The 288,358-nt window shown below is 40.7% G+C and overlaps 3 protein-coding genes, 1 long non-coding RNA gene, 1 other non-coding gene and 1 pseudogene across 20 annotated transcripts in view; 3 read left to right on the top strand and 3 right to left on the bottom strand.

The window, feature by feature from the left end:
• Positions 1 to 35,694, top strand: part of SCRN3 (secernin 3) — a 36,925-nt gene extending 1,231 nt beyond the window's left edge. Inside the window, exons 2-8 of one of the 4 annotated variants that reach the window (XM_067741503.1) lie at positions 735 to 904; positions 3,158 to 3,339; positions 3,917 to 4,116; positions 6,930 to 6,992; positions 27,961 to 28,123; positions 29,594 to 29,768; positions 33,159 to 35,694. In XM_067741503.1, the coding sequence (XP_067597604.1) occupies positions 746 to 904; positions 3,158 to 3,339; positions 3,917 to 4,116; positions 6,930 to 6,992; positions 27,961 to 28,123; positions 29,594 to 29,768; positions 33,159 to 33,329 (1,113 nt within the window). In that variant the 5' untranslated portion in view covers positions 735 to 745 and the 3' untranslated portion in view covers positions 33,330 to 35,694. Of the gene's footprint in view, positions 1 to 734; positions 905 to 3,157; positions 3,340 to 3,916; positions 4,117 to 6,779; positions 6,993 to 27,960; positions 28,124 to 29,593; positions 29,769 to 33,158 lie in introns of all 4 variants that reach the window. The other 3 variants (XM_067741502.1, XM_067741505.1, XM_067741504.1) reach the window with 3 other exon arrangements.
• Positions 35,695 to 45,871: 10,177 nt separating this feature from the next.
• Positions 45,872 to 88,595, bottom strand: GPR155 (G protein-coupled receptor 155). 9 transcript variants are annotated; one of them, XM_067741492.1, is made up of 17 exons: positions 88,372 to 88,595; positions 85,159 to 85,216; positions 83,250 to 83,746; positions 75,141 to 75,540; positions 72,956 to 73,121; positions 71,900 to 72,055; positions 70,458 to 70,541; positions 69,409 to 69,526; positions 66,022 to 66,106; positions 65,817 to 65,907; positions 64,320 to 64,530; positions 60,016 to 60,120; positions 57,269 to 57,405; positions 55,664 to 55,759; positions 53,088 to 53,152; positions 51,861 to 51,998; positions 45,872 to 47,793 (listed from the first exon to the last, which is right to left on the bottom strand). In XM_067741492.1, exons 3-17 carry the CDS (start codon positions 83,713 to 83,715, stop codon positions 47,502 to 47,504), a joined length of 2,610 nt encoding a protein of 869 aa, XP_067597593.1. In that variant the 5' UTR covers positions 83,716 to 83,746; positions 85,159 to 85,216; positions 88,372 to 88,595; the 3' UTR covers positions 45,872 to 47,501. The 9 variants fall into 9 exon arrangements, with proteins under 9 accessions (XP_067597593.1, XP_067597592.1, XP_067597599.1 ...); XM_067741491.1 differs by lacking the exon at positions 85,159 to 85,216; XM_067741498.1 differs by lacking the exons at positions 85,159 to 85,216; positions 88,372 to 88,595 and adding an exon at positions 83,003 to 83,060 and having other exon boundaries at positions 83,641 to 83,725.
• Positions 88,596 to 88,796: 201 nt separating this feature from the next.
• LOC137225839 (uncharacterized) lies at positions 88,797 to 94,545 on the top strand. The gene is made up of 3 exons (XR_010944054.1): positions 88,797 to 89,792; positions 90,041 to 91,233; positions 92,724 to 94,545. It is a non-coding gene; the product is annotated as an uncharacterized lncRNA (long non-coding RNA).
• A 37,158-nt stretch (positions 94,546 to 131,703) lies between these two features.
• Positions 131,704 to 131,807, top strand: LOC137226916 (U6 spliceosomal RNA). The gene has a single exon (XR_010944606.1). It is a non-coding gene; the product is annotated as a U6 spliceosomal RNA (small nuclear RNA).
• An 18,994-nt stretch (positions 131,808 to 150,801) lies between these two features.
• LOC137225951 (MARCKS-related protein-like) lies at positions 150,802 to 151,406 on the bottom strand (annotated as a pseudogene).
• An 8,400-nt stretch (positions 151,407 to 159,806) lies between these two features.
• WIPF1 (WAS/WASL interacting protein family member 1) lies at positions 159,807 to 274,217 on the bottom strand. Of its 5 annotated transcripts, none has more exons than XM_067741489.1 (9): positions 274,044 to 274,217; positions 260,513 to 260,684; positions 184,355 to 184,443; positions 180,254 to 180,383; positions 174,804 to 174,932; positions 171,013 to 171,804; positions 167,078 to 167,290; positions 166,229 to 166,342; positions 159,807 to 162,845 (listed from the first exon to the last, which is right to left on the bottom strand). In XM_067741489.1, the coding sequence occupies exons 3-9, from the start codon at positions 184,403 to 184,405 to the stop codon at positions 162,790 to 162,792; spliced, it is 1,485 nt and encodes a 494-aa protein (XP_067597590.1). In that variant the 5' UTR covers positions 184,406 to 184,443; positions 260,513 to 260,684; positions 274,044 to 274,217; the 3' UTR covers positions 159,807 to 162,789. The 5 variants fall into 5 exon arrangements, with proteins under 5 accessions (XP_067597590.1, XP_067597589.1, XP_067597587.1 ...); XM_067741488.1 differs by lacking the exon at positions 260,513 to 260,684 and adding an exon at positions 230,647 to 230,714; XM_067741486.1 differs by lacking the exon at positions 260,513 to 260,684 and having other exon boundaries at positions 274,044 to 274,216.
• Positions 274,218 to 288,358: the final 14,141 nt, after the last annotated feature.

Here is a 288,358-nt window from a genome sequence, read left to right as displayed (position 1 = left end):
CTAAAACAATGTGCCATTCTGGAAGCAAACAAATTCGACTAAATTGAGGATTTAAGATTTTCCAAATTACAAATGAAGACATGATCTTGATATTAAATTATACAATCAGGATTCACAAGTTGAATGTGAACGTCTTCCTGGAAATAACAACAATTTGGAATTTTATTGACATGTTTTTGTATTTGTCTGATTCAGTGAGTCTGTTTCAAAATTTCAGTCTTATTAGTATTGTAACCAGTTCAAAAGAGACCCTGTCTTCCCATCTTTGAGGAAACACTGGGTATATAATACTGTGACTTTTCTATAAGTGCCAGTGATGAGAATACAAAGATTAATAAGACATACTCTCAGCTCTCAAGGATCTCACTGTCCACTAAGAAGACATATATACACAAATATAGTCTTTATAACAGTAGAGCTAGGTACAGGTGTTCCCAAATATGGAAATAGTGAAAGGAGATTCAAGGAAGACTTCAGGAGAGAAAGAGCTTAGAGACTAAATTTGACCTATAGACTAGAAGAAGGTACTTGTCATTCCTATTTTCTTACTAAATCTTGTAGTACTAGATTCATTCCCAAGTCATTTTCTCACTGATACGAAATTTGAAACTTTAATGAATATCCTATGTTAGATATGGCAGTAATATTCCCTGGTCATCAAGTAAAACTCTTTGTTTTGTATATACTAAAAATGCTTTTCTCTTTTTATTTTGAATCTTCCATATGATTTTTAGTTTAAAAAAAAATGGAACCTTGTTCCTGTGACACTTTTGTGGCACTACCTCCAGCAACAGTTAATAACAGGATTATTTTTGGAAAAAATTCAGATAGACCCTGTGATGAAGTACAGGAGGTAGTTTATTTTCCTGCTGCAGTTCATGACAATCTGAAGGAACATCTTAAGGTAGGTGAAATGCATGTTTTGTTAGCAATATTTTTCTTTAAAAATATCATAAACAGGTTTTTAAAAATCATTAGCCATTTGGCAGAGGCTATAGAAGTTAAAATTTTAATTTGAAAAATAATTTGAATCAGAACTAGACTTCTGGTCTTTAATTTCAATGATTTGGAGGAAACTGAAATAACAATAATAAGAATTGTTAATTCTTTGATCAGATATTTGAATGCTTACCATATGCAAGCACGTCGAATAGGGCAAAGCCTGCTGTCAAGACTAGTTCTGTCTTCCAGGAGCTTAGAGTCTAGTAGAGGAATAGGATGTGTATGTAACTAACCGCATTGTAAAAAAGGATGGTTTAAATGCTAAATTTAAGTAAGGGCAACAAGTTGTGACATCAGTGGAGAAGCAAGTAATTCAGACTAGGAATTAAGGAAGGCTTCACCAGGAGTTGGGCTTTCAGCTGGAGTTTGATGGGCAAAAAGGATTTTGATTGGTGTAGAATAGGAAAAATCATTCCAGACTCTGGAAGTAACAGTTTTATCATCGAAAAAGGTTTTTGGATCCAGTGGTAACACTATCAACACTATACACTTTATGCAGTCACTTGATAGTATACAGGTCAATTAAAGGACCCTTTAAATTTTTTATTTAAAAAATCCATTTAGCATGGAACTTAAAGTAAAAATTTCATACTATGCTTTTATTCCTAAGTTATATAGTTTTTAGATTCCATTTTATTGATATTCTAATACAAAAATATATTAAATATTAGACATTTTATGTATACAGTTGTTTCTCCACATCTGTGGGGGATTGGTTCCAGGAGCCCCTAGGATATCAAAATCCTTTGATGCTTAAGTCCCTTATATAAAATAGCATATAAATGCATATAACCTATGCACATCCTCCCGTAAACTTTAAATTATCTCTAGATTATTTATAGTACAATGTGAATGGTATGTAAATAGTTGTAAATACAATGTAAATGCTGTCTAAATAGTTGCCAGCAAATGTCAAATTCAAGTTTTGCTTTCTGGAATGTTTTTTCTTTTCCTGAATAGTTTCAATCTGTGTTTGGTTGAATCTGTGGACGTGGAACCTGTGTGTGTGGAGGGCTGACTTTACTAGGCCAGTTTTTTTCTTTTGCTGAGATTATTTATTCATCTTGGGTCCATTTCTTTTTTTTATTATTTTTTATTTATTTGGTTGCACCAGGTCTTAGTTGCGGTAGGCAGGATCCTTAGTTGCAGCTCAACAGCTCCTTAGTGAGGCACGTGGGCGCCTTAGTTGTGGCGTGTGAACTCTTAGTTGTGGCATGCATGTGGGATCTAGTTCCCTGACCAGGGATCAAACCCAGGCCCCCTGCACTGGGAACATGGAGTCGTATACACTGCGCCACCAGGAAAGTCCCTTGGATCCATTTGTATTTTATCTCTTCATATTTAAGTCTCACCTATCCTCTAAGCCAGTGGTTCTTATTCTTTTCACTGCTGTGGATATACTCGATGATTCCCACATGTGACATGGGCATCTATATATTTAAGGGCTACCATATGGAACTTATATCACCAATCAAGAAACACTGGACATTGAGTTTGAGATCTGTTTCCTTACACTTCAACTCAGATACATCTTTCTCTACAAAATGTTTCAAGATTCCAGCTTCCCTGGTGGTGCAGTGGTTGAGAGTCCGCCTGCCGATGCAGGGGACACAGGTTCGTGCCCCGGTCCGGGAAGATCCCACATTCCGCGGAGCAGCTAGGCCCGTGAGCCATGGCCGCTGAGCCTGCGCTCCGCAACGGAGAGGCCACAACAGTGAGAGGCCCGCGTACCGCAACAAAACAAAACAAAACAAAACAAAATGTTTCAAGATTCCACAGCTAGAAACTATCCCTTTCCTGAGCTTCCATTAGCACCCCATCTTCACTTTTCTTCATAGTCTTTATACTTTATATTTCATTGTATCTTAGGTAATGTAGAAGTCTTAGTTTCTTGACAGCAAGATCTGCATCTGATTCATCTTTGAAACCAATATATCTCTTAGCAGTGTTTTATCGTAGGAGATGCTTAGCAAATATCTGAATGAATAAATGCTCTAGGGACAATGTTTTAAGTGTAATGCCTCTATTATTGAAATTTTCAATTTAGTTATAATCTTTTTCATAATCGTCATGTTTTCTGATGGATTTTAAGATTCTAGACTTTGATAACTTTTCTTTTTTGGTTTTATTGTTATTGTTATGACTTTCTCTACAGTGTACTTACATAGAAATTGATCAAGTTCCTGAAACATATGCTGTTGTCCTTAGTCGCCCAGCTTGGTTATGGGGGGCAGAAATGGGAGCCAATGAGCATGGAGTTTGCATTGGGAATGAAGCTGTATGGGGAAGAGAAGAAGTTTGTGATGAAGAGGCACTACTGGGCATGGACCTTGTCAGGTTATTTTTTTGTTATATTTTTGCACTGTAGAACTTGTCTAAATTTAAAATTTGTTGTTAACTCTTAACATGTTTTTATCTTCCCTTTTTTTTCATTTTTTGGACTTTGATACTTTAGTTTGTGTTAAAAATGCTTCAGAATACAGGCATTAAATTTCAAGACTCTCAAATATCATTAATTAGGAGAAGGGAAGGAGTTGAAAATTATGATTCATTGGAAGTACCTAACTTACTTTATCAGACTGTAACTAATTCTCACAGTCACCTTGTGGGGTATTATTATTATCCTAATTTTACAGATGAGATACCTAAGGTTCTGAGATAAAGTGATTTGCCATTAAACTACCAAGTTGGAATTTAAACGATGATCTTTTTGACTCCAGATCTTTGTTTTCATGATTCCAAACTGACTTCACTACTTCACAAGGAATAGTTTAGAAGTTGGATTTCAGTGTATCTGTTAACTTGAAAGGATTTTTACTTGGAATATAAACACAAAATCTCATGTGCATGAAATTATTTAAGAAACATAATGGAAATTTATTTTAATCTGAGAACTTTAATATTTTTATTTTAGACTTGGTCTTGAAAGAGCTGATACAGCTGAAAAAGCCCTCAATGTCATTGTTGATTTATTAGAAAAGTATGGCCAGGGTGGAAATTGTTCAGAGGGCAAGATGGTATTTAGCTATCACAACAGTTTCCTGATAGCTGATAGGAATGAGGCCTGGGTTCTGGAGACTGCAGGGAAGTACTGGGCAGCAGAAAAAGTACAAGGTATGGACAACTTTTCATGATTTAATTTGTTTTACAATTAATAAAAAACCTCTTAGTTGCATTTAATTGTTTTTCAAGATTTATACTCCAGTGCAATGAAGTCGAAAACTGAAGGGGAAATGAAAAAATTTGAAAGAACATACATTGAAAGAGCACTATAAAGGGCTTTCTTGAAAAAGAGGAAAAGGTGGTGTTATCTCTTTTTAATATATATGATATTAATTTCATATAACCTGTATACATTTTCTGTGCAGTAGCTCTTGGCTGTTTTATCGTACTTTTTCACTTTTTTTAAACCCCTCCCCTTTTTCACTTTTTTATGAAGTGAAACCATTTCTTTACCATTTTTTCCTGTTTTAACTTTGGGCTGAACTCCAAAATTTTATCATGTGTGGATATGGAGGTGAGGACAGGGTAGTGTTATTGGGGATTGGTGACTGTGGGTTTAGTCGTTAGAAAGAATATATTGATACAATAGTAAAGTATAAAAATTTGATGTCATTGAGTAAATAACACAGTTGATTGTTTTAGAATGCTTTGCTTTTTTTCCCCTTGATTTCTTTGTAACCATACATTCCTCTCATTTTTCAAGTGAGGAGATCCAGAGATATGAAGTGATTTACTCAAAGCAGTGAATGAGAGACTTAGAATTTAAATCTTTCTATCCTGACTCTCAGTTCAGTATTCTTTCACTAGAGTACAACCTTGTGCTTAAGCATGATCATGTACTTCTTGTGTAATTACCTCCTGCATCTCATAGTTTTACAGGGGGGATAAGATACACATGTGAAAATATTAAATGGCAAGTGAATAACACACACACATATATGCAATGAACCTTTAGAGAAAGGAAAAGTCATCGTGAGCTGGAGAAATTTGGGAAGTCTTCATGAAGATAGCCTTGAGCTTTGGAGGATTTGGATGTTATTTTTCAAAACAGGTCATTGACAGTTGTTTTGATGGACATTTTATTTTATATTTTGCATGTATGTTTATTAATACACAAAACTGAATTTAGACTCTTTTTATTATTGTGATAATTGGCCTGATTATACCATTAATTACTTTTTATTTTGTCAAGTGTGCTACATCCAAGAGAAAAACAAATTCTGTTGAAAAAGATAGCCCCACCGAGCCATCCAAAACAAACACCTTCACTGAGTCTGATTATCCAATTGTAGATTAACTTTGCCAACTTGTTTCTCTTCCTATTACTAAATTAGCCCAAGAACTAAGTAGTTTAACTATAGGGAATTATCTACTCATGGAAAATTCCTCTTCTCTTTGATTCTATCATGACTTAAGTCTATTTTTGTAGTGAGAATATCCCAAGTATGATTTCATTAGAGTAATTAAATTGATTTCTACTTGGCAGACTATCATTCTAAATCTGTTTTAAAATGTTATTAATTTTCATTTATCATGATCTACTTCATTTATTCTGATCTGTTTAGAACAGACTTTTATTGTTTCTTCTGTTTTGTATTTTAGTTGAAAATTTTGTTATAACTTAGTGCCATGATATTTTTAGAAGCCTTATATTTCTGTTCTAAACTTACTTATGACTATTTTTTAAACAGTAATTCATATAAAAGACTAATATCTAGAATATATAAAGAACTGTCAAAACTCAACAGTAAAAAGACAAATGACACGAAGAGACATTTCCCCTAAAAGGATATACGATGTCACAAAAGCACATGAAATGATGTTCACCGTCATTAGCCATTAGGGAAATGCAAACTAAAACCACAATGAGATACCACTCTACCTCTATCAGAATGGCTAAAAATTTTTAAATGACATTCCCAAATGCTAGTGAGAATCTGTAGGATGGTACATTGCTAATAAGAATGTACAGTCACTCTGGAAAACAGTTTGGCAGTTAAAAAAAACCTTAATATGCAACTATTATACAGTGTAGCAATAGCAATCTTATGCATTTATCCCAGAGAAATAAAACTTAAATGCACACAAAAACCTGTACATGAATTTTTAGAGCAGCTTTTCCCATGATACCAAAAACTGGAAACAACCTAGCTGTCCTTTAACTTGTGAATGTTTAAACAAACCATAGAATGTCTATAACATGGAATACTAGTCAGCAATAAAAAGGAATGAATTGTTGATACATACAATAACCTGGAATAATCTTTAGGGAATTAAACTGAGTAAAAAAAGCCTAAAGATTGTATATTGTATGATTCCATTTATATGATTTTCTTGAAATGACAGTTATAGAAATGGATAACAGATGGTTGCCTGGGGTTAATGAAGGGGTGGGCGTGGGAGATAAGTGGGTGTGGCTATAAAAGGGCAACACGAGTGATCCTTGTGATATTCTGTACCTTGACAGTATAAATACCAGTATTTTGGTTGTGATATTATGCAAAATGTTACCATTTGGGGAGACAGTGTAAAGGTGCATAGCTCTCTCTTTAATTCTTACCACTACATGTGAATCCATAATTACCTCAAAATAAAAAGTTTAATTTTAAAAAGTAATTTATTTATTTGAGTATGTAATAAATAGATGCACATGGTACAACATTTAGAAGCCTATATTTACATTGAAATAATGATTAAGGATCATAATGTACAGAGATAGATATATTACATTAAATATGACTTTTCTTCTCCCTTCCTCTCTTCTTTGAAAATAGAGGGAGTTCGTAATATTTCTAATCAGCTTTCTATAACAACCAAGATTGATCGGGAACACCCAGACATGAGAAGCTATGCTAAGCAGAAAGGTTGGTGGGATGGTAAAAAGGAGTTTGATTTTGCTGCAACATACTCTTATCTTGACACAACCAAGATGATGACTTCTCCAGGCAGATACTGTGAAGGCTACAAGCTTCTGAATAAACATAAAGGTAATTTTAAATAATATTAGAATGAAAATGGTATTTCGTGTAAATATAATGTGGGCATAATAAAGTTTGTTTTTTGAAAAAATATTCTAAGTAAGATATAGTTTTATTAAAACTGAAAACGGGGAATTCCCTGGTGGTCCAGTGGTTGGGACTCCGTGCTTCCACTACAGGGGGCACGGGTTCGATTCTTGGTCGGCGAACTAGGATCCCACAGGCCGTGTGGCACAGCCAAAGGGGAAAAAAAAAAAAAGAAAACTGAAAACATTGTGATACTGTAAGCTGTTTTTTTTTGCGGTACGCGGGCCTCTCACTGTTGCGGCCTCTCCCGTTGCGGAGCACAGGCTCCGGACGCGCAGGCTCAGCGGCCATGGCTCACAGGCCTAGCCGCTCCATGGCATGTGGGATCTTCCCAGACCGGGGCATGAACCCACGTCCCCTGCATCGGCAGGCAGACTCTCAACCACTGCGCCACCAGGGAAGCCCCTGTAAGCTGTTTCTTGAGATGAGTGAAGTGCTATATAATTGTGAGATGGTAATAATTCTTTCTGAAAGACAAGTTCAGATTTGCAATCCTCAAACCCTTTTTTCAGTTCTTAGTAATATTCTTAAAGCCAAATTTGGATTACTTTTCTTCTCAGAGTTCATTGGAACATGGAGATGGTTTTCTTTGACTATTGCTGCTGCTTCTTTCATTTATCTTTTGATAGTACCCTTATTGGTTATTTTCTAATTTCAAAAGTTATATCTATAACTTGTCAAGAAGACAAACTGAGCAGATATAAGAATTCTCCCTTTCCACTCTTAAACTCTAGAAATGTTGAATAACATATTTAAACATTAAGGACATATATAGATAGGTTTAAAGACAAGAAGAGGAAATCACTAGGTACCAAAAATGAAGAGAGAACCCATAGTGTCAGCAAGATTTGAGGTGTCTCTTCTCCATACAGTCCTCCTTCTCTCTGTGTCAAAGGGGAGATTGTGGACCACATATCATTCTTAGAGGCTAGTTTTAACATCCATGAGAATGTAGGTGCCTAGCTGAAAGACCTATTTGGGGAGCAGGAAATGGACTAGTTACTAAAATTAGTACTCTGTTCCATGCCCAGAGTCCCAGCCTGGAATTGAGCTGTCTGCTGTCCCAGGCTCTGGGTCAGTACATTCTCTTGTGAGTGACTGAACTCTGAGCTACCTGTATTTTGTAAACTCAGCTAAGGCTACCTGTGCTGTGTTGAGAAACAAAGTGGTTTGGAACCTGCGAAATACAGGTATGCAGAATTCCAGCATACCTGTATCTCTATGAATATATGACAAATATTCAGATTTTACTCAAATTTCCCATCCAGATGAGAAATCTGCTATAATGAATCTTCATGTAACTGCCATTAAAAACATGGACATTCAGATAAAAGGATGTAGTTTCTACATTTATTATGGATAGTTTCTATTATTATGTCCTCAAGTTCATTGATCTTTTCTTCTGCATTATCTAATATGCTGTTAATCTCAGTAATATTTTCATTTCAGTTATTATATTTTTCATCTCTACATGTTCTAGTTGGTTCTTTTTGTATATCTCTCATTTCTGTATTCATTACCTTCATGTTTTTCTTTAAATCCTTGAGCATATTTAGCAGACAGCTGTTTTATAATAGTTGTTTTAACATCCTTGTCTTCTAACTCCATTATCTCTGTAATTTCTGAGTCTGTTTCTGTTGATTTGATTTTCTTCTGGTTTTGGGTCACATTTTCCTGCTTATTTGTATGTTTAATAATTTTTGATTAGATGATGGACATTGCAGATTTTAATCGTTGAGTTCTGGATTTTGTTTTATTCCTTTAATGAGTGTTGGACTTTGTTTTTTTTTTTTTTTGGACTTTGTTTTATCAGTTAATTTCATTATTTAGGGAACAGTTTCATCTCTTTTAGGCCTGTTTGCTTTTCTAGGGTAGCTCTAGAGTAGCTATTATACCAGGGCTAGTTTAGTCCCACTAAAGGCATGTGATCCTTCTGGGACCTCTGCTGAATGCCTTGTGTATTAAATGAGATCTTCTTACTCCAGCTAGTGGGAACTCAAAAGATTCCCAGCCCTGTGTTAGCTTTATGGATTTTTTAAAAACTCATAGTTTCCAATAATTGCTCTTTCCTTATAATTTGTTCTTTGTTTGGTCTTGTGGAGTTTCACCCTATGTGTGTGTGCAAATTGGTATTCAGCCAGAGGCTCAATGGGCCCTCTGTACAGGTTGCTAGAAAGTTTTTGAGAGGTAGCTTATTCCTCTTTGGTGCTCTGCTTTGCAAATTCTACCACCCTGACCTCCCTGAACTTCCACCTCTGTTTCTTCAACTTAGAGTGATCTTTGGGCTATGTCTGGGTCCCCCTCCCTGCACTGTTGTCTGAAAATTGCCTCCAACAACACTGAGCTCCTGCAGTCAACACAATGGTAGGACTTACCTTATTTGTTTCCTTTCTCTCAGGGATCATAATCCTACATTACCTGTTGTCCAATATCCAAAAACAGTTTTATATATTTTGTCCAGTTTTCTGTTTGTCTACAGTAGGAGGGTAATTCTAGACCCTACTGTTCCTTCATGGTTGGAAGCAGAAGTTCTATTTACATTATACTGAGTGTTTTTTGCAGTATAGAAGAGAAATGCAATTCATATCCAGTAAGATATGTTATTATTTTGAACTGCACACAAGCACAATTATTGGGCATTCATTGAGAGTTAAATAAATAGATGATTAGTGTTTACACACTTCCCATTATGCAGAAGTTCTTGGTTGATTGTTACATAGGTTTTACAAGTATTTAGTAATATTTGGGGAAATTGATTGAGTTTTTAAATATGGGCTAGGAATACATTATTATTTCTTCCATTTAAAATAAGGGGTTGTAGTCTCTTGCTATTCAGTGTTTATAACAGTTTAGATTCAGGTAAGGAGGCTGTATGTATTTTATTAATCACCCATATGGAAGCCTTCATTATCCATGGTCTGCCAGGACTCTCCCAGAAATTCCCTTTGAAGATGATTTCACAGGAAAAAAATTATAAACACATGAGCAAATACAGTACTAAAAGCGAAACAATTCATAGACCCAACAAATATGGGAAATTCACACCCAAGAACAAATTAGCTGATTTAAAGTTAGCTAATGATTAAAACTATCAAAGGTATTTGTTAATATTAAGGAATTATTATTTTAAAATTCAGATGTGGTCATTGTATTTTAGCTATATTTATAAAAAAATTCCTTTTGTATAGATAAGTACTGAAATATCATGGATGAGATGATGTGACTGGTATTTTCTTCAAAATAATTTGATGGGAGGGATTTGATAACTGTTGAAACAGTAATGAATATTTGAGGATTCATTATATAATTTTTCTGAACTTTTATATATTTGAAATTTTTTGTAATAAAAAGTTAAAAAAATAAAATTAAAATGTTCAAAGATATAAAGGAAGGAATGAAATCCATAAAGCAAGAGTAGGAGATTATGAAAAAGAAACAGATAAATCTGCAAATTCTAAAATGTGCAGAAATTCTAAAAATGAAAATTACAGTCACTGAAACAAAACCAAAATTGAATGTTGTAACAAATGTTCAAAGTTAAGCATTTGGAAAATGCAGGTAAACAAAGAGGAACAAAAATTACTCATAATAAGTACTCAGCACTCACTTAACATTTAAATATTTTTAATTGCAAAAGTAAAATGTATCATTGCTAGCAGATATTCTTTGTAGCCATATTTCCCTGTATACATATACAGCTTATTTTTTAAAATAAAAATAGGTCAATACTGAATATATTCTACTTTAATCCACTTTTTAGTTGATGTTATATTTGGAATATCATTCCACATCTTTAGTTATCATTCATTTGAAATGTTTTAAAATTTCCCTCGTGATTTCTGACTTGTGGATTATTTAGAAGTGTGTTAACGAAGTTCCAAATATTTGGGCATTTCCTAGATATCTTATTGTTGTTGATTTCTAATTTAATTCCACTGAACTCAGAGAACATACTCTATATGACTTCAGTCCTTTAAAATTTACTGAGACTTATTTTATGGCCTGGCATATGATCTATTTTGGTGTACAAAATATGCGCCTTGCACTTGTTAGGTATAGAGTTTTATAAATATCAATTAGGTCAATTAGGTCAAGATGGTTACTGTGATCATGTACATCTTTAATGATTTTTTTTTCTTGTTGTATATATTACTAAGAGGGGAGTGTGAAAATCTCCAATTATGTTTATGGAATTGTCTGTTTCTCCCTTTAATTCTGTCAGTTTTTGCTTAATATATATTAAACGTCTGTTATTAGGTACATACACATTTATAATTGTTTTGTCTTTCTGGTGAATTGGCCCTTTTCTTTTTTTTTTTTTTTTTTTTTTGCGGTACGCGGGCCTCTCACTGTCGTGGCCTCTCCCGTTGCGGAGCACAGGCTCCGGACGCGCAGGCTCAGCGGCCGTGGCTCACGGGCCTAGCCGCTCCGCGGCATGTGGGATCTTCCCGGACCGGGGCACGAACCCGCGTCCCCTGCATCGGCAGGCGGACTCTCAACCACTGCGCCGCCAGGGAAGCCCAGGCCCTTTTCTTCATGAAATATTATTTCTCACTGTTAATACTGTTTGTCTTGAAGTCAACTTTAGCCCAGTTTTCTGGGTTTTTTTGTTTTGTTTTGTTTTGTTTTGTTTGGCAGTACGTGGGCCTCTCACTGTTGTGGCCTCACCCGTTGCGGAGCACAGGCTCCAGACGCGCAGGCTCAGCAGCCGTGGCTCACAGGCCCAGCCGCTCTGTGGCATGTGGGACCTTCCCGGACCAGGGCACAAACCCGTGTCCCGTGCATCGGCAGGTGGACTCTCAACCACCGCGCCAACAGGGAAGCCCCTGTTTACTGTTTATAGGACATATACTCACCTATCCATTTGCTTTCAAACTATCTGTATCTTTATATTTAAAGCACATTTCTTGTAAAAAAAAATACGGTTTAATCTTTTTTTTTTAAACCATTCTGATAAGTTTTGCCTTTTAATTAGAAACTATAGTTCATTAACATTTAATGTAGGCTGGTTCAGGTTCCAGATAAGATGCTGTAAGTAAACTCTATTCTATCTCTTTTTCTGAATATAACCAAAAGCCTGGAAATATTGTATGGAACAGTTATCTGAGGACCTTTAAATGTAAAAAGGAACAGGCAATAGGAGAAAGAAACCAGAACGCAAAGTATGAATTCATCCAGCAGTGAGTTTCATGGTTTTTTTCCTTCCATATCACCTGGCCTGGTTTCAAACAGTATGATTGCTGGAACTATGCACTGGGTGTGGACAGAAAGTGGGCCCAAAATCTCATAACATAATGTTATGAGATAACATAATCTAAATGATACAATCCAAAATTACCCAATATATGAAAACCAGGAAAATCTCAACAACTTGGAAGGGAAAAGACAATAGATACCAACCACAAGATGATCTAGATGTTGGGATTATCAAATGAAGACTTTATTCAGTTATTTTTTTGATTGAAGTATAGTTGATTTACAATGTTGTGTTAATTTCTGCTGTACAGCAAAGTGATTCAGTTAAACGTATATATATATCTATATATATATATTCTTTTTAATATTCTTTTCCATTATGGGTTATCATAGGATATTGAATATAGTTCTCTGTGCTATATAGTAGGACCTAGTTGTTTATCCATTCTATGTTTAATAGCTTACATCTGCTAACCCCAACCTGCTATTCCATCTCTCCCCCAACCTTCTCCCCCTTGACAACCACAAGTCTGTTCTCTATGTCCATGAGTCTGTTTCTGTTTTGTAGATAGGTTCATTTGTGCCATTCAAATGAAGACTTTAAAGCAGCTATTTTAAGTGTGAACACTCCCAATATGAATGGGAAAGTAGAGCATCTCAGCAGAGAAGTAGAAGCTATAAAAATGAACTGAATGGAAATTTTATAATTGAAAAACACAGTAACCAAAGTAAAAAATTCCTCTGATGGGCTCAATAGCAGAATGGATATGACAGAGGAAAGTGTCAGTGAATTTGAAGATAGATCAGTAGAAATTATCTAATATGAACACAGAGAGAAAAAAAATTGAAACAAAGAAACAGAACAGAGCCCTAGGGACTGTGGGATAATATCTAAACATCTAGAGTCATTAGAGTCTCAGAAGGAGAGAAGAGTGTGATGCAGAAAAGTTTTTAAATAAATAATGGTTGAAAACTTCTCAAAATGGCAAAAGACTTAAATTTACAGATTCAGGAAAGTTAGCAAACCTCAAACAAGATAAATGAAAAGAAATCCATGCCTAAATGCACAAACTGCTGAAAACCAAAGACAAAAAGCCTTAAAAGCAGCTAAAGAAAAGTAACACATTATATATAGGTAAAAAATGATTCCTGTGTGTTTTTCATTATAAGCCATAGATGCCTAAAGGCAGTGAAACAACATTTTTAAAGCTCTGAAAGAAAAGAATTCTGTATCTAGACAAAATATTCTTCAGGAATGAAGGTGAAATAAAAACATCCTGACATGTGGGAGAACTAAGAGACTTTGTTGCCAGTATTCCTGCTATAAAAGAAATGCTAAAGGAATTTTTTTAGATAGAAGGGAAGTGATAGCACAGCGAAACATGGAACTTCAGAGATGAAGGAAGAGCCACAGAAATGGTAAATATTGGGGTAAATATAATACCATGTTTCTCCTCTTAAGACCTTAATAATATGTCTAACAGTTATAAGCCAAAATTACATTTCCTATAATACACATGATAATCACAGTATAAAGAGGGGAGTACATATGGTGTTAAGGTTTGTACATTGTACTTAAAGCTGTAAAATATTGATTCTAGTAAACAGATAATTGAATTTTGTATATTATAGCCTTAGAGCAACTATTTAAAAAGCTATGTAATAAGATACAGTAAAAAAAACCCCAACACATGAATTAAAATGGAATACTAAGAAAATATTCAAAAAGAAGGCAGGAAAGGGGAAATGGAAGAATAAAAATAGAAGCATCGAACATAAAACTATATAATGTAGATCTAAAGTTCATCATATCTATAATTACATTGTTAAGTGGTCTAAACATACCAATTAAAAGATGAAGTGTGTCAGACTGAAGTAAAAAAAACAAACCATGACTCAGCTATATGCTGTGTATGAGTGACTCACTTTAAGTAGGCGAAGAGTAGAAGAATGGGAGAAGTTATAGCATGTAAACACTGATCAAAAGACAGCTGGGTTGGCTATATAAATATTAGATGAAGTAGACTTTCGAGCAAGGTACATTACCAGGGAGAGACATATCACATAATCAAAAAAGGGTCATTTCAGGGTTATTATTTTCTCCATGGTAAATGTATATGAACCTAACAACAAATCTTCAAAATATATGAAGTAAGAACTAACAGAACTGAAAGGAGAAGTAGACAGTTCCACAATTATAGGTGGAGACTGCAATGCTTCTCTCTCAGTAATGGGAAGAACCAGTGGACAGAAAATCAGCAAGGATATGAAAGAATTGAACAGTATATCAACCACTGGATCTAACTGATGTTTATAGAATTCTCCACCCAACAACAGTGGAATGCACATTCTTTTCAAGTGCACATGGAACATACACTAAGTTGACCATATCCTGGATCATAAAACAAATCTTAAAAAGAGACATAACAAAGTCCAGTCTTTGACAATAATAAAATTATGTTTGAAATCAGTTACATAAGGATATCTGGAAAATCCCTAATACTTGGAAATCACACAACACACTTTATTATTTTTTTATTTTTATTTTTTGCGGTACGCGGGCCTCTCACTGCCGTGGCCTCTCCCACCGCCGAGCACAGGCTCTGGACGCGCAGGCCCAGCGGCCATGGCCCACGGGCCCAGCCGCTCCGCGGCACGTGGGATCCTCCCGGACCGGGGCACGAACCCGCGTCCACTGCATCGGCAGGCGGACCCTCAACCACTGCGCCACCAGGGAAGCCCACACTTTATTTTTTTTTAATTAATTAATTTTTTTTGGATGCATTGGGTCTTCGTTGCTGCGCACGGGCTTTCTCTAGTTGCGGCGAGCGGGGTCTACTCTTGGTTGCGGTGCGCAGGCTTCTCATTGAGGTGGCTTCTCTTGTTGTGGAGCACAGGCTGTAGGCGCGTGGGCTTCAGTATTTGTGGCTCGCAGGCTCTAGAGCACAGGCTTAGTAGTTGTGGCGCACAGGCTTAGTTGCTCCGCGGCATGTGGGATCTTCCCAGACCAGGGCTCGAACCCGTGTCCCCTGAATTGGCAGGCAGATTCTTAACCACTGCACCACCAGGGAAGTCCACACAACACACTTTAAATGTATGGGTCAAAAAAGAAGTCTCCAGGGAAATTAGAAAATATTTTGAGTGGAATGAAATGAAAATCAGTATACCAAAATTTATAGCATGCAGCAAAAGTAGTGTTTACAGGAAAATTTAAAGCATTAAGTGCTTATATTAGAGAATAAGAAAGGTCTCAAATCAACAATGTAAACTTTCACCTTAATAAACTAAAGAAAAAAAAATCCCAAGGAAAGAAAAGAAAGAAATAATAAAGTGCAGAAATCAATAAAATTGAAAACAACAAAACAGTGGAGAAAATGGATCAAACTAAAAGCTTGTTCTTTGAAAAGATTAATAAATTGAAACACTCAGCTCCACAAAGAAAAAAAAAAAAAGGAAGAAAACACAAGTTACATGTCAGGAAAACAGATATTATTATAGACCCCGTAGACATTAGGAGGATAATAGGGAAACGCTATAAACAGCTCTAAGTGTGTTCAGTAACTTAGAGGAAATGAATCAATTCCTTGAAAGCCACCAATCACCAAAACTCACCTAGGAAGAAATATCAATAACTTTTGATTTAGCAATTGAATTGGTTGTGTTCTGTCTGCAAAGTCTGTCTCCTGGTCAGCAGCTCAAATTCCAGTTTCGTTCTTTTATCTTTAGCTGAGCTGCTATCATTCTCCCCCACATATGCTGATTCATGAAACAGATGGAGATTTGGGCACAGTTTTTTTTTTTTTTTTTACAAAGAATTTGGGGGTTCCTCTCTATAACTCTCTCCTTTCTGCGATTCTCCCTTCACCTTCTAGTACCGGTAGTTGGCCTCTGGTTCTTCAGGCCAGAAAGACCAAGGTTTTCTATAACTACCTGCGCCACATTGCACAGCATTGACCGTGGCCTTCCCTTAGGCTAAAGCCGTAACAAAAATGGGAAATTTATTCTGTGCTTCATCCCGTCTTCCAAGTGTCACCTCTCCTCCAGAATTTTCCTGCTTTTGCTCACAGTAAAGAGCCTTAGTGTATTTTGTCCCAAGTTTATAGTTATCTGAGGGAGGGTTAGTATGATGGAAGCTTACTCAGCCTAAATGAAAGCAGAACTCCTTCCCATGTCATTTAATATTCTATGACATTCTTTTACTTATAAAAATAAATATATTCACATGATTCAAAATTCAGAGGTATACAAGAGTATATAGAGTGAAGCCTCTCCCTTCTAACATGCCCCTGTTCAGTCCTTTTTCCTACAGGCATTTCCTTGTATATGCCTTCAGAGATGATGTATGCTTAATGAAACAAATATGTATAGATATTCTTCTCCTTTTTACAGAAATGGTAGCATGCCATACACACTCTTCTGCACATAAGTTTTCTCTAGTTACCAATATATAATGTAGAACATTCTATTTTAATATATATAGAACTTTCTCATTTTTAACAGATGCATGGTATTCTATTATTTTGGTATATTATTTATTTCCATGTGGTTGTATTTTATCATTATATAGTAAAGATTGATTGTATGAATCATACTTTAATTAACAAATTCTCTGTTATTTAGTTTGTTTTTAGTTTTGTACCACTTAAAATTATACAATATGCTTATAGCTTCTTTATTTTCACATCCATGTTTATTTTCCCAGAATAATTTCCTACAAGTAGAATGTGGGGTCAAAGCATGTGCATGTTTTAAGGCTTTTGAAACTCATTGCCAAAATGACCACCAGAAAAGTTGCATCAATTTAAATTTCCACCAGTAATATTTGAGTGCCCATTTTCTAATATATTTACCAATATAGGATATTGTTTTTATGCCATCTTGTTAAATTTTTAGGCAAAATTGGCATGTTATTACTTTAAAATTACTTTAAAATTACTTTAAAATATATTTCTATTAGTGAGGTTAACCATATTCTTATGTTAATTTATAATTTTTAAATAACTTTCCTGTTCTTAATATATCTTTTCTCCATTTTTTTATTTGGTTACTACTAACTCTTAAAAAATTACTAGTAATGTACCTTTGTCTATTCGCCTCCAAATAATTCCAGAAAAATAACTTTTATTTAGAAGATTATTGGGTGGCAGATAAATGCTAAAAGGGTCTTTCCACTAATAAAAATCTGTGACTGATTTATCTTCCTTCACTTGAAGGATAAAATGGTTCTATAAATCAATCAGAAAGCAACTACTCAGAGATAGATAAGTCAGTGATTGATACTTGCTTCTCAGGTATTCATTAAACAAATTAATTATATGTATAGCAGAAAAAAGTTTGTGACAGAATGTTTTTAGAATGCCTTAACATCATTGTTTTCAAAGTATTTAATATATTTTAATTTCCAGAAGAATGTCATCATTTGAAAAGTTTCCTATAAAGTTTCTTAATATTAGTTTGCCATTTTATAAGTAGGTTATTTAAACTATCTTTTTTCATATAGATATATATGTAGAAAATGCTAAAATATGTTATTCTAAGGATTTTGATTTTAGGCTTACTGTTGTTGTAAAAGTAGAGACAGAGTACTGGTTGCAGCAACACCTACTCCTATTTATTAAAAAAGTGTATCAAAGGCTAGACACTGTGCAAAGTGATTACATTATTTTCTTTAAGCAACCATGTGAAGTAGGTATTATCTTCATTTTACAAAAGAGGAAGTTGTGTTTGTGCTCTTCATTTGTCTCCTGTATGAAATTGAAAAAAAAGGGACTCTCATTTGTCCTTATATTCCTCTCAGCACCTAGTTCAGTGTCTTGCACTAGTGTGTGTGTGCTTAATAAGTTTCTTTTTTTTGTTAAATTAACAAAGGATTATTAGTTGAATTGAATTAAATTGTAATTTGCAGGTAGTTTAACAAAGATCATTGTTGTATCCTTTTTTTCTGGCAATAAACCTAAAGGCTTAAGACATAAAATTAGCAGGTATTCTTAAAAAATGAAGAATAACAACACATAATTAAGGCGGAGAGGAAAATGTCAAGAATCATAAGGTTTAGGGTGATCGAACGAAAGGAAGAAAAAATAGGTAGAAATAATTATAAATTAATTAGCCACTGTATCATGATAATTAATTCTGTTATATTTAACTACAAAATAACTGAATTATAGATTTGAAATGCATAAAATATTATAGTAATAGATGCATCTGACATGAAACTTATTTTTCCCTTAAGTATGAAGTATAGTTCATCCCACTTTCTGTGCTTTGCCAAAAGAATAAATGTCTTTCCAGTACTTTTATAGAAAATTGTCTACTAGTACATTATGGCTAATTCTTCCTATGAGTCTTCTAGATGGAAGAGCGTACCTCTGTTCTTTACAACTATTCCTACCTGATAGCTATTAACTGTGCTGCATGTATATCCAAATTGTATCTATATTCACTCTTGTATTTTAAATAACTAGTTTAAATTGCAGTGAAATTGTACCCTGTGTTTTGCATTCATTGTAGTGAACCCTGCCATTGCAGTCTCAGTACTTATTCAGTGCTTACAAGTGGATTACATATAGTTATCCTACTCAAGTGATCATGTAAATCCTTCTTTCATTTTGAGAATTGTAGGTTTTGACTACAGAAAACATTTTCATAATACCTGTGTTACTGCAGTGTTATGGTTCTGACACTGTTTTTGTTAAAACTTGCCATTTACAGGAATTTATATTTGAATCATTCTAAAATCTCACTAGGTGCAGAAGCTATATGTGTGATAGATGTGGATGGCTTTTGCTTTATTGTTTAGTTTTAATATTAAGGGTTGTTTTCAGGTGTATCCTTTTTTTTTTCTTCCTGCATTTTTTCAAAACTAACAGAAAGATATTGCTCCTGTAACAAGTTATCTATACATTATTTTTCTTGAATTTGAAGTCATAGCTATATTATGTAGAAAGTGAAAATTTGCTATTAACATAAAACGGAAGTTTGCGTGATTAACTGAGGGTGGAACATTAGACTGTTTTATATGGAAATCAATTTTAATTTGAAATGTCACAAAAATCACAATTTGGGTGCAGACTTGATGTAAGCTTTTGTTCTTTTAATTATTCCCATATATCATGGGGATGGGGGGAAATTCTTGCTCTTCATGCTTTCTTTGTCTTTGTGAGTAATTTCATTTTTTATTCCTTTGCTGTCATTGTAGTAGGGTTTGGGGAGAGAGGAAAAACATACCTGTGGTCAACCAACTATGTTAAATGAGAGTTATTTGTTTCTTTAGAACTAATTTTAATGAAGTAATTAAACATTTCCATACAAAGTATCTGAAAATATCTTATCCGCTGACAGGAACTATATGTTTTGTGTTATTTTTTTAAACTGTACTTGTTACAGTATGGGTCTACCACATTCATTACTGTTATTCAGAAATTGATACTACTTGAGGGTAAAAAGAGACTGATGTATTTAATAAATGGGAGGCATAAAATTGGAGTGGTTAAAAGCACAAAGCTGGACATTCGCTTCTGGTTAACAGGGAGTAGCTAGTACGAGACTAACCTCTCCCCAAGAATAACTAAAAGCTGGGAAAATAAAACCCACTGTTTGAAGGCATGGTGAACACCCAAAACAGTTAGGATATGAGAGGCCTAGATCCAGGAGATTGGGAAAAGACTATGTGCACTCTGAGAAGAGTCTGACCTTCCATATGTCACAGTTTCTCCTTAAAGCAGTTGCTGACTTCTAAGCCGTGCATATGTAGGATGAGACTCTGTAGGATGAGTAGTTACCAAGAGCTTAAAACGTTAAGTAGAGATTTTGGCAGTCTCACAAGGCCTTAGGGACAAAAATTGGATTTGATGAACAACCAAGAAGAAGGGGCCTGGGAAATACCCCAGGCTTTCAGTTAAAACCCCAGAAAGGCTACACTTTAGGAATAAGAACAAACAGAATAGACCAGTCTCAGCTGGATCAATAGGTAATCTACCTATATTCCATCTGTTTGCCAGAAGAAAATTAAATACTCTGTGGAGGAAAATATCATGCAGTGCCTCTACAGATTTTAATCTATAGTGTCCAACATTCAATAAAAAATTATCAGACATGTCAAGAAATAGGACCAAGTGATTGAAAATCAAGAGAAAGCAGACAGTAGAAACTGACCCACTGGTTATCCCCAAATTAGTTTTATCAGATATAGACTTTAAAAGTAATATGTTTTATATGTTCAAGAAAATTAGACAAAAAGATGGAGAATTTCATCAGAGAACTGAAATCTATAAAAGAGAACAAAATGGAAATAATAGAACTGTAAATTTCTAATAACTGAAATTAAGAATTCAATAGATTAGGGGCTTCCCTGGTGGCGCAGTGGTTGAGAGTCTGCCTGCCAATGCAGGGGACGTGGGTTCGTGCCCTGGTCCAGGAAGATCCCACATGCCGCAGAGCGGCTAGGCCTGTGAGCCATGGCTGCTGAGCCTGCGCATCCGGAGCCTGTGCTCCGCAACGGGAGAGGCCACAACAGTGAGAGGCCCGCGTACTGCAAAAAAAAAAAAAGAATTCAATAGATTAGTTTAACAACAGATTAGACATAGCAGAAGAAAAAAATTAGTGAACTGGAAGATCAGTAGAAAGTTCCCTGATTGAAACAGAGGTAAGATTTTGGAAAATATCAACAAGAGTGTGAGAGCCATATAGGACTCACTGAAAGGTCTCATATATATGTAGTTGGAGTCCCAGCAGGAAAGGAGAGAGAGAATATGGAGGGGCAAAAGCAAGATTCGAAGAGATACTGGCCAAGAATTTTTCCAAACTAATAAAAGTCATCAAGCCACAGCTTCAAGAAGCTCTGCAAATCCCAAGAATAAATAAAAGGAAACCACACCTGGGCACATCATAGTGAGATTGCTAAAAGGGGAAAATAAACAGAAAATCTTAAATGCAGTCAGAGAGAAAATATGTATTATCTTCAAAGGAACAACTATAAGACTGACATAACTTTTCAAAAGAGAAAGAATCTGGAAGACTATAAAATGACATCTGTAAAGTGATGGAGAAAGATAATAACTACCAATTTAGAATTCTATACCCACTGAAAATATCCTCCAAAAGTAAAGTTGAAATAAAATTGAGAAAATTTGTCACTAGCCAACTGGCATTAAAAGGAATACTAAGGGCCATTCTTCAGGCAGGAAAAATGATCTTTGATAGAGGCAAGGTAAGCAGGAGTGAATGAAGAGCAACAGAAACAGTAAATACGTGCGTGAAACTAAATGAATATTGTGTGTTTAAAATAATAATAATTTTATGACCAATGGCCATAGCTGCAGTGCTCAAATTCTGTTGTGCATTGAATTCATGTAGTACCAAGGCTGCGCTTCCCACAGGCTGCTCCTGGCCAATGACTGAAAGCAGCAGGGAGACTAAGGTAGGCCCATTCCTGGGGTCATTGGACTCCTCTGATGGCCGACTCTGGGTCAAAGACTCCCTAAGGGCCTTGCAAAGCTTTCCTTAGGTGGCGTTGCAGTCTAGGTCACTTTCACCCAACCTTTCTTCCCTCTCTAGTAAAGCCAGGCTCGGACTTCTGTCACAGTCCAACTTCCTCCCCATTTTCTCTCATAGGCATTTTCCCTCATAAAATCCTTGTACATTTAATCTCATGTTGTGGCATCTGCTTCTCAGAGGATCCAGATGAACACAGCAGAATTAATGTATGAGAATAGCACTAAAAACAGGAGGAATAATTGGAGTTAAAGTGTTACAAGGTCCTTGCGTTAACTAAGTGGTGAAGAACTAATTTAAGGCAGACTGTAATAAGTCAAGAGAAACTAATAAAATAATAAAAGAATAGGGCTTCCCTGGTGGCGCAGTGGTTGAGAGTCCGCCTGCCGATGCAGGGGACACGGGTTCGTGCCCCGGTCTGGGAAGATCCCACATGCCGCGGAGCGGCTGGGCCCGTGAGCTATGGCCGCTGAGCCTGCGCGTCCGGAGCCTGTGCCCCGCAACGGAAGAGGCCACAACAGTGAGAGGCCCGCGTACCGAAAAAGAAAAAAAAAAAAAAAAAAAAAAAAGCAAAGAAAATAATAAAAGAATATATAAGTAATAAGCTAACAGGGGAGAAATAGAATAATAAATACTTGTTAAATTCAAAAGAGGGCAAGAAAGGATAAAAAGGGAAAAACAATAGCTGGCATAAATAGAAAAGTAATAATAAAATGGTTGATTCTGTCCCCTGTGGAATTGCTCTTATATGGTTTCTAGCATTGATGTCATGCTTTTAGAATGGCCATTTCACTGTACCAGAAATGGTTATCTACATCTTATATTTATAGTTTTATTTTTAAAATTTATAATTCTTCTGAAATTATACTAAAATAAAATATGAATTAGGCTTATTGTTTTTTTCCTCACTTCTCAAATGATTACCCAGTGATCTCAACACCACATTTTAAATGAATTATCTTTTCTGTTGATTTGAAACGCCAACCAGCCTTATCAAATATTAAATTCCTAAGTAAACCCAAGTGTAAATTAGATTACTGTATTTGTCCAGTTTCATTGAGAACCGTGTAAGTATACATAATAAGTGCTCAATACTTGCTTTATGAGCCAAAGGACGATATGAATGAATTTACAGGGTTTTTTTTTTAATGTGGTAAGACAAATACTTCCTCATTATTCTGCTTTTTCAGAATTTTCCTGACAATCCTTGACTGTTCATTTTTCAAGGTTAATTTTACAATCATTTTTCCAGCTTCTCCCCAAAGAATCTTTTTGAGATTTGATTGGATTTGAATTAAAACTATAGATTATTTTAGGGGAGAATTCACATCTAATAATATTGCCTTCCTAGTCAAGAACAAGATATGGTTGTCCATTTATTGAATTTTTCTTTTCTGTTCTAAGTAGACTTTTGTAATTTTATTTGTCTAGGTCTTCCATATTGACATTTTTTGTTGTTGTTAAAGAAATCTTTTATAAACACTTGCTCTGTGCTAGGCATGGGGCCACATAGTGGCAGACATGATACAGTCTGTGACCTTCTGGAACATAGTAACTGGTGGAGGGGAGGACACAAATGGTATTGTTCACTATTTGGTTGTTTCCCTTTTACCACTGTAAATCATGTGAACATCTTATTTATTAAGTTTGTCTGCATTTCAAAATTACTTCTTTAGAATAGATTCTATAAGTGAAGTTGGACCTACAAAATTTGCAGTTTCAACCTAAATGAGAAAACAGTGTCTCTAGTTCTCTTCTATAGAGCCTAAACAAATTGTTTCTTAATAAGAACTTCTTTTCAAAATTTCAGATTGTTTTAATTACTTTTTTGTATGTTGATCTTGTATTCTGTGACTTTGCTAAATGAATTTACTGGTTCTAGGAGGTTTGTTTTTTGGGGTTTTTTTTTTTTGGTTAGACTCCTTGGGATTTTTATGTATAGACTATCATGCCACCTGCAAATAGGGACAGTTTAGTTCTTCCTTTCCAATCTGTATGCTTTTTATTTCCTTTCCTTGCCTTATTGTGCTGGCTAGGACTTCAAGTATTATACTGAATAAGAATGGTGAGAGCAGACATCCTTGCCTTGTTCCCAGTCTTAGGGGGAAAGCATTTAGTCATTTACCATTAAGTATAGTATTAGCTGTAGCTTTTTGTAGATGTACTTTGTCAACTTAATCAAGTTAAGGTAGTTTTCCACTATTCCTTGTTTGCTGAGAGTTTTTATCATGGATAGATACTGAGGTTTGTCATATGCGTTTTCTGTGTCAGTTGATATGATTCTCTTTTTTCTTTAGCCTGTTGATATGATAGATTACATTGATTTTCTAATATTGAACAAGCCTTGTATCCTGGGAATAAACCCAGCTTGGTCATGGTATATAATTCTTTTTATATATTGTTGGGTTCTCTTTGCTAATATTTTATTGAGGGATTTTGCATCTGTATTCATGAGAGATATTGGTCTGTGTTGGTTTGTTTGTACTGTCTTTGTTTGGTTTTGGTATAAGGGTAATATTTGCCCCATTAAATGAGTCAGGACGTGTTCCCTCCTTTTTTATTTTCTGGAAGAGGTTGTGTAGATTTGGAGTTAATTCTTCCTCAAATGTTTGGTAGAATTCTCCAGTGAAACATCTGGGCCTGGAGATTTCTGGAAGTTTTAAAGTCAATTTCTTTAAGAGATATAGGGCTAGTCAAATTATTTCATATTGAGTGAGTTTTGGTAATATGTGCTTTTCAAATAATTGGTCCATTTCTTCTAAGTTGCTAATTTATGGGTATAGAGTTGTTCATAGTATTCCTTTATCATGCTTTTAATGTCTGCAGGGTCTGTCATGATACCCCTGTTTCATTTCTGATATTGGTAATTTTGTAATTTGTGTTTTCTCTTTTTCTGTCAGTCTAGCTAGAGGTTTGTCAATTTTATTGATCTTTTCAAAGAACCACTTTTTGTTTCATTGACTTTTCTGTTTTCTGCTTTCAATTTCATTGATTTCTGCTTTTATCTGTATTATTTATTCCTTCTGCTTGCCTTGAGCTTATTTTGCTCTTCTTTTTCTAGTTTGTTAAGGTGGAAGCTTAGATTACTGATTTCCACTTGACTTTTAAGTTTTTTTCTGGATATTTAATATTTTTTTACTGGTAATGTGAATGGAATATTTTTCTATTATGTTTGTTAATTGGTTGGTTTTGATCTATAAGAAAGCTGTTGAGTGTTTTTACTTATTTAATGGGACACCTCATTGATAGTCTATTTTTTTTCATAGTTTTAAAATCTATTCTCTTTGGTTTTTCAGGTAAGTAATTATATGTTAGTGATCCTATTTTAATTTTCTTGTCGAATTATACTTTGGGGAATATAAACTTTGTACAAGCATGAAAAATTAGGAGGTCATATAAGAAAATTGGGGAGATGTAGATACTTTAAAAAAATGACCTCATTTTAGTCATATATCAGCTGGTTAATGAAGCAAAGATTGCAGCAAGTTGTGATGGATGGTAGGAGGGATGTCCATTTTATCTGAATTTTCAGTCTGATGCCCCAAAGTTACAGGGGTTGCATAAGGAAGCAAAGGTAGTCTTAAACATAAAGATAATCACTGATGAACCATCTATTTATAAAATTTGTCCTCATTCAAATATCTTTCCCAATTTAACACTATCCTTCCTCTTCTTTGCGTCAATATTTTTGTTGATGTCTCTTAATGATTATTAACACAATACAAATAAAATACAAACTGAAAGTCTTACAAAAGATGCAAGATTTCCAGAAGCCCATGAAATTAACATTAGATACTGATTAGGTCACATACAAAGCCATTGGCAAATAAAAAATGAACAGAGAGTTAGACCTATTGACAACTGAAGAAAAACTGAGAGCAGTAACACAACAAAGTGCTTCAAAAGAAAATGATTTGAATGTTAAATAATTAAGAATAGATAACTAATAACAACCTGCTGTATAGCACAGGGATCTCGACTCAATACTCTGTAATGGCTTACATGGGAAAAGAATCTAAAAAAAAAAAAAAAAAAGTAGGTATATGTATAACTGATTCACTTTGCTGTACACCTGAAACTAACACAACATTGTAAATCAACTATACTCCAAAAAATTTTTAAAAAGGAAAAAAATAAAATTATTATACAGTAAAAAAAAAAAAAAGAATTAAGAGAGGGACTTGAGAAACTTGATGAAGTCCTCATATATTTTTGCAATCATTATCTGTATGATCATTCTGCAATAGTCAAAGTCAAATTCTCTTACCATTTTGTTGTAAAAATTACACTTGTTTCATTCTTTGTTCTAAGAATTAGCATATTAAAATTTTAACCTAAATTTTGTTAACTATAAGCTTATGTAAACTTATTTTTGTATTTTAATTTCATTTTAAAGATCCAGTCAATCCTTTTCCTCCACTACATACCATGAAGTTTTGATTCTTATTTTAAATATGTTGCTTTAAGTGGCTATTTTCTGGTACCAATTTTCTTCTGATAATGAGAATTTCTTGCATTTATTCAAAGAAAAAATTTCAGACCTGTTCTGAAACTCTTCAGGAGAAATCTTTTTTTAAAAAAAAATTATTTATTTATTATTTATTTATTTATTTAGGCTGCAGCGGGTCCTAGTTGTGGCATGCGGGATCTTTTGTTTTTAGTTGCAGCATGTGGACTCTTAGTTGTGGCATGCATGTGGGATCTAGTTGCCCAACCAGGGATCGAACCTGGGCCCCCTGCATTGGGAGCGTGGAGTCTTAGCAGGGAAGTCCCAGGAGAAATCCTTTTTGAATTGTTAACTGTGGTTACCTTAATTGAAATTGGATCAGGGGACTTTCATTTCTTTATATTCACAGAGCTGTATATCCATGTCTAAATCTATCAATATCTGTCTTTCTGTCTGTCTGTGTCTATCTATCTATCCATTGCCTAGGACAGTGCCTGGCATTTAATAGGTGTTCAATAAATATTTGTTGAGTGAATGAGAACTAAACAGAGAAAATCCCATTCTTGTCTTGAGAGAATTTGTAATCTAATGGCAGAGATATGACCAATACAGACAAAAGATCAGGAATTTATAATCTGATGGCAGAGATAGGATCAAGATAAACAAAAGATAGGACCAATACAGACAAAAGACAGATGGAGAGGAAAAGTTTATTTAAGTTAAGCTTAGTAGTAAGTTTTAATTTGAAGGAGTCCTAATGTGATTCAGGGAGAATTGAGTCATAAATTTTGGAGAAGAGAATTATTATCATGTGAGTAGAAGATATTTTGGCTACTTTTGGAGGACTGCATTGTGGAAGGGTAAGATTATTCATCTTGTCATGAGATAGATCCTAAATCACATCTTTGACTATGGATATATATAGAAAGAAACAGAGCTGTCTGAGGGCATGATTGGCTTTTAAAATTTTTTGGTGGAAATGCCTTCCAAATATGGGATTCTGAGGTTCTCATGGACATGTTGTGTTTGCTAAAGAGATAGATTTTCTTCTATTTTTCTCAAAAAAATCTCCTTAAAATATCAAACTTTACCTATGAAAGCAGAAAACAGAATATAATGCCATTTATTTTCATTACACATGATGGACATTTAAATTTTTAAAGTAGTCCAGTGGAACTATGTACATACAAATTCCATTAGCCAATAATGTCTTTTGCCTCCTTCATTCCCACTCAGGTTACAGTTCACACTTTCATACAAGAGTATTAATGTCAGGCATAGCAATTATATTACAGGAAAAATAATTTGTTATTTTGTAAAGAACATCTGGTATAATATTGGAAACTAAGCACAATATTCTCTTAATATTTGGTTCCCAGAATGGATAGACTCAGATAATAGTTATTATTGTCATTAGTTAATTGTTAACTACATACCTCTTAAAAATTTTTGGAAGGGCAGTGAGATTGAGTATATTTTGCATTATTGATTTCATCTTCTTAGGAAATAACAGATTTAACCTGTTATAATGTTTTGAGATTTTGTATATTTTATATTAGAAAAAAATCTTCCTTGGGACAGTGCAGTGAGTCTAACAGTTATGGTACAAGATTTGCTTATAGTCAGTCTTACTTAATTTATACCTAGACCAGTGTCTCATATTATGTATTATCAATAGAGAAAGCAGTTCATAATTGCAGGATGCCAACCTGCAAATGCATATGTATTTGATCGTCTTAAAATTCATTTCCCTAGGAAACATAACCTTTGAAACAATGATGGAAATTCTCCGAGATAAACCAAGTGGCATTAATATGGAGGGAGAATTCCTGACCACTGCAAGCATGGTTTCTATTTTACCTCAAGACTCCAACGTTCCTTGCATCCACTTCCTTACAGGGACTCCTGATCCTGAGAGGTAAAGTCACAAAATACTATAAACCAGGCAGGGGGTCAGGGGTAGGGTAGAGTCATTAGTTTGGTGATGATTTTGTCAGGCTAAATTTTTGTTGCACAAATACCACAATAATTTTTGAATGCATTTTCTTTTTTTTTTTAATTAATTAATTATTGGCTGCGTTGGGTCTTCATTGCTGCACGTAGGCTTTCTCTGGTTGCGGTGCGCGGGCTTCTCGTTGCGGTGGCTTCTCTTGTTGCGGAGCTTGGGCTCTAGGCTTCAGTAGTTGCAGCACATGGGCTCAGTAGTGCTGGCTCTAGAACGCGGGATTAGTTGCTCCGTGGCATGTGAGATCTTTCCAGACGAGGGCTCGAACCCCTGTATCCTGCATTGGCAGGCGGATTCTTAACCACTGCGCCACCAGAGAAGTCTTTTGAATGCATTTTCTATTCAGGTTTTAGTCTGCCATTTTCCTATGTGTATCATTGCCATAACTATTCTCATTCATATGGGACGAAAATGTTTATAGTTTCTGGTACGCAGTTATCCCTACTCCCTCTTTCCCTAACTAGATTTAAAATTGTCAAGAAAAACAAGTAGATTGGGGCTTCCCTGATGGCGCAGTGGTTGAGACTCCGCCTGCCGATGCAGGGGACGGGGGTTCGTGCCCCGGTCTGGGAAGATCCCACATGCCGCGGAGCGGCTGGGCCCGTGAGCCACGGCTGCTGAGCCTGCGCGTCCGGAGCCTGTGCTCCGCAACGGGGAGAGGCCACAACAGTGAGAGGCCCGCGTACCAAAAAGAAAAAAAAAAAAAAAAAGTAGATTGGTTTTCTAATGCAGATTTCAGTATTAAATATTAGATGATGAGTAAGAGTAAAAAGGTTAAATGATCTAGAAAATACATACGTGTAAAACAAAATATCAATAGTTCAAGTTATATCTTAAGTAGGATATATACAGACTACCTTGATTTAAATCATTGGTGTCTCATAAAACTTAATGCACATTACATTTAGAAGTGATCTTATATTCACTACCTCTTAGCATTATAATCTTTCATATTATTAAAGATATCTTCCAGAAAAAGGAATAAAACTTGTGAATCCCTTATTAATACTGCTGCTTATTTTCATCCCAAATCCTAATGCTCAATCTGTTACATTGAGGATTGTTCTTACCCTCCAACTGTGGAATTTGCAGTAGAAAATGATGAACTATAATTTTACTTGACACTGTTTATATGCCAGGCCCTTTGTTAGGTTCATGGGAATATAAGGCTCAATAAAGTATGATCCCTTGCCCCAAAAGGAGATCCCAGTGTACCAGGGAAGACAGGCATGGGTATAAGTAGTATGACAGGAACAATTAGTATGTTATAAATTAGTAGAAATTAAAGGGAATCTTAGAAGATTTAGAATAATGCTGAATATTTTTTTTTCGGCTGAATATTTTTATATCCCCAGATACCAAACTTAATACTTTTTCTTCTAGATCTGTTTTTAAGCCTTTCATATTTATACCAAATATTTCACAACTATTGGACACCAGTTCACCCACATTTGAAGATTCAGTTAAAAAGAAGCCACAGTTTAACATTAAGCCTGACAGAAGACACCTACTCTACCAAAAACATCAACAGGCCTTGGAAATACTAGATAATAAGGAGGTATGATTAGATTATATTCTCTGTTTTATCATTAAGAATAACTTAAAATATGATTCAATCCATATTTTGAACTTTGAAATTTCAGCTTTCTTTCCTTTATATAAAAATAGGTTTAAAAATAGTTTAGATGCTTAGACTATAATAGAGCTATATTATTTTTGAACTTTGGTTAAAAAAATGGTTAAGAATATATTGCGAATTTAGAGAAATTTAGTATATTAAACATAATAACAATAGCTAACATTTATTGAACACTTATTATACACCAAGAACCATGGTACTGTTACATGGGATATTTCATTTAATCTTCACAACCACTTTATCAGGTAGGTACTATTTTTTTTAAATAAATTTATTTATTTTATTTATTTATTTTTGGCTGCGCTGGTTCTTCATTGCTGCGTGCGGGCTTTCTCTAGTTGTGGTGAGCAGGGGCTACTCTTCGTTGCAGTGCGCAGGCTTCTCATTGCAGTGGCTTCTCTTGTTGTGGAGCACGGGCTCTAGGCATGTGGGCTTCAGTAGTCGTGGCACGTGGGCTCAGTAGTTGCAGCTCCCGGGCTCTAGAGGGCAGGCTCAGTAGTTGTGGCACACGGGCTTAGTTGCTCCGTGGCATGTGGGATCTTTCTGGACCAGGGCTCGAACTCGTGTCCCCTGCATTGGCAGGCAGATTCTTAAACACTGTGCCACCAGGGAAGTCCCAGGTAGGTACTATTATCGTTTCCATTTTACTGATAAGAAATCTGAGACTTGGAGAGTTTAAGTAGCTTTCTTAGTGTATCTCACACCAAAAACTACAAAACTTCTAGAGGGGAGTTAACCTGATCTCTAAAATAATGTTCTTAATCATATACCCTCAGATTAATTTTAATTGAAAGTGACTTGACACCCCATAGACTTAAAATAATAATTATTATAATGAGTTGAAGTTTTAATAAAAGATAAATGCTTATTATTTTTAAATGTAAGCATAATAAAAGATTAAACACATCACCTACAATCTCATCTCCAGAAACAAGTAGATATATAATTTGGGGGGACAGATAGATTGATGGGTAGACAAATAATTTTATAATGTTCATACCTCTTCAGCCTTCCTGCCCTCTTCTGTCTCTGCCCCAGAGATTAAAAAAATAGATTAGAAGGAAATGGAAGGGCTACCTAAAGGCCTTTCTCAGAACTCTCAACTCATTCCTTGCAATGAAGGAAAAGATTGGTCATCTTATACCTTTTCTCACCTGCTTCTACCAGCTTCGCTTCTGATTTTTATTGCCTATAATAACTTTTACTTTGTGAAGGTATATACATTTACATTCTTTCTACATTAAATGAATTAGATGAATTTTCCTCCCCGGCAATTATTTACTTATTTCCTTTTTCTGTAGTATGTTTACATAGTTGCCATGCTTTTCTCTCTCCCACACCCCCCGGCCCACCCCCGTGCTTATGCTTAAAGCAGAGAGCTCTGTACAGATCCTCTATTTGCTATAGATTCTTGACACTACTGCTTTTTTCTGAGACCAGTTTGTTTTACTTCTGACCTACAGTGTAAACACCTTTTTGTAGCCTAGTGGCATGGAGTGAGAGGCAAGTGTTTTGTTCTAGGAGCCTATTAAGTGCACTGACTAGGACCCAGTGCACCGGCCCAGAAGTGTCATTCCCTCCATGGGCTTGGCCCATCCTCCAGACTCAGCACAGTGCTGTGAAAAATGATGAGCCCCTGGTTCTTCTTGCCTTTGCTCAAGTTCTTCAGTGATATGTTTCATGAATGTCTGCTCTGGAGGGATTTCCCCTCCTTTCTGAGCAGCCTCTGCACTGCTCTCATTGCTCATGATAGTTCTCAAGAGTTGTTAGCTCCCTTTTCCCCTTAAATACTGCTTCTGGGAGGTGGGTTTTGTAGACTTATTACTAAATGCCCATTAAACTAAATTAAATTGCTGATTGACATTTTTCTAAGTAATAATGAAATAAAATTTAAAAGCAGTTACTATTTTAGGCTGTATTTAATAGGTATTAAATGTTGATTGACAACATGAAGTAGTGGAAAGACAATGGGATTTGAGGGAAGAAGTGTCAGAGACCTGGGTTCTAGTCCTGGCTCTGTAAATAACTACTTTTATGTTTTAGGGAGAGTCAGTCCTACTGGTAGTTTAGTTAACATTTCTTGATTACTAATGAGGTTGAAAATTTCATGTTTATTGGCCTTTGTGTTTCCTCTTAAATGACTTGCCTATTATTTTCCTTAGTCTGTTTTTCAGTTTATTCTTGGTTGTTTTTGTCTTTTGCCTCAAAGAGGCAAAAATATGTGAACAACTTTGTTGTGTAGCAAATTTTTAATCTCAGTTTGTTTATTTAACTTCTTTTGTCAGACAAGTTTAAAATTTAATCGGTTGCATTTGTTAGTCTTTTCCTTTAAGGCATCTTGATTTCATGCTTCAAAAGGGCTGCCTCACCTCAAAATAAATATAACTTCTGTATTTTCTTTCAAATACATATATGCATATTTGAAAAAAAATTAGTTCTTTATCTGGAATTTATTTTTATGGGTGTTATGAAGTAGGGTTCTAACTTCGTTTTCCAAAGAGATGACCAATTATTCTAATACCATTTATTGATAAAATACATTTTTTGCACTGATATGAAGTGCAGTGTTTCTTCAGAAAAAATTGCATACAATTTTATACTGAAGTATAGGTCAAAGTTAAGAATCCTTGTTTTGTGGAGTTCTGCCCCATTATGGTTCAAATTTTAAAAATTATGCTCACTTTCTAGTAACTCTCTTCTTATACACTTTTTCTGTCAGTACCTACCCTCTAACTGATGATGGTAATTCATTAATAACTTAAAAATTGCTCCTTTCTATAAGAATCATGACCTTTTCCCCCCCTTGTTGATACAAGGAGGAATCATAGAGAAAATGACTTTTCTTTTAGTTGCTCTTTCCCTTGAACGTCACTGTTCTATTTCCTTTGTTTAATCTGATAATGCTGGTTTTAAATGTAGAAGATCCAAATTCATGAAAATATTTCAGCTTCAGTTTTCAGCAACCTTCCCCATCCACAATTAATATCAAATTTTCAGTTGACCTGTTATTTGTCTTTTAAGTTTCTTGCTTATAGACTAATACTACATAATTGTTATTGTATTTTCTACTAAAAATAACTATAGTTTGTGGTTAATAGATTAACTGAATCTAGAACAATGATTTTTCCCAAAGAATTTCATTCTTTCTTTATCTAAAGAATAGGAGAAGGGGAACCGAACCAGAAGTTGAAACCAGAATGAACAAACCTTGTGTGTAGAGGTGGTTTGGAATTTTGTTAGACTCGTGTGTGTACTCATGCACACATGTGTATCTGTGTATTTATTTATTTTTATTTTTTAATTGTTCAGGAAAAAGCCAAAACAATGTTGGACAACATGAGCAAACTGGAGAAGGAACTATTCAAAGAGATGGAATCAATCCTTCAAAACAAGCATCTTGATGTGGATAAAATTGTTAATCTTTTTCCTCAGTGTACAAAAGATGAAATTAGAATTTATGAGCCAAATATTAGTTCTTAGTGATCGCATAAATGGTCAGCAGTTTTCCTCAAAATTAGAATCTGTTACCTTGGTAAATAATATAAATTAAGTTTGAGCAGATATGATTATTCTTTAATAGCATTCAGGTGATAGCTTGGCTATTAAAACTACATGTAGCCTTGATGAAATATTGAGAAAGAAAATAACATTGGAATTGGACACATATATCATGGATAGCCAGGTATCACTTTAGGTACCGACTTGTATTTTTTTTTCTAGCCACAATACCTTTTTAAAAATCACAGTAACTAAATATCCAATTCTGCATAAAGCACGAAACATTAAAATAATGTATACATTTATTATAATTATATATTGTCCTCAATTTTCTCAGTTACAACAGAAAGCAGATTTTTCTTTAGTAATGGAAAATATTGTCTCAACTAGTAAGTTTTTTGTGCTTTAGGCAAGTATTATCCAGCTCTAGCAAAATTTTCTAGATTTACACATTGTTTTATTCCAGTCTTTTAATTATGCAAATGTTTTATTAAACTCAGACTTGCTCTTTGTCAAGACTTAGCTGACCAGTGAGCTTTTAGCTCTAATTGTCTAGCATTTTGTCGCCCATACCCCTTAACAGACTTTTATGTTAATATTTTTAGAAGAGCTTTCCTGGGAGATTAGGAAATGGAATAAGCCAAGACCTTAGGAGATATTATTTTGGTGTCTCAAATCTCTCTCATCTTTTACTTCTGTTCATTCAGTGAAAACAGGAACAGGAATGAGACAGTGGTGATGAAACAGAAATATTAGCATATTATGAACATTAAGAACGTTATAATATATATTATGAACATTATATATGAATAATAATACCTGTCCAAAGATTATAAAACTCTGTTAAAGGGCTTCCCTGGTGGCGCAGTAGTTGAGAGTCCCCCTGCCGATGCAAGGGACACGGGTTCATGTCCCGGTCCGGGAAGATCCCACATGCCGCGGAGCGGCTAGGCCCGTGAGCCATGGCCGCTGAGCCTGCGCGTCCGGAGCCTGGGCTCCGCAACGGGAGAGGCCACAGCAGTGAGGGGCCCGCGTACCGCAAAAAACAAACAAAAAAAACTCTGTTAAAGTTACATAGGGATTACCAAGTAAGACTCAAAGTTGGAAATATAAACAAAAGAAAAATCCAACTCAAAATAACACTATGTTTTTATTGGTTTCTAGAAATTTCCATTTTAGGTGTTTGATTGCATTATGATATTTATTGGTCACTATCACTGCAATTAGGATTATTACTAAAATAATGGATCATTATATTTAAAGAGTCCTCAGAAATTATTTTTTAAATTCTCTCATAAAAATCATAATCTGCCTGATGGCTCTTGTCTAATGCAGGGCTGCCATTACAAAAGAAAACTGTATCAAATGCTCAGTTAATTCTGGTTTGCCTTACATATAATTCAGTGATAGGTTCTTCCTAAATCATGAAGCCCCTTGGGCAACCCCCAAATGCCCCCCCCTCTCTTTTTTAATATGTGAGGAAACTAAGGGTAAGCAGTTCATTGATTTATTTAGGCACAGAAACGTGCCTCTCTCTAGGGCCCGCATGTTTTCACTTTCTCCTTTGACACCATGCTAGACCAAACTAGTACCAGGCTCTCACCTGGACCACTGCAGTTAAGTTCTTCTGCACCGATTTTTGCTCTTTATCTTCATCCACATGGGTCACTGCAGCTAGAGTGATCTATTAAAATTTTAAATATGTTCATGAATTTCCCTCCTAAAACTTTTTTAAAAAAATAGACTTTATTTTTAGAGCAGTTTTACGCTTAAAGCAAAATTGAGAAGAAAGTACAGAGTTCCCGCGTACCCCCGTTCCTCTATCCTCCCCTCCACCATCAACATCCCCCACCAGAGTGGCACATTTGTTATAACTGATGAACCTACACTGACACATCATTATCACCCAAAATCCAGAGTTTACATTAGGTTTCACTCATTGTACATTCTATGGGTTTGGATAAATGTATAATGACGTGTATCTACAATTACAGTATCATACAGAACAGTTTTACTGCTCTAAATATCCTTTGTGCTCCACCTATTCATCTCTCCCTTCCCCTAACCCCTGGCAATCATCTTTTTACTGTCTCTACAGTTTTGGCTTTTCCAGAATATTGTATAGGTGGAATCATACAGTATGTAGCCTCCTTTTCAGATTGGCTCCTTAACTTAGTAATATGCATTTAAGTTTCCTCTATGTCTTTTCATGGCTTGATAACTCATTTCTTTTTAGTGATGAATAATATTCCACTGTCCGGATACCCTGGCTGCTGATATCCACTACTGAAGGACGTCTGGTTGCTTCTGTGTCTTGGCAATTATGAATAAAGCTGCTATAAATATCCATGTGCAGGTTTTTGTGTAGACATGGTTTGAACTCAGTTGGGTAAATACCCAGGAACATGAGTGTTGGATGGTGTGGGAAGAGTATGTTTAGTTTTATAAGAAACTGCCAAACTGTCTTCTAAAGTGACTACCGTACCATTTTGCTTTCCTACCAGCAGTCAATTAGAGTTCCTATTGTTCCACATCCTCGCCAACATTTGTTGTCAGTGTTCTGGATTTGGGCCATTCTAATAGGTATGTAGTAGTATCTCATTGTTTTAATTTGCATTTCCCTAATGACATATGGTGCAAAGCACCTCTTAATATGCTTATTTGCCATCTATATTATCTTCTTTGATGAGGAATCTGTTCAGATCTTCTGCTCATTTTAAAAAATCAAGTTGTTAATTTTCCTATTGTGTCTAAAACTGTAAAGAGTCAATGAGATAAGTCCCAATCCTTAACAACTATCAACAAGATCCTGCCAATCTGCCCCATCTATATCTTATTATGCTTTTTTTTTTTTTTTTTTTGCGCGGTACGCGGGCCTCTCACTGTTGTGGCCTCTCCCGTTGCGGAGCACAGGCTCCGGACGCGCAGGCTCAGCGGCCATGGCTCACGGACCCAGCCACTCCACGGCATGTGGGATCTTCCTGGACCGGGCACGAACCCGCGTTTCCTGCATCGGCAGGCGGACTCTCAACCACTGCTCCACCAGGGGAGCCCTATGCTTTGTTTTTTTAAAGTTTCTATTCTGCTCTTTCAGTTCCTTGAATGTGCTCAGTTCCTTCATCATGACTGTACCCTCTGCTTGCACCATTCATTTCATGTGCTTTTAATATAAGTAGTTCTTTCCATCCTTTAGAGTTTTGCTGAAACATGACTTCCTCAGGGAAATTTTCCCCACTCAAGATCAAGCCTCTTGATACATACTCTGAGAGCCACATGTGATCCTGATCACAAGTGTAATTAAATGTTTAACATCTGTCTCTCACAGCAGAAGAAGCTTTATGAGGATAAGAACCATATTTTTTCTCACTGTTGTGTGCTTAATGTTCAACATTGTGTCTGGCACAAGCTAGATGCTCAATAAACATTTAAATTAACATTCAAGGACTGATGGAGAGAATTTACACAGTCCTCTTCTCAGCTTGTAAAGTTGAGAAAATTAGCTAGACAATCTATCCGTACAACTTGATAGCCTTTTATAAGGCTGAGGTCAACCTATTCCCTTTTTCCATATTCAAAATAGGAATAATAACTCCCCAGATAAAGATAAGGATTATTATATTTATAAACAGCCAATTAATTTATAAAACATTTTGGGAGACTTTCACTCTATAAATCCAATATGGTATTGGGCTTTGGTACTTCAGTGAGTAATTAATACCTTGTGGTATATTTTAGAAAATTTAAGGTTTTCTTAAATTTCATGTGTTTCTTAAGAGTAAAAAACATAGTAGCTGGGGGGACCTTCAAGATGCTAGAGGAGTAAGATGTGGAGATCACCTTCCTCCCCACAAATACAGCAGAAATACATCTACATGTGGAACAACTGCTACAGAACACCTACTGAACGCTGGCAGAAGACCTCAGACTTCCCAAAAGGCAAGAAACTACCCACGTACCTGGGTAGGGCAAAACAGAAAAGAATAAACAGAGACAAAAGGATAGGGGCGGGACCTGCACCTCTGGGAGGGAGCTGTGAAGGAGGAAAAGTTTCCATACACTAGGAAGCCCCTTCACTGGTGGAGACTGGGGGTGGGGGTGGGGGTGGAAGCTTTGGAGCCATGGAGGAGAGTGCAGCAACAGGGGTGCAGAGGGCAAAGCGGAGAGATTCCCGCACAGAGGATCGGTGCTGACCAGCACTCATGAGCCTGAGAGGCTTGTCTGCTCACCCGCCGGGGCGGGTGGGGGCTGGGAGCTGATGTTCCAGCTTCAGAGGTCGGATCCCAGAGAGAGGACTGGAGTTGGCTGCGTGAACACAGCCTTAAGAAGGCTAGTGCGCCACAGCTAGCTGGGAGGGAGTCGGGGAAAAAGTCTGGAACTGCCTAAGAGGCAAGAGACCATTGTTTCGTGGTGCGCGAGGAAAGGGGATTCAGAGCACCACCTAAACGAGCTCCAGAGACTGGCGCGAGCTGCGGCTATCAGCGTGGACATCAGAGACGGACATGAAATGCTAAGGCTGCTGCTGCAGCTACCAAGAAGCCTGTGTGCAAGCACAGGTCACTATCCACACCTCCCCTCCCGGGAGCCTGTGAAGCCCGCCACTGCCAGGGTCCCGTGATCCAGGGACAACTTCCCCAGGAGAACAGTGTGCCTCAGGCTGTTGCAACGTCATGCCGGCCTCTGCCGCTGCAGGCTCGCCCCGCATTCCATACCCCTCCCTCCCCCTGGCCTTAGTGAGCCAGAGCCCCCTAATCAGCTGCTACTTTAACCCTGTCCTGTCTGGGTGGGAACAGATGCCCTCAGGCGACCTACATGCAGCGGCAGGGCCAAATCCAAAGCTGAACCCCGGGAGCTGTGCAAACAAAGAAGAGAAAGGGAAATCTCTCCCCACAGCCTCAGGAGCAGTGGATTAAATCTCCCCAATCAACTTGATGTACCCTGCATCTGTGGAATACCTGAATAGACAACGAATCATCCCAAAATTGAGGAGGTGGACTTTGGGAGCAACTGAAGACTTGGGGTTTGGTTTCTGCATCTAATTTATTTCTGGTTTTATGTTTATCTTAGTTTAGTATTTACCTTATTATCATTGGTAGATTTGTTTATTGATTTGGATACTCTCTTCCTTTTTTTTAAAAAAATATATTTTTCCTTTTTCTCTTTTTGTGAGTGTGTATGTGTATGCTTTTTTGTGTGATTTTGTTTGTATACCTTTGCTTTTGCCATTTGTGCTAGAGTTCTGTCCTTTTTTTTTTTTGGTATAGTTTTTAGCACTTTTATCATTAGTGGATTTGTTTTTAGGTTTGCTTGCTCTCTTTCTTTATTACTTTTTAATTTTAATACTTTTTTATTTTAATAACTTGACTTTTATTTTACTTTTTTCCTTCTTTCTCTCTCTCTTTCTTTTTTCTCCCTTTTCTTCTGAGCTGTGTGGCTGACAGGATTTTGGTGCTCCAGCCAGGTGTCAGGCCTGAGCCTCTGAGTTGGGAGAGAGACCTCCTGGCTCCAAGTAATATCAAACGACGAAAGTTCTCCCAGAGATCTCCATCTCAACACTAAGACCCAGCTCCACTCAACGACCAGCCAAACAACTAGCAAGACAGGAACACAACCCCACTCATTAGCAGACAGTCTGCCTAAAACCATAATAAGGTCACAGATACCCCCAAACACACCACCGGATGTGGTCCTGCCCACGAGAAAGACAAGTCCAGCCTCATCCACCACAACACAGGCACCGGTCCCCTCCACCAGAGAGCCTACAAAACCCACTGAACCAACCTTACCCACTGGGGGCAGACACCAAAAACAATGGGAACTATGAACCTGCAGCCTGCGAAAAAGAGACCCCAAACACAGTAAGTTAAGCAAAATGAGAAGACAGAAGTACACAGCAGATGAAGGAGCAAGGTAAAAACCCACCAGACCAAACAAATGAAGAGGAAATAGGCAGTCTACCTGAAAAAGAATTCAGAGTAATGACAGTAAAGATGATCCAAAATCTTGGAAATAGAATGGAGAAAATATAAGAAACGTTTAACAAGGACCTAGAAGAATTAAGAGCAAACAAACAATGATGAACAACACAATAAATGAAATTAAAAATTCTTAGAACGGGCTTCCCTGGTGGCACAGTGGTTGGCGGTCCACCTGCCGATGCAGGGTACGCGGATTCGTGCCCTGGTCCGGGAGGATCCCGCGTGCAGTGGAGCGGCTGGGCCTGTGAGCCGTGGCCGCTGAGGCTGCGTGTCCAGAGCCTGTGCTCTGCAACGGGAAAGGCCACAGCGGTGAGAGGCCCGTGTACCGCAAAAAAAAAAAAAAAAAATTGTCTAGAAGGAATCAGTAGCAGAATCACTGAGGCAGAATAACGGATAAGTGACCTAGAAGATAAAATAGTGGAAACAGCTCCCACAGAGCACAATAAAGAAAAAAGAATGAAAAGAATTGAGGACAGTCTCAGAGACCTCTGGGACAACATTAAATGCAACAACATTCAAATTGTAGGGGTCCCAGAAGAAGAAGCGAAAAAGAAAGGGACTGAGAAAATATTTGAGGAGATTATAATTGAAAACTTCCCTAATATAGGGAAGGAAATAGTCAATCAACTCCAGGAAGTGCAGAGAGTCCCACATAGGATAAATCCAAGGAGAAACACACTAAGACACATATTAAACTATCAAAAATTAAATACAAGAAAAAATATTAAAAGCAATAAGGGAAAAGCAACAAATAACATACAAGGGAATCCCCATAAGGTTAACAGCTGATGGTTCAGCAGAAACTCTGCAAGCCAGAAGAGAGTGGCAGGACATATTGAAAGTGATGAAAGGGAAAAACCTACAACCAAGATTACTCTGCCTAGCAAGAATGTCATTCAGATTTGATGGAGAAATTAAAATCTTTACAGACAAACAAAAGCTAAGGGAATTCAGCACCACCAACCAGCTTTACAACAAATGCTAAAGGAACTTCTTTAGGCAGGAAACACAAGAGAAGGAAAAGACCTACAATAACAAAACCAAAACAATTAAGAAAATGGTAATAGGAACATATATATCAATAATTACCTTAAATGTAAATGGATTAAATGCTCCAACCAAAAGCATAGACTGGCTGAATGGATACAAAAACAAGACGTGTATATATGCTGTCTACAAGTGACCCACTTCAGACTTAGGGACACATACAGACTGAAAGTGAGGGGATGGAAAAAGATATTCCATGCAAATGGAAATCAAAAGAAAGCTGGAGTAGCAATTCTTGTATCAGACAAACTAGACTTTAAAATAAAGACTATTACAAGAGACAAAGAAGGACACTACATAATAATCAAAGGATGAATCCAAGAAGAAGATATAACAATTGTAAATATTTATGCACCCAACATAGGAGCACCTCAGTACCTAAGGCAAATGCTAACAGCCAGAAAAGGGAAAATTGACAGTAACACAATCATAGTAGGGGACTTTAACAACCCACTTTCACCAATGGACAGATCATCCAAAATGAAAATAAATAAGGAAACAGAAGCTTTAAACGATACATTAAACAAAATGGACTTAACATATTTATAGGACATTCCATCCAAAAACAACAGAATACACTTTCTTTTCAAGTGCTCATGGAACATTCTCCAGGACAGATAATATCTTGGGTCACAAATCAAGCCTTGGTAAATTTAAGAAAATTGAAATTGTATCAAGCATCTTTTCCAACCACAGTGCTATGAGACTGGATGTCAATTACAGGAAAAAAATCTGTAAAAAATACAAACACATGCAGGCTAAACAATACAGTACGAAATAACCAAGAGATCAATGAAGAAATCAAAGAGGAAATCAAAAAATACCTAGAAACAAATCACAATGAAAACATGAAAACCCAAAACCTGTGGGGTGCAGCAAAAGCAGTTCTAAGAAGGAAGTTTATAGCAATACAGTCCTACCTCAAGAAACAAGAAACACCTCAAGTAAACAACCTAACCTTACACCTAGAGCAATTAGAGAAAGAAGAACAAAAAAACCCCAAAGTTAGCAGAAGGAAAGAAATCATAAAGATTAGATCAGAAATAAAAAGAAATGAAGGAAACGATAGCAAAGATCAATAAAACTAAAAGCTGGTTCTTTCAGAAGATAAACAAAATTGATAAACCATTAGCCAGACTCATCAAGAAAAAAAGGGAGAAGACTCAAGAGAATCAGAAATCAAAAAGGAGTAACAACTGACAGTGCAGAAATACAAAGGATCATGAGAGATTACTACAAGCAACCATATGACAATAAAATGGACAACCTGGAAGAAATGGACAAATTCTTAGAAAAGCACAACCTTCCAAGACTGAACCAGGAAGATACAGAAAATATAAACAGATCACAAGCACTATTGAAACTGTGATTAAACATCTTCCAACAAACAAAAGCCCAGGACCAGATGGCTTCACAGGTGAATTCTATCAAACATTTAGAGAAGAGCTAACACCTATCCTCCTCAAACTCTTCCAAAATATAGCAGAGGGAGGAACACTCCCAAACTCATTCTATGAGGCCACAATCACCCTGATACCAACACCAGACAAAGATGTCACAAAAAAAGAAAACTACAGGCCAATATCACTGATGAACATAGATGCAAAAATACTCAACAACTAGCAAAGAGAATCCAACAGCACGTTAAAAGGATCATACACCATGATCAAGTGGGGTTTATCCCAGGAATGCAAGGATTCTTCAATATACACAAATCAATCAATGTGATATACCATATTAGCAAATTGAAGGAGAAAAACCATATGATAATCAACAGATGCAGAAAAATCTTTTGACAAAATTCAACACTGATTTATGATAAAAACCCTCCAGACAGTAGGCATAGAGGGAACTTAACTCAACATAATAAAGGCCATATATGACAAACCCACAGCCAACATTGTTCTCAATGGTGAAAAACTGAAACCATTTCCTCTAAGATCAGGAACAAGACAAGGTTGCCCACTCTCACCACTATTATTCAACATAGTTTTGGAAGTTTTAGCCACAGCAACCAGAGAATAAAAAGAAATAAAAGGAATCCAAATCGGAAAAGAAGAAGTAAAACTGTCACTGTTTGCAGATGACATGATACTATACATAGAGAATCCTAAAGATGCTACCAGAAAACTACTAGAGCTAATCAATGAATTTGGTAAAGTAGCAAGATACAAAATTAATGTACAGAAATCTCTTGCATTTCTATACATTAATGATGAAAAATCTTAAAGAGAAATTAAGGAAACACTCCCATTTACCATTGCAACAAAAAGAATAAAATACCTAGGAATAAACCTACCTAAGGAGACAAAAGACCTGTATGCAGAAGACCATAAGACACTGATGAAAGAAATTAAAGATGATACAAACAAATGGAGAGATATACCATGTTCTTGGATTGTTAGAATCAACACTGTGAAAATGACTATACTACCCAATGTAATCTACAGATTCAGTGCAATCCCTATCAAATTACCAATGGCATTTTTCACAGAACTAGAACAAAAAATTGCACAATTTGTATGGAAACACAAAAGACCCCGAATAGCCAAAGCAATCTTGAGAAAGAAAAATGGAACTGGAGGAATCAGGCTCCCACACTTCAGACTATACTACAAAGCTACAGTAATCAAGACAGTATGGTACTGGCACAAAAACAGAAATATAGATCAATGGAGCAGGATAGAAAGCCCAGAGATAAACCCATGCGCATATGGTCACCTTATCTTTGATAAAGTTGGCAAGAATATACAATGAAGAAAAGACAGCCTCTTCAATAGGTTGTGCTGGGAAAACTGGACAGCTACATGTAAAAGAATGAAATTAGAACACTTCCTAACACCATACACAAAAATAAACTCAAAATGGATTCAAGACCTAAACGTAAGGCCAGACAATACAGAGAACTCTTAGAGGAAAACATAGGCAGGACACTCTATGACATAAATCACAGCAAGATCCTTTTTAACCCACCTCCTAGAGAAATGGAAATAGAAACAAAAATAAACAAATGGGACCTGATGAAACTTAAAAGCTTTTGCACAGCAAAGGAAACCATAAACAAGACGAAAAGACAACCCTCAGAATGGGAGAAAATATTTGCAAATGAAGCAACTGACAATGGATTAATCTCCAAAATTTACAAGCAGCGAATGCAGCTCAATATCAAAAAAACAAACAACCCAATCCAAAAATGGGCAGTACACCTAAATAGACATTTCTCTAAAGAAGATATACAGATTGCCAACCAACACATGAAAGGATGCTCAACAACACTAATCATTAGAGAAATGCAAATCAAAACTACAATGAGTTATCACCTCACACCAGTCAGAATGGCCATCATCGAAAAATCTACAAACAATAAATGCTGGAGAGGGTGTGGAGAAAAGGGAACCCTCTTGCACTGTTGGTGGGAATGTAAATTGATACAGCCACTATGGAGAAGAGTATGGAGGTTCCTTAAAAAACTAAAAATAGAACTACCATACGATCCAGCAACCCCACTACTGGGCATATACCCTGAGAAAACCATAATTCTAAAAGAGTCATGTACCACAATGTTCATTGCAGCTCTATTTACAATAGCCAGGACATGGAAGCAACCTAAGTGCCCATTGACAGATGAATGGATAAAGAAGATGTGGCACATATATACAATGGAATATTACTCAGCCATAAAAAGAAACAAAATTGAGTTATTTGTAGTGAAGTGGATGGACCTAGAGACTGTCATACAGAGTGAAATAAGTAAGAAAGAGAAAAAATATATATATATAAATACTGTATGCTAACACATATATATGGAATCTAAAAAAAAAAAAAGTTCTGAAGAACCTAGGAGGAGGAGAGGAATAAAGACGCAGATGTAGAGAATGGACTTGACACGGGGAGAGGGAAGGGTAAGCTGGGATGAAGTGAGAGAGTGGCATGGACATATATACATTACCAAATGTAAAATACATAGCTAGTGGGAAGGAGCTGCATAGCACAGAGAGATCAGCTCCGTGCTTTGTGTCCACTTAGAAGGGTGGGATAGGGAGGGTGGGAGGGAGATGCAAGAGGGAGGAGATATGGGGATATATGTATATGTACAGCTGATTCACTTTGTTGTAAAGCAGAAACTAACACACCATTGTAGAGCAATTATACTCCAATAAAGATGTTAAAAGAAATAATAACAGTTGATAAAAGAGTAACAGGAAAAGAGTGGTTTAGTCATAAAATGAGGTTAGCTAATATTTAATAAGCTCATGATTCCCTAAGGTGTGCCAGGCTCTTTATGAAAGTTATTAGATTTAGGGCTTCCCTGGTGGCGCAGTGGTTACCTGCCGATGCAGGGGACATGGGTTCGTGCCCCGGTCCGGGAAGATCCCCATGCCGCGGAGTGGCTGGGCCCGTGAGCCATGGCCGCTGAGCCTGTGCGTCCGGAGCCTGTGCTCCACAATGGGAGAGGCCACAACAGTGAGAGGCCCACGTACCGCAAAAAAAAAGAAAGTTATTAGATTTAATAAAGGTGTTAAAACTATGGAAAAAAAAATAGTAGCTGAAATTTAAGGTTTTTTTTAGTCAATCCTTAGATGATGTGGTTTATTATTTACCATTACATAATAAACCAAGGGAATAATCTAATAAACTGAGTATTTTAAAGAAAGCTAATTTGATCTTTGATGAAAACATCCATTTACATATTAATTTTCAATAAAAAAATTTGCCCTAGAAATAATTTTGCAGTCTAGAATTTTGGAAATCTAGTTCCTATTTGTAAAATTTGCTCCCAAATAGGTTCAACAGGGTTATTAGTGTTTTCTCTTTTTAATTGATTTTAGGCTTTTATCATAACAACTGTAGAAATTTATCATCCCATCTTTTCCTGAAAAATGGTGGTAACATTTCTCATCTGAACTGTTTCCAACCATAACTCATTACTTCATTACCTAGTTTAGTGATCTAAAGTAATTTAATATTTTACATGATATGAGGTATGATGGAGCAAAAACCAAGCTGTATTCTACTGCATAGCAAGTGTAACAATAGTTTTACATTATTTTTTGCTTTTAAAAGCTGACTGATCATTAATCGTTATTCCTAAAATGCCAAGCACAGTTTACCTTATTCTAAAAATACTGAAATTTAAATACAAGTTAGGCATGGAATTACTCATTGAGAACAAAGAAAAAGAACAATTGACCATGCTGAAGATTGGTATAAAAGGGGTAGATTTTAATCAAAACAGTATTGGATAATTTTCTCATCTGTGACCCTGCATATTAAAAATTATGAAATATGTGAGGACTCTAATGTCATATTGACTCATGAATAAAATGTGTTTACTGAGTGCATAATTGCGCAAGGCCTTGTGCACAGATCCCATAGGGTCATGAAGAATAGAACAATCTCAGGAGACCCATTTAAGGAAACATTGAAAACCTATAGAAAAGATCTCTCTGATGGCTTCTGCATTATTCAAATTACTCAAAGAAAAGACGTTGGCACTGCAAGTTAAAATAGATATTTTATTGAGAAACTTGCTTTGTCAGTGAGTGAGTAAAAGTTACAAATATTTTTATTTAATAAAATTAGCATATCCTTAATTCTAAAAACATCTCTTAAAAGCTTTCATTATCTGAAACTGCAGATCATTCTGAGTCAGGGTTTTCTTTTAGTGTCTTCCATGGAAAAAGATGCTGCCAATTCCTGTCATGCAAATAACAGAACATGTGTAGTATGACTTGTTCACAAGCAAAACAAATTCCCCACTTGCGTTTGAGTTTCTTGCATGCATATGAATTAATATCTTTATTGCTGTAACTATAAAATTCTCTTGGTACAGCAATGAGGCTTTATGCTTACTCCTGAGGATTCTAAGAGTTATAATAATGTGGTCATATATATTTTTTTAAGTTATGTAGCAGACAGTTCTGCTGAAAAACCCCATTCCCCAGTTATAACTTAAAATTGGTAATAGGTTAATACTACACACTAATGTGTAATTTACTTGTTAAGTACACTAGGCTTCCATGCAGGTTTTTTTTTTAATTACATTTTTGTTGCATTAAAAGGGCAATGATTTAACCCTATAAATTATTTTCTAAATGGTTTTTACATATAAGACACTAAAAGTATGAGACAAATAAATATTTGAAACGGTTTTAAATAAGTTAAACCAGTACTAACAGCTAATAATTAAGTAGAGGGCAACATTTAGTTATTTTCAAATTTATAAATTTTTATACATGGACACTTAAGAAAACTAAATTATAAATGTAAAAATAGGATGTTAAGCATAGAATTTTAAAATCTTGGCTTGAATTACATAGTTTTTTCTTCTCTTTAATTGCAGGGAATAAGGTAATAGGTAATAAGGTAATCTCTGTCCTGCCCAGAGATGCTTTGTGCAAACACCAGAAATGATATATCACACAGCAATAATTTTGCTGATAAATTTAAATGGATCCGCTCAAATTATTACTTTTAGTACAAAAGCTAAAGGTTAGACTATACTTCTGTTGATGAATTTTAGAGATAATATTTATGGAGGTTCTTATTTCCCTCCTAATGGCACAGATTAGTACGTTGGATAGAAAAGCAAAAGGAGATGAAGCACTTGTTTTTTAAAAAAGTGCTTCTAGTTTTTAATGAGTACTATTTTTCAAGGGAATGGAAAAATAGAATAAGAAGGCCTCTCATAAGAATCAATGAAATCTTTTTTAGGAAGTGCTATCAATACGTGCAAACTGGTCATAATTTAAGGTCCATATCCTCCCAACAGATGCCAAATTTGGCAATTTGAAAGAACAGTAAATTGGATATTGATTTTGAAATTACAGCACGCAACTGCAGGGAACAATGTTTTAAAATATTGGCATAGTTTATAGTAATTATTATATTCATTATCAGAACTTTAAATTTTGATTTGTTTCTCTTTTTTCTAAGTCAATTTCCTGTGTGTTTTACATACACATGAAATCACAGAATATTAGCACGGGGTGGGAACATGTCTTGTCAAATTTTACAGAAGAGGCAACTGAGGCTCAGAGAGGTTGTGATTTGCCCAAGGTCCCCTAACTAATAAGTAACAGATCTGGGGCTAGAATATGACTCCATGTGGGCGACTTGTCTCCTTTATAACTTAGGTCTTAAGGGATGGGGATGAATGCTCAATTTCTTTGTATCTTTCCTGTTGGGGAATGTTTGCATTAATAGCAGGAGGACTCTGTTCAGGACTCTTTTGAAGAAATCTGTAAAACAAGTACTCATCCCGAAATTCATAATTGTTGGTGATATGTTGGATGACTCCCCCTTGCACCAGTTTATCTCCGTATATCACAGCTTCACCACGGTCGGAGGCAAGGCCAACTTCAATTAGCCAGCTCACCAGGTCACAGCCACAGAAGGTCCCGACAGAAGTCTTTGTACCACACCTGTATGTCAAAGGAATGATTCACCCATATGTTCTGTAAATCTGGTATCAGCACTGCATGATGGAGGACAAGCAAGGAAAAATAGAAGGAGACAGGGAAAGACAGCATGACAGTTAAAAGGTGGCAGGGATGAAACTATTCTGAATGTAAAGGGTTTATTAAATTACCTGAACCTAGAAAGACCCACCAGAGAAAAACAAAATAGGCCAATAATGCTTGTGAAAACAGAAACACTTAAAACAAATGACTTAGATAATGTAAGTGCATCAACAAATAAATATTCTTTATAGAGTAGATGGTCTTTTATGGTCAGGTGCATTCTTTTTTTTTTTTTTTTTTGCGTTACGCGGGCCTCTCACTGTTGTGGCCTCTCCCGTTGCGGAGCACAGGCTCCGGACGCGCAGGCCCAGCCGCTCCGCGGCATGTGGGATCTTCCCGGACCGGGGCACGAACCCGCGTCCCCTGCATCGGCAGGCAGACGCTCAACCACTGCACCACCAGGGAAGCCCCAGATGCATTCTATAGATAGCAATTATATATTTTATAAGTTATACTCAGTTAAAATAAATAATTTGTCTCAGGAGCATTAAATAATATTTTTGCAAGCTCTTAAGAAGTGACAATTTTTACTAAATTACTGAAATCAAACTTTTTATTTTCTGCTTATCACAATACCTTTCTTCATGCCCTGAGCAAGATAATCTTACTGATATGTTAGGAATTTGCTCCATTAAGAAGCAGGCAGGGCTTCCCTGGTGGCATAGTGGTTAAGAATCTGCCTGACAATGCAGGGGACATGGGTTCCAGCCCTGGTCCAGGAAGATCCCACATGCCGCGGAGCAACTAAACCCATGAGCCACAACTACTGAGCCTGTGCTCTAGAGCCCACGAGCCACAACTACTGAAGCTGCATGCCACAGCTACTGAAGCCCGTGCACCTAGAGCCCGTACTCCGCAACAAGAGGAGCCACCGCAGTGAGAAGCCTGAACACTGCAACGAAGAGTAGCCCCTGCTCGCCATAACTAGAGAAAACCCACGCTCAACAACGAAGACCCAACGCAGCCAAAAATAAAAAAAATAAAAAAAGAATGACTATTAAAAAAAAAGAAGCAGGCAAAGGGTAAGTGAGATCTGTCTTGCTATAAATCTAAGATTTGTTTTTCATAGTTGTTGACTATATTCCCCACACTGTACATTTCACCCCTGTGATTCATCTATTTTACAACTGGAAGTCTGTACCTCTTAATCTCCATCACCTATTTCTTTCTTCCCCCCAACCTCCTCCCCTCTGGCAACCACTTGTTTGTTCTCTGTACCTATGACTCTGTTTCTGTTTTGTTATGTCTGTTCATTTGTTTTGTTTTTTTAGATTCCACATATAAGCGAAATCATACAGTGTTTGTCTTTCTCTGTCTGACTTATTTCACTTAGTATATTGCCCTCTAGGTCCATCCACCTTGTCGCAGATGGCAGGATTTCATTCTTTTTTGTGGCTGGGTGATATTCCATTCTATATATATACCCCATCTTCTTTATCCATTCATCTACTGAGGGACACTTAGGTTTCTTCTATATGTTGCCTATTGTAAATAATACTGCAATGAACAAAGGGGAGCACATATCTTTTCTAATCAGTGTTTTTTATTTTCTTTGGGTCAATACTCAGGAGTGGAATTGCTGGATCATATGGTACTATTTTTAATATTTTGAGGAATTTCCATAAGATTCCTCAGATTTTTTTTTTTTTTTTTTTTTTTTTGGGCATGCTGCATGGCTTGTGGGATCTTAGTTCCCAGACCAGGGATTAAACCCACACCCCCTGCATTGGAAGTGCGGAGACTTTTTTTTAAAAATAAATTTATTTATTTTACTTATTTATTTTTGACTGCGTTGGGTCTTCGTTGCTGCAGGCGGGCTTTCTCTAGTTGCGGCGAGTGGGGGCTACTCTTCGTTGTGGTGCGCGGGCCTCTCATTGCAGGGGCTTCTCTTGTTGCGGAGCACAGGCTCTGGGCATGTGGGCTTCAGTAGTTGTGGTGCGTGGGCTCAGTAGTTGTGGCTCGTGGGCTCTAGAGCGCAGGCTCAGTAGTTGTGGCGCATGGGCTTAGTTGCTCTGTGGCATGTGGGATCTTCCTGGACCAGGGCTCAAATACGTGTCCCGTGCATTGGCAGGTGGATTCTTAACCATTGCGCCACCAGGGAAGCCCCAGTGCGGAGTCTTAATCACTGGACTGCCAGGGAAATCCCAGATTCCTTAGATTTAAAAAATTTTTGATAATAAATCTGCTTCTTAATTATTTAAAATTTGTCTTCCTAATGCAAATGTGAGGGTGCCTCAGGTATGAATTAAAAAACAAGGGAAAAAGAAATGTAAAAAAACAAATTAAGTAGATTCTGTTCATTTTTATACAAGTATGCAATAGACAACATGAATCTGTCCACAAGCATTAGTTAAGCTGCAAAACCTAAAGTGCTTGACAATAGGAAACAGTGGATGAATATCAAGATGAAATGAGAAATAGGTGACAAAAATTTTAAAGCATTTAACCACAAATGAATGTACATTAGCGTTTCATATAAAAATTAGAAAAGAGGTTAATATACATGAAAAAATTTCTCAAGTACACAAAATCACAATATTGTAATATCAGTATTTTACTTAGTAACAGGATATCTTAATTTATGCTTTGCAACTACAAACATCACTTTAAACAAAAGCCTGAATGTTACACCCGGAGCCTGAGCCTTTTTCCTCCTCGTTGATTTTAAATTTACAGCCCTACACCTTCTAATCCAGACACCAAGTGATTAATATTTGCTTCCTGATGACTGATCAGGCAGCTACAACCACAGCCCACGGAGTTGTGCAGAGTGGCAGAGGATTAGCCACTATGCAGGATGCAGAGCAGTCCCATCACCAGCCTGTGCCCATTTGCCATCTGGGATGGAGGCAGCCTGACAGCCCTGCAAATGGCAAAGGGCTATGCCAGTCGGCAATCACAGTGGGCCTGGTGGAGGTAACACAGAGTTCCTTTTTTTAAATTTTAAAAAGCAATTTTAAATAGTTGAAACTATCCATAGATGGTACTTTGAAATAATTGTGTTTGGGCCTTTAAGGGTGGGAAACTAATATTTTTTCATAGCTTACCATTTCCAGAAACTGGGCTAGGCGCATCATATAGATTTTGTTATCTAATGCAAACAACCCCAAGAGCCAGGTATTTTAAAGAAGAGGAAAACTAAGGTTTAGAGACTTAAACTTGCCCAATGTCACAGAGCTAATAAGTGGCAGATCCAGTAATTGAGTTCTAGTATTAGTCCCCAGCCAGTGAGTCCCCTTTCCATGAGCTATACCAGGATACCTCAGTTATAATGAAATATAGTGGCATAATATTTGTACATATTCTGAATGGTAATTTTCATAAATTTTCAATTTTTCAGTTATAGACATAAAAGTATTCTTAATATCATGTTTTGTTTTTTTCTCTTTTTTTGACAACCAAAAATATTGGCACTAAAACATTTGTTTATTCTTTTCCTGCTGTATACTCCATACAGGATTAGAAGAATAAATATGCTGTCACAGACTGAAGATTAGGACTTGAGGTGAAAAATAAGCAGCAGAATTAATTAAGAGATAGAAATTTCATTTCATTTTCTTAACAATATCATTAGTAATATGAAATAGCATATGACTAGCATACTCCTAGGAGATGGGGAATATAAAATCACTTCTAAATACAATGTATCTCAAAGGTTTTTGAGAGGCACTAATGGCCAACATGAAGTGAATGTTCATATTCTGCTACATTTTGGTTCATTCTAAAGTTTTCATGTTTTACATGGAAATCAGAAGTTATATGGCATTTAAAAATGTAAAGATCAAAGTGTTATGGCTCCTATATATGCTGTTTCTTAAACTATAAACTGACCCATAGCTATTTTAACTTTTATGTGTATATGTGTTATTGAAAATAACAATAATAAAGTTAGTCACAAGCACATTACTTAGCTGATTACAAGCCAAAATTAATCATCTAAAATATAATTATCTAGAACCTGTACTTACCTTCTTTCCTTCACAATGTTTTGGATACAGAGGTCACGGTGATAATGGATAAACTGTTGACAGGTCATTTTTATTTCCTCAGGAACAGAAGAATCCCTATTTTCTGCTGTTTCTTTATTGTTCCATAGGAATTCAAGTCTAAAAACCAAAATTTAAGGATGCAGTTTTTAAGGAAAGAAAAGCCCTGAGAGAGAGCCCCTTCTTGCTTATCACCCCATCAACATGGCTGTTCCAAAACTGTCACTCACCACAGCTGTCATCTACAACACCCAGACATCCTTAGTCTCTGAAGCAGAAGCATATTTAACCTGCATTTGGTGGCTGGGGTGGGGGACTTGAACATTTTATAAACCCTCCAGACATGCTGGACACATTTCAGTAACTACCAAAAAATGAAGTTTCTCTTTCTACATTCTACTATTTTAAAACGCAAAAGATAACATATAGAGATCAAGTATATTATTTAATCATTTTCCAGTTTTGGTACCAGAGAGACAAATAGCGGGACCTGGAGTACAAAACAATTCTGTTTTGCCAGCCCAGACAATAGATCTGTTGACTCTTTTAACCAATCAACATTATGAAGCTAATAACTAAGTGCAGTGACTTTCCTATTGTGCTTTTCTTCTTTTATGAAAGGACTGTGACCCTAGCAACTATATTTTAGTTGCTAAATGCCCAGGGACCGTTTACTGGGCACTTTTTATATAGGCAATAGGATAAATTCCACTAGCACTTCTAGTTTCTACTAATTTTGACTTTGAAAACAAATGAGGAAGTACGGATTCACCCCTCTACCTCCACCACTTCCTCCCACCCCCAAGGTGAAGTGTTCTCATTTCATTATTTTTCATAAAGAAAATTCCTGATCTGAATTCAAAGAAACTCTTCACCAAGTTAATTTTAAAAAATTGAAATATTGAAAGAAGAAAACTTGAGTTTTCTATAAATTGTCGGTTTGACAGAAAGAGAAATCCTGTTGTCAAACAAGACAGACAATCAAATATAGACCTTTGGGGGCACATCACCTACTATTTCCATTTCTAAATACATTTTCAAGTTTCATTTTACTTTATGTAGTTAATGGCATAGATAGAAGTCAGTGTCCATCAATTCTTGTTAAAATACAAATTAAAATGTTGGATTAATGACAGCTCTTCTGTCATTTTCTCTGATGGCTTTGTCATCACCTTTACAGTTACAGCTTTATTTCAAAACTAAAAGTACCTTCTTTTGAAGGGTAGGATGATTAAATGTTTGTCCAATCCAAAGATGCCAAAGGAAATAAATCCCTATGGAAGAAAAAAAAGTTATATTTTATGAGTTCTAAAATAAATTTTAAGACAGAGAAATGATGGAAGCCAAAATATTTAGTGCTTGGGGAAGTAAACCTCTAGTGATTAGAGCAACATTTTAAATAGAACACACAGGCAGTACCTCTAAAGTTCAGTGCCTGATGGCAGGTACAGTCAATCTCTGTATCCACAGATTCCATATCCATGGATTTAACCTACCGTGGATTGAAAATATTTGGGAAAAAAATTCCAGAAAGTTCCAAAAAGCAAAACTTGAATTTGCCGCATACTGGCAAGTGTTTACATAGCAATTAAGGTGATGTAACTAACCTAGAGATGATTTAAAATATACAGGAGGACATGCATAGGTCATATGCAAATACTGTGCCATTTTATATGAAGGACTTGAGCATCCATGGATTTTAGTACCTGAGGGGTGTCCTGGAACCAGTCCCCCTCAGATACTGAGGGATGATTGTATGGTCCTTGGCTACCTCTTCCCAATCATCTTTCCTACTAATTATGATGGGTGAAAAAAGTGAGTGCTGAACAACCACATTGGCAAGCTAGCTTACTGGAGAAAAATGAAAACATTTAAGGGCTATATGACTTTTTTTCCCTTTCTAAAAAGAAAATAAAATATGTCCCATTATGCTTAAGTACTTCTTTATTATTTTTCTGTTAAAACTTCAGAAATTATAGAATTAACAAGTGCTATAGGTTCTGATTATAATGAAGTAACTGAAAAAAATTTATGTGAAATGAAATTGGCTAGTGTTTAGGGAAATGGTTTGAAGAATTTGGGAGTGATGAGGCAAACTAGCACCAGATATTAGCCACGTATCAGGACAATCAGGACTGCCTTGGGGAGATGGGAGGCTGGGAACTGCCATCTGTCAGGCACAGTGGGGTAAGGATTTTAGAGCAGGTTGGTGTGGGTGGGATGGAAAATGCAATGACATGAAGGACCTACCTGTCTTCACCTCAAATTATAAACCACCTAAAGGGAATGATCTTACTACCACAACTCCCCAAGAGAAAAATGGAATGGGAGCAGGTTTTGTATCTGTCTCCCTCCTTTGAAGCACTTCAGCCATAAGCTGTGGGGACAATATTTCAAATGCAACATTCCTGGCATTAGCTTCTGTTTGCGGAGCTTTGTCAGTCCCAGTCCTGGGATGGCTCAGCTTGGAGTGGGCTTTCTGAATGCAAAATGCTGAGTAAGACTAAGATTTTCAACCTAGTATTTTATAGATCTTGGGTACAAAATCAAATCTTGGACAGTATCACAGAGTGAGGTGGGCATCAAGTAGCCCTGGGATGCTCGTGTCTGTCTATAATAAACTGATAGGTCACTTGTCTGTCTAAATATAGCCATTTTTGCTCCCATAATAAAGGCAAAGCAAACTGGAAATATTTCAAGAAATTAACGTTAGGGAAAAACTTGCAAGAGCGTCTACTTATAAATGTTAACTAACTCATATGGCCAATTATTTCAGGTTTAATAGGCAAGCTGATAATTAATCTTGGGACTAATATTCTTTAATTAAAAAGTAAGGGATGTGGTTAAGACTTCGCCTTCCAATGTAGGGAGTGCAGGCTTGATCCCTGGTCGGGGAGCTAGGATCCCACATGCCTTGTGGCCAAGGGACCAAGACATGGAACAGAAGCAATATTGTAACAAATTCAATAGACTTAAAAAAAAATGGTGCACATCCAAAAAAAAAAAATCTTTAAAAAAAAAAAGTAAGGGACTGAAGACAATTAAATTTTTACATCAAAATATTTTCCCAATATCTAAAATATTATTTACCCTTAAATATCCATTTTAATAGTGACATAAACAAAGACAACAGCACCTATCATATTAGTTCTTCATGGAATTTTAATTTCTAATTTTTAAACTGGGGGTGACAAGTCTACTTTGCGGATATTCTTGTGATGTTTAAATGAAATAATTAACGTAAAGTGCTTAAAAATGTTTGGCATATAGTAAACTCTCAAGGAATGGCATCTACTATCCCTGGTCAAATTTTATTTATATACCACATGATTTTTTTTAAAGGATTTAAGTACCTGTAGTTCAAGAAACATCAAAATGTAAATGAAATGATGTGCATTAAAATAAGTTGCTAAACTAAAGGCTCAGAGAAGTTAAGTCATTTTGCCAAAGTAACTTCTTAAGGCCACAGCAAAGTTTAAAAAGAACTTGGAACATCTTGTCCCTGCTAAATTATCATTCTTTATCTCAAAACCAAAGCAAAAAACTATTTGGTATTTCTGATTGAAACACTCAGTGTGCATTCTGATGACTTTAACCAATATAATAATTCATCTCTACTAGGAGATAGGCAGCAGCTGTCAGCTGTCACGCATACCAGCAGCTGGCAAACAAACTAAACCCTTTTGATTTAAAAGAAAACAACAACATCCGTACCATCCCCCCACCCCCACCATCAAACCATCCAGGACAACAAAAACCCCTCAAAGTTCTCAGTAAATAAATACCTGGCCAAAGTTAAACACAGCACAGAAAAACTGTAACTCAACATATAGTCTCCCAGGCTCTTGGTTGAATAGCCACCATAAACAACTGGAAAGATTCTGTAAAGGAAGGAGAAAATAGTACTTTAAAATGAAGCAAGCTAATCATTTCTCTCTATCCAGAGCATAGTACAATAACTTATGTACTTAACAATTAGGAAGAAAAGAACTAAAGGGAAAAACACCAAGAGGATATAGAGGCTTTGTCTTTCAAACAAGAGGTTTCAACCTCTCTTCTTGACAGATGTCATTCAAGCAGCATCTATTCTGATCAGATTTGAAGCAAGAAGACATGAGCCATAATACAGAAGCTTACATAATACATCAGGACTTCGACTAGCCGAAGACAGGTCTGATTTTAAAATTAGTTTTACACAGTGAAAACAATCACATCACCGAGCAGCAGTTCTTGGCTGCATTTCTTACTTCTTGATTTTTGTTCTTAAACAGCAGTTAAAATGGTGCTGGCTGATAGGATTCTATGTAATGAGCATCCCAGTTTGGAAAGGGTAAGGGGGTTTCTTCATGGGTTATATGGTCCATCTCCCATCGCTAGGCAAGTTATACTTGAACTATCACAAAGAAGTATACAATAACTGGTAATTCACTAAAGAGGACATAGAACTAATTTTAAAAAACCCTTTAGTAATCAAAGAAATGCATTTAAAAAATGAAGTGCTATATTTCACTTATAAAATTATCAAATAAAAAATTTATAATATTCAATGTTGGTGAGAGTACTTTACAAACCTATACTACTTCTTTGGAAAACAACTTAGTAGAATGCATCCAAAGGCACAAAAATATTTATATTCTTTGATCCAGGTTTCCCAACTTTGAGAATCTATCATAAGGAAATATATTTCACGGAGATGTTTATTAGAGCATTCTGAAAAACTAGGAACGATCCATAGATCCATAAGGAAGTGGTTGAGTGAATTATAATGCTTCTCTATGGTTTATTGAGGAGCCATTTAAAGTAACGGTTATGAACACTTTGCAGCAATATGAAAATGCTTGACATAAGTCACAAAGCAAGACATAAATCTGAATGTATTATTAGAACCATGAAAAATGTATTGAAAAAGAGAAGGCAGTAGTATGATGGATATTTTTCCTCTTTTCTCTATTTTGTAAGTATCCATTGTATGAAGTGGTTATGTTATTTTCATAATATAAAATTATTTCTAAAAGTTTATTTATCTGAAGACTATCTTCTGAGAGACCATGTAGTCATTTATCCACAGAAGTCAGTCAAGGAATATGTTAGGAGTAAGTGGTCCTGTACACATCATGGAGATGCCTGGTTTTACCCCAAATTCTAGGTTCGAGGCATAGGATGAGTAAGTATTCTAAGCAAAATAAGCCATTGAAGCACTTAGGCAACAGAGTAATGTGAATTATTCATTCTTCCCCCACCCCAAAACATTTAGCTCAAGATTAGGATTCAGATGGTTGAACTGCCACCCCCCTGTGAAGGAGCAACTAAGTTTCTCCAGATGCCTGAAAAAAACCTTTGCCAAACATTTAAAGAAATGGCCCCAAAACAAAATCAGAAGAAACATTTACAGCAAACAGGCCAATGATGAGAAGTAAACACAAAAACACATGTCGAGTCAGTTGCTGGTCTCCACTCTGTAGATACTGCTCCTCTTCCTGGGCTAATATGCAGCTCTGGGAGTTACAGCGACTCACACAATGTTCATCTATAAAACAGTAAGTACAATAATTTGTAATCAGAGCTTTTTATCTGAATGCATTTTAAATTCATAATGACTTCCTAAACAAACCACCACATATGCACATTCAGCTCAGAATCAGTATTTTATTTTAGTTGAAATCCAAGGAAGTCTCCTTCATGTTGTTTTAGGAGAGTTCTACTTGTAGAATGTTTTTATCCCCCAAAAATACAAGTAGTACGCAATAGTTCTCTTCTACATTATTTAACAATGTAACACACACACACACACACACACACACACACACACACACACTTTTTTAAGGCTAAATTAATAACTCAAGTTTCACCTGTGATAAATCTACACCTTGGGGTCATTTTGTAAAAATGTAAAAATCTACACCTTGGTGTAAATAGGTCACGAATACCCTATTTTGGCTAAGAGCAAAACAAATTTACTACTACCACTTGCCTTTCATTAAAGAGTTTAAAATTTGCCTTAGAAAAGATCTTTAAGGAACCAAATAAAAAATATTATACACTTTGTTCTGTTCGCATATGGAACTAAGTCCAAATCACAACATGACTCTTCTCTGGCCTAAAAGAGAAGTGAGGGGTCTTTCGCAAGAAACCTTTATTCTCCCACCTCAGCTCCACTATATCTAAGGCATCAAATGCAGGGGAAAACATTTTTACAAAATAGATGCTAGTCTAACATACAGTCTTATTACAAAAAGTCAGAGATTAAAAAACACAACTTTACAGCTCTTACCTTTAAGCGAACAAAAATTTATACTTCCTAAAGGCTCTTCTTAGAAAAGAACATACACAACCATTAAACATGGTCTGGCACAATAGCTAATGGCATAGGTGAATGTTCACAATAAAAGTAGGTTAAAAGTAAAAAGAAACCAGGCTGCCAAACAGTTTCTGTAGTATGATCCTATTTTATAACAATTATTTGGGTACATACTGGTGTAGAAAAATTCTAGCAGTATATATAATAAACCTGGTCTTAAAACATTATGTAGAAGTATTATAAAAATGGATAAAAATAAATTTTACTATCTTTTATTTGCCTTTTTTACACATTGCGATATTTATTTTGCCTTTGTGGTGTGTCACTGTTTTGGCGACAAGGAATTAATCACATTGTTAAACTCTAAAAATTCTCATTTGTCCATGGTTTGATTTCCTTTAGACTTTCTTTATTTCAGGCTTAGGAATGGTACTAAATTATGTGGGCAGATGAAGTCCTTATATGATGGCTCTCATTTTTTGTAAAATATGATCAGAAAATCTAAGAAGCCCCTATAATTAAAAAAATTTTTCAGGAATCAGCATTATTAATGGAGAAATGATAGATAAGCAAATTGTAAGGGGATTTTGGGGGGGTAAAAAAAGTTGTTGAATCAAATCACATGTTGAGTTTGCTAATGGACTTTACTATTAGGTATACTGTATAGGGAAGAAAAAGCAAGGCAAACCCTTGGGAATTCTGATGTAAAGAGATATTAGCTTTAGAAAAGAGGCACACAAAACTTGAAACACATGTATCTGAGTGCCAGGAGGGGTTTCCTATTGAAAGTCAGTGAAGGCTCAACATCTGATGTATTTTTACTTCTTTCTATGGAAATAGGGATTCTACTATTTAAGATTCATTCCTAGCCAGCAGAAAGCAGTCAAGTACAAATCCCGCCTGAATAATAACAACTACTGCTGCTGCGACTATGTTTAATAAGCATTTAGTTTGTATACCACTCACTGTGCTAAGTGATTTGCACACATCATTTCTTATAATCCTCACAACATTTCTTATATAAAAACATAATGACAGCAAAACAGTTGACGTATGCTCCATCATAAAGAGGACTTTTTAGGGTTTCCCTTTCTACTTTGATTAAAAATAAGGATGATCAACTGAAGGTACACTGCAATTTCACATAAATGTATTCGGTTGTCTTAAATAATTTGGAATTCGGACCATAAATGTGGTTTAGTCTCTTAGTCTATATGCCAAAAGGTTATTACCTGTAAAGATTTTTCTTATTTTATAAGAAAGGGCATATTTTAAAGCACATGGATTCCAAATGTAATTAAGCACTACCTAATTAGTCCTGGCCCTGGGGGAATGGAGTAGGGGAAAAGTCTCAGCTTCTAAAACAAGAGCCCCCAAAAAATAATGGTCCTTAGGGCAAACTTCTTGGAATTATCACTTGGGTTAAATTTATTGGAAGATTTCCACGCAAATTAAAAATCAGTACCCTATGTATGCACAATTATTATACTATTTGTACTTTCTTTGAGAATATTCTCAAACAGTAGCTTCTATAGAAATTCTATATAGAGTTCTTTTAAGGCATAAGAATAAGGAATCTTTTGTTCCTTAGGCCCATCCTCATAGCCCAGATGCACTTACTTTTCTTTCTTTCTTTTTTTAAATATATATTTATATTATTTTTTTTACTGGAGTATAATTGCTTTACAATGATGTGTTAGTCTCTGCTGTACAATGAAGTGAATCAGCTATATGTATATATACGTCCCCTCCCTCTTGGACCTCCCTCCTACCCACCCCATCCCACCCTTCTAGGTCGTCACAGAGCACGGAGCTGAGCTCCCTGCCAGAGGCACTTACTTTCCTCAAACGAGGGAGTCACAGAGCCACTGGTGCTTATGTTTGCTACTGGTTCTGTGGATGGGCAGCATAATTCACCATTTCCCATGGAGCAGGAGCAGCAACCTATATAGACAAAATACCATGTGAGGGAAGAGTCCAAGCACAACAGGAATGGACAGCATGAAGAGATGCCAAGTAAAACAAACCAAACCCCCCAAAACAAAAAAAAAACCCTAACTCATTCATACACACACACATTTTCCATACAGCCACATTGTATGGGTATCTATCAAAAAGTATTCAGGGGCTTCCCTGGTGGCGCAGTGCTTGAGTCCGCCTGCCGATGCAGGGGACACAGGTTCGTGCCCGGTCCGGGAAGATCCCACATGCCGCGGAGCGGCTGGGCCCGTGAGCCATGGCCGCTGAGCCTGCGCGTCCGGAGCCTGTGCTCCGCAAAGGGAGAGGCCACAGCAGTGGGAGGCCCGCTTACCGCAAAAAAAAAAAAAAAAGTATTCAAATTCAAATGTCCTTATACAGAAGCTAACATTTAAAGAGTGGCAGACAAAGGATCAGTCTTTTACATATTCCTTTGTGTGAGACAAGGAAAATGTTTTTGTTTGTTTGTTCTCCAGCTGATATCTTTTTTGGACCCTCAGGGAATTCCCATAATTAATTAATTTTTTTTTAAGGAAAATGTTTTTATCCATGCTGTTTTATTAGTTTCCACTGTGCTTTGGGAAATAAGAATTTGACCACTTTCCTAAAATACAGCTTTGATTTCATCTCTCCTTGAAAACATGCACTAATGCTCTATTGCTAACTGCAGCTAATTCAAACTCCTTAGCCTGAATTTGAAAGCTCTCTAGGACTCGGCCCCTCTCCCCCTATCCAACCACTCCCATTATTCAACAAAGGCCCTTCCCTTCTTTCAGGACAATTCTCTACTAGTCCTCCACAAACTTCATGTTTGAGTCTCCTGGCCTAATTTGACATAGATTTCATCCAAACCCTCTCCTCCTCTAAGTTTAGCTCAAAACTCACTTCTTTCAAGAACATGTTTCCTACTAGTTTAGAAGATGCAGTAAAAGCAGTTGTATTCTTTTTTTATTTTTAGATATATACTGCTGAAAGCCTCTTGCTGGTTTACAGGTAAACTGGTTTACACAAGTCATACTGAGACATCTGCTATAGAGCTGTAATTTTACCTCTATATAGTCAGAGAACTGCATGCAGTGTCCTTTAAAACATCTCATATATATGGACACGGTGCTCCTTGACATGGATTATAATAGAATAACTTCAGTGATAAACTGTATTAAAACTTAATGTACTAAAAAGGAACAATTCATAGGCTGAAACCTTCATTGATAATGTGCTTTAATTTTTCAGTAGTGTTCTTAAAAACAAAACAAAAAAAGATTTCTAAGTATAAAGACTATAATCTGTAATAAGCTATTACAAATGTCTCTCTAAATTTAAGATAACGATGCCACAGAATAATCGAAAAGAAAATACACAAATCAGCTGGCCCTGCCCTCTTACCTTCATAAATTTGAAGGCTTAAATTCACTAAGATAAAATTGTTAAGAAAACAGACATAAAGCCAGCCCATTCCAAAGACATATGTATAGGGAACACACACACATGGCAGTTTTTCCCTTCAAATGTAAGAAGGATGTGTAAGTGTCCCATTAGCCTTCTCATTTATGTATGTATGTTTGCATGTTGCTCAGTAATACACCATACTTATTTATTACTTTTTTATTTTACCCTTTGACCCCCTTCACCCATTTTTCCTACCCTACTCCCTGCCTCTGGCAACCACGAATCTTGTTTTCAGAATCTATGAGCTTGTTTTTTTTTTTGTTTAAGATTCCATATATAAGAGAGATGATATGGCCTTCTCTTTTATTAACTGAACCTTTGCTCTCATATTAAAATAGGTTAATTTTCCTTTCGATTATAATTCCACACTTAAGAGTGTAAGCAAATCACGTGTCTCTGACAAATGTGTTGCGAGGGGCAGAAGGGAGTGAACTATTTGGATTACTGAGATTTGGGGAGGCCAGGCTGGACAGCTAATGTGTTATGTGTTAATACTACTAGCAAAGCAGAAGAGAGCAGGCTTTAGGGAAGGAAAATAACCAGACAGGTTTAAAAACCTTTTTCCTAGGAACGTGGGTGAATAGGCAAATAAACAAGTGCTTTGCCACAGGAGTTTTCAGGGTAGCTTCAGAAAATCATGGCACATCTTATCGACCCATGCATCTATCCATTCATTTAACAAATATTACTAAACATGTATAGGAAGCCTGATACCATGCTAGGTGCTGAGGCTATAATGATGGGCAAGTCAGTCACAGCACTTACACTCTAGTGGGTTATACTGAAAATTTATAAAGCAATTATAAAGCAGTGAGATAAGAGGAGAGGGAAGTATAAACACTGCAGAAGGTTTTCTACTGAGATAAGCCATAGCTGTCTTCTGGCTCTCCATTTACTTACACAAAATGTGCAAGCCAGTTTTCCTGCTAGAGATGACGATGACAGGATTTAAAGAACATCTATGGTCCTGTTTATTTGCTATTTTTAAAGGACAGTAGAGACGTAGCAGAAGTCTCCGGGCTTAAGACACTTAGTTTAGGACTCCCCACACATGTTCACAGGCCTTTGGTGGCCAGTTCTAAAACCCTCGCAGGAGAAGAAGATGTAGAGAGTGGTGGTCTTTACGCCCTGTCTGAAAACGTAAAGTAGATGGATTTATAGGATAAATGTGAGAGTACACAAAGAAAGCGAGGAAGGAAAGGATGCTGGGCATGATCAGAAAAGTACTCGAGACTTCAGAAAATTGGCTTTTAAAATCTTAGTGAAAGCATACACATAATCCTTGAAATTCTGTTTTAAAAGGGAAAATAGTCAAGAGGACTCAAAAGAATGAAATTATGATGATATAATCACAAAGGATCTGACAAAGAAATTAGTGAGCACCACCAATAAAATGAACTAAAGGAGGCCTGATTGAAGCAAGGTTAATGTAAATCACTAGTTGGCAAACTACAGTCCTATGTAGTGGGAACCTGCAGTCCTATGTAGTTGGTATTAGCAGCATTAAATATGGAAACCAAGGCACAGAGAACTTGCCTAAGACCAAATAATAGTAAATTGTAGAGTCAGATTTGAACCCAGGCAGACTGGCTCCAGATCCGTGTTTCTAACCCCCATGCCATCTACTTCCAGTTTGGGAGGAAGGACAGAAGAGAGGAAGGAAGGCAATGTAAGACAGCAAGATTTGTGGGATCTTCTTCCTTTTAAGTTAGTTAAAATGCTTTTTAAAATCTCTTTTTAAAAAGAGATTTATTTTTGCTCTTTCTTTACTTATTGCTATTTACAACTAATAGTTTTAAGATTAGTCATCTCTCTACTCCACACACTCTCTAAACAAAATAGGTACCATCATTTACACTTCCTAGCACAGTGGTCTATGTCTATGAAATCTCCACATGCACCAATGAGTCTAAAATGCATACTCTATTGCTGAGTTCCCGTCACGAATTGAAGCAAACCCGATAACCGTTAACACATTAACAAAGTCACTGGTTAGGGTCATGTTTTCACTTATACCAAGGATTGCCGAATATTTTCTATAAAGGGCCAGATAATAAATATTTTAGGCTTTGCAGTCCATTGAATCTCTGTTGAACGACTCAACTCTACCAATATAGCGTGAAAGCATCCATAGGCAATATATAAATAAATAAGCGTGGCTATGTTCCAATAACATGTGATGGACACTGAAATTTAAATTTCATATAACTTTCAAGTGTCATAAAATATTTGTCTTTTAAAATTTTTCTTCAACTCTTTAAAAATGTACAAGCTATTCTTAGCTCTTGAAACATGCAGAAACAGATGGCCCACTGCAGTTTGCCAACTCCCAACTTTCACCATTATCAATCCTGCTTCAATCAATCCTCTTTAGTTCATTTTATTGATGGTGCTTACCCGATACAATGTTGTTAAATTAACAGACACAGGTGCTTAGTTTCCTAGAAAGGGCCTTCCTTCAGTTGTTACTCTTCTCTGAACTCTCAGGACCAAGGAAGTCTTAGGATTTAAAAAAAGATTATCCTCACAAAAGATTTATAAACAAGAATCTAATAAATGAACTTGCAAGCTCTTTCTATTATTGACTATGATTCAAATTCCTCATTTCATAAATACCTGTGATTTTCAAGATAGTTCAAGGAAGTTTCCTTAAACAAAACATTTAGGATACAGGCTATACAGGCATGTAAGAGTTTCTTTATAATTAAGGATCATACTTGTTTCTGGGATAGAACTTGTAAAAGGTTCATGTTCATTTATCGGCACTGGACTGTCCTCGAAAGCAGTGCTTCCAGGCTCTGCTGCTTTGTGGTCTTGAGACTGGTCGAAAACTTCATAGCGTCCTGCTTGGGAGGTGCGGTACATACACATGAGTGATACGCTGGCTATCACAATGCTGCAGAACAGGGTGACTGCCGTGATGATCATCTGTCAACGTTGCAAAGAGACGTTAGGCCACTTTTCACAATTCCAGCTTGAAATCTTAATATACGAGGTTAAGGGCACTTTTTTGGTTGAAAATGCGTTATCTCCATAGCTATAAATGCTCTACAATAGTAGTTCTTAAAAAAGAGGAAGAGTATGGAAGGAATGTAAGTTACTTGAAGAGAAATTAGGGTTTGCTTGTAATCAAATGAGATTTCTAGATGCTTCTTTCACTATGCATCATGTCCTTGGTTTCCTCTACAAGTAATCTAAATGATTACTTAGAGACTTTTTCTTTACTTCAAAGATTTTGCTTGCTTTAGTACACAGTTCAAGTGTATTTCAACTAGAAACTTTGTTATGGTGATAATACTAAAAATAAGTGACTATAGCTAATACTTATTGTGTACTAACTATATGCCAGCACTAGTCTAAGTCATTTATATGGATAATCTTATTTATTCTCACAACAATCCAATAAAATTCAAAATTACAAAACAGAAAAAAAGGGTAAGAAATCAAAATCATTTTAGGAAGTTCTTAAAAAACACATCTTTGGGAGGGGCAAGGTAGGGATGTGGAATGAAGAGATACAAACTACTGCGTATAAATAGATAAGCAACAAGAGTGTATTGTACAGCACAGGGAAATAGAGCCATTATTTTGCAATAACTTTAAATGGAGTATAATCTATAAAAATATTGAATCACTATGTTATACACTTGAAACTAAGGTAATATTGTAGACCAAACTATACTTCAATTAAAAAAAAAAACAAAAACCACACAAATCCTTGGGAATTTCTGATTCAGCAGGTCTCAGAAGCCTCCTACTCAATAGCTTTTCAAGCACACTTTTTCCCCAAATACTTTTTGTTCTGAAATTTATATGTATGATACAATTGAAAGTCAAGAACTTGGCTTTTATTATTACTGCTAACTTATTAAATGGCTTTAAATTAATCACCCTTTCCTCCAATAAAGGGAACATAATTCATAAGTATGCTTAAGAAGACCCAGTTAAGTTTCAAATATTTGGAAATCCTCAGCTACAAACAGACTTAAACATGTGAAATCTTTTTTTCAATTTCATTTTCCTTTTTATAGACATGTAAAATCTTTACTGCATTTTGAGGTGTGAGTTAACAAAGTGACATAGGATCACCAGTGTGATAGGCAATAAACTGGAATAGACTTTCAAAATTAATTTAAATTTAAGTATAGCAAAACACATTAAGAAGCTAAAGAGAGACATTCTCAAGAACAGAACTGTCAATAAACTCTTCTCACCTGCTCTTTTCCATAAAAGAAGGCTGAGTCAATGCTGTCTCCATTATGTTTTCCAGCTATCAAAAGAATACCAACAAGGAGAGCAGGAATCCTATAATAACAAGAGTTTAGAGGGAGGGAAAAAAAGAGCGAGAGAAAAAAAGAGAGGATGAATAGTAACTGTGTATGCGGGAACATGTAAGCAAACAGAAAACTACCAACTTACCCCCAGCCAGATATTATGAGGATTCCAACAGGAATTTGTACCCTTTCTCTCTTTTTCAAAAGAAGCAAAGAAATCGCTAGAAGGCCTAAGAATAAAAAATAGAGATTGAAAGATAGGTGATTACTCTTGATGTTGATCAGACTTCATGGAACTTTAACCAAACTTATTTCAATAGTAGTCTGTAGTTCTTGCCCTAGAATTCGCTCCTTTTAAATAAATGCTTTTCCCAATATTTTGAAGCAAGTTTTCTTAATTCAGAATCATTCATGTTTTCCCTCCTACATTGCTTCTTTACTGAAATCTTCTTGTTTAATACATGAAGATTTTTTTCAAAAAGCCCAAATCATTTTGTTCTTTTGACTGATGTGTTTGGAATCGAAGTATATTTGGAAAAAAATTGTTTTAACTGGATACAGAACGATTCTAAAAATAAAAACACCCCCACTTTGCTGGTGCTAAGAAAGTACAGGCAATTCTTATACAGGTTTTGTTTTGGGAAAATTCACCAAGTCTAAATGATGGACCTTAATACGAATATAATATAAAGTTAATACAAAAACAAATGTTTTAAACATTTAAACAAATGTTTTAAAACAAATATTTCAAGAGCTTTCCTTATATCTTATACCCAATTATTTATAGAAGTAACATCTTATTTAATAAATTCTACATAGCTATAGAAGCTTAGAACTTTAGGGTTGGAAGGGACCACTGTTCTAAATTAATGCCTTCATTTTTTTTTTTTTAATGCCTTCATTTTATAGATATGTAAACAAGGGTTTGCCCAAGCTACACAGCCAGCAGAGGGCACAGCAAGACTAGAAACCCAGCCTTCTGCCAGAAGGTTAAGTCCTTCAACTCTGTCAGTGTTTCTAAAACTCAGATCTGTGGACCCATAGGGATCTGGAAATTTCTGTGAGAAATGTTAAGTCTTTTTGGTTTATTTGCAATGATAATCATCTGGATGACCATCTTACAACCAAAGTACAGCCTCGTATTTCAGGGCTTACATCTGGTTTTATCTGAAGTGTGAGCCAAGTGAAGGCCAAATAATATCACAACACATAGTCCAGATGAACATTCTGTGGTAGTTTGAAGAAGAGAAAAGCAGCAAGATAACCAGGTCATAAACCCACACATCAAAGTAGAGCCAGGCCAAACCAAAAAAAACCCTACCCAGAAAAAATGAGTTGCATTTTACATTTCAGGCTGTGATTCAGAGCAAAATAAGATCCTTTGTCATGTCAATTAATTTTGCTAATTAGAGTAACTGAGCTTGTAGTTTTGTTTAAATCTAATCTGTGAATTTGCTTTGGTTTTAAAATTGTATACTAGCTGTATATAAGGAATTCATACCTAGATTTAAGATTATACAGATTAAGTAACACTGTGCTAGAAATAATACAAATCAACACTGAGATCCTTGAGAATTGTTTTTCTTTATAGAGGACCCACACAGTACTCAAGTTCAAGAGACACTGTAATACCAGTGCTCCTCCCAATGCATTTGCACACTCTGTTTCAGGTTTTTAAAGTGCCAGGGAAGCAAGTAACCAATCACAAAAGAGTGCCAACTGTGTTATAGTAGTGAGGGCACTCTTTAAAATTCCAATGTTTATCATTTCATTCCTGCCTTGTGAAAATATTGACATATGAAGAACAGGCTTAGTCTAGGCCTGGATGTCTCACTGAGGAAGCTGTGAGAGTTCTTGCCTGAATCAGTTAAACTCTTTGGGCCTTATTTTCCTCCATTGGCAAAATGAAAGATTTAAACTAGACCCGTGTTTCCGAAAGTGTGGTGACTGTAGGTGGCATGGGGGGAACATTTTTTGACGAATTATGTGTTTATTTTAACATGTGCTTGAAAAATTTTTAACTAACACATGAAACCTGGGATTTTACTGAGATAAGGCTAAATTTATTAAAGTAAAAAAAGTGAGTTAATTTTAAGGTGGAAAGGACAGGTGGTACGCAGATATGGCAAAATTCATGAGTATGGTTTACAAATGAGTAAAACTGAAAATGGCTGAACAGGATGATTTAAAATGACCTTTTAGGTCTAAAGTTCTGTTATATCACAATAATCTCAAGGTTATTCTTCATCGAGGTCAAGGAATTCAGAACAGCTTCTTTGGAGAGATTTTGGTATGCCTGCTTGAAGAGGATATCAGAGAAACTTGGGGCTTTTTGACAGATTGATCTATATACTGCTCTCTTATTCTCATTATAAATTTAACCTTAATAAACCTAAGTATTAGAGATCAAGTTGGTTCATCTGTATTTGGAAATAAAGTATTCAGGCTCTTTTCACTTGATAGCTCGTGAAAACTCTTATGCCTTGCAAGGTGTACTTGCCTTTAAAAAGCACAAACTTTCTCCTGTTTGCACTGAATTCATTTTGTAATTCCTTGCCACATTGTTGCTTCACTTCAAAAGGCTGTTGACTGAGATGGGTCCTGCTTTGATCCTGAAGGCATGAAATCAAAGGCCTGTCTGCCCCCCCACCCCGCCCCCAGCCACTTCCCGACATCTGCCTCCTAACAGGGTCTATAACCAGTGCTACCATTCTACAGTTTCCTTTTATGTGCCATTTTATAGGTTTGCATTTGTGGTATGAATACAAATCAGCCAGACTGAATGTTTCACAAACATACCAGAATGTACACACCCAAATAAATGTTATACTTCAAAAGAGCAATGTGCTAAAACATTTTGAATATCCTTTATGGGGCCAGTTGAAATGAAAAATAGCTTTTCTTCCTGGGTATTCTTCTCTTTCCATACCCTTTTGTTCACTTGTTTTTCTCGTTCTCATATTACTGCTCTTCCCTCTATTTAATAATATAGTTACATTTGTTGAGTGCCTACCATGTACCAGGCATAAACATCCATATTTCACTTGATTCTCAAAATAACTCTGTAAGGTGTGATAATCCAGGCTTACAGATAAGAAACTGAGACCGCAAAAGTTAAGTCATTTGCTTAAGGCAGAGCCAGAATTTTTCATTCAGTTCAGTTGGATTCTAATAGTGAGCTCTGCGACACACCTCACATGCCCCATCCCTCTCTGCCCATTCTTTCCTTTCCCTACCTGCTTCTAGTGCCTTTCCCCCTTGATGGCTCCAAAGGGGAGCTGTGCTGACGGTGGCCTAGAACCCAAGACCCGGAAGAAAAAGGACATGTGACTGGAAACCACCTGAGCCCAGGCAGAAACAGAGTGATTGGGGAAGAGAACTCAGCTTTGCAGACTGTCTGTGTTAGTGGGTGTAACTGCCCAAGTGAATGCCCTAATCCTGTACTACTAGACTTCAACTAGATAACTAGAAACTGAGGCCTCAAGTGATGGAGGAGAGGGGGACCTAAATATCTCTTCATGATCCAACTTACCTGTCCACAGGTAGGTGCTGTAGAGGGAGCTGTACAATAAAACAAACACCAGAATTTGTCCAACAAAATTTTTTTCTTTAACAAAATGCCATATCATCATTCCAGCACAGACAACAGACTGAAGAAAAAATTATTAAAAAACAGTCAGTCATACTCATATGACTCATACTCATGAGTTTTATTCACAGCAACTATAATTATTCACTTAAAATTATTACTGAGTAATTAACTATTTTATTCTAGTTATACTAAAACTTCGAGTTTTATGATTAAAAAACTTTTTATACCGAGCCTTTAACAAGCCTTCTATTTAATTGAAGTAGATAATGACAACATTCTAAATACTAACCTTATATTTAGAAAAGGTTTACATAGAAAATGTAAACTTCTTTCCTTTATGATTTGAGACATGCAAAGATTTAACTAGAAAAGTAAGATTATGAGAGAGTTTAAGTTGTAATCATTCAATTATTTCTATTAAAAAATGCAAAATTATCACTAAATGTCATTACAGTTGTCTTTCTGTATCCATGGAGGATTGGTTCTAGGACACCTCCTCGCCCCCCCAACAGATACCAAAATCCAAGGATGCTCAAGTTCCTTATATAAAATTCTGTAGTATTTGCTTATAACCTATGCATATATTCCTGTATACTTTAAATCATCTCCAGATTACTTATAATACCAAATACACTGTTAATGCTATGTAAATAGCTGTCGGCATATGGCAAATTCAAGTTTTGCTTTTTGGAACTTTCCGGAATTTTTTTTCTGAATATTTTCGATCCATTTTTGTTGAATCTGAGGATATGGAACCCATGGATATGGAGGGCCAACTGTATTAGCCTCAACTTTGTATAGTTTAAGACACACTGCAGTATTTAATAAATTTGGCATAAATTAGTTGTAACCAAATTGTAATTGATTGTATTTGGTAAAAAAATACTTTTGACTTTATACCTGGAAAAACCCAACAAAGTGATTTTTTCCTCTATAGTAATATAACCAATGAGAAAAACACAGCTTTAATTATCTGTAGGTTTACTAACCTGAGCGATGAGTAAATTAGTTGTAAGCATATGAGGAAGCTGTTTATACTTCTTGCTCAAAAGGAGAATAGCCAAAGACCAGATCTTAAACACAGAGGTTCAAAAGTTACTCAGGTTTCTTAATCTTTATAATCACTTATTAATTACTAACTTTTATTTTATAATTACTTTACTAATTACTTATTAGCCTCTTTAAAGAATTCTCTTATCCTGGTTCAAAAAGGAATTGCAATATTTTATTTACTTTAACTTGTGTAGCTCCCAAAAGGGCATTAAGGTAAACTAATAGTAAAAGTAAAGTAAAATAGAAAGCATGGAGAGATCCTATGGTAAATTAACTCCAAAAATGACAGCGTCTTTAAGAACTAGTCCTTGAACAGGGAGGGCCACGTTCCAACTATCCCTACCTTTGGTGGCTGGGGTGGGCCACAGGCTCACAGACAACTCTTCAGGAAAGGCGCTTTAGTGGGAGACACAGTTACTATCTTGAATTTTCCCTTTTTGATTCCACCACATTGGCTCGTGAGGTATCTACATTCCAGGCTGTCTTACTTCAAACAACACACGTCATCCACCTTAAGATTAATTTTCCTGCATTCTTTATATTTAAAAGGATACCCAGTAGTCAGCTACGTATGCTGGTTTGATTTCCTTCTTTCTTCTCACCTCATTGTCAATCAAAATTTATATTGTCTCTCCCCCTACGAAACTGCCCTCTTATCAATGGGCATCATTTTTAAGAAAATGTAACAGAAGCAAAATTTCTTAAAAATTACATTAATCACACATTTATTTGTTGCCAGTATACATATTCATCCTTATCTCCTTTCCTTTAACAGCAAAAGTTGTCTTTTTATTTTCAGCCAGAATACTGTTTGAATTCAACAGGCAACTCAATCTACAAGATACTCTAGTTGCCAAGTGTATAAGTATTTAATTTGAGCTAGATATATCCAAAAGTTTCATTAACATTAAATGGATGTTTGGTCTTAATCCCAAAGATCCCTTCCTACAACATGATTCTACAATAGCTAGTATTTATATAGCAATTCACCGTTTTCAGAATGCCTTTTACATATATTGTCTCATGTAATCCTTAAAACAAACCATGGAAATACGTTAAATTATTATCTGTATTTTATAGTTGAGAAAATTGAAGCTTAGAGAGGCTTAGGTAACTCCACAGAGAAATAACAGCTAGTTTGTCACAGGGCCAGGAGTCAAATCCAAGTATGACTAAATCTCATGGCTTGTCTGTTATATAACTCTAACTCCCAACTGGAAAGACAAAACTCAGAAGGCTGATACTATATTTTATGGGTAGGCTTTAGCTTTCTGTATTGCATAAGAAATTACATTTTTACTCCCTAACTTTCTGTTACCAAGCTATTCTCAAATTCATTCTGTGATTCTCATTCATTTTTACACTGAAACATACTTACCAAGGAGACCAGACTGATAATACTTATATCAAAACTAACATTCTGGATGGCATATGCCAATGGCTTCGGGTCCATGGTGGGAAAAGTCAGTAACCAGGCAGAGACGTACATGATTGGCGCAGACACAAATGTGCTTATTACCATCCCTGAGGTTATCTGCAAAAAATGAAGTCAAATTGAGGAAGAGTCACAGACTCACTTAAACAATTCTTGTAAACTTTAGCCACAGCACATTAAGGCATTCTAAAATAAAAGCAGGAGTCAGTAAAGAGACATCACAGAATCCAGTGTGTTATCTAATATCATATTCCCCTTTTCTTAGAGTTCTTAAAAGAAAACACAGTTAAGTTCCCTTGGCTTCTCTTCCAGTCTATGCTCAATTTATATTTGCATATAACAATGCTAGAAATCCCACATCTGATGTTTATCTCCTAGATTCTAGAAAGTAAACCATATCAATGATCTACTTAAACGGATGACCAGTTTCCTTCCATACTATTTCATAAAATATAGGGCAATAAAAGCAATTTCAAAAAGAGAAAAATTACCATGCAAACTATCTACCAATTAAATAATGGAACTAAGCTTTGGTCAACAATTTAGTTCCTTCATGTTATATTTCAAAAACATCTGCTCTAATGCTGTAGATAACATGTATAGTATGCTTAGACACTAATCGATGTTAACTGATTTAGCTATTTATTGCAGTTGATTATGTGGTATTTTGCATCTGGTGGTTGGATTATCAATGAATAAATCAGATTTTTTCCCCTCAAATTTTGAAAGTTACCCTTCTGTAAATAACCTTTAGGCTTAACTAAAATTACAGCATTAAAATACTTGAAACTAAAAAAGACTACTGAAAAAAGTCATGGCTGAATAAAGACCCCAGATTAAATAACTCACTTGTTACACGATGTTACACAATGTCTCTTTATTTATAATGAGGCAATTTACAGATATCAAATTCTCATAAAAGAATGTAGATTTCTGTGTTTTAAAAATTCATTTTTCTACTAACCAAACAATCAAACTTAGAAAGTAATATATACATACAATCTCTACTTCCATGTTGAACTGTGTTGCAAAGATAGCCACTCCTGGAGCTACAGGAAAGACACCATACAAAAATGCATAATTCGATACACTTGCATGGTTCACTACACTGTTGCCCTTGTCCAAGAGTTCCACCATTTCTCGGCACAGAAGTGGCAGCACCAGGCTAAAGAAACAAGAAAGGCATCATTTGCTTGGTATCAAAGTATGATGGTCCCCAAATAGTAAATTGCTCTAGTGAACTTGGCATTAGGTTATTCTTCTCCTGCCCGGAAGGTATCATTTTATTGAAAGAATAAAAAATTCAACTTGGAGCTACTTAAAGTAAAACAATATTCTAGAAATACTTCAAACATCAGGAATTAGGAGGAAAAAAACTAATTTTTTTTGTTCTATGAATAATTTTCTTGCAAAAAATCTGTAAAAGTTGTAATTATAACTGCTGTTTCTTGCTTTCCCTATTAGTTCATTGAAATGTTAAAAGAAAAAAAGAAGACTGACAATCTGAGTAAACTTTTTCAAGAAAATTACTAAACTCATTCTTGGAAAAATAAAAAGTGGACCTTTATTATGATTAGAGGTTTAAATGGTTCAGGTAACGATAACAATGCTACTCAGTCAGATTTCAAAAACCAGTAGAGAAACAGGTATCTTACAATTAGCTCTTTATCTTAATAAAGAAAAAACGTTTAGCAAACGGAACTGAAATAACTGAGGTAGAGCAGAAAACTAATGAAATCCAGATCTGGTGAAGAGTTAATTATTAAACAAATCCTCCAGGATTCCATAGAAAGACCATATCAACAGTAGCAAGTTAATGGAGATTTCCTTTAGAAAGAACAAAACCAAGGTTAATATTGTCACAGCAACACCTACAGACATGCTCTCAGATGGAGTAAAGAACTACTCTTATGTGTTTTTTTTTTAATTAAAAGAAGAAGAAATTATGTAATAGGGATCAAAGAACCAGAAAAAAGATTTTTAAAATGAGAATATTTAAATACTTATAAGTAATGGTTGGTATTACTATTATTGTTAGAACCATATTTATTGCTGTGAAAAACTAAATAAGGGACTTCCCTGGTGGTCCAGTGGTTAAGACTCCACACTTCCACTGCAGGGGGCGTGGGTTCAATCCCTGGTCGGGGAACTAAGATTCTACATGCCATGCAGTGCAGCCAAAAATTAAACAAAAAAACTAAATAATACTTTATTTCCAAGAGCATAACACCACTATTAATAATCTTCAGAATTTATATTCATTTTTATTATTTTGAAAATATAGATACTATTTCATATTGCACTGGTCTCATGAATTTAATTGTCTATACAAGAGCTAAATTCAATAGTTAAATATGCCCCAAGTGCCTTGGGATAATCTTGTAGTAAAATTATGTCACCTTTACCAGGAAGTATAACTCCACGTCTAAAGAGCTAAGGAGGCTGAAGGAACTATCAACTAAGGAGCTAAGAACTTTTCATTTACAGGCTAGGATCAGATGGTTAATAATAATCATTCCTACTGACTTACCTATATTCAGCCACCCTCAGAATTTTAGAATATTTCCCTCAAATTCATGAAATAGAAGTTTATATTCAAAATTATTGTTTTCATCATGGCCAATAGGATTTTAATAAATTTAGAAAACTCAGAAATCCTGCAAAATTCCTTTAAAAATATGATCAAACTAGGACACTGGAAGATATTAAGTAAAATTATATAAAAGCTGAAAGGAGGGCTTCCCTGGTGGCGCAGTGGTTGAGAGTCTGCCTGCCGATGGATGCAGGGGACACGGGTTCGTGCCCCGGTCTGGGAGGATCCCACATGACGTGGAGCGGCTGGGCCCGTAAGCCATGGCCGCTGAGCCTGCGCGTCCGGAGCTCCGCAATGGGAGAGGCCACAACAGTGAGAGGCCCGCGTACCGCAAAATAAAAAAAAAAAAAAAAAGCTGAAGGTAAACCAATAGTCTTTATCCTCTGACAGTAAAATGTAAAGAGTAACCTACATGGAAATGACTTTCCACAATACACCAACATCACATTTCCTTTAAATTGTAACTACTCAATTAGGAGGGATTACTACTATCAAACTATTTAATGGAGAAAATAGAGACATATCCCAACGAACGGGCTAAATAAGGCTTTCACAAAGTACAAATCCCCAGGTTAAATAAGTGAAACTTACAGTTTAGCTGTGATGAGAAGAATTAGTACAACAAATGCTGACTTCTTCAGTTTCTTTATTTTTCCTACCATTGTAAGACCAAGATAAAATAGAGCTGATCCAGAAAAAGAATTCGCAAGTCCATCAAGAAAATTTTCCATATATACGGGCACTTTTTGATCAAGAATAAAATTGAAAGCAATGCCAATGAAAACCATAAATACTATTGGGTTCTGTAACACATGCAGAAGTCCAAGTCCCACAATTTTCACTTTGTTTTGAGAAGCATTTGGAGTGTCTTTCCATCTCTGCATTTCACAGAAGATAAACCCTATAGGGTTTAACATCATAAGAGATATTGGCGCCACTAAGTAAATGTACTGGAGATACTCTGGGTATGTCGTTTGATATAAAGCTTCAACTGCAAAATACAAATTAAAATTGATTTTTAAATGGTTACCACAGAAATATATTAATAAATTATGAGTATAATGTTTTCCATGCTTAATTATAACATATTGTAAATTAACCTAAATAGTGTAGAATGACCTCATTACTCTAGTTTTGGAAAAGTATGTTTTAGTAATAAAGGTGAAAAGGAAAAAAACCCCACTATATTAAATGACATTTAGCTTATAAAATGATCATCAACTTTTAAAAAGTATTTTTAGTAAAACCCACTAATTGTTACTACTTAGAGGCTAACACTAGTCTCAATAAAGGGGCAGAATTGTAGAATTCTTAAAACAATTCAAAGTAAAAATCTACTAACAAAATGCTTAAGTAGTCATAGCAATAAGGTGGTTGTTGGTTCTCTTGAGAGAGAAGTTTCATTGGAGTGGTGAGGCAGAAATCAGAGCACAGAGAACGCAGGAGAGAGGAGGAGATAACAGACTAAAAAATGAGCACTGAGGGACTTCACTGCTGGCACAGTGGTTGAGAATCCGCCTGCCAATGCAGGGGACACAGGTTCGAGCCCTGGTCCAGGAAGAGCCCACATGCTGTGCAGCAACTAAGCCCATGTGCCACAACTACTGAGCCTGCGCTCTAGAGCCCGTGAGCCACAACTACCGAGCCCACGTGCCACAACTACTGAAGCCCGCGCACCTAGAGCCCGTGCTCCACAAGATAGGCCACCGCAATAAGAAGCCTGTGCATTGCAACAAAGAGGAGCCCCCGCTCGCAGCAACTGGAGAAAGCCCGTGTGCAGCAACGAAGACCCAACGCAGCCAAAAATAAATAAAATTAAATAAATTTATTTTAAAAATGTTTTTAAAAAAAAGAGCACTGAGGTGATGGAGTCCAAGCTATATAGGAAAAGAAGTGAAGATGGGAGATGGCTAACAGATAGCAGAGCGGTTAGAGACTGGAGGTCCCTGTGAAGTTCAAGAAGTAGGTGTAGCTGGAAGTTTAGGAGTTCACAGTAAGTCAGATATTGAGCTATTGGATTTAATATTTCCCAGATGACTGGGTCCAGGATGTGGCCATGGGAGTTGGTGGCTGAAGTGGAGTACAGGAAAACATCATTGGAGGTGAGGAGGTCAAGGAACTGAGAGAGCAGAGAATTTGGTGGGTACTTCACATGGATGCTAAAGTTAAACAAGATAACAAGCAAAACTTGGGAGTAGAGAAGATGACAGTGGGCCAGATACTGGTCTTCAATGAATGAGGAGGAATGACGCGTGAGGTCAGCAGATGACAGCAACAAGGATGAGCAGTTTAGCCAGGCAGCAGGAACCTCAAAGAAGCAGTTTTTACAGAAGAGAGAGAATAATGGCCTAGCAGTGGTACACAGTGGCTATGAGGATGCCAATCCTGCCTACCCACTGCTCACATGGTATGCAGGCGATGAGAAAATGAGCAGCCTCCATTGGAGAGGAATGAATGCCTTCAGGAAGGAAGACCAGTGAAGACGCTGAAGAATTAGAGATGGAAAGGTGGATCTAAGAAATGTTTGGGAGTAGAACACAGTAAATTCACGTTAATGCACATTTAATGCAAATTCAACTACACTTTCTTAGGAAAACATAGGCTTCATTTTTCTTTTTCATAAAACATGTTCCCAAGTGCAAACTAATTACTTGTTCATTGAAGAAGAGCAATGCCTGCAGAAGAATCTGGCTATTAGACTTATGAGAAATGGTACAATATACACAAAGTACGTGTGCTGCATCTTGTGGGTGATTTGAGGGATTTTTCAAAGGTTCAACTGTATATGATGACTTTAGAACCTAACCATTGCATGAGATGAGTCTCCTTGGAAGGGGATGGGTTGGATCAGACTTCTAGCAGTTTCTTGGTTCATGTGAGGGTTGGTGGCCTGGTCTTGGCTTGATCAGGGCAACTTAGAGCCTTGCAGCATCAAATTGGTCTCAAGGCACATTTTTGGCAATGAATTCTGAAATTATTCAACCTAATATATGCAAAGCCTGATTCATAAATGATTTCAAGTTGAGAAAGACAGATAAAATAAGAACAGCCACAATCACTCACAATCACTTGCTTCACAAGAGAGGCAATCATGTGAAAAAATGAAAAAGATTAGGTTTCTCAATTTACATTAAGATAAAGTGACACAGGTAGGAAAATATATTTGTTTGCTTACTCAGGATACATAAGTTCAATTAATGTCAAGCACATGTCCCGTTAGTTATGAAACTAGATTATATAACCTTTAGAATGCCTTGTTCTCATTAGCTAAAAGCCACTTTTTGTAAGATTCAATTCCCTTTTTTTCAACTAAGCACATACAGAGGTCTCTAATATCTTTGAAATGTTAAACAAAATATATTTGATTACATAAAATTTCACCAATTCTTTCCACTGATTTCCAAATTAGATATATAGCTCTATAACTCTGTGGTTCTCTTTCATGTTTCATAAGGTTTCATACTTTAAGTAAAAAAAAAAAAAAAAGCAGCACTTTTGGTAACTATTTCTAGTTAGCTACACTTCTTCTGACTAGATATTTTAGCTCAAAGAGAAAGGTGTCTATACCCACCCCTCAATTTTTAAAATAGAGAGTATATTTTAGAAAAGCCTTGTGTTTTCAGTCTGAGCCTAAGAATTTTCCCGAGTAGCCAAAGTAAAATGCATAAGGTATTTCCTTTGACAACTTACAGCACACAAAGCTTCTTAAGTTAATGCTTTTTACCAGAAATGTACTTTCCTGGTACAGTAGCACTTAATCACCATTACATAATGGACTTCGGGTTGTTTTAAATGCTCAATGCAAATTTGAACAAAAGTCTATATTTAGGCCTAGCCAATCACCAAGTCCTTTCTTCTTTTGCATGATCTTTTGTATTTGATTCCTACTTGGAATCTTGATTCCTGCTACTCCCACTAGTCAAAAATCTCAAAAGTGGGTTATCTACTCTGTTTACCAACGTATACTCTTCTGGTTTTTCTTGACCATCCCCTTTATCCATTTTACTTGCTACCAACAATATCACCTAAATCTTAACTTTGAAAAATTAAGATTTTCCCACAGCTCTCCCTGCCCACAAGACCACATATAAAATCTTTCTTTTGACATTCACAATCTAGTCGCCACAATTTGTTCCTTATTTATCCAGCTCACCTCTCACTATACCTTAGTGCAAAGCCTCTATCAGCCAGTTTATATCACTGTAATGCTGGATAAACACCAGGTTCATAATTTCTAGTTCTACATGCTGATCATCATTCCCCAACTTCATCATTCCCCAACTTCTTGAAATCTCTCATTTCTTATCCAAATCTTGCCTACTATTTAAGGCCTGTCTCAGGTACCACTTCTTCCACCGAGTCTTCAGGCTACATCATGGATCTCTCCTTCCCTGGATGGCTCTGGTACTTTGTGAACTTTTTGTATCAGTGCCATCTTAACAAATTCTAAGTTCCTTGAAGGTATCATTTTATAACCCCCAGTCCCAGCTGAGTGCTAAGCAAAATCTGAAAATACTTGCTGAATGGAATTAACACATCAATGAATGTCAAAGGTTTCAGACAGACTAAAAATGTGTTTTGTAACATAGACTAAAAATGTGTTTTGTAACATAGCAATTTATAACTAATTGTTATCCATGAACCCATTTCTTTTTATATCCAATTTTTTTTCTTTTTTCATCTTCTGAATATTTATAAAGCAGGCTACTATTGGGGTACTTTAAGTCAGTTGAACAGGTATACAAAGTCAATAGAAGTATAGTCTAGTGGGAAAGCAAAAAGTTGGGAATAAATACTTGTTTAATTACTAGAATAGGGTTCATATGGGAATTTCAGTTCATTCTGCCATTCATTTGCATAATTACTTAACATTCCATCTTTATAAATAGGCAGCACTATTTTTAAAATTTAATTTATGTATTTTTTATACAGCAGGTTCTTATTAGTTATCTATTTTATACATATTAGTGTATATATGTCAATCCCAATCTCCCAGTTCATCCCACCACCCTCCCTCCCCCGCAGCACTATTCTTTTGTTATCAATATGAGTATAGTTTTTCAAATCTGAAAAATAATTGAAAGCAGTGACCCATATTAACAAATTAGATTTATAATCATTGTATCAACTATTAAGTTCTAATTAATACTTATAAATAAGGCTCTTGGGGGGAGGGGAGAATCCCACTCTGAGGAATTATTATATAGCTTTGAAGAACTAAGAGACAAAATTAGCCACCCACTGTGGCTCCTATTTTGATTACTGCAGGGTTTCAATCCCTAGCAAATAACACAAAGACCCAGACAAGACCATTCTATTATTTAATGGCATATAGTTAAATGCTTCATTTCCTTTCTGTTTACAGCTCAAGCACTAGAGCATAATTATGATTAGTCAGGGTGCTTATGCTATCAGCATTGTTTAAGAATGAATTATAGCACTTAACTATGCCCTATTGTATCTTTTAATGACAGAGGCAGGGAACCATTCTAATTTGCTAAAATCCACATTTCACCTCAGTGGAGTCTTGGTTTCTTCTCATACTCGGATTTCTTAAAGTACCTCTGAAAAGAATTGTTTTTAAAAATAGCAAGCATGGGTTTCCCTGGTGGCGCAGTGGTTGAGAGTCTGCCTGCCGATGCAGGGGACGTGGGTTCGTGCCCCGGTCCGGGAGGATCCCACATGCTGCGGAGTGGCTGGGCCCATGAGCCATGGCCACTGAGCCTGCGCGGGAGAGGCCACAACAGTGAGAAGCCCGTGTACTGCTATTTTTTTAGTCTGCAATAATGCAATGTAGTATTATGTCACTTGAGTATAGATAAATCATTTTAATGCAATTTCATAGACCATTATGATTATAGTATAGAGGAAAAGTAAACAAAGACTGTCCTTTTTCTTTAATCACTAACTTATCTCTTCTGAGTCACCTGTAAATTGGACCAAAGTTGTAGAACAAATGCAGTCGTAAAAAGAACATTTCCTTTAAGCTACCATGCTTATCTGTGAACTAGAGAGTAGGAATTCTTGGGAGAGGCCACATAACAAACAGAAAGAATGGTCTTCTCTCTAGAGACATAGTCTTCTCTGTTCACCCTGAGCATAGCCAGAAGGCAGATGGCTATGAACAGCAGTAATAAATAAACTCATTGGAGCAGATACATGGCCCTAGTTCTGTACCACCGCTTCCAATCTGCAGATATATGAAAAAGCACTTCTGTGTATACTGTTGGTTTCTGGTAAAGTTATTGTCTACAACCTAATCTCACAAGAGCGCTTACATTATCTGTGATTTAAAAACAAACAAACAATTACAACTCAAAATCTGCAAGCATAATCATCAGGGGAACTGGGCTAGCACACTGCTGGGAACATGATTATTACCAGATTTAATGTGGGACATGAGAAAAGCAGCAATGAAAATGGCTGACTATATTTTTTATTTGGAGATTCTGCCTTAATATGAAAATGGATAAACTCATCTAACAGGTCTTTTTCCACTGCTACTCATTTTATGAATATTTTTGAATAATGTAAAGATTATGAAAAACTTTGATTCTCTGTGAAAATAATGTATTATAAGGGCTAGCTGGGTCTTCTGATGATCAAATGGGCATGTTATATAACTGTGTGGCATAAGAGAATGCCCAGGATTTAAATCTAGGTTTGGGTCTCAGTCACCTGTTAGCTGTGTGACCTGGGGTAAGACAATTAAATCTCTGTAAGTCTGCCTTCTTATTTGAAAACGAGGATAATAATATCTGCCCTACCTCAAATGAGATAAGTATATAAGAAAACACACTTATAAAGTTACAAATGTTAGTTCTATTTAGTTATGGGCTTACTACTCTATGACAGCATGAAACTTACAGTTCATGTCCAAATTAAGATATAGCACTATTTATTAAATATTTAACACTATGATACTTAGCCACTTCTAAGGTCCTTATACCATCAATACCTTGACAAATGTACAGTATTAATGCTCCTGAAGAGAGGGACAACACATTAACTCCTTGCTCTTTTATTTCCAAAGTCTTTATTTAAATGCTTGGCTCATCCTTTAATTTTAAAATTGATTAACCTTAAAGGAACACCTATCTACTTTCTGACTATTCACAGCTCAGTTATCTAAGAGCCTGGTTTTTCCTCTCTCATAAACCTCCTATTCATAGTTATATAATTTCTTAGGTATATTTCTATTTCTGGTAAGCAATATGGAGGAAGAGAATGATGAAAAGTATAGTCCACTAGAATCCTTTTCGTGCCAGAGGTGTAATAATTTTTTGGGGGGAGTGGGTAGTTAAAAGATAAGAAATTTGAAAGTTAATGGCAGATTTCAACTGTCCATTTCATTAAGTTTCATTCAGTCTCTGCTCAGAAGTTATATCACCAGAGAGGCCTTCACTGACCCTGCTCCCCACCTCAAATGCCATCTCCTTGTAAAATAACACTACTTTGTTTTTATGGCCCTTGTCATTACCTGATATTATTTTTGTTTTTATTTTATTTTCCCATTAAAATGTAAATTCAGTATGTACAAGAACTTTGTTCACAATTGTATTCCCAGCAGCTGGCACAGTCACTGGTACTAACAGGTTCCTATGAATGAATGAAGGAATAAATGAATGACTATATCCATAATATTCAGATCCCTACATTATGATACATGATCAAAGCAAAACATAAACTTTAAAAATATTAAAAATTCATAGAAAGTACGCTGGTAGATGCCAGGGGCTGGGGGCTTGCGGGGGAGTAGGGAGGGGGAATGGGGAGTTAGTGTTTAAAGGGGACAGAGTTTCAGTTTAGGAAAGTGAAAAATTTGGGAGATGGATGATGGTGAGAGTTGCACAATGTGAATGTACTTAGTGCCACTGAACTGTACACTTAAGTATGGTTAAAATAGTATGTTTTATATTATGTGACTTTTACCACAATAAAAAAACATTAAAAAACAAGTAGTTACTAAGTATACATTTTCTTGGTGGCAGAGAGTTCTGGAAAATAGAATATATTTCTAAGATATCTCAACATCCCCAACTAGTATGTTTACTATTTCATCAGGAAAACATATACACATAGAAACATAAAATTAGGCTGCTTAAAGGGTTGGAAAGTTAAAGAAGGAAAAGTTGGAAAGGTAGAAAAAGTCCTCATTTTGTCCTTAAACAAGAAATTAACCTCGACCAAAGTACACTGATATTTTGAATAAAAAACTCAATAACAAGCATTAATGTAAAATAATATACATTCTAGATGGAAAGAAAAATAAGGAAGGGAAAAAGTCACTCATAAATTTCCACTGCTAACGTTTAATAATGACAGTTTTTAAACAGGTGTATGCCTATGCTTTTTACATAATTTAAATCAGAATCTGATCTCTTCTGGAAATTATATTTCTTTCATATGTGATTACTGAGAAGAAAAAAAATACTATTAGAAAGATGACTCACAAAATTTATTTGGATATGCCCATTTATTTCAGGTAGATGTTTGAAGGTGCCTCAAACTCTGAAAAAATATAATTCATCTAACTTAAGACATATTTAAGAAAAAAATACGAAAGATTTCTTAGATATAAGAATAAGTATAAATCACTAACAAATGCTTAGTTAAAAGATTCAAATTAAAGCCTTACATTTTGTTACCTTCTAAAAGACTTGAAAGTTTTTAAAACTTAAAAAATAAAAAGTAACTTACCTATAGGATATCCCAATGCAAAGTCGTTACTTTGTGTAGCAAAAATAGGGAATAGTCCAGCTTTGCCAAATCGACTATCGGGACTGGCAACCAATAAGGTTAATACACATACAATGAAAAATACAGCAGCTTTGGCAATTAAGATACTATATAGAAAAGACCAATCCACATTGGAAAAATTAAGTACAACCATGTTTTTGAATAATAAAGCTGGAAGTGCAAACCTGGAGACAAAATTTCCCAGTCCTTTTGCCTGTGTTGATGTTATAACATTGGCCCTCCCTGCTATGTAGCCACAAAGGACTATGCCAAAGCATTCTAGTAAGGCTGGAAAAAGCCTTGTTATTGACATTGAAGGTGGGTCATTAGTGGAATTAAATCCATGTGTTACCGGTGAGGACAAAGTCTTGGTCATATTGACAGCAATGGTCAAGTTCTTGGCAGGTATATCAGAAAAAGAATTCATTTTCTTTCACCCTCCAACTGCAACCTGATCTCTGGAAAGAAAGAAGAAAGATTCAGTGTGAAATCAATGAGAAGAATTCTAGTTGAAAGGATATACTGGCAAACATAGATTTATTAAATGGCCAAATAAATATACAAACTTTTTTCAACAACCATCAGAGAAAAATACAATGAAGAATAAAATGGGTGGAAGTGTCTGCTAACAACAGCCTCTTGACTCTCAAAGGTGGGTCAGCTCAAAATATTTATGTTGCTTTCCGATATCCAGTATCAGATATGAGTAAAATAAGATCCACAGATTTTACAGCTGTAATGTGATGCCCTGTGGTCCTCTCCAGTGCTCCACAGTCAAGCTCTGCCTAGTGGATAAGAGCATGGCACCCACAGAGTCTACTGAATGTCCACCTGCAGCCAAATTTTCCAGAAATTTCAGAAGTTCTCAGGGCTACATCTAAGAGTCACAATGGACAGGAAGGTCCTTTCCAGCCCGCGGAAGGACTTGACTATAGGATAGGAAGAAGAGTAAAATAGAATATCACTGATCAACTTTGAACCAGTAACTTACTTTTCTGTACCTCATTTCCTCATCTGTGAAATCGTACCTCATAGGAACTTGATATTATTCAATATCAAGTCCTTACAAACACATCTGGCACAAATAAATCATTTAACAAAAGTTAAATATAACTTCTGGTGGCATATAAGAGAGAGAATGAAAGAAAAAATGATGGCATCCCACCAGCCTACTCTTAGTTCCTTTTACACCAGCCAGACGTATTGGCTGTCTTGAATTCCCCATAGTCTTTGTGCCACAGGGGCTTTGCCCATGCAGTTCACACTAAAATATTCTCTTCCCTGCCCACCCACATAACAACTACCCATCCTCCGAATCATATCCAAATCAATTCAGGAGTCGTTGTATCAGGTAAGGCTCCTCTAACACCATAGCCAGGCCAGGAGTCTTTCTCAAATAGAATCATGTTCCTTAACTTTAGGCCACTCTTCTCAGTTTATAATTATACTATGTATTAGAGTGACTGTGTGATTTATGTTTGTCTCCTTGACTAGACTTTAAGTGCCATAGAAGCAGGGACTATGCATGTTTTTGCTCACTTTTGTGTCCCTAATGCCTAGCACCATGCCTGGAGCACACAGGAGATTTAGGAGACTAAAATAATTACCTGCTCTTAAATAAACCTTTCACCCTTTAGTGGATCAATGTTCTTTCTTAGGAACTATCTACTTCATGGACAGAATTTTGTTCTTTTTGTTTTTTCCTGAATGTTAAGTATTCTAAGTTTTTCACCAAGACCACAAAATGTGTTCCTAAATGTTCCAAAGCTGTTCATAAAATGTTAAAGAACACAAAATGTCTTGTAAAATGTTCTAAAGACGTTCAGAAAATGAAGCAAGGAAAACTTTACGTTAATATGACAATACTTACCAGACCTTCCTCTTGCTGCCAGGGACACAATGAACATTAGGCTTGAACAACTCTGCAACTAACCAGCTTTTATTAGTAACTTGAAATTGACATAGTGACAATTGCCAATTCCTAATGATTATTCTGGGTTAACCATCTAAAGTAGCCTTATATAAGGTAGAAAGTAAAAAAGCTTATGCTTCCTGAAATGTATAATGCCCAGGTTAAGTTCTCAAACACCCACATCACATTAAGGACTCAGATGGCAGGCCAAAGACCAACAACTGATACAACTGGGGGTGTGGATGAGATAATTTTCTCTGTGCTACCCTGGTATAAACTGAACCATTTAAAAACATTACATTTAATCTGGATCAGGACAAATATTTTCCTCCTAGGATTAGACAGGAGTGGTCAATATACACAAAACCTGTAATACTCACATACTTGAAGTTTACCAAATAAGCATCAAATTATATCCTGAAAAGGCTACTGATTGGTATAGGTACCCATAATTGAAGTAAGGAGCTGGTAAACAAGTGAACAAAGGTGTTAAACATTTGGAGCCCCTGAGAGATGTGGACTTGAAAAGGCAGTGCTAAAGATTAAGGTGATAAACTACTCCAGTCTTCTGTTATTTTTTAAAAGTTCCCTATATTTCTTTGCCTGGAGCATTATAACTTACACTGCTCCCTACCCCTTATTTGTACCACACTTGCATATCAATGTATTCCAATAATTTTTAAACCAACAGTTTTAACTAAACTTGCAGTTGTTCAGTGGAAAGAGTCAAATGGCCTGAACCCAATTTGGGGCCTATCACTTATCAACTCTTCGGGTAACTCAGCCTCTCTGCACCATAGCTTCTTCAACTGTAAAATGAGAGTAAAAACCTCCTTAGAGGGCTACTGTGAGGATTGGAGCTTTTTTTTTTTTTTTTTTTTTTGCGGTACGCAGGCCTCTCACTGCCGTGGCCTCTCCCGTTGTGGAGCACAGGCTCCGGACACACAGGCTCAGCAGCCGTGGCTCACGGGCCCAGCCGCTCCGCGGCATGTGGGATCTTCCTGGACCGGGGCACAAACCCACGTCCCCTGCATCGGCAGGTGGACTCTCAACCACTGCGCCACCAGGGAAGCCCCAGGATTGGAGCTTTTATACACAGCTTATCACAAAGTAGGCCTTCAAGAAGTGGTAGCAGTTGCTATTAGGAGTTGTGTGTCCTAATAGTAAGAAGAATGGTAGTAAATTAAATATAATTCATTGTTCTATGCAGTTCTTCAAACATACTTGGTATTAAAGAGCCTCCAACTAAAACAGAGGGATGGGATGGGTTGTAAGGTTATCAGTTTTCATTTTATACCAAACAATTAAGGAGTTCAGTTTAATTTAGTTTGATCTTAGTTGTTAGCAGGGAAGGGAGAGCTCTTTATTTCCCTCAAGGTGATGGTCAAATAGCTGTAGCAAGGCCCAGGTTTAACTTTCAGTTAGTCAAAAATTAAGAGAAAAACTTTGGAAAGTAATCTTCCCCTTCCCATGAAGCTTCTTTTAATGTTCCTTGATATTTTAAAAGCAATATCTGCTAATTGAGGGGCAGTCAAAATAACCAAAAAGGACTTACAAATACAAAGTTTTATCTCATCTTAAATTTTTTTCCAACAGGAAGAGAATATACTTCTTTTTTTAAAATAAATTTATTTTATTGGCTACGTTGCTGCACGCGGGCTTTCTCTGGTTTCGGCGAGCGGGGGCTACTCTTCGTTGCGGTGCACGGGCTTCTCCTTGTGGTGGCTTCTCTTGTTGAGGAGCAGGGGCTCTAGGCGCGAGGACTTCAGTAGTTGTGGCTCGTGGGCTCTCGAGCGCAGGCTCAGTAGTTGTGGCACACGGGCTTAGTTGCTCCGCGGCATGTAGATCTTCTCGGACCAAGGCTCGAACCTGTGTCCCCTGCATTGGCAGGTGGATTCATAACCACCGCGCCACCAGGGAGGCCCCGAGAATATACTTCTTAAAGCATTCTTTTAAAATAAATAGGAGCGGGCTTCCCTCGTGGTGCAGTGGTTGAGAGTCCGCCTGCCGATGCAGGGGACACGGGTTCGTGGCCGGTCTGGGAAGATCCCACAATGCCGCGGAGCGTCTGGGCCCGTGAGTCATGGCCGCTGAGCCTGCGCGTCTGGAGCCTGTGCTCCGCAACGGGAGAGGCCACAGCTGTGAGAGGCCCGCGTACCGCAAAAAAAAAAAAAAAAAAAAAAAAGTTGCCTTGTCACAGTAAAAGACCACTCACTGGGGCGGGAGCAGAGAAATGCTATACACCAGCCACTTCTGGCCACTCATATTTGGTTTAGATAACATGGAGGAACCACTAACATTGTAAACAACTGCTATTAAGTGAAAATGGGGAGGAGGGTTCTGACGGGTTTCAAAGAGAAAGCTTTAAACTCTTAAGCTATTTCTCAAACACCCAATAACATTTAGCCGGTGGGAAAAGCATAATACAGTGTGGGCCTATTCAAGCACCCTTCAACACCAGGAGTCACACCATCCACCCACTCCCACCTACTTGCAGGAGACCAAACGTCTTCCCTAAAGACCCAGAGTGGGGAAGGAGTGCTGAGCACTGCCTCTTCTCTTGTCGGCAGGGACAGACTTTGGCCCTCTAAGATAAGGATGTAGAGAATCCGTAACCAAATAGGCCGCCTAAAGAACAGCTGCCACCCAATGCCTGGGCAGGCAGCAGTGGAAGTGTAAAGGCAGCCTAGGTTCTGTGCTTGGGATACAAAGTTGGTCGCTCAGCTTCCCCAGGGCATGGCAGTCACAAAGCATGGTAAGTGAAATGCTCCAAAAAGGGCTAAGGGAGAAAATTTGGCGGAACGCTCCAGGTACCTGGGCAGAAGCTCCCACGATGGCATTCACTGAGGCCACCCCCCCGGAATAAAGGGAAGAGTCTGAGAATGGTAGGGTGGACGCACGTACAATGATGTGCTCCTCAAACTGAGGGATGGCAGCTCTGTCACCAAAGGGGACAAGCCGCCCCTTCCCCTACGTAAGTCTTCCCGGGTGGCCCCGCACGTCCTAAAGGCGGGCGCTACGGGGCAGAGGCGGGCAGGCGCAGGCAGCGGATTGCGGGCCTGGGCGCTGCCCACCTACCTGCTCAGACTCGAGGGGCGAGAGCGGGGTCACCAAGGGCCCGCAAAGCCGAGCCGGGACCGCGCAGGTCGGCGCCCCGGGGGCCCATCTCACCTGCTACGGCTGCATCCCGGGGCCGCGGGAGAAGGGAGTCGATGTTCGAGGTGGGCCAAGCAGGGAGGAAATCACCGTCACCTCCCACCCCAGCCCTCCTAGCCGAGAGCTGCCGGCTGCCAGCTGCCCACTATAGCAGCTCATTCACAATCCGAAAAAGTGAGGCGCTCATAAACTGGGACCGGGTCAGCTCCTCCCTGAGCCACCGCCCCGCCTCCTGGCCCCGCCCCCGGCCGGGGGAACCACAGAGCCGCGCCGTCCGAGGCCCCGCCTTCAGGCTCCGCCTCCCGCCGCGAGACTCAACGCCGCGCGGCCCCGGTCCCGCCCCTGGCTCCGCCCCCGACCGCTGAGACGCGGAGGCCCAAAGTCCTCCGCTACGCCAGCCTCCAGCCGCAGGCTGCGAGCTTCCCAGCCGCTAGACGCCGGCGGCGGGACTTCCGGCCGTTCGGCTCCCGCAAAATGGCGGCTGCCGTGAGGGCTCTGCTGTTTCGTTTTCCTCTCCGTAAATTCAGGTGTAGAAGCCTCTTGCCTTTCCGCCTAACCCCAGCCTCGTGTGGTCTGTCAAGTCCTCTCTTGATTAGCCTAGTCGTTTTTATAGCACAGTTTAAAGCAAGGTCTTTAATCGTGGGTCAGACTCCTGCCTTTCACCTTTCTCAAGGCAGTGTGACCTTGACCTTCCTAAATCAGAGACTAAAATGTCTGTAAAGCTTTAGCCCTGTGCTTGGTTTAGAATAAGCATCCAGACCCTGACTGCTTGTGTTTTCTATTGTCGGGGGAACGACATCCATATCCCCTCAGTGTACTGAACGGAATCTGCATTGGTGGAAAACTTACAGAGCAGGAACTGAATATATAGAACATGAATTCTGCTCCTGTTCTCCTCACTTCACCCTTGTTCTCTATCTTCTTAACTTTTAACAGCTTCCCTGTTTCCCTTGAACCTGGATGCTATTTTTTTTTAATCTCCTGATTATATCTCAAAGCTAAAAGGATTTGTGTTTAGAAAGTATGGAGATTAATTCAATTAAATAAATATTTATTCAGCTTTGACTTTTAGCGGAATACTGGAAGATAGACCTGGAAAGGTAAGTTAGGGTGAACCTCTAGGAAGTTCCTTAGGTTAGCCTTACAGTTTGGACCTATCCTCTGACCACAGTAAAACCATCAAATTCTTTTTTCATGAAAACATGTCTTAGTGATCACACTATTTTTGCATATGCAATCTGGAAGCTTTCCCAGGATTAGCTGAAAGACTGAAAGCAGGAAAAACATGACTGGGAAAAACCAAGCCACGAGGAAATAAAGATGTACTCTGGGGTGGTGGTAATGAAAAGAATGAAAGAGGCTTGAGAGACATTACAAAAGGAGAACTGATGGGACTGGATTACTGATAGGGCAAGAAAAGGAAGGAGGTAAGGTATGTATTTGTTCATCCATCATACTAAAGAAAAGGAATTGAGCTAGGGAGACTCTAACATCCTTATTAGTTCTAAAGTTCTACTGTTTCCTATCGTTCTGTTATCTGAAGATGAAAGGAAGAAATATTTCAAGTGAGGGAAGTGGTTACAAGAAGATAATGAATTTGGTTTTAGGCCTAAAATCTAAAACCTCAAGAAACTTAGTTTAGTCTCCTCTCTTGAAAAAGTTATCGTCATCTTCTTTATTTGAGGTCCTAGAGATTAAGTCATTGATCTAAGAACAGCCAGCAAGTGAATGAGAGTCTAAGTGCTCACTGTCCTGTGAACTAACTGCTCATGAAGGTATCAGCACATGTAAGTAGAGATTTCTAGTAGACACCTAAAGAGAAAACAGAAGCTCAAGAGAGAGAAAAAACAGAGCCAAAGGTGTGGTTTGGAGACATCTGTATGGAGTGGACAAGTAAGAGCAGCTGGCAGGGGGGACAGTGACTCTAGGAACAAAGTGTTTACGGAATTGAAGGACTTCATTAAAAAGTCATTCTTAGATAAGCAATTACTGATGAATGCCATAAGGTACTAATTTAATTCCACTATCATGTCTGCCAGTCATTCTGTTAGATGCTGACCTATATATACTGTTAACTGAAAATAGGAAGTGAAAAGCACAACACCTAAGATAACTTCTGTTAACGTTTTACTACATATGTATCACTTTTTCCTGTGCGTATATTAAATCAGTGAAGAAAAATAGGGTCATACAATACACATTATTTTTCATATAGATGATTTTTAGTAACCTTTTTCATTTAAAATATAACCTTTTTATTCAGAAATATAGGTCTGTGTCATAATTTTCAATACCTATTTAATATTCTGTATCAAAATTTTGAGGATGATCTCCCTTGAAAAATTTGGACTCTGGGCCATCCATAGAGTCTAATCAAAGATGAGTAAAGAAGAGGAAGATAAAATAGTACAAGTGTTTAGAGTGACTTAAAATGTGTTGTTTGAATATGTCTAAAATGATTTCTAGTTTCTTTAAAACTGCCTGTCCCCTTCCTGTCAGTACCAATTTCTCCTTAGAGATTCATATGATTCCAGAGAAGCTAATCTCACTCCGCCTTCAAGGGTGATGTAACTAACCTATGCTAACCAATCAGTATGTTCTGTTCGTTGGACATCATTGAGTCAGGATGGGCATTGGCACCAAGGTGTTTTGATAGAATGGCTCTTAGAACATTTGCTGAGAATGCTGACGTTCTTTTCTACTGCCAGGAAGATACTGGCAGCCATCTAGGGACCATGAGAGGAACCAGTCTTAGAATGATGCAGACACCAAGGAAAGCACAGCAGAGGGAAGGAAATAAACGGGTCCTTGATGACATATTGAGTTGTAGGATCAAGTTTCACCTGAAGCCAGTCAACCTGTGGACTTCTCACTCATGTGAGCCAATCAATTTTCTTTATTGTTTAAACAAGTTTGAGTTGGGTTTTCTGTTACTTAAAATCAAATGTATAAAAAAAAATTCTAGAAGAAAATGCCAATAGTAATTATCATTGAGTGATAAAAATACACTTTTTTTTTCTGTGTAGAAAAGTTCCCAAAATTTCTACCAAAAAATGTGTATGTATTTTATCAGGAAAAAGTCTGAAATAAGTCATAAAGTGTATATTTTGGCTATATGGAAATGTTGAACCATAATAGTAAATATGTTTCTAAAATTCACTGCTAAGTATTAAACCAGATAGGTGTACAAAATCCACCTATAAAATAGAACAATTTAAGAGCACTGATACAGTGCAATATATGAACTTACACAAGGCTAAGGCCTTGTTTTTGTTAATCTGTGTATCCCTAGCGTTTATAATAGTGCTTTCCATGACATACAGCAGCTGTTCCGTAAATGGTTTTTGAATGACTGAATAAAACATAACTGCCTGCCAGCTATCCAAGATACCTTCTTTGTATTCAATGGGAATGATGGGGCTTGGGGCAGGCCGTTCCCAAATAATGCCAAGGTGGCATATTGATTATTTTGATTTAAAGTTACTCGAGAAACAGCTTGTATAAGAACACTCTGACCCTCCTTTTTTCCCCTGAAAGCAGGAAACAAAGCTCCCGTAGGAAGGTATCCTCCGTATGCCATGAGGATGAAAGGCATTGAGATAGGGAATTTGAGTCCGGGAGAGGTGTATAAACAAACTTTGTTACTCCTTCATTAATTTGCTACCCCAAGCAAAAACCCCTTTGTTTTGTCAAATCTTCACAAATGTTTGATTCTTTTTCTAAAAAGGTATGTAAATAGCCTGCTTTGTTCTCTTCTTAGGTATGTATGAAGTTAAATTTGTTTTTCTCTTGTTAATCTTCCTTATGTTAATTTGATTGTTAGACCAGTGGAAGGAACCTAGAAGGGAAAGGAAAATTTTTCTTCCCCCACAAGAAGCTGTTTGATACAAGCAACTGTGGTATAGCTCTTTTATAGTGGCTGGATTTCTTATTTTTTCCAGCTTTTCACTTGGCCCAGGTTTATATCTTTATATAAACATTCTCTGAAACTATGGCTTCTGTTTGTTATTTTTTCAATTTTTTTTTTTCGGTACGCGGGCCTCTCACTGTTGTGGCCTCTCCCGTTGCGGAGCACAGGCTCCGGACACACAGGCTCAGCGGCCATGGCTCACTGGCCCAGCCGCTCCGCAGCATGTGGGATCTTCCCGGACCGGGGCACGAACCCATGTCCCCTGCATCGGCAGGCGGACTCTCAACCACTGCGCCACCAGGGAAGTCCTGTTTGTTATTTTAAATGCTATAATTATTTTAATTTCTGATCTGTCAAGATAAAACCCTGAAAATTATCTTTTAATTTAATATTGTGTTTTTGTAAATACATAATAACTTTTTCCCCTTTTCAATTTGCTATTAAAATATTCTTACAGGGTTTCTGGGTTGGTGGGCACATGGAGGTACCTGGAGAGTGGCTCATCCAGAGAGGGCATGGAAGCTCCATACTGTGCCCTATGCATCTCTTCCATCTGGATGTTCCTTCATCATATCCTTTTATAATAAACCGGTAAAAATAAATATATATAGATTTTATATACACATGTAATATGTGTATTATATATATATTCTTACAAAAGCAGTGAGGGAAAATAGAATCTAAACATCTCACCTTGTTATTGATCTTATTGACTTCAGGTAAGGCTCAAATGTAGTTACGTAGGCAAGGGCTTTTGTCTGGGCCAGCACTTAAGAAGTTTTAAGCAGAAAAACAATGAAACCGGAATTAGATTATGAAACTGAAAGTTAAATCAGTGACTTAGATAAGAAAGGGTGGAGAAACCATGCAATAGCAAGATGATGACTTTGGAGCCCATCCCGTTTGTCTCAGGATTTAGCTGCTTGATACTTGTGGTTTTGTTTTGATCTTTTTTTTTTTGTAAAGGGGTTAGAGATCAGGTAAATGGGAATGAAAAACAAATGAACAAAAAATACTCCTGTTTTTACTGCTACTCTGTTCAGTTAAAAATGTGCTCACAAATTTATGTAATAGGCAGTCACTCAACAAAGAATCTTATAAATGTGCAGAACATTTTGTGATTTGAATTATGTCTAAGATGAAACACCATGGAACTAACAAATTTTGTATGATATAAAGAGGAAGTCGCAAAACCCTCAGATTTAGTTTTGACTTTGGAGTAAGAAGTTCTTTAGCTGATTCTAGTTAAAACCTGGGTGGAACTTTTGAGTAAATAGCTAATTCAAAAAAAGGTTATCTATCATATCCTCAGCATAACAATTAAGCACAGACCTCAGAAGCACTCTTCCAGTAGAGTATGTGTTTCAGTTCAACTGTCCTTCCCTCCTTGAAGGGGCAGGCACTCTATCTGTGTTGATTTCCATAGTATCCTCAGTACCTGGAACAGTGCTTGGCACATAGTAGGCACTTGGTAAATGTTAACCTACCAACTCTTGGAATGCCAGCTAAACATGTTTATGAAATTTCTGTATTTAGAGAACTTAGAACGGAAACACCTGCTCTTTCTTGTGCTGCTTCTTTCAACTATTAACAAAAATAACTGAAGGGGCTTCCCTGGTGGTGCAGTGGTTGAGAGTCCGCCTGCCGATGCAGGGGACGTGGGTTCGTGCCCCGGTCCGGGAGGATCCCACATGCCACGGAGCAGCTGGGCCCGTGAGCCATGGCCACTGAGCCTTTGCGTCCAGAGCCTGTGTTCCGCAACGGGAGAGGCCACAACAGTGAGAGGCCTGCGTGCCGCAAAAAAAAAAAAAAAGTAGCTGAAGGAGAAGTATCAGAACTCAAGTCTCTGTGTAGCAGCAGAGGAACCAGATGGTTTTGTGACTAACAGTGGCTGGAAAAGCCAAATCATGAGGAATTATCATTGGTTGTGACATAGCATAAATGTGATAATGTCCCAAGAATCAATTCTACAAATATTTAAATGTCCTCAGAATTCCAAAAATTATTTCGACTTTCCTTTTACCTTAACTTCTATGCAAGCTTTCCCTAAGCCATTCCAAAAAGTTGAAACAGGAAAGAGAACTTAAGACTTCTGAACTACAAGAACATTACCCAGACTAGGTCAGAAAGAGGCCTGGGCACTAGGTTTGGAGACAGTTGTTCTTGGAGAATAAAACTGATAAAAGTAAGTTTTTCAGTGCAGTATTAATTGGCACCTAGGCTTCTATAGCCTATAGCTAATATCACTATTAACTATATCCTCAGGTCTGGCTTATTAGTTCTAACGGCCTAACTCAAGCCCTCTCCCATGGGTGTACATCAACATTTTGGAGACAAGATGTTTATAGTAATGCTAACATTTGATAAAATTCTTAGAAAAGTCTTAGAAATTTAATTTCATATGTTGCCTCAGTAACTGGTCAAGGATTTTGTATTTTAACATAATAGTTTTTGTCAAACAAAGAGCTACTATTAAAAGTTTAAGCCCAGAGGTATACATTTTATAAAACGTTACCATGAAGCTCATGACTGACCTTTGAATGGTAGGAGTTTTAAGTATGCTGTTGAAAATCTGTAAAGGACAGTTAAGAAAATTATCAGACTGTAAGAGAAACATGTGAGCTCACCAAACAAGAGTTTTAGTGTAGACTTTGTCTTTTTTATTTATTTATTTTTGGCTGCGTTGGGTCTTTGTTGCTACGCACAGGCTTTCTCTAGTTGCAGTGAGCAGGGGCTACTCTTTGTTGTGGTGCACAGGCTTCTCATTGCGGTGGCTTCTCTTGTTGTGGAGCACGGGTTCTAGGTATGTGGGCTTCAGTAGTTGCAGCTGGTTGGCTCAGTCGTTGTGGCTTGTGGGCTCTAGAGCACAGGCTCAGGAGTTGTGGCACATGGGCTTAGCTGCTCCACGGCATGTGGAATCTTCCCGGACCAGGGCTTGAACCTGTGTCACCTGAATTGGCAGGCAGATTCTTAACCACTGCACCACGAGGGAAGTCCCTAGACTTTGTCTTTATCAAATGAAGTTAAAGGAACAAGTTGAAGTTTGAATGGAAGAGCCTTCCCTTGTTCCACATCCGGTTGTTGCTGTTTGCATTCCTTTATTGAGCCTACATCTTCATAAGCCTTTTGGCAGGTATATGTTGAACACTTCTGTTTCATGGTCAAGACAGGATCAGAGGCCATGGATACTGACAACTGATTTGTCTGTTTTCTTCTGTCTTTTTCCATGACTGTATCTACTGCCTCATCTTGATTTACAAGCAAAACCTAGAAAACCTACAAAAATAAGTGTTTTGTGGTTTATCTAGGAATAATACAGAAAATATTGCTGTTATTTTTGGTGAAGAAAATCAATTTTGTATAGGTTATTTCAACCTAAATAAAATGTGAATTTCGTTTAAAGAAAAAAATGTTTAAGCCCAATATTTGCCATAGTGAATGTAATTGTTTATTTTAGAGACAAAAGGAGCCTATCCCTGAGCGCAATTGAAACAGTTTTTAGAACTCTTCAAACCCAGGCAGTGACCCCAGAGAAATTCAGAAGCATCTCCCTGAATCTTTCTTCTCAGCCACTTTAATCTCACTCATCCAACCATGTGTGTCAGAAATTGGAGTATGAAGGAAATGACCATTTTTCTTGTTTGTCCGAAATTCCTCTGCTAACTTTGGAAGGTGGGAAGCAGGAAAGAAGCATGACCTCTGTTACAGGGAGTTTAGCCTGTGTGAAGAGGTTGGAGAGGAAAAAGCCTTCATGACTTTTCATAGTGGCTAGTTCAGAAATGTAGAGGGTTCATGAAAGTAATTACAGAGTAACCTGAAGAAGAGAAATTTGTCTCCTCCACTCTTGGAAAGGGAAATAAGAGAAGCTTTATATAAGTCCCTCTGAGGGGAGGCGACCAATGGGAAGCTGTTGCTAAGGGGCCAGCTGGTGCAGGGATTATGCTGTAGGTAATTTCTATAAAAGGATAGAGGGCGGAGGTTAGAGTTTAGACATTTCCTCCAATTTGACAAGAGCGGTTCCATTGTTTCCTCTTTTAATCCTCAGCCTTGATGTGCTTTCAAGCACTCTATCATTCTTTCTCTTTCTCAGCATGTTCTCATCTTCTCATTTCACTATTATTACAGGTATAGTTTGGAGATATTGTGGGTTTGGTTCCAGGCCTCCACAATAAAGAGAATATGGCAATAAAGTAAGTCACATGAACTTTGGGGTTTCCTAGTGCCTATAAAAGTGATGTTTACACTATAGTCTGTTAAGTGTGCAATGCATACAAATGTACATTATGTCTAAAAAGCAATGTACATACCTTAATTAAAAAATACTTTATTGCTAAAAAATGCTAGCCGTCATGTGACAACACAGGATTTCCACAGACCTTCAATTTGTAAAAAGCACGATTATCTGTGAAGTGCAGTAAAGCCAAATGCAATAAAACGAGGTATGCCTGTACCTGCTAGCGATTTGGTGCTAACAGGCTACCTGCTTGCACCACACCTTATTTGTTCAGTATGATTTTTGTGCATAGGTTACTGATCAAGGACCTAGGAGAGTCATGTGAACAAACAGATGGAATAACACGGGGCAGGATCATAAGAATTGAGGTACAGAGGGTAAAAAGTAGAACGATTAATCATAGTCAGGAGCCCAAAGGTCTGTCACAGTGCTCAGTCAGCTTCACACTAGAATCACTTGGGGAATAAAATTTTTTAAATTGAAGCGTAATTGACCTACAATATTATGTTAATTTTAGGTGTACAACATAATGATTTAACATTTGTATGCATTGCGAAATGATCACTTGGGGAATATAATTTTTAAAAGTATAGATGCCAGGGTCCCTGTCAGACTTACTAAATCAACATCACTGGGATTGGGTCCAAAACCCGTATTTTTTTTTTTAAGATTCTGCAGATGATTCTAATGCAAATTTCTAAGTGAGAGCTACTCATTTAGGGAATAAACTAGAAATTAGAAATCTGTTTCAAGGGCAGGCAGGAATATTTGTCTCAGAGGAGGGCAGAAAAAATTTCCAGAGTCTCGGTACTCTATGGGGAGAAATGTGTTCTTACTATACGAAAAAGGGCACATTGAGTCTGGTAACTTCCTTTGGAAATCCATGTCAATAGCGGTTTTCCTATCAGGACATATTTCTCACATGAGACCCATTTCTTTTTGGTTTGTGGACAAAAGCAAAACAAAATAAAACTGACCACCGTCTTCGTTTCTTGTATATGTACACCATGTCCTCGCTGTAGTGCCGTTAGCAAATTCCAGTCAGAAAGTTCATGTTGGGGGTAAAACTGGGTCAAGTAATTTTCTGGCACATTCAGTAACTAAACCAATATATTTATTGTATCGTGGATTATGTAGCAAAACCCCAGTGCAGTCATTTCATCATCTCTTAAAGCTTCAGTTTTTGAGAAACAATCATAATTCCTCTTATCTTTCTTCAGAGATGTTATTTTCTAAAATACGGCTTTTTACTAATCTTTTCTTTTATAGTTTGTGCATTTGGTGTCTTATTTAAGAAATCCTCACCGGCATCAAGGTCATAATGATATTCACCTACATTTTCTTCTAAAAGTTAAATGTCTTTCAAGATTGTTATTCTTTGTACCATTTTCCAAATGCTATTAGAGCCCCACTGTAGGTTCAAAGTGTAGAAAGTTCCTGCCCAGCACAGAGAAGAATGCTTCTATAGCTCCTGCTACAGTCTAGATCCAAAAATCCTCAATGCAGGGTAAAATAAAGTAGGAATGTACAGAGATAAAAATCTATCAAATGTGGTAAAAAGAAGATAGAGTAGTATCAGCTAACGGAAATATAAATTATCTTAAAGTCAATGTATATTTCCCCTAGAGATACTGAAGAGATGAGACCTTAAGCCTTGAGAAGAGCGAGCAAATGCAGGACGTGTGGACTAATGACTGGTAATCATGCTGTGGTTACACTTATTGCATGTTTGTCAGATGTCTAGCAGGGGGATACTTATGTGTTTGCCAAATGTCTAGCAGGGATATACTTATGTTTGTGAAATGTCTAGCAGGGATATACTCATGTTTGTCAGATGTCTAGCAGGGCCTTTAAGATGTCCTTGAGTTAAAAGTCACTGTACAGCTCCACGTCAGCTCTAATGAAAAACCAACTACTTCGAAGAAAGTGATCTTTTGATAAAATTCCTAGAAGATAACCCATATCTGAACCCCTGCTCTGGCATTCCGTACCCAACTACTCCCTCAGGTTCTTGGCTCAGTTTTGGAACTGGCTGTTGGATTTGGGGCTCCAGCTCTTGCACTGCTTTATAAACGTCTGTTGTCTACTGTCTTCCACCTGCCTCCAGGATTGTGTCAGATATCCAGTTGGGCCTACCTGTGATTGACTTGGCTCAGTTGTATACTCTGCTCTGTCTAATCAGAGTCATAGGGCCTCTGTGTAGGATCCTTAATGTCATCTCAAGCTGATGAGAATAAGCTTCTGGCCCCCACTTTCCAACTGTTACATAGTGGGGACTAAGATTTGCATTAACAAAGCCAAGCCTTTAGGATACTCTCCATATACTCAAATGATCTAATTGACAATTGTCCCAACAAAGGAGGCATCTCTACTGATAAAAAAATAGTCCATTTTCAAAGGTGTGACTTGTGTTAGGTTACCCTGTGCAGAATAGCACCACCCTTTGTGGGAGGGCCTGTTTCCCTCTCATCAAGTGAGTCTGCTAGTTGGGTGGGCCCAAGGGGTGATTCTGCTGCTCACCAATAGCAGCTTTCCCTACTCTCCACGGTAAGAAGTGTTACTGCTGTCCCTGCAGCCTTGCCTAGGATTGGATGGGCCTCTGGATGTGAGGGGGAACTGACAGGGTTGATTCAGTTGCCTTGGCGGGCTAGGCTAATGGCCCCTTCCTTCCTCACTGCTTTGTGTGCCTTCCCCTAGTCTGCCTCTCAGTAAAAAGGCACAGCCTGATATTTTTTCATTTCTGCCACTTCCAAATGCCCTCTGCCCTGGTGAGTCCAAAAATCTGAGGCCCTGTCATCTTGGATCCCCCCAAATACCCTTCTCTCCTACAGTCATTGCCTTTGGGCTCTTATCTGTGCCATGATGTGGAGTCCTGGTTAGCATTCGACACTGAAGCAGGCCACAAGGATCCTGTGTGTCTCCAAAGTCCCTGTAGCAGCCTAGGGCCCTGCTTAGCTTCCCTTCAAGAATCGTAGGCCTGGGTTCCCTTGCACTTTCTTCACAGTCCCAGGTGTGCTATGATAATTCCCAGTGTCCCCTCCCTGCTGATAAACCTCAACCTGACCAACCCTTGAGTTACAGCATTTCTGTCAGCTCCACAAAGAATTCCGGTCAGTTAGAGTTTACAGCTCTGTCCTGGGCATGCGGACTAGATCACTTAGGAGTGGCACCATCACGCCCTGGGTACATCCTCAGTAGTGTTCCCTGTCCTGTGCCAGGAGTCAGCATGTGCCCATGGCCCAGGTGAAGCTTAGTGTGAGTGGACCTTCTGCCTCCCTTGCAGTCCCCAACTCTAGTAGAGAGGCATTCAGTGAGGCTCCCTCGCTGATGTTCCTATTGTGAGGAAGCTGGCCTTTGCGTAGCCCTTAATGTGCGCTTCAGGACCACTGAACCTTTGTAGGCTTTTCGGGTCCTACTCCACCTGGGAAAATATGCGTATTATGCATGTTGTATAAGTTTCCTGTTGTTGCTGTAACAAATTAACCACAAACACAGTGGCTTAAAACAACACAGACTTCTTATAGTTCTGGAGATTAGAAGTCCAGAATCCTCCTCACAGGGCTAAGGTCAAGGTTTCTTCTGGAGGCTCTAGGGAAGAATCTGTGTCCTTGCCTTTCCCAGCTCCTAGAGGCCACCTTGGCTTGGGAACCCCTTGCTCCATACGCAAAACCAGCAATGTTGCATCTCCCTGACCCTCCTTCTGTAGTCACATCTCCCTCTGACCACAGTTTTAAGGACTCATATGATTAGATTGAGTCCACCTGGGTAATCCAGAATAATCTCCCCTTCTCAAGGTCCTTTACTTAAACACACATTTGCTTTGTGTAATTTTTCCAAGTCCCTTTGGTCGTGTAAGATAGCATGTTCACAGGGTCTGGGAATTAGGACAGGGACATCTCTGGAGGGCCACTTTCGGCTACCACACATATTTTCATAGGAACACCAACAAACCAGATTATTCACAAACTAAATTAATTCTATCCTGTAAGAGCCTAATTGCCCCTAGTGTATGTCTTCCTGACAGATTATAAACCCCTGTTTTTGGTTCCTAGCATTTAGCTCAGTTCCCTGAATACTGTAAGTACTCAATGGAGCTCCGTTTATAAGAATAAGGATGCCCAGTCTTGGGGGAGGGGGCACAAGTCTGTCTCTGTGTGTGTTGGGGACAGCGGAGGTTCATGGTAGCAGACATGATAATATGGGCTGCAGTCAGTTGTCAGAGTTATCATTGGACAAACTGGTCTGATTGGGCGTGACGTCTGGTAGAGGATACAATGAACCAATGTGCCAAAACGCTGAGTGAGAGCAATTGTGCTGCTAAAGCCAACTTGTAGCGTGAGACTGCCACACTGGTCAAACTTCTAGTCATAGGGAGCCATTCTTTTCCTCAACGCAGTTTTCCTTCCCTAGCCACAATCATTGGTATTGTCATCTGAGGAAAAAACGAAGCTATCCTGCTGGAGCAGGACGTCAGCCTGTGTGCACGGGGCCTGGGTCCCTCCTCCCCTTGATCACGCACCTGGGGTTGGACTACATGTCAAGATGTGCTTGCATTTTTGTCTTATTTCCCCTCCCTCAACCATGCTTTTCTTTGTTTGCTTTTAGTGATGTTGAAGGCTATAAGTATTTCTAGTAACACAGAGAATCCTGATCCACAAAGAATGTTTCATATAAACTGCTATTTGAGGTCAATAGGGACAAAATATCCAAAAATAGTGGAATGGCCAGACAGAGCAAAACATGACATTTTCTTTTTTCTTTTCCCCCCAAATCACAACCTTTGTTTTTCTTTTCTGATTATAATAACGGACAGTATGTGTGCACACTTTAAAAAATGTACCAACATTTATGTAGTAGAAGACAAAAAGTATTCAGTAACGACAACAGAAACAATCTTAGTTAACATATGCAGAAACATGTATACATATATATATATATACACACACTCAAAAGCACATATATGTTTATTAAAATGCAAACATTTTATAACCTCTTTCTTTTTACTCAATATATTGAGAATATTTTTCCATTTCAACTCGCACATCCTTTTTTTAAACTGGGTTATATTATTCTATATATGTGTGTCATAGTTCATTTACTTAATTCTCTAATGGGAATTTCAGTAAATTTCATGAATATTTTCTTTATTTTTTTATTAACACATGCATTTAAAGTTAACAAACAACCAAAAAAAAAAAAAAAAACCCAAGGTCTGAAATTAATCTCTGGCTCCTTCCTAGACAAGAAAAGAAATTTAAAACACTTCACTATTGAACACAGCTCGCCTCCCCTATCACCCTACAATCTTCCTTATTAGTATTGCTCAGAATTTTAATTTTGCCTCTTTGAAAAACCACAGAATAATTCAATTCATTAAAGTTTAGAAAACATATCACCCATTCTTACTAATTTCTGTGCTCACTAGTCTTTCCTGAATCTGACTCCTCCCCACCTGGGCTCTGGAAGTGGCAGCGATGTGCAGAAGCTCCAAAGCCAGACTGCCTCCATCAGACTGTTAGTTCTGCCACTTGAAAGCTGCGTGGCTTTGAATAAGTGACTTGACTTTTCCGTGCTTCAGTTTTCTCGTCTATAAAATCAGGATAATTATAGTAACTACCTCATCAAATTGCTGTGAGAATTAAATAAATTAATGCCTTTGAACAGTACCTTTGCACTAGTAAGTTGTCAATAAATATTTGCTACAATTATTATATTCTTATAGTAGGTTCTTTCCACTGAGGGTCTTTCAGTTACATACATATGTTTTCATGTTACTAATTAGCATCCTTTCATTTCAGCTTGAATAACTCCTTTCAGCATATCTTATAACACAGGTCTAATGGTGATGAACTCCCTCAGCTTTTGTTTGTTTGGGAAAGTCTATCTCTCCTTCGTTCCTGAAAGACAACTTTGCTGGGTAAAGTATTCTTGGTTGGCAGATTTTCTAGTTCTTATACTCTGAATATATCATCCCACTCTCTCCTGGCCTGCAAGTTTTCTGCTGAGAAATCTGTTGGTTATGGCCTTTTGCAGGTACCCTTTATATACGAAGAAGTTTTTTCTCTTGCTGCTTTTAAAATTCTCTCTTTGTCTTTGATTTTATATAGTTTTATTATAATGTACCTTGGAGAAAATCATTTGGGGTTGAAATTTTGGGATGACCTATTAGCTTCATGAATTTGGATGTCCAGACATCTCCTCAGATTTGGGAAGTTCTCAGTCACTGTTTCTTTTTTTCCTTTTTAATTTTTAAAAAAATTTTGGGTGCGTTGGGTCTTCGTTGCTTCGCGCAGGCTTTCTTCTAGATGCGGCGAGCAGGGGCTACTCTTTGTTGTGGTGCGTGGGCTTCTCATTGCAGGGACTTCTCTTGTTGTGGAGCATGGGCTCTAGGCACGTGGGCTTCAGTGGTTGTGGTGCGTGGGCTCAGTAGTTGTGGCTCATGGGCTCTAGAGCACAGGCTCAGTAGTTGTGGCGCACGAGCCTAGTTGCTCCACGGCATGTGGGATCTTCCTGGACCAGGGCTCAAACCTGTGTCCCCTGCATTGGCAGGGGGATTCTTATCCCCTGCACCACCATGGAAGCCCAGTCACTATTTCTTTAAATAAGCTTTCTGCTCCTTCCTCCCTTTCTCCTCATTCTGGGACTCCAATTATGTGTAGATTGTTTCTTTTAATGGTATCTCATAATTCACATAAACTGTCTTCCTTCTTTTCATTCTTTTTTCTTTTTGCTCTTCTGACTGGATGATTTCAAATGACCTGCCCTTTAGTTAACCAATTCTTTCTTTTGCTTGATTGAGTCTATTTCAACTCAGTTGAAACTGTTGAATTCTTCAGGCAGTGTGTTCTTCAACTCTAAGATTTCTGTCTTTCTTTTCTTTATGGTTTCTGTTTCTTTGTTGAACTCATTTTCTTCATGCATTATATTCCTAAATTCATTTAATTGTCTGTTTTCTTTTAGTTCACTGAATTTCTTTAAGAGGATTATTCTGAATTATTTGTCAGACAGTTCATAGATCTCCATTTCTTTAAGGTCAGTCATTGGAGTTTTAATAGCTTCCTTTGGTGGAGTTGTGTTTCTTTGATTATTCATGATCCCTCTGGCCTTGCGTTGGTACCTGTGATTTTGAGGAAGTAGTCACCTCTTCCAGTCTTTACAGGCTGACTTTGACAGGCAGAGCCTGTCAGCCTATCCAGAGATTCTGGGTGGATCATCTGGTGTGTCTATGGGCAGGCTTGCTGCTGGATTCCTTGGGCAGGCAGGTCTGGTGCCTGGGTTAGTAGGTATAAAGGCTTGGTGTTTGGGTAAATGGGGATCAGCTTGGTGTCTGGGTCCATGATGGCTCACTGGGGCAGGCCTGGTGCTTGAGTCTTGCACTGATGGGCCTGGGACCTGGGTCTGTATGGGCAGACCTGGATCTTGGGTCCACAGGAGCCAACCAGGTGCCAAGGACCAGTGGATGGGCCCATCATTTGAATCTGTATGGGGCTTATCTGGTACTGGGATGGACTGGGAGCCTGATTTCATAGGAACTGGCCTGGAGGCTGGAGCCACAGGGCCAGCCTGGCACTAGGGCAAGCCTGGAGTCTGGGGCTATAGGAGGCATCCTGTCACCTGGGGCCTCAAGGGCCAGCCTAGAGGTTGTGTCTGTGGGTCCAGACTGGTTCTGGTGCAGACTGCAAGCCTGGGTCCATGGGAGCCAGCCTTGAGGGTAGGGCCTCAGGGCCTGGCCTAGTGATGGGGTGGGCTAGGAGCCTGGGTCTGTAGCAGCCTATCTGGAGTCTGTATCCATGGGGGCCAGCACGGCACTGAGGTGGGATGGGGGCCTGGGGTTATAGGAGCTGGCCTGGTGCTGGGTTGGGTCAAAAGCCTGATCTTTGGTAGTCGGCCTGGTGCTGGGCCCAGCCAGGAGCCTAGGTTGGTGGGAGCCCACTTGGAGCCTCGGTTTGTGGGGGGGTGGGGGAAGAAGGGAAGTGTCTTATAGTTCTATGATTAAGTCTCAGTCTTTTAGTGAGACTGTGCCTCTGGACTGTGAACTTCACATGTGCTTCTCAGTCCCCCCACCGATACGCTGAGATGGAACAGGATGGCTAGAGGGGGCTTGAACTGGGTATTTCCCCTCCCTAGGCCATTTAGGCTCTGATAAAACCCCACCAGGTTAGGCTCTGGTTAAATAGTTTCTCCTGAAGGCAGACCTTGTTAGGAACTGAATGTTCTGGTTTATTCCAAAATAGTTCCTGCAGAATAGTTCTGCCAGAAGCATGGTGGGGAAGCAGGTTGTGGTGGGATTTTTCTTCAGTGTTTACTGTGAGAACCTGGTGGAGATCCAGAAGGTAAAACTCACAAATATGTGGAAGCCCCCAATGACTGGGGCCCCCTTGAGTTTTCAGAGTTCTCCACACTGAGCCTCCAGCAATTTGTAAATCATAGTTCAGGTTTCCCTACCTCGGTGCTGGTTCCCACAGAGGTTGCTGCTCCAGTGAGCTGTGATTCTCAGTATTTGCCTGTTGGTCTCTCCAATTTTGGGAGCAACATTTTGCCCTGTGACTTCACTTCTCTTTTGGGTCTAAGAAGATGTGTTGATTTTTGCCTTTTACTTATTGTTAGGTTGGAGCGGCAACTTCCAAGCTTCTTATGTGCTGGACTAGAAACCAAAAGTCTCGTTTTACCTTTTCATCACTGAAATATGAAAAGGCTTAGTGATTTTGTATGAATCATTGCTAGGCCTCTTTCTTCCAGCAGTTCTTATCTGTTTCCCTTGTTTACCCTATTATTTTACTGAGGCTCCCAGAAGTTATATGTCAGTGGACTTCATGTTCTATTGACAGAATGTCCCCTGGCCAAAATAGATGAAAAAGTGAATAACTAGAATGGCTTGATCAGTCCTACCCTTTCTAATAAGGTTTTCCCAATCTGTCATTCAGTAAGCCTACCCACTTCCTTTTGGTTCTTAATGACCCCTCTTACATTCCAAAAAATAACCCAACAGTTCTCACTAGTTTATCTTATTTTCACAGATGTTTATTATTTTTTTCTTTTTACTATACTTAATGGTTTTACACACTGCTTTATGGAACCTGGTTGTACGTTTTGTGATGAGTGAGTACTTTATATATTTTAAATACTTATGGCTTTACATCTTTTGTTGCTAGCGGATATCATCTGTTGGACTGTGATTGGGCTGAATCTTCAAATAAATGTCTCTTTCATCTTCAACCTTCCAGTTCTCTTATGTTTTACATCTGTTTCCTTGGGAGTGGGCTCAAACTTTCACTCACTATATTCCTTAAATTTTTCCCCTTAGCCTTTTATTGAGTGTAAGAATTCCGGTTGTATTGATATAGATTTGCCTCACACATCAATTCTCTCTTTCCAATGACTCTTCTTCTCACTGCTGCCTTGTGCCTTATCACTGCAGACCTAGTCTCCCACCTGGTCTAACTCTTTTCAGTGTCTCCCCATTCCATATTATTTTTCTAAGACAGTGGAATACTTTTAATCTCAAGTACCTAAAAACTCAACTCAGACAATTTTTAGGCAATGAGTGTAGTTTACTGGCTAATAGAACTAAAAAGTCCAAGGTAGTATAGGCTTCAGGGTTGGTTTGATTTAATAGTTCAACCATGTCCTCAAAGACCTGGATTCTTTACCTTTCTCTGCTCTGCCTTTAGTCTTGTCAGCCTCGTTCCAAAACTGGCTTCTCTCCGAGTGGCAAAATGAATCCAGAAATTCAAATTTCATATCTATATATCACTCTGCCCAGAAAGGGAAGAAGTATCCCTTATGGTGGCTCTTCCAGAGAACTGAAAAAGCTTCTTTCCTAGAAGCCCATTACTGTAAAGGATACATTATGTGTTACTGGACAAAATTAGCCCAGATGCCCTTCCTGTACTGACATGTGTGCCTGAGAAATGACATGCACTGTGTGGCTTAGCTGGGGCTTATATGATCCAGTCATTGTAGAAAGAGGAATGGTTTGACCTAATGAATTTAGACCAATCTGAGACCACTCCTCTAGTGCTGGGAGTTCAGTCAGCTTCTTGATAAACATGAGAGAGACATCTGACTGAAAGTCTGGAAATTCTGAGGAAGGCGGAATAGGGAAATGGATGTTGAGTAAGAAATGCCCGGAACCTTTACATGGTTACTTTAAAAATTGATAAAACACCAGTTTTATTTTATTGTTCTGCTGCTCTAGTCCAAGAACAAAATCTGTCCTGCCACCTGTTTCTGTAAGATTTTACTAAAACACAGCTGCACTCATTTAAAAAGTATTGTCTATGACTGCTTTCACACCACAATGGAGAGTTGAGTAGTTGTGACAGAGACCCTATGACCTGCAAAACCTAAAGCATTTATTATTTGGCCCTTTCAGAAAGTTTGCTGAGCCTTGGCCTGAGAGATTAAATCTAAACTCATCCTGGATTTCAAAGTGTTCTATCATCTATTATCACTCTACTGATCTTATTTAATTGGCATTATCCCTGTATACAACCTCTCTAATCCAGTCAGATTAGTTTATTCACCTACCCCAAATAGTGCATGTTCATTCTTCACTTTTCTCTTTTGTTCCTGGCTTATCCAACTTGGAATGTTCTCCTTCAGTCTTATGTATCCTTGAAGGCCCATCTCAAGTTCATGAAGTTTTCTTTCTTAACTTCACCCACACTGGAGCCTTCTTTCCTACATTTATTGCCTCTATCACACTCTGAAGCATTTTGAGTCTGTATATGTTTTATAAATATATCAGATAAATACACATCTGTCCAATTAAAAGCAAAACTCCTAGATATTAGAGTCTTGGTAAAATAATATTTTTTTGTGTCTTTTATAGAAATTCAAGCAATACTGGACCAAGAGAAGGCACTTAACTAATACATACTAGTCCTGTCAAACTCCGCCTCACACATACCCAGAATTAGTCCACTTCTCAGCATCCCTCTCCCACCCTAATCTGAGCTCCACCTCCTCTCATTTGGCCTAATTCTACAGTCTCCCAAGTGACCCCTGCTCCTTCTAGCCCATACAGTCTTCTCCCTACATAGCAAACGGACTGACTGTAAATATTTAAATCAGATGATGTTATTCTCCTACTTAAAATCCTCCACTTCCATGACATATCTAGAAGAGAAGTTGTGATCTGTTTCTGCCTAGATCTGCCCTTTCATCTCCTTTCGCTTGTCGGTGGTCACTCAGCTCTAGGTTCTCGCAGTCCCTTCTGCCTGGAATACTTCCCTCTGGGTCATGAACATCTGGCTTTTCATAATTGAGGTCTCAGCTCTCTCCTCCTTGCCTGATCACCCAATCTGTACTGACTCCTCACTTCCTGTATATCACTCTATATCACAGCATGCAGCTTCACTTTCTTCATTGCCCTGATCTTGACAAAATTTGTCTTGTTTACTTGTTTAACTGTTTCCCCTATAAATGCAGCTCCATGAGCTTACCTAATTTGTTCACTGCTAATTTGTTCATGGCTATATTTCCAACCCCTAGAACAGTGCCTGGTGCATAAGAGGTATTCAGTAGCTCTTTGTGGTCGTAGATTTATTTTCTTTTGAAATAGGAAAAAAAGACTTTTGTTCACTCTCATTAAAATGCATTTACTAAGCCCCTACTTTCATGGTGCTTAGTAAATGCATTTTACCACTTAGGGTTTTGCCAAAACAGTTCTTAGGGGCTATGTTAGTTTCCTAGGGATGCCGTAACAAATTACCACAAACTGAATGGCTTAAATAACTTTATTCTCTCGCCATTCAGGAGGCCAGAAGTGGTGGCAGGGTTCATTCCTTCTGGAGGCTCTGAGGGAGAATCCTTCCCATGCCTCTTTCCTAGCTTCTGGTGGTTGCAGCAATCGTTGGCATCCTGTGACTGATAGGCACATCACTCCAATCTCTCCTTCCATCTTCGCATCACATTTTCTCTGTGTGTCTCTCTGTGTCCTCTTCTGTCTCTTATAAGGACACTCTCATTGGATTTAGGGCTCACTCTAATACAGTAAGATCTAATCTTGATCCTTAACTAATTACATCTGCAGTTGCCCTATTTCCAAGTAAGATCACATTGTGAAGTCCTTCCTGAACATGAATTTGGAGGGGGGGGACACTGTTCAACCCATTACAGGGGTCTACAATATGACACAGAAATGAACAATCTACTCTTCCTCTAGTTTAGTGCACCTAGGTTGTTTTTTGAGTGGCCAGCAATCATCTCCCTTTCCAGGAACACCCCAATTTCTTATTGGGGAATTACTTCTCCCCTTTTGTGGACAATCTTGGTAGGGATGTAAATCAATATTTCTCATCCCAGTGTAACCAAGGAGCCACATGTGACCCAAGGGAAGGCAACTGGACTCCTGGGATTTTTATTTTTCCAAATTTATGTTCCTTTGTACTTTGGCAGCCTTTCACAACAGAGCCTTTACTCCATACTAAATTTCCCATGATTGTAGCACTAGAAATCTGTGAATTCACAGAACACATTAAACAATCTAGACTCTTAGAACTTTTAACCTTGAGTTAGGGACGTACAAGGATGGGAGATAAAGTGTGAGTATACATCGGAGCAGCAGCACCTTGACAAGATCTGTAAGTTGTTTTTGCTGCCTGGACCCCAGGAGCCTGTCCTCATTCCTGTCTTGTGTCCAGGTCTGGCCCTCTAGCCCCCTGTCCATCCCATGAGTTCCTGGCTAGTACTCTGTTAAAGTCCGTTTTTGCTTGTTAGCCAGAATCCATTCCTATCATTTGCAACCAAAGAAACTCAACTGTTACACTGAAATCCAGATTTGTTCGGTACTGGTGCAGTTTTGCATATTTAGCTCTGAATTCTGACATGCTGAGTTTACTACTACGTGAGATACTACCTTCAAAATGTCAATTTCATCTCAAACCTACAAATTAGTGCAATTACAAGACAGCATATTAGCATTATTATTAATTTATTTATAACCCGTCTTGTTCCAAAAGGATTGCATTGTGTTAAATTATCCTACAAAGCAAGGAAAAGTACATTTAAAATAAGAAATGAAAATGAGGCAAGGGAAGAATAGGATAGAAAAGTGAGATGGGGCCATGAGTGAACCTAATCCATAAAATGGTTACTGAGAAGACCTAGACAATAGGTAGAGAAAAGATGCAATAACATGAGAGGGTCCACAGGCTACTGTTTTTGCTATGGTATTGAGCAACAGTATTTTCTACTTGAAATAATACCTTCTCAACCTACATTTCTGTTAAAAAAACTTGAAATCTCTTTATAGTAAAGTGGGACCATGAGATAATTAAGCAACTTGCCAAATAGGAACTGCCAAATACCAGAAAAGACAGTGAATTTGCTTAAAGTCATTATGTTATCAGTTTAAAGATGGTAAAAAAAGAAAAAAAGTCCTAAAACATCAGCTTTAAATTTATTTATTTTTTTGGTTAATATTACTCAAAAAACCTTTAATCTATAGTGCCTTATTTTAAATTGGTGATAATTTATTTTGCTTTACATAATAGATGGATCTTGGAAAACTTAATTTTATAATCTTTTGTTACAGATTAAAATATTTTAAATACAATAGAGAAACTGACTGTTTCAAAGAACACCTGTAGTCAGTTTTTTTGCAAATCAAATATTACCCCCTTGTTTATTATTTTAGTGACTTGGGGTTTTCACATACTATAGAAATGCTGGTTCCCCTCTTGCAGTTTTTATAAAGGAAGCAAAGCCCAGATTTTAAATGCAAATGCTGCATAAAGATATTGCTCATACACAGTAACACAGTAAACACAATCATAAGATACTGATTTTCATTATTATAATGAAGGTTTTCCCATTTTAATATTTATTGCATTTTTTTCCCCTACCAAACCTTTTCCAAAAAGGATCTGAGGCAACTATTGAATACATCACAAGTGCCACCTAGTGCTTTCTGTGAGAGTAACATTTTTATTTTATTTATTTATTTTAAAAATATTTATTTACTTATTTATTTGGTTGCACCAGGTTTTGGTTGTGGCAGGCAGGGTCCTTAGTTGTAGCATTTGAACTCTTAGTTGCGGCATGCATGTGGGACCTAGTTCCCTGACCAGGGAGCGAACCCGGGCCCCCTGCGTTGGGAGCACAGAGTCTTAACCACTGCGCCACCAGGAAAGTCCCAACATTTTAATTTTTTTATAAATTTATTTATTTATTTGTTTATTTTTGGCTGTGTTGGGTCTTTGTTGCTGTTCACGGGCTCTCTCTAGTTGCGGCGAGCAGGGGCTACTCTTCATTGCTGTACACGGGCTTCTCATTGTCGTGGCTTCTCTTGTTGCAGAGCATGGGCTCTAGACTCATGGACTTCAGTAGTTGTGGCATGTGGGCTCAGTAGTTGTGGCTTGCAGGCTCAGTAGTTGTGGTGCACGGGCTTAGTTGCTCCACGGCATGTGGGATCTTCCCTGGCCAGGGATCAAACCTGTGTCTCCTGCATTGGCAGGCAGATTCTTAACCACTGTGCCACCAGGGAAGCCCGGAAAGTAACATTTTTTTTAATCTTCAGAAAGAAGAATGAAACAAGATGTGAAAGACCCTTACTCCCAGTGCACAGCCTGTTTAAATAGCTCTGCTTCCTAAAAAAGAGTCTGTTTTCAGTCAAAAAAGGATATGAAAGAAGAATACGGAAGTAAGTTTGACTGTAGTTAGATCTTCCAATACTGGTTGGTTTTATTTCTACATAAGTACAGGTTTCCTCTCTCTCTGAAAGTAGAGTGTTCCTGTGAAACCTTTTATAAGCCAAAATGACGTAAAGCAAAGAAGCAGTTACCTTAGGACACTTCTTGCTAAAGGATGCACAGAATAAATTGAGATAAAGCAGAAGTGCTCATAGACACAGCTCAAAGCCATGGAGGCTTGATGCTGAGATGCTGAGTGTATGTAGTTACCGGGGAAGGAGGTTGGCAGTGCTACTCTACTGCTTAGGGTGTGCGCTGCCTCTATAATGGCTTGCTGCAAAACAAGCACTGAACACTATTTTTGCCTTGTTTTGTAGAAGTGAAAATCTTTTTCAGATTTCTTTTAATAAGTGAAAACAGGTACTAATGTAGGTCTTTCGTAAAAGCGAAGTGGCATAGAGCAAAGTTTGGAAAAGCAGGGGATCCCTGTATAGATGGAGTTAAGTAAAGGGTACTAAAGAAAGGAAAAATGAAGGTATTTCACTACAGAGGTAACAGCAATATTTTCAAAAGTACTTTCTTTGAACTTCCAATAGGAGCTGATATCTCTCAGAAGCTCTAATTCTACCATCATTATTTTATGCCCCAAGTCACTCCTCCTCCCCACTGTCTTTAAGGCACTGAAACATCATTGTTATCATCATCACCATCACCACCACCACCACCACCTACAGTCACACAATCACAAGCACCAGCGGAGTGACTCTTGTTGTAGGACCCAGTGCTGCCGTCAAGGAAACAAACACAGGCTTTAGTCTCTAGAGTCAAAGGAGCTTAATGTCAGCTTGGAGAGAGGAATAGAAGGAGGAGGAGGAGGAGAAGAATGAGCATAATAGTAAAACAGCAACACTAGATAACAGCCATCACCGCTTTCCCAGTTCACAGACCAGAAATCACTGGAACTATCCCCAGCCTTTACCCACTCCTGATACCAGAGTCCTGTAGTCCTTGTCGGAAATGCCTTTCTGGTTGTTCTCTTTTCCTCCTCTATTGTCCATTTATTCCTCCACCTCATGCCTGGAAAATTGCAACAGGCTTATCCTTTGGCTCCCTGCTTCTCCTCCTGCCAGCTAACATCACTGCAGTGCTGCCTTTATCTTTTCATTCTCCTCCTCAAGAACCAGTATGGCTCTCTGTGCTTATCAGACCGTGGGCACAAATCTCTGAGTCCAGCTTTGAAGGCCTTCTGTAATTTACATGGACTTTGTCCATTCAATTTGATGGGCCACTACGCTCCCAACACGAAATTTTTATCCCCAAGGGGTAGTTCTGTCTTTACTTTGAAACCAAGGGCCACACTATGCTTTCATTTCCTTTTTTAAATTGTGTGGGGTTTTTTTTTTTCTGGTATTTCTACTCTTTTTTTTGGTCTTTTGTGCCGTTTGCTTAGTTTCAACTTTTCCCAATTATTTCATTATATTGTTATTCTATCACTTATTACCATTCTCCTCCCCACCCCTTTTTTTCCTACTACCCTCCCTCCTGGGCATCACATTCTCCTCCAATCTCTCCTGGTTGCTCTTTCATCTTGCTCCACGGCAAATCATATTGGGAACTTCCCTTTCCTGCTCTTTTGATTTATTTTGCCGTTTCCTGGGTCACTGGTCTTCCCCTTTTTTTCCTCCTTGTTGTGCTGCAAAATATTTTCAAGCAACTTCCCCAAAATGAGCATGTTAAGAAATAAATGTTCCAAGTTCTTGCATGTCTGAAAATGTCTTCATTCTACTTTCACACTTAATTGTGTTTGTCTGGATACAATATTCTAGTTTATAATCATGTTACCAAAGAGCTTGGTATCTGTTTCCTCACCGTGTGTTAGTACCTGAGTTTCTGATAAGAAGTTTGATGTCAGTCTGACTCTCGTTCTTCTGTAATGTGGAAGATGAATTCCTACTATTTCACTACTGTCAAGTCAAATCCTAACAATCCATTTTTCCATTTTAAACCTGAGCCCCACAGGTCTGTGTTCTGCTTTTAATGCTAACTTATGGTATTTCAGAGATGGACTTTGAAAATATAGAAAAAAGTCTAGTAAAGAGATGAAGAAAATGTTTCTTCTCTACTGCAGCTACAAAGGGAGAGGCATTCTTCCTCATCTTAAAACTTGGTCAAGGGATCTGATGAGGAAGGTGGTAAATGTGTACTCTCACAAGGACACCACTCTTGTTTCCTATGTGGTATGAAGTCTTGTACAAATATTCATAACTGTTACCAGCTCATTCTCTTCTCTCTAATATAAATCTATCATTGGAATTATTATTTGAGCAAAGGAGTCTTGTAGATGCTAGAGATTTTAAAAATTATTGCCATGTCATGTGAACATAACCTTCAGTGATACCTGTTTTACTTGTTATGGTTTGTTAGGATAGTCTTATTTGTTGTCCTGGTGATAATGTTGTAGTTGACACCTGTGTTCCCAAGTGGTGCAGACATTATCAGAAGAGGATTCTTGGCTCTCTCCTCTTCCTATTTGCATAATGGACAAATAAGTCTACTTTGCTAGAGTCCTTAGCATGACGAAGAGTTTGAGTCTTGTCCATTTACATTTCCACATGGTTGTATATTCAGTTGCTTCAGCACCATGGAACACAGCGACAATTTCTCAAACCAAGAGTTAGTTTTTTTTTAATTTAATTTAATTTAATTAATTAATTAATTTATTTGTTTTTGGCTGTGTTGGGTCTTTGTTGCTGTGCACGGGCTTTCTCTAGTTGCGGTGAGCTGAGGCTACTCTTCGTTGTGCTGCACGGGCTTCTCATTGCAGTGGCTTCTCTTATTGCAGAGCACGGGCTCTAGGCACCTGGGCTTCAGGAGTTGCGGCTCGCAGCCTCTAGAGCACAGGCTCAGTAGTTGTGGCACACGGGCTTAGTTGCTCCATGGCATGTGGAATCTTCCCAGACCACGGCTCGAACCTGTGTCCCCTGCATTGGCAGGTGGATTCTTAACCACTGTGCCACCAGGGAAGCCCCAAAAGTTAGTTTTATAAGATATTTTGCTTCTAATACCTGAGTACTATTCAAAACCTGTCACCTACAGCAGAAACTAACACACCATTGTAAAGCAATTATACTCCAATAAAGATGTTAATAAAAAAAAAGTCACCTTTTCAGTGTTCCTTGCAACATATTTGTATCATTTCAGTGTCCTTCAGGAAGTTTGGGAGGGGAGAGGAATATTGAACAACAATATAAAAATGCAAAGTGGGGCTTCCCTGGTGGCGCAGTGGTTGAGGGTCCGCCTGCCGATGCGGGGGACGTGGGTTCGTGCCCCGGTCTGGGAGGATCCCACATGCCGCGGAGCTGCTGGGCCCGTGAGCCATGGCCGCTGGGCCTGTGCGTCCTGAGCCTGTGCTCCGCAACGGGAGGGGCCCCAACGGTGAGAGGCCCGCGTACCGCAAAAAAAAAAAAAAAAAAAAGCTAAGTGGCAGTACCTTTAATTTAAAAAAATGTTACCCCCTGCCTCCAGACACACAAATATTCTAGAATATTCTTCTAAATATGGTAAAAATCTTCCTACCAAAACCAAAATTGTTCTCTGTATTACCATAACATTAAATCTTTACTAAATCTATTATTCTATAGAGTAATCAGTTCTAGGACATAGAACAATAGAAAAAAATTATATTGTGGAAAAGGAACTTTCCTTAGATCCATGTGAAGCTCCATATCATAATTGAAAGTGCTCAAATAGATAATAGATAAGCAGAACAGAATAGAGTCCAGAAATAGGCCCGCATATAGAAGATCACTTGATTTATCACAAAGGTGCCAATGAAATTCATGGGGGAAGGAGAGACTTTTTAATATATGGTACTGGTTCAAAGGGTATTTGCATTTTAAAATTGGATAGATATTATCAAATTATTCACCAGAAAACTAACACTAATTTATACTCACCAACATGGCTGAAGAGCACTTCATGGCCTAATCATATAAATATTCAAGGATGTTTGCAAAGAATGGATATTCTGTTTATTGAGCACAAAGTACTCTTTCTGTATAATGCAATTCCTTCATTATTCAAGTGACAGGTATTTCCTAGATGCCTCCTATATTCTAGGTACTGCTTTAGGCCCTGGGGACTTGGCTGAAGGCAAAGTACCTGCTTTTTTGGAGCTTACATCCTTGGCGGGGTGGGAGGAGGGTGCGGAGAGATAATAAACAGATACAAAAAATATAATTTTATAGGGTTCTAAGTTGTATGAGGGAAAAACCCAACAGGGCAAGGGGTTAGAGAGACTAGGGGTGAGGGCTCTAGTTCAGATAGGAGAGTCAGGGAAGACCTCTCTGCAGAGGTAAGAAGGAGGTGGCCAAGCAAAGTTAAAGGGGAAGGTGTGTGTCCAGGCAGAAGCTCAGCAAGTAGAAAGGCCCCAGGTCAGGAAAGTGCTTGGTGTGGGAGAGACTCCAAGAGAGACTAATGTGGCTGGAGAGTGTAGGAGAGATGCTCACAGAAGTAGGCAGGGGCTGGTTCGTGCTGACCTTGTTGGCCATAGCAAGACGTTTAGATTTTATTCCAGTATAATAGGAAGCTGTTGAAGCTGTGGGATCCTCCCAGACCCTTCAGCACTGATGTGGCATGATCTGATTAATACTTATAGAAGATAATTTTGATTGCTCTGGGAAAATGAATTGGAGGGGAAAGAAATGGGGCAAAAAGACCTTTAGTTGTGGCCAGAGGGACAGTAGTTTGGACTAGGTGGTAGCTGGGGAAGTGTTGAAATGTGACCAAAATTGGGACATACCTGGATGTTATAACAGTTAGGACTTGCTGACGGTTTGGCTATCAGGGGTTGGGTGGGGCTGGGGGAAGAAGGGAGTCAAGGATGACTCCTAAATTTGGGGCCTAAACAACTGGGTCAGTGGCAGTGCTGCCAACTGAGACAGAGATGATTGAAGGAGACAGTGGGGGGCACTGGAAGAAAAACCTTGGTGTGTATGAGTGGAACAACCCAATGCCCATCAATAGGTGAAAGGATAAACAAAATGTAGTATATCCATACAATGAAATATTATTCAGCTGCGAAAAGAAATGACATACTGATACCTGTTACAACACGGCTGAACCTTGAAAACATTATACTAAGTGAAAAGGAACCAGACAAAAAAGCCCACATACTGTATGACTCCATATCTATGAAATATCCAGAATAAGCAAATCTATAGAGTCAGAAAATAGATTAGTGTTTGCCAGGGACTCAGTGTGGGAGGAGGAACTGGAGAGTGACTGCTTAATGGAGGTTTCCATTTGGGGTGATGAGAAAGTTCTGAAGCTAGACAATAGAGGGGGCTGCACAACACTGTGAATATACTAAATGCTATGGAATTTTATACTTTAAAATGGCGACAGTGGTAACTGTTATTTGTATTTTACCACGGTAAAAAAATCTGAGACAACAACAAAAATTTTAGGATGTATGTAGGGAAACTCAAGAGTTTAGTTTGGGACATGTTAAATGTGAAATGCCTATTAGATATTCAAGTAGAGCTAGATAAAGGAAGCTGGAGCTCAGGGGAAAGTTCAGGACTGGAGAAATAAATCTGGGAGTCATTAGCATAGGGATGATATTTAAAGACTGAGAATTGGGTGAGAACTGCCATCTAGGCAGTGTAGGGAGAGAAGAAAGGAAAGACTGAGCCTGGACTGCCTTGATACTGGTCAGGAATAGGAGGAGGAGCCAGCAAAACAGGGTGGGCACACTGCTCCACAAAGGGTGGGAAAGTAGGAGAATGTGGCATCTCTGGGGCTCGGGTAGAGAGCATTTTGGGGAGAGGCACACCAAGTGTCAATTACCGTTGAGAGATGGAGTAAAATGAAGACCGTTGGATTTTGTGCGTTGGAAATCCCTGTGATCTTTACAAAGTTGTTTGTAGTTCTAAGTGGTTTTATGCATTACTCAAATATACTAGCTTAAAATATTTTTTTGGTCTATTAATTTCTCCAATAGATATATTAAAATTTTCCACCATCAATATAGATTGATCGGTTTTTATTTCTCCTTGTTGAATTTTAAAATTCTGTATTAAGAGTATTTGTTCTTGACTCTCATGTCTTGTTAGTGAATTGTGATTTTTATCACTTGAAAATAGCCTTCTTTCCTTTTAATTGTAATGGCATATGTAGCTGGACTTTTTTTTTTACTCCAAATTAAAACTTGGTTTTTTAATATGGGAACTTAACTCATTCACATTTTGTATTGTTAATATGTTTAAATACACTCATGTTTTCTTGGCTTATGTTTTCTATTCAGGTGTTTTTGTTTTTTTCTGTTTCTTCTTGCTGTCTTTTGTTTGAGCAAGTTTTCTTTATTCCATTTTCTTCAGGGGTTGGCAAAGTTATGAGCTCAGTTTTGGTTATTTAGATAGTTAACTTAAAATTTGAACTCTCATGGTTCTACATGTTTTTTATCAGCATCTAGAATTAATCCACCTTCATGTCTTCCCATTAAACAAGAAATTTTTACTCTGACTTCCTCCTTTTGCCTCTATAGGTGTAAGCAATTTACCAAATTAGTTTTATTCTAGTTAAGTTTTACTTTTTGTTTTGACTCAGTTTTTTCCTTTTACTCCATATTATCTTTTTCTTTGGGTTACCTTTTGTCATTGTTCTTTTGTTCGAGTGCATTTTTGAGAGCCATAATTATTTTAGAGATAGTGTGATTGTGGCAAAACTCCTGAATCCTTGTGTGTTAAAAATGTCTCCAATTTGCTCTCACAGTTGATTGTGCATTTCCCTTGGTATAGATTTCTAGGTACAAAATCATTTTTCTTTCAGAATTTGGAATGTATTACACAGGTGTCTTTAGCACCCAACATTGCTGATGAGAAGTCTGATGCTAATCTGCTTCTTCTCTGATCATAAGTAACAGAAACTGGCTCTGGCTAATTTGTGCAGAAAAATAATTTGTTGGCAGGCTATTGGGTAGCTCACAGAATTACCTAGAAGGCTGAAAATCAGGCTTGGAAAGCCAGCAGGAACCAAGGGGGCAACAACCAAGGATACTTTGTAGGAACAGTCTGGTTAGGTCATTGCCACCTGTCTTTGTGGGTATCACTCCAGATTCAGGTCCTGGGTGGAACAGCTAACACTCAAATTGCCAAACCTGAAAGCGGGGTTATTTGCCAGGCGCCCAATAACCACATGTGGTAGGCAGAAAAATGGTCCCAAAGATGTCCATGGCCTAATGCTTGGAACCTGTGAACGTTCCCTTAAATGGCAAAGGGACTACGCAGATGTGATTAAGTTAGTTTGATTAGCCTGGATTATCCAGGTGGGCCCAATTACATGATTCCTTAAAAGTAGAGAAGCTCTCCCACCTGTGATCAGAGGGAGCTGTGACTAATACAGAAGGGTCAGAGAGTTGCTGTCTCTGAGGATGGAGGAAGGGGGCCATGAGCTAAGATATATGATGGCTGTTGGTAGCTGGAAAATGCAAAACACAAATTCTCCCCTAGTCTCCAGAAAGGAGTGCTGACACCTTGAGCTTAGCCCTGGACTTCTGATCTACAGAACGGTAAAGTAATAAATTTGTGCTGTTCTAAGCCACCGTTTGTGGAAAATCGTTATGGCAGCAATAGAAAACCAATACACCACACATTTGTAGTATTTCTTTGTCTTGATACTAAAGCCAGGAAGGCCTCACTCTGGCGGCAACCTGTGAGCATTTTGTTCCTTGCAGAGCTACCTTGTCATCTAACACTTCCTCTTGGGTGCTCGCTTCCTATCCCCCTCTGTCCCTGTGAAAACACTCCTGATGGCTTCTTTCTGCTAGTTCAGGGGCAGGGGAAGGCTATTGGGCCCCATGTTCTGAATACAGTGCTTTTTTTAAAATATATAAATTTATTTGTTTTTGGCTGCATTGGGTCTTCATTACTGTGCACGGACTTTTCTCTAGTTGTGGCGAGCGGGGGCTACTCTTCGTGGTGGTGCGCTGGCTTCTCATTGCGGTGGCTTCTCTTGTTGCGGAGCATGGGCTCTAGGTGCTCGGGCTTCAGTAGTTGTAGCCTGCGGGCTCAGTAGTGCATGGGCTTAGCTGCTCCACGGCATGTGGGATCTTCCCGGACCAGGGATCGAACCCGTGTGCCCTGCATTGGCAGGAGGATTCTTAACCACTGTGCCACCAGGGAAGCCCCTGAATACAGTTTTTTTTTTTTTTTTTTTTTTTTTTGCGGTACGCAGGCCTCTCACTGTTGTGGCCTCTCCCGCTGCGGAGCACAGGCTCCGGACGCGCAGGCTCAGCGGCCACGGCTCACGGGCCCAGCCGCTCCGCGGCACGCGGGATCCCCCCGGACCAGGGCACGAACCCGCGTCCCCTGCATCGGCAGGCGGACTCTCAACCACTGCGCCACCAGGGAAGTTCTTTAATATATTATCCTGCTGGTTGATTCAGAGCCTTCTGTATTATTGTAAATGTCTCTCTGAGTATGGAAACTCTGGATTTGCTCTTTCCATTATTTTAATCATTTATTTGGTTTGTTTTCTGCAGCCAGTTTGGGGATGTGATTTTTCCTCACTCTTGTAAATGTTGATTAACTTTTATCTTTTAAGTATTTCAGAACTTTCTGATAATAGTGCCTTTTCCTGTTTATCAGTACCATGTGAATTTCTTTGGGGCTTCCCTGGTGGTGCAGTGGTTAAGAACCCGCCTGCTAATGCAGGGGATATGGGTTCGAGCCCTAGTCAGGGAAGATCCCACATGCCATGGAGTGACTAAGCCTGTGCGCCACAACTACTGAAGCCCGCACGCCTAGAGCCTGTGCTCTGCAACAAGAGAAGCCACGGCAATGAGAAGCCCGTGCATCACAACAAAGAGTAGCCCCCGCTCGCTGCAGCTAGAGAAAGCCCGCGAGCAGCAACGAGGATCCAAAGCAGCCAAAAATAAATAAATTTTAAAAAATTAAAAAAAAAGAAAACAGTAAATAAATTAATCCTTTAAAAACAAACAAAAAAACAACATTTTGCACCTGTCATTGTAAGAAAATTTGGGTGGAAGGTGACATGATCTTATGAGCTCATTTCACCATCTTGATCCAATTGTTGCCTATTACTTAGGCTGATTATTCTGAACCCGGGGCTCAGACAGAATCTGAAGGACTAGAAAGTTCCCTGAAGAGTGGGCTGTGTGGTCTAGTCTCAGCAGCATGGAGGCCCAGGAGGAAGCCAATGGAACACAGGGGTTGGGAGGGCCCAGGTGGGGGTTGGGGAAGCCCTCTGACAGGAAAAGACAAAACAGACCTGAGTTCAAACCCTGATTTTGCCCCTTTCCAACTATGTAAGCTTAAGCAAATTTAGCCTCTGTGAACTTCAGTTTCTTCACTTTAAAATGGTGATAACACCAGCTATCAGACAAGGTTGCTCTAAGAATTAAATGAGACAATATTGGTAAAGTGCTTTTCATAGGCTTGGCATTTAATAATAATGGGTATTTGCTGAGTGCTTTTACCTGGATTAATCTTGTTTAATCCTGATTTTTAAACCTGTTACACAGATCAGGAAACTGAGGTGTAGAGAATTAAGTAAGCTGCTTAAGGCTGTAATCAAAAAGTGGCAGAGGAGGGATTTGAACCTGGGCAGTCTGGCTGACATCTCTGCACACACACATCATGCTACAGGTTACCCCCATGGGTGAGGGCTATTGGGCTGAGTGCTCTCCTCTGGTGTTTAAAATTTCCTGTGTGGTTTTGGTGGAAGGAGCCAGATTAATTTTAGGAATTAGGAAGGGATTGAGTCAGCAAGAGAGGATTAAGTGGCCCCAGTAATAGGCAAGCTGGAGCTGGTAGGTCATTGTAGGTTACTGTTTAGTATCCAAGTTTGTTGGCTTATTTGCTTTTATTATGTACTTATTTTGTGGAGGTAACACATAATACGTAACAGTAATGTGCACATATCTTAAAGGCACAGCTCAATGAATTTTCACACGTGTTTACACCTGTGTAATCACCATCCAGATCAAGCTATAGAATATTTCTAGCCCCCTAGAAGGCTCCCTTGTGCTCCCTCCCAGTCAATACCTGGCCAAAGGTTAGTAGTACTAACCTCTGTCATTATGGGTCAGTTTAGTCTGTTTTGCACTTCATATAATCAAACATATGGTTTCTGTTCTCTCATATCTGGCTTCTTTCACTCAGTCTGTTTATTTTGATAAAGAACCAGATGCTTTGAATCTGTGAGCAGATGACTACATTCTATGAGCAGGTAGCTAAGCTCCGAGCGTTACCCCAAGGGCTCTGTACACAAGTACAGCCTTTTGTGCATCTCAGTAGCCAGCTGTGGGAGATGGGAAAGAGAAGGAAAACTTGCCCAGGCAGGGCTGCCACTGGCTCCACACCTGAAGGCTCTCAGGACGCCCTGGGCTCAAGGGTAAACGTTCTAGGTATGCTATGGCTATGAAGTGAATGTTAGTTCCTTTCCTCTTTCTGGGATTCCCCATGAGTCAGGTTTTGAGATGGGACAGCTGCCTGAGTTTGGTTGAGGGTGGCACGTTCTTTGCCCTTTTGCAGCTATAGTGGTGCATTGGAAAACTCTGAACTGTTCTACACACTTGGATGCAAGTAATGTCCACACCTCTCTCCAGCCTCTGGGAACCCATCTTCTCAGGGTAGGGGCATAGCTGTCTTACCTGTGAAACATTGCCTTCCATCTCCTCCCTTTTTAGGGTAATTCCAGCTTCTTTTCTTGAAAAGACAATAATTCTCCAAGTCTGTAAATTAAAAAAAAAAAGACTTCCCTGGTGGTGCAGTGATTAAGACCCTGTGCTCCCAATGCAGGGGGCCCGGGTTCCATCCCTGGTTGGGGAACTAGATCCCACATGCATGCTGCAACTAAGAGTTCGAATGCCACGACTAAGGAACCCTCAAGCCACAACTAAGACCTGGTGCAACCAAATAAATAAAAAAAAAAATAAAGTAAGTCTGGCTTTTTCCAGTTCTTAACCACAAAGAAGCTCTTAAAGCTCTTACAACTGAGCATAAAAGGGTCCTGTGCCTCAGAACAAAAAGCCAGGTTTCCTTCCAGAGAGGAAAGGAAGGGGGAAATCACCTTTCCCTCTACCAAGTAAGTCTCCAATAGAAGTAAGAACAAGGCACAAATGACTACATCAGTAATCTCTCCGGTCCCACAGCACTGGGTTCCAAATCTGCCCTCTGAGACTAACCATGGGGAAAACCTGGCAAAATCGCACTCTAATCATCTCAGCCCCAGTTTTTTCTGCTACAAAATGGTGACGATACCAACCTTGCAAAGTTGTTGTCATTGGTAAATTAGCTATTTGTAAAGCTCCATACTTAGGGTCCTAATGAGTGTATTTTCTTTTTTTCTACAGGAGGAATCACCTGCTTGTATGGAAGTAGGAACAGCTGAACTGGGTGGCCTGGATTACAGGGCTCCAAGAACAGAGAAGCGATGCACTTTGCCAGGTAGTTGGGAAGCAGGCTGGAGCTCAGAAAGGCTTTTCTCCCTTTTCTTTATGGTTCCAAGCAGGTAAGTGATATGACTTAGGAGGTACTGCGAGGTGGCCCTGTACTCTCAACATAGTGCCCGAACCTGACTGATCATTAGAATTTCATGGAGAGTTTAAAAACATTCCTACCCAGCCACTTACTTTCTCCCACTCTGGCTGAGAATCTGATTCAGGAAAAAAAAAATCCCCAGGTGATTCTGCTGACTAGTAAGGTTTAGAGACCTGTTCTAAAATATATTCTTGCCTGAAAGTCCAATAGTTTATTTATTTTTTCAGCTTTGAGGAAAGTCCTTAATATCATTGCCCCACACAGTGAATTTGGGTAAAAGAGGAAACAGATGGAACTTTAACAGGCAAGTCTGGAGCCTGAAGCTTCATGGGAGCCCCTGGCACCAAATAGAAGTGTAACAGGTCACCTGCACCCTTTCATGGCATTAAGAACAGAAACGCAGTGCATGGGTCTTGAGTTTTAGGAAAGTCCAATAGTTTAAAACATTTCCATATTATCTCAGTGGGGGGCATAAAAAATAGGACTGGGGGAGTCATGAGTCACCTTGACTACCCCGAAGGAAAAAACTTTTGTGGAACTGTCTAGATTACATGAACCTTTATCACATACATTGTAAAGCCTACGTCTTGATTTCTGTGACAAAATTTTCATCAGGGTAGAAGAACAAAGCTTACCAGTACCTTGTTCAAGCAATTGGTACGACCCTCATTTCCAAACACTAACTAAACTGTACGTGTAATTGGGAATTTTTATTACATTAAAGTAAATTAGAATGATCAGGCATATTTTTCTCTTCTCTGTAGCCCCTCCTTAGCTTGTTATTGAAGGCATATTAATAACTACCTCTCTAGGATGCAGCTGCTGAGCATTCTGATGAGAGAGAACGTAAGGATGATAGGTCCTTAGGACTGTGAGCTGGTAGCTGAGAATGTCCATTAGAAGTAGTTAGAATCCTAACTGCTAGATTAGGTCAGCACACGGAGAGAACGGGAATTAGAATTCTGATGGAAGATGGCTTTGGGGGATCAAACAAATCTAAAATTCTAGTAGTGTTTTATTACATATTGCTGTGATTGAAACCTTAATTTCGGAATTTATAATTGAATTTGGGAGCATTGAAAATTTAGAGAGAGGGCAGAAATGAGAAAGGCTCAGGGAAGCCAGAGGACGTGGGCACAATACAAGCTCAGGTGGGAGATGAAGAGGGATGGAGTCAGAAAGTAAGAAGATTGTAGAAGGGAGAACAACACCAAAAATAACAATTATTTCCTTCAACCCTTTATGGTCCTTGCTGGGCAATTCCCATTCCAATTTTTCCCTACCTCTTGTTATTATTTCATCCTGGTAAAAGGGAGAACCAAACTAGTTTCTTGAGGTAGTCTCAAGATCATTTAAGTAGAAGTCTAGGAGATGCTTAGATATAGCCAGGAAAATACCTACATGTATCAGATCACAGCTTTGCCCTGTATTGTTTAGATGCCTTATTGGGGGCGGTGCTCATGGAACTTTTGCAAACCATCTGGAGTTTGGAGGGTGTCTTCATCACTCATAGTTTTGAGAATTTGAATCCTGTCTGTGCTGTTCAGTGTATGTGTGTGTTGCATTTGTTTTTTTGAATTTGAATTCCTATTGGAACAAAACTGGCTTATTGCTGTGAAGAGGTTTGATTTTTGGTTTTGCTGTACTTATAGAAAGCAAATGAAGTCTAAAAATTAAGTTTCTTGGTTCTAAGTGCACCAGATTTATACCTTCTCAAAATGAACAGAGGCTTTATTGATAGTGAGTAAATGACTATAAATCTTCATAGCATGTCATTCCTCCCACTTTAACTTCCACCTATGCTCCCACTGGGTAATTTATTTTTTTTTGACTGTGTCAGGTCTTAGTTGTGGCACACAGGCTCCAGGGCACGTGGACTCTAGTTGAGGCTCTTGAGCTCAGTAGTTGTGGCAAACAGGCTTAGTTGCCCCATGGCATGTAGGATCTTAGTTCCCTGACCAGGGATGGAACCCGCGTCCCCTGCATTGCAAGGCGGATTCTTTATCACTGGACCACCAGGGAAGTCCCCCCACTGGGTTATTTTGAGGCATCTGAAGTAAATCTCAGATGTCATTTCGTTTCTGCTGTAAGCATTTCAGCATGTGTCTCTAAAAGATATGGACTCTTTTTAAAAACATAACTGCATATTTGGGTTAAGTGACTAGCAAAATAAAAAGGGATGCTTGCAAAACAAAATATAACCACAATACCTTTATAACTCCCCAAAATATTGATAAAATTTCCTTAGTATCAAATATCTAATCAGGTTTAAATTTCCTGCATCATTTTTGGATTTTGCTGATTATTTCACTGAGATGTTGCTTAACAAATTCCTGTTTCCTGTACATCCTATAAGCTGAGTGTTAGATCTGGAAGTTTAATCTGACTTGGCTTGGTTTTTTTGGCAAGAACACTTCATATGTGGCATTATATAATTCCGTAGGAAACATATGATGGTAACAGGCATTAATTATCATTGTCTAGAAGATTGTACATTTTTGACCGCCCTCAACTCAACCATCAAGCTATACACACCCTTAGACACACCTCACATATACCCTCTCCTTTTTACTGTTTTTTTTTTTTTTTCTCATCTCTAAAAACACCATTGTCTATTAACCATCACTGCAGATCCCTGCAGGTCAGGGTGTTCTGCCTGATACTCCACACTCGCTGTTAATTATGATAATTATGTATACTTTGCATCTGATGCTTACGTGTTGCCACTGGCATCTGTTATCCTGAAATCTTACTCTTCCCATTGACACTAGGAAGATTAATTTTGTAAAAGCACCTATGACTGTTTTTTGTTTATTTGTTTTGTTTTTATTTTATTGAAGTATAGTTTTTTAATTTATACATCTTTATTGGAGTATAATTGCTTCACAATGCTGTTATTTCTATTGTACAACAAAGTAAATCAGCCATGTGCATAGTTGGTTTAAATGTTGTATTTTTTTCTCATTAGTTACCTATTTTATACATAGTATCAATAGTGTACTGTTTTAACTGATTAGAAAATCGTTACTTGATTGTAAACTCATCTCACAGACATAATCTCCTTGGAAAATAATCAGAAGGTTCCATTAACTTTCAATATATGTAAATAAACATTCTCTCAGTTCCCACCTATGGTGATATTGTTGGTTGTCTATTCAACTGCCATCCCTCTCACCCTTTTCATGTGCTGACAGAGAGCCCACTTCCCATTAAAGAGGCTGACCACTTTCCAAAGTGCCTGGTTTCTGGGAAACTCTTTCTTTCCCTCTTTATGAGGATACTGTCATCTTTGGTTCTTTACATGGGGTGTGAGGTTGTTATTTGGTGCTGCAATGACCGTCCTCTGACCATAGGGAGCAGGCTAAAGGATTAACACCAATGTGCCCAGGATGATGGGATGGAAATGTGGGAAGAATCCAGATGCTCAGTAAGTCACTGAGCCCCTGAAATAGCCAACCTTGCAAATGCCATACCTCCAGACTTCTTATGTGAGATTATAAAAAAGGGGTATTTCACCCACTTTTCATTGATCATTTGCAGCTATAAACAACACACCAGGTATATTCAGATACACTTCTTTTGTGTTTCTGCTTACTATTTAAAGCCCTGATGTAGGGAAAAAAACCCTATAGACTTTGACCTTGAGTTTCCTATAAAATCAAAGTCTCTCTTAACCACTCTAATAGAGCTAAAATGGTGATACACATAGCATAAATCATTGAATCATCAAAATAAACTTGTTTTGATGTCATTTTAAAAAAATAAAATCAGTTTTTTGATAAGATACAAGTTGAAAAAGCATACAGTAACTTAAAAGTGGAGATAGAGGCCTAAATGTTCTATGTTGGTGATAGGAATTAGAGTTGAAATATTTTCCAAGGCTCATTCTCAAAGCACATAACTAAGAGTTGACTTTGAGTGTTGGCAACAAAGGGAGACTTTTCTCCTATTACATTATGCTGGACATAATACTTGTATTAAGCAGGAGAACTGGAATTTCTGAATCTCCTCCTTTGCAGCAAAACAATTCCCAAGTTTCAAATTGAATGCACAAGATTAGCAGGCAGAGTGATGAGGATTTAATTTTTAAAAATAGTATGATGTTTGAAATCTGTCTAAGCAGCAGCTATAGAACCAAACACGTGAAGGATAGCTATGAGCTGTCTGTGCTTGCTGCTGCTTCTGTTTTTTTTAAATTGAGATATAATTGACATATAACAGTATGCTCCTGCCTGTATTTTGCATTCCCAGACTGTTATTTGGAAGCAAAGCTTCATTGATTTTTGGTCAGTAGATTGCACCTTTGTCCTTGCAGACAAGGTGATGACAGCAAGTAGTTCCATGAAACCCTTGGTAACAGACCTTCTTTGTGCTGTGTGAGGAAGCCCTGGCTCATAAGTGGATGACATCAGCAGGCTTCCACCCACTCCTCTGGATCCCTCAGTGTACAGACTCATCGGTAATGACTTGCACTCTGAACAGCTGCCGGTCTCACTGGCTTCATTCACTGTGAAGATGGTGATCATACATCCCAGATTTCAAATAATCTGTCCTGTTTTCAGACCATGTGTCAGGCTATCTGCCCTTGTGTCTGATTAAGAAAATATGATCACCTTAATTATGGCACAACCCCTTCCAACTTCTCTGCCTGCTTGGAGGTTTTCCCAACATGTCTCGTTGTTTGGGATACCTCTCAGGCGGTGTCCCTTCTCCTTCGCTAAATAAGCAAAATTACCCATGTGTTCAATGGAAATACCCTCCTTTAGGGATCCTGTCTAGAAGGGATTTCAACATAACCAGTACTTAGACACAGTAAGGCAGAGCCTACCTGCCTATGAAAAGCTACCTGATCAGAATTCTGAGTGAATTAAATGTCCATTAGCACAATAAAATTCAAAGCCTTTGAAAATGCATAAGGTGATACATTTAAGCAGGTGAGCATAGCTTATCTTGGAAAAGTCACTGAAAGGAAGAGGGCAGGGTTAGAATTCAGCTTTGGAGATGAGATAGGAGCAAAGGGTAACTTCAGAGCCCACTGGGGGCAGCCTTGCTGTCTATAGGTTGTGGGTCAGGCAGCAGGCTCACTGTTTACTCTGACATTGTGGCTTGGAGAACATAACAGCATCTCTGCTATCTTTGGTGTCCTTAGTTCAGTGAGCCAGGTACACGAAAGGTGCTCAGGAGATACTTGTTGAACTGCATTGACAAGTAACTTTTTCTTTCATCACTGTGTTTGATACACGAGATACACTTGCAGCCATCTTTCTGGTTCAGAGTATCAAAGCTGGTCTGAAATGCCATAAAGAGTGTTTGTACTTAAGGATAGTTATGGGGGTAGGACTTTGATTTTCTGAAAAAAAATTTTTTTTTTACCTATGTAGCCAGAATATTAGAAATAAAATTTAGGAGGGGACAGACAATCCTTGGGTGTAAGGAGATTGGTAATGGCTTGGGACAGCTGAATAAATATATTTATTTTGTTCCGTGCGTGGGCCTTACCCCTTTTCACAACTACCAGGTGTTTTATAGACACGTTTTTCTATGAAGTAGTCAAGCTGTAAACACATTGAATCCTGACTGATAGTCATGTCTTTAAAAAAAAAAAAAAAAGAAAGGAAAGGGAAAAGAGAAGCACTACTGTCATTCTCCTAATGGAAATATCTTTTGTCTCTGGAAGCACAGGACCAAGGGTGTGGACCATCACAGGGCCTTCACTCTACTTTCAACCCATCCTGATTATGGGCTTCCTGTAGGTCTGTCCCTCATATGTAACTGTGGTGCTCTGAGAGGAAACTCTGTACCCACTGCACCCCAAGCCCAATCTCACGTTTCTGTACAAAGAATGGTGGGTGCTCAGTAAATGTTTGTTGAGTAAAAAACATCAAGTATTTAGCAGTATTGGTGAACAGTGTAGCTTCTCCTTCATGTTCACAAGTTAAATCACAGGGTTAAATCTTTCACATCCAGGTGTCTTAGTATACAGATGTACACAGTAAGCGTTTATGTCTGAGTGAGCAGAGCAAGGGCCACATTCATGAATACCATGGGAGCCTGTGGTGTTAACCTTCCCCCCATATCACCAGCGCTGCCTGCTGAGCAACAGAGATGTTTTCCCTCTTCCTTTTTTTAAAAAAATAAATTTTATTTATTTATTTTTGGCTGTGTTGGGTCTTCGTTGCTGCGCGCGGGTTTTCTCTAGTTGCGGCAAGCGGGGGCTACTCTCATTGCGGTGGCTTCTCTTGTTGTGGAGCATGGGCTCTAGGTGCGAGGGCTTCAGTAGTTGTGGCACATGGGCTCAGTAGTTGTTGCTCTAGAGCGCAGGCTCAGTAGTTGTGGCTCACGGGCTTAGTTGTTCTGCGGCATGTGGGATCTTCCCGGACCAGGGCTCGAACCCGTGTCCCCTGCATTGGCAGGAGGATTCTTAACCACTGTGCCACCAGGAAAGTCCTCTCCCACTTCCTTTCAAGGTTTCACAGGTTCATTGTAATACGTGGGAAAGGACCAGAGAGATTTTTAAGCCAAACTCTTCATTTTATAAGTGAAAAAACTTAGGTCTGGAGAGATGGAGCAACTTACCCAAGATCATATATAGCTCATCTTTGGCAAAACCAAGAAAGAATCTGAGTCTCCTTGAAAGTCATTTTTCTTCCCGAAATACTTTAAAGTTTTATGTAAAAGATCTTCATTTCATGGCTATATATATACCATCAAGTAGTTGTTATCAGTTACTCCTCAAGGAAACCCTAAAAACTTTTAGCTAATTATTTCCCATTTGACACATTTCAGGATGTCAAATAAGAAGTTCTTACTGAGACATCAAGATAAAATACGTGACAAGCCAAAGAGGAGAGCCATAAAAAGATAGATCATGGTCTTTCCATGATCTCTTTCTTTTCAAAGCACTCTCCCAGCAAATAGCACGCTAGTTAAACCTGTTGGTGAGTAAACTTAAGGAAATATGTTAAAGGACTCCATCCAGTCCTGCCCAAAGCCAGGCAGAGGAGGCCAACTTGAGTTCTCACCACCATCCCCCAACACCCTTTGTTGTTTGCTCAGAATAGTTTCCCCGGTAAGACATTAGTGATTCCTAGGGCTTCTTTAAGAAGTTTCTTTATTATGTGTGAAGTGATTGAAAACTGCCAATCATGAATCTGGCAATCCCCTCTCATGAGCTTCAAGACTGTTCTCATTACAATAATTACATTTTTATGAATATCCTACCTAGAGAGTAACAATTTTACTATGTCAGACTACACCACACGAAGATGCATCAGTTTCATCTGCAATGAAAAATAGAGCCTAATAGCTCAGTTGTATATTTATGATAGTCAGACATCAAGATGCAACGTAAATACTTCAGCTGAAAGAATTCTGATCATTATTTAACCTTGAGATGATAAGGGTGAAGGCTTGTCAGCTTTCATGAATTATTTTTTTCATGATTTTTGCTATTTTGATTTGATTTTTAAAACTCCATAACTTAACACTTATTAACATTTGGATTCCACCCCACCCCTCATGATATGTAGACAAGGCACACCAACAAAAGATTAATAGATATGATTGATAGTCAAAGGGAGAGGATTAGGTAGTTGTAAGACATAATTATGTTTCAGGTACAATAGTGCCCGTCCAACGAGTTTTCTTCTTGCCTAAGTTTCTTCACCCATGATGCAAATAATGGACACAGTGTTTAGGTTTGATGAATACATATTAGTTTAATGCAAAGAAAAAACTGTTGCATTATTACAAATAGTGGTCAGTGCCAGTCGAAGTGTGCTCTGAGAACCCGTAGCATCAGGCATCACCTAGAAGCCTGTTAAGGATGTAAATTCTCAGGTCCCCACCCCAGACTTGCTGAGTCAGAATCTTTGGCCGTGGAGCGCAGGACTCTGTCTTAACAAGCCCTCCAGGTGATGCTCTGAGGTTTGAGAACCACTGCTGTAGCATCTTGTAGCTATTCCCATTGGCTGCAGTGAAACGTTGCCAGGTGTGGACGCGGCAGTCCCAGCACCACTGTAGGTGTTCCCTGTTAACTGCAGTAGTGTGTGTTCCAGGGCAGCTTAAGTGAACAGGCTCTTTTGGTCAAATTCCTGAGTGCAGAGGTTCCTCTTAAGTGGATTTTTTTCTTCTCTTTAAATCCCCAGATGTCGCAAGCCATAGTTTCTTCCCATTCCACTCGTAATTGTTAGTTTATCCTCCCTGGTAGAGGGATGTTATGATATCCTTTCTAATGACAAGATTTCCACCACCCTGAACCTCTGCTGATCCTTTACCTTTGTTACAACCATTTCCCTAAAGTCATCTTGAGTTGTTTAAAAAATTTTAACATCCAACATGATGCCCTTTATATTTCTTATGGCAGTACCATAAGAAATGCACTCTATCTTTTGATAGCACTGTGAGTGAAAATTATTTACCGTAACTCACCAGAAAATGGTATAGGGAATTGTCACACATTGCAAGCACACTTAATTCAAGAAAACATGGTAGAACATACTTAGTACAAATGCTGATGCTCACTAACCAGGACTGTGCAGTGCTGTCAGTGACACAGTTTTTCTTTGAGAGGTTAAAATAGCTCTCGGTGTAAAGGAAATGTATCACAGAATTTGGTAATGGATTAAAAAGGGGGAGGAAGGGGAAGAAGGGAGTGAGGGAAGGAAAGAGGGAGATTGAGAGAGAATATTTTAATGAAAATATTTTAGAGACAAGTAGCATTTTAATGAATCAGCATGCGTGGGGCAATGTTAAATGGAGTAGGAGAGTATGACAAAAAGTGAATTGCCATCTTATGATTTAATCTTCATATTACTTTATACATTCTCTATATAAAAATATATTCTTATATATATATATGAATATATTCTTTTAAAGACCCAAATGCAAGGGTAAACAGTGATTCTAAATCCTGAATGTGTATCAGAATGACCTTGAAGCTTGTTAAAAATACAAATTCCCAAAAAAAAACCAAAAAACAAAAAACAAATTCCCGTGGTCATGGTTGCTTTGGCAACACATATACTGAAATTCAAGCGATACAGAGAAAATTAGCACGGTCCCTGTGCAAGGATAACATGAAAACTCATGAAGCGTTCCATATTATTTTTTGAATTTTATTTTATTTAGTTTTTTTTATACAGTAGGTTCTTATTAGTTATCTATTTTATACATATTGGTGTATATATGTCAATCCCAATCTCCCAGTTCATCCCACCCCCCCTCACTTTCCCACCTTGGTGTCCATACATTTCTTCTCTACATCTGTGTCTCTGTATCTGCCTTGCAAACCAGTTCATCTGCAGCATTTTTCTAGATTCCACATATATGCGTTAATATACGATATTTGTTTTTCTCTTTTGACTTACTTCACTCTGTATGACAGTCTCTAGTTCCATTCACGTCTCTACAAATGACCCAATTTCATTCTTTTTTATGGCTGAGTAATATTCCACTCTATATATGTACCATATCTTCTTTATCCATTCATCTGTTGTTGGGCATTTAGGTTGCTTCCATGACCTGGTAATTGTAAATAGTGCTGCAATGAACATTGGGGTGCATGTGTCTTTTTGAATTATGGTTTTCTCTGGGTATGTGCCCAGTAGTGGGATTGCTGGGTCATATGGTAGTTCTGTTTTTAGTTTTTTAAGGAACCTCCATACTGTTCTCCATAGTGGCTGTATCAATTTACATTCCCACCAACAGTGCAAGAGGGTTCCCTTTTCTCCACACACTCTCCAGCATTTATTTGTAGATTTTCTGATGATGCCCATTTTAACTGGTGTGAGATGATACCTCATTGTAGTTTTGATTTGCATTTCTCTAATGATTAGTGATGTTGAGCAGCTTTTCATGTGTCTCTTGGCCATCTGTATGTCTTCTTTGGAGAGATGTCTATTTAGGTCTTCTGCCCATTTTTTGATTTGGTTGTTTGTTTTTTTAATATTGAGCTGCATGAGCTGTTTATATATTTTGGAGATTAATCCTTTGTCCGTTGATTTGTTTGCAAATATTTTCTCCCATTCTGAAGCTTGTCTTTTCATCTTGCTTATAGTTTCCTTTGCTGTGCAAAAGGTTTTAAGTTTCATTAGGTCCCATTTGTTTATTTTTGTTTTTATTTCCATTACTCTAGGAGGTGGGTCAAAAAAAGATCTTGCTGTGGTTTATGTTGAAAAGTGTTCTTCCTGTGTTTTCCTCTAAGAGTTTTATAGTGTCCAGTCTTACATTTAGATCTTGAATCCATTTTGAGTTTATTTTTGTGTATGCTGTTAGGCAGTGTTCTAATTTCATTCTTTTACATGGAGCTGTCCAGTTTTCCCAGCACCACTTATTGAAGAGACTGTCTTTTCTCCATTATATATCCTTGCCTCCTTTGTCATAGATTAGTTGAGCATAGGTGCGTGGGTTTATCTCTGGGCTTTCTATCCTGTTCCATTGATACATATTTCTGTTTTTGTGGCAGTACAATATTGTCTTGATTACTGTAGCTTTGTAGTATAGTCTGAAGTTAGGAAGTCTGATTCCTCCAGCTCCCTTTTTTTCCCTCAAGATTGCTTTGGCTATTTGGGGTCTTTTGTGGCTCCATACAAATTTAAGATTTTTTGTTCTAGTTCTGTAAAAAAAAAATGCCACTGGTAATTTGATAGGGATTGCATTGAATCTGTAGATTGCTTTGGGTAGTATAGTTATTTTCACAATATTGATTCTTCCAATCCAAGAACATGGTATATCTCTCCACCTGTTTGTGTCATCTTTGATTTCTTTCACCAGTGTCTTATAGTTTTCTGAATACAGGTCTTTACCTCCTTAGGTAGGTTTATTCCTAGGTATTATATTCTTTTTGTTGCAGTGGTAAATGGGATTGTTTCCTTAATTTCTCTTTCTGATCTTTTGTTGTTAGTGTACAGGAATGCAAGAGATTTCTGTGCATTAATTTTATATCATGCAACTTTACCAGTTTCATTGATGAGCTCTAGTAGTTTTCTGGTGGCATCTTTAGGATTCTCTATGTATAGTATGATGTCATCTGCACACAGTGACAGTTCTACTTCTCCTTTTCCAGTTTGTCTTCCTTTTATTTCTTTTTCTTCTCTGATTGCTGTGGCTAGGACTTCCAAAACTATGTTGAATAATAGTGGCGAGAGTGGACATCCTTGTCTTGTTCCTGATCTTAGAGGAAATACTTTAAGTTTTTCACCATTGAGAATGATGTTTGCTGTGGGTTTGTCATATATGGCCTTTATTACGTTGAGGTAGGTTCCCTCTATGTCCACTTTCTGGAAAGTTTTTATCATAAATGGGCATTGAATTTTGTCAAAAGCTTTTTCTGCATCTATTGAGATGATCATATGGTTTTTATTCTTCAATTTGTTAATATGGTTTTCCCCATTGATTAATTTGCGTATATTGAAGAATCGTTGCATCCCTGGGATACATCCCACTTGACCATGGTGTATGATCCTTTTAATGTGCTGTTGGATTCTGTTTGCTAATATGATTTTGAGGACTTTTGCATCTATATACATCAGTGATATTGGTCTGTAATTTTCTTTTTTTGTAGTATCTCTCTCTGGTTTTGGTATCAGGGTGATGGTGGCCTCGTAGAATGAGTTTGGGAGTGTTCCTTGCTCTGCAGTTTTTTGGAAGAGTTTGAGAAGGATGGGCGTTAGCTCTTCTCTAAATGTTTGATAGAATTCACCTGTGAAGCCATCTGGTCCTGGACTTTTGTTTGTTGGAGGATTTTTAATCGTGGTTTCAATTTCATTTCTTGTGATTGGTCTCTTCATATTTTCTAATTTTCCTGTTCAGTCTTGAAAGGTTCTACCTTTCCAAGAATTTGTCCATTTCTTCCCGGTTGTCCATTTTATTGGCAGAGTGTTGCTTTTAGTAGTCTCTTATGATCCTTCGTATTTCTGCGGTGTCTATTGTAACTTCTCCTTTTTCATTTCTAATTTTCTTGATTTGAGTCCTCTCCCTCTTTTTCTTGGTGAGTCTGGCTAAAAGTTTATCAATTTTGTTTATCTTCTCAAAGACCCAGCTTTTAGTTTTATTGATCTTTGCTATTGTTTTCTTTCTTTTCTCTTTACTCTGTTCTGTGGCAGTGAATTCCACCATCCTGTCTTCCAGGTCACTTATCTGTTCTTCTACCTCAGTTATTCTGCTATTGATTCCTTCTAGTGTATTTTTCATTTCAGTTATTGTATTCATCTCTGTTTGTTTGTTCTTTAATTCTTCTAGGTGTTTGTTCTTTAATTCTTCTAGGTCTTTGTTAAACATTTCTTGCATCTTCTTAGTCTTTGCCTCCATTCTTTTTCCGAGGTCCTGGGTCATCTTTGCTGTCATTATTCTGAATTCTTTTTCTGGAAGGTTGCCTATCTCCACTTCACTTAATTGTTTTTCTGGGGTTTTATCTTGTTCCTTCATCTGGTACATAGTCCTCTGCCTTTTCATTTTGTCTATCTTTCTGTGATTGTGGTTTTAATTCCGCAGGCTGCAGAATTGTAATTCTTGTTGCTTCTGCTGTCTACTGTCTGATGGGTGAGTTACTTGTGCAAGCTTCCTGATGGGAGGGACTGGTGATGGGTAGAGCTGGGTGTTGCTCAGGTGGGCAGAGCTCAGTAGAAGCTTAATCAGCTTGTTTGCTGATGGGTGGGGCTGGGTTCCTTCCCTGTTGGTTGTTTGGCCTGAAGTGACCCAGCACTGGAGCCTACCTGGCTCTTTGGTGGGGCTAATGGCAGACTCTGGGAGTGCTCACGCCAGTGTCCTTGCCCTGCAGTGAGCCACAGCCACCCCCTGCCTCTGCAGGAGACCCTCCAACACTAGCAGGTAGGTCTGGTTCAGTCTCCTGTGGGATCACTTCTCCTTCCCCTGGGTCCTGATGCACACACTACTTTGTGTGTGCTCTCCAAGAGTGGAGTCTCTGTATCCCCCAGTCCTGTCAGAGTCGTGCAATCAAATCCCACTAGCCTTCAAAGTCTCATTCTCTGGGAATTCCTCCTCCTGTTGCCAGACCCTCAGCTTGGGAAGTCTGATATGGGGCTCAAAACCTTCACTCCAGTGGGTGGACTTCTGTGGTATAATTGTTCTCCAGTTTGTGAGTCACCCACCCGGCAGTTACGAGATTTGATTTTATTGTGATTGCGCCCCTCCTACCATCTCATTGTGGCTTCTCCTTTGTCTTTGGACGTGGGGTATCTTTTTTGGTGAGTTCCAGTGTCTTCCTGTTGATGACTGTTCAGCAGTTAGTTGTGATTCTGGTGCTCTCACAAGAGGGAATGAGTGCACGTCCTTCTACTCTGCCATCTTGAACCAATCTCTGAAGCATTCCATATTTTAAAAAAATTCCTGGGTTCCAAGACATATTTATTTTGGTAGGTCTGAGGTGGAGCCCAGGAATCTGTATGTAATAACCACTCCAGGTGATTCTGGTGCAGGTGATCCTTATCTTTCGTTGTGAGAAACACTGCAAATCTCACTCAGAAAAAGCAGAGAAACACGTGTGAGTGTGAGGCAGTAGGGCTGAACCAATTGCACATGAGTTGCACCTTCTTTGGATCCCAGTGGTTCAATAAATAAAGCTTTTGAACAGCATGTATATTCTGCCTAGTTCTAAACTTATTTGTACACTTGCCTCCACCCCCAAAAGACTGTAAGCTCCCTGAAACACAGGAATTATGTGGTATACTGACATTTGTATCTTCAGCTCGACTCACCCCCTGCCTTCTTATTGAGAAGATGCTCAGTAATGTTTGTTAAATGAATGAAGACAATAAGGGTATAAATGTAATTGAAAGAGTGTGATTGAAACAGAGAGGGGTTTAGTCTTGGCCTCCTTTCACCCACCACCTAGCTATGAGACCTTAGAGTCACTTTATCTCCTGATGTCTCAGCCCTGCATTTGTTACATGAGAGATCAGTTTCTTCCTCCTTCGTAGGGCTTCTGCGGGGTAAAAATGATATAATGTATGTTAAAATTTCCTTGAAATTGCAGAGCCACTTGTTTCATTTTTTTAGAGTGCAACTGTCTATTTTTCTAACCTTTTTTCCTGTGAATGAGTGCAAGGTTATATGACTGGGGCAAAGTACACAACATTCACTTCTGGCCATTATGGGGAAGCAAATTCTATTATTTGGATTAAGAGAACTACATGACTTTTCCAACTTCAAGGAGAGTAAAAAATAAATTCGATACTAAAAATTTATAATGTAAATGGAATAACTGCCCCACAAATAATGGGCAGTACAAAGGAAGGGAGGTACACAGGAGCAAATTAACTATTCACATTGATGTTTGATTCTGAGATGGGGACTTTCAGATACCTGTGTTTAATGAAATGATCTCTGAATTTTAGTGGCTCCCCTAAGATCACCATAAAAGGTAACAGTTATCTGCTAAGATGAGCTGAAAAGTACAAGTATATAACATCCCTTTCAAAACCTCAAGGTAGAGATTATGATTACCCCTCAAGCTGTAAAGAACCAAAGAACTGAAAGAAACTAGGTCACTTACAAGAGGTGATGTGCCCTGGGTAGTAAATGCTGGTCCAGGACTGGAGCCAGTTTATATCCCGATGAGGAAAATAAGGACAATGTAGTGAGTTTTCCATGAAGCTATATTTATTCAATTGAGCCTACTGTCTTTAATGTATGTATGTATTTATTATTTTAGTAACTTTAAAAAATTAAAGTATAGTTGATTTACAATATTTTATTAGTTTCAGGTGTACAGCATAGTGATCCAGTATTTTTGCAGATTATAGTCCATTATAGGTTATTACAAGATAATGGCTATAAATCCCTGTGTTATAGAGTAAATTCTTATTACCTATTTTATACATAGTAGTTTGTGTCTGTTAACCCATACCCCTACTTTGTCCTTCTCCCCTTACCTCTCCCCTTTGGTAACCACAAGTTTGTTTTCTATATCTGTGAGTCTGTTTCTGTTTTGCATATATATTCATTTGTATTAGGTTTTAGATTCCACATGTAAATGATATCAGACAGTATTTGTCTTTCTCTGACTTATTTCACTAAGCATAGTATTCTCTAGGTCCATCCACATTTCCACAAATGGCAAAATTTCATTCTTTTTTATGGCTGAGTAGTATTCCATTGTTTGTGTGTGTGTGTGTGTGTGTGTGTGTGTGTGTGTGTGTATAGCACATCTTCTCAATCCAGTCATCTGTTGATGGGCTCTTGGGTTGCTTCTATGTCTTGGCTATTGTAAATAGTATTGTTATGAACATTAGGGTGCATATATCTTTTTGAATTAGCATTTTTGTTTTTTCTGGGTAAATGCCCAGGAGTGAAATTGCTGGATCATATGGTAGTTCCATTTTTAGTTTTTAAAATTTTTTCAATAGGTCTTTATTGGAGTATAATTGCTTCACAATACTGTGTTACTTTCTGTTGCCCAACAAAGCAAATCAACCACATGCATACACATGTCCCCATATCCCCTCCCTCTTGAGCATCCCTCCCATCCTCCCTATTGCACCCCTCTAGGTCATCACAAAGCACTGAACCCATCTCCCTGTGCCATGCTGCTGCTTCCCACCAGCCAACTATTTTACATTCAGTAGTGTATATATGTCGATGCTACTCTCACTTCACCTCAGCTTCGCCCTCCTACCCCATGTCCTCAAGTCCATTCTCTGTGTCTGCCTCTTTATTCCTACCCTGCAGCTAGGTTCATCAGACCATTTTTTATTTTAGATTCCATGTATATGTGTTAGCATACGATATTTGTTTTTTCTTTCTTACTTCACACTATATGACAGACTGTAGGTACATCCACCTCACTACAAATAACTCAATTTTTTTTTTTGCGGTATGCGGGCCTTTCACTGTTGTGGCCTCTCCTGTTGTGGAGCACAGGCTCCGGACGCGCAGGCTCAGCGGCCATGGCTCACAGGCCCAGCCGCTCCGCGGCATGTGGGATCTTCCTGGACCGGGGCACGAATCCATGTCCCCTGCATCGGCAGGTGGACTCTCAACCACTGCACCACCAGGAAAGCCCTCAATTTTGTTTCTTTTTATGGCTGAGTAATATTCCATTGTATATATGTGCCACATCTTATTTATTCATTCATCTGTCGATGGACATTTAGGTTGCTTCCATGTCCTGGCTATTGTAAATAGAGCTACAATGAGCATTGTGGTACATGTCTCTTTTTGAATTATGGTTTTCTCAGGATATATGCCCAGTAGTGGGATTGCTGGGTCATATGGTAGTTCTATTTTTAGTTTTTTAAGGAACCTTCATACTGTTCTCCATAGTGGTTATATCAATTTACATTCCCACCAACAGTGCAGGAGGGTTCCCTTTTCACCACACCCTTTCCAGCATTTATTGTTTCTAGATTTTTTTGATAATGGCCATTATGACCGGCGTGGGGTCATCGCAGTCTTGATTTGTATTTCTCTAATAATTAGTGATGCTGAGCAACTTTTCATGTGCCTCTTGGCCATCTGTATGTCTTCTTGAAGAGATGTCTATTTAGGTCTTCTGCCCATGTTTTAACTGGATTGTTTGGTTTTTTTGATATTGAGCTCCATGAGCTTTTTGTGTATTTTAGAGATTAATCTTTTGTTTGTTGTTTCATTTGCAAATATTTTCTCCCATTCTGAGGGTTGTCTTTTTGTCTTGTCTTTGGTTTCCTTTGCTGTACAAAAGCTTTCAAGTTTAATTAAGTCCCATTTGTTTATTTTTGTTTATATTTCTGTTACTCTAGGAGGTGGGTCAAAAAAGGTCTTGCTGTGGTTTATGTCAAAGAGTGTTTATCCTATGTTTTCCTCTAAGAGTTTTATAGTGTCTGATCTTACACTTAAGTCTTTATTCCATTTGGAGTTTATTTTTGTGTATGGTGTTCGGTAGTGTTCTCATTTCATTCTTTTACATGGAACTGTCCAGTTTTCCCAGCACCACTTATTGAAGAGGCTGTCTTTCTCCATTGTATGTTCTTGCCTCCTTTGTCATAAATTAGGTGCCCACATGTGTGTGGGTTTATCTCTGGGCATTCTATCCTGTACCATTGATCTATATTCTGTTTTTGTGCCAGTACCATACTTTCTTGATTACTGTAGCTTTGTGGTATAGTTTGAAGTAGGTGAGCCTGATTCCTCCAGCTCCGTTTTTCTTTCTCAAGATTGCTTTGGCTATTTGGGGTCTTTTGTGTTTCCATATGAATTGTAAGATTTTTTTTTTCTAATTCTGTGAAGAATGCCATTGGTAATTTGATAAGGATTGCATTGAATCTGTAGATTGCTTTGGGTAGTATAGTCATTTTTACAGTATTGATTCTTCCAATCCAAGAACATGGTATATTTCTCCATCTGTTTATGTCATCTTTGATTTCTTTCACCAGTGTTTTATAGTTTTCTGAGTACAAGTCTTTCCCCTCCTTAGGCAGGTTTATTCCTAGGTATTTTATTCTTTTTGTTGTAGTGGTAAATGAGAGTGTTTCCTTACTTTCTCTTTCTGATTTTTCATTGTTGGTGTATAGGAATGCCAGAGATTTCTGTGCATTAATTTTATATCTGCAACCTTAACCAAATTCATTTAGTTCTAGTAGTTTTCTGGTGGCATCCTTAGGATTTTCTATGTATAGTATCATGTCATCTGCAAACAGTTTTACTCCTTTTCCAATTTATATTCCTTTTATTTCTTTTTGTTCTCTCATTGCTGTGGCCTGGACTTCCAAAATTATGTTGAATAAGAGTGGTAATAATCTTTTTCCTGATCTTAGTGGAAATGCTTTCAGTTTTTCACCATTGAGTGTGATGCTTGCTGTGGGTTTGTCATACATGGCCTTTATTATGTTGAGGTAGGTTCCCCCTATGCCCGTTTTCTGGAGAGTTTTTATTGTAAATGGGTGTTGAATTTTGTCAAAAGATTTTTCTGCATCTATTGAGATGATCATACGGTTTTTATTCTTCAGTTTGTTAATATGGTCTGTCACATTGATTGATTTGCGTGTATTGAAGAATCCTTGCATCCCTGGGATACATCCCACTTGATCATGGCGTATGATCCTTTTAATGTGCTGTTGGAATTTGTTTGCTAGTATTTTGTTGAGGATTTTTGCATCTATATACATCAGTGATATTGGTCTATACTTTTCTTTTTTTGGGATATCTTTTTCTGGTTTTGGTATCAGGGTGATGGTAGCTTCGTAGAATGAATTTGGGAGTGTTCCTTCCTCTGCAATTTTTTGGAAGAGTTTGAGAAAGATTGGTGTTATCTCTTCTCTAAATGTTTGATAGAATTCGCCTGTGAAGCCATCTGGTCCTAGACTTTGGTTTGTTGGAAGATTTTTAATTACACTTTCAATTTCATTACTTGTGATAGGTCTGCTTATATTTTCTAATTCTTCCTGGTTCAATCTTGGAAAATTGTACCTTTCCAAGAGTTTGTCCATTTCTTTGTGGTTGTCCATTTTATTGGCATATAGTTGTGCGTAGTAGTCTCTTAAAATCCTTTGTATTTCTGCAGTGTCATTTGTGATTTCTCCTTTTTCATTTCTAATTTTATTGATTTGAGTCCTCTCCCTTTTTTTCTTGATGAGTCTGGCTAAGGGTTTATCAATTTTGTTTATCTTCTCAAAGAACCAGCTTTTAGTTTTATTGATCTTTGCTTTTGTAGTCTTCGTTTCTGTTTTGTTTATTTCTGATCTTTATGATTTGTTTCCTTCTACTGACTTTGGGTTTTCTTTGTTCTTCTTTCTCTAGTTGTTTTAAGTGTAGGGTTAGATTGTTTATTTGAGATTTTTCTTGTTTCTTGAGGTGAGATTGAATTGCTATAAACTTCCCTCTTAGAACTGCTTTTGCTATGTCCCACAGGTTTTGGGTTGTTGTGTTTTCATCGTCATTTGTTTCTGTGTATTTTTTAATTTCTTCTTTGATTTCTTCAGTGATCTCTTGGTTATTTAGTAGCACACTGTTTAGCCTCCATGTATTTGTGTTTCTTTACAGGTTTTTTCATGTAATTGATTTCCAGTCTCATAGCGTTGTGGTCAGAGAAGATGCTTGATACGATTTCAGTTTTCTTAAATTTTCTGAGGCTTGACTTGTGACCCAAGATGTGATCTATCTTGGAGAATGTTCCATGTGCACTTGAGAAGAGAGTGTATTCTGCCACTTTTGAGTGGAATGTTCTATAAATATCAATTAGATCTATCTGGTCTATTGTGTCATTTAAAGCTTGTGTTTCCTTATTTATTTTCTGTTTGGATGATCTGTCTGTTGGTGTAGGTGGGGTGTTAAAGTCCCCTACTATTATTGTGTTATTGTTGATTTCTCCTTTCTTGGTCGTTAGCATTTGCCTTACGTATTGAGGTGCTCCTATGTTGGGTGCATGAACATTTATTAATGTTACATCTTATTCTTGGACTGATCCTTTGATCATTATGTAGTGTCCCTCCTTATCTCTTGTAACAGGCTTTATTTTAAAGTCTATTTTATCTGATATGAGTATTGCTACTCCAGCTTTCTTTTTTTTAAATTTTTATTTATTTATTTATTTATGGCTGTGTTGGGTCTTCGTTTCTGTGCGAGGGCTTTCTCTAGTTGTGGCAAGCAGGGGTCACTTTTCATCGCGGTGCACAAGCCTCTCACTATCGTGGCCTCTCTTGTTGCAAAGCACAGGCTCCAGGTGTGCAGGCTCAGTAGTTGTGGCTCACAGGCCCAGCCGCTCTGCGGCATGTGGGATTTTCCCAGACCAGGGCTCGAACCCGTGTCCCCTGCATTGGCAGGCAGATTCTCAACCACTGTGCCACCAGGGAAAGCCTCCAGCTTTCTTTTGATTTCCATTTGCATGGAATATCTTTTTCCATCCCTTCACTTTCAGTCTGTATGTGTCCCTAGGTCTGAAGTGGGTCTCTTGTAGACAGCATGTATAAGGGTCTTGTTTTTGTATCCATTCAGTGAGCCCGTGTCTTTTGGTGGGACATTTAATCCATTTACATTCGAGGTTATTATCGATATGTATGTTCCTATTACCATTTTCTTAGTTTTGGGGGGTTTGTTTTTGTGGGTCTTTTTCTTCTCTTGTGTTTCCCACTTAGAGAAGTTTCTTTAACATTGTTGTAGAGCTGGTTTGGTGGTGCTGAATTCTCTTAGCTTTTGTTTGTCTGAAAAGCTTTTGACTTCTCCATTGAATCTGAATGAGATCCTTGCTGGGTAATCTTGGTTGTAGGTTTTTCTCTTTCATCAGTTTAAGTATATCCTGCCACTCCCTTCTGGCCTGCAGAGTTTCCGCTGAAAACTCAGCTGATAACCTTATGGGAATTCCTTTGTGTGTTATTTTTTGTTTTTCCCTTGCTGCTTTTAATATTTTTTCTTTGAATTTAATTTTTGTTAGTTTGATTAATATGTGTGTTGGTGTGTTTTTCCTAGGTTTATCCTGTATGAGACTCTCTGTGCTTCCTGGACTTGGGTGACTATTTCCTTTCCCGTGTCAGGGCAGTTTTCAACTATAATCTCTTCAAATATTTTCTCAGACTGTTTCTTTTTCTCTTCTTCTTCTGGGATCCCTATAATTCGAATGTTGGTGCAATTAGTGTTGTCCCAGAAGTCTCTGAAACTATCTTCAATTCATTTCATTCTTTTTTCTTTATTCTGCTCCTCAGCAGTTATTTCCATCATTTTGTGTTCCAGCTCACTTATTTGTTCTTCTGCCTCAGTTTTTCTGTTATTGAATCCTTCTAGTATATTTTTCATTTCAGTTATTGTGTTGTTCACCTGTGTTTGTTTGTTCTTTATTTCTTCTACATCTTTGTTAAACATTTCTTGTATTTTCTTAATCTCTGCTTCCATTCTATTTCCTAGATTCTGGATCATCTTTACTATCATTACTCTGAATCCTTTTTCAGGTAGATTGCCTATTTCCTCTTCATTTATTTGGTCTTGGAGGTTTTTACCTGCTCCTTAATCTGTGACATTTTTTTGCCGTCTAATTTTTTTTTTTAATGAGTGGGATTGTGTTCCTGTCTTACTGGTTGTTTAGCCTGAGGCTTCCAACACTGGAGTTTGTAGGCTATTGGGTAGAGCTGGGTCTTGGTGCTGAGATGAGGAACTCCAAACTCCAGGAGACCTCACTCTGATGAGTATTCCCTTGGGTCTGAGGTTCTCTGTTAGTCCAGTGGTTTGGACTCGGAGCTCCCACTGCCGGAGCTTTGGCCCAACCGTGGGCTCGATAACCAAGATCCTGTAAGCTGCGTGGGGTGGCCAAAAAAGAAACAATATCAAAGAAAAAAATAAAATTAGACTAGGAAACTATCAGATATGTTAGAAAGAATGTAAAAATAAAAATATAGACGAATCAACAACTGGAAGGTACATCAGTACCACAATAGGAAAAAAGAGGAGGAGGGAAAAGAAAAGAAAAAAAAAAACAAGGGGAAAAGGCCTTGGCTGTGGAGGGTGGGGCCTAAGCAAGGTCGAGTTTTGGGCTGTGGGCAGGGCCAATGATCAGGACCCACATGGCTGCAAAAGGCCCTGGGGACTGTGGGGGTTTGGGCTTAGGCTCAAGGAACAGAATGTGCCCAGGCGTGACCCCCAGCCCTGGTCTCAGAGAGCAGGGGACCTCACTTGGGGCCCAGTAGGCTTCCTGGGCTTGAGTGGGCAGGGCATACGCCCTCCTCTCCTGCTCCTCTGGTCTGGGAGGGCCCCTCCCGGCTCCCTCTGCTGATCTCCCAGGCCTCCCTCCTATGCCCCCAGGACCAGTGCGGCCAGGGGGGAGGGGGAGGGCTTGGAGGGCAGGGGACTGGCCTGGGATCTCAGCAGGCTCCCTGTGCCCAAGTGGGCAGGGCAGTTTCCCTCCCTCCTCTCCTGTTCCTCAGGATGGCTCTTCCTGCCTGCCTCTCCTGATCACCCTGACCTCCGTCCTATGCCCTCAAGTACCCACACGGCCTGGAGGGGGCCTTGGAGGGCCAGGGATCGACCTGGGAGCTCCGCAGGCTCCCCGGGCCCGAATGGGTGGGGCAATTGCTTTCGCTCCTCTCCCACTCTTCCCGGAGAGTTCCTTCCACCTGCCTCTTCTCATCTCCCCAGGCTCAGGGACGCCAATCCTGTCTGGCCTCCACTTTTCCTCCCCCATCAGTCCCCCTACATCCTACTTGTACACTTTGGGGTTCCTCCCACCTCCTTGGGCATCAGAGTCCCTCACCAGCGGCCGGCAGGCGCCCTAGTTGTGGGGAGACGCTAACTCTGTGTCTTCCCACACTGCCATCTTGACTCTGCCTCCATTTTTAGTTTTTTGAGGAACCTTAATACTGTTTTCCATAGTGGCTGCACCAATTTACATTCCTACCAACAGTGTACAAGGGTTCCCTTTTCTCCACATACTCTCCAACATTTGTTGTTTGTAGACTTTTTGATGATAGCCATTCTGACAGGTGTGAGGTGATACCTCATTGTGGTTTTGATTTGCATTTCTCTAGTAATTAGTGGTGTTGAACATCTTTTCTTGTGCCGGTTAGCCATCTGTATGTCTTTTTTGGAAAAATATTCAGATCTTTCTGTTTTTTGATTGGGTGTTTGTTTTTCTGATATTGAATTGTATTCTCTGTTTACATATTTTGGATATTAATCCCTTATCAGTCACATCATTTGCAAATATTTTCTCCCATTCCGTAGGTTGTTTTTTTGTTGTGTCCTTTGCTGTGCAAAAGCTTTTAAATTTAATTAGGTCTCATTTGTTTTTGCTATAATTTATATGGCAAAGAGTGTTCTGCCTCTGTTCTCTTCTAGGATTTTTTTGGTTTTCATTCTTACATTTAGGTTTTTAAACCATTTTGAATTTATTGTTTTATTTGGTGTGAGGGGATACTCTAATCTCATTGGTGGCTGTCCAGTTTTCCCAGCACCACTTGTTGAAGAGGTTGTCTTTCCTCCACTGTATATTCTTGCCTTCTTTGTTGTAGATTAATTGACTATAGGTGCATGGGTTTATTTCTGGGCTTTATACTGTTCCATTGATTCACGGGTCTGTTTTTGTGCCAGTACCGTACTTTTTTGATTACTGTAGCTATGTGGTATAGTCTGAAATCTGGGAGGGTTATGCCTCCAGCTTTGTTCTTTTTCCTCAAGATTATTTTCAGGGTCTTTTGTGGTTTCATACGAATTTTAGGATTATTTGTTCTACTTCTGTGAAAAATGTCATGGGTATTTTGATAGGGATTCCATTAAATCTGTAGATTGCTTTGGGCAGAATGGCCATTTTAACAGTATTCTTCCAATCCAAGAGCATGGCATATCTTTCCTCTTTATATCATCTTCAATTTCCTTCATCAAAACTTTTCAGAGTATAGGTCTTTCACCTCCTTGGTTAAGTTTATTCCTAGGTATTTTATTCTCTTTGGTGAGATTTTAAATGAGATTTTTTTTTTTTTTTACTTTCTGATATTTTGTTATTAGTGTATAGAAATGTAACAGATTTTTGTACATTAATCTTGTATCCTGTGACCTTGCTGAATTCATTTATTAGTTCTAATGGTTTTTGGGTGGAAGCTTTAGGGTTTTCTATACAGAGTATCATGTCCTCTGCAAATAGTGACAGCTTTACTTTTTTCCCTTCCAATTTGGATACCTTTTATTTCTTTTTCATGTCTTATTGTTGTGGCTAGGACTTCCAATTCTATGTTAAAAAGAAGTGGTGAGAGTGGGCATCCTTGTCTTGTTCCTGAGTTTAGTGGGAAGTTTAGTTTTCATCATTATGTATGATGTTGGTTGTGGCTTTGTTATAAATAGCCTTTATTATTTTGAGATATGCTTCTGTTATACCCACTTTGATGAGAGTTTTTCTCATGTATGGATGTTGGGTTTTATCAAATGCTTTTTCTTGTCTATTGAGATGATCATGTGATTTTTATCCTTCCTTTTGTTATTGTGGTATATCATGTTGATTGATTTGGGAATATTGACCCTGGAATAAATCTAACTTGATCATGGTGTATGATCCTTTTTATGTATTGTTTGATTCAGTTTGCTAACATTTAGTTGAGGATTTTTGCATCTATATTCATCAAAGATATTAGCCAGTAATTTTCTTTTCTTGTAGTGTGTTTGGTTTTGGTATCAGGGTAATAGTGGCCTCATGGAATGAATTTGGGTGTGTTCCATACTCTTCAATTTTTTTGGAATAGTTTGAGAAGGATATGTATTAGTTCTTCTTTATATTTTGGTGGAATTATCTGTGATGCTGTCCCATCCTGGAATTTTGTTTGCTGGGAGTTTTTGAATTACAAATTCAGTTTCACTTCTAGTGATCAGTATTTTCAAATTGTCTGTTTCCTCTTGATTCAGTCTTGGCAAGCCATATGTTTCTAGAAATTTGTCCATTTCTTCTAGGTTGTCCCATTTGTCGGCATGTAACTGTTTGTAGTATTCTGTTATGATTTTTTATATCTCTGTAATATCGGTTGTAATTTCTCTTCTTATTCTGTTTGAGTCCTCTTTTCTTCCTGGTGAGCCTGGCTAAAGGTTTTTCAATTCTGTTTATCTTTTCAAAAACCCAGCTCTTGGTTTCACTGATATTTTCTATTGTTTTCTATCTCTGTTTATTTATTTCCTCTCTGATCTTTATTATTTCCTTCCTTTTGCTGACTTTGGGCTTTGTTTTTTATTTTTCTAATTCTTTTAGGTGGTAGTTTAGGTTGATTATTTGAGATTTTTCTTGTTTATTTAGGAAGGCCTGTATTGCTATAAACTTTCCTCTTAGAACTGCTTTTGCTGCATCCCATAGATTTTGGAAAGCTGTGTTTCCATTTTCATTTGTCTTGGGGTATTTTCTGATTTCCTCTTTGATTTCATTGACCCATTGTTTTTTTAGTAGCATGTAGTTTAGTCCCCACATGTTTGTTCTTTTTCCATTTTTCTTTATGTAGTTGATTTCTAGTTTCATACCATTATAGTCAGAAAAAATGCTTGATATAATTTCTATCCTCTTAAATTTGTTGAGGCTTGTTTCGTGCCCTAGTATCCCAGTATGTTCTTCAGGATAGTATGTGGTCTATCTTGGAGAACATTGCATGTGCAGTTGAAAAGATTGTGTGTTCTGCTGTTTGGGGATGAAATGTCTTGTAGATAAATCTATTCAATCCAACTGGTCTATTTTTTTTTTTTTTTTTTTTTTGTCAAATGGTTTTTATTTTGCTTAAGTACCCCTCCATTTTTTTTTAACATCTTTATTGGAGTGTAATTGCTTTACAGTGGTGTGTTAGTTTCTGCTTTATAACAAAGTGATACAGTCACACATATACATATATCCCCATATCTCTTCCCTCTTGCGTCTCCCTCCCTCCCACCCTCCCTATCCCACCCCTCTAGGTGGTCACAAAGCACCGAGCTGATTTCCCTGCCAACTGGTCTGTTGTGTCATTTAAGCGCTGTTGCCTTATTGATGTTCTGTCTGGATGACCTGCCCATTGATCTAAGTGGAGTGTTAAAGTCCCCTACTATTATTGTATTATTGTCAGTTTCTCCCTTTATGTCTGTTAATATTTGCTTTAGGTGCTCCTATATTGGGTGCATATATGTTAAGAAGTGTAATGTCCTCTTCTTGTATTGATCCCTTTATCATTATATAATGCTCTTCTTTGTCTTTTGTTATAGCCTTTGTTTTAAAGTCTATTTTGTCTGATATGAGTATTGCTACCCCTGCTTTCTTGTCATTTCCATTCATGTGAAATATCTTTTTCCATCCCTTCACTTTCAGTCTATGTGTGTCTTTAGCCCTGAAGTAAGTCTCTTGTAGGCAACATGTTGAAGGGTCTTTTTTTTTTTTAATCTAGTCAGCCACCATATGTCTTTTTTTTTTTTTTTTTTTGCGGTACGCAGGCCTCACACTGTTGTGGCCTCTCCCATTGCGGAGCACAGGCTCTGGATGCACAGGCTCAGTGGCCATGGCTCACGGGCCTAGCCGCTCTGCGGCATGTGGGATCTGCCCGGACCGGGGCACGAACTCATGTCCCCTGCATCGGCAGGTGGACTCTCAACCACTGTGCCACCAGGGAAGCCCACCATATGTCTTTTGATTGGAGCATTTAGTCTGTTGATATTTAAAGTAATTGTTGATAGGAATGTACTTATTGCCATTTTATTTTTTGTTTTCCACTTGTTTTTGTAGTCCTTTTCTGTTCATTTCTTCTTCTTTTTGTTTTTTCCCTTGTGGTTTGATAAATTTCTTTAGTAGTATGCTTCTGTTCCTTTCTTTTTGTTTTTTTGTGTATCCATTGTAGATTTTTCATTTGTGGTTACCGTGGGGTTCATATATGTTGACCCATAATTATATCTACTTGATTTAAACTTATGGTCATTTAAGTTCAAACACATTCTAAAACATCTACATTTTTTACTCTCCTTCCCCACATTTTGTTTTTTTAAATGTCATCTTCATGCTTATCCCTTTAACACTTTGTTGTAGTTATAGTTGCTTTTACAATTTTTTGTGTTATAATCTACATACTGGCTTATTCAAGTAATCTTCAATTCTTGCTATATATCTGCCTTTCCTAATGAGATTTACCCTTTCCTCTAGATTCTTCTTTTCCATTTAGAGAAGATCCTTCAAGGTTTCTTTTAGGGTAGGTTTAGTATTGCTGAATTCTTTTAGTTTTTGCTTGTCTGAGAAGTTCTTTATCTCTCCTATTCTAAAGGATAATCTTGCTGGGTAGAGTATGCTAGGTTGCAGGTTTTTCCCTTTCAGGAGTTTGAATATATCATGCCACTCCCTTCTGGCCTGCAAAGTGTCTGCAGAGAAATCAGCTGATAACCTTATGGAAATTCCCTTGTACATGACTCTTTGGTTTTCTCTTGTTCCCTTTAGAATTCTCTTTATCTTTAATTTTTGCCATTTTAATCATGGTATGTCTTGATGTGGGTCTATTTGGTATCATCTTGTTTGGGACCCTCTGTGCCTCCTGTAACTAGATATATGTTTCCTTCTTTAGTTTTAGGAAGTTTTCAGCCATAATGTCTTCAAATACATTTTCTATACCCTTCTCTCTCTTATTCTGGAACCCCTATAGTGTGAATGTTGGTGGGTTTAATATTATTCCAGAGATCTCATATGTTACTTTCATTTTTTTTCTCCTTCATTTGTTTTTCTGTCTGCTATTCTGATTGGGTGATTTTCATTATTTTATCTTCCAAATCACTTATGTGTTTTTCTGTGTCATTTAGTCTGATATTCATAGCTTCTAGAGTGTTTTTTTATTTCATATATTGAATTATCTATTTTTGATTGGGTCTTTTATATTTTCTAGTTTCTTGTTAAAATGATTTATGTTTAGATCAATTCTCTTCCCTAATTCGACTAGCATTTTTATTACTAATGTTTTGAACTTTTTTTTGTAAAGGGACGACATATATTCCTTTTCCAAATGTTACAGTAAAACCAGGTGGAAGAAAATGGTTTTAGCAGTTAGGAAAAAAAAAGTACACATCTGGAGTTTGGCCATTAAAAGTAATTTACAACACTGAGAGGGGAAAAAAAAAGACGAGAAGTTGTTTCCCATTACAGACCTCCCCACCACCCCAAAGCTTAATACTTGCTTACCAAGTCAAAAAAGTGACAGTTGATTCACAAGCTGGAGGTTTGAACTTGAGGAAGGCATTTATAAAAACCCAGACAGGGGCAGTGTCCTCCCTAGCCCAGGGGCCACTAGGCACAGCACAAGAGATTACAAACTCAGCAGGGGAAGGCTGGACACTCAGGGTTTGGGAGTGTAGGCACCCCCACCTCTGGCTCAAGGATTTGGGGAGTAAACAAAACCTGCCTGGAAAAGAATTGGGGACGAAAACCAGCAATTGCCTTCTGCATGGATGGGGACAGGGAAGGAGGTAGGGCCAGGGGCAGGAGCATTTCACATCACTAACCTAACTTAGGAAACTGCAAGGGACCATCTTCAACTGCCTTAAGAGGAAGACCAGATGGATGATGGGAGAATCCACAAGAGGGAGAGGAGGAGAGGGAACGTGGCTAGGGGGCAACAGCCCCTTCCCTTCTGGGCACAGGAAGGCAACCAGGGCACCAGGTCCAGGCAGTGACCACAAGGACAGCAAGGACAGCTTAGAGATCACTCATCTGCCCCCACCCAGCTACTCATTCTGCCTGCCCACTGGTGTAGGGCCTCTCTCCGGCCCGAGGAGTGGATGGCTCTGTGCCTGGGGCCCTGCCTCTTCTGTGTCTCCTCCCTTGGAGGCAGCGCCAGCCTCTGCTCCTTTGGCCTGGGGCTCCTGGCTCTCGGGTAGCGGCAACCTTCCCTCCCTGGGCAGTGCCTTCCTCGCTGCAGGCACCGACTCCCCCCGCTCCTGCCCTTCCTCTGTGGGTGGCGAGGCAGACAGATCATCCCCCCCCCCCCCCCCCGGCTTCCAATTTCTCCTGAAGGCCAGGCCACTCAATTTGGAAGGCTTCTTGAAAGAGAATGTCTTCTTCTTCTTGGGGGTCTCCTCCCCCTTGGCCTCAGTGCCCTGGCTACGGGGTGCTGGCTTGATGGCAATGCCAGTGGCCCCAGCTGCCTCCTCTGTTCCATTCATGGGGGAGGGGGCGACTCCCCTTCACCTTTGGGGGATAAGTCTCCACTGCTTTTCACGCAGCCATTCTTGTGGCCGTTCTCCTGTCCATTGACCTTTGCGGGGGAAGTGCCTGCTGCCTCCTTGGCGGTTACATTGCCCTGGGGAGCCTTGGAGCTCTGGCTGCCCATGGTGGGGTTCTGCTGGAGGGGCGCCTGGAGCCACCCTGGGCTTGTGCCACAGGAGATAGTTTGGTCAGGTGGGCCTCACCGGCGGGGGTGGGGGATGGGGTGGGACTCGTGGCTGAGGGAAGGGGCCCCACTCCATGCCCGCCTCCCACTAGCTGTGCCGGCCCCACTCTGTGCCAGAATACCACCCTGTTTTGAATTTTTTATCTGGTAAATTGTTTATTTCTGTTTCATTATTTTTTCAGGGGTTTTCTCTTGTTCTTTCAATTGAGGGTAGTTCCTTTTCCTTTTCATTTTACTTAACTTTCTCTGTCTATGAATTTAGGTAAACCGTTACCTATTGTGGTCTTAAAGAGGTGTTCTCATGTGGAAGCCTCCCTATGCAGAGCGCGTGTGCCCAGTGCCTTTGGTGGGAAGGCTGGAAGTTATGTGGATGCCAGTCATGTCTTTCCTCAGGTTGTGCTGGTTGCTGTCACCTGGTAGGCAGTGTGGCTGGTGATGGAGGAGCTAGAGGCTCACAGTTTGAGGTGGGACTTCCTCTCTGCTCGCTGGCTGTCATCGTCCTATCAGGGGCGGGGTCTGATCCCTAGTTGCTGGAGCAGAAGCCCTGAGGGTCAGGCTTGCATTGGCTCTGTTCTGTTTAAGTGTGTATTTTTCCTTCTCCCGCACTGGGACCTTTGCCCCGAAGGAGGGGAGTGCTGAAGCAAGTGGGGCTTGTGCTGTTATAGAGGACCAGTGTGTTGCCTGTGTAGAAGTCTGCAGCTCTGCTCGATGCAGCCCATGGTTGCATCTTTTCCCTGGTCTTGGCTGCCCCAGATCTAGTGCTGTGCTGCCATGGAGTGAGTGGGACTGGAGCGGGGCCAGAGCATTGGCTCAGCTTGGGCTGGGGCATGCAGTGAGGCAGCTGTGGAAAATCTGGACAGCCACGTTGCTGTCAGAAGTTTGAGCTGCTTCTGGAGTGCTGCTTTGAGTGAGCACCAACAGTGGCTGCCACCGCCCCACCTGGACTATGTCCTGGGCTGCCTCTAAGTCCTTAGCTCAAGTCTTTACCCAGGTCCTGACCACCCTAGATCCAGTGCCACACTGTGGAGTGGAGTGAGGAGGGTCGAGGTGTTTGCTTGAGTCTGTCTTTTTTTCTAAGATCAGGTCTTCCCTTGCTTTGGCTTATTGAAATGTCCTTGCTTCTATGAAATATAAGTATTTTTTAAAACTGGCAAAGAAAAAGTGGACAATGATATTATGTCTCCTCATTCAAATGTATTTACTCAGCCTTGAGTTTGACTTCTGGATCCATTCAAGATAAGTGGCTTGAGGTAAATTTCTAATTTTGATTTCACCACATGTAAAGTCACAGAGGTTCATAATAACACATGTAATATTTGCAAATAACATATTTGCAAAGACCTTAGCACACTTTGTAGTACATAGTAGATGATCAATAATTTGTGGTAGTTATATGAAAAATAAAGACAATAGATAAGTGTCATCATCCAGATAAGTAAATTAAGAGGAGTGTATTGATGGTATAAACTTACCATGTTTACACCACTGTGTTAGCTAAGTTTTTCCATTTTTCCATGGTGGCTTCATTTGGGACCTATCCATTCTTTTGGCTCCAAGAGTACGTCTAAGCAGTAAGCATCAAGGGGGAATTTTCCTTTCATGCACACAGCCAACCAAACAGACCTGTGTTAGCTGTGAGGAGCATTCCAGAACCAGTGGTAGAATGAGGTTGTGCCTACTGGCTGAAGTTCTTGTTGGATCTAGAATTTAAACTCACCTCTTTGGTTCTAGGACTAGTATTTCCTATTGTACAATGCAGATCTTTGTATTTCCAATGCTTAATAAATCATAGTTTTTTAAAATTAATTAATTTATTTTTGGCCACGTTGGATCTTCATTGCTGTGCGTGGGCTTTCTCTAGTTGAGGTGAGCGGGGCCTATTCTTCGTTGCGGCGTGCGGGCTTCTCATTGCGGTGGCTTCTCTTGTTGCCGAGCATGGGCTCCAGGCATGCGGGTTTCAGTAGTTGCAGCACACAGGCTTCAGTAGTTGCAGCTCGCGGGCTCAGTAGTTGTGGTTCACGGGCTGTAGAGCACAGGCTCAATAGTTTTGGTGCACGTGGCATGTGGGATCTTCCCGGACCAGGGCTCGAACCCGTGTCCCCTGCATTGGCAGGCAGATTCTTAACCACTGCGCCACCAGGGAAGTCCAATAAATCATAGTTTATCAGTGTTTGTTGATGATTTAAATGAATAAATGTGAAAATGCACCTAGGGGAATACAGTAGGTCCATAAAGCATTAGGGTTTTCTCAATTATCTGCTGCTATTTGTTTCAGGGACCTATCTGAAATAGATAGCATTTTCACAGGTGACCTTTAACTTACTAACTTAAGAAAACAGAAAACAGGAAAAGGGTGGGAATTACTCTTGACTAAGACATATTTGTGTTAAGTCCATGATGGGTATTACAGGTATTCTGACAGGCATCTTCCTGGTCAAGATTTAAGTTAAATTTGAGCTCGATGTCTAATAACATCCAGACTTGTTTCCCAGGCACCTCAAAAGTCGAACATGGGGGCCTCCCTGGTGGCGCAGTTGTTGAGAGTCTGCCTGCCGATGCAGGGCACATGGGTTCGTGCCCCGGTCCGGGAGGATCCCACATGCCGCGGAGCGGCTGGGCCCGTGAGCCATGGTCACTGGGCCTGCGCGTCCGGAGCCTGTGCTCCACAACGGGAGAGACCACAACAGTAAGAGGCCCACGTACTGCAAAAAAAAAAAAAAAAAAAAGTCGAACATGTTTTCCTAGATAGGTGACATTGTGGGACCTTTAACTGACAATAATGCAATGTGGGCAGTGCAATGACTGAATGATTTTAGAAATATTGATATCTATAGGCCACTCTATGAGTAGAGAGGAGGCAAACACTTTTGCTGTCTCATATTTATCTGGGATTCTCATGTCACTCTTACGGAAAGCTGGTGGCTTAAAGTTTTTAAGACATCCACTTTGTTCAGGTTCTACATCAGAAGCTAGGGAGGGCCATAATGCAAGGACAGATCCAGGTTTTGTGAGGCCTGAAGCTTTAGACAATTTAGGGTGCTCTATTGTTAAAAAAAACCCATACAATCATAAATTTAAATATTTGATATAATAGTGAGTAATTAGAAGGGATCAGTCCTTGCAAGTAGAGGTCACAAAGCTGGTTTCATTAGCTTCCTGTAAATGTGCCTCTGTAATACTGGAAGCAACATTTTAAGACAAAGGGATTTGTGATAGAATGTTGATGGGTGGGGCATTTCCAAACATTTACCAGTAAGAGACACATGTATATGCTAAATGTAGCTCCAGAGATAGACATTAAGTGCCAAGTGCTCAGAGTGGAGGGAAGCCGGGTTGTAGGGAAGACAGCAGAGAAGGGGCCACTGTCAATTATGCATTCAGGAAGCCTTCAGTTAATTGGAATGCTTAGGGAGCTGGGAATCCTTGAGTTGACTTTTCAAATTAATCAAAAACAACAACAACAAAACCCTATCATTTATTGGCCATCAGAACTTTTTAAAAATACAGTCCTTTTCTTTTTTCCAATTTTCCTGTAGGTTTAAGAATTAAAAGAAAAAAATCAATCAATGTAATTTACCCACTGAGTTTAAGGAGAAAAGAAACCAAATAATTACTTAGAGGGGGAAAATAAAGTATTCACTTCCTGCCTTAATAGAAAGTCCTCTGTTGCTTGGGTGACTGAAGTAGCACCCGTGCCTGGTGGGAACAGGAATGCTGGCCTCCTTAACTGCCTCTCAGAGGTCATTTGACCGGTAGAATTATGGTGGGGACATTGGTTTGATTGTGGTGTAGCTGTAAGTGCTCAATAAAAATTCCTTGAATGGATGAATGAACCAAATGAATGGTTCCAGTTTGAACAGATAAGGACAGTTTTGAAAGCATTTTTTATTCCTAAGAATTCTGTAATTAAATTTTATCAGACTCTTTTGAATGCACTGAAAATTCCTTCCTGAATATGGCCTAGGTTTGACAGAGAAAGGATTAGGAAATGGAACTTTCACTGAGCGCCTGACATATGCCAGATATTTTGCTGATGTCTGTATATTTATTTAAGCCTTGTAACCATTTTGCAGTGGAGGAAAACTAGATCTCAGGACTAAAATAACTTGTCGGTGGCCTTCCAGGGAGCAAGTGGCAGAGCTAGGATTCAGATCCAAGTTTCTGTGTCCAGGGTTCATTCTCTGACTCTAACTTGTCATTTGACCTTTCTTTCCAGCAAATGTGAAAGACACATGAAACAGAGACTTTAGCTAGAGGGAGGAAGGATTATAAAGAAGGGAGTGTGGTGTGGTGCAGAGTTATGCTGCTTAGCCATCGGTAGTATGTGACTTGGGGTCTTAAATTACACATCTGTAAGATCAGAGGACTGGAGTTGATGACCTCTGAGTGGGGTGACCACATGGCCCAGTTTGCCAAGGCAGCCCTGATTTATACCAGTTGTACCAAGGTGACTATGATTAGCATTCCCTTCCACTTTCAAAAGTGTTCCACTGTGGATCGTAAAGTCTAAGGCTGCCCTATATATGAGATTCATTCCAGGTCTTAATTTCTATGATTTCAAATTGAATCTAATAGTTTCTTTGATTACTGAAGCAATAGGAATTTTCATTTCCCAGGCCCATGAGGTGTGAGGGACTGATAGCACATCAAGTGACCTCTGTCTAGAGTTTGCTTTACATTTCTGATACAGATATTTTTTCTGATATTGCCCCTTTCCTTTAAAAGTACACTAGTTAGGGACTTCCTCGGTGGTGCAGTAGTTAAGAATCTGCCTGCCAATGCAGGGGACACGGGTTCGATCCCTGGTCCAGGAAGATCCCACATCCCACCCATCAGCAGATAGACTGCCTAAAGTCATCCTGAGTTAACAGCTGCCTGACATGGCTCTGCCCACCAGAGCGACAAGACCCACCTCCACCCACCAGTGGGCAGGCACCAGTCCCTTCCACCAGTGAGCCTGCACAAGCCCCTGGACCAACTTCACCCATCAGGAGGCAGACACCAGAACCAAGAAGAATTACAATCCTGCAGCCTGAGGAAGAGAGACCACAAACACAGAAAGTTAGACAAAATGAGACAGCAGAGAAATATGTTCCAGATGAAGGAAAAAGATAAAACCCCAGAAGAACAACTAAGTGAAGTGGAGATAAAGCAATCTACCTGAAAAAGAATTCAGAGTAATGATAGTAGATATGATCCAAGGTCTCAGAAAAAGAATGGAGGCACCAACTGAGAAGATACAAGACATGTTTCATAAAGAGCTAGAAGCTTTAAAGAATGAGCAATAGAGATGAGCAATACAGTAACTGAAATGAAAAACACACTAGAAGGAATCAAAGCAGAATAAATGAGGCAGAACAACGAATAAGTGAGTTGGAAGACAGATTGGTAGAACTCACTGCTGTGGAACAGAATAAAGAAAAAAAGAATGAAAAGAAGTGAGAACAGTCCAAGAGAACTCTGGGACAACATTAAATGTACCAACATTCGCATTAGAGGGGTCCCAGAAGAAGAAGAGAGAGAGGGCCTGAGAAAATATTGAAGAGATAATAGCCGAAAACTTCACTAATATGGGAAAGGAAACACTCACGCAAATCCAGGAAGCACAGAGAGGCCCATACAGAATAAACCCAAGGAGGAACACACTGAGACACATATTAATCAAATTGACAAAAATTAAAGACAGAGAAAATATTAAAAGCAACAAGGGGAAAGCAACAAATAACATACAAGGGAATCCCTGTAAGGTTATCAGCTGATTTTTCAGCAGAAACTCCACAGGCCAGAAGGGAGTAGAACAATATATTTAAAGTGATGAAAGGGAAAAACCTGCAACCAAGAATACTCTACCCAGCGAAGCTCTCATTCAGATTTTATGGAGAAAATCAAAAGCTTTACAGACTAGCAAAAGCTAAGAGAATTCAGCACCACCAAACCAGCTTTACAAGAAATGCTAAAGAGGGACTTTCCTGGTGGCACAGTGGTTAAGAATCTGCCTGCCAATGCAGGGGACACGGGTTCGATCCCTGGTCCAGGAAGATCCCACATGCCACAGAGCAACTAAGCCTGTGCGCCACAACTGCTGAGCCCGCGTGCCACAACTACTAGAGCCCACGCTCCCCAACAAGAGAAGCCACTGCAATGAGGAGCCCACGCACCACAACGAAGAGTAGCCCCTGCTCACCACAACTAGAGAAAGCCCGCGTGCAGCAATGAAGACCTGATACAGCCAAAAATAAAAATAAATAAATAAATTTATAAAAAAAAGAAATGCTAAAGAAACTTCTCTAAAAACCTTGCCGATAATCAAGTGTTCATAAAGACATGGAGCAAGAGGATGTCACATATGCTGCAGCACGGTAGAAATCAGTGCATCACCTATTAAAGTTGACCCGTCAATTCCATTCCTACACACTTACAGACACTAGCAAAATTCTTGCACATGTACACCAGGAGACAAGTATACAATTATTTATAACAGCATTATTTGTAATAAATAAAAAGACTGAAAACAACCTGAAATTTCCATCAACAGTGAAATGAATAAATGTGATATAGTCATAGCATGGACTAACAAATAGCCGTGGACAGCAGCATGAAGAAGTCTCAGTAATTTTTTTTTCTTTTTTAAATTTATTTTTGGCTGTGTTGGGTCTTTGTTGCTGCGTGTGGGCTTTCTCTAGTTGCGGCAAGCGGGGGCTACTCTTTGTTGCAGTGCGTGGGCTTCTCATTGCGGTGGCTTCCCTTGTTGCAGAGCATAGGCTCTAGGCATGTGGGCTTCAGTAGCTGTGGGGCATGGGCTCAGTAATTGTGGCTTGTGGGCTCTAGAGCGCAGGCTCAGTAGTTGTGGCACACGGGCTTATTTGCTCCGTGGCATGTGGGATCTTCCTGGACCAGGGATTGAACCTGTGTCCCCTGCATTGGCAGGTGGATTCTTTTTTTTTTTTTTTTTTTTGCGGTACACGGGCCTCTCACTGTTGTGGCCTCTCCCGTTGCGGAGCACAGGCTCTGGACACGCAGGCTTAGTGGCCATGGCTCAGAGGCCTAGCCGCTCCGTGGCATGTGGGATCTTCCTGGACCAGGGCACGAACCCGTGTCCCCTGCATTGGCAGGCGGACTCTCAACCACTGCGCCACGAGGGAAGCCCAGCAGGTGGATTTTTAACCACTGCACCACCAGGGAAGTCCCTCAGTAATGTTGAGGCGGGTAAAGTATGTCCCTGAAAAATATATTCAAGCAGTCAGCAAAAGATGAGATTTTGAAAACTGAGGAGTAAGTTAGACCAAGAGAAGAGAGGACATCGTAGTCATAGAGACAAGGAACAGCAGATGCATACCACCTCCCCCACTGCATGTGTCCCTAATGCAGAATTCTGGTATACCTGAATTCACTTCTGGATACCTTTTTTTGAACCCTGAGAAATTCTCTAAGTGAATTAATTGCTTGTTGGGAATAGTTGCAGGAGAAGAGTGAGGTTGGAAAGCCAACAAAAGAGATAAAGTTAGGAAAGGAATAGAGATGTTTACAATTAATTCCTGTCTAGGAAGCCAGGTGGGGGAAATTATATCTTGTGCTTCTGCCTGCCCTCCAGTGGCATCCCCAAGGAGGAAAGGGGCAAAGGTCAAGTCAGTTATGCTTCAGTGTCAAGATTACCAAGACTGAAGGAAGCTACACTAACCTGGAGATTGGAGAGGGATTTTAAAAGTCAAAGACAACTAACTTAAGGTTTTCTCTGTGCTTTTTCCATCTCAAGCACTGAAGTAGGTTACTGTGTCTCTGAGATCACAATGGGAATGATCAATGGAGTTTTTAAAAGAGAATTTTTGTGTCCAGAAAGAAAGGTTATTGTAGTACAGCTTAGTACTGAATTTATTGAAGCTATAAATTAAGAATCTCAGTTTTTACAAATGTTTAAGTTCAGTTTGCAAATCATTTTTTTTTTAATTTTAGAAATACAGTAATTGTCCAAAAAAACCCCCCAAAACAGAAAAACTATCAGGCCTCCTAAATTCCCATTGGCCTTTCCTTGTTTATCAGTGTCAGTGATAATCTTTGTAATTACATCTTCCATTGCTTCCACCATCCATCCTTTACTTCAGAGTAGAAGCAGCATTTGCCTCAAGGAAGCAGACTACAGATTTTGACTAAAATGCAAGTTCTCAGGAAATCAAGGGGATTAGAAAGTGGATGCACTGAATATTTACTTACTTTGTGGATCTTCTTCTTCTTCTTTTTTTTTGAGTTTGTCTTTCTTTACCAGAGTATAAAGCAGAAAACAGACACTTGCTTTTTCATTTATTTATATTTGTATAGAGAGTACTTAAAATAAAACCCACCAGATGACAGTCTTATCATTCTGCATTTATTTATTGTCTGGCTAACTTACAAAGACACAGATGTCTAGGGTAGGTCCTACCCCACCATATAAACTACCCTGATGACATAGGTACCAAAATGTGCATGTTTACATAATGCAGTGGTATGAAAAACACTTTCTTTCTTTACAGCCCCTGACTATAAATAGGGAAAAATTAATTTCATGCCAGAAAATTTTGGGCACTTTAACAGTCATCACATTTCTGCTACTAAAATAACAAAATTGGTATTACAAGTTAAACTATAAAGGCCTAACAGTTCTTACAAATATGCAAATAATCTGCTACTTAGACATAAAAAGTCAATTTCTTGCAAATCACCAAGTAAGGCACCACTGGATTAAACATTTTTCTTGGTTTTTACTAAATAAAATGCATATTGAAATAAATACTGAACACTGAATTTTAATACTGTAATACATTTCATTATAAAATATGTGAATATTAAGATACTGTATTGCATCTTGAATACATTTATCTGGAAATTTTATGGGGAAAAAACATATGTAAGCTCTGGTTTCAGGGAAGTAACTATTAATTTTTGTGATCTGCCATAGTTGACGATTTTAGCATAGAACCTCATTCAAACTTTGGGATGTGATTAGGTTTCTAACTTTCAAAGAAAGGGTGTACATGTATTAATGGAATATTCACTTAAAAAATACATTTTAAAACATCTCTATCCTGGATGAATAGCAACTTTGAGCTGTGACCCTGCTTCAAACTTAGGATGGTATCTGCAAAATTGGGATATATAAGGAAATTGGCCATACTTACTACACTTTACAAAATTCAGACCCATTTTCTTTGGGTCAGACTTTTCTCTGCCATATTTGCTAGGAAGGCCCAACTCCATCTTTTCTGAAGTGGGTCATTAGGCTTTATCATAGGGATTTTTACCAACTATTGATATCTGATCAAAGAATTCAAAATAAGATGCTGCTGCTATATTACCAAAATATTAGAGATTAAAAACTTTTTTTGAAAATACTTTGCCAAGCTTGTTACACCTTTATGTTTCTTGATTTTCTTTGGGTAAAGGCCCTCAAGTGAACGTATGAAAGACAAATTAATGGTGGTGGGCGGGGAACCCAAATTCTCTAATGTACTTAATAAGCCCAGGACTTTGGCAAGGAAAGTTATAAAAATACAACAGATTCAAATGGGCAACTTCATAAGTTATTAGACATCCCATTATTAGAACTCTAAGTTCTTTTGCTTTTATATAAATGAAACATTTATTCTATAAATAGGAATGCTTCTTTCAAATTTTTCTTTGGATTGATTTCTTGTTAGCATCTCCCAGTAATACATGAACAATTCACTGAAACCATAATACAAAGTTTAGGTAGATATACATATACATATATAGCTGTGAACTTTAAAAAAATAAGTAATGGTAAATTTTAAACATAATTAACCATATAAAACATCTAAATGGAAATCTTTTTTTCCAAGTGTATAGCTAGATTTAAAAGTCCCAGTAAAGTTTTGTAAACAAAACCATACAAAAAGGGCAAGGCTGGCTCATCCCTATGGTCCTCTGGGGGAGCTTTATTTGCATAGATCCAAGGCAAATGATTCTCCCAGAAAGATTCAAAACAAGTTCCCTCCAATTTCCTGCAGCAGTCTCTTTCTCTCAACCCCATAATCACCAGATTTAGATTTTTAGAGTTTTGTCCATCAACTCAAAACTGTTCCCTTCTTCCACATTTCTGATTTGCTACCTTTCCCTGACTTTCCCCACAACTATGGAGCCTATGAGCCTCCTGCCCTAAGGAGCACGCTGAGCTGGAGAGGAATGAAGCCACTTCCCATGCATAAGGCAGGAGGCCAACCGACAGATGAGCTCAAGGCAGCTGCTTCTAAGCCCCAGAGCCCCAACTGGCTTTCAGTTTCTCTCCAATGGCTTTATTCCACATGACTGTAAACCCTATTATATCAATTTCTGACCTTGGTACTGTGAAGCAACATCTGCATACAGATTTCCAGGGAAGAGGGAAATAAGGGAGAAAAATCTAAGGAAAGCTGTTTGCCAAACAAGGTGTTGGGTCCTAACTTTATTTTTAGTTACCTCTTGAATTGCTAAAGCTCATCTTGCTTTTTTGTTTTTTAAACAAGAGGTTTTTGCACTAGCCTCTATCTTCTGGACCTGTGCTGTCCAACATGGAAGCCACCAACCATGTGTGGCTATTGAGCATTTGCAATGTGACAAGTCTGAATGGAGATGTGTTCTAAGTGTAAAATACATACCAGATTTTGAAGACTTAGTACCAAAAAAAGAATATAAAATATCTCATTAAAATTGTTATATTGATTGCAGGTTGAAATGATATTTTGGATGTCGGTTAAATAAAATATATTAAAGTTAATTTCACCTATTTTCCTTTTTAATGTGGCTACTAGAAATTGTAAAATTGTATATGTGGCTCACACTATATTTCTATTGGACAGCTCTGTCCAAGACGGCCAAAGATTGGACAGCCTGTAACTGCAAACATTTCATATAAGCAACTTGCTTAGGTGGTCTGTGGTTCATGGAAACAGGAGGCCAAACATGCAAAAAAGGCATGGAAGCAAACAGCTCTCAGGGACCTTAATATCGTGATCTGTAGCAAAAAAGCAGTGAATGTTTGAATTTCATGGGTTGAAAGCTGGGACACAATTCATCGCTGCCTACTTGCCACAAAAGCCTATACTGATCCCCAAAGCAGCCAACAGGCTATAGCTGAAGCAAGCAATAGCTTTAAGAATATACACAATATAAAAAGCGAGGTGCATTTCTTTACTGCATACACACCCTGCACACATGCATTCCCACATCACCTCCCTTCTTCCCTATTGCCATCATGAAGGGGACAAGGGAAGACAAGAGAAGGAGGGTGTGCGACTTGGACAGCAACAGCAGAAGGAGCTCTTGGGCTTGGGTGGAGAAGAGCAGGCAAGGATCACCTTGGGATAGGAGGAAGGGGTGGGGCACCCCTTTCTCTTCGGTTGGATCCACCTTGATGAAAAAATAGACAAAATATAAATTTTGGTTAGAAAGCTTATGTTCTCACTGTAAAACTTAAGAATGGTTGCAAAAGAACCCACTACACGCCCCCCGCCCTGATCAAGGCTGTAAATAACTTGCACATGTGCATGAGAGATGAGGGGAAGAAGCAAGTAAGGATCTGAACAAATTTTACTAGAGAAGGATGACCTACCACTGGCTACCAAGTACTTGTGCGAACTTAAAGTTTTTAAAAAGTCACTTTTTTTCTCTTCACATAGTATGTGTGATTATACATTACATATAATATATATATTATAGATTGAGAAAATACGGATGAGAAAAACAAAACAAAAATTCACCAATGCTTTTACCACCCAGAGATAACCAATAACATTATATGTATATTTTCCATATATAAACAGTTCCCTTTTTCCTTCCAAAAACAGGATCATATATAGTCCATTTGAACATTTTTCAAAGTCATTACTCTTTACAAATATAATTGTTAATGACACATTGCATTCTATTATATAAGTATACTGTAGTTTATTTATCTAATCATTCCCCTTTTTTTGGGCATTTAGATATCTTCTAATTTCTAAACAATGCTTTTTTGATAGCAGCCATCCTAATAGGTGTAAAGTGGTAGTTTTATTTGTAGTTTTATTTGTGTTTTCCTAATGATTAGTGATGTTGAGCATCTTTTTATGTGCTTATTGGCAAGCTGTATATCTTATTTCAAGAAATATCTGTGCAGGTATTCAACCATTTTAAAAATTGGGTTGTTTTGTTGTTGTTGAATTGTAGGAATTCTTTATGTATTCCAGATATTAACCTTTTATCAGATATATGATTTGCAAATATTTTATCCCATTTCATGGGTTTTCTCTTCACTCTATTGATAGTGTTCTTTTAAAAACTATGCATATTCATGGGCTGTCAGCATGCCATAACTAGGTTTAAAATCCATTCACAATTAAAAAATTCATTTGTCCCATGCACATTTTGTTTTGAGGATCTAACAGGTGTTAGGCATGAAACCAGGTGCTCAGATGCTGTGAGTAGGTCTACCAGGGACTTGAGTCAATGGAGTAGGTCTGCTAAGGCCACAGTTCTGATACTCAGGTGGACTGGCATTGATGGATTCCTCAGCAGGCCACCACTTCCCTGACAGCAACCAAAGTAGCCCACTTAGGGATTCCTGAGTTAGAACAAATCTCTGAGCAAGGGGAGGAGTTAGAGGAAAACAGTGGCAGTCCATTACCTTGCCTCTTCCTGTTTTTATCCCAACCAAGTCTTTTCTTGGGCAGGGACCTGAGGAAAGACTCATCTGTATGTAAATCAGCTATCTGTCATGGAGACTTGACTGTCAATTGACACACCACAAATGTTGAGCAAAACAAGGGCTGGCCTTGTGCAAAGCTGCAATTAGGAGGCACCGTTCAGGGCTGTCTGGGTGCCCTACCGGGTAGTGGGCCTGGAGGCTGAGGCAGGTACAGGAGCAGGATAAAACCACTCCATAGTACTTTTTTTGTGTTAGAGAGATGATCCATTATCATTATAAAATAGTAAACATGCCCAATGCTAGAAATATTTTTTTAAAGCTACAAAAACATTTTTGGAGGGCTGTGGAAATTAATTTACCGATCTAAGAAATATTTTTAAATGCTGCTGTATTTCAAGCTCTGTGCCACTTTCAGAAGATGCAGTAGTGAGCAGGGCCTAGTTCCAGTTCTCAAGCTGTGGACAGTCATAAAGACAGGAAGTTGGGGGGAAGGAATGTGTTCAGCTATTAAATTAAAAATCTAGAGGGGCTGGGGAGGATGGCTCTGTTATTGACGTAAATATACAAATAGCACAGAGTGGGGTGGGGGAAGAGAACTCGAGGATGCTGTTCCCACGTGAAGACTTTTTCACCAAAAATTTCAACCACCAACTCTTGTATGATAATTTTATTACAGTTATACCTCTTTTATTAGGCATCATCTAGAATGCAGTATTCCACATAAATAAGTTTTTCTAGGAATTAAACTTGTCCTTTCAAGCAGCAATATTCTATTTACTTCTGGCATTTTTTTCAGGGAAATTTTTCTAAAATATTTTCTAATTCTTTGAATTCTTCAACAGAAGCACAAAGCACAATTTGTCTTGTTCTTAATAACCCAACAGAAACAACTGTATTGTCCAGTGCTGTGATACCTAGCAGAGCTCTGTGTTCCTAGCTCCTCCTTTAACCCAAGACTGCCACCTATCTCTTCTCCCCGAAGTCAGTGATTTTGCTTCTAACCAACCTTGACTTCAGCTGATATTAATCTGCTCTAAGGCTGGGAACCAACCAAGCAAAAATTAAGAACTGTGTGTTAAGAAAGAGTCATTAGGCTCAGAGTACATGAAGGAACTCTGCTGGGCAATGAGGACAAGACTAGGATCATGTGACAGTTCTTTGACATGCTCAAACACTTTTTCTCCACTCATTTCTGGCTTGGGAGTTTGGTCTGAAGCTAAGGCTGTTCCAAGATGGGGCCTCATCAGTGATATATGTATATTTCATGCTAATTCTTCCTTAGTTCTATACATTTATTGTTGTGAAATATCAGTTTTTCTATTTCCTCTTCTTGTTCACGTATTTCTTTTCAGTAGGGGAAAACTGATTCACTTCTTTATGGTAGCATTACATCTATAAGGAAAAAAACAATCTAAATGTCCAATAATGGTAAACTAAATTATTATATGCTGACTTGATGGAATTCTGTAGAATAAAAACCATGTGATAAAATAGGGAAGTGTTTACTCAGCAATGTTATATAAATCTCATCAGCAAAACCCATACTCTATAATTATTAAACTATATAAATTAATCAGAATTAGATGGATAAAAATTAGAAGACAACCTAGTAAAATGAAAATATCTGTTATGTTATGTAGAGAGATTATGGGTATACTTAAAATTTTCATGTAATGGTCTGTAAAGTTATGATTATATTTAAACGATCAAGGCAGTTACAGTGAGTTTTTGTTATAATTAGACATTCTGCCAGTCTCAAAACTAGTAGGAATAGAAGATGGCTCTAATTGTGCCATCTTAGGAAGATCAAAATGGGGAAAGATTGTCCAAACAAGCAAAATAATAAAATTTAACCTACTAGCAAACTAAAGGTATTTTGAGCTTGTAATGACACATTAAAATAATCATTTCTCATATGCATTCTGGATGTCTCCATTTTCCTCAATGAGTGTAGAAAGGGAGTTTACTAGAATTTATATGGTTCCAAATCCAGGAGTGATTTCTCTGAAATCGCCCCACTCCAGGCAAGAGACCTGGATTTCCTATACAACCCTCAGTTGGCTACTCAAGTATGAAGGCATCCAATTGCCCTTGTAGAAATACTCACTCCGGCTTTCATTTCTTGCCAATTTACTGGGATAACTTTTGGTTGTTGGTACATATGGCTCTGGAGGTGGCAAATCAGAAATCGGATGGAAGAAGAATCTGCTTTCCCACTCATCTGAGGGAGAGAAACAAACAATATCTTCAGTAACAGACAATCTTCTCTGAAGACTTAGGTAACGAAAGGCACAGAATGAAATACAGAGAGAATGGCAGAGATCGCTTCTGGTTTTATGTCTAGAAGTTTAGAGAAAAGCCGGAAGTGCTACAAATGTCACTGATTAGCACAGCGATAAAATATAGTGGTCTGCATATCAAACCAAAGACAGATCCAGGTGACTTTAACTAGAGTGACTAGGACCCAGCCAGTCCCTCTCAGGAGCTGGGGACTAAGGTTTGGGATGCCTTTCTTAATTATTCCTTCATCAGTGGAAGGAATAACTAGGACCCTCTGATAACAATGGCAGAGATAAGCTGCTCAGTATCTGCAGGCCATTGGGCCTCTTACCCACCATGAACTGTTCAGAAAGGTAGGTATAAGGTTAGCTACAAAAATGGTTCTTTTCAGAATTCTGGAACCTCTGGAAAGTTAACCAAAATGAGACTCAAACAAGGAACAGAGAAAAATGATCTGCCTTTTTGGGGAGTGGAGGAAGGGGGATTACTATTTTTCATTTGAAATCATGGTGGGCCCTAGAGTGCTTAGATTAGTGCTGTGCAGTATGGTAACAATGAGGGTCACACAAACACGAAATGTTAATGCAAACATACAAACAGACACAAACACACCTGCCATTCAACTGCTGCCCTACTATAGCTTGTACATTTCCAAGGAGCCGGGACCACACCTCACCTTCACATGAAGAGTCTTGGAAGCCGTTTCTAATTGATGTCGATGGTGGAGGTGGGGGAGGCACCCCAGTGCCAGGCCTGTCGGGAGGAAGAGGAGGCCGGGGCCCACTTCTGGGACTGTCTGTTCCACTCCTGGATGGCAACTGAGGGGTGGCAGGCAGGGCCCGAGATGTGCTGCCATTTCTGTTCATTGGAGGAGGTGGTGGGAGAGGGCCTTGAGCAAAAGAAAAATGACATTTAGTGCTATACCTTACACTGTACATTACTATCATCATGGTCATCAACATGCAATTATTGAGTGCCTGCTGGATACATGCCCTTTTACTAGGGAATGTGGAGAAATGGTGGAGAGTTCCTAGGAGGTTTAGCCAAGAAATGATTAGGCGCATATAAGCACAGAAATGCACAAATGTACACACATACGTGGAACAAGTGCACATTGATAGCTAAATGGCTGTTTGGCTTTGAGTTGAGATTGGAGGTGATGCAGTTGACAGTGGTAATCATTTGTTTATATTGACAACTGTATACTTTAAAAAACATTTAAAATTCCTTTTAAATAGCTGTTGAACTAATTACTGTGACATGTTACTTATTAAGTAAATGCTGTTTTAAAAATAAGATAGTTATGAACTTATTTTAGGTCTCCAGAGGGACTAAGTTCTTTAAGTGCATAGTATTATCGCTAATTATACAAGCATGTTTCTGTGATGCATATGATCTGTTTCCAGGCAGAAGCGGGATCAGGAAACCAAACATCAGTTATCCCGAGAACAGTAAGAGCTCCTTCTTGGTTCTTCCTCTCTGGGGAGTCAGATTAACAGAGGGAGTGACAATCAGCTAATCAATGTGCATGGCTGTAAATGCTGGTGCAGTATCCTGACCCTGTGCAGGCTGGTTGTCCTGTGGAACTTGATTTCCTGTCTACAAAAGAACACCTTTCTCACTGCACTGTTGCCAGAAATACTTAGTCAAAAAGCAAATAAAAAGTATTATATAGTATTTGAAAGCATGTTTTAAAAATGCAGTGGTGTGGTATAATCAGAAAATTTTAAGTTCTTAGTAAATAATTCAAAGTAAATTCTTTTTGATAGTACAAAGGAACATATCTTGCTTTTCCCATCCTCCAAATGCAGAGGCTGTTTGGGTCATGAGTAAATTTTTAAAAAGAAAAAAAGAACTTGAGCATCTCTCATGCAAATCAAAATGGCCTTAGTAATTATTCCTGACCTTCAGTGGTGTGTTCCACTAGCAACATGCTGACATCTTTATGTAAACACAATGTCTTATGGTGCTATAAATATAAATATGTCTTGTTAATTACAGATTCAGAATCCAACTAGAGGACCTTAAAGTGAATGACCCACCCATCAAAGATATTCCTGTCTGGAAGTCTTGGCTCAGATCTCTGATGGAGGTGGGAGGCATGCCCAGCCCTGGTTCGTCTCTCAAGGAGTCTTCAGTGCCTAATCTGGTAGGGTTTATTCATTGCCCCATCTACTTCTCACTGCTGGAGTCCTAGTTAGTATGAGTAGATTTACTGGGGGGAGAAGTGGCTCACACGCTGTGGGCTTAATGGCAGTGGTAGTACCACCACATAACTGTCACTGAATGCAAACTAGACTTCCAATACTATGGGGCCTGGTACTACGTAACCTGATCAACTTGATCTCTCTCTCTTTTAAAGTAACTGTTCATGTTCCTTACTCTCCAACCTTCCAGCCCTCTGCTCCAAACCTAGGCAAGCATAACAGAAAACAGATTTCTATTTCCTGTTGGCAGTATAATAATGAAAACGATCATTTGTTGAATGCTACTACATGGGGGGAAATAAGATAACCACTATACACACTGGTCTCATTTAATTCTTACAACAGCCCCGAGGAGCATCAGGACAGCAGGTGAGGCCTCAGAGGTGTTGGAAGGTTAAAGAGCCCAAATCAGTACACTAATGAGTGGAAGAATAGGATTTGACTCCATTCTGTCAAATTCTAAAACACTCCCATAACAATGAAGCCAAGCCACCTCTCAAAATATAGATGGCCCTTGATGACTTCTCATAGGTTCCTTATGGAAATGTAAATTGGTGGGAATTTTCTAGAGGCTAATTTGGCAATACCTATGAAATCCATAGTTTACTGTGTACATCCATTGTCCTAGGAATTCCATTCCTAGGAATTCATCCAAAAGAAATACACAGAGATGTGCACAAATATTTAGCTACAAGAATGTATCCCTGCATTATCTGCAATAGCAAAACTCTAGAAATGGCCTGTATGACCACGTGACTAATAAATAAGCCAAGGTACTTTTGTGTGATTTAATATTATGCAGCCATTGAAAGTCAGGTTGTAAAAGAAGAGTTAATCATGTCAGAAAATAATGAGCTAAATTAAATAAAAAGAAAATTAGCAAACAATATATGTAGTATGATACTAATTTTGCAAACATGTATATATATGCATTTAAAAAAGACTGAAAGGGTATATAAACAATGTTATATCTGGATGATGGTGGTGGCAGAATTATAGATGATTTTTATTTTCATTATACTTTTATGTATTTTGTACAATAAACAGGTATGACTTAATGTAATTGAAAGAAACAACAAATATATATCACTGCCTATCCTATTTGGGGGAATATTTAATCTGTTGATTAAATCATTTGGTAGAACCAAGCAAACAGCTCCTCAGCCATTTTGTGGGAAAATCCATACCTGTTGGATAAGAAGAAAATGATGCATTTCATTCATCTGACTACTTGTTCTTATTTGTTCATTGAAGCATACTTAATGAGATGCCACAATGTCCAGACTGAATAGACTACCAACTTTTTATATTTGTAGCTGACTCTCCCCGGCAAAGTGGTTTGAAGGAGTGGTTTTCACTTTGCTACACATTACAGTCACCGGGGAGCTTCCAAATATCCTGATGCCCAGTTTGTAACCCAGACCAATGAAACCAGAAATCCTGGGGTAGGAACCCAGGCATGGTGGTTTTTAAAGCTCCCAGGTGATCCCAGTATGTGGTCAAGTTTGAGGACTATTTTAAAAAAGTGTTTATTAGGTTCCTGAGGTCAGGGGGTCAAAGGTCAGTTAGCTTCTCACAGAGCAAAAAATGCCCCATTTCCAGACATCCTGTAGGTATGGTAAGGTTAAATTCCAAAACTAGATAGTTCTTCTGAATCCCTCAATAACAAACAGAAAACAAACAAGCACCTATTAAAAGTAGGAGAGAGAGTACAGACTCCTCACACTTCATTTCACACTGTGCAGGTTCTCCCCTTAGATCCAGGTTTCCAGCCCTGGGTGGGGACACAGATGGGCTTCAGCAGGTCCTTCAATCCATGAAACAGCAGGCAATTTTGAGTTTATGCTTATGAGCATTTTTATGGAGAGAAGGCCTTATTATACCTTTATCTGATTCTCCAAGGGATCTACGTGTCAGAGATGTGAACAGACAGCAAAATGGACTCTAGTATGTGTCAAAACTTGACCGATGAAGAGAAGTACAGGGAAAGTTCATTCACTCTTAAATAACTGCCCTTCTTGTTGGAATAATGGGCCCTCCTGCAGGAGATGGGTATTTAGTTCCCAGTTAAGACAGCAGAAATTCCCTTTCAGGAGATGTCAGGTAGAGTGGTGAGATGGAAGGTGAGTGAGTGGCCTGTTCTTTATTAACTCGCTTGGGATCATTTCACTTCATTGGTTACTTAGTCTCCTCACTTCTGAAACGTGGACAGAAGTATGGGCCCCACTCTCTTCAGAGGTTACGTGAGGCCAAGAGGAAATCATATGGGTTATGTGTCACTTCCAAGGTCAAAGCAGCCCGAGAGTTCACTTAAGCTTTTGTTGGGCTCTCTTCATGTGCAGTTGGTAGTGACTTCTGGGCTGGCTGGGGCACAGGGGCACAACTCACCGCGCTCTGGCCATACCTGATCTGCCCGGTGGGTCCCTCACTGGAGGAGGGGGTCTCTCGCTGGGCGGGGGAGGAAGAGGTCCCGACCGCCCAGGTGAAGGTAAGGGAGGCGCAGATGATGACGACGACGAGGACGACGAGAGGGACAGGTTCCGCTGTGGGAGCCTCGGGATTTCGTCGCCGCCGCCCCCGCCACTGGACCCTGGGGGCACTGGGGGAGGGCCCGGCCGGCTGGGGGGCGGGGGCGGGGCCTGCGCGGAGGGGGAAGGCCGCGGGGTGGAGGGCACCGGAGGCTTGCTGTTCTGAGGGGGAGGTGGGGGGACGGCCTCCCTGTGGATGGAGGGCCTGCTGCCCACTGGAGGGGGCGGAGGAGGGGGTTTGTCATCCAAGGCCCTGCTCGGGGTAGGGGGGAGGGGAGGCCGGTTGGAGAAGGGCGAGGAGGAGCCTGACGGGGTCTGGCGGGTGGAGCCTCCCCCGAAAGCAGCCCCTCGGTTTCCGGGGAGAGGGGGAGGAGTCGGCCCGGGGCTGGGCTGCCTGGGGGCCCCGGGCACTAGGGTGGACCCCCGGTTGTGCAGACTTGACTGAACGGGTCTTGGAGTATTAGGCACTGGAGGCGGAATGTTATCAGGCTTCGCGCCCACGTCGGGCCTCGGGGGAGGCATTCGGTTCCTCTGAGGTTCTGGAGGTCCGCTTCTGTGGCCTGGAGAAGGCACAGGGAACCTCCCTGGGCCACTTGGGGGCGAGAAAGGTTTGGCAGATGTGGGTCTTCCTCCTGGTGGCAAAATTGGGGGTCGGCTCCCTCCAGAATCTAAAGAACAGAAAAAAAAAAAATCAGAAAGTTAGGAACCTTAAAGGCAATCAGAGAACTAGAGTAAATTGCCAGCTACTGGAAGCCCTTTCCTAGATGCTGGAAACGACAGGTAACTATTACTTATATAAACTAGGTTTTGTGTGTCCTTCCTGGAAGCAGAGGGACAGATCACAGCTCTCTGTTTCTCTTCTACTCCCAGATTCCACAACCCATCAGCTTTCAAAGGGATTCTGGAGAGCTCTCTTGGCATTATGGATGGACAAGAACCAGGATGAGGTTGGTAAGAGTTCTGGAGACATCCCTGTTCATTACAAGAGGTCGAGAACAGGATGGCATTGGTACATGGGATTTCTGCTAATGATTTTCTTTTCTCCCCATCACTATCCCTGTCCCCCCACCCTGTACCTCTCAGGTATGAAAAATAATGTAGCTTTCTTAGATGAAGAAATTAGTTATCCCAATGTAAGTTTCTGTATGGGAGGGCTTACCTAGAACCTTTAAAGGTAAATTTCTAAGAGAGTGGAAGAGTTATGATTGAAATAAGAAACTGTCAAAGGAAAAAGAAACTGTCAAAGTTTAAAAGAGTTGACACCAGTGGATGGTCTTAATCTACCAACAAGTAGGCAACTATACAACGTTTTTCCCTACTAGGTCAACTTCCACTTTAATACTGACAGGACAGAACAACCCTACTATTAATACATAATTAATATTCAACTACTTTGGTTCAACAAAGGGAAGAGCTAAAGAGGAACCAAAGTTATGGAAAAACCCAAACCACCACCCCAGAGTCTCTTAGAACCTAAACTAATTCTTGTAAAATGCTTAGTCTGAAAAAACTTTACCCAGTTCAACTATAAGCTAATTAATATACCAAATATTAACCTGCTATACTATACGTCAGCCATTATTCTAGATGCTAGAGGCAGAGGAGTAAACAAAACAGGAAAGATCTGGCTCTCTTGTAGTTTATGTTCTTCTGGGGGAGATAAACAAAAAACCAGTAAACATAAATATTTTCAGACAGTTATAAGGACTAAAAAGAAACTAAAATAGGCTGATGAGATGAAGAATGCCCAGAGAGGCCAGGTTAGATGGGGGTGGCCCTTATGAGGATGTGACATTTGAGCTAAGGCCCGCCATGGAGAGGAGGAAGAGAAGTGCTTCAGTCAGGGCCAGCAGGTGCAAAGACCCTGAGGTGGAAATGAGCTTCAAGTTAAAAAACCAAGGCTTTTATGTGTGTGGGGCACAGTGAGCATGGAGGAGAACCCTACGAAATGCAGCCTGAGTGGCTGGCAGGGCCCGGGTCATAGAGAGCCTTGTCGGCCAGAAGGCGTTCAGATTTTATCCAAGGCACGATGAGAGACATCTGGCTGGATTTATGAATAATGTGAACTCTAGAAAGAATTTTTTATTTTGACTTTAGCACTAGACATGAGCTATATTTTCCTTGACTGTGTGGTATAGTTCTATGTCACCAACTTGTGATAAGTTCTACCTTCCAAATTTGGATTAAAGGTGCAGTTACTATCCACATATATGTTACAGGGATGGGACCCATTATGCAGATAGTGTACTATGCAAATACTGTAGCATTTTGTGTACTAACTTAAATTCCATCTTCATTTCATTGTTTTACTTCCAGTTGTCTTTTGCCTGAATTTCTTCACCTACTGTTAAAGTACTGAATGTATGCATTTGTCAGTTGCCTCAAGTCCTTTCAGTGGGTTTTAAATAAACAAATTTAAATGCAGGCCTGGCAAGATAGAATCTCTCATATTCTTGAGTCTCCTTCTAGATGTTGACAATCCAAAACTAAAATAGCCAGGTAACCCTGAGGATTCAGTGACTTTATCTTCATATGAATGTGACAGTTTCACACTTTCCCAGTGGACATTTTAAAAGACCATGGAATTAGAAATAAAATTCTTCTAACACAGTAAACATTAAAAAGTAAAGTTTCATGGGGAAATTTCTTGAGCTTCTGTCATAGTCAGGGGAGAGCCTCACACACTCTGTAAGGTATTTTATTTAGGCATGACCAGGTTTAACTTTTTTCTGTGCCATCGTGTTCACAGACAATCCTGTAGGACTCATTTCCATGGCTTCCTGCAGAGAATACTTAGAATCACTAGTTCTAAAATGCCAAATGTCAGGCAAAACACCTTTTTAGGTTTTGTGAGATACGTAATTATATTTCATATGACATGCTCCATTGTGTATTTGAAAAGAGACCCACAAGTATTTACTACACTCAACAGGTGGGTCAGACTACCTCACAAAGAAAGCTGAATCTGCCAGGTCACCAGGCAGAGTTTCCAGGGGTGGCAAGTCCCATTTGCTCCTTCCTTTTCTTCCCACTCTAGCTTACCCTTTAGAAAAGTACAAAAAAGTACAAGTTACCCCAAGGACACTGGGCAAATATTTAACAGCTCGATGGAGCTGTCTGATCCTGATTTAAAAAGAAAAAAAAAAAAGATGCTAAATAGAGTCCCTCTTTTTGTAAAAAAATTATTTCATTTATTTTTGGCGGCGTTGGGTCTTTGTTGCTGTGCGCAGGCTTCCTCTAGTTGCAGCGAGCGGGGGCTACTCTTCGTTGTGGTGCACGGACTTCTCATTGCAGAGCGGCTTCTCTTGTTGCAGAGCACAGGCTCTAGGTGTGCGGGCTTCAGTAGTTGTGGCACGTAGGCTCAGTAGTTGTGGCTCGCAGACTCTAGAGCACAGGCTCAGTAGTTGTGGAGAACGGGCTTAGTTGCTCTGTGGCATGTGGGATCTTCCTGGACCAGGGCTTGAACCCGTGTCCCCTGTGTTGGCAGGCGGATTCTTAACCACCGTGCCACCAGGAAAGTCCCTTGAGTCCCTCTTATAAAACAGTGATAACATTTCAAGAAATCTAAACTGTTTCACAGGGCACAATGCCTTAGAGGGGATGCCAAGTCTCAAAACCGCCAGACTCAGCCTGGTCTTCAGTAACTAAGGAAGGAAACTCTCCTTACCACTCTCCCTGTTGGCTGTGGATCTCAGCTTTGGCATCCCAGCCTGGAACAGTCCTCCCAAACCGGGTGGTCCACCCCCTCCAAAACTCCCACTGCTGCCTCCGCCACCACCACCAGCTCCTTTAGGTTCTGCAGAAGGAAGAAAACACAGCCTTTACACATGTATGAAGACACCACCAGAGAACTTTACCAGTCCTCGCCCAAGTAAACAATCACAATACAACAGGGAGCTGGCAGAACCTAAGCCCATGGTGGACACCTGGAATTTCATTAAAGGGTAGGACTTTAAGGATTCACCCTATCCTCCGTCAGAAAAGCAGAGGGTTCTTTCTATTCCAGGGCAGTCGCAAGCCCAGAGGTAGAAGAATCAGTAATAGATAATGACTTTCCCCTGCTTGGCTGGCTGCCACATGAGTTAATATCTATTGTGTATCATAGGATTTGGTAAATAAAAGTATCTTCAAAGAAAGAAAGTCTTAAGGGAGGAGATGCAATAAAAGGTGAGAAGAAAGGAAACAGTAAAAATAAAGGAGAAGAAAATAAAATATCCCATGATTTTGCTTCATTGAAATACCCACTTTTTTGGTGTATTTTTCCCTGCCAGGTTTTGGTGTTTTTTTTTGTTTTTTCATTTTACATATTTTTTCTCACGACCAAATTCACTACATAGTTTTCAGCCTGCTTTTTTCAGTCAATACTTTATTGTTAGCATTTCCCATGTCACTAAATATTTTTTGAAAACATGAGTTTAAAGGATTGCATTGTGTTTTAGAACACTGAATGTACTGTAATTTATTTATCCATCTACCTATTTGATGGCCTTCCGGGTTGATTTCAATTTTTTAATATCATAAAACCCAACAGTAGACTTTAACATTTTTAAAATCTTTGCAACTTGAGACGATGCAAAGATTTTGTTTTATTTTGCATTTGTTGCCAAAAAACTGTGAAAGATTTCAAAATAGGCAAACAAGAAAACAAGAAAAAAAAGGAAGAAGAAGAAAGAAAAAGATTACTAAGTATCCAGTCTAGCCTTCTGGGTTATTTCCCATTGCCTTTGAGCTAGTCTGCAACTCTATTAAATTGTACAAAACTGATAATAATGCAAATGATATTTGTCCATAGAAATGCATATTGGTTGTGTTCAGTGTCATGCAATTGATTGACCTGTTTTGCACCTATTTGTAAATTCATTTCAACACTCACCTGCCTACATATGTGTGGTACTTCGAATTCTCCTTTGAATTGATAACATTATATTGGTTCCCTCATTAATTAATGAGCTGAATAAAATCTTTGATATATGTTTATTTTATATCTGTATTAGAGCCATGATTATACCCTCTTTAAAAAACTGTCTCTTAACAATTTATGTATGTATATATGTTTTATGAGGTTAAGTACTGTTTAAAGTTCTACCCCTGGAAAACCTTGTTGAGTCTTTGGTAAGTATTACACGAGATCTACAAATTAATCTGGGAGAACTGACACTTTCATGATATTTAGACTTTATGGAAACCTGGTATATTTTCCCATGTCTTCTGATTTATTCAGTAAAGTTTTGTAATTTTCATGATGTGGGTCACCCATAGTTCTTTTAGAGTCACTTCAAATACATTTTTGTTTGTTGAAATTATGAAAGGAATGTTTTTCCTACTATATTTTGGATTTGGTTATTATTGGCATCAGGAAATTTCATTTGATATCTAATAAATCACTTTCCTGCATTTTCAGAATTAAAATTTATTTTTTACCTTGGATTTTCTAGTAGACAAATGCTCTGCAAATAATAAAGGTAAGGTGTATGCCTTCTTTTCTAAGAGTTGTGTATCTTATTTCTGTTTTATATAAGAAATTACTTTGATGACTGAGCTTCCATAACAGTGTAAGTTATTAATGTTTTATTAATTTAAAGACAATTTATTTTAAAATAATTATAAAGAATAAATATACATTTATATATTTATCTTAAACATAAATTATTAACATTATTAGTATTTTAAAAATAAAGGAAATCATGTTTTGATTTTAATGAGAATGCCTCTAATGTTTCAAAGTTACATTTTTTTTTAAATAAATTTATTTATTTGTTTATTTTTGGCTGCACTGGGTCTTCGTTCTTGTGTGCGGGCTTTCTCTAGTTGTGGCGAGCGGGGGCTACTCTTCGTTGTGGTGCATGGGCTTCTCATTGAGGTGGCTTCTCTTGTTGCGGAGCACAGGCTCTAGAGCACAGGCTCAGTAGTTGTGGCGCACGGGCTTAGTTGTTCGGCGGCATGTGGGGGTCTTCCTGGATCAGGGCTTGACCTCGTGTCCCCTGCATTGGCAGGCAGATTCTTAACCACTGCACCACCAGGGAAACCCCCAAGTTACATACTTTGAAATAACTTTTGAAATAACTTTTTTTTCTAAGTATTCGTGGTTAGCAAGGATCCTTCCACTCTGGGTTTTTAAGACTTTCTTATGGCATGGAATTTTATCAAATGCCTATCCAGGATCTACTGAGATCATTATATGGTTTTCCTTATTTGATATGATGGATATATAGACTTTCTAACATTAAAAATGAGACAAACTCTGGATTTGGTGAATTATTTTTTTTAACATACTATTGAATTAGAGTTTTTGGAGTTTTAGTTAGTATCCTCTCATCTGTGATCATAAGTGGTCTATAGTAGGGTTTCTTAGCCTTGGAACTACGGACATTTGGGGGTCAGATAATTCTTTGTTGTGGGTGACCATCTTGTTCCCTGTAGAATGTTTACAGCATCCCTGGCCTCTACCCACTAGGTGTCAGTAGGAACCCTCCCTCACCAAGTTGTGATAACTAAAAATGCCTCCAGGCATTGCCACGTGTCCCCCGAGACACTGATACACCAGCTTTCTTTCTGTATATATGCTGCCTTTGTCATGTTTTGATATTAAGATCATGCCAATCTCATTATACCTAACAGATAGCTTTCCATGTCTTCCTACATTTAGGAATGATTTATATAGCATTTGAATTTGTTGTTTCTTAAAATCTGAAATAATTTTCTGATAAAATCATCTGGCTCTAAAGCTTTTTAGAGAAAAAGTAATTTGATAAAGTTTTCAACTTTTTCCTTGCTCACTGAAGCTTCATGAATGATTTTTGGTAAATTTGTACTTTTCTTAAAAAGTTAAATTCTTTAAGAATAACTTCATTGTAGCATCCTTAATTTTAGAAAATCTGCTTTGAATCTTTTATTTAATCTGCTTTCTGAGCTCTACTTATTCATTTGTGTTTTCTTTTTTTCTGGATTAGATTGATCATAAGTCTGTGTCAGCTCTGTATCTTTTCTAGGTGTGGAACTTTCTGGGATACTTATGGGAACTCTGCTGATAGAAGAAACAATCTGATACTGAACTCACAAGAATTACTTCGCCTAGTACGCTATATCAAATTAGAATAACCATTTCTGGAAGTGCATGCAAAATTGCTTCCATATAAAATTTAAAAGTTTTACTCATTTAAATTATTGCCAATAATATTAATAATGCCCTTGACATTAAAATGTTATTGGTTGATGAACGATGCATTCTGCAATACTGCATTTCATAGGACACCTTTACCTGGTATTGAACATTCAAAGAGATCGATGAACTTGTTCTATCAGACATCGTCCACTAGTGTTCTTAACTTGCAACAGTTGTGCAGCTTTCCGATAGAGAAGCTACACTAGTTGAGGACAGCTAACTGGCTCTAGGTCACTCTGCTAACAATTAAATTGGAGGACAAAGCTGACCTCAAGAGTTATATCCTGTATAACCATGGTCAACATTTTGACATAGAACCCAGGGAGGTTTCACCTGCAAACAAATACAAAACCATGGATGGACTTTGCCACTTGCAAAGAGCTTCTAACAACAGTGTTAGCGTCCAGTTAAGTTCATGAACAAGGGCATGCATTGGGTTGCATCTGGTGTCCACAAGGCAAAGTGCATTCTTAAACATCACTGAGCAGATGGGAGGGAGAACTAACACTCTTTTCCATTTAATGAGAGAAGTGTATCTTGAAGAATATAATGAACTTCCACTAGTGGATTCAGGACTAGGCCCCAGACTGTCCATTCTCCTTCAACATCTAGGGAATTCTCCAGAGCCTAGGCTCCCTCTCGTAGTGGAGAGAACCACTGGGCTCTGGTCTAGAGGTTGGCAGTTTGTGGAGTTCCTCTGGCCCCATCCCAGGCACCACGATTCAATGGGTATTGGACCAGAGCTCCCCAGAAAGAAGCGACTGGGCTGGGCAACCCCAGGGAGAACCTTGTGACACAGATCAGGAAAACTAAGCAATTGACTATACAATAACCACACCATTTTGTGGGCATTCTGACCCAGAGGTAAGACTTCATCAAAAGTCAAAGACCCTCTAGTTCCACTGAGGTGTGGTGCATTCCATCTGCACCACCTTGCCTGGTAACAGAGCAAAACTCAAAGGCCTTTGTCTTGGTCTTCCTCTTTTCCACCTTCCTCCCTCACCAATGTTCTCACCTAACACTGATCTTTCTCTTCTACTCGTTAGGCACTTTTCCTAGAAATTCCTCCACTTGGCTAAAATCCTATATCGTTATTCACTTGTCTCCAAACTCCCTCTGGTGAGTTTAGGACAGTCTAATTCCTGTTGAGTCCAAGTGGCATCTGTGGTCGAGGATGAATTCTGGGCACATCTGGCTGGCAGTGGAAATGAGTGAGGAGTGTGAGATGATAGTCTTGAGGCCTGATAATTAACTTCCGGTAGATTCTAGCCATCTGTAATGTTTCATTCTGTTGTAAATGTTAATAAGTAGCCCTGTATGGTGGGTACTTGTTTGTTTACACATACCCTGCCTTGTTCCAGAAAGTATCTCAGATTTATGATGGGTCAATGAGCAAAGAGCTGTGATCTCATTTCCTCTCTCTCTAACCCCCTAATAATCATAACTACACTTGAATTATACATTCCAGGCAACAAAACACTTTCAGAAGCATTGTCTCATTTGATGCTCACAACAAACTTGTGAGGGTAGTAGAACAGGTATTATCTCCATTTTACAAATGAAGACAAAGGGTTGGAGATGGTCAGGGCTCGAACCTACATCCTTTGATTCCAAGACTAGGGCTCTTCCCATATTTCATGCTGCCTTTTGCGCTGTGGTAAGATGAGCAAAGGGTTAATTTCCAGAAAGTGCTGTAAAGAGTTGTGAATAATTCAGAGAATTGCTGCTGTGTGTGTCTTGGACAAAGAATTATTATACTGGCTTCCTGCAGCATTAGAGGGAACCCAAGCCAGAGCCATGGCCTACAATGAGTGATACAGTCCCTTATTCTGCTAGCTTTGCAGCTGTTGTTAACCAAAAAAAAAAAAAAAATTTTTTTTTTTGGTGGGAAGAGTAGAGTTGATTGTTAGGTCATAAACCATTTATCTCCATGGAACATAACTTTTTTTACTTACTGTCCAATATCGGTGCACTTCTGTCATTGGTGACTGTCTTCTTTAGTTTCTTCCCTTTGTTGATGTCAGAGAGAAGAGCATTTCTCCCAGCCTGCTCTGACTTACTCAAGGTAGGCTTTTCTGTATTGGCCTGAAAGGAAACACGCAAACTCGTATTCATCTTTTGAATTAAAATCATGTAGTACAACACTCGGTGGGGACAGCTAGCGCATTGGGAGCTTGTTATTAAGATTCTTGGCAATAGGCTGTAAATTCTCTACAAGTTTTAGACCCGATGTCACTCTTTTTAAGACCCAGACATTTGGGAGCAGATGCAGCAATACATTACATTCATTTTTAATGCAGGAAGAGTCACTCCCTGATAAAAGTCTCTGAAAATTCAGACCACAATCTGGCCGTAACCAACAGAGCAAGGGGTGGATGGCTAGAAACGAGCAGGGAATTTTAAGTCTGAGAGGAATTTGCAGGATACTATGAGGCTTCATCCTCTAGAATGTTCTCTGAAGAACATCTCTTTCTTGTCTTTTGGAACTAACCTGGTGCAAGAGGAAAATTGTCTTTATCAAAAAGGGTCAGCTGTATTTTTTTTTAATCCACCAAAATTTTAGAAAATAATTCCCTCTGGTTACACTGACAAGAGACTTTTTTCTTTTTAATTTAAGGCAGATTGGAGGTATAATTTACAAATAGTAAAATCACCCTTTTAGTGTACAGTCCTGTGAATTCTGACAAACATATACAATCGTGTAGCCACCGCCACAATCAAGATATACAACACTTCCATTACCCCCCAACTCCCTTCATGTTCCTCTGGGCTAAGGTGTTCCTGATGTTTAATCCCTTTAAAAATTTTTTTTATTTTAAAATTCTTTTCCATTATGGTTTATTACAGGATATTGAACATAGTTCCCTAATCCCTTTGAAAGCTTAGCCCACAGAAACTGCACAGCTGACAATGGTGCTGCTTTAAAACCTTTGGGGGGACTTCCCTGGCGGTCCAGTGGTCAAGACTCCGTGCTTCCACTGCAGGGGTGTGGGGTTGATCCCTGGTCAGGGAACTAAGATCCCACAAGCTGCGATGAGCAGCCAAAAAATAAAAAATAAAAAAATAAATAAAACCTGTGGGTATTTTCTATAATTTCAGAATTCCTGGGAAAGATTCTTACTGTGAAATTGGGATTTTGTTTTTTCAGGGTTCTTTTAGGGAGTGGGAACACTAAGACGCCAGCAAACGGACTCGGAAGTAGGCGTGTACCTGTGTTTGTCACACTTGGAAACTGGCTTGGTCTGGCCTGGTCCTGGGGAGAGTCGTCTTCCCCAAACCCAGTGGTACTTCTGGCAGCCGTGAGAGTCCTTTGAGGCTCGCCCCAGCCCTTCTGAAAGGCTCTGATTTCACAGATGCCAGCAAGGGCCACAAGGAGTAAACCTGGGCAAGTTTAGCTTGATACCTGACCCAGCTATTTATTAGAGGCAGAGGGAGAGCTAAGAAAAACCCTGAAGCAGGCTAAACAGAATCTCTGTGTATGAAACTGAAAGGGTCTTAATTAAATTACAAAGTAGTACTTGCTCACGATAATAACAGCTAACATTTATATAGCTTTTACTGTGGGTCAGGCACCGTTTTTAGCATTTTAAGTATACTAATTCATCAACCCTGTGAGTCATGACTTTCATTTTAGAGTCAAGGAAACTGAGGCACAGGGAAGTTAAATCATCAACCCAGTTACCCAGCTGGTAAGAGGAGGAGCTCGGATTCAAAGCCTGGCAGCCTGACTCCGGAGCCTTCCCTATAACCTGACAGAAGGATAAACGCGGGATCTAGAATGCCCTTCCCCGGAAATGGGGAGGTGTTAAAGAGTACAAACTTGCAACTAAAACATGAATAAGTTCTGGAAATCTAATGTACAGCATAGTGATTATAGTTAACAATGCTGTATGATATACTTCAAAGCTGTTAAGAGACCAGAACTTAGATGTTCTCACCACAAAAAAGAAATGATAATTATGTGATGTGATAGAGGCATTAGCTAAAACTATGGTGGTAATTATAATACATAAATGTATCAAATCAATGTGCTGTCCACCTTAAATTTATAGAATGTTATATGTCAATTATATCTCAGTTGAAAAAAAATTAATAAATAAAATGCCCTTTCCCCACTGGCCTCCAGCCCTCCTCTGAAGCAAGCCTGTTAAGAGCTTCTTGGCAGTCAGTTCCAGAAACGCTCTTTGCATATACAGTTCGCTTTTGCTAATGGGATCATCCTCTATTGCTCTGAAACTTGTTTTTATAACTTAACAACATGCCTTGGACACCTTAGAAAGAGCTTTTTGAATTACCTATTGTCTTCGTTTTAAGGATGAAAAAACCTGAGGCGTCTAGAGGTTAAGCGCCACGTCCACGTTGGTTCTCTTCAGGGTTTTGGATCAGCAGCCCTCCCTGGCCTCCTGTTCTGCCTCAAAATTTATTTTGACACCTGACCTCCTTGGGTGCTGACTTATCTCTTGACTGTGCTGTTCCACTGGATGGTGTCCTACGATGGCCACCAACCTTTCCATCTTCTCGTCTCTATATCCTGTCTCTCTAGGATCTTGCTTTTAGTCAGGTAATAATGGATAGAAATGAGTGGATAGGATAAACCAGGGTGTCCCAAACTTCAACCATTCTGGTACAACTTTTGTGACTTTTGTCATCTTCTCATGCTACCTGTGTTATTATTTAATATTTTTCATTAATTCACTATATTATTTACTATACTATTTCTCAGTGAACATTTCTTTTAAATTAACTCACTATTAAACCCTGGGTGTGCCAGTTATAACTTTTACAATACATATTAAACACGAGCATTAAAATTAAAAAAAAAAAATCAAGGCACATACGACTCAGCAGTGGTGCAAAACCTATACTTTTGGGGAAATATAAACTAGTCCTTCTATGCTAGCCAGATCACAGCTTTTCAAACTTATCTAAGGGAAGGACGAATTTTTAAGAAAAAAATTTCCAATCCGTCATGCACCAATATTTTGTAAAATAACAATGACTTATTAGAAAAATGAATCCGTTTAAAAAAGACACACAAAATACAATCTTAGAAACAATAGACATAACACCACTATCAGATTGCTATAAGTGTTTCTAAGCGCTTACTCTAAATTTCTGTACTTATTTTTTGGGGACTCTAACCAGGAGTTGGAGGATGACACTTGGAATAGCAATGAGCTAATCAGTGGTCTCTTCTTCCAACTAGGTTCCAGCCTTAGATGGGTTATAAAAAATGTGTACCATGGAAGCCCAGGCAAGAGACTTTTCCTCTCTGAGCTCCAGTTTCCTCAAGTGAAAAGTGAAGGGCCCATCACTGGGAGGCTCCTTAGCAGCGAAGGCCTCACATACTGGGGGGGGTGCGTCTGGGAGACCTTCCGTATCACTGCGGGGAGGGCTGCCGGCTTCCTGGAAGAGGGTGCACTAACTTCTGAGGATGGGTCCATCAGGGGGCCAGGATGAGCCCAGAGAAGAAATTCCTTAGGAAAGTACACACGGAACTGCGAGGATGGATTTAAAGGGCGAAGTAAGTGGGGGGGGGGGGAGTGGGGAGTGGAAGATGGGGGTTATTTGTCAGAAACAGAGTGGGAAGAAAGATGGCGAAAGGCAGAGAAAAAGAGAGTGAGTCTGGAGGACACTTTAATGGATGCATTTTCAGACAGGCAGACTGGGTCTCTGGACTATCCTGCCCAGATGTTAAAGGCTAGAAGCTTAAAACAGTGCAGGCTGGGCAGAACCGCTCCTGCCAACCGTCTTGGGCCAGCGTGTTCAAATGAACAGGAAGTGTCTCCCTGATGGACGAGGCAGAGGAAACCTAACTAATCCACATTCCACGCGTGTCCGATGCATCACATGAGACCTTAGACTACAAAGCATTTTCGTATTGTTATCTGCTGCATCTCAGGCTCTGGCTTATGTACTCCAGCACCTGGAAAGCTTACCATATCATTCATATTTAAGCCAGAATGTGAATACACTGAAAACAAATACACGTGTGCCAGGTTCAAGTTTGTTTAGCTTGCTTCGTGCATGGGCCATGGATGGGGAGAATCACTCACCAGAGAAAACGTGGGCGGTGGCGGGGGTGCTGGAGGGGGCGGTACGGGCATCCTGGATAGTTACGTTTTCAGCAGTCTGGCTGACAAATCTGTAAAAACAAAAAGAAACAAAGCACCATCACGTATTAGACTTCTTAGTAATACTCCATCCTAATCTTCCTTCCCGCTTTCCCGTCAAAGTGGCAGCTATTCACGAAGCCCACCTTTTATAAGAGGTGGAATTGCTTTACGGCATGGCTAGGATGTTACTATTCTGGAAGGAGGTCAGCAGGGAAGGCTTCTCAGCTGAAGTGCCTGGAGATACTGGAAGCAAAACCCAGTGCCTCATGCTGCTCAATCCCACCACCACCAAAGCAGGTTGGGGGAAGGACCCTGGCCTGCCGCCCGAGTAAGCTGGGAGGTTATTAGGAAACGGCTAGAAATGTATCCTGGCCAAGTCCGATGTTCAAGTGGCTCCTCTTCACTCATCTCCATGGCGCAGCCCTCTCCCGTTCTCCCGCCAACTCCGTGCCCGCGCTTTTCTTCTCCAACATTCCTGACGTTTCTTCTCCACTCCGCTGCTTTTCTTCTCTGAGATTCCTGACATTTGTCTAGGTCTGGGTAGCACCCAGGAATGCAAAGATGAATCTATATTTCTATACTTGCCCTCAAAGTTCTTACAGTCCTCCGGGGAAAGGAGATGGGAATACGGGAAGATAAGATGGGCAAGGAGGCTGGATTCCTACCTCTATGCTGCTTGGCATTTCCTTACAGGATCCAAGTGGAAAAAAAGGGGGGAAAAAAGAGAGGAGGAATCAAACCTCTGACTCTGGGCTGTTTACTACCAAAAGGCTTCCTTAGAAAGGATTTCTGCAGAGTCTAATTGCTCTGGGGACAAAGGGAAGGCCAGACTCCGCGGCGGTGGGACAGCGTAGGGAAGCCCTGGTGGGTAGCAGCGGCGAAGGGGGCAGCCTGGCAAACATGAGGGGCTGAAGAAACAATGGCAAGGACGTGCCCCCAGAGCTGTGCCAGCAATGAACCCTGTCTCCCTTTCCCCCAGTCCTCGGAGTCCCATCCCTGGGTCTAAGCGGAAGCCCCAGGCCGCAGCCCTCACCCACCTACTCACCCCTCAGTATCCCAGCTTCTCCCACCCAGATCTTGCCACTCCTGGATCAGCAGCGCTCCCGGATTGGCAGCGGGGCATCACCCAGAGCTGTTAGAAACATCAAATCTCAGCCCCTCTGCCTGCACTGCATTTGTTTCCGCATTTTCACAAGATCCCTGGGTGATTCATATGCATTTGAGAAGCCTGGTGGTAGAGCCTTAAACCAAGTGAGCAGCCTGGAACACTGACCACCTGAATAACATTGTTTCTGTGGAACATGTGTCCTGAATTTCAAACCTCAGAATTATCTTTTATTTTCAATAGTCTCTTAATTGCAGAAAACAACCTCTTAGAATTTAAAGTATTAGGGAATTCCCTGGGGGTCCAGTGGTTAGGACTCTGCACTTCCACTGCTGGGGGCCCAGGTTCGATCCCTGGTCGGGAAACCAAGACCCCACAAGTCACATGGCATGGCCAAAAGAAAAAACAATTTAAAGTATTAACTTAGTTCAACCACTGAAAGTTAACGTGGAGAACTTATACCTTGAAACAAATACAGATGACCCTTGAACAACGGGTCCACTTAGATGTGGATTGTTTTCGATAGTAAACATCATAGTACTACACCATCCATGGGTAGTTGAATCCGAGGATGCGGAATCCGGGTGCAGAGGACCCGTGGATACAGAGGGCTGACTGCGTGCAGAGGGTCGGTGCCCCTAACCCCCGCATCGTTCAAGGGTCAGCTGTTACTTTCCATAGAAGTTTTGCTGGATGGATGGCTTGCTTTCTGCGACAGTAACGGAATGGAAAAGCTAAGAGGACATGGCCAAACTTGTCAAAGCTACTGGAAGACAGGAATCAAGAGAGCTTCTGACAGTTCTATTCTGAGTGCCATCTAGAAAATGAAATTTAAAAAACTCTGGAGCAGCAAGAGCTGCTCTCATCTATTAACAGTCAAGTGGATGATAAAGGGCACTTTATTTCTGTCGTCTTGAATACTTATGACCACACTGCAAACTAGCATAATTCCACTCATTTTACAGAGGAGGACGCTGGGACTCAGAGAAATTAATAACTCGCTGAAAGACCCGCGAAACTCATTCACATCAAGTCCTTTTGATCCCTGCTCTTCTTAGATAAGCATTTTTAGGCAGGTAAAGGGCTAACTAGTACTGCAGCTCACCTGTAAACTCGGTCAGAATCCGGTTTTCAATAAGAGCCTGTCTCAGACAGGGGTTCTTTTAAAATCTGTTCCTTACATTGGTCTTTTCTGGGTGACACCAATCGGTCCCCCGTGGGGCTACACGGGCAGTGTAATAAGGAGGGCTGGGGGGGCCTGTGTTTGGAGGCCTATGAAGGGGGTGCTCCAGCTGCAGGGGCACCTCCAGAAGCCTCAGGGTTGTGTCCTAGGACCAGGAGGAAGGACGGGGATCTGAAACGGGATTCAGGCCCAACTAACTGTCAGAGCTGCTATGGCCAAAGCAATGGTCTGAACAGCTGAGGAGGGAGCTAACCAAGTAAGGGGTGGCCGGGTCCACCCAGAGGGCCCGAGAGATGGGCTCCATGGGACAGGCTGTCCACGTGCTCAGTGGATGAAAGGCCCCTCAACACTCCATTGTGTCAGGTTCTACGCTCACCAGCTAACCTGCCATCCTGTTAATCCTAATACTGAGGAAGAAGTGGATTCCGATCAGCTACCGGGAACCTCTTACGGGTTTGCTTCTCATAAACCAGTCTCTGGTTGCAAAGATAAAACTGGACTTCTGTACGCCTTAGGGGCCAGATGATGGAACAGGGAAACTCTCAGGGGACTGCCACCCTGTAAGGCCTCTTTAATCTAAGTATTTTACAGTTTTCTGTCGTTGCTATTATGGCTCTCTCTGTGCATTAACTGACTTATAAATAAACCTCTGGAGCACAGAGGCTGGGCCTGCCCCTGCCCCGCCCCCTCCGATAAACAACGGGGAGAGGATCTGCGGGTGGGCGCTCTCACCGACACCTTGATCTTTGACTTCCGACCTCCAGAAATGTGAGATAACAAAATTCTGCTGTTCGAGCCACCCAGTCTGTGGTACTTTGATATGGCAGCCCTAGCAAATGATAAACACAGTTTCAACAATACATGTTATCTATCATGTCTGCTATCCACAGTGAAAATTATAAGATAATAGCTTTTGAATAAAACCATCAATTGATTTCTCACCCAAACTATCTCTGGATTGTCTGTCATACGTTAAAGAAATTAAAAGTCAACCGGAGGGGGGACTTCCCTGGTGGTCCAGTGGTAAAGAACCTGCCTTGCAATGCAGGGGATGTGGGTTCGATCGCTGGTAGGGGAACTAAGATCCCACATGCTGCGGGCCAACTAAGCCCGCATGCCACAACTACTGAGCTCCCGTGCCTCAACTGGAACCCGCAGGCTGCAAACTACAGAACCCACATGCCCTGGAGCCCACATGCCACAACTAGAGAAGAGAAAATCGACGTGCCACAATGAACAGCCCGCATGCCTCAACTAAGACCCGACACAGCCTAAATAAATAAATAGATAAAACATATATTAAAAAAATCCTGAACCCTAGGGAACGTGAGTGATTACCAAAGTTTTATTTAATAACTGAATCCCTAAAAAAGTCAACAAATTTTTGGTGGAAACTACTGAGATGAGGGGAGGGATCTACCAGTAAACCTTTCATAAAGGAATTGATTCTTTGGGTTGAGAGAACAGAGTAGAATATTTTACATAAATGACTTCAAAAATCCACTAATTGGGGCTTCCCTGGTGGCGCAGCGGTTGAGAATCTGCCTGCCAATGCAGGGGACACGGGTTCGAGCCCTGGTCTGGGAAGATCCCACATGCCACGGAGCAACTGGGCCCGTGAGCCACAACTACTGAGCCTGCGCGTCTGGAGCCTGTGCTCCGCAACAAGAGAGGCCGCGATAGTGAGAGGCCCGCGCACCACGATGAAGAGTGGCCCCCACTTGCCACAACTAGAGAAAGCCCTCACACAGAAACGAAGACCCAACACAGCCATAAATAAATAAATTAATAAATTTTTAAAAATCCACTAATTGGCTCTTCTTTGTCACCTACACACACGTACATATATACACACAATATACATCAATATTTAGAAATTCTGGAATTTCCTAGTTCTGTGAGAGACATGGATGATTTTGTTGGTTTTACTACACTTCTAGTAGGTCAGCATCATGGTTTAATGATGCTGGACAGTGGACAGCATCACACACTGTCCTAGATCAACCCTAGATCAACCAGGGTAGCTGGTGGCCCCGAGCCATCTGCTCAATGTGTAATACTGGTTATGGGGAACACCTTGTGAGAGAGTGAATCGCTCCCCACCCTACTGTGACGTATCCCCCCAACAGCATGGACAACTAGACACTCAATCAGAGCCCAGAGTTCAGTCCAGAGTTGCCCCAGGAAACTTATGCTTTCTTCTTCAATATGCTCATCTAAGAAAGCAGAATTATCTCTGAATGTAAAATGATCAAGAGAACTGGCAAGTTATTTAAATAAACTGTTTCTTAGTTTCTTCCAACCAATGTCAAATTCATTCTAGATTATGTCATGTGAGGCCCACACTATAGAATGACAGGAAGAGGGGAGAGATTTCCAGCACTGTCCAATGAAATAATCCTCAGAAGGCCGGCCTCTAATCCTGAAGACGTGGGTGTGAATCGGCCAAGTTCTAGCAGAGAAGATAAGAAGCAGGTTTATCCAGTTATGTTTTATCACAATTTTGGACCATTCAAAAATATAAAGCATTTTGCTATGCAAATCTTGCCAAAAGTCACCCTTAAATACTATTCTACCTAAAATGAATGGGAGAAAAGTAAACTTTTTGTTCAGAAAAGGTTGAATTCATCACTGTGTGTGTGTGGGGGGGGGGGTACAGGGAAAGGACATAATAGAAATAATACAACTGAAAAGATCCTAACGTCCAATGTTCTCTTGCCCTCATTACTTTCTATTCTCTATCTTATTTTTATTTATATTCCTTGATATTTTACTTTATATATAATGCTCTTAACTCTTTTTCATGTATATATTTCTTCTGTGCTCTTGGTGTCTTCAGGTTAGATTTTTGAGAATTTTTTTTCTGCTTCCAAAAGTAGCATATATTCATTTAGAAAATTATAAACAATATAAAAATACAAAGATGAAAATAAAACACGACAGTTGTATTTAACCATTGAAGGAAGCATTTGATAATAATTAAGTATTAGGTGAAAAAGGGTTGGGGTTGATAATACCCAGAGATAATTCTTGTTAACTTTTTGATGTGTATTTTTCCAGCTTTTATACACAAACACACACATACCTCTTTGTATCTATATAAATACACACATGCACAACTGTTTGACCAATAAATATTAACAGAAGGAAATTTATAATACATACAACTTGACAGTGTTTTAATAAGGAAAGGCCCTTAAATTCATATCGAGTTATTGCAGCCATAAAAAAAGATTGCAAAGGCATTCATTATAAAGGTAATGAATCTACTCCAAGTTATACCGTTAAAATAAAATCATTTAGCGAAAACTCAAATTGCTGCTAACACTGGTAGTTTGGGGATTCCTACTCATGATTATTTTGGGTTCTATTCTTTAGAAACTCCTCCAAGAGACAAACTTAGTTGGATGTGTATAAGGTCTGCAAACCATCAGAACTAATTAAGATGAAGTTGGCTTTGTTCTTCAACTTCCTGTAAAAATGCTCAACAGGAAAATTGATGCTCACAGCAAACCACAGCCATCCTGTTTCTTTAGCAGTCTTTTCACAGCTGCAGTTGCCCGTAGTTTCTATTTTCTGATACCAGGCCCAGTGCAACAGCTCAGTGCCCCACCCCCAAGCCCGGCATGTCGTTTTTGGCCATTTTAGCAACTTTTAATACGTTTGCATACAGTTTGTTTCTATTATTGTGACTCTTCCTCTCCTCAGTCCAAGCTCCAGAGGGCTGAAGGCAATGAGGCAATCAATACAAGAGGAGAAGCAGAAAAGGCTGCTCAACCCAAGAAGAAGCCAAAGGTAGAGAAGAGAAACAAGCTTTCCTTTATAAGCAAAGCAACTGCCTCACCTAGTTCATAATCATTGTTTTTCTCAATCTGAGCTGTACACGGGACCCCTCATTTCTCAAAACGTACTTGCTCTTTTCTCCGTTGATCATCATTTAAGGCAATAGCTTAAGTGAATTCTGCTTACGGGCTGTCTTCTCAATGGTAAGGGTTTGTGTCTCTGCTGTACTTGGAGGGTCCCTGGCTATTTCAGAAACACTTCTTTTAGATAAAGAGTTGGATAATTTGGGGAGTAGGGGGGATTTTTCAGAGAAGACATTTTGAAGCATCTACAATGTCATTACGATTAGAGGGGAGCTTGGACACAAACCCACAATTTTATTGTAAGAGTAACTGCTGGGGAAATAAAGGTTGCTATGAAGTAAAATTATTTTTTAATACGTTGTCCTACATGTTTAATTGAAAAATTAGTGCAGATTCATAGACAGCTAAACCCTCTCAAAAATGAGAAAATGAAGGTAAGTTCAATGACCCACCTACTTGTCCTTGTTTAACTATGGGAAAGGGAAGAGAAATCTTTTCTACTTTATCCACTTAACTAAAAAGTACCAATTTGCCTCCCACAACTTCCCATCTCTAACAAGTACTGGTGGTTGTTTTTTTTTTAGTACTCTCTTTAAGGGCCTCAAATCTCAAAACTACGTTTCCCTAAATCCTCAGCACCACATTTAGTTTTACCAGATGATTAAGATCTGCCCCTCCCTGTTCTCCACTACACACACACACACACACACACACACACACACACACACTCATGCACACATACTCACAGCATACAGGTCAACAAACTCAACTTATTTTATTCATTTAACCATTGAAAGTGTAGCCTTATAATATAAGCAGAAGAGTCACCACATTTACTTCTGAAAAGGTCATAAGACTTAGAAAGGAAATGGTCTTACCTGAGATTATTCACGTAAAGATATTTACTGTGGCTGTGACACTTAAAACAAAGCATTTGTACAATCCCAGATTCTCGGGATTAGAAAAGGACATCTTGTGGCCTCCTAACTGTACTTACGAAAAAAGCTCTTGAAATTACAGTTAGTTGTTAGTGGCCTTGGGTAAATTGCTTAGCCTAAGTCCAGTTCCCACAATAAAATGGCGAGAAGGGTACCGACTCAACAGGACTATTCAAGAGTTAAATGAGGGGCGTCCCTGGTGGCGCAGTGGTTGAGAGTCTGCCTGCTGATGCGGGGGACACGGGTTCGTGCCCCGGTCTGGGAAGATCCCACATGCTGCGGAGCGGCTGGGCCCGTGAGCCATGGCCGCTGAGCCTGCGCGTCCGGAGCCTGTGCTCCGCAACGGGAGAGGCCACAACAGTGAGAGGCCCGCGTACCGCAAAAAAAAAAAAAAAAGTTAAATGTGGCAAGTGCTAAATAAGTATTAGCATTTAAAAAAAATAAAATAAGCAAAAGTCAAGAGCCTAACATACGGTGAGCGCTCAATAAACACTGTCTTTTCCTTTTTTTAACCATGAGAAAGAGAAACCACGAGCTGATGATGTAGCCTACATGTGCACACCCATGCAAACTTCTGCATTACAAATGAATGGCAAAGGGAGGTGCATATAAAGTGCACTTTAAATTTCTCAGGAAAGCACACTAATTAAGGCATTACTTATTCTAGTATTCTTTTTTTCAGTTTTAATTTTCAGGACTCAGGGTTGCAAAATACAGACAGAGGTATTTGATAGTCCAGGGGAAATGCTCTTTTCAACAATAAGTAAATGTATGACAATTTGGAAAAACAAAAATGAGTCAAACCTTAAAGCAGGAACGAATCACAATTTAAATAGCCAGAAACTCCCAACGAAAATGACGTGTTCATGAAATGTTAAGCAGACTCCAAAAGTGCGTAAAACTTGAAAGGTCCAGGAATTAGGTAGCTCACTTCCTCTTACATTTTAGCACAGGTTGGGGAACTTCCAGCCTATAGGGAAGATCTAGAATTTGATTTCATCAACGATCAGAGTGAAATTGCTGCTGGACCCCAGGGAAAATTCTTCACCATGGGAAGGTCTCTGAATACTGCAGTTCATTCAGAGTATGTGTAATCCTTAAAAGTTTAGATATTAGAGTAATTGAAGAGCTGTGAGCAATTAACCAACAGGTGAACTTTTCCAAGAGCATCAGAAAACAACCTATGATTTTAGATAAATCATTTAACCTCTTTAGACTATAAAAGGAGAATTTCGACTAAATGATGTTCCAGTTCAGAAGCAACATAACTTTATGAAGTTAACCCATAATGTTAGACCCACAGCCCAAGTGACTAGTAAGGGTATGGTTTCCACACTAATGGACCTCAAAATCTTTTTCAGGCTTCTCATCTTCCTCTCTCACTATCCTGTCTTATTCTTTATCCTGCTTTCCCACTATCTTTCTCTCTACCAAGCTGTCCTACTTTTCTTAATTAGAACCCTCCTATAGTCTTTTCTTCGCTTTACCACTTGTCTATTTTCTACTGTATACACTAGTTATGCCACTGAATTATTTAAAAGAACTTATACTTATTGACCAAAGTTGTGCCCTCTTAACTTTTTAAAGCTTTATTTTATATTTCTCCATGGGGTAAAAGGAATATAAGTCAAGTTGCTTTTTCATATATGCCCCAAAGAAAAAAAAAGCATTTTTTTGATACAAAAAAGTTTCCTTAATCCTGCTCTGTAGATCTCTGGGTACACCGTTTGAAATACGAAAATTACAATTATTTTATGTCAAAATATTAATCATATTAAATGTAACTAGTTACAATGAATGCTGCAGAATTTGATTAGCAATAGTAATTGTGCACCGCACTGTTAGGATGTTGAACAGAATGATTCTAAAAGACAAACTGTCCTAAAAGACTCTGCTTAGAAATGGTTTGGGATCTGAACTTAAGTAACAGGTTTGTAGCAACAGACTGGCAAGAGCTTAGCTCCACGGTACTTTCCTTTGAAGCTTCCAGTGGCTCCTTTTGCTTGAAAAGCACTTACTGTTGTCGGCCAAAGTGACAATTCAAAGGCAGTCATGTGGACAATTGCACCATCCACCGAAAGGATACAGTTACTGACATAAACCCCCATTTTAAATGGCAGAAAAAACTCCTGTGGATCCAAACTTGCCCAGTGGTCAGGAAAAATTCTCCTGAAAATCTCGCTTACATTTTGGTTCAAAACACAAGTTCTAAATTGCCCATGATCACTATAGCAGTGAAACTAGTCCTGTGTGCAACAGGACTCGACCACATGGTACTCTACTGAAAAATTAAACAACTTAATCTCAACATACTATGGTCCACCAAAAGCCATCGAGTCCTTCCCTCTAACTGAATAAAGGAAATACATTTAGTTTGAATATAATCTTTCTTACCGTTAAAGGATACTGCAGGAAGGCATGATCAGGGACACAGGCAGACAGGGAGCAAGTAAGATATGAGAGAGAAAACCGTCCCTGAGAAAGGCATCATCTTCTAACGCAAACGTGGGGTCGTTTTTGGACAGCCGTTTTGGACAAGCTCCGGCCTCTCGTTAAATGTGACACACTGAGTCAGAGGCAGACATCCTTCTGTGGTTATTCACTTCCTGTCTGATTAATTTGTTGCTTGTTCCTTCCTCCTTTTATGCAGAAAAAAAGGCTAGATAGGTTTTACTTCAGAAGCAAGCAAGAAGAAACCCCTAAATTTGGAAAATTAATTGTTTCTCCTTCCCACCAGGTGTAACATACCTTTTGGTACAGGAGGAGACAAGAGGGACAAGAGGAGATGAGCACCTCCATCTGGTCAACAGCCCAACTTTATTCTAGACACCTCCACAAAAACACCTGCTCACGGAACGTGAGATTCCTTCAAGAAATTCCATTTTAAAGCGTCACTCTCGATATTGATGATAACATTTAGGATTAAGGGAAAGAGTCACTCAAGAACTAAAAGCTCTGAGCAGCACTAATAAATAACATAAGTGATCCTTCCTCATCTACAGAGCGGGGTAGGGAGTAAGTTATAAACGCAGGTGAAGAGAGCTAGTCAGGTGTAGGAAGGCAAATGAGTTTTGAAACGCGATTTTGGTGCCCAAGTCAGGATAAATGATATACAGGCACAACTTATTTTATTGTGCTTCGCTTTATTGTGCTTTGCAGATATTATATTTTATTTTATTTTTTTTTAAAGTACCAAAATTGTATTTATTTAAAATTCATATTACACTGAGAAAACTCTTACTTTCAAGGCATTTCAAATAATTTGGTGAATAACTTCAGTGCATCTCTTTGTAGTCCCACAAACTCTCATTAAATCCTGTTTCTCTCTTTAAACTGTTTGGAACGTGGAATTTTTAAACCTTGGCCCGTCACTGGTTTGACTCTATGGAAGTAATTTATTCTCTTGAGATTATGGTCTTCAGGGATTAAGTACGTCTAAGGACTTTCTAACAAAAGCCATAAATATTCACACACACAAATGCCCATTTTAATATTCTAGGCTCTTTATATTTGTTTGTTTTCACTTCTACTGTTTGTATTGAGCAAAGTTATAAAAATCACTGACACTTTATTGGTTTTGGCTTTCTTCCTCCAAACCTCATTATAAGGTAGAATATGGGTTAGTGGGGTTATTTGATTCAATGTGTCTCTTTACATTTAGTGTCAAGCCTTTCTTTATTTTTTTTCAGATTGTACTTTTTTTTTTTTTTTTAACAAATTGAAGGTCTGTGGCAACCCTGAGTCACGCAAGTCTACTGGCGCCATTTTTCCCAAAGTATTTGCTCACCTTGTGTCTCATTTTGATAATTCAAGCAACATTTCAAACTTCTTCGTTATTATTGGTTATGGTGATCTGTGATTACTGACCTTTGATGTTACTACCACGGCTCGCTGAAGGCTCAGATGATGATTACCACTTGAATGAAGTTTTTTTAAATTGAGGTATAGTTGCTTTACAATAGCAGTAAAGTAGTTTTTAATTAAGGTATGTACATTTTTTTTAGACATGATGCTACTGCACACTTAATAGCCTACAGCAGAGTATAAGCATAACTTGTACATGCACTGGGAAACCAAAAATAACGGTGTGACTTGCTTTATTGCGGTATTTGCTTTACTGCAGTAGCCTGGAACGGAATCTTCAGTATCTCCGAAGTAAGCCTGTACAGCTCAAGTCAGCTGAAGATCAGAGCTTTCTAAGCCAAAATGTTTTGTTTCCGTCCGCCACGCTTAATGGGGTGACAATAACTCTCCCAGAGGATGCTTGACAGAAGCACAGAGATGATGAGTACACAAGGAGGAAACTCAGATTCCTCACTCTCAAAGGACTCTAAGAGGTGGGTAGGCAATGGAATATAGGCAAAAAATATTATACCGAAAGCTTGAGAAGTGTATAAAAATCTGAAAATGCTCATAATTTTTTCTCAATCCACCTGAAAGGTTCAGACTTATATTTGTGACACACACCATGTACCTCTGAGAAAACGGTACCAGCTGAAAGAATGAAAAACAGAGGCACATTTTGGAGAAGTACTGGGATAGCTGACGTCCAAGGTTCTTTTAACTCTCAATTCTTTGAGATACAAGTCTAGCCTTACAAGGAGTTTCATGATGCCAAGCCATGGCAGAATTCCTAGAAGTGGAGCTTCCAAGGATTAGTGACCTAGAGTCTTCTACTTTGCCTGGTGCCACTTGATGGTACAGACTCTATTCTTCTCAACTAACGTAGGGCCTGGAGTCCAAGGGACACTCAATACATGAATAAATACATGCAGGCCTGAGGCTGGACAGAGGTGGAGGCCTGCAGCTATTATCTCCTTCGCTCTCCACTAACCTCGGGAAAACACAGAACTTGATCACCTACCAGGTAAATAAATGTCTGAGTGACTCTTTGGGGAAGTCTAACTATAGTTGGGTCTAAAAAGAGAACATGGGCAATAGGGTGATTTCTCTATGTATTTACAGAATTACTTTGAAGTTCTCTAATAAGTAATGTGCCCCAAACACAAACACACACACACACACACACACACGCATCCTAGGACACTACAGTTCATGACTATTCTCACCCATTAGGAAAAACTCAACTAGAAGGGGGTATGTCACTTAGAAGTCTGGAGCCTGTGAGACACACAAGGGAGTAGTTGGTCTAGGGTTTGGGTCTATCTCATCTTTAATGAGAACTTGTAAGCACAGTCAACTTTGGATACACTTATGAGGTGTCCACTATGCACCATAGGACATAAATCAGATAATGACCCGCCAATGGTTTCTCATTTCACTTTAAAAATCCAAGCTCTGCCTAGGCTCACAAGGACCCACAAGGTCTGCGTCCCCCCGCACACCCAGCTCTCTGACCTCATCTCAAGTAAACTCCCTCTTGCCAATTTCCTTCCAGGTCTTTCTGTTCCTTAAATGCACAAGCTCATTTGCATCCTGGCCCTGACACTTGTAAGCCCTCTCACCTGGTACACTCACCTCCCTGGTTCCTTTTCATTCTCCAGTTGTCAGCAAAAATGCCCCCTCTCATGTCCCATCTCTACTCCCATTTTCTTTTATACATTGCACATGTCACCACCTGACATTTTTTCATTTAATTGTTTACTTACTTGTACATCCCTCCCCAAGCTCCATAGGACCTTGTTTCCTGCTGTCGCATCTGACTCCTGGTAGGTGCTCAATAAATATTATTTATTTATTGAGCAGCATCAATATTATTTGTTGAATGAAATATTTGTTGAATGAAAAAGAAAATCAATCTCTCTTAAAAATTCTACCAGAACATAACATTTGTTTAAGAGCCTAAGGCTGTTCCCCCTAAAGCAGTGACTAAGGAATGCCAAGGCTAGACTTGCACTTTCTTCTTGGGAAGGCTTAGGTTAAAGGGAAATCTGCCAGGGAAAGGACACTGGAGATGAGCAGTAAACCCTTTAGCCAACCGGGGGGCTTGGCAGTGTGTGCAGAGTCTCATGCAGTGCAAGTGGCTCATGTCACTGGGCAGTGGGGAAGAGAAAAATGGGTCAGGAAAGTTAAAAACAAATAAATAATCCAATCGGAAAGGAAGGGGAAGAAATTAAAAGATAAAGGAAATAAGGCAGGAAAAGATGGAGACAAAGGTGAGATCACATGGTGGGCGGGGGCCGGTTCCAACTGCATCACTGACAAAGCGGCCTTGGAGGCCACTCTCCGCAGTGGGTGTAGGTGTTGGATGTGAAAGCGCTTTCTGCCCTTCCTCTGTGCCCAGGTGTTCCCAGATCCGCGTCAGTTTCTCCGAATAAGGAATTTTAAGGATGAATGAGACTGCAGAGATCAGAGTCCACACCATCATTTACAGAAGAGGAAACGGGGGTCCAGAGAGGTTAAGTGATCTGCCTCTGTCACACAGCAGGCAGCAGCAGAACTGGTGCCAGAAGCCCGGTCTCTCTCTCCATGGTCCAGTGTCATTATGGCCTTAAGCCTCATTTTAAGTTCAGAGGAGGATTTCACTTAATTCCTCTCTATAAGCATAAGAAGAGGTGGAAGGAAGAGGGGTAGAGAGAAGGCTGTGATGTGGAGGGAAGCAGTTGAGGGTAGGGTTTGTATTGCTGTTGGGGATGTTATTATAATCAAAGGCCGAAGAAAAGTGGATTGAGACCCCGAGGCGAATAAAGATAATCACAGTCCTGGACTTCAAAGAGAATTTTAAATGCATATATCACCCTATTCAATACATAGACCAGTCCCAGCCTAATGACAGAGTAAAACAATAATCAACAGTCTCCGGACCAATCAGATGAAGAATCCTCCATGTTAATCTACAGAAACAGAAAATGAAGGACGGACAGAGAGATTATAGTACAACACGGTGGTTCTCACCAGTCTGGGTAAAGCCGTAAAGAATCCCAGCCAGCGACCCTCCTATGGTGACCCCAAATCAACAGAGACTGAATAAGGGCAACAGTGACATGGATAAAATATCAGAACAATTGTTTTTTATAATTCTGGTTTTTCAAGTTGTGTTTCCATGACTACCTGTTATGGTTCAGTATTTCCCTGGTAGTAGAAACATATTTTAGAATACTATATGCCTTCCATTCTAAAACACCACCTTCTTCAATAGCAAAATACCCCCCTTATAGCTTTTTCAGGGGAAAAGGAAACAGTACCAAATTAAATGTATGCATTTATTGTAAGAGAAATTCTACGTGCAACTTGTTAAAACATGGGAGCTATGTGACTTAAAAGAGCAGAAACAAAGGAATTAACTTCTTCCCCATAAACTTATCAGTACAGCTACATAGAGGGATGATCATTTAAAAATAATCTCAGAAACAGAGAAATTAAAAACAAATTTTGTCCTATTCTATGTCCTGCTAATATAAATTGGTATAATTTTACTTGGGGAAATATTTGCAATACATTTCCTTATGTTTTGGCAGCTCAGCCTCCACTGACCCTACTTACAATGATGTCCTTCAGTTTTCGTTTGGAGACACATCCATCCATCCCTCCCTCCCTCCCTCCCTCCTTCCCAGACCCTGTGGGTCCAGAGGAATTCACTCCCATTCCAGATACACGAAGAGCTGGCTCATGGGATCCTTGCATTCATGTGGCCCCAGAGACTTTTTTGGCGATGGCCTGTGACCTCATCAGAACCAAGGGAATTTGTGGCCAGAGGAGAGGACTCTTCCTGAGGGATGAGATTGGAGTTGGATCTGTGAAGATGGAGGGGCTGGAATTGGCTCACTCTTCCTCTCACCCACATGGGGTTTGAAAATGAGACCAACAAAGTGGGGGAGCTGGGGATGGAGAACACCCAGCTGTTGACGTTGTTGGCTGAATCCATCTATACCTGAAGCTAGCTCTATTTTGGACTTTTAACTTACACTAGCAAATAAATTCTCTATTTTGTTTAAGCTAGTGTGATCAGGTTTTCTATCACTGGCAATACAAACACTCTTACGTGATACAGAAATCAGTACTAGAAGTGAATGTTGAATGTGACTAACCCTAAAATGTGCAACTGGCTGATTTAAGGTTGGATGACAGCTAGTGCAGGCTTCCTGCACTAGGAGGTTGACCATCCCGGCTATGTGATGGCAACACTGCTGGTTATGGTGCCACCTATCGAATCCTGGGTCTAAGACCACGAGCCTCCTGAAGGTGCACCGTTAAAGGATTTGGAGATGAAATTTAGAAGGTTGGAGTGTGTCGGCTACTTGCAGCCTTCAGTGAGAGCCACAGGAAAGAGAGAAACATAGGATGAAACTGATTGGAAGCCCAGAGGCAGGGAAAAAGGGCTTTGTTAATAGAGGCCTTTTTTTTTTCCTGTGAGGTGCAACCAAGATGGTTGAAGAGTCAAAAAATCTGGAGCTTTGTGGGTTTAAAAACCCAAATTCTCAACACTATGCGAACATTAGATAGAGCAAGGCCTGACGGTAAGAACAATATCAGGAAAGAGGTTTGAAACCTACGAGAAGCCCGATTCCCCATCGTCTCTCCAAAGGACTGTGGTCTCTCATCTGAGCAGAAGGCCCGTGACATTCATTGTGATACACTGGTTTCCATCTCAGGAGCGAGGAGTAAATTATTAGTGGGTTCACCACCTCAGGCCACTGTTTCAGACTGTACCTAATCAGAGGCCACAAAATTTGGGAGCGGAGGATGGTTCATTTGCTGGGAGACAGAAATGCCCAGGCTTGGCTTCACATTCAAAGAGTACGACTCAACGCAATCCTGAGTTTTGTTCACTAGTCCATGGAGTTCAGGCATTAGAGAATCCTACCACGTTTCTAAGTACTAGAGGATAAAGCCCCAGAATGGTCGAAAACAGTTTATGATTGCTCAGATCCTAAGTCAACCCCTAGATCCCCGAAGCCAGGAGAACAGGGTGTAGGCCGTGGAACAGGGGCAGCCCTGCTCTTAGAGATGGCTCTGAAGGCAACAGATAAGGAAGGCCCACCCAGAGAGCAGGAGGTTAAGCCACTGGATGACCAAAGTCCTCATTCCGTTGCCACACAGCTAGAATCTGTTCAGTGGGTTATAAAATATGCTAGAGACAGGAGAGCAATGTCTCCGCTCCTTTCCCAAATGGAAGTTTAATTGTGAAATTCTTCTACTGCTCTCCCTCCACCATTGTATACTGGGTGTTAAATTTAATTTAGCACTGGACCGTGAGATACTACCTTCAGCACTGACGGACAAGACTGTGGAAAGTGTGCACTCGGCGCTGGACTTGGACCTGGATTGGCCACCTATTCTAGGGAGGGGGGTGAGTGTGATTTATTATGTGGGAGCAGTTTTGAAACTGTATGTGTGGGAAGATGTGTGTGTGTTGCATAGGTAAATAGAGTATACACTGGTTGCTTTGGGGCTGTCCAGCATCCATTCTTCTGAATTACAGTAGAGCCTCAGATCTGGGGAGAGAGACATCCACTGATCTCTACTCCTGCTCTTCTGGCTTCAGTTGGGCTAACTCTACCCGGGCTCCAGGAATGGAAAGTGACCAGCCCTGGCCACTTAGAGCCTGCGGTTCCCTGGCTGCAGTGATTGGTTCAGAGATGAGCATGTGACTACTTCGTACCAAGGAGATGCAATGAGACTTTTTCTAAGACGTGTGGGGCTGGGACTGGTGGTATGACAGCCACGCTGTACACACATGGAGACTGAGAATGAAGCCCGTGCAGTGAACAAGCTGTGAGAGGAGCCTGAGGCTAACGGATAAATTAGGAGTTTGGGATTAACAGATACACACTACTATATCCCACTCCTGGGCATATATCTGGAGAAAACTCTAATTCAAAAAGATACATGCACCCCGATGTTCACAGCAGCACTATTTACAATAGTCAAGACGTGGAAGCAACCTAAGTGTCCAGTGACAGAGGAATGGATAAAGAAGATGTGGTATGTATACACAATGGAATACTACTCAGCCATTAAAAAGAATGAAATGATGCCACTTGTAGCAACTTGGATGGACCTAGAGATTATCATACTAAGTGAATTAAGTCAGAGAAAGACAAATATCATATCACTTATGTGTGGAATCTTTAAAAAATGACACAAATGAACTTATTTATAAAACAGAAACAGACTCATAGACATAGAAAACAAACTTATGGTTACCCAAGGGGGAAGAGGGTTGGGGAGGGATAATCAGGAGTTTGGGATGAGCAGATACAAACTATTATATATAAAATAAACAACAAGGTCCTATCTTGTATCTTATACCTATATATCTTATTGAACTATATTCAATATCCTGTAATAAACCAAAATGGAAAAGAATATGAAAAAGAATATGTACATAGATATATAAAACTGAATCAGGGCTTCCCTGGTGGCGCAGCGGTTAAGAGTCCGCCTGCCGATGCGGGGGACACGGGTTCGTGCCCCAGTCCGGGAAGATCCCATGTGCCGCGGAGCGGCTGGGCCCGTGAGCCATGGCCACTGAGCCTGCGCGTCCGGAGCCTGTGCTCCGCAACGGGAGGGGCCACAACAGTGAGAGGCCCGCGTACCACAAAAAAAAGATTATTGCTAATTTTTAAGCATGATAATGTTATTGAGGTTATGTTGTTTTTTACAAAGAGTCCTTAAATTTTTCGAGATACATACCGAAATATTTGTGGATGGAAAGGTATGATGTCTAGGTTTGCCCTGAAGTGAAAAAGGGGGGAAATAGCTAAAGGTTTAAAGAAAACAAAATTGGCCAGAGAAAATCATTCTTGAAGCTGTGTGAGGCCCACGTGGCAGTTTGTTATAATGTTCTGACTACTTTTCATATACATTTGAAATGTTTCTGTAATAAAAAGTTTAAACAGTAAAATAAAAATGACTCGAGGCTCACTCCCTTCTTCATCCACTAGAGGCTGTTAAAGGGGTTTGCTCACTCTGTTATAATCATGCTCAGACCTGGGAGTTACAGAAGTTACCTTTTTCTCCTCATAATGATCTCTTTGGTTGATAGATGAAATGGGACAGACTGAGGGCTCCCTTATAGTGATTCAGAACCCAAGTAGCTCTTCCTAGAAAAGCATTCAACTCAAAATTGGAGACCCTCTTAATGGCAACAAAAAAGCAAAAATCTAAATTCCAACCAACCAACCAAAGAACAAAAGAAAGCAACGCTCCTCCTAGATCAGCACTGTCTAGTAGAAATAATTTGAGCTATATGTGCAGTTCTATATTTTCTACTAGCTACATTAAAAAGAAAAAAAAGTGAAATACTAATAACATTTTATTTAACACCCTATTTCAAAAATATCATTACAACATGTACTCACAATAAAAAACCTATTAATTAGGCATTTTGCACTCTTTTTTCCTATTTTACTATTTTAGTGTGTATTTTACTATGGGTGACATTTCAAATGCTCAAGAACCGCTACCACACTGGACAACACTTCTCTAGATGGTGAGGGCCTGGTGGGAAGGAGCCCCGTCTTATCCTAAATGATTTGATTAAAATGCAAACATTTCCCAGGTGGTCACCGACATTCAATACAAGTGGCCCCCTAGGGGAAAAAACCACGTGAGATATAGAAAAATGTTTCTTACAATTCAAGGGGCCAATGGGTGGAAAGCCCTGTTTTTACATCCTGCCATGTATCTGTTTGCGCACACACCCAGGGAGAAGCTGCTGGAATATGGATAGCTGTGTGTTCCTTCTGGCTGCTAATCTGGTTGCTAATCATTAGGTATGAAGCCCAGGATGGGGCCTCTATAATGATTTCTGGGGTGGGGACAACAGCTATATTGTTCCCAGTTCAGTCTTCTCTCCAGCCATATGGCTGGTTACTCAGTGTCTCCTGCTGGAGAATAGAACCATGTGGACAAGAAAGCCCTTCCCTGGGCTTCTCAGGAAAAAAGGCTCTATCCAGCTCTGCACCTTTGGGCCTGATGGCACTCATCTGAAGCCTGAAGGAAGGGCTCACTGACCCGAGACTCCCCCTGGTGCCCCCTGACGCCAAAGAAGCAGCACCAGGCTAGTGCAGCTGCTATGTGGAGAAGCAGACCCAGATCCTCTGCACAGGGACAGGAAATGGGGGTGTTTGTGGGTGTCACAACAGGGAGGGCCCGTCTGGGATTCAGACCAAGGATGCTAGACAACCTGCAATGTGCCAGACTGTCCCACTCAGTAAAGAACTGACCCGCATGACCTACAGAGGTCCTGTTGGACACTGCTGTAGGTGAAAAAACTGCTTAGTTATCTGAGCCGAGAACTTAACTCCATTTTACATACAATTCAAAGTAATTATTGCACTGCTGTATTAGTCCCTGAATTTTCCAGTAATGCAACTGTCATAGAAATGAAATACTATGTTTTGCTCAGCTCTTTACCCAGGGTTGCTCACCTCTGCTGGAAAATGTGTCCCAAGGTATCGCCACTTGCGGTACCTAAGTCTCTCTTACCCAAATTAGCCTGCAGTTGCAGCTGTCCCACTCATAGTGATTATCAGTGTAGCTGCAAACCCGTTTGCTAATCAGTTGTACCCCATCACTTCCAAATTGAAGTTATTTTATAATAAATTACATTCCTTTCATTTCTCTTTTTAATTACAGATAAAGATTACATGGATCTGGGGGGACATGACGTGTGAGGTCAGATTATTTCCCCGGTGAAGGTTCACTGAAGCTTGTGAAGGGGGCATTAGAAAATACTGTTATTCAAAGTGAGCCCGGGCTCAGACAGGGCTGCAAGCCACCGCCTCCGTGCATACCCCTGACTGAGCTCCTTTAAAGTCAGGCACGGTAGTTTGAGGGCTCTGCTTGTCCAGCCTGGGAAATAAAGAGAGGAACCCACGGGGACATCACAGCTGCTCACCTATAATCCTGGGAGGGAATCTCACACTTTGTTTCCCAACGGTCACAGCTGCATGCGGTGCTTCTTGCCCCTGTTTCTCAGCAGGCCCTGCTTCTCTCAGTGGCTTGGCTGAAACAATTTGTTCTACTCGAATGACCCCAGATTCCATCTGATTTTGCCACTTCAAGAACTTTCCGCCTCCCATTTGGCTGCTCTGGAATCTCCAAATGACTGACTGGGAAAACAGACTGTTGGAAAAACACCTCCAGGTTGTCTCTAAAGGGATGGCCGCCCTATCAGACGACGGAAATGCCTCCCGCTGGACCAAATGCACGTATGTGTTCCCTCAACTCCAAATATAGGTCCAGGGGCAAGAGATCAGAAGAGGTGCAACCACAAGGTGATCTGCTCTACCATTTTGTGTGTGTGTTTTGCTTTATTGGGTTTTTTTGTTTTTGCTCAGTGCTGACTAAATGACTCTTCCCCTGCTGCATGGAAGCTGCTTAATTCAGTCTTGGATCATTTCATCCTGTTTGAGAACCATTCCAACAGAATGGACAGAATGATGGCTTACGTAAAAAGCAACTCCAGGACTATGTTTAAATATTGACTAGTTTGAGAAGAGCAAACCACAAAGACTTGAGGTGTAAAAACCACATGTGGTTTATGTTTTATAGGACACCCTCAGGAAGGTAAATGGACATAGTTAAAAAAAATCAAACTGGTTTCTCCCTCACCCTTACCTACAACCATTAAGAAATAAAAAACAAAATAAGACTAAACAGCAATTAAACAGAACCCAATCTGGGTGTTACTCTTGGCCTCGGGGTGGCAGCTCTGTCGAACAAGGCAAATATGTAGCTGTCTGGGTTCCACGGCTAAGGTCAAGCATAATGGCCGCCGGGGCCAGAGCTCCTCCCGGCCCGGCCACCGCCCCTCTCGGGCATCACAGCTGCTTCCTTCCAGAGTCGCTTCTCCAACTCCAGCTCCTCTGGCCCCATGCTCAACCTCCTGGCCAGTCTTCTCCAACCAGAAAGAAAAACGCACAAAGAAGACTACTTCCTAGGAATCAAATCTTCGATGATCTTTTACCTGCTCTCCCCATGTACCTGTCTCTGACCTCACGGCTGACTAGGGAGCCGGAACGCTGCGAGGGCTCCCAGGCAGTCACTCAACACTCAGAATCCACTGTGTGCCAAGTGCTGTTTTAGGTGTCGCGGATGCCACAGGGATCAGACAGGTGAGATCACACAGTGATCTCCACCCTCACAGAGCTCACGTTCATATCTGAGTTGATGATGTGATGGAAGGAAAACAATTTACCCCCCGTTCCGTGCCGCACAGGTGTTACAGAGTACCCAGGTCAGTGCCAGAGGAAGGGCTAATTCAGGCAGACCCTAGTGTAAACGTATAGTGCACCAAAGTCCCGGGGTAATCATTTCGATTTGAGAACCATTTCCGTACAAACGTACTTGAGGGCGCACTGCCAGGCCAGCCCACAAAAGTCTATTTAATTCATAACATGACTAAACTAAAACTTTAGTTCCAATGCTTCAAAGGAGAGGACTCAGAAGTGATGGATGGGAGAGGGCTTCATGATTCTCTGCTGCGCCAGCCTCAGCCTCTGCCCCATCCCCAAGCCGGCCCTACACCTTCCCTTGACCGCACTCAGGACATAAGGGGCTCCTGTCCCTAAGTACTTCTTACCCAGAAGTCATAATTCCCCTCCACAGGGTAAGATGACCTCATCAAAATGTCAGGAGGAAATCGACTTGTTGCCTTTTATCTTTAAAGACAGAGGAGTTGTTAACCCAAACGACATTGAGTTAGTGGACATTTTGTTGAGAGAAAGGAAGCCATTTGGTTGGAGGGAGGTGCTGTACAGTACGGTCACACTGTCTAGGGTAAACTTTCTTAACTTTCTCCTACTTTTTATAGTTTTCTTCCTTCACTTAAATATATATATATTTTCTTATGAAAAAGTCATACATGAAAAGTTTAGAAAATAGGAATAATATAATTTTTAAAGTGACCCATTAGTACTCAGAGAAAACCAGTTACCATTTTGGAATTTCCTTCCAGTCTTTTTTCCTCTCTGTGTGTGCATCTGAAATGGAATCATACTGTATATATATAGTTTCATACTCTTCTTTCTCACACTTCCCCATGTTATTAAATATTATCCTAACACAATTTTAATAGTTGCATATTTCATTTTTATAGATGTTCCATTACCTATGTAAATACTCTTCGTTGTTAGATATTTAAACTGCATCCAATTTATTATTACAAATCCTACTATGATTAACACACTTGTATCCAAATGTTTGTGGTCCTTTCAGATTATTTCCTTAGGATAAATTTATTAGAGTACAATTACTAGAATGGAAGATAGGAAGTTTTTCCTTTTTCCCCTTGATACATGTTGTTATACTGTTTTCTTAGTTTTCGCATTCATATTCTCACTAGCACCCATTTCATTTCTTTTCAACATTGCTTTTATCACTTTTCAAAATGTGCCAGTTTGATAGACAAAAAAATTGTATGTATGAGCCATTTTAATTTTCATTTCTTTGATTATTAATGAGGTTAACAATGTTTTATATGTATTTATTGTCTTCTCCATTATTAGTATATCTTTCTCCATTAGTTATCTGGATTTTTTTTTTAAATCACAGGGTTTTAATCTTTTCCCTTATTTCTTCCACTTTTGAATTTAAAGACCACCTAAAAGCTCCATGACTTTTCATAGACAAAATAAAATGTTCTGACCATTGGGGGACTGGGTGGATAGCAGTGACCATTTCTGTGTGTTTATAAATAAAATTTCATAAATCCAGAATCGCCCCTACTCCCAACAGATATACATTTACAAAAGAATTCCCTGAGATTGCAACTGTGGATAATTTTGTGCAGCCTCTGAGAATGTTCAACATCTAAGAAATGTTTCCATCCCATACCGGGAGGAAGGAGCAGGACATCCGGGCACATCTGACCACGGTTCTTCCTGTCTCAAAAGCAGAAGTAGGAATACCCTGATTTATGCTACACACGTGCAGACATGTGTAAACCTCTAAAGTCTGAGTACAGAAAACAACCATTATGACCCTGAGTCACCTTATTCCATTTTTCACAAGACCAAAGTTCCCAGGAACTAAGGAGTAACTTAGGCTGACCTGATGAGTATCCAAGCTTCTGTTATGTTTGCCATTTTCCTTAGTAATTCTGCAAATATTCTGCAAAAAGTAAAATCTAACTTAGAATTTTTTTGATTGAAAACTTGGTGCTAAAAACCTTTCTGAGCCTAAGTCATTCAAAGTAACTACAGTTATCTATTTGATGATTCACCGGAGGACCTGGGCTGGAATGACATTCTCCGGTCTCCTTTCCACCTGTGTCTTCCCAAGTTAAGAGCTATTCCTTACTTGGTACAGTTTTCGCTCCTGGACTTAGAAGATGCTGGCACAACGCTAAACACTCAGCAACATCAGCTATCATTACTATTGTTAAGTGAGCTAAACTTCTCCCCAGTTAGTGCTACTTGGTAAAAGAGGGAACACAACAGATGAAGTGGCTCTTTTTGTTTATAGAGGGATAATTCAATGTAATTTAAGAATAAAGAATTTACTCTATGTCATAGTTGAGAAAACCTGGGTACTCGTAATTTCAGAGTCTCCATTTTATATTGGTTCTACAGCTCGTTTTCAAGTCTACTTAGGCCTATTTCAAAAAGATGGCGTTGATCTACACAATTCTCTTTTATGAATGCCTCTGCTTTTTTGTGCAATTTCAAATATCACTAGACTTAATGAACACAAATTCAGAAAAAATGCCCCAGAAACTTCCTAAAAATACCATTTCTCCTAAAAGTTAAGGAGAAATAGGGATTCGTAAATTGAGTTTATGTTCACTGCCTTGTTTTCATTTCACCTGGAGAGGCTCCCTGCCAACTGCAGGTGAGAGTTCCAGGAGGATGGGGACCCCAAATCCTCCACTTCAGAGAGCAGGCTTATCTTCAGTGCACTAAGAAAATGTCCCAAAGCCCTTGGGGACTGTCTCACCCAACTGGGAAATGGAAGAAAGAACTTCTTTTCAAGTTTGCTTTATTCTAGTGGTTGAGGAGCGCAGAAAGAACAGTAATGGTCTGTGAATGTTTTCAGAGGTGGCACATAATGAACTGAAAGAAAGCAGGCCTTGAGACAAGATCTGGGGTCTCTGAACAAGTGAGAAAACAAAATGATTCCTATCATTATGCCCAGGTTCAGCCACCACAAGATGAGGGACTCAGACGTGAAACACAGTTGTGCCCAGAGTCAAGTAAAGCTTCAGCAGAACTGAATACCACACAGAAAACGCTTTGCGGATCCAACTCTCGTTGGCAGGGAATTCACGGAAAATCAATATGAAGATCACCGGTGTGAAATTTTATTTTCCAAAGTACAGTACAGAACTTCCTAGTCATCCTGGGTTTACTCCTACCTCGTGCAAAGTGCTCTGTAGGGGCACATTTCTAATACTCTTCATCAGCAGTGCCTACTGAATTCTCTTCGGCCTCTAATGCACCAATGCAGAGATTAGGTTTTCTTCCCTTGCTTTCCGCCCTCTCCCTACATCTTGCAAATACAGATGACAGTTTCTCAGAAACGCTGAGAGATACATAAAGTTGAGGTATCTCAAAGTCTTCATAGGCATAAAGACGCACAAGGTTGAACAACGGAGAACAACAACACATATTATACCCTGGATTCACTAACAATTACTTAAAAACAGTGTAAAAGGCAGTGTACAATATATATTACTTAGGAAGTAACTGGGACCTGTTATTGCTTTGCTAGCATTTGGGCTTTTACAAAAATAAAGTCCACAGAAGGACTGGATCAACTCAGTGCGTATTTTCCTTAAGTGTAACCCCTCCCACTCCCTCCCACACACAAGCAAGCAATTACATTTTAAAAAATATAAAATCAGAACTGGATGAAAGTCAAATCAGTTTTTTTTTTAATCCATAAATCTGGGAATATAAAATCACTATAAGTTTATCATGGTAATATATTTAAAATCTCTAGTTCTATTTTCCTCAGCATAAGTATTAAAGTATTGAAAGCTTTAGAATTTACTTGTAAGATAATGTAAAATATTACTATCTTCGTAACAAAAGAAATTCATGAATTTATGGAAAAGGGAATAATATTTATAAAACATGTTAGTAAAAGCACTTGCATATGTTTGCATATCAACATTTCAAAGTATTCAAAGGTCATTTATTTTAAAATATTGAGGGCCTCCTTGGTGGTCCAGTGGTTAAGACTCCAGGCTTCCACTGCAGGGGGCGTGGGTTTGATCCCTGGTCAGGGAACTAAGATCTTGCATGCCATGTGGCGTATCCAAAAAAAAAACAAAAATTAAAGTGTAATATTTAAAGTATAATTAAAGGAAAGTTAAGAATTGCTTTACTCAAACTTGCAGTTTCTAAAAATTTATCAGAACCAGAGAGCCTGGACGTATCAAAGATTAAGTAGAAACCCACATTCAAGAGAGTTCCATGGAATTCTCAGAAAGAGAGAGCAGGCAAAGGGTCATCTGAGGACATTATTTTAGCCTAAACTTTGAATACCATTCAAACAGGGGAGCCAATGCCTGATATTAACAAAATGCAGTTTTCTACGGGTAAGGTCAGATGACAGCCCACCCTGTCTGCCAAAATTAGTGGATGAGGAATCATTTCATGAAGTCATACACAAAAATGAAATAGACTGTAAAGGTTTGCTGCCATCCCTCAATCATCGCTTTGCTTGGCTAGGCTGACTGCTGGCAGGAATATCTCCCTCTGCAAAACTGTTTCGAAGTAATGACTTGGAGGAAGTGGTGTGCTGATACCATGAAAAAAAAAATCCCTCAAACACAAAGATAGTTCAAAAAGCATCTGTATATGGCTCAGAGGAAACAAACAGCTCAGCTAATTTTCAACTCAAAATAAACCCAAGAGACCAGTTTACCTTGGCTATAACCACACACACACACACACACACACACACACACACACACACACACACACACAGGAAAACTGAGGGTCAGCAATTATCCAGTGATTTTGTTCTATGCCAAAGGGGATGAAAGGGGAAGATTATCCATCCTGGGGCCAGAATGGAATAAGAGACGATACCCCACCCCACATGGCTTCCCACACAGATTCACATGTATGTAAGGGGACTTCACACCATTCTCTCCATGAGACCGGTGGGCCCTAGAATCTGACGTCCCTCCCTGAAGCCAGTAGTAGATCAGAAGCCATTCTGAGACTCTAACATATGGTCTCTCCATCACTGAAGCCTTTCCATGGGTTTTCCTTCCACAATGCTGTCCTTACAGAGCTAAGAAAGGAGCAGGGCACCTAAAACTTTTTTTGTGTGTGTGTGTCAACATTAGGCTGAAATACATCTACAATCTTTTAAAATGAACAATATTGAATTTTCAACTTTTGAGCATTTAAAAATATTCTTCAAATTAAGCCAACACATCAACAACAAAGATCACATTTATATTTGGTTTTGAAAACCATTTGGAATTTTCTGTAAAAGCAGCTACTTTTCTGACAGAATAGATGGAGATTGCTACCAACAACTTAAAAAGATCCTTATTTTTATTTTCAAATAACTTTCATTTGAGAAGATCATTAGCTATGTCAGCAAAAGCCTTTAAATTGTTTTTTCAATCCTGGTTTTGTATCACTACTTTGACGTCTTTCTTGCTGATAGGGTGAAGGAAGTTCCAAAAGCCCTTCAGTTCTGATCAGTTGAGGAAATTCATCTCACAGCTGAAGGCTTATTTATTTGATTTGATTTTCATTTTTGTGAGAGGAAGACAGGAAAAAGTGATTGAATTTTAATATCAGAAACGTGCCATTGACCGTCAACTGGGTAGTAAGATTTTTAGTTTACAACTTTTAGTACCCAGGTCACATGTGGGGACAATGAAAGTATTTGAAAGGATGCTTTCCCTTCCCCTTGACAATATTCAGGCTGGGCGCAGGAAGCAGAGATTCTGTCTCAGCTCAGGAGCCCACCCACAAGAGCAGCTCCACGCTAGTTTTCGACATTTGTCTTTCTAGGTGGAACACCCGTCAGCAATCCTCTGAAGCTCATAAAACCCAACATAACCTTTTGGGCTTCTCTGGTAAAAACACATTGAGTAATAAAGGACAGAATGCTTTCTGTTCAATGTTTCCTGTGCTATTCTCTGGCCAGAAGAAATACCAAATCATAGGCATCTGGAAAAGAGAGATGGCCCAGAAAAAACAATGGTCTTACACAGCCTGTGAGCGGTGACCCCCTAAAGGCTCGTCTCCTGCTGTCTGCTGCCTGTGGAGCTACAAGCATTGGAGCAAAGAGCCATTTCTATCAGACTTGACTCAAGTGATAGGGGGACTTAAAGGGCAGTGGTCGACTTCTAGGGAGTGAAATGTTGTCTGATCACCGTGAGGATACAGGGAGTGGTGAAAAGATGCGGGTCCATGGCAGTGACAGTGAGAGAAGGAAGTGTGCGCCATGAGATTGCACACCGTGTGATGTTAGTATCTTCCCTATGAGCTTTCCCAAAGGCATCAGTCAGCTTCAGAAAACAATTAAAAGGCCCATCAACATCTCTGTGTGTAGTTTACACATCATACGATGCTTTCTTGGCTGGTCCGTGGGCATAGAAAGAATTGAATAAGATCCCAGAAAGTAGACGAGCTACAAAGTGAACTGATGCAGAGGAGGAAAGGGCATGACTTAGGAGGGCAAGGATTCAAAAAAGGTCTCTGAGGTTTCATTTCCACAGTTCTTAGTCACATAAATTTCCTGTCTGGATCTTACCAGTGACTAATGGGCCTTAGAAAATGAATGGGGTACTAGGTGGAAAATGCCAGAGGTCAATGGCTCTCTTCAACAGTGTTAAGTTTTTTTTTTAACCCTTTCTTTATTCTAAAGTCCTCTTTTCAGAGTAATTTAAAATTCCATAATTACAAGTGCTTCCTTTGTGCCTATGTTCCCCTTCTGAGACCAACTGCAGCTAGACCCACCCTAGCCATGGCCAGCTGGACGAGAGCAGGTCCCTGGCGGGGAGGGGCCAGTCTTCAGGCTGGATAGCACGCTGAGCCGGCCGGGCATGAAAAACTCTACTCACATAGGGCAGTCAGGTTCCTCCCAGTCTCAGAAGGATGATCTGGGAATCATGGAGAGGGAGGGGCAGTCGGCTGATGGCACCAGACAAGAGACAGAAAGGAACAGCTGAGCCAGTTAAGCAGTGGACATGAAGACAGAGGAGATGATCCATCTCCTGGCACATTATGGTTTTTCAGGTCCCTAAACGGCATCCTCGTCTTCAACGATTTTAACAGTATTAACAGTAACAAGAACAACAGTACTAGCTAACATTCATCGCACGCTCACTTTATGTTAAGGAGCATTATAGGCCCTTTTACAAATATTAATCCAATCATTTTCACAATAATTTTATGATGTAGATGATGATGATGATGTTGGCACTGAAGCACAGAGAATTAAGTAACTTGACCAAGGCTACACAGCTTTTAAGTGGTAGAGACACAACCTGAACTCAAATGGCCTGGCCCCAGCGTCCATGCTTCTAATCAACATGTGTCTCCCTGTGGCGCTAGTCCTGGGTGCCCTGTTTCCTTATTGACCTTCCTGCAATGAAGTGCCTCTGTTAGGGAGGCCTGACAGAGTGTCTATTTCTTGCTCCCCTATTGTCTCAAGATTAGCATTTTTCTTGGTGCCACTCATGAATCTCAGTAACTTAAGTATATATTTATTGATTCAAGAACCATTTAAGGCTTACGACGTGCCAGGAACTGCTATGAGCTCTGGAAGCTGTTCCAGCTCTCGGGAACCTTATCTTTGGTAGAAAGAGAGTTGGTCTGCAAACCCCACCCCCTAGAATGCGCTTCCAGCGTCTACTCTGTAAGGTCACACGTCCATATGTAACACGCCTATATCACTTATGCATGATATGTATACTATGATATCCTATCTTTGTACACATTGTGTCTTATTTTTGCACAATACTATATTGTATCCTGAGCTCATTGATAAAATAATGTCTAAAAAAAGCACATTTAAAAAATCACCAATCCTTGGGCTTCCCTGTTGGCGCAGTGGTTGAGAGTCCGCCTGCTGATGCAGGGGACACGGGTTCGTGCCCTGGTCCGGGAGGATCCCACATGCCACGGAGCAGCTGGGCCCGTGAGCCATGGCTGCTGAGCCTGCACGTCCGGAGCCTGTGCTCCGCAACGGGAGAGGCCACAACAGTGAGAGGCCCACGTACCGCAAAAAAAAAAAAAAAAAAAAATCACCAATCCTTAAAAAACTAAAAATAGAGTTACCATATAATCTTGCAATCCCACTCCTGGGCATATATCTGGGGAAAACTCTAATTTGAAAAGATACATGCACCCCAATGTTCACAGCAGCACTATTTACAATAGCCAAGACCTGGAAGCAACCTAAGTGTCCACTGACAGATGAATGGAAAGAAGATGTGGTACATATATACAATGGAATATTACTCAGCCATAAAAGAGAATGAAATAATGCCATTTGCAGCAACATAGATGGACCCAGAGGTTATCATACCATATTAAGTAAAGTCAGACAGAGAAAGACAGATATCATATGATATCACTTATATGTGGAATCTAAAAAAATGATGCAAATGAACTTATTTACAAAACAGAAATAGACTCACAGAAGCAGAAAACAAACTTATGGTTACCAAAGGGGATGGGGGAGCGGGGGTGGGGGAGAGATAAATTAGGAGTTTGGGATTACCATATACAAACTACTATATATAAAATAGATAACCAACAAGGACCTACTGTATAGCACAGGGAAAATATCTTGTAATAACCTATAATGGAAAAGAATCTGAAAAAGAATATATATACACATATGTATAACTGAATCACTTTGCTGTACACCTGAAACTAACATAATATTGTAAATCAACTATACTTCAACAAAAAAAAATGAAAAATAAATCACCAGAACAAAAACAGACGTGTTGAAGATGGCTTCCCTCCTAGGATTTCAAACGTCCTTCCTAAGTTTCAGAGGTCTTCCCTTCCTAGGATTCCGGGTCAGAGAGAGGCTGTGGGGAGGGCAACAGTTATGCTCATGCTGGCTGGGACTCGCTCAGAAAGAATATGTGCCTGTAGGTGGGGCTGCCACGTTCCCCCCAGACACTGCAGAGCAGCATCTCAGGAGTACGAACCACGGCCCTTTCTCTGTCCTACCGAAGCTCAGGGTCGGCCACTTGTTCATGGTACGGGCCCCATCGCCGCTAAACGATGTTCATATATGTCTGTAGCACTTGCAAGGTGGGTGCTCCCAGACGCCGGGTGTCACACTGTCTCATCTGTCGAACCCTACAGCAACCACCACCCTGCTCTGCATCGACAGGCCTTTAATACATTTTAAGTAATTGTCTTCCCCAAATTCCAAAGTCTACCGTGCAAACTGGTGAACATAAATAAGTTTAAAGAAGATCAATTACCTATAATCCTACTGGGTAGAAATATACATTTGTTAACTTTTCGGATTATTTCCTTCCGGTCTTTATACATACATGAAATGTCTTAAAATTAGGATTGTGATGTATGTAAGTTTGGAAACCAATTTTTGATTTTTAATGACTGCATGATATCCTATATCAAAATTTATTTAACATTCTTCTATTGCTGGTCATCTAGTTATCTCTTACTTTCTTTTTATAAGTGCGCCAATATCAATATCATTATATACAGATTCTTGTGCTCAGCTAGGATTATGCAATAGAATAAATTATAGAAACAGAAGTATTGGATCAAACAGTTTGAATAATTTAAACTCTCCTGATACACAGTGCATACACACATTGGGAAGGCTCCCATTTCCTCTGGCATCATAAAGGAATGCCCCATTCACCGTACTCTTGCCAACGCTGAATGTTACAGTTTTAGAAAAGCTATAGCTTAATTTGGTTTCTTCAATGGGTCAGAACAGAGTATATATTGAAACTCTATGCTCCAAAGTAAATTTCAGAAGAGCCACTTACGAACAAGAGTAAAATAAGCCTATGATCACCAGTCCCCAACTTCAAGCCCCTGGAGCCTTAAAATGCTGTCGAATTTTATAAATGGAAATCACTTTAGGGATCAGTGAATAAACTGTTTTGGTTTATAAATAAGGTAACCAAAGCTCAGAGAGGTTAGGGACCTGGGCAATGTATTCGAGTTAGAACTAGAATCTAGTTGTCTTGCCCCATGAGTCATTCCTTTAGAACAGGTTGACAACCTAACAGAAGCAACAGAGTGAAAGTATAAAGGAAAAAAACAGCATACAATATTTGAAAAGGAAACCATTACTGATCTAAATTCTATTTTATCTTTGACATCAAGTCAGAATAACTTGTTTTATGGACAAAAGCAAAAGCTCACATCTAAGTACTACTCTGTTCTTAAGATCCTTGTTTAAATCTATAATAAGATTTTTTTCCCCCGCAAGCATTAAAATATTCAGCATTGATCTATATTACCTTCTCATCTGACCAACATTCACTAAAAAGATACTGTGGCCAGGGGCTGTGCTAGGTGTTGGGGTAGCAGGGGGGGAAGTGTCCCAAGGTAAGAAACGAGGGGTTCATTCTTGGGGGGGGGGTGGGCAGGAAGACGTGAGCAAACAATCATAGTCCACGTGACTGGGTGGTGACAGGAGTGCACGGGTGCTGTGCTGGTGGCAGAGCGATGGATGTGGAAGGCTTCACACAGGAGCTGGCCAGGAGCTGTGCTTGTACTTGAAAGCAGTCTACTGAGCAGAGGAGGAGAGGAGCCTCCCAGGCAGTGAGAGAGTAAGGCTGCTGGTCAGATGCGGCCGAAACATGGCGGCCTGGGGAGATGAGGCTGGAAAGGCATTCTGGGGTCGGGCAGTGTTCAGGAATTTGGACTCCCAAACTGGAGGTGCCTGGCCCATGAAAGACGTTTAAGCAGTGGTGCCACGGTCAAAGCTGTGCTTTATCAGCTCACTCTGATGGCAGCGAGGGGAAGGGCTGGAGTCTTGGAAGGCAGGAGACCTTATCTGCACTAGTCCAGCCCACAGGCTTTGAAGGTATAATTCAGGGAAGAGGCAGAGGAAACATAAAAGAGGACATGGAATCGAGTAATGCTGAATGTTATTTGAGAAATAACATGACACAGAGATTGATTAGACGGGGTGCCACTAATGAGGTGGGGAAGGCAGGAGGAGGTCCAGGTTCTAGAGGGAAGGCATTTGCTCGCATTGACCTTGAGACCTGGCGAGATATCAGGTATACCCAGAAAGCAAATGGAAATACAATCTGGAGGTCAGGGAGGGACAAGCACAGGTCACAGGTCAGCATAAGCAGCACGGGGCTAACCACCCCTCCCACTCCAACATCCCCCCACGTACACTTGCGTGCTTCCCCTCACCTGCAGGCAGCACTGCCCGTTAGAAATATGCCAGCCATATACACAATTTACAGTTTTCTAGTAGACACGTGAAAAACAGTGACAGGTGAAATTCACTTTAAGAGTGTTTTATTTAACCCCGTATATCTAAAATATCATTTCAAAATGAATCAATATAAAGATTACTAATGAGATATTTTACAGTCATCTTTTCATACTAAATCTTCATATCCTATGTATCCTTTACACCTACAGCCCAGCCCATATCAATTCCGATCAGCGACATTTCAAGGGGACTATATGCAGGACTAGATGGTGAACCACAAGGGTGATTTAGGCACCAACATGACGTTTCTCTAGGCCTTGGAATTTGTGGAATTAAATTAAACAGAAATTAATTTTACAGATGAGAGAACAATGAGGAGCCTGTTGAGCCCCCCAGATCACTACCCACCACCCCCTTCTCGTGCTCTGAGAGGCAGTGGCAAAGGGGCAGCGTCACATGTGACGGAAGGTTGAAAGGGGTGAAGGATAGGGATTACCCCTCTAAACGTTACTTATTAGGTTATCAAACATCTGGGAAGCAATCTGATTGAACCCAGATCCACCTGAACTTGAACTGGTTATCTCTTAATCTGTATATGTGTCTGGTCTCCCAATAAGTTTCCTAAGGCAGTGGTTCCCAAACGTCAAACATTTGCAAACCGACTTCATAATTCTGGGATGGCTGCATACCACCCAAATGATATCATTTACTTAATATTTTTATTTAATTCAACTAACCTTAAAAAATCTGAATACATAATTTAGTGTCATCCTAAGTGACTAGGTCCATGAAACCATGGATTTCATGTGTTGTTAGATATTTTTTCTAGCATACATGATAGCTAGGGGAGAACCCGCTTGCAAGCTCACTCACACGTTGGCAGGACTCAGTTCCTCACTGGCTATTGGTCAAAGCCTCCCTCTATTCTGTGCCGTGTGGGTCTGTGGGGTAGTTCAGAACATGGTAGTTGGCTTCCCTCACAGTAAAGCAACAGAGTGACAGAAAGCCCCCAAGATGGAAACCATAGTCTTTTATAATTAAATCTCAGAAGTGATATCCCATCCTCTCTGCTGCATCCTGTTCAATATAAATGAATCACTAAATCTAGCCCACGTGAAGGGGAGGGATTTAAATAAGGGTGTGAATTCCAGGAGGTGGGGACCCTTGGGGGCTATCTTAGAAGCTGCCTACCAGGTAATGATGTAAAATATCAATGACCTCTATTGGTGATGATGTCACAAGTGCTGCTAAAACTACTGCAGTTTGTTGGCTACATTCATACTTGTAGGACATGCAAATTTTCAGTTAGAGGTTCGTGAAAATAAAGGTGTATTATGTTCACAGACTTCAGCTTGAACCCCCTTGTGTTAAAGAACTCAGCATACCTCGCACCACCTGAAAATCAGTCTGATGCTTTGTGGATGGGCACAACGACTCCTCACATACCCCTGGAACCACCCTGTGTGGGCATTTACCATGTTTGTGAAAGAATCCTTTTTTTTTTTTCTTAACCTTGTGGTACTGCTAGTCCAACTCAGAAATAAATCGACTTTGAAAACTTTGAAAACTGTTCCCACAGCTGCAAAAAGCAAGTGTTGGGCACTAATAAATCAGGATTAGTGGAGCTCGGCTTATAGTGAAACTTTCACCTCCTCTGGGCAGGAGGAGAAACTGATCTACTGGGACAAACAAGTCATGTTTCAAAGGGATAACCATTTTTCTAATGACAGGTAGGATCGGAGTAGAAAGCGAATAGAGGAGAGATGTTGTATTCCTAAAAAATCCGATCTTCTTAAACGTGGGGCCCTCTGAAAACATGAATCAAAATTATATTTCTAAGGGCCCTGCCTGACCTCTGCTTATGACCTTTCCAGCCACAGCCACTGCAGGTATTTTCCTTCTAGATGGTGAAGAATAGCCTGGGATGCTAACGACAGGCCCAGAGCAGAGAACCAGTGACCTTTGTACACAATTATAGTTTCAATTTTGCCCTCCTGGACCCCAATCAAAACTCGTCATCGCCTGCTCACAGAAATGCCTAGGTGTTCCATTGTATTGGGGGTGAGACAGGAGTTATATTCAAAATATTTAACAACCAATAAGGCACAGGCAATAACCAATCCAAACAATGTCTGATGCTGGAGCAGGGTCCTGGGGCACCCCTTGCTGTGCTAGGCATTAATCCTTAGTTGCTGAAATATGAGAGAGGTCTCAGGGGTGCTGGGGGTGTACTCGGGTGACTGAGGTTGGTGAGGAGTCACCAACGGGTTTTGAAGCAACTCGGTATTTTAGTAACCAGTGCGGCTGCACCAGTGCTAACAGTCTGAATATCTTCTGCTGCAGTGGGGGGCTGCTCCTCCCAAGGGTCCCCATGGAGGGTTCCAGTGTGGGAGCTGATCCTATTGCCCTTCGGCACTCTGTCTGGCTGGTACTGTGGGGACAGAGCCCAGCCCTTCTCTCTGCGCCTGGAGCTGAGGTCAGTGCCTCTAGGTCCTGGACCACTTCCAAGGCTCTCAGAAGCCCCTGCTCATGTCTTCTCAGGGCTGGCTGGCTGCAGTCTCCCAGCTCCCAGGCACCTTCTAGGAGCAGCCTGGACAGCTGCTGCCAGCTGGCACCGAGGAACTTCTACGCAAGAGAGGGCTGGGTGTTTCCTGTAAGTCTGATGGAGGGGCACGTTCGCAGTCCACAGGCATCACACCACCCAAGCAGCCCCACCACCGTACGGGGCAGCGATGAAAAAAGAGACTTTTTTCGTGTACCCTCTCATTTCAAGGACTGGTTTAGCAACTACCCGAAATTCCTGAATGGAGCTCACGTTTCACTTTTTCATAAAAGAGGACATTCTGCAGTGCCTCTTGGTCTATATTATTTTGCTAAAATGCTCTGGTTGGTCTACTTTGCTCTTGCTTCTGGTAAACAGAGGAGGGGAGGCTTTGGCTACAGGTAGCCCTGGGTCTGAATTCCGGCTCAGGGGACTGCAGCCCAGTCGCTTCCCCTCTGAGGCAATGTAGAAACTTCTGTAAATGGGGCTCACACAGAGCCTGTCTTGTAGGCTGGTCGAGGGTCTAACGAGACAAAGACAAAACTGATAGATACTCTTATAAACTGAGCACAAGATTGAGAATAAAAACTTCTAGTCTCTGTTTGGGGTAGGAACTTCCAGTGTTACTCCAGTGTACCAATTTAAGTATTTCTTAAATAGGTCTTTTTTGTTCACTCAAGCTGACTAAAAAGCAGACAAAGGGCAAATTTAGAGGTCAAATGTATTCAATAGGTTTGGCACAGACTTAGATCCAACCTATAAGAACTCAGCGTTCTCCCTACTGAATAAAGTTAACATACCTCCTTTTAAAACCAGGAAAACAGCTAACATACATTAATTCATTAATATTCGTATAACTAGCTAACATTTGTTTCAATCACAATAAATGCAATTTCAAATCAAGATAATATAAACATTAAAAGATGAAAAGAGAGAGGGTGTGGAGAAAAGGGAACACTCTTGCACTGCTGGTGGGAATGTGAATTGGTACAGCCACTATGGAGAACAGTATGGAGGTTCCTTAAAAAACTACAAATAGAACTACCATATGACCCAGCAATCCCACTACTGGGCATATACCCTGAGAAAACCATAATTCAAAAAGAGACATGCACCAAAATGTTCATTGCACCTCTATTTACAATAGCCAGGACATGGAAGCAACCTAAGTGTCCATCATCAGATGAATGGATAAAGAAGATGTGGCACATACATACAATGGAATATTACTCAGCCATAAAAAGAAACGAAATTGAGCTATTTGTAATGAGGTGGATGGACCTAGAGTCTGTCATACAGAGTGAAGTAAGTCAGAAAGAGAAAGACAAATACCGTATGCTAACACATATATATGGAATTTAAGGGAAAAAAAATGTCATGAAGAACCTAGGGGTAAGACAGGAATAAAGACACAGACCTACTAGAGAATGGACTTGAGGATATGGGGAGGGGGAAGGGTAAGCTGTGACAAAGTGAGAGAGTGGCGTGGACATATATACACTACCAAGCGTAAAATGGATAGCTAGTGGGAGGCAGCCGCATAGCACAGGGAGATCAGCTCGGTGCTTTGTGACCACCTAGAGGGGTGGGATAGGGAGGGTGGGAGGGAGGGAGACGCAAGAGGGAAGAGATATGGGAACATATGTATATGTATAGCTGATTCACTTTGTTATAAAGCAGAAACTAACACACCATTGTAAAGCAATTATACTCCAGTAAAGATGTAAAAAGAAAAAATGCCATTTGCAGCAACATGGATGGACCTAGAGATTATCATACTAAGTGAAGTAAGTCAGAGAGAGAAGGACAAATACCACATGCTATCACTTATATGTGGAATCTTAAATACAACACAAATGAACATATCTACAAAACAGACTCACAGACATAGAGAACAGACTTGTGGTTGCCCAGGGGGGAGGGGCAGGGGAGGGTTGGATGGGGGAGTTTGGTACTAGCAGGTGCAAACTATTATATATAGAATGGATAAACAACAAGGTCCTATCTTATAGCACAGGTAACTATATTCAATATCCTGTAATAAACCATAATGGAAAAGAACATGAACTTTGCTGTACACCCGAAACTAACACAACATTGTAGATCAATGAAACTTCAATTAAAAAAAAAAAAAACAGGCCCTGATTACTCCTCACCGTCACCTCTAGTGCTGCCACCCTGGCCCAAGGCACCCTCATCTCTCACCAGAGTACTGGAATAGTCTCTCTCTTCAACTCTTACTCTCCTGTACGGTACTCTCAATACAGTAGCCAGAGGTATCCTTTAAAGAACAAAGCCAGATCGTCGTCTCTCCATGGCTCAAAGGGATCCCAAAGCTCCCTCTCACTCTTCCTTTTTTTATGTTTTCAAATTCAGAGCCATAAAGTCTCAAAATAATTGTGGCAATACGTTCTAACGTAAACCTCACTCAGCGGGATATTCTTTTTTTTACATCTTTATTGGAGTATAATTGCTTTACAATGGTGCGTTAGTTTCTGCTGTACAACAAAGTGAATCAGCTATACATATACATACATCCCCATATCTCCTCCCTCTTGAGCCTCCCTCCCACCCTCCCTATCCCACCCCTCTAGGTGGTCACAGAGCACCGAGCTGATCTCCCAAGCCAGAGTCCTACAAGGGCCTACAAGGCCCTCCAGGACTTCCCCCTACTTCCCTCCTCCTCACTTACTCTGCCTGGTCACACCAGCTCCTCCTTATTCCTTCAATATGCCAGGCTTGCTCCTGCCTCAAGGCCCCTGTGCCTTTTCCCCAGTAACTGCAAGGCGAATTCTCTCACCTCTTCCAAGTCTTCACTCAAATGCCACCTTCTCCGTGACAATCACCCTACCTGCCCCACTTAAATCCACACACCCACCCCTGCCTTGCCACTCTTCCTACCCTGTGCACTCCTTCCACAGTCCTCGCTACTTTTAACCTTGTCCTATACCACATGACGTACTATTTTATTAGGGTTATTGTTATTGTCCACATCCCCCACCTAGAATTTAAGATCTACATGGAAGGGGCTCAGTAAATATTTCTGAATTAAGGGAAAATGCCCCCCAAAGGGCAGAAAAAAGACCCCATAAGATATCAAGAGTCCAAAAAGGGGCTTGTGATGTCCAAATGCAGGACCCACATATTATATTTCATTTTCTTCTTTTTTTCCTTTTTTGCAGTACGCGGGCCTCTCACTGTTGTGGCTTCTCCTGCTGCGGAGCACAGGCTCCGGACGCTCAGGCTCAGCGGCCATGGCTCACGGGCCCAGCCGCTCCGCGGCATGTGGGATCCTCCCGGACCGGGGCACGAACCCGTGTCCCCTGCATCGGCAGGTGGACTCTCAACCACTGCGCCACCAGGGAAGCCCCATTTTCTTCTTTTCATAATGCTGTGGCATTTTAAAGAGGAGTGACAAAGAAGTAGGACTGACACTGAGGAAAGGATGCTGCTTGCCCAGGAAAGACCCTGTGGAGTGGCATTCCCGGGGAGGGGTAGATCACCACACTTGCAGCACAGGGACTTCGCCATAGAGGTCCCCAAATCTCCTTTTTATCTGGGAGTCAGAGGGATCAGACTCAGAATGACCGACCCATCTTACAAATTCACGAGAGGCTCCCCGGCACACCAGAATTCACAAATGATGGCATTTCTTTCCAGTGACCATGGCCATTGCCCAGAATATACTCTTCTGAGACAGTGGTAGCAAGGAAACTGATTGAATGTTCAGAAGGTGGTTCAGGGATCTTGGAATCAGGGCTAAGGATGGGTAAGCCTCTTGAAGGCTGTTTAATCTGGGCCATGGTCACTGGAAAGGCTACTTAATCTGGGCCTGATCTTCAGCCACACTGCTCAACGGACAGCCCTCTCAATCCACAGTCATGTCCGCGAGATTGAGGGTCTCTTTTACTGGCCAATCCTGGGCAACTGCTGGGAATTTTTCCTTTCTGGGCTGTCGTCTTCTTTGCTCCAAGGGGACCATCACCGTTCACTGCACACAAACTTTCTCCAGGTAGGACGGATTAGGTGTCTCCTGGTAAGGTTACACCCATATTGCTGTGCCACCTTCCAGAAACAGAGGTCACTTGGCTGGAGTTCTGTGAGCTCATAAGCTACTCAGTCGCTTGGCCTGCCCCTCTTAGGCATGGGTCTGGCCTCTGTAGGTCCCAGAGGGGTAGAACATCCAGAGTCCAAGCCCTTGGGAGCGCTCAACATTGCAGCCCGTGCTGGAGCCAGGAGCCGTGACTGATGGTCACCACTCTCACTAATTAGCTCTTTTGGCCAAGACGAATCACCTAAACTTTCGGGGCCTCAGTTTCCAAATCTAAAAATGAGGGGAGGGTTTCCCTGGTGGCGCAGTGGTTAAGAATCCACCTGCCAATGCAGGGGACATGGGTTCAAGTCCCGGTCCGGGAAGATCCCACATGCCGCGGAGCAACTAAGCCCGTGAGCCACAACTACTGAGCCTGTGCTCTAGAGCCCGTGAGCCACAACTACTGAGCCTGTGTGCCACAGCTACTCAAGCCCACATGCCTAGAGCCCGTGCTCTGCAACAAGAAAAGCCACCGCAATGAGAAGCTTCTGCACTGCAACGAAGAGTAGCCTCTGCTCACCACAACTACAGAAAGCCCATGTGCAGCAACGAAGACCCAATGCAGCCAAAAAAAATTAATTAAAAAAGTAAAAATGAGGGGACTGAACACTTGAAGATCCCTTCTATTTCTAAAAACCCAGAGTTCTATTTTTTACCTACCTCTTTAAGTTTTAAATAATGACAACAGCATCTGAAACCCTGTTTCCGAAACTTTTCCCAAGGCCAGATGTTCCTGGCACCGAAGTAGGAGAAAAAAATAGTTTTTGAATAACCTAACTATTTTGTCTTTTAGAGCAAATTATCCTCTGGCCTTTTCAATTCCCTTTCCTCTACTGCTACCTCCTTACGAATCCTTAAAAAAAGCTTTAAAAAAGGAAACTATCCACCCTTCCATATTCATCAGGATCTATCTCATAATAACATTATTCCCCCCACCCTCCCCCCCCAATTATTTTTCCTATGAAAAACCACACAAACACTTTCATTGTGGCAACTATGCTCATCAGCCTTGATTTGTCCCTGTTTTGCAGGGAAGGGTATTAAATGCTCTGAGGAAATGGAATACAAAGGTTAGAGGCGGGGCTGGGGGAGGAAACAAGTTGTCTGCGCAGGTGAGTTCTGGTCTCAGTTTTCAGGAGATGATGGGCAGGAAGGGGGAACGCAAAGGGAAGGAGAGAAAGAGTGAAGGCACATGTTGTTTGCTTTGAAAGAGCTTTTAGGCGAAGCCCTGGTGGCAGCCCATCAAGAATGTTCAGTTGGTTAAATGGCTTCTGGAACTGGGACTTTCCTACGAAGTCACACCACAGTGAGAGGGCGGAGCTGGAACGCCAACTCCTGTCCTTTAGCAGCTCTCTCTGCGCATCTGTCTGCGTAGCAAGCTGGTGAGGTATTGGGCAGCCCCGCTACTGGTCCCACACCCAGTTTCCAGGAGCCAGGATCATTCTACAGGTCTCTAAAGCCTTTAAGGAAGACCAAATCTTTCCGTAGCCATCCTGGAAATCAAAGATGCTCCAAACCACCACTTAATAAGTCAGTGATTTATTGAAAGAAGAGCAATTCACTAGCAGACCCTCCAAACGCATCTATAGGTATAATACATGAATAACTGCCTAGCCTGAAGTTAGCAGCATATTCTAAATAATTGTAGGTGCCAAGATATCATCTAATGACTTTTAACTGAGGAAGCATATGCCCTAAAGAATTTTTAGGAGGGGTGGGTACATGCATGTGTGCAAACATGTATCCTACTATAAAAAAAAAAAAGTCTCTCTTTTTAAGTCACACTAGGATTACAAACCAATACAATGAGTGAACCTAAAATATGACATATTATTTAAACACAGGCACAAACAAAAGCAGAAAGCTAGCCTAATTCATACCAGAAAGTATCAAAAACAGACATTCTGGTAAGTATCTAGCTAGTCTGACAGTCTCAAAGCAGTAACTTCGAATTAGTATGGAGAAATTACAATGTTGGTGTTGTATGAATACCTCCGGGTGGCACTGGCGTAGGATGTCATGTACACTAGGAAGAGGTGCCTCTGAAGTTTGTCGGTTTGTTGCATCATAACAGGGTTCCGCCTCCAGGACTCATATTTTCCCAGTTTATTCTTATTCTTTTCAAGACAAAGCTTTCTCTGTCCTTTCATCAACAAACAAATACATGTTACTGTTCTTGTCATTTCCTGATAGCTTGCTTTTTGGGGGGGGGGTGGGTGTGGGAGAGGAGAGGAGGGACACTAAGGCTTTTTTTTGGGGGGGGGTTGAAACAGCACCAACTTTGTAACTGATGAGGAAGTGGAGGGAAATTGAAACGGTAGAGTGAAGAATCAGTCGGGCACACAGGCAATCCCTTCCCTAACCACGATGATACTCCATTTAGAAGCAGCACCTCCAGCAAAAGCAGCCCTACCACAGCACTGTGCCCGCCTGTCCATCACATCTTCCCTACCATGTCCTTCCTGAAAATCTGAAATCTACACAAACCCCCTGGCCACAGCTCCAGAAGAGTCCCGCCTTTCTTGCTCCTTTTCCTGGGACAGCAGACCAAGTCCTCTTTGGGTCCTTACTACTCAGAAGCTAAATGCATTTTGCTTGAGGCATTCATGAAGGAAAATGATAATGGTTTCATAATCTGAGGTGAATTCAAGTCTGTGGGTTTGGAGGGAGGGTGGTATAAGAAGACATAATTACTGGATGATTCTCAGAAAGTATATTTCTTCTTGCACAGAGTCTAGTTTTAGTCAACAGAATTGAGGATAAAGCTTTCTCCTGACGTTTACATAGCTGAAAAAGTATAAATTAAAGAAGGAATAAAAAGCATTACCCCAAGCTCTTCCCTTTCTTTTCCTTCTCTTCACCTTTGTCAGTTCTCAAAAACCAAACCGCTTATAAGCTGAAAATGACTGAGATTTTGTATAGCACTCCAGAGTTAGGATAAAAATCATACTGTTGGGGAAAAAAACCATATTATTGAAACTCATGCTCTTTCCCAAGGGTGTATGTCACAGGAGGCAGCTGGTTCCTAGTAGGTAATGTGAACATTAGAACCTGCACATACAATACTTTAAAAATCTACAGTTCCCTAAATATTTAGAATACATAAAGAACCCTTAAAACTCAACAACAAAAAACCAAATAATCTCATTAAAAAATGGGCAAGGGACTTGAACTGACATTTCTCTAAAGAAGATATACAAACAACAACAAGCATATAAAAAGATGCTCAATATCACTAATTGTTAGAAAAATGCAAATCAGAACTATATCATCTTACATCCATCAGGATGGCTGCTATTAAAAATCCAAACAGGGCTTCCCTGGTGGCGCAAGTGGTTGAGAGTCCGCCTGCCGATGCAGGGGACACGGGTTCGTGCCCTGGTCCGGGAAGATCCCACATGCCGCAGAGCCTGCGCGTCCGGAGCCTGTGCTCCGCAACGGGAGAGGCCACAACAGTGAGAGGCCCGCACACCACAAAAAAAAAAAAACAAAAAAAAAACAACAACAAAAAAACCAAACAAACAGAAAACAACACGTTATTAGCTAGGTTGTGGAGCAAATGAAACCCTTGGGCAGTGTTGGTGGGAATGTAAAAGGGTATAGCTGCTATGGAAAACAGTATGGCAATTCCTCAAAAAATTAAAAATAGAACTACCATATGATCTACCAATACCGCTTTTGGATATATATACAGAAGAATTGAAAGCAGGGTCTCACAGAGGTATTTGGACACCCATGTTCACAGCAGCATTAGTGACAAAAGCCAAAGGTGGAAGCAATGCAAATGTCATCCACAGATGAATGGATGAAGAAAATGTGGTCTATACGTATAATGGACTATTATTCAGCCTCCAAAAGGAAGGAGATTCTGACACACGCTATACCATGGATGAACCCTCAGGACATTATGCAACGTGAAATCAAGTAGTCACAAGAAGACAAGTACTGTATGCTTCCACTTACATGAAGTACCTAGAGTAGTCAATCTCATAGAAACGGAAAGTAGAATGTGGTTGCCAGGGGCTGGGGGAGGGCAAGTGGAGAGTTGTTGTTTCATGGCTATCGAGTTTCCATTTCGCAAAATGAAAACGTTCTGGAGTTTTACAACAACGTGAATATATTTAACGCTACTGAACCACACATTTAATAGTTAAGGTGGTAAATTTTATGTGTGTTTTACCACAGTTGAAAACACCAAATCTCTGGCTCCCAGTATGCTAGTGATGTTAACAATAACACCGCAGACACACCCAGGAACTTCTCTCTGAGAGGCCCAGAGGGCTGGCCTACAGACTCGCTGATGCCAACTCAAAAAGACGGCCGAGGATAAATTCAACTACATGGTTGCACTCATCGGAGTTTTATTTTTTATTTTCTTTCTCTCCACTAACATGAATATTTTGAATATCTCACCATTACACTCCTCTGAAACTCAGGCCACCCAAACATCTGTGGATGCCGATTCTGAAGTGCTACTCTGCATTATCTGGGATTCTGGGGAAAAGAGGCCTGCCTAAATGTCAGGGTCCAGGAGAGGAGGGATATGTGAAGTCAACCCCCTTCCTCTTCTTTTTTTTTTTTTTTTAAATTAATATTGTAAATTGGCATTCTGGTGTATAAATCAGGTTCCTCTGTGTTTGCTTAATATGAATTAGTTCCTCAAAGTTGTTTATTAATTAATTAATTTATTTTTGCTGTGTTGGGTCTTCGTTTCTGTGAGAGGGCTTTCTCTAGTTGCGGCAAGCGGGGGCCACTCTTCATCGCGGTACGCGGGCCTCTCACTATCGCGGCCTCTCTTGTTGCGGAGCGCAGGCTCCGGACGCGCAGGCTCAGCGGCCATGGTTCACGGGCCTAGTTGCTCCGCGGCATGTGGGATCTTCCCAGACCAGGGCTCGACCCCCTGTCCCCTGCCTTAGCAGGCAGATTCTCAACCACTGCGCCACCAGGGAAGCCCCCTTCCTCTTCTTATTTAGAGAATTCAGTAACATGCCCATGCAGTCCCTCCCCATAAAATTCAGCATCTTTTCTCCAGATAAAAGATGACCACTTCTCTCTTTCTACTTTTGACCTTCACACTGAACTGGCAGTACTTCCTGTCTAAGAATTACACGTGAGATTAATATTCCAGGTGTTCTCCACCATCCAACACGATCTACCACCTTCTGCCATTCTGAGACCTCTTCTTTTTGTCTTTTTTCTTTTCCGGAACCACTTCCAGATTGGGGGATCAAAGGCACTGCATAATAATGACACTTTATAAACCTTCTCTTGCATCTCAAACACAAAGGAGCACAGTGACGGTAGGAAGCTGGAGAAATGGCTGGGAAGAGAACAGATTCCCCCAGGAGAAAGGGAAACAGCTTTTGGAAGGATGCACTCCAAGAAAAAAGATGTCAGGTCCATCTGGAAAGTATTTAACAAAATAAAAAGCCCTTTTCTGCTATGAGCAGCAGATTAGCAGAATACAAAACTCCCTGATCAACAAACCTCTAGGACCAATTAAAAATCAAAACAAAACCGAAAGAAGAGCTCCTTCTAGGGATGTCCAGCCATGGCTAAGTTGTAAGCCTCTTTCTGGTGCTCAGGAGAGCTCCTGGTACCACGTGCAAGAGACCTTTCCACTGCAGTGCTCCTCCATGTGTCTCCTCCAGGCATTTATTTGTGCAAAGGGCTCCAAACATCAAATAAAGTCCAATCTCCCCTCCAGCTCCGAGCCCCAGTGGAAACGTGGGCTGCCTCAGTCAGAGCTAGTGCAGGGTTTCTGAAACCACTTGGGCTGAGAACTCCAACTTAGAATCCTCCCATAGTCTGTCAGCTTCCTCTCCATCTTCTTGCATAACGTGGTAGCAAAACATGAAATAAATGTGGCAATCTGAGGACATCATCAACAATGATGTTTTTCCTCTTGCCTCACAGTTTTGGTTATTTTGCAGTACTGGGACATAAACAACACACGGGTCCACTAACCCCTCACCCCACTGTCGTTCTGTTTTCCAGCACAGACACTTCGTAATACACTTTGGAATGAAGAGAAGGAAACAAGAAGCTCCCAAACCTGGGCTCTTCTCTGCCTTTCTCTCCCTGCCTCTGTTAACATGTGAACAGTCACAGAAGAAGGCTAGTTTGTTTTCAAATGGCCCAGAAAAAAAGCTCGGCAACCTCTCTGGCTAACCTGTTTTAGTGCTTAACGAGAGCCCAAGAAGGTGGTGACTTCCTTCCTCTCACTCAGATTTGAGACACTTTCCTTTGTCATACAGGTCTGAAAGCGGCAGGCTGTTGTGTAAGAGCCTTTTACTGAACTTCTTTATTAAACTGTCCCTCGAGGACCACAGGATGAATAATCTTGGGCCCTTTAGCTGTTTCTGGGCTCTAATTTCCAATGCTTTGACCATCTCTTGGGCTCTTTTCTAGACTCCTCAAATCTTCCCTTCTAGAGGAAGAACAAGCTGAAGACACAAAGCTCTAGTGACAGACCTCATGGCTTCTATACACCCTGCACATGACAGCCCCAGGCTGTGCTCTGAAACCCTGGGGCAGGGGGAGGCAGGGGACTTCCTCATCCCACGTTCAAACTGCCCACACCCCTCTACTCCCATTTTCTGTTAATAAAAGAAGGAAAATTGCAAAAAAAAAGAAAACAGAAAGGAAGAGGGCAGAAAAAAATATATAAAAGAAAAGGGAACTTAAGAATTTATAAAGATACAAGAAATTATTTTAACAGGAAACACAAGCCAAAAGATTCGTTCTGCCAGGCAAAAAGTGCATAAAAACAGCAAACTTTTGCATGCAGCCTTGCAGCGAGTTTGTCCACACACTATTGCTGCACTTTCTACCGCCCTTTGAGCACCCAGCGTCTGCCTCCAAACACAAAATGATGTGTCCCAATGTACGCTAATAGGTAAACTCGAGGAGAGGCTTAGCTGGATTCCATGAAATAAGTAATTTAATGACCATCTGAAGGTTTGTTTTTTAGGGTACAGAAGTTCTGAATAGGGAAGCGGGAGGTTCTGAGAATTTCATTTTCATAATAATGGCTTGCTGCTGGTTCCTCTAATAACATGTGGCTACCAGCTACGCCCTGGCTCTTACATCCAAAGCCGGAGCAATTTCTCCACATTGCAAAGAGTTAAAGACGGTTTAAGGAAAGAGAACCAGTTAGGTATTTTAGAATGGCTATGAAAGATTTTTCAGGGGGAGGAAAAAAAAGGCACTAACCTGTGTTGTTTTAATCCGCTGAAATGACCCAGGTTCTCAAGTTCCCCCTCTGTCTTCTGGCCAGCTTCCTGTAAGTGTGGCATGTGACATTATACTTCCTTACTGCACCTTCTCTGACTCGTTCAAGGAGCCGTCAGAGGCATGTGATAAGACCATCTCCCTGCCTGCTTCACGCTGGGGTAATCCTGTGTCTGAAGAAATGCTGTGTCCTCGCAGGGGTCCCCAGCTGGCTTCAGGCATCCCTAGGGCTCAGGTAAAGAGGAGAGAAGCAAAGGGGGTGGGGGGCCGGGGACAGTAGTATCCGGGCTCCTGGCTCTTCTGACTCCACAAGGAGGGAGGGGGAGAAAGGGAGAGACAGAGACTCTTGGGCCCCAGGCTGCCCATCTTGGGGTAGGGGCGTCTGAGCTCACTGGGGCTTAGGCGCTGTCCTATCACCAGGACAGGCAGGCCTTGGTGCTACTGCCCTGGGAACTGCTGAGGAAGGGCGGCCGTGGTGCTGCACCCAGGGTGTCCCCAGGACGCTCTCTGGAGGGCACCAGCCCGGAGGAGCACACCCAGGGCCTGGCTCGTGGTTCTGCACCCTGCAGCGACAGGGGCCACTCACCCTGAGTTTCCGGGGACAGTCTCAAGTTCACATCCCGTCTAGCTAGTCCTGCTGACGGACTGTGTGCCCTAATTCTGGGCTCAGCAAACAAAGCCCCAGTACTCCCTGCCTCCCAGGGCTAAATAACTGGCACACACCTCCCCCCTGCTGGTCTCCAAAGTATGCCAGCCTTTTGGTTTCCCCTGAAAGGGCTGACTTTGTCTTCCTGTGGGATGGTGGGGGGGTCCTGGCGGCCCGTGAGCCCTGGCCACGGGGGACCCTGATGCTGGCCTGGCAAGAGCACCTGGGAGAGGCCTGGAGCGGGGAGGCCTGGAGAAGAGCTGAGGCAGGACCAAGCGAGAAGTCCAGGGCTGCCATTCTAGCTTACTTGTCCCTGTGGTCAGTACCCGCCTCTTTCCTTTTATAATTCCTCTAGCTCTCTGGAGGTCCAACACACTGGAATTTGTGGATGTAGGAAGTGGTATGTGGGAGTAAAACGATGTCCTGGACAGAGGGGAATCTTCTGCAGTTTGTGCAACTTGACTCAGTGCAGAAACCCCAACGTTGCCTCTATTTGGCTACGCTGGCACAATTCTTTTTTAAAAAAATGCTTTTAAAGGCATTTTTTAGTTGTTTTTTAGGAAGGTAACCGTAGACAAGCTCACTGTTCCAAGTCTTGAAAATATTACCCTATAACTCCCTCAAAGAATTTTTCCATGTGAGTTTCTACCGAGTAAGGGAACGAACCCCGGGAGTCAGAATCCTGGAGAACACTAAAACCCTGAAGTCTCACCACATAATTACATTTCTGGCTTTGAAAACATGCATAACTGTTTTTACCATTTTGACAGTTGATGGCTGGTTTTCTGATTGAACTGTACAGTTAGATTAGCCAGTTGAGTGAGTCAAGATGGCTGAAAGCACGGCATTCGCTTTAAAATAGGAATAATGGTAGAACTTTGCCATCTTGGAAAAACAAAATACTCCATCGATGATAAATAATAATGAGTCCATTTAAATTTATTCAGAAGTGTCACATTCTGGGCTCAGCTGCCAGTTCCATTTTTTTCAGCTAAGCAGTTACATATGTTCTGCTGCAGCCATGCTCTGTGTGGAATTTTTAAAGGTCTCAACAAAATGCCTTATAACTTCCTTTTAAACTCTAGAATCTGGCCTCCTGTGCATGAATTTTTTTTTTCTTTCTGTTTAGGCATTAAAAGAATTTTAATAGACTTTATCTTTTTAGAACAGTTGTAATTATAGAAAAATCAAGAAGATAGTAAGGTTCCCACACATTCTGTATCCAATCTCCCCACTATTAAAATCTTACATTTAATATGATAGATAAATAATTAAGAAACCCAATATTGACACATTATCATCAACTAAAGGCCATAGGTTATTTAGATTTCCTTAATTTTTTCCCCCAATGTCCTTCATCTGTTCCAGGATCCCATCCAGGACACCATATTACGTTTAGTCATCAAGTCTCCTTAGACTCCTCTTGGCTGTGACAGTTTCTTAGACTTTCCCTGGTTTTGATGACCTTGACAGTTCTGAGTACTGGTTAGGTATTTTGTAGAATGTCCCACAATGGGGATCTTTCTCATGATACTGGGGTGATGGGCTGTTTGGAGGAAGACCACGGAGGTAAACTGCCATTTTAATCACATCAGATCAAGCACATATACTATCAACATAATTTAATACTATTGACGTTGGCCTTGATCACCCGAGGTGGTGTTTGTCAGGTTTCTCCACTGGAAGGTTGCTCCTTACCCGCTTCCATACCATACACTTTGGAAGGAAAAGCTTGAGGGTGGAGTATCTATATAAATTATTTTGAATTCTTCTTCACGGAAGATTTATCTCTTCTCCCCATTCAACAATGTTTTCAACCGTTTATTTACATCAGTATGGCCTCATAGGTATTCATTTTATACTTTGGGTTCTAATTCAACACTATTTTACTAATTGTGTTGCTCAAATTGTTCTACCTTTGACTGGTGAGACCACTTTCAGTTGGCTCCTGTGCTCCTTTGACATTCTCCCACCAATATTTTGTGTCTTGGTTTTTGTTTTTGAGCATTTCATTATTTTCTGGCACTAAAATATGTTCCACGCTTATCACGTATAGTACCGCCCCAACGGTCCATGGCTTATTTTGTCTTGACAAGAGAATAAAAGAAAATAAATCTATGGGCCTGAGAAAACTTAAATTTGCCTTCAGTTGTCATTAGTTCTGCCCCATGTATTAGTGAACATTTTAAAAGTTGTTTTTATAAAATTAGTCCTATCCTCTACCAGCAAGAAAACACCAAAACATCAACTGTGTGAAATTCTGCATTTCCTTAATTCCAAGGTGCATGTTTGTGTTGATAGTGCTTTTTGCCTTCATATTCTAACATTTCTGGAACCAAAGTATACATTTAATACCATGTCCTTGCCCCCGCCTCCTCACCTGTCATAAAGTTGATGGTACACCTTACAGCTGATGGTGTCTTGGGAATGGAGGAAGTAGAGTAGACGATTAATTCTTGTTTGGACCGTAGACGTCATTTAACTACTTTCACTGATATTTTTCCCCCACTGAACAAATATTTTGACTAAAGTGGTTTGATGTGTAGCATCTGCAGATTTTTACCTACTCCCAGCCACATTCTAACTTTACCTCAAACCACATATGCTCATCAAGCATTAAATTCTCTTCAATTTTTTATGGGTTTACTATCTGATTCCTTTTATGTTTACCAGGTCACTTTTTCAAGATCTCAGAATCCATCATCATGCCTGAGGAGCCTAATGCCGACACTAAATGGTTGCAAGAATGATGTCTCACTCTTACACATGAGGACTAAAAGTGCTTACTGGTCAGAAGCAGATCAGGAAGGACTCCTTGGTCCCCCCCTTTCCTACCTGGGGAAGCCATCTGACTACATAATGGCAAAACTGGTCATTTCTTTCTCTGTGGCCAGAAACTCATGAACTGCCGCTGCTTTGGGAGTGTCATGCTTTATAGATTTTTTTCTTTTAATGGACAGAGACTTGTTTATCTAATCACCACGGGCATATTTCAAGACAGTCACAGATAAAATGCCCAGTCTTTTCACCCAGGCAGATAGAACTTGGGTACTCTAAACATCATTACGTGTCCTACTCCTGTGTAAAATATACTAACATACTGACTGTGCCCTAACCATCTCACCAGCATCCAGAAGAGATTGGAAGAGATGCCACACTGACTTTTTTTGGCAGCCCTTACCACATGCACGGAGTTGTCCCTTGGTATCTGCAGGGGATTGGTACCAGGACCCCCCCCCACAACACACACACACCAAAATCCACGGATGCTCAAGTCCCTTACAGTCAGCCCTGTGTATCCGAGGTTCCACTTCGGTGGATACAGAGGGCCCAGTGTACTTTAATTCTCACGGCAATCCTTTGAGGTGGGTACTGTGATCCCCACTTCACAGATAAGTAGCCACGTCAGAGGAGCTAAATAACCACCCAGAGGCCCTTGATAAGTTTGAAGCCAGAGACTCAGAGCCTAATGCTTCTCTTTGCTATAGATGGTTTACCATCTATAACTCACAAACGGGCACTTTATTGAATACAGTCTTGTTCTCTAATTATTTTTTGCACATGTTTTTCACCTCAGCCAAACCTAAGTGACAGTGAGGACAGGGACAGTGTCTTTTAGCCCATTAACTCAGCTTTCCAGTCTCATTCCAGCAGCTTTCCTGTTAACTCTGAACTTTTGCCTAACTGCCAATCAAATTTTTCTTATTGGAAAAAATTCACAATTTTTCTCATAAAGATAAATAATTTAACATCATAATTTCCCTCCCCCTACTTTGTTGTTTAATTTTGTTTTTCATTTATTAGCTTCTTAAATTCTAAGCTTATTTTCTTTTCAGTCCTTTAAATAAAAGCCTTAACTTTTTATCTAACTATATTTTTAGTACAATCCCCATAATTCAGTGCACTGTATTTTCATTGTTAATTTTAAAATAGTCTATAGTTGCAGTAGTGATTTCCTTTTTGATCCAAGAATTATTTAAAAGGACCATATCGTAGTTTCCAAGTGCTTGGATGGAGGTAGGGGCAGGAGCCATCTTGTGTAACTTTCAATGCTATGTTATTGTTATATGTCTACTTTTTGGTTAGTTTAAGTTTCTTTGTGGTGTAGTATTTCATCAATTTTTGAAAATGATCCATGGTCTTTTAAAAAAACTGTGTATACTTCCTATTTGTTGAGTTAGGTTAATAATAATAACTATGTTATTCAAATCTTCTGTGCCTACTTAATTTTATTTACTTGATAAAATTCTGAAAGTATTTTGTTAAAGTCTCCCACTATGATTATGGAAAAGTTTATTTACGCTTTAAATTTTTTAATTTATTTTTATTTGCATTATTTTGCTTGTATTTTTAACAAATTTTAATTTAATTCAGTGCTAAATGTTCAGTACATAAAGTTTCATTGTTATTGAATCTTGTTTGATTTATATCTATTCTTTTATGTCTCGTTCAATATTTCTTTTTACATTGAATCCCACACTTTTTAGAATTAATATTACTATCCCTATTTTTGTTTTGTTAGTTAGACTTCACCAACCTATCCCTTTATTTTCTGCCTTTCTGTGTAATTTTGGTATACAAAGATTCCTAAAGACAGCATTTAGCTGGATTATCTTTTTAATCAATCTGAGAGTCACTGATTTTAACATAGGAATTTAACCTAGTCACATTTATTGTTATATGTTTATCTTATGCTTGCTATTTTATCATATGGTTTTCTTCTTACTTTTTTTCCCTCTTTTCTTGACCTTTGCTGATAGACTATGGTTTCTATTATTGTAGCACCCCTAGCTCTGTGTGTGTGTTTTAATATCTAATGGTTTAGAAATCCTACCTATATTTTTTTCTAAAGATCAAATACATGTGACCTTTCTTGGTGAACATCAGATAACTGCATAGTAGGACCCTGTTAATTGGTAAGGTCAGTCCATTGCTTTGGGAAATTTAATGGTAGATTCATGTCAGTAGCAATAATAGATTTTGTGTATATATGGGAATGACACTAAATAGGTATTAGAAACCCTTCTAAAAGAGTATGTGTCCAGATCTCCATTCACTTCCCTTCTCCCTTCCTACAACAAGGACTGGCTACTACAGCTTTCACAAATCTTGTGGATGAGTGTGGGGTAGAGGGGCAGTCAAGAACCTAGTGGTTGGGATACAGCCAGGAACATCTTAAGGAATGCTTCTGCAAATTCTGGACTCTGAGATATACATGCACTTTGGAGATCTGTAGAAGTATCTGTAGAAGGGAGGCTGTCAGGGTGAGTTTCCTGCTACTTCACTTCCAGTCTCTAGAAGTCATCATCAGCTGAGAAATCTAATCTAGAATTAGCTAAGAGTGCAACAGTAAGACCACAAGAATGTAAACATACCCTCTAAAGAGGTGAAGAATCCAAATGAGAAAATAAATGTTGCTAGACCTGCTTAGGAGGCTAGAATTCTGAGTTTCTTAATGTCTAGTTAAGAAAGCTCAGTAATCAACAAGAATCCACCTTTTTTTTTCCCCTAAAAATGAGGTGGTTTCCACTTTTTTAAAACTTTGATATAGGTGCAGGGGTGATGGAGAAAATTCTGGCCATAAATACCTATGTATGTGTATTCTTTGTATGTGTTTCTATAAGTGCATGTGTTTGAATAAAGGTTAACATTAAAATTCCATATTTAATTTTTCATGGAGAATCCCAGTGGGAGGGAGGGAAGAGGGATAAAGGTGAAGCAACTGTTTGAAGACCTGCCATTAACTCTCAATTTACTGGACTGAGATCCTGGTTTGGATCACAAAGAAGAAGTGATTAAATACCTTAAAAGAGTGTTTCTGTTCTAACAGATTTTAAAAATTAATTTAGCCACATAAAATTTTATGAAGTAAATCCTTTTTTAAGCATTCTCATAATACAAAAGGGGAGACTAAGGGATTCCAAGAGTTGAAGGGATTTGTTCAAACAAGTAAATAAGTAATAGAACTGGGATTTAAACCCAAAGCTTCTGACTACAAGTCCAGTGTCATTTCCAACATATACCAAAACTTCTGTTTCAGAGAAAGCTAAACCCATGCACACCACATGCATGTTTTGCAGAGAGAAATTGCAGCAAGGCACACCCTTGGCAGTCAGTGCTTCACCATGTAGGTCAAACAGTCCAGCCGGACCCCAGAGCAATTGTTTCTACACTGACCCTCAGGGGTTTTGGGAGCATTATGTCACGCCAAAGGCTTTCCTCATTAGCAGTCATGCAAAAAGACACCATGCACCACATTTCTGAGCACTTGGAACAGCTAAAAAGAAGATGAAAAGTCAAGAAAGTTCTCTTGATGATGCACCGCACTCTGGTACATTTGACTATGCCATTGTAATGTAATCTAAGCCAGAATCATCAAGCACTCTGGCCAGCTGTCTTTAAAGCCAGAGCCCTACCTGACAGAGTCATTCTTTGGCATGCTACGGGACCTGAGGCCAACAACCAAACTGGCTGTTTCCAATTTCACACAGCTTAATTCCAAATAACTAGGCCCCTCACTCATCTTTGCTGTTGATCAAAACATTGAAAGCATATGGCAAATTCCCTTGTTCAAAAAAAGACTGGCTAGGGGCACACAGAAAGCCTTGACATTCACCCAGCATGAGTTTTAAGAAGGCTCATAAACACAGAACTCCAGAGGTTGCAGACAGTATTGAGAACCAAGACCCTCTCACATATTTCTTGCTCCTTTCTTTTAGGCTGAATAGAGAAAAGAAGAATATAAGGCAATCTTACAATTCAGAAGTGAACCAAGGTTACTGGGAGAGATCATGAGTGGGTATTGCGCAGATCTGTAGCCCTGATTCAGGATTTGTGTTTTTCTCACACGTATACATAACATGGGACCAAGAGAACAGCTAACTAATTGCCTGTTTTCACAATCTTCCTACTCAGATGCATCCCTCCCTTCCACATTGAAGAGCACATAGAATACGGTAGAATGGGTAAACAAGCCCATGTCGTTCCTAAAAGGAAGGATTCTGGAATCAAACTACCTGGGTTCAAATCCCAGATCCATCACTTACTAATTGCAGTGAATTACTTTATTCTTTAGGTCCCAGTTTACTCATCTGTAACATGCAGATAACCTTCTGAGTATTGAGTGTGACGCTGCATTCAAAGAGCTTAGCCAGTGCAGTGCATAAACGGTGGCTCCTGTTACTGTTAGTAGGTGGAAATTTTATTAGGAAATTCTACATTAGAATTTCTTACAAGAAATGCAATCAGGGACTTCCCTGGTGGCATAGCGGTTAAGAATCCACCTGCCAGTGCAGGGGACACGGGTTCGAGCCCTGATCCGGGAAGATCCCACATGCCACGGAGCAACTAAGCCCGCGTGCCACAACTACTGAAGCCTGCACGCCTAGAGCCCGTGCTCCACAGCAAGAGAAGCCACCGCGATGAGAAGCCCACGCACCGCAACGAAGAGTAGCCCCTGCTCGCGGCAACTAGAGAAAGCCCGCAAGCGGCAACGAAGACCCAACGCAGCCAAAAATAAATAAACAAATAAATAAATTTATTAAAAAAGAAAAAGAAATGCAATCAGAGTGAGGCAATGGGCTTTACTTCTGAGGGTGCTGGGTAAACAGGAAATAAAAAATATTCAGAAATCAGAGGCAGTGGAGCTACAGGTCCTCCAGTCATTCTAGAGAGGCACAGTCCATCCAGGAAGTAGAACAGGAAATCTATCTGCATACTCTAACTTTGGAAGTGGTGTAGCATTTATGCTTCTAAATTTGGAAGAGATGGATGTATTTGTGTCTGATCAAAAAATTAGGAGGAAAATCGTTTGTGAATTATATCTCCATTAATTTTTTTTGAATGATGAAGGGTTGCATAGCCAGTGAAAAACTATGTGGATGAGTTAGAGAGGTTTAGCAGTGGCCATGAGTGTAGGGAGAGGAACAGATGGCTACACAGAATTTTGGAGAAATTGTTTATGTGGTGCAAACTGTAACAGCTTTAAGCCATGCCTTTTAGAAAACCTTAGATGAAAGAGATACATTACTCTTCAAGGCTTTCTGGCTTTCTGATGTTTTCTTTGAATGAGACTCCAAGCAGGATCTGGACCATGTGGGGCCTCTAGATTTATTCAGGTTACAATTAGAGTGTGGGTCACATCCAGCTGAGCAACATCAAACCCAACCACATGTGTTTATCACGTATTTTCTGGATTATGATTTGGATTTTGAAGTGGCTGTAGACAGGCTGAATTACACGATTCTATAAATGAGATAAACTTTCAAAAGATAAACATCTCTCAAGATTTTATTAATTACTCACAGTCATTCTGAATGAGTAACAATATATTTTATATATGATTACCTATTATTTTCTTTGCCTAGAAATAAAGTTGGTGCTCTGAGAGGTACCTAAAATAAAACAAGGTGCTATGTGCTAAATTACTGTTGCACATCTCTCAATGATATACTTACTGTACTAAAAGCAACATAGCAGCTACTAACTTCCAAGGACAAACGTACACACAAAAATGATCAAACATCTCTGCATCTAATAACATAAGTGTACTTATTTAAATATGTTTCCTGAACATTTTACATAAACTGCATTTTAACCTCAGGGGCACTGTGGATCATTAATAACACTGTTGGAAGTATAGGCAGAATAGGAGTTAATGGAATATTATGATGAACTGTTTTAATAAATTATACTTCCCTTTTTACTGGAAAATGAACACCATGAACTGTAATATTCATCAAAATACGTTGACGTTTTTAGTAACTAGACTTCATAAGTGTAAAGCCTTCTTAAACAATAAGGAATATGCAGGGGGAAGATAAGCTGTAACAAGTAGTGTCCTACTAAGTGTACAACTAAATGTATAAATTCAGGTTAAAAATAATTCATTTAGCTTGATTAAAGACAAGGATTTAGGGTTACAAAACAAAAACAAATAAAGCAAAGCAACACCAACACAACCCTGGGTTGTCATTAATGATAAACTGTCTTGCAATCCAATTTGCTATCCAAATTGTAAAGAAAAAAAATCTAGGAACCCACGACCAAACTGTGCTAACGGTGCACAGACACATCTTAGGATTATGTTTCTCATTTGTGCAGTTGCAATAACAGGCATATTTTACTTACAGAAATCCAACTCTTTATGCTTGAAGGAAAAAGAGAGAAAAAACAATATACACAGTGACAGCCATTTCACTCACCATTCCGTGCAAAGAGTGCGCCCCGAGTCTCCTGAGATGAGGGATGTGAATCTGTGGTTGTCACGGGCATGCCACACTGGGTATAATGCCCATCTTCAAAAACACATATTTTTCACATGCCAGGGCTCATAAATGGCAACCAGCCAGTTCATGTCAACCAAGGAGACAGTGATCAAGAGTAATTCCGAATAGAGTAAATTGCTACCTTAGCCACAACTGTAAACGTCACTGAACTGCACTGGACCAGATACTTCTTTATCTCAGCGTGGTTCCCCATCCTGACAACGGCAGCTCAGAAGCTCTGCTGCTGCAGTGACTCCAAGGCTCGGTTATAAACCACCGTTCCTTCTGGACAGTCCCTCCCTCACGTTCTCCTTATGCCAAGCTGATGAAGGAAAGATTTGAGACGGATTTTAAAAAACCAACAACAACCTTTTACTGTTGTCCTGTACCTGTGATAGTTTCATGTCTCTCGAAAGGAGACGGAAAGTTTGGAACATTACTGGTCCTTTTAAAGGAAAAGAGGAGGCATACCCAGAGGTGAGTGACTGTCCTAACACATGACAATGTGCTAATGACATGCTCCCCACCGCAGTCTGCTTTATCAGCCCTTACAAAAAGTCTGGAACAATATGTAGCGAAACAAAGAAATTACTTTCCATCTCTCAGTACATCTCTGAAGTAAAGAGTGAAACTTAAGGCAATAAGCACCTCAAGAGAGAGGTGTTCTGTCTCCTGTGATGCCAATCTTGGCCTTGGTCAAAGGTCAGCCCCTTCCTCCCTCCCTCCCTTCCTTCCTTCCTTCTTCCTCTCAACCCTCTCAGTAGAGTCTCACCCCCTCACTCCACTGGACCAGTCATCCCCTAGACCACTCCTTACCAGCCCATCTGGAGGTTAGGGGAAAGAAAGGGGCTTGGCACCTTGCAGGTGTTTACTGAATGAATGAACGATCACTGCCTCCCCAAAACAAAGAACAGAGGAATTCCTCATTCTCAAATCCACAGTCCAGTTTACCAGTTTTATAAACGGTCCACTCTGTGTATGCACAAAGTATAAAAGCTTGAAAATGAAAAATGCTGATTCCAATTCTAAGTTAACCTGCCTAGTAATTTATAGATCTTAAGGTGAAACTGGATATAAAATTCCCTTTGTCCCTCCTTCTACAATCTCCTGTACTAGTGTTTCTTGGACCTTCTACTTTCACTGAATCATAATACCATCTCGACTGCTCTCCTTAGCAGTCAGAAAAAAAAAGAAATCTCCTAGCTTTTCGGTTTTCTTTCTAGGATTAAACATAAATAGTACACCTCCTGACAGCATTTTTAACAGAGTGGTGTCCAAACAAGATAGAAAGTCTTTGACAAATAGAAAGCAACCAATCTATCTTCAGTCATACCCGTGCTAGTGATCTTTGTTCTGGTTCAAGGTGCCCATGGGCTCTCTTCAGAAGGATGGGCAGTGAGAAATGGCCAAGCAGGTGCCTGCCATGAGGACTCACGTGTGACGGCCACACAAGCACACTTGAGACCAGCACTATGGTGAACTTAACGTGTCTAGAGACAGCCTGGTTTACTGGCATTGCGTTGTGCTGTGAATTTGCTACCCCTGATCTAGGAATATGCGTTTTGACCCACAAGGAGCTGGCTTTCTCTGTTGCTGGCTGGGCTGAAAAGGCAGCGATTAGAAAAAATAAAGATTTCTCCACACAGCCTCTCAGAAGGGATCTGCCCTGTGATCTGCCATACCCTGATTTTCAAAATTCAGACTGGATTCAGACTTTTCATAAAAAGACCACTAAACTAATTCCAAGTGTAAGTACTAAGACTGTTACTCCAGTTCAGCTGCTTCTGAAGCACATGCTACCTCAGGCCCTAATAGCCTAATTCTCCTGTATATGCTCAGATTGCTTTGTAAATGCTCTTAATAGCACGAACTATTAGCGTTATCCATTAACCTAAAATAATTATGACATTAAGTGTTTATATGTATTAACAATGTTTTTCTTTAAAAAAAAAACCAAAAAACAAACCCTAAGTGCTTCTTAATGCATTGCCTAATTCATCATCATTGAAGAAAGCTGTTATTTCTACTTTAGAGGTGGTGACACGGACTTACTGCTAAATGAAAAACAATAACATACTCCTCTGAGCAAGCTCTAAAATTGCAGAAGAGCTTGGTTTGTCACCTATTACTGGGTCTCAGTTCAATACATATCTATTAACTGATTAGCTCACTCTCCCATGTTTATCTTGTATGGAAAAAACCTAGCAATGATATGGTACATTTTGATGGGACCAGGTGGTTCTTACAGTCAAGATCTTATAAACACAATGATGTGATACTGTAACTACCCCAGCTATACAGCCAGCCCACCATGGTGGGTGAGTGCTCTCGTTATCTACTGCTGTGTAACAAATGAGCCCAAAACTCAGCTTTGTAAAACCACCATTTCATTATCCTCATGGATTCTGTGAGTCAGGAATTTAGAAGGGTCATGATGAAGACAACTCGTCTCTGTTCCATATTATCTGTGGTCTTAGCTGGGATCATTGATAACTCGGGAGCAAGAAGGCTAGGGCTGGAGAATCCACTTCCTTGATGGTTTCTTCATTTATGTCTGACGCAAGGCTGGGAAGGCTAAAGGATGGGCTCACCAAGACTGTCCACCACAGCACTTACATCTAGTTAGACTTCTTACTTGGTGGCTCAAGTCTCTGTGTTCCCAGTGAACACGGCAGAAGTACGGCCTTTTATGACCTAGCCTTGAAAGTCACATGGGGCCACTTCTGTCTTACTCTCTTAGTAAAAGAAGTACAATCCCCTTCCCCCACCAGAGTCAAAGGAAGGGGACATAGACCCACCTCTCAACGGGAGAAGTGTCAACATATTTGCAGCCATGATTTCAAATACCTAGAGTGAGCCTTCAGTTTCCCGTTGTCTGGTGCACCAATATTTGGAACTTGAACTTTTATTGATCAGCATTTGTGTTTTCAGAATATCAACCATAAATGCCTGCAATTATATTTCTGGATAATCAGATTCTGAATTGCCATGGAGGCAATAAAATGCCTACATGGATGTTAGGAAAATATTAATTTGGAAGAACAAGAAAATATTAATTTGGAAGAACAACGAAGTATACAACTGGCAGATTTGTTGGCCTGTTTTGCCTTTAATTTTATCAAAATTATTCTGTTGGGAAAAAAATTTTTTTCCCTATTTCCACTAAGGCTATAGAGCAATCAGATGCCCCAAGCTAAATTAAAACACCTAAGGAAACTTAGGGGAAACCAATTTAACTTTATAGAACTAACTATTCAGTTTGAGGTGGCAAATTCAAACTTCTATCAGAGCTGGGCAAGTAGAGAAGTAAAAGCCAATGGAAATACTGCGGACTGGGGTTAACTGGAGCACATGTGTCCTTTGCCTTAAGGTATCTGAATTTGATTTTTAAAAAATACTGCATTTTCCAGAAATGGCTCTTAGACCACAGCTTACGATCTTTGATTGAGATTACATGGTGGATATTTCTTAGGTTTACAGTTTTTGTTCTGGTTCTATTGGTCTATTTTGCACTCCTCTGAGACCAGAAAATAAACCCTCAATATATAATTATGTAGTTAATAAACATGTATTGAGCATTTACTATGTTCCAGACACTGAGCTAAGCTACTGACATTTGTTCCTTATTTAATGCTCAACAGTCCTTTGGGGTATTACTGAACCCATTTTACAAATAAGGAAATGGTGCTTCAAGGAGGTTAATTAACCTGACAAAGGTGATAAAGCTCCTGAGTGGTACATAGTGATTCACACCCAGACAGGTCTGACCCCGATACTTGTGCTCTTAGCCACTGCATGTTATAATATGGTGCTTTTGATGAATGCGGCTCCCCTAAACCACAGGTGAGTGGTGTCCAAGAAGGGGGCAAGCCTTGGTCAACACTTCTTTGGTTATAACCCATCCAGTTACTCTAATTTTGTGATAGAAATGGAAGTTTACCTGAGGCACTGAATATGCAGAGACAGTTCCTCCTACACAGAATACTGGAAGTTTAAGACTGTATAAGGTCACTGTACTCCAACACCCAGACCACGTCTCTCTGGACACGAGGAAAGAGATCTGGAGTCTCAGCCTTCTAGAAGATGGGCAGTACCTCCACCATGGATCACCTGATAGAATCCCATCCACTAGCAAGGCACAACTCACGTATTTATCAAAGGAGCACAAGATACGGGATCATGGAAATTGGTGTTTCTGTGCTCAACACCCTCTCTCGGCAGACCATCACATGATTTCCCTTTTAAAAAATCTATTTTGAAAAATCCCCTTTAAAAAAAGAAATCCTCCTCTATTTCCTTGAAAAGTCAAATAGAGTTCTCATACATCAAACATATGACAGAGGCAGTTTTTAATCATTTAAATTATTTATCCTTCATTGTTTAATGCTTTATACCACTCCTCAATGCATAATTTATTATACCATTTACGTTTATTAAAAATTGATCACAGGGACATGCTCTCTCCCCATCTTCTCAGGCTACAGATATTTTTCTGTCAGATCGCTTGAGAATAGACAATAATTTTTTAAAAATTGACTTTAACGGTTTGTATGCATGTCCCTTTCTTAGGGTTCCTTTTCTTCCACAAAAGGACTAGAGGTTACCTTAGTGTATTAACTGCTCATTTCCCTTTTTCATATATTACAAGAAAGCTTATCTGAAGGCCCACTGAGGCTTTCAGGAAAAAGGCTTATTTTACTTTTCTAACTTTTAGAATGTGGATGTGAAAAGGAGGCATGAAAGAACAAGATTCTAGAGTCTTCCATGACAGAGGTCATAGCTGTGGGGCTGCCTCTTTCTCTTTGCTTTTTCTATTCTGTTCAGTATTTCCTCCTCAAATGATTCATTTTCCTTGCCTTAACTGGCGTTTTTTTTTTTTTTTCTCTTCTCCTTTTCCCAATTTTGTCCTAAATCCCCTCACCTTTGCACTTCTCAACTCTGTGACCTGAGTTGCTCTCTGTAAGCTGCCAACCTCAAATCCTATAACTCTCCATCACCAGTGTTTCCAACCCACTGCCCTCAAAGTGAAAGGTTCAAGAAGATGCCATCCTTGGACACTCCTGCCTCAGACCTGGTCATTCTACTCTTCCCCGTGGGAGGAAAGGAGAGAAGCAGAAAGCAACACAGTGGGTGAGAGAGGTGGGGGAGGGAAGCAGAAGAAGCAGGTTCTAATAAGGTTCTCACAACATGTTAGTCTGAAAAAGGTTTGCAGTGGACTAAAACCCAAAGGAATCAAACTTGGTACATTCCAGTTGGCTCTCCTTGCTACTTCCAGCCCACCTCGATGGGATCCAACGTCGCCTCTCTTCCAGGGCTCCCTACTGGAGCAGATGAGACTATCACTGGCCGCCCAAGCCAAAAACCTGAAGGTAACCCTCGCCTCTTCCCTCTCATTCACTCCTATAACCAATCAACCAATGACCAAGACTTGCAGATTCTACTTCCTAGCATCTCTGGACTCGTCCCCTGAGCCATCCACCACTCTCCCCTGCCTGGCCCCAGAACAGTTTCTTGGGGTCTCCAGGCCCAGGTCCTTCCATTCTCAGCATGATGTAGCTATGATCTCTCTGAAGGGCAAATCTGCTTAAAATTCTCTTCCTATCACAACTGAAATGAAGTAAAGTCCAAACATGGCTTACCAGGCTCTCAATAAGTGAGGAGGCTCCTGCTTAGTTCTTGGGCCTTTTGTTTGAACCCGAGGTGTGACTCCTCCCCTCCCCCCACCGAACATACCCACGCAGCTCTACCCTCCACACTCCACTCGCTAGCCACACAAAACTTCTTCAGCTCCACGGAAGAGTCATATTTTCTCTTGTCTCTTGGCCAGGGAGCATGCTGTTCTTTTCCCAGCAGCCCTCTCAGCCATCTCCACAGGATGCCTCCTCTGTCTTTCCATGAAGTCCAGGTGTGCTCCCAGGGCCCCTAGCATTCCTCCCATCCCAGCACTCAGCGCTGGCATGGTAATTTTCTGATTCCTCATTTCCTGTGCTCCCCACAGACTAATAAACTCCATAAGGGCAGGGACAAGGCTTTGCTTCTTCACCATTGTATGCTCACTGCCTGGTGCATGACATGCACTTGGTAAGTGTCATGTGATTGAAGAATGACTGTGGGGTAGTCTGTTCCACTGCTGGCCTCCAATGAAGCATGCCTCCTGGTATTCACACCTTGTGTAGTCCCCTCCCCTTGAACTGGGCTGTACCTGTGACTTGCTTTAAAAAAAAGAAAGTGAAGAACCTGCTAGTTCTGGGCCTGAGCCTTACGAAGGCCTGGCAGCTTCTGCTTTTCTGATTCTAACTACCATGTAAAAAGTCCAGCAATCCTGCTGAAGAGACCATATGGAAAGACCACTTGGAGAGGCCACTTGGAAAGTGAAAGGTCCTGACATTTCCTGGAGAAAAAGAGAAGCCCAGCTCAGTCCTGCCGCAGCTAACCTGCCATCTGAATGCAGCCCCAGACTGACCACAGGCAAGAATGGCAGAAGAGTTGCCCAGCTGAGCCCAGCCCAGAGTGCAGAATTGTAAGCAATTAAATGATTGTGTTTTTAAGCCACTAAGTTTTGGGGTGGTTTGTTACATACCAACACATAACTATAATAAATTCAATATATAAATAAAATGGAATACAAAAATCACAGAATAACTTTTATGCAAAGACAAGTCGAAGTTTCTAAAAGGCAGATCTAAGAAAAGAGCAACAGCGTTAAAAGGATATCGAGGAACTCATACCACCAGCTTCCATTTAAAATACATCACAATTTTCCTCTGTCGTTTTCTTTGGTTTTAAGATATTTTCCAATGAAAAGATTTCCCTACTTTTTTTTTTTTAAAGGGTTCCTGGTCTGACATTAAAAATTAAGGAGTCCAACCAAGGATGCAATGTGAACATTAAGACACTAATGGAAACTAGCAGGCGACCAGCCCATCCTGCTGTTCCACTTCCTCTTACTTAGCGGTAGGGTAGATCCAAAGCTGTGGATGAGGGCATGGGGGCTGCTGTGTTCAGGGCAGACTGGAACATTGTAGGGGCTCCTGGCTTAGCTGGACTGAGCATCAGATGTTCAGTTCAGTGTGAAAATCACCCAAAGAACAAAACGGCCAATTTTGACTAGAAACTAAAATGATCATTACAAGTAAAACAGACAGCTACCCATGACTTTAGCCCAGGCATCCAATCACTTACACAAACACATACACACACATACTATACTGATATCCCATGGAGACAGCTGAGGCACTATTACATAATCCAGGATATGGCTAGATTCTTTTTAAAGACCCACGTAGATAGGCAGAATGAAGAGAAAGTGCTAAATTTACAGCGGTTTGGTGGAACTTTGGATTGATGCTTCTCATAATTACTTCTCTTTCAGAAAGAAAAAGGATCATCGTAAAAGAAATAGGGTCTAAGCTAAGGATCTGTCTTTCACAAAAACCAAAAAACAGAATGTCAAAAATATTTTCTAATGGTTCATACTGGACTAATGCTTTGACGTTTCTGAATGATCTATAGAAGGTAAAATTATCAACGTATTTTTGAGAATATATCATGTCTTCTATTTTATTATTATTTTTGGCTGTGTTGGGTCTTCATTGCTGCATGCGGGCTTTCTCTAGTTGTGGCAAGCAGAGGCTACTCTTCGTTGCGGTGTGTGGGCTTCTCATTGTGGTGGCTTCTCTTGTTGCGGAGCACGGGCTCTAGGCACACGGGCTTCAGTAGTTGTGGCTCACGGGCTCTAGAGCGCAGGCTCAGTCGTTGTGGCGCATGGGCTTAGTTGCTCCGCCGCCTATGGGATCTTCCCGGATCAGGGCTCGAACCCGTGTCCCCTGCACTGGCAGGCGGATTCTTAACCACTGTACTACCAGGGAAGTCCTATCATGTCTTTTAAAAGTATCTCCAATTAATAAATCTTATCTGGTGGAGACTGAAGAAGTAGATTTAAGAAAAATCTGGCAGCACGTATGCTGCGTGTTTTGAAAGAGAAGGATCAGTTCCCAGTGTGTGCAAAGCTCCGGACTCTAAGCAAGGGTAACAGAACCTTAAGCATAAACATAAACCGTCAGCATTTATTACATGTCCTGTCAGTTGGTGAGACTGGGCATTTAAACGCTGCTGAGGGAGAGCAAAATCTAGACGTAAAAAATGGGAACTATTCCCCGCTCTTTTTTTTCTCCTAGATAGGGGGGCTCTGTGAATAGATGCCACTTAGCTGCTCCCTGCAACCCAGCAACCTCAGAGAATGGAAAGTTTGTTCTCTAAATTTTCCTCTTTTGGGGGGTAACTTCTGGTGGAGGCACAGACTTGTGCTTTGACTGTGGGGAGAGGACAGGATACGCAGGCCGTGACAATAAGCCCAGCACCCCATTTTTACCTTCGAGGGAAGAGAAAAGGCTGGCAGAACAGCAACAGCGTTTCTCAAGACACGGGACCTGGGAGATTGTCATGGGGAAGCCGGTCATCTCAGATACAAGGAAATGAAGGGGTACCACGCTTTCTGGTAGGGATGGGAACTCATTTTCCTTATGTGCCAGTTGCTAGGCTGGGCCTTTTCACATGATTTTACTTAGTACGTATTTAATGTGTTTATTGGGTGGGTGGATGAATGACGAAGGCAGGCAAGTCCTATCCAGAAAGGCCACAGGAGTCTGTGAATGGTACAGGTGGGACTGGGATTCCGCAGAGCAAGGTGGAAAAACAGGGTGGAGAGGTTTATAACTGAGCCTTGGGGATTAGGGGAGGGGGGCGGGAAGGAGGGAGTCAAACCTCCTAGCAAAGACCGTGTCCATGCAGCTGACACAAGCCCCCAGATGTTTGACCAGGTGACCGAGAATCACGGTGAAGCTTATTAAATGCAACAAGTTCATGTACAGTGAAACTGTACCTAATCCCACAAGCACTCTATACCCTAGAAAAGGGCAAAACAGCGTGAAGCACCTTGGAAAAGTGCAGGGTTGTTCAAGCCATGCTCTGTGCGGGTTGCGGGGACCCCCTCACAGAGCACCACGGAAGGCACGTACACTCGACTTTACCCAGAAAAGCTTCCCTTCTGCTTGAAAAAAATGAGTTCTCTGCTAAAAGACTCAAACAAAGTGAGAACTACTGGTGCAGCACAGAAACTCTTAGATAAGGATCCTGCAGACGTGAATGTGAGTTGCAGCCCCACCACTAACCAGCTGTGCGCCCTCAGACCAGCCATTTCGTCTCCTTGAGCCTCTGTTTCAATATCCGGACAACAAAGACGACACCTATCTTACACGGCCATTTTGAGGATCTAATGTGATAAATTATGTGAAAACACTTCGAAATTATTTCAGAGGTACAGGTTTTAGGGAACATAAAAGGCTTTCTTTCTTTTTTTAAGATAAAGAAATTTCTCAGTAAGTCAACAGGCACTTTCCTTGGAGGCCATTTTCTATCTCCTGTGTTTGTATCGACAAAATCCATGGCTGTCTCGGAGGAAAAGCATTATTTAAAGATAATTAGTGCTCAGCACAGTTTCACTGACACCCCCAGAGTAGACAAGATAAGGGGATCTTACTCTCAAAATCTACCTCTGGGGTTTGGCAAATAAGCTGGTAGAAGAGCTGCTAAACTGACAGAAAATGGGTTAAAACCTTCAAGTTCCATGTTCATGGCTTCAAAGTGAGAACTTAGACCTTTGCTTGTGTTGGGAAGGCTGACGTGGGATCAGAGATTGAGAACTAGAAGGGACTCCCGGGTGATCAACCTCTATTTTACAGACAAGAAAACAGTGAGCACGGATGGGAGGTGACTCATCCAAGTTCACAGTGGCAACTGTGGGACTTGACCTTACATCCAGCACTTTTCCACTGGAAGAAGTCTGACGAATGGCAGACTCCTGAAACCTGATGTCCCATCAATAACGTATCTGTGTAAAGTTAGCTCAACTTCCCCATAATCCACTTGAACAGAATGCTCAGAAGGCATGCCAAGTGGTGGTATTTCTGCTGTGGCCTGGGGGTAGGGAGAACCACTTTCTGGTTCGCCCAGGACAGTCCACATTTATGCCTGTTGTCCCAGCATAATTATTAATTGTGCTCCCTCGCCTCTCATAAGTATCTGGATTTGGATGGAGAATTACAAAGCACTCTTTGTGCTTTTCTGGGAGAAAGAAAGGGACTCAGGGTAGAACTGCTCCCTGAGAGCTTGGTGTGGTGGTTTGGAACCGAGAGAGATGTGATAGTTGTCTTCAAATACTGACAGGTCTGTCTAATGTTAATAAAATTAGACCATTCTGTGGCTACAAGGATTAGAGAATGGACCACAACGTGGAAACCACAGGAATGGAATTCTTCAGTATGAAGAATTGTACTCTAGGGCTTCCCTGGTGGCGCAGTGGTTGAGAGTCCGCCTGCCGATGCAGGGGACACGGGTTCATGTCCCGGTCTGGGAAGATCCCACATGCCGCGGAGCGGCTGGGCCCGTGAGCCATGGCCGCTGGGCCTACGCGTCCAGAGCCTGTGCTCCGCAACGGGAGAGGCCACAACGGTGAGAGGTCCCCGTACCGCAAAAAATAATAAATTTTAAAAAATGAATAAGAATTGTACTCTAAAGGGTCTCCAGAGCCAACCTGCCTGGGTTCAAATCCTGGTTCTGCCATTTACTAGCTCTGTGACCTTAAGCAGGGTGTGCTTTAGTTTCTCCATCGGTAAAATAAGAATTCCATAGGGAGTGCTCCGTAATCGCTTGCTCCTATTACTGTTCCTGACTGTTACTTGGCAGGTGGTGGAGGTGCCCAGAGTGGGGTTTTCACAGGTGGACGAGGAAAGGGCTCTTGGGCTCCTCCTGGAGAGGACAGTCAGCACTGGCTTGACTGAGGTTGGAGATGCCACCCTAACTCGGTGAACTCAACGGGTCTGCTGACGGCTTGAGGCTGAGTGTGTCAGCAGGGGGCATCTGGGGTCCCCCGTGAGGGCAGCACTCTGGGCTCAGCACTCTGGAAAAGGACCTCGTTCAGGACTGTCAGGCGGCTGGGAAGGAACAGCCATCCCCACTGCATGTGGCAGTGGAATGTGATTTAGAACATGGGGCTATCAGACCATCTGCTTTGAATCCTGGCTCAACCACATGCTTGCTGGGGACTCTGGAAAAGTTACTTAACCTCTCTGTGCCTCAGTTTCCTCCACTGTAGAATGGGCATGACAACAGTGCCAGTCTCAGAGGAGTGAGTGTGATACAAGTATAGCCCATCACAGAGGAGTCTGTCCAAGGTCTCACAGCCCAGTAAGCACCTCGCTCTCTTCTCTGCCCAGCGCTCAGTCCAGCTCGGGGAAGACTGACTCACCCACCCTCTGAATCCCCAGGCACGGTTGGTCAGTTGGTGCTGGGGCTGCAGAAGTGATGGGCCTGAACACGGGCAGCGGGCATGGGAGGGCCAGAGCCGGGCCAGGGCGCGGTGGGCAGAGCTGAGGGCACCCTAACCAACAAGCAGGGGTGAGTCAGGGTGTGAGGCCACGAGCTCAGAGCTGGGTGGAGATGGGATGGAGGCAAGAGTGATTTTCTTGAAACACAGCAGGCGGCATCACTCCATGGGCTAAAACCCTATTAGATTACAGTATGGTCCTTGCAGAGTACCTGGCCAGGCCTGCACCTCTGACTTCGTCCCCACCCCTCTCCTCACAGCCCTCCTTCTTTCCCTGGGACCTGTCCAGCTTGTTCTCACCTCAGGGCCTTTGCATTTGCCATTCCCTCTGCCTGATGCACACTTCTCCCCAGATCTTCACGTCTGGCTCCTCGTCATTCATATCTCAACTCTCATAAACTTCCCTTAACAGCTGTACCTCAAGTAGCATCCCTACCATTCCATCCCATCATCCTGTAAGCCTTGTTTCATAGCCCTTATCACTACTAATCTACCTAAGTAATTAACTAAGCGTTAATTATTGAAGCATTCATTAATTTGTCTGAGTTACTTGTTTGCTGTTTCTCCCTCCTAGAACATACATTCCACAGAGATAGGGAGCCTGCCTTCTGCAAGCTTCAACAGTGAGCACTGAGCAAATGTTTGCTGAGTGAAGAGATGAAGCAAAAACAGGCTGCAGGGCTTCCCTGGTGGCGCAGTGGTTGAGAGTCTGCCTGCCAATGCAGGGGACACAGGTTCGTGCCCCAGTCCGGGAAGATCCCACACTGGGCCCGTGAGCCATGGCCGCTGAGCCTGCGCGTCTGGAGCCTGTGCTCCGCTACGGGAGAGGCCACAACAGTGAGAGGCCCGCGTACCGCAAAAAAAAAAAAAAACAGGCTGCAGAGTAGTAAGGAGGTTTGTGGGTGACTGACCTGGAGAGGTGGGTTCAACTATATTGCTCAGTGGGAGCCTGGGGTCTGGGTGGGTGTGTCTGTGGCTGTGTTAGAGACAAGAGGTTGCCTGGGAAGGGGAAGGAATCCCTGGAGGGAACGGACAGATGAACTGAATGGTCTTCACCTTCTCAGCAGAGCAGGGAGTGGCATCACTCTGGCTGGCACAGGTACCTAACCTGGCCCCGAGTTAATACTGCACATGTGTGTGGCAGGAACAGGCCTGCACTCAGTAACTCTTCTCCTGGAGTGTGGTTTCAGGCCCTCAGCACCTAGCAGACAAGAGGCAGGTCGGTTGACGTTTTCTGAATAGGGCTGAGGAGAATCGAGCACAGAGTCCTGCAGAGACGGGGCTTCAAATAAACATTCCTGATTATGGTTCTACAGAGCAGCAAAGTTTAGCTGCTTTAAAACAAGCAAGAATCCCATGGGGGAAAATCTATGTGTGGAATCACTACCCTATTCACAGCCAAGCAGAGCTAATCTGAGCGTCCTGAAACAGGGCAGCCAGGCATGTGAGGTTCCCGCAAGTGTTTCTATCTTCACGTCATGTTTGATTTCTGGCCCTCCAGAGCAGCAATCCCAGATGAAGCAAACCAGAGCCGTAAACATGCTCTCTGAAGGGAAAAAGACGGCTGCTTTGACCAGAAGGCTCTAAGCTGGAGACCCAGCAAGAACAACAAAAAAGAATGTGGTTCCCGCTAAGAGCCTTTTGGCATCCATCAGCCTACTGTCTTGATTTTGAGAGTTTTTTCCAGAAAGTTATCTGGAGGTGGTACCCTGGATTGTTATGAGAACATCCATGCAACGGTTTTAACAAGCGTTGGTAAACGTTTACAGAGCTCTACTTACTCGAATTTCATACCTAGGAAGAATATCACTGCTTTACAGATTAAATTTTAACGTTGGTGGGGGATTAGGCAGTAGAGAAGTTAGAGACAAAACGAAAGGGGAACAAAAGGCACTTCTCTATAAACATGTCCTTTTCAGTAATCTTCTTTCCCAGGAATTAAGGTCAAGGGTGAGAGAGAGGAGGAGGAAATAAGGGTCTTAGGAACACCTATGGGGACCGGGACCACAGATGAGACTTTTTGAATAAGGTCGTGTCCTAGAAAAAGTCACTCTCCTGACCTAAGTTCAGGAGCAAATGCCCCATGTCCCTGGTTTACAGGTGAAAGAGCTACCATTCAACCACTACCAAAACCCCTGAAGAGTTCAGAAGAGCAAGGTAAGTAAAGGGTTGGGCAGAAAAGGAACTAATCAAACATTTTCCCCTTCAAAGCACTTGGCTAATGTTTGCCAATTCAACTTCACGGAGAACCTTGAAAGCAGCCCTTAATAGTCCTTATTAACAGACCGGAGAGAAAGATGACCATAAATGTGGGAACAAAACTCTGGAATTTGCACTCCTCCCCAGCCTCCGGCCATAAGCTTCCAGAGGGGAAAGGCAGAGGCCTTCGGCTTCAGGGGAGAAGCAGTGAGCTCAACCCTCATTTAGTTTTGATTTTATCTGTGGAATGCCCCAAACCCACTGGCACACCCCTGAGATAGCACGGATAGGCAAATTGCATGGGGGATTCCAGATGTGAAAGTGTACGTAGGTAAGAGAACGCACACAAGGTTTTTTTCTCTTTTTCCACTTTCCACTGCCGAGCTCCTCTGTTTTGGTTGAGCTCAGCGGCACAAGTGCCTTGGATAATCTAGAAATTGCTTCCATATGTGGGCACAGGAAAGAATGTACTCATTGGCTGCCTGAGAAGGAAGCTCTGGCAGCCTCTCTCCTGCCAGAAAACGTGTCTCGGGCTGCAGAGAGCCACAGGGTGTTTGAGCTGAGGGAGATCTGGGGAAGCATCTCCAAATCCCCACTCCCCCTCAATTTACCCATGAGGACCCTTGAGGCCCAATGTCACACAGACAGGGACAGAGCTGGAACTAGAAGCTGGGGCGCCGGGGCTGCCTTTCTTATTTTTAATGCTCTTTTGCATTTAGATTTGGTTTTATCCAAGAACGTTTTTTATCGTAAATAGGTGTAAATAACTAGGCAAATTATTAAACACAGACGGAGTTTGCTAAGTGCACCTGCCATCCTGTGAAGCCCCTCACGCATCCAAGGTCCCAAGGCCGTATTCAAGCTCCAGGGCCGAAGGGCTACCTATTCTTTGTGACTGGTTCCTAGTTCCCGGTCATCCCTAACTATTCTCTCTGGAGTCGGGTCATGTAAAACTTGAACGAATGTCTAAAATGGACAGCAGTCACCCCGAGGTTAAATTTGTCTACTTTTACGGGTGTCTCCTTAGTCCAAGCTCAAGTGAGGTGACCTCATTTGGACGGAAACCACCCTTATTCAAGTATTCTTCTCAGGTCACATGTCTTTCCCTCTCCTCTCCTCACACCCCTGCTTCCCTGCCTACTCCCCACTCCCCCACTCTTCGCCCCACAATTGCTTGAAAGAAGGACCTGTAGCTAATTCAGTGTAGCAGCAGGATGGCAGGCTGGGGTCTGGACCAACAGGCCCAGCTAGATACTGAAGGCTGGCCCCAGGGGCTGGACCCTTACAGGAAGCTCAGCTCAGAGGGCGCCAGGGAACTCCTCCCACCGTGCAGGGGCACCCACACCAGGGTCTCCACGGCTCCTGACCACTTCAGAGCCTTAATGCCTGGTTAGTGCTGGGTTGGTCCAGAACTTGAAACAAAGACTCCATTTAGGACCCGACAGAGAGTGGTCTGCAAGCACCTTCCTCTCTCCAGAAACCTACCACCCAGAGCCTTGGGTGATTCAGGCCTGAATCACATCCTCTCGAACTGCTTGACCCGAGTGGGCAGACGCAGCCGTTTCAGATGCGCAGGGGTGGAAAGTCAGAAGGCACTCCTGCCTGTGTTCCCCGCTTGGCCAGGGGCAACACGCGCCTCACCGCTCTGACTTCTCACCTCCAAGCAAAGAGCCAGAGCAACTTGTCCCAAGACCCACCAATGAGTCGCCCACACCTACAAGTCAGGGCAGACCAACCTCAACCTTTTAAAGGCGTGCTATGCGGAGGACCTGAAGCCTGGGTGGGGTTTAGCAGTTCTGCTCTTTAACCTCAACTTCTTGGGGTCTTTTTAAACTGTCCTGTCCCTTCTTATGCTCCATGATGAATCAAGTGTGTTAAAGTGCCCTTCAAAAATGTTTTCTTAATATTACCATAGATAATTAGGAGTATTACTAGTCTCATTGCAAGTATTAATTCGATAACATGGTCTTTCAATAAATATTTATTGAATACTTATTATATGTGAGACACAGAACTAGGGATGTAACACTGAATATACCCTTCCCTGTAACACGGCTCCTCCATTTAGGGAACTAGGAACGAAGGGGCTTCAGCTGCCCTGCATCATCCTGTTTATGCTTCCATTTCACTATAGACCATGTTGGATGGTGATGAGCGTACACTTATTCAACTGTGAGCGCCCTCACAGAACAAGCAGGGTCTGTCTTATTTGCGCCAGGACAAGGCAGCAGGGACACTCAGTGTTCTCTGTATGAGCAGAATGAAAACTCAGCTTCGTCTCCTCCTTTCCTTGGTCCTCCATCTCCATCACCATCTCACCAACTTCCAGCGATTGGAAGCGCGAGGAAAACCTCTTCAAAGACTACAAGGCCTGTTACTGGATCTCCTTCTGCAGAGATCTGCCACAGCTACAACGAGAATTGGTTTCTACACGCCTGATACATTTCTGTTTAAATCAGTATTTTTCAAACTGCAAATTGCTGCCTATTCTCTGGCTGTCAAATCCATTTAATGGGTTGCAACCAGCTGTTGCTTCTTTTTAAAAAAAAAATAAAAATAAAAATGTACTGCACGTGGGAAGGATGGGAATTGTTTTATAAAGCTTTGTTTCTATTATCAATCCATCTATCTATACTGGATCTCAAAGAAGAATACATTTCTTACTGTGGGTCATGGTCAAAAAAGGTTTTGAAACGCTAGTTTAGATAATGCTTCTTTACATGGAGTACTCACTGTTCACAGAGAGATTTCTTTTCAAATATCGCCCAGATGCCATCTGGCATCTGACATTGTGATCTGTCGCATCTGTCATTCAAGGAATAAGGCACTCTAAGCATGCTTCTTTTTGCTGTTTTTTTAAAATTTAAACCACGTGTAGTCTCTTAAATTCCCAGACCCCAGAATCTTCACAGTACAAGGTTCCTGCCTGTGGCCTCTGTACTAGGACCGAGTTTATTCGTGCAGCTCTCGTGCCTTGGGCCCTTCTGAGGTACCTCATGGGGGGAAAAAGGAGGAACTCCCTGGGCTGACTTACTGAACAGGGTCAGTTAAAGCACATGCTACCCTCTAGTTCCTCCTGGCAAGCAGGCCACTGCTGGTTTCATGAGAGTTCATCAGTTTACACTGGAGCTGGGATGGTAAGATCAGGAGAAGGTGGGTCCCACCTGCACCCACCAGGGCTGGCCCACAGCAGTCCCCTCCGTACCCCGCGACCACACAGAGGGAGGGCCGGAAGCCACTTTCCCACTCTGCACACCATCCAGGCTTGAGGAGGGGGAGACGCAGCAACGAGGCAGCAGCCCGCATGTGCCAGGGAGGCAGGACGGGGGTGGCTGCTGCTCGCACAGCACAGCTCACCAAAACTGTCGTTCTGGGCTCCCCTGGTGGCGCAGTGGTTGAGAGTCCGCCTGCCGATGCAGGGGACGCGGGTTCGTGCCCCAGTCCGGGAAGATTCCACATGCCGCGGAACGGCTGGGCCCGTGAGCCATGGCCGCTGAGCCTGCGCGTCCGGAGCCTGTTCTCCGCAACGGGAGAGGCCACAACAGTGAGAGGCCCGCGTACCACAAAACAAACAAACAAACAAACAAAAAACTGTCGTTCTAACCAAGCCAAGGCACGGAGACCACAGAACTGGACAGCACAACCTTCTAAATTTGAATCCTAGCTCTGCCTCTGGTTTCCTCCTTAATTCTATAACAGAAGGGCTCCAGGTCACATCAGAAGAACACAAAGATCCTGTTACCCTCTGACCAAGAGCGGTGACCTGTGGATTTGAGGCTGGAAAGGCCCCTTGGGGCTCAGAGCAGCACACCTCCCTGAAAAGCTTCCCACATCGGACGGGCTTGAGAATGGAGCGGGTTTTGTTTCACCTCCTGCTCTCTGGAGAGCTCTTCTATTCTGTCCTTCCCTGGGCTTGATGAGATGGCCAGATAAGCGGCCAGCGGGGCCTGAAGGAGTAAAGCAGCCCTGCCCCTTGGGGAGGGGACCTTTAGGGACTGCTCGTCCCGGTCTCTGCAGGCACTGTGGAGAATGCCCCTCGATTCCCCCCGGACGCTTCTGCTGAGGGTGGGATCACACTGACCAGGGCTGAAATCAGCCCTGACAATTTTACCTTACAGCCCACTTTGGGCTTATCTGGAGGCAGTACAGCCCAGAGGTGGGGAAAACAGCTCTGGATGCCCCTCCAGGCCTGGGTTTCTGTCTTTATGTGACCTCCTCTCCATTCTTGCCTGTGGGGATCCCTGGGTCATTGCTCTGCAGGTACGAAGGTGACCTGTAGTTGTCCCTGTCCGCAGAAATGGCTGTCGAGCCCTGTGGTCCTGGCTGCAGACAGGGGCAGGGCTGCCCAGAGCCCCCTGGGCAGGCCTCCGCAGGCTGCCTGAGCCTCTTCCAGGAAGGGCTCGATGTTCTCCATCCCAGCAGTGGAGCAAGAAAGAGCCCTGTAGTGGGCAGGCCTCTCGGGCCCCAAGGCCAATATGGCCAGAGCTTGGCTAAGGCCTGGCTGCCTGACAGCAGCAGGGTTTTGAGAAACATTTTTCTCTATGGATAGGAAGTGACCATTTCCTCTTCTCCCTCACGTCCCTCACTGAACTCTGCTATAAGCCGAGTCAGTTTGATTCCCTAACCTCCAAAACAGACTTGAGCAGAGGGTACCAGGGACCTTCTAGAAGGCAGAGGCTCAGTACTGCAAACTCCCTGGGAGCAGCTGCCACTGGAACCCTGCCTTGCCTTTTCCTCACCTGGGCTTACTGCGTCCTGTACCTGAAGGAGGTGTCCAGCTGCATCCCTCACATCTTTAAGTCAGGGTTAACCTTGGCCCTGCCCAGCAAAGAAATAGACCATTCTTTGTTTCATCTGTAATTTAGTAAGAAAATCACTTACAGAATATTTTATACAGTCTCAGGCAGAGGAAAGAGAACTGGACTGGAACTCAGCAGGCCTGTTACCAACTAGCCATTGGCCTTGGGCAAGTCGCATAACTTCTCTGGGGTTCTCCTTCTACTGAGAGGTTAGGCAAAATGGTCTTCCTCTTCGCTTGGCTTCCCATGTCCAACATTCTGGGATTTTATGAAAGATTCTACATTTTATAGTTGAATATTATACTCCTTCCCCACAGGTTGAATGTCATTCATTTATTCTTTTTTTTTAATTTTAATTAATTTTTTTTTTTTTTTGGCTGTGTTGGGTCTTTGTTGCTGCGCACGGGCTTTCTCTAGTTGTGGCGAGCGGGGGCTACTCTTCGTTGTGGTGCACGGGCTTCTCACTGCGGTGGTTTCCCTTGTTGTGGAGCATGGGCTCTAGGCATGCGGGCTTCAGTAGTTGCAGCACTTGGGCTCAGTAGTTGTAGCACTTGGGTTCAGTAGTTGTGATGCACGGGCTTAGTTGCTCCATGGCATGTGGGATCTTCCTGGACCAGGGATTGAACCCGTGTCCCTTGCACTGGCAGGCAGATTCTTAACCACTGTGCCTCTAGGGGAGCCCCTGTTCATTTATTCTTGAGAACATCATGTGTCACTAGTCAATGATACTAGGCAGCATTTGTGACACTCTAGGAAGATTTTCTTCCTCATTAGAGACTGCTGAAGTCTTAGGGGTCATTTAGAATGTATGGCTGTGACGGGTGTCAGGTGTTAAAGTGGGTGATTCAGAGTAAAGCTAATGTGGTACTCCAAACACCATGAAAAGAGCAGGCCCTTCTGCTGACAGGTCAGCTGTTGGTCTTTATTTTTTCTGGCTGTCCTTTTTGCAATGCATTGGTGACACTAACCCAGAAGTATGCAGAGAAACAGGAAGTCCAGGTTACTTCCCCAGAACAACGGATCAATGGTCAACCATCTACATGAAGAAAGCTGGGGCCACCTAGGTCCTTTACAACTGAATGTCCCTTACTGAAGGGGCAGGTGGGCACTGTGGTTCAGAGCAGGCTCTGAAGCCACACGGACTCGACTGAATCTCACCTCTGCCAAGTTAGCCACGTGAACTTGGACAAGCTGACCATCCTCAAATTCCTCATCTGTAAAATGAAGATAAGAGTGTCTGCCTCATAGGGTTGTTATATGGATTCAGTGAGTTAATTCAGAGCACTTAGAACATTACCTGGCACATACTAAGCAATATCTATGTTATTAGATGCTGTTATTATTACTCCTTGTCCAAACATCATTACTAGAAATCTGAAGAGGAATAATTCATTCCTGACTCCTGTCTGTAAGCGAGAGCAGGCAGGCACCCTCTTGCTTCTGTTTCCTAATGACTTCTTAGTAAGGGCGGTCACCGCTTAGTGCAGCTCACCACTTTTCCCTGCACTTGCAGGGCCCCCACCCAGCAACATCCTTAGGTCAGGAAGCTTCTTACCCTGCAGAGGACGCTTAGGATCCGAGTCCCTTCACTCCCACTGCTGAGGCGTCTCCCCGTAGCTCAGCACCACCAGATCCTTTCCCTGTTGTCACTGCTGACCTCTGTACTCTCTCCACCACCAGGAACATCCTCCCTTTTCCTTCCTCCCTCTGTGTTGCTGGGGCCAGAGCTGAAGGGGACAAAGGGGAAGTTTCTACTAGGCCTCCATCCTTCCATGGGCATCTGGGTTGGAACTCAGAAAACATCTTCTCCTAGTCACAACCTTATCTACAAATGGTGGTTGGGCTCCCTCGGGCACCAGTCCTAAGGTTCAGCTTCCGGGGTGGCCAAGTTTGTCTAACCTCTCTGTAAAGCAAAGAGTCCACAGGGGTACCATTTACAAGTGTGTTGGTCCAGGATCTTTCTATGCACAACTGGAGACCCTGTAATGTTAGCACCAATCTCAAGAAGCAAGAGCAGTGTGCAGTTTCTTGGATGCCATCCAAGATGGTCTGCCTCTGAGCCAAAACAGCAATGTGTTGTTCCTCAGACCAGGATTAAGAAACACAAACAAGACACTCACCCAGTGATGGTCACAACCACCAATCAATGGTCACTGCAGAACTCCCAAGGCAAAGCCCCAAGTGGGTATTTTTCTCCACCCCCGGGAATCCCCACCATCGCAGTGAACATCCTCCAAAGCGCACACTTACAGTCACCTGCATTTGGTGTTTGGTCTGAGACTGTACAAAGGGCACATTAGTGAGCAATGACCTCTGCTTTCTAAGACACTGCAAAGGCAGATGTGTACAAAACTCAGCAATCCATGTGCTTTCCCAGCAACATTTAGAATTGGTACTTCCTGGCTCTATCTGAAGTGTTCTTTAAAAGGGGTAAGCCAATGACATGTGTGTGCACGTGTGTGTGTATATGTGTGTGTGTGTGTGTGTACACATGCACCCGTGGGTGGTAGATGATAAGGACATGTGGTTTCAGGGTTGGGACCATGTGTGCACTAATACAGAATAAAAGTGAGTATAATGGATGTGTGTAGGTACACACGAGCTAGTGTGATTTTCACTGGATGTAAATAAAATAAGATCTGCCAGGCATACCTGGCCTCACCTGGTTCACGTCTCACTCCCACAAATAACATTACAAGAAAATCTTGGGATAATAGCTAATGGTCTTTTTTCAAGCATACAGTAAGATTCAAGTATTAATGAAGAACCCTATGAGTTCCACGTCACACAGCCACACTATTTTAGCTAAATGAGGAATGAGATAAACATCTATTTCTCTCCCTTATTTACCTAATACTTAGTCAAAAACAGGTAAAGTAACATTTCAGACTTATCAAATTTCTGACTGATAAGTTAAACTGTTAACAACTGCATTGTTTAGACAGTGCCTTATCTGGAGATGTCGGGTCTGTCCCACCACAGGCATCACAGACATCCTAGCCTCAGCCTTCTTCCCATTCTTACAAATTCCCCTACTCTATTTTTGCACAGTGTTTTATTGTTGTCAAGGTCATGTGACCACTAGGCAAGAAAGCTGGGATTATAAAACAATGGTAAACTCCTAGTCTACGGCTCTTCTGCACTTTTCACTTTACTACTCTACCTTTAGCAGAGGATTCAGTGCAAAAGGAATTAAGTAATAAGCTGGTTGATATCAGGTCTTAGCCTGAAAGTGACTTGACTTTCAAGAGTCTATTTCTGAGGATTGATGGACATCCAAAACCAGGGGCAGAGTGAAAGTGAAGGCAGGGCAGAGGGGACACATGCCCTCAGGCAACAGCATATGAGCACCCCAAGAAGCTGAGTGTTTGCAAATCCCAATGCCAAAACTATGGTCTGTGCCCAGTTCCCCCTGGGCACCACTTTCCCTCACTGCCACTCTCTGGCTAATACCTAATACAGCTACCTACCAAGGCCAACCAGGTACCCAGAACCCAGTCCAGACTTAGGACTCTGGCTAGTTGAGGGCCAGTGGATTTCTGGCCTTGAGAATAACCTGTTTTTTTGAGTGGTGGAGAGTTCAGTCCTGCAGGACTGGGCCACCCATGGAGACTCAAGGTCTAGAGATTTTCCTGTTCTCATCAGACCTCCCATCTTACTGCACTGAAGTCTCCATTAAGACTGACTGTGGGGCTTCCCTGGTGGCGCAGTGGCTGAGAGTCCGCCTGCCGATGCAGGGGACACGGGTTCGTGTCCCGGTCTGGGAGGATCCCACATGCCGCGGAGCGGCTGCGCCCGTGTGCCATGGCCACTGAGCCTGCGCGTCTGGAGCCTGTGCTCCGCAACGGGAGAAGCCACAACAGTGAGAGGCCCGCGTACCACAAAAAAAAAAAAAAGACTGACTGTGAGAGGCATATGGACAAGGCTGCATTCTGAACTGAACTCACTCAGCTCCTCAGGACCTTAGGGTTCTGCACAAGAACACACGTCCTGAGGAATTCCTCTGGCTCCATTATGCCCGGACTTCAGCCTCAGTCTCGCCTGGAACCTCGTGCTTCTCCCTGCCTTGGCCTGGCTCCCCCCAGGCAGACACGTCAGTTTGCCCATCTAGTCTGTGGCCTCTTCCCAGCAGGAGGCCCTTGGCTTGTCGCAGCCCCGACAGTTTGGCAGGAGGTACAAACTGATCTTTCCGGGGACACTGATCTGGACAATTCAGCCTCATTCAGGAGATCCAACTCTCAGAGGGTCCAACTCTGATGTGTTCTTTCTTAAACAGGACATCCCTTTATGAAGCTTCCTAGCCTTTAAAACACTCACATTAAAAAGAGAGCAACATTTTATTATGGCAGATATCATGGACTCACAGGGCTTCTTAATTTTCAGTTCCAACGTCTGCTGCCCAGACACAATCTTTTTGCCATCTGTGTCAGGTTAGTTACAAAGCACTGTTATTATTCTGGGCTACACAATGTTGGCCCGACCTACCCAGATACAAGAAATTTTGCAGATTGATTTAGTTATTCTGTTCATATAAATGAATCCAGTTGTACAGCTGTTTCTGATTAACCAATGTACTGCTGGAGTTATATACAAATAATTTTATAGTGAACTCAGCAACTACAAGGACAGGAGCAGTGGAATCTAGTGTCACCTCCCAGAAAAACAAGCAGGAGCAACAAGGGCAGGGGCTTTCAACCACACTCCAGGTTTAAATTCCTATCTGCTATGATTCACTTTTTCCTCTTGATGTAATTCAGCATAACTTATAACTAATGCTCTCAAAGAATGTTTGTCTTCAGACTTTAAGATTCAAGAGGGAAACCCAGTTAGCTGTGCAAGCTTAAAACTCCTTTAAAATTTCCCATCTTTGCGTTTTATAAGTTTCCATTTTTCCTGGTAAGACATTTATATTTCCTGAGACATTTCTTACATAATAGACTTCAGAAAGAGAAAACTGGAATCAAAAGTTCTGTATTTACTTTGTTATATGTAGATATCAAGTGTTTTGTTTCATTTCGATACAGAACAATTAAGCTCAGTGAGCTTAGGCTCAAGTTTCTCTTCTCCAGGTCTAGAAGACAAACCATATGCACATTAGAAAATTAAGGAAAAGACAGGGCATGAATAATTCAAATGAATGGAATTAAAAAAGAAAAAAAGGTAAAGAGAGTGACAAGTGCTCCCTAAAGAAATCATGTGAAACAAAACAGGAAAAAGAGATTAGAAAGTTTATACTTCTAAAATGAATTACACTGGCAAGGATGTGGGGAAACAGATATTTTCAAATAGTTTTAGTAGGACTATGAATTACTACAACTTTTAGAAAGTAATACCACTTTAGGGACTGTGACAGAAATCAAAGCTTCTGTATGCTAGTATGTTCTGAACACATGGATATTCGGGGAAGAACTGTAGTAGCACAAAACTTGAAATAATATGAATGGTTAAATTACGGAATATCAGTCAGCCATAGTATAAATGAGTTTTTAATTTGGAGAGAATGGCTATAATGTTTTGTTATGTTAAAAAAAAAAATCTTGGGACTTCCCTGGTGGCGCAGTGGTTAAAACTCCGCCTGCCAATGTAGGGGACATGGGTTCAATCCCTGGTCCGGGAAGATCCCACACGCAGCGGAGCAATTAAGCCCGTGAGCCACAACTACTTAGCCTGCGCTCTACAGCCCGCGAGCCACAACCTCTGAGCCTGCATGCCACATCTACTGAAGTCCACGCGTCCTAGAGCCCATGCGCCGCAACTACTGAAGCCCACGCACTCTAGGGCCCGCATGCCACGACGACTGAGCCCGCACCCTTGCAAATACTGAAGCCCGTGTGCCTAGAGCCCATGCTCCGCAACAAGAGAAGCCACTGCAATGAGAAGCCCACGCACCGCAACGAAGAGTAGCCACCACTCACCACACTACAGAAAGCCCACGTGCAGCAATGAAGACCCAATGCAGCCAAAAGTAAATAAATAAAAAATAAATCTTGTGGATATCAAAAAAGATATCTTCACCCCCATGTTTATGGTAGCATTATTTACAACAGCCAAGATAAGGAAACAACCTAAGTGTTCATCAATGGATGGATACAGAAAATATCTCACACACACGAATATTATTCAGCCAAGAGAAAGAAGGAAATCCTTCCATTTCTGACAACATGGATGGATCTGGAAGGTATTATGCTAAGTGAAATAAGTCAGAAAAAGACAAATACTGTATGATCTCACTTAAATGTAGAATCTAAAAAAGCCGAACTTGTAGAACCAGAGATTAGAATGGTGGTTACCAGGGCCAGGGTAGGGTGGGGGGAGGTAGGAGAATTGGGAAGATGTTGGTCAAAGGGTACAAACTTGCAGTTAGAAGATGAATAAGTTCTAGGGATCTAATGTACAGTATTGTGATTACAGTTAACAATACTGTTTTAAATACTTGAAAGTTGCTAAGAGACTAGATCTTAACTGTTCTCATCACTAAAAAGAAATGATAATTATGTGACATGTTGGAGGTTAGCCAATCTATGGTGGTAATATATTACAATATATGAGTGTATCAAATCAACTTGTTGTATACCTTAAACTTATACAATGTTTTGTGTCAATTATGCCGCAATTAAAAATCATGTAGCCTAATGTGTATAAGGTTTCTATTTTTAATAGAAAAACTATATATGTGCATATATATTTGTACATAGTTTTATAAGCAAAGAGAAAAGAAGGGCACACCCCAAACTGGTAATATTGATTACCCCGAGTGGTTAGATTTGAGAGACATAGGAGAAAAATTAACTTTTTCTTTGTATATGTCTTTCTCTTCTGTTTTATTTATATCAAGCACATAATACTTTTGTAATCTCAACAAGGTAAAAACTATAATTTAATTTTTTTTTAAGTGATAAGAGTCACATTTTCAGCAAAAACTAGGAAGCAAAGACTGAATTAGAAAGACTGAGCACCTGGCTTGGTGGTTGACAAAAGGGACATGTTTCATCACAGCAAAGTAGAGATGATGTATGCAAAAATTCCGTACAGAAAGGAATGTTGTGGTTAAAGTAATACCATAATACCCCATGCACAGTCCTTTAACCAACTGAGAATTGTTTTCTCTTTTTCTTCTGCCAGTTCCTCATCAAAGGGAGAGGATTAAGGGGGGGAAAGGTTTACAATGTTTAATTAATAAGGTTCTAGCTCCAACATCTTTGTAAAGTACCACGTAAAGTAATCCCCAATTTTAACAATGATCTAATTTTTTATTTTGTCTCAAACAACACGTGAGGCTTTTTTTTTTTTTAAGCAGTGCTAAAACTCTAGGGAAAAGAATAATGTGGCATTTTACTCACAAAACCTGGGATTATTTAAACGGATGCTTTGGGTTAAATGTTAAACCATGTGCGGCAATCAAAGTCTTGCTCTAATAGATAAGAATAGGCACTGCTAAAGTAAATTACTACTTTTTAAAAATCTTTAAAAAGACTTCAACTACTTTGCCTTTTTCTAGGCCCTCAAAAATTGAATTAGAAATGTCAGTACCATCTGAAAACTTGTCTTAGTGTCCCCCAGCCTTCCTTCTGGGGCCTGGGAAAGATAACTGGTTTCGTCTTGTTGTATTCTCCCTGCCCCCGCCCTTTTCTCTCAATCCATCACCCCGGTCCTTCCTGAAAGACCCTCCCGCAGCACATACGTGTGCTCCTTACATTACATGAGCCTGCTCCAGAATACCCATTTCTTCCCCTTTTATGTCTGGCTGATCTGTCTCCTCTATTTAAATATCCATCCCCATAACACAAGTCTACTGTGGTGAAGACACTGACCTCACTGTTTACATTTTTTAAAAAAAAATAGCTAGGGTACATGTTTTCTCAAGATCTTCTCCAAGGTCTAAAGGTTCTCTGCTTTCAAAATCTATCCTGCCTAGGGCAGAAAATAGTCTCAGAGTTTCCTGAAATATTATTTGATAACATGTTCAACACTTCAAAATTGCATCAAAGATGTGGCCAGATTTCTTTCTTGGTCCCTCCCAGGCCTAAATTCTTCAGTCAACAGACCTAATCTCCTGCATACGTCTATAGAAAAATGCTCGGGAAGTTTCAGAAACGGGCTGGGTGACACACAAGTGGTTGAAAAGCAAGAAATTCAACCAACTGCCCATTTGGTCTGTGTAAGCCAACTAAATGATTATATTGATGCTGTCACTGAATTGGTTGGTTGTCTGACTTGACTCAATGGACTAGATGTCTGGGCATCATTAGCAAGAGCTAACAGATGAGAAGATGGTCATTGAACAGGAAAATATATCCAGCCGGACAGCAGAATGCCATGCAACTATTAAGAACATAGTAGCAATATGTCCAAGAAACGCTAAAACTATCAGGCAAGCAAAATGCAAATAACCCAGTCTCAAACATGTGGGGTGGAGGAGGGAGAATAGGAGGAATGTAATCAAGCTGTGTTTAGCTGTTACAATGAGGTAAGGTGTACACATTACATATTCAGTATTTAAAGTAACCAAGTATTGCCTATGAGACAAAATATATATTTAAATAATGTAAATGTGTGTGTGTATATATATATATATTTATGTGTGTGTGTATTGCCTATGTAAGAAAAATAGAACATATGTAAAATTAACTTTTATTTTAAATCGTAATTGACTCCTCTGGCCAAGGAAACTATTTGGCCCTCAATTTTCCATTTTATTCACCATTTCCTTCCTCCTGCAGACACCTCTTACCTGAGAGAACTATTTATCCTCCAAATACAAAGGAGTCTGTGGCAGTCTGGGGAGAGGCTAATGTCCTTCAATTTTGCTTAAACTCCTTTCTCAAGTTGTACATCACCTCTTAGCTCAAAGAAAAAGATGGAAAATCCGTGGGTGGGAGAGCCTGAACACTCACTAATGTGGAAGTGAACCACATACAGGCATTAGATCAGGAAATGTTACTTCTTAGGTTCTACAATAATAATTTCCACATTCCCCACAAGAACACAAAATCCCATTCCTTTATTATTAGGATCATTGTTATTTTTCAATTTGGAAGAAATAAAGATAAACAGCATTTAAAGATACTTATGTATGTGATGAAAAGTAATGTATTATACATATCAATCATGGTGAAGGATGAAATCACTCTTAGGATGAAACTTGTTTCCCAGCATCTTCAGAAGCCAACATCAAAATCGATTTTGCCTTCATAAAAAATTCACTCACCTCAAACCTTACAACCAGAGTGGTGGAAATAAACTGTCATTCAACAAACATTAATTGAGAACCTACTATACAAGAACCTACTGTTTCTGAGAGAATGTAAAAAAAAAAAAAATTAAGTTATTTCCTTCAAAGAGTTTACAATCTAATGAGGGAGAAAAAAACACATGCAAGTGACTCCAATACGGAATAGAGTGGATTCCGAGCCACAGGTGAGGCCCAAACAGACAGCAATGAGAATTTACTAAGAAGAGGATGAATCGGCTCCAGAAGAAGACGGCGTTTCGACTTTTCTTAAGAAGCATGTTTTTACAATGTGAACCATGTTCATCGAAGCCACTGAACTAACAAAATTTGTAGGTGATTGTGTCTCCTGTTTATTTTAGCTGTATTCTTCTCTTATTGAGTATTAACAAAGTCTGCTATTTTTCTTCTCAACAAGTACTTGTGGCCAATATGAAGAATCTATAGGATTCAACACACAAGTGAGGAGAAGGGCAGTGTCAAGAGAAGAAATGGCAAAGCAGAGGCATACAGATGGGAATGGAAAAGAATCTTTGGCTGGAGTCCACAGCAATGAAAAGTCGTGTATAATACAGCAGAAGGTGAAGTTAAGGGTTAAAAGTGCAGAGCTTGGAATCAGACTGCCCCAGGCTTGAATGCTAGTTCTGTCACTAGCTGTGTGACCTTGGGCAGGTTACCGAACTTCTCTCAGTCTCAGGCTCCACATACATGTATAGAATCTACCTCACGGGGCTGTGTGACTATTAAATGATTCAATTAAATGACACACAGTAAGTGGTAATGTTAAAGAAAGGAAAGAGGGAGGAAGGGAGGGAGGAAGGGAGGGAGGGAGGAAGGATGGAAGGAAGGAAGGAAAGGAAGGAGAGATTTTGTAAAGCTTGGGCCAGATCACAGAAAGCTTTGAAAATCTGATTCACTTAAATTAATATAACTAAGCAATAAAAGGAAATTAAAAGGAAATTACTGAGTTACAGTGGAAAGATGGCTTATTAGAAGAGAAACAATATATCCCTCGTAGGCAATGCTAAAATGTTAGAGTCAGCAGATTTTGTTATAGTCAGCAGATTTTTATACATCTGCAGATTTTGGTATCCACAGGGGGCCCTGGGCCAATGCCCCTCGGACACCAAGGGATGACTACTTGTATAACATCACAGCAACATGGTTTTACAATATGAACCATGTTTCTGAAGCTTCTAAACTAATGAAAGTTGTAGGTGATTGTTTTGCCTGTTTATTTTAGCTACGTTCTCCTTTTATTGAGTATTAGCAAAGTCAATTATTTTTGACTTCTCACCAAGTATGGACGCCTGACCTGAAGGCTGCAATGCTGAGCGGCTCCCCAGGAATCAGCCAACGTTTCTTGGCTCCTGGCCACCAGAGAACACGAGAGCAGAGCTGCTCCCATCCGGTGGGCGTGGGCGCTCTACCTGTGACCAAAGCAGCTTGGCCTGGGACAGGCGGTCCCCCTGGTCTCCCCACACGGATGAGGGCCACTGTGCGACCACCACAACATGTTACCCCAGCACTTCCTGGTGCCAAAGGGACAGGAAAGTAGCACATCTCTCTTCCCCTGGCCCTTTATCTGCCCTGGTCGTCTCAACAGAGTAGCTTGATTGGCTAAGCAGATACCACAGGCTGGTAGCCCTCCCCTCACCCCCCACACTGATGTTCTCCTCTGTGATATCCCTCCTCCTCAGCTGTTGAGAGAATACATGAGGTGATCAGTGTGAAATGCTCAATAAACTACAGACAGCTGAGGGATCATTATGTGTTACTTTATATACAAAAGCAGTTCCTATGTTTAGGCTCTTTTTTTATTTCCATATGGAAAGAGGAATACCTACACAGTGTTTTGCGCAAATTAACACTGATAGTAACAGTGACCCCCAGTCTCGGCCTTGGCGCCATCTTCTGAGAAACCTCCGCACCACGAGAGCGAAGGCGAGCAGTCCCTGCCAGTGGGCTGAGGCCGTAAGAACTGGAGACTGTGGGAGTAGATGTGGCAAGGGAAGGCCGCCATCGTTCTGGATCACTGGGTTCTCAAGGGTGCCCAAGAGCTGTTGGGAGAGGAAGGATAGTTTGGGGAGAAGCAGAGGAGGTGGTGGTGGAGGAAGAAGCAAAGGCGCAGGCTGAAGCGCAAAAGAAGAGAGATGGGGCAGAGGTCCAAGTAAACTCGTACACCCACGGAAGCCACGGGAGCAGAAACAAGGGAAGCCAGAGGCCAGGCACGCTGGTACAAGTCGTCGGACTGCATGCCAACTGTCTAGAACTTGTCTCAATGGATCCAGAACATTTATGGCCATTCTGATCGCCTCGACCACCTCTGAGAGGCCCATCTTGCTGGTATCAAAACGGTCCCTTTCAGTCCTTTGCCCTGGACTTGTGACATTCTGGACTAGTTCTGTTCTCAACTGTGGCTGAATGTAACATGTGTACAATAAATCATCTCTTTTGCTGTCTTCGCTGAAGAAAAATAATAATAATAATGGCCCACAAATACCTAGCAGCCGCATGTCCTGGATAATCCGCCAAGTGATTCACATCCATGACTTCATCCGACCCTCAGAACAACCCCGTAGTACAGGTGGTTACAGTACTCTGATTTTAAAGATAAAGAAACAGAAGTCGCAGAACATGTGGAAGACAGAGCTGGGAATGGAAGATCTGCCTGACCCCCTGGCTCACGGTTTTACCTTTAGGGACTCTGCAGGTGGTAGTGCGTCAGTACCACCTGGGGGGGGCTTTCAAAAATAGATTCCTGGGCCTCACCCCAGCCTTACAGAATCAAGCCTTTTTAAGTCACACCCACGACTAAGGACCAGCGTACTTCAATACTGGTTAAAGCGTGTTAGGTAGATAGCGTTTCTCAACTAATGGAAGGTATTCTGGGGAATATGGTGAGCCTCAGAGTTTTTATTACTTCCAAGTATAAAAGGCAGAGTTAATTATTCTAACCTGACCGTAATCCCTACAAGGTGAGAACAACTGATAAATGTTGGGCTGGGCAATGAGGCCCGTAAGGAAGTATTCATTTCTCCCAGGGAGGAGGAAACTGAACTGCTCCTCAGTTGGAGCAGGGAAGATGGAACACAATGTACACGTGCCTATGAATCTTCCCATGCCTGGCACATGGAAGACACTTGGTAGATACTCGTTAGATAGACAAATGAGGGAAGACTGACTCCCTCCAGCTGGAAGTAATTTCACTTTCCTCTGAATTCCCTGTATTTGCTCTGTACCTTTTTTTCATCTTATTTACCACATTCTACCCTGCATTCCTGCTGTTCAAAACCATGTCTCATCTCTACCAGGAGGTAAGCATTCAGGGACCAAACCCCATCTGCTTCTGAGCTAGGTCTCCCCTTCTACCCTGGCACAGGGCACAACAGTGACCCCTAAAAGGGACCCTCAATGCCAAATGAGCATGTTGCTTGATTTCAACTGTGAGCCGATTCACATACGTGGGTCCTGGCTATTCACAAGGCCTAACCGTCCAGCACTGCAACATAATTGTGGATTGCTGGGTCACAGTGGCAGAGAAGCCTCTATGAAAATCATTAGGAATTTGGTAGACCTCACGGGAGGGCAGGCTTCCGTAAGATGACGGCTCTGGGACACACAATCCCAAATAACAGATGCTGAAAACTGAAGTGGTTACAGCAACAACAACAAAAGGCACTTTTCTTTAATTCTGTTCTCCTGATGTGCACTGTAAAAACCATGTATGTTCCTAAAATTACAACCGTAGTGAGTAACACCCTGAAATATCTAAGACAGTGACGCAGACCCAGTAACAAATACTTCCCACAAAAGCGGGCTCATCCCTGGCCAGAGCAACTAAGACAGTGCGTTTAAAAAGTAAAGGCATCCCACCTCCTCACTGCCCCTGTCCCACAACTTTAGCCCTTTATTGTGTCTGTGTGGCCCTCCAATGCCCTGTGCTGTGCTGCTTTTTGCTGTTTCACACGCCATTATCCCACCTGATCCTCACACGATGAGATGGAGGAAGAGCAAAGGTTATCAACCCCATTTCTTGGATGAGATAAGTGAGGCTCAAGGTACACAATATGCATGATAGGCCCAAGGGGCCAGAAAGTGGCTGAACACACAGTAGACACTTAATTGCTGAAATGAACAAATGAAAGAAGGCATGAATCTCTCCACCTGGAAGTAATCTCATTGTCTCTAAATGTACCAGAATCTGATGTTACCTTGCTTACAAATCTCTCTGTTCTACATCCCACAAACCTAAGAGTTTATGTGCTGCTCAGGGAGCCAAAATTATGGCAGAGGTTGGGTAGGTCCCAAGGAAGAAGATGATATTAAAATGTTTTAATAACATCTGCAGAGTCTAGTCTGCACAATTCCACTCAACAGGTAATGGGCTCCTACAGGTGGCGGCGGATTTGGTCCCTGAGAAACTCAACCTTGTGGGGATGTCAGGCAGGTAAAGATACACAGCAAGAGTGAAGGCAGAGTTGTAAGCACTGTAAAGAGGGATTAAGATGTAAATATTGCTGGCCTATGCAGGATCTCTTACCTCCGGAAGTCAAAAAGTATTTTATGCAAACTGAAAAGGAAAATTCTTCGGAGTTATTTTATCCGCTAGAGAAAAAGACATTTTTTTTGAGGAGGAAAAATATGCCCATGACTCAAAATGAAGCTGCAGTATTGTTTTGGAATTGCCTTGGGAAACTGGCAAAAGAAAACCCACCTAGGGCGGGACTCTGTCCAGGGGCTCCGCGGCTGCACCACCTAAAGCCTGGGACTACCCACGGCCAGCGATTGGGGGTGGGGTCCAGTGACCATGCAGGGGACAATAGTGACACGCAATTTTCAGAAAAAGGTACCAAGTCCATCCAGTCACTGCTGACAACCTGAGAGGCTTCCCAGAGAACTGAGATAAAGTCAGGAGCCGGTGGCCCAGGAAGGAATATGTATTCCTCCGGGATTGAGCAGGACCAAGGACCTGGCCAGGCTGGGCCCCTCGCAGAAGCACCCTTTGTTAATCTCAAAGAGTTCAAAGTCTAAACACGAGTTGAAGATTTAGGGTCCCCCTGACTGGGTCAGCTGGTTTCTCTTACCCTTGCAACTTTCTTTAACTGTTCTATTTTAAAAAGAAAATGTAGAGGGAATGAGACTGCAGTGAAGCTGTCCGGAAAGTTCGGGAGAGGCCCCGGGAGAAAATCGCTGACGGGGACTATAAGTCCTCTAAGGTCACTGCACACATCGAACGCGCGCGTCTACACCGCCCACTGCGCGAGCAGCAGCCTGGGGCACCCGGCGGGAAGAGAGTTTGGGAAGCCGAGTTGCGGGATGGGTACGATTCCCCAGCGAAGAAAGCGAAGCGGCTCCAGAGCAGGAACTGGCCCCGGGGATGCCCGAAAGTCCCCATCCGCCGGCGCTGGGGATGGGGAGCAAGGGGGAAGACGCGCCCCAGCGCATCCCCGCGAAGCCCCTGCCCCGGGTACCCACAGCGCGAGCGGGGCCGAGCCCCCCGGGCGGCCCCAGGCTCGGCGGAGCCAAGCAGCGCGCCCAGCCCCAGAGGCGCCCGCGTCCGGAGCCCATCGGTCCGCGGCCCCTTCTTCCCCCGCCCGCCGGCCAGCCGGCAGGACGCGCGAGCCGCCGGGCCCGAGTCGAGCCCCCCAGGAGACCACGCGCCCGCGCCCCCGCCCGCAGCGGACGCAGCCCCGACGTCCCCGCGGCCCCCGCCCGTGCCCACCCGGCGCCGAGCCGCGCCGCGCCGCCCAGCCCTCCCCGGGGTCCCCGGCGGCTGCCAGGGTCTCCACGGGCGTTGCCCTGAGTCCCCGGAACCCGGTCGCGCCCTCGGTGGCGGCGGCGGCGCGTCCCTTACCGCGCAGCGGCTCCGTGGGGCTCCAGGGCCTCGCGGCGCGCCGGGCATTTTTTTCTGGGAAACTTCTCCCCAGTCCGTAGGGCTGAGCAGCTGGGCAGGAAAAGTGCTCAGCGCCGGGAGGCTGCGACCATCCGGGAACTTCGCTGGGATGTAAACCCTCCCCCTCGGCTGCCGGTCCCCACCCCCCTGCGGCCCTGCCACATGTGGACGCGCGGCGAGGCAGCCGTCTGCCCTTCGCCCTCCTGTCTGCGCGCCGCGCCCGCGCTGCCCCTTGCCGAGGTTCTGCGCCCCGTGGCCTCGGGACCCTGGAGGAACGTGGCAGTAGTGGGGCGGTTAGGAGTCTGGGGCTCGTGTGTCGCTCCGTCTCCCTCCCCTGTGTTTGCAGAGGAGCGGGAACTGGAAGGGGTGTCCAGCCGAGGGCCCTTTCCCCCAAGGACTGCAAGCTCTCCAGCTTCCCGCTGCCGGGGTTACCCCCCCAACCCCGAGGGAAAGCCTTTTCTCATCGCCTTCTCCTCTGTTCTCAAAAGAAGGGGCCTGCTTTGAGACATCTTAAACAGAAATTCAACTTAAAAATAAATTTTAAAATGGAGTGGCGCCCACAGAGGCCCAGGGTCCATCCACATCTGTCTTCCTGAACACTGCGTGGGGACAGCACTGCTACTCCTCTCGTGTAAAGATGCCCGCCCCTCCCCCTCCCCCTCCTCCTCCCCCCAGCACCAAGAATCGGCTGGGATTGAATGGTTTTGCTCCTAGTGGGGATGGATTTGTCATCAGCCACCCACATCCTCAAATACGGTGGCATCAACAGCAAACATTTGGAGAAAGCTGAAGCTCTACTCTGTTGCCCGAGCTGTTACTGACCGGCTCTGAAAGCCACCATCTCCAGGCTCCAAAGAAAAGTTAATACACACTAAGACGACACACGTGTTAGAACGTGTGCGTTTGAAAAGAACAAGTTACGATCGATATAATAACCATTTAATCATATTGTTAAAATATCAAGGCTGTGTATCCCCTTAAATAAAAGCAGAAAAGGTGGGAACATAGGCACTTCAGAATTGATGTCCTAGGCTGAAAAGGTGGTTCATCCTTGACTTTAGGCTGTCTGCTCCTATGCCAGTTTCCATGTACATACTTGTACCTTGACACGCATGCTCTTAACAGATACAATAATTCTTCTGGGAAAGAGGTCGGTAACATGGATAAACTTTCCAGTGACAAAATTTGTCCCTAAGTGTACCCATCTTTTAAAGGTTCATTATGTATTTCATCATTCGAAGCTTTTCTTTTTCAACCATTTCTATAATGATATGCTTGCTGTGTTTTATATAAAATGAAGACCATTGATTTCATATATCAGTATATTATTCCAGACTTGGAAAAAAAAAGTCAGTAGCGCTTACCACTGTGTATCATGGAAGTTAAGTCCAGGGGCTGGCTCCTGTCAGCCCTCTAAGCCTCAATTTTTGCTTCAGTCAAATAGGGATAACAATAGCTCTTACCTCTTAGGATCGTTGTAAGGATTAAACGTGATAATCCCTCTAAAGATAAGGAGAGTAGCGGCACACAAGTGGAACAGGAATTTTTACTTATCTAAATTCCCCAAAGCCCAGTAGAGCTCCTGGCAACTTTTAAGGAATTGATGAAATGTTGGTTGGGATAAGAACTCTCTGGAGTGTGTGTCTTTCAAGAATCCATAAAAATTTTGCATTCGTACACAAAAAAGAAAATTAGGAAGATAAAATATATGTCCGTTCCCATTATTTCATCATTGGAAGCCAAAAATGAATGGTATTCTGAATTGTCTACTGTTTTAAGTCACCCATAAAGTCAGTGATCAGTTGTCCAGAGTCCCCTGGCTCTCTCTCCTCAGACAGCATTTCTCTCAGCAAGGTCAAAACCTGAATAGTATTTTATCAGGGGTAATTTTCTAGTTTCCGTGAGTGGGCTATGGTTATGTTAGATGTTAACATTTAGGAAAGCTGAGTGAAGGGTACATGGAAACATTTTTTACTATTTTCACAACTTAGTTGTAAGTTTCAAATAATTTCAAGTTGAAAAAGTTAAATTTTCATCTTAAAAAGATCAAAACCTAAAATTCTGCAACAGATACCTTCTTCCCTTGCGTGATGTTAAATTATACTTTAAAATTAAGATACTGAGGGAATTCCCTGGTGGTCCTGTGGTTAGGACTCTGCGCTTTCACTGCTGAGAGCTGGGGTTCCATCCCTGGTCGGGGAATTAAGATCCCACAAGCCACAAAGCTTGGCCAAAAAGGGGGGGAAAAAAAAGATACAAAATGAAGAATGAAGTTAGGGGACTTCCCTGGTGGCGCAGTGGTTGAGAGTCCGCCTGCCGATGCGGGGGACGCGGGTTCGTGCCCCGGTCCGGGAAGATCCCACATGCCGTGGAGCGGCTGGGCCCGTGAGCCATGGCCGCTGAGCCTGCGCGTCCGGAGCATGTGCTCTGCAATGGGAGAGGCCACAAAAGTGAGAGGCCCGCGTACCGCAAAAAAAAAAAAAAAAGAGAATTCGCCTGCCAATTCAGGGGACATGGGTTTGAGCCCTGGTCTGGGGAGATCCCACATGCCACAGAGCAACTAAGCCCGTGTGCCACAAATACTGAGCCTGCACTCTAGAGCCTGTGAGCCACAACTATTGAGCCCGCACTCCTAGAGTTCATGCTCCACAACAAGAGAAGCCACGGCAATGAGAAGCCCGTGCACCGCAATGAAGAGTAGTCCCCACTTGCCACAACTAGAGAAAGCCCGTGTGCGACAATGAAGACCCAATGCGGCCAAAAATAAAAATAAATAAATTTATTTTTTAAAAAAATGAATGAAGTTATTACCAGGCACCAGGCAAAGGTATCATGCTAAACCTCTGCAGTCATGGGCACTTCGAAATGAATGAAGAAAAAATGACTTCTTGAATGCTGCTTGAAGGCAAAGTTAGGCTAGGAATATTATAATGATCTTGGGAAAGAAGGAAAAGGGAGGGAGATAGAAGGACATTGAGATTGACAAAATTAAGACAAATTTACCAGAACCCAATATTATTAATGATATATATGTGCTTATCATTTCAGAGCTACCATTTTGGGACTCCCCCTAACCTCTAAACTAGGCCTGTGGTGTTTTAGAACTTCCCCTCTTATAACAATTATTTGTTTATTGCAATTACTTTTTAAATGCCTGTCTCCTCACCCCTCCCCCAAGGCAGTAGTCCCCTTTGGGGGGAGGGGCATGTGAAGGCAACTGGTTCACCACAGTACTCCCAACACCTGGCACATTTCTAGTACTCATGACCACTGGATGAATGAATATACCAGGCATTAAGCTAGGTCCTTTTACATATAGTATCTCATTTAATTCTCAAGGCAAATTAACTGAATAGATATTTGTCGCCATTTTACAGATGAGGAAACTGTGACTTAAAGAACTTAGGCAACCTGCCCAAGATCACTCAACTTGTGAACATCAGAATCCAGATTATTTTGACAGCAACGCCCTGACTCTAACTACTGTGCATACTGTCTCTTGACCCTACTTCTTGTGTTTGTTCCACCTCTGAGCTTCTGCTGGTGCGAATGACCTGAATTGACTAGCATCCAGGTTCCTTGGCGCCAAATAGCAAAAGAAGAAAACTTACTGATCTTTGAACAGACTTATTGGGGTTCAGGTATATCTGGTTAAAGGCTCTATACTGACAAGTGATTTGGGTTCTCTCTTCTGACTTAATGCAGGGAGAACATAGAATGTTATGTGGGACAAGAGCACCAGGCTAGGTCAAGGGGTGCTGCAGAGAATCAGGGTGTACTTAGTATCACAACTTATTCCAAAAAAACTTAAGACAGTGAGAATTGAATGTGATGAATTTAAACCTTAGTCCAAGCTAGCAAATTTAATCATCTTCTTTCCTTATTAAAAATATATTCTCATTCTAAATAATTCAGGTATTCCATAAGCATAGGTATGGAAGGCTAAAGACTCCTGCAATCCCATTCTCCAGAGATAACCACTGTAATAGTAGGATATATATTCTTCTCCATATTTTTCCTATATATCCTTAATTTTAAAAAAATCAGCAAATATTTATGAAAAGCCAAATAAATGGGGCCATACTACACCTTTTGTTCTGTAATTTGCCTTTCTTTTCCCACTAAATAATCTATTGCATTGTTTTTCTGTTGCTATATAACAAACTTCCATAAATTTAGCAGCTTAAAACAACATCCATTTATTATTTCATGGTTCTGTAGGTTAGAAGTCTGGACATGGCATGACTGGGTTCTCTGTTCAAGGCATCACAGTCTGAAATCAAGGTTTCAGCCAGGGCTGAGTACTTCTCTGCAGGCTTTGGGGAAACTCCACCTCCAAGCTCATTCAAATCATTATGAGCAGAATTAAGTTCCTTATGCTAATAGGACTAGGGTACCCATTTACTTACTGGCTGTCACCAAGTGGCTGCTTTCAGCTCCTAGAGGCCACCTGCATTCTAGCTTCCTCCATCTTCAAAGCCAGCAATGGAGAATTCCCTCACATTGAATCCCTCTCACACTTTCAGTGTCTTTTACCAGGAAAAGCTCAATCCTTTTTAAAAGCTCAGCTGATTACATTAGGTCCATTGAGCACAATCTCCCTATCTTATACTCAACTAATTTAGGGCCTTAAGTACATCTACAAAATCCCTTTACAGCAGCATCTATATTAGTGCTTGATTGAACAACTTGGAGAAAATATGTGTGTACCGGGGGTAGAAATCTTGGGACCATCCTAGAACCCTACCTACTGTAGATACATAGGTTTACCTTTCCATTTCCCTAAATATAAATCTACTTCATTCTTTTTAATAGCTATGTAGTCTTTCACTGTATGATGAATCATAATCCAACCAAATCCCCTATTAGCAGACATTTATGTTGCTTCCAGTTATTTGCCTTTTAGAAATACGCAATAAAGATTCATGCTCTTAAATGCCGACACACCTGTGTCCTTCTGTAAATTAGCATCCTAGAAGTGGAGGTGCAGGGTGGAAGGGTTTGCACCTTTTGATAGATCCTGCCAAATTGCTCTCCAAAACATGATACCAATTTATACTTTGAATGACAACATTGAAGAATGGAAATAGCTAATTCTTATAAACACTTAAATTCCCTTCATAGACTGTTTCATCAGGAGGCCATAAGTGTAATGGTTAAGTGCACAGACTCTCTGTCAGGTTTTTTGTCTTGACTCTTTGATTTCCTAATTGTATGAGCTGGAGCAGGTGGCTAAGCATTAGTTTCTGTATCTCTAAAGAGAGGATAAAAATGGCATCCCTTTGTATTAGTTATCAGTTGCCGTGTAACAAATTACCTCAAAACTTAATGACTTAAAACAACACACACTTATTATCTCATAATTTCTAGAGGTTAGAAATCTGGGTGCAGCTTAACTGGGTGTTTTGGGTTAGGGTCTCTTGCAAGGATGCCATCATCTCAAGCCTTGATTGGAGGAGGATTCACTTTCAAGTTCACTCACTGGCTGTTGGCTAAAGACATTAGTTCATTGCCACATGGATGTCTCCATAGGTCAGCCCACATCGTGGCAACTGTTTTCCCTCAGTGTAAGTGAGCAACGGGCAGCACCCAAGATGGAAACCACGGTCTTTTTGTAATCTTGAAAGGGACATCTCATTGCTCTGCCACATTCTAGCCATTAGAAGCAAGTCACTAAATCCAGCCTGCACTTGGGGTGAAGGTGTAGTACAAGGGTGTGAATATTAGCAGTCAGGGGTCACTGGAGTCATTAGAGGCTGCCTACCGCTCTCCTCATGAAAGTGTTGTGAGGTTCAAATGAGTTCATGCATGTAAAACAATACACATGGCGTCTGATTCTTAGCAGGCACTCAAGAAAATTCATTATTATTGTTATTATCATCATCCTTGTTCATTACTCACACCCATTTTCCTATTTGACCCAGCATCACATCAAGAACAAAAGAATGGCATTTACACCACAGCTGCTGTTTGGACAGTACAGCAGGCAGTTTCCATCAGGAAACAGAAATCTTCTCAAATGAGGTAATATAGGAAAGCTTAATCAAGGAATTGTTTACAAAGGTGTTTAGGAAAAGGAACAAGGGACGCTGCCATTACTGCCCCCAGGCCTGAAGGGGACAGAATGTGAGAGAGTAGCTTCAGCTCTGGGAGGGGGCTGCTGGCAGGAGTTGTGACCTTCAGATGAAGAATAGTGTCAAGCCACGGTGACCCTGGAGTGGGACTGGAGCCATAAATACCCTGACTTCTCTCCTGCCAGTGTCACCACCACGTGAACCCAGTCAGGAGCCAGAGGACAAGGAAACCCGCCATGCTGTCCGCACAGGTCAGCCCCCCAGGACTGGAGGGAGGAATGGAAAATGGCCAGCACAGGCAGGCACAGCTGTTCACTAACCGATGTTTCCCAGGGACCTGACATCATGTCCCTTCACATAAAAGAGGAACTGAAAGGCAGTTAACCCTCAGTGTCCAGCATAGGGGGCAGGAAAGGGTGGTGGCAGGGAGCACAAGTCCAGAGGAGTTTGATCCAACTGCTGGTTTCTGGTGCCCCTACAGGAGCAGTGAGGAAGGTACAAGGATTGAAACTCACAACTGGCAGGCAGGTCCCGAGTAAGTGTCTCAGGAAGATCATGTGGGCTGTAGGTTTTATTTATGTGGGGAATGGACTTAATGGCATGAAAGGCGTTTGTTCTGATGACTCTGATGGATGATTAAGCCTTGCTTCATTGGTCAGGTGCCAGGGCAGGTACCTGCGAAGACCTTAGGAGCTTCCAAAGGCACAAGGTTTTCCAAATGTCCTCCTCCTGTAACAAGGATCCAGGCGCCTAACTTCGGTGAGATGAGGCGGCACAGCTGGAGGACCAGCGAGAAGTGGACCCTTAATACCATAACCAGGAAGTGGGGTGACCCCCAGCACTCAGAGTGGGCCTTTTTCTCCCCAGTCTCAGCATTCACAGGGAGTCCCTGTGGAAGTGTAGCCGCGCTGGGATGGTTATTCCATGCTGTACACCTGCAGAAGTGGAGGATGCTGGAAGGGGGCAGGGAAGGCTGAATTTGTTTATTTATTGTGGCAAATTGATATTCACTTTAAAAAAAACACTTTATGAAGATGCTGTTAAAAGATGATTGATCTGGAAGACAGCCCTTTAAAAGGTAAGGAGGGCACTTGCTAAAATATCCCAAGGGTATTTTGAAGAATGATAATGTGTCACAGACCCAGGCAAGTGATGAACTCAACCTTCTGCAGTAGGTTTTAAAAATTACAAAAGTTAAATATATGTAAAAATATAAAACATATCAAAATAGTGATAATAAAATTAAACAGTAGAATCTATGAGATGGGGTTGACTGAAAATCTGTAATTTGAGAAGACTATCTGTGTGAAAGTACTTAAAGATGTTACCGAACCTAAAACTTTTTAAAACTTCAAGTGTGTGTATTCCTTTTCTTTTCAAAAAAGGCAAGCGTTCTAAATTTGCTCTTCTTTTCTGTGATGATAAATGGTCGTTAGCAGTGTGCTACCTATTTAATAGTTTAGAAAAAAATAAGTTCTCTTAATCTATCCCTTTAATGTAAAGTGACATTTTAATGATGTGAGAGAAACAGCCTTTGAAAAGAAATTTGTACTCTAGAAAGTATTTTTGAAAAGAGGTATTTGGAAGTATTTCCATCATCCTATGGTTTTGTTTTTTTAAAAAAATCAAGTTTATTATCTATAAAAACCTTTATATCTATTTACTTTGAAAACTTGGAGAAGAATTTTAGATCTGCTTAAAAACCTTCCTATCAACGTATTTTAGAAGAGAGGTGGACAGCTGAGCCCTTTGTTAAACTTGTAAAATGCATCAGATTCTAATAACCTTTCAAGAATAAATTATTGACTGCAGGGACCAGAGAAATTTACCAGCTGAATTTCAATAGAGACCTTTACATAACAGGTGAGTGGGACTGAAACAATTACTGTGATTTCCTAAGTGCACCCAGTGCTCCTCTTCCTCGTGGGGAGCAGGTACTCGTTGGGAGGCCTCTTCTGCTATGCCAGCCGCGTGGTTCAAAAGCAAGTAGTGTACTTGGAATTGGACCTCCCAATCCAATTTTATCACAAAGGCTTAAACCAAGGTTGTAAAAAATAATGGAGCACTAAAAAGATCTATGGGGCTTTCCTGGTGGCACAGTGGTTGAGAGTCCGCCTGCCGATGCAGGGGACACGGGTTTGTGCCCCGGTCCGGGAAGATCCCACATGCCGCGGAGCGGCTGGGCCCGTGAGCCATGGCCGCTGAGCCTGCGCGTCCGGAGCCTGTGCTCCGCAACGGGAGAGGCCACAACAGTGAGAGGCCCGCGTACCGCTAAAAAAAAAACCAAAAACCATCTATGGTTGCCAGGGGCTGGGGGCAGGGAAGAGGGATGAATAGGCGGAGCACAGGGAATTTTTAGGGCAATGAAATTACTGTGTATGATACTGTCATGGTGGATCGTGTCGTTATGCATTCATCAAAGCCCATAAAATGTACGACACGAAGAGTGAACTCTAATGCCGGCTACAGACTTTAGTTAATAATAATATATATCAATATTGGCTCATTGTTTTATAACAAATGTACCACACCAATATGAGCTGTTATTAATCTGGGAAACTGGGGAGAGGAGGGTTTTGAGTGGGTATATGGGAACTCTTTGTATTTTCTGCTCAATGTTTCTGTAAATCTAAAACTACCTCTCAAAATAAAGTCTATTAATTTTTAAAAGATGAAACATATTCAATTATAGTCCTCTTAGAAAGAATATTCTTGTTGCATTTTTAAAGTGAGAGCAAAAATTTTGTACCATTAATAAATAAAGCACTTAAAAATACTGTTTACCTCTAACTCATTCACTTTAATTTATATTTTTGTGTATGTTTAATAATGTACACAATGGAGTATCACAGTAACACCTGATTATAATCTGTAAGTCATCATCAGTCTATGGCGGGGAGTTGCACCCTCAAACATTTGTGCTGATACTATGCACATTCGAAATGTTTGTTGCTCTCTGGACTAATGCTTTCCCATGGAGAAAGTCAGCTTCACGTGCCTCAGTGAGTGTCTGGCGGTGGCTTGGGAAGCACTCTTGGAAGGTGGTGCTGGAGGATGAATTACTGAGGCTGCCTTCCTGGGGCCGGGGCGGTACCAGTCAAGCAGCCTGAAGGGAGGGTGTCCCGCAGAGTAGCAGTCAGGATTAGGGGCTGAGGGACTTGGTTTATGTGGAGAACGTAAAAGAACCAGAATATTCATGACCTGGCCAAGTGACCGGCAGGCCGGGGAGGCTGGTGTGGAGCGCTGGAAGAGCCAGGTCCTCTGGCAGGAGGGGAAGATAAGACTGGCTTACGTGGGCTATTCATCGATGAGGTAAGTCATGGTGGTCATGGGGAGAGCCAGCAAGGCTTTCAAATGGATAGGTTCCATAAGCAAGTCCAGTTCTGGCAGCACGGTGGGGCCTGTCAGACCCATAGTCATAACTTGGTATCAAGGGTCACTGGAGTGATAAGCCCCTGTGGGCTGGACTCGAGAGATTGGACTCGGAGGGCTGATGCGGCCAGTGTGGCCGGTGGAGCCAGTGAGGGCTGAGGGGTCAGTGGGACAGGCTGGGCTAGCTAGCTCGGCCTTCCCTTCAGCCGGGAAGAAGGAAGCAGCTCCCACTTCCTTACTCATCACACAATTGAATCAGGAAATGAAATGGCCACTTCCTGGCCTGTAGAGAGAAAGAGCTCCTTGGCCATCTGCCAACTAGAGGAAACCCCAAATTCAGCCTCTCCCCAATCCCTGAAGCCCCGAGTTCCTCTGTGATGGTGCCCCGTCAGGTACAGCACTGGTTGCACATGTCTTCTGACAGCAGAACTCTCTTTATGCACAACACCAAATATATAAAGCCAGCCAAGGCCGAGCTGCCCTGGTGGAAGGGCAGGGGAGCTGCAGGGTGGGAGCTCAGACGTCCGTCCATGCTTGGCTTCCAAAATGAACCCTGAGGCGCAATTTGAGAACCAGTGCCTAGAGAAGCAACTCCAAGCCCCTTGACATTCCTTCTATTTTACCTTCCAGTCTTGTCCTCGGGCACTCCTTGCTTTACGTTTTATGCCTCAAAGTATAGCATTGCTCCCACCCATCTGAGCTGTTTCATGCCTCTGTGCTTTGGCTAATGCTGTTCCTTCTGCTTGGAATGTCTTTCCACTGGCTGCCTCTGGCCCAGTCTTCAGAATTCACCTGTGATGGCATCTCCTTTGATAAGGTCTCTGGGCTCCCATAGTGCCCTTGAGATGTCTACATCTGAGAAGTTACCTCTTTCTACTGAAATTCTTTCTGTATCTGTTACCCTTACTAAACTGTAAACTTCCCAAGTGCAGGAATCGTTTGAATCTCTAAGTCCTCCATTCCCATTCCCAGCACTTGGAATAATTGATACAATTTTTTTTAAAATTTATTTTTTGGCTGCGTTGGGTCTTCGTTGCTGTGAGCAGGCTTTCTCTAGTTGCGGCGAGCAGGGGCTACTCTTCGTTGTGGTGCGCGGGCTTCTCATTGCGGTGGCTTCTCTTGTTGCGGAGCATGGGCTCTAGGCATGCGGGCTGCAGTAGCTGCAATGCGTGGGTTCAGTAGTTGTGGCTCGCAGGCTCTAGAGCGCAAGCTCAGTAGTTGTGGTGCATGGGCTTAGTTGCTCCGCGGCACGTGGGATCGTCCCGGACCAGGGATTGAACCCGTGTCCCCTGCATTGGCAGGCAGATTCATAACCACTGTGCCACCAGGGAAGTCCCGATACAATTGTTTAAACATTATCAGTCATCAGTTTAGAATGCAGTTTAGAAAGGAGTCACCAGTCTCCTTTCTGGAAAGCAAGTTGGAGAAGAGAATGTGTAATAAAGGAGGGAGGGGGCTTCCCTGGTGGCGCAGTGGTTGAGAGTCTGCCTGCCGATGCAGGGGACACGGGTTCGTGCCCCGGTTCGGGAGGATCCCACATGCCGCGGAGCGGCTGGGCCCGTGAGCCATGGCCGCTGAGCCTGCGCATCCGGAGCCTGTGCTCCGCAACGGGAGAGGCCACAACAGTGAGAGGCCCGCATACCGAAAAAAAAAAAAAAGAAGGGAGGGAGGGGCACAGTACCTGAAAGCAGAGGGGAGAGGAGCTGAGGGCTGAGGGGCTGGAGGGAAAACAACCACATCCTGTGGATTTTTGCATAAAGTCACTGAAAGTTTACATCAGGTTTTGGGCCTGACATACCTGGCACCACTGCTGCCAATTAAACCTGGTAATAAGTAACTCTGGGAAAATGCACCCTTGTCTGCAATAGAAGGGCCTTTCCAGGAGTTCTGGAGGCTTTTGATTACTCCCCCGAGATGCTGCAGGCCTCCAGGGATTCTAACCAGCATAATGGATTTTTTAAGAAAATGGAGACAGCTGAGCAAGGAACGTTGTTCAAGTCCCGGGGGGATGATAATGGTTTGGTTTAGGACTCCTTCAGATCTGTCTGAAGGGAGAAATCGCTTACTGGAATTGTTTGTTCATGGTTAGGGAGGGGGAAAGGGAAAAGGCATTGGATTTTGTATTATGAGAACCAGATGGATCCCAGGCCCTGCTTTAAAATATTGAACAATCTCTCCATATATAGAACGAGCTAGCAATGCTCCGCTTTCCCTGCTTCCCAGGTGCGCTGCAAGAACAAATGGGACCAGCACTGCCGCTCACTGGCTTTGTGACCTTGGGCAAGTTCTTTAAACTGTGCACCTCGGTTTCCTCGTGTGTCAAACGGGACACTGCTTCCTTTAATCAATGAGATAATCCACAGAAAGCTCTTAGTACAGGGCCTGCTATAGAGTAAGCACTCAATAAAAATCAGCTAAAGTGATTGCTCACACCCTTGAGCCATCTGGACGAGTTTAATTGATGATAAAAAGGCAGCTGAACTTCCAAAAGGCAAGAGAGCGTAAAACTGGCCCTGAGTCAGCAGAATCAGCATCGGGGGGAGCTTGTTAGCGATGCAGAGATTGGGGCCCAACACCAGCCCTAGTGAGTTTAACAAGGTCCCCAGGTGATTCATATTCAAGTTAAAGTTCAGGAAGCAAGAACGTAGAAGCACTGACATATCTACCACTTAACTCTCTAGGTCTCTTTGGGCAGGTTCCTTAATCTCCCCGTGCTTCTTTTGTCATCTATAAAACCCTGGCTCACAGGGCCGAGGTGGTGGTTAAACGACGTAATCTGTGCCAAGTAGGTAGGGTGGCGTCTGCACGGGGTAAGCGCCCTTCAGGATTTGCTGCTCTGCTCTCCAGCCCCACCCCAACCCCGCCCCTGCCCAGAAGCCTTTGCTGCTGTGTTTTTCAGCCCTTCCCCCAACCCCAAGAGCCTTGCACCTGGGGCCATGGTTCAGCCGGACCCAGACGGCCAGGTTCCCGTGCTGGCTTCCCAACCTGGAGAAAGGTCTGCCTGTGTGACCTGGACAGCCACCTGCCTGTTCCAAGTCTCAGTGTTCCCTCTGTTAAAACTGGACCGGTGACTGTGCCTAGCTCTTGGGGATGCCGAAGCATTTGAGTGAGACGTGCGGCAAAGGGCCGGGCCAAGGCTCGCGCTTGGGTTTATCGATGGGCACGTACTGATTGGAGTCCACGCTCCAGGCTCAAGTGTGTCCCTGACCCTCTTGCTGCCCAACCAACAGGTGCAGGAACTCCCTGGGTACCAGGGAGGACAGGACCCAAACCGTTCCAGGCAAAGGAGAGAGAGAGGGCCGGCTGGGCCAGGTGAGTAAACCAGCCTGATGCCTCCCCAGGAGACTCACCTGGACTCTCCCCTAGCCCCTAAGCCCGTGAGGGTGGGGCTCAGCGGCAAGTTTGGGGAGCGTCTAGCGTTTTGTCTCCACATAATGAGTGTATGTGCTAGGTGTACCGTGTGGATAAAGAATAGAAGAGTCCTGAGGTATAAACATGATGACCAGACGGGAGACTCATCCCCATCTCGGTCTGTTCTGGGCCTGCCAACCTGCGCTGTTAGGATTGAAGGAAAGGCCAGTATGTTATCCCATCTTATTGTTGCCTCTAACACCTTGTTTTCACAGTTCCTCTCAGTGACTCTGGTGTCACCACAAGAAGTGTGTCCTTTTAAGGTATGAACCCGAAACTCCAGTGGGCTTCTCTGAAGCTAGTGGAGAGCTTTTCACCTACTTCAGTTAAATTGGCGGTGGAGATCTCATTGCTTGGAGAAGAATCTTCCACAATGAACGTGAGAACAGTTTTTGTTTTTTATTATATTGAAGTATAGTTGATTTACAATATTGTGTTAGTTTCTGGTGTACAGCAAAATGATTCAGTTATACATACATGTATATGCATTCTTTTTCAGATTCTTTTCCATTATAGGTTTTTACAAGATATTGAAAATAGTTCCCTGTGCTATACAGTAAATCCTTGTTGTTTATCCATTTTACATATAGTAGTGTGTATCTCTTAATCCCTAACTCCTAATTTATCCCTCCCCCCCTTTTTCCCCTTTGGTAATACATGTTTGTTTTCTATGTCTGTGAGTCTATTTCTGTTTTGTAAATAAGTTCATCTGTATCATTTTTTTTAGATTTCACATATAAGCGATATCATATGATATTTGTCTTTCTCTTTCTGACGTCACTTAGTATGGTAATCTTTAGGTCCATCAAGGTTGCTGCAAATGGCATTATTTCATTCGTTTTTATGGCTGAGTAATCCATTGTGTGTGTGTGTGTATATATATATATATACAGACATGCACAGTGTACATAGCATGTGTGTAGTAAAATGAATTATTTTTAGTACTGACATAGCACTGTAGTTTTGTGAATGTCTTACATCCTTTTTCAGGGAATAGTTTATATAGAATTTCAGGCTTGGGTGCTGGCGGTGAAGCATAGTACTTCTTCCTTGAGTCTTGGGGAGATGTGCTGTTCTCCATTTTCTGGTTTACAAGACCAGGGTATTGTGTTATACTACAAAGACTCTTCATTTCAGGAGCTTGTTTTCAATGAGACTAATTATTGGTATTAATACTAGAATTAAAAGAAAGTATAGGATAGATGCAAGCTGTCCAACAGCCATATATGGACAGTCCACAGGCTGTCCTCCGATTCATGTTAGTGTCAGTAAGTCTGCCACTAATACTCAGAACAAGAATTGACTGAAGGGCCGAAATATTATGCTTCATTGTTTAGATGTATGGAGTATTGGAATGAATGCCAGGATTAGGATTGAGAGCAGCACGGCTAAGACTCCTCCTAGTTTGCTGGGGATTGA

The sequence above is a fragment of the Pseudorca crassidens genome, chromosome 6, assembly GCF_039906515.1.
Source record: "Pseudorca crassidens isolate mPseCra1 chromosome 6, mPseCra1.hap1, whole genome shotgun sequence".
Lineage (NCBI taxonomy): Eukaryota > Metazoa > Chordata > Mammalia > Artiodactyla > Delphinidae > Pseudorca > Pseudorca crassidens.
This window is presented reverse-complemented; position numbering and strand designations above follow the sequence as displayed.

What these genes read in the sequence shown, in the direction of transcription:
- WIPF1 (XM_067741489.1), bottom strand. Translation starts at nt 184,405, where the DNA reads ATGCCCGTACCGCCCCCTCCAGCACCCCCGCCACCGCCCACGTTTTCT. An exon ending in AAGTGCACCGATATTGGACA is followed by an intron (nt 174,933 to 180,253) that starts GTAAGTAAAAAA and finishes TTCCTTCTGCAG; the next exon opens with AACCTAAAGGAGCTGGTGGT. An exon ending in GGCAAGAAATGAAAGCCGGA is followed by an intron (nt 162,846 to 166,228) that starts GTGAGTATTTCT and finishes TTTTTCATCAAG; the next exon opens with GTGGATCCAACCGAAGAGAA.
- GPR155 (XM_067741492.1), bottom strand. Translation starts at nt 83,715, where the DNA reads ATGAATTCTTTTTCTGATATACCTGCCAAGAACTTGACCATTGCTGTC. An exon ending in CTAATTTACTCATCGCTCAG is followed by an intron (nt 69,527 to 70,457) that starts GTTAGTAAACCT and finishes TTTTTTCTTCAG; the next exon opens with TCTGTTGTCTGTGCTGGAAT. An exon ending in ATCCTACCCTTCAAAAGAAG is followed by an intron (nt 51,999 to 53,087) that starts GTACTTTTAGTT and finishes TTTGGTTTTTAG; the next exon opens with ACTTGAATTCCTATGGAACA.